General features: G+C 40.5%; 2 protein-coding genes across 4 annotated transcripts; one reads left to right on the top strand and one right to left on the bottom strand.

Annotated features, from left to right (window-relative positions):
• The first annotated feature begins 681 nt into the window (after nucleotides 1-681).
• On the top strand, nucleotides 682-127,212 carry LRGUK (leucine rich repeats and guanylate kinase domain containing). 3 transcript variants are annotated; one of them, XM_033193336.1, is made up of 20 exons: nucleotides 682-1,051; nucleotides 10,819-10,926; nucleotides 13,242-13,323; nucleotides 17,167-17,267; nucleotides 22,349-22,430; nucleotides 31,921-32,045; nucleotides 36,967-37,110; nucleotides 48,399-48,479; nucleotides 50,833-50,919; nucleotides 52,361-52,467; nucleotides 57,597-57,716; nucleotides 65,443-65,539; nucleotides 71,158-71,271; nucleotides 73,427-73,628; nucleotides 75,686-75,781; nucleotides 96,890-97,029; nucleotides 112,982-113,070; nucleotides 114,392-114,517; nucleotides 123,725-123,873; nucleotides 126,872-127,212. In XM_033193336.1, exons 1-20 carry the CDS (start codon nucleotides 752-754, stop codon nucleotides 127,000-127,002), a joined length of 2,481 nt encoding a protein of 826 aa, XP_033049227.1. In that variant the 5' UTR covers nucleotides 682-751; the 3' UTR covers nucleotides 127,003-127,212. The 3 variants fall into 3 exon arrangements, with proteins under 3 accessions (XP_033049227.1, XP_033049226.1, XP_033049225.1); XM_033193335.1 differs by lacking the exons at nucleotides 96,890-97,029; nucleotides 112,982-113,070; nucleotides 114,392-114,517; nucleotides 123,725-123,873; nucleotides 126,872-127,212 and adding an exon at nucleotides 82,891-86,798 and having other exon boundaries at nucleotides 724-1,051; XM_033193334.1 differs by lacking the exons at nucleotides 96,890-97,029; nucleotides 112,982-113,070; nucleotides 114,392-114,517; nucleotides 123,725-123,873; nucleotides 126,872-127,212 and adding an exon at nucleotides 82,888-86,798 and having other exon boundaries at nucleotides 724-1,051.
• A 30,911-nt stretch (nucleotides 127,213-158,123) lies between these two features.
• On the bottom strand, nucleotides 158,124-185,422 carry SLC35B4 (solute carrier family 35 member B4). The gene is made up of 10 exons (XM_033192697.1): nucleotides 184,987-185,422; nucleotides 178,014-178,127; nucleotides 175,008-175,110; nucleotides 173,135-173,184; nucleotides 170,384-170,465; nucleotides 170,116-170,176; nucleotides 168,476-168,585; nucleotides 167,904-167,979; nucleotides 164,778-164,853; nucleotides 158,124-163,480 (listed from the first exon to the last, which is right to left on the bottom strand). Exons 1-10 carry the CDS (start codon nucleotides 185,061-185,063, stop codon nucleotides 163,234-163,236), a joined length of 996 nt encoding a protein of 331 aa, XP_033048588.1. The 5' UTR covers nucleotides 185,064-185,422; the 3' UTR covers nucleotides 158,124-163,233.
• Between the last annotated feature and the right edge of the window lie 58,371 nt (nucleotides 185,423-243,793).

Here is a 243,793-nt window from a genome sequence, read left to right as displayed (position 1 = left end):
GCCTATGCAACAATATTAAAATAATTGCCAATGCAGGTCACTTGACTAATATAATTATTTATGGGATGCTAATAGCTTTTCAGACGCTTTCAGATACAGTGTCAATTTGACAGCAGTTTTTTCTCTCTCTGTTTGGATTGTTAGACCACTGCCAGTTTTTCTCCCCAAGGACAAGGCTTATCATTGGGGGGTGGGGGTGGGGAATGTAAATTAATTGGAAATTAGCTCTCAGGCGTCGTCCGGTAGTTTCTCTTTATTATCTGCAATTAAATCATAAGGACAGGAACCATGCCTTCTATTTCACTTGTACGCACCCTCATCTCCTAGCGTCGCGCTCTGCATAAATTTCAATGGTACTAGCTTTCCTACAGTCAGCTTTAGAGACATTAGACACTTCCAAAGTACAACTCTGCGGAAAGAGCCCTTTGGGAATGAAGCGGGAACCGTGGCGCACCTGCGATCCTAGCGCGGGATGACAAAACTCTAACAGGGGTCTCAGGGTAGGGAGGAAACAACTGGAGACAAAGAAAGGGGGTATAGCGAAAAGAGGTGAAAACAAGAAAGATAAGCGAATAGAACGGACCAAAGAGAGAAAAATAACAGAAGAGGTTGAGAAAAAGAAAAGTCAAGTGGAGCTCCCACTGCCCCGCCTGCAGTAGGCGAGCACGCGCGGAGGAGACTACAGGCCCCAGAATCCCCTGCGGTTCCCCTTGCCGGAGGGTCAGTCTCCTAGGCAACCCCGCTAAACAAGATGGCGGCCACCAAGAGGGCCCTCCTGAGGACCAGAGCTGCCTCTCTCCTGAGAGGCTTGGGCAGATCCCAAAGTGGAGCCCGATCGTTACAGTTTCGTTCAGAAAAAGAGCGTCAGCCTTGCTGGTCTTCTTTTCCCATGGGGCAGAAGACGAAAGGCAGGTCTAACATAGCCTCCTCCTACCTGCTCCAGCAGCTCATGCACCCCTATCAGGAGCTGGACGCGGACGGAGACGAAGACCAGAGCGAGGGCGAGGCGGGATCCGAGGAGTCCTCAGAGTCCGAAATGCTGAATTTGGAGGTGTGTCTTCCCCGCTACCCCTCACTCCCTGGCTTCCTCGTCCAGCCGTCAGGCCCTGCTACTTCAGCGGCAGCTTCCCGATGCACCCCCACCAGCCCGAAGCTTCCCACACCTTCTCAGGCTCTCTCGCCTGCAGGAACGCCTCTTCCCCTTCTTTTCTTCCCCTGTCTGTTACCCCATTTTCTCACCCCCTGCCTGAAATAGCTCTAAATATCTCCTTTCTTTTTTCATTAACACATTTGATTTCTTATGAGTCAAGTTAACACAGCGTCACTTTGAAAGAGTGTCTTGATAATTGTCTGGGAATTATGGCTTTAGCTTTTTCAAAATTATACTTTGACAGTCTTGTGAATAGGTAGAGTTCATCTCTGACATTGCCAGCACCTGTTGCCCATGGCTATGACATACTTCCACACTCTTCCTCAGTTTTAGTCCCGTCAGCCTCCCTCCAGGAAAAATAATAATAATATAATAATAATAATAATAATAATCCTCTTTTGAAAGTGCTTCTTCAAAGACTAAGTGACTTAAAAGTTGAATACATTACTTCTGTCAGGGGCATATGCCTTATACAAGCAACATGCACACACACCAGAAAAGAGCCCTAGAATGTTCAAACAGTCAGCTCGTTGTGGGAGTATTTTAGGATGTGGGGAATGTTCCCATCATCCCACCTGTATTGACTGGGGTGGCGGCTTCACGTTTCACATGACTCTTGATTCGATTCCCTCCTTTCTACAATACCTCTTCTGACCACCACACAATTCCTCTTCTTTCTTACGCTTATTGTCGTCCTTTTCCTTTCTTAGTCCACTGCTGTCTTCTTGTCCTTTTTCACTTCTCATCACATCCCTTTTTTCTCTTGGCTTCTAATAAATTGCTTTCTTTCAAACGCGTAATTTAATTTGCTTCCTTTCTATTTTATTTATTTGTTTTTTGAGATGCAGTCTCATTCTGTCACCAGGCTGGAGTGCAGTGACGCCATCTCCGTTCATTGCAAGCTCCACCTCCTGGGTTCAAGCGATTCTCCTGCATCAGCCCCCTGAGTAGCTGGGACTACAGGTGTGGGCCACCACGCCCAGCTAATTTTTTTTTTTTTGTATTTTTAGTAGAGACGGGGTTTCACCATGTTAGCCAGGATGGTCTCAATCTCCTGACCTCGCGATCCGCCCACGTTGGCCTCCCAAAGTGCTGGGATTACAGGCATGAGCCACCGCACCCGGCCTAATTTGCTTCCTTTCAATACACTGTTAGGTTCTTCTCTTTGTCTTAGCTGCCAGGAAACTTAGATTCAATAGTTTTTCTTAGTTTCAAAGTTTTCTTTAGGTTTTCTCTCCCCTTTCCTTTTCCTTCACAGTATAAATTGCATGAAATTCTTTTCAGAAGTAAATATAATGTAGAGAAATAGAATATTTTCTTTTCTTCTTTCTTCCTCTTTCTTTCTTTTCTTCTCCTTCCTTCCTTCCTTCCTTTCTTCCTTCCTTCCTTCCTCCCTCCCTCCCTCCCTCCGTACCTTCCTTTCTCCCTTCTTGCCTTCCTGCTTTCCCCTCCTTCCCTCTTTTCCTTCCTTCCTTCCTTCCTTTTTTCCTTCCTCCCTCCCTCTCTTTCTTTCTTTCTTTCTTTCTTTCTTCTTTCTCTTTCTTTCCTTCTTTTCTTCTTTCTTTCTTTCTCTTTCTTTCTTTCTTTCTTTTTTCCTACCTTCCTCTCTCCCTTCCTTCCTGCCTTCCCCTCTCTCCCTCTTTCTCTTCCTTCCTTCCCCTCCCTCCCTCTCTTTTTCTTTCTTCCTTTTTTCTTCCTTCCTTCCTCCCTTCCTTCCTTCCTGTCTTCCCCTCCCTCCCTCTTTTCCTTCCTTCCTTCCTTCCTTCCTTCCTCTCTCTCTCTCTTTCTTTCTTTTCCTTCCTTCTCTTTCTTTTTTCTTTCTTTCTCTTTCTTTCCTTCTTTCTTTCTTCCCTCCCTCCTTCCCTTCCTCCCTCCCTCCCCTCCACTCTCTCCTTCCTGCCTTTCTTCCCCCCACCCCTCTCCTTCCCTCTCTTCCCTCCCCCCCTCCCCTCCCCTCCCATCCTCTCCTTTCCTCTCCTCTTCTCTCCTCTTCTCTTTCTTTCACAGTGTCTTACTCTGTCACCCAGACTGGAATACAGTGGTGCAGTCATGACTCACTGCGGTCTCAACCTACTAGGCTCAAGTAATCCTCCTGCCTGAGCCTCCTGAGTAGCAGGGACTACAGGTGTACATCAGAGTGCCTGGCTAATTCTTGTATTTTTTGTAGAGACGGGGGTCTCACCATATTGCCCAGGCTGGTCGTAATCTCCTGGGCTCAAGCAATCTGGCCACCTCAGCCTCCCTAAGTGCTGATGTTACAGGCATGAGCCACTGTGCCCAGCCTAGGATATTTTCAGTGCTCTCATTCTGTGACATTCTTCTGGTTTCCCCTCTTTGCATCTTTGCAAAGATTCATAGTCACCTTTTCTCTTTGAGGCCAAACATATTTCTGTATTATGCCTGTTCCCTTTCACAAACTCCTTTCCTCATTTGTCCTATTTCTCCTTATTCTCCCCTTTCTAACCTGCAGTGTCTTCTGTTACTCTGATTCCTCTATTAACCACTTGGGTTCCCCTTCCTTTGTAATGTCCTTCTGTTCACTTTCAACATTTGGCCTGTTTTTTTTTCCCCCCCATCCTCATCCTCCATTTTGTCTTTCCTCTTTTTTTACTTCTACGTGAGCTAGTTCCCATTAGTTATGCTTAAAGTTGACCATAGAAAGCTATTAATTATTCTGTTCATTATTACTTCTTTTGTCTTTTGTTGATTTACTTTCTATCTTTAACAGTGACTATTGCAAAACTCTAGCAGTGTTTTTGCAACTTTGAGATGTTTGTATGGTTTCCACCAGCTTCCCCCCCAGAGGAATTCACAAATGAACCACCAGTATATTTTGTTATTCTAATTAACACGTAGCTCTTCAGCTGTGGGGTTCATTAGCACCATTGTTAATCTGTCTTCAGTATGCCATTAACAAACCATAGAAGGGGTTGACATGAACCAGCTATTCCTTTTTGGCTTGTAAGACACGTGTGGAACAGGTTCATTATTTCTTCCATTTCCATTCTAAATATTAATTTTGTGTTTTTATTCTATTTTGGCTTTTCATAGTATTGCATACTTTTTTTTTTTTTTTTTTTTTTTGAGGCGGAGTCTCGCTCTGTCGCCCAGGCTGGAGTGCAGTGGCCAGATCTCAGCTCACTGCAAGCTCCGCCTCCCGGGTTTACGCCATTCTCCTGCCTCAGCCTCCCGAGTAGCTGGGACTACAGGCGCCCGCCACGTCGCCCGGCTAGTTTTTGTATTTTTAGTAGAGACGGGGTTTCACCGTGTTAGCCAGGATGGTCTCGATCTCCTGACCTCGTGATCCGCCCGTCTCGGCCTCCCAAAGTGCTGGGATTACATGCATACATATTAATATGCTAAATAAACTGAAACAAAGTTTTAAAAAGAAATATTTGGAAATTCATGTTCAGTGATTTATTATTCCCTTCTTAGCCTGTTATTCCCAGCTTATTCCCAGCTTAGCACCTTTGCAATGCTATGATGGTCACAACGATTATTGAGTGCCTTTAATACAATATGCCTTAAACCTCGGAAGCCCTTATGAAGTAAGCGAGGCAGTATGGACCGCCTGTTCAAAACTCTGCCGTTGGAATCAAAGATTTGTGTTTGAGGCTTGATTTAGCCTTTTGTTAGTTGTGAGATCTTGAGCAAGTTACTTAACCTCTCTCATTGTTAATGTGGGAATTATAATAATACTTAAACAGTTGTGAGAATTAAATGAGATCCTATATGTTAAACACTTATCATAATATATTTTGATACAGTTAATAATACAAATAGTAACTTACATGTTTTTATCTGCTAACTACAGCCCATTAAGTGATTTGATTAATTTAGCCTTCATTGAACAAGCATTTACTGAATGATTGCTATGCAGAAAGCACTCTTAGCAGAAGTTTCTGGGCCCAAAAATTGATGCATGAAAAACACTTCTTTTCAGTCCCTTAATATGTGTAATAATACCTACTCCTGGGATAGTTATGAACATCAAATTTAATAAGAAACTCTATATTTAAAGTTCTTACTGTAGTGTCTCATACAGAATAGACTCTCAAAAAATCATGGCTGCAATAAATAATAACAGTAATGGTAGAAAAAGATGAGAATATGATTGAAGACGTACATGGTCCCTGCTCTCAAAGTGACATAAGAATGTGAGTAAATAATAGCAATTCAGCATACCTGTGGTATGTCATACAGAGATGAGTACAACTGACACCTGGGTTGCAGGGACATTGAAGACTTCAGGGGAAGGAGACTCTTGCCTGGGTGGAGAGGTGGTGTGTGGGCAGGCAGGTGGCAGCTTTTCCTAGTGATGAGTTACAGGTGAGAACAGAAGAAGCCTCCTAGGTAGGGATGAGATTGTGGAGGGCACTGTGATACTGTAGGAACATGGACTTGGGTCCCTACACAGTGGGGAACTGCTCTGTTGGCGAGGTGGTATTAGATTGGAGGATGGTAATACTGGAGGCAAGGAGATTAGTGAGAAGACTCTAGCAAAATCCAGCGGGGAGTGAGAAGAGCTTGGATTAAGGCAGTGGCAGTGGGAATGGAAACTAAAGATAAAACATATTCAAAGTATTTAAGATGGTTCAGTTACAAACTAAATATTAGAAGTCTAGGATGACTGTTAGGCCTATGGCATGGTCTGGGCTAATAATAAGGCTGTTGTCTATCACATGAATCAGGGACAGATGGAGCTATTTGTTAAGGAGTTGGATATATGAACCATATGACTGGAAATCAGGGCAGGGATCTCAGAGTAGGAGACATGGGAATCATCACCACTAGATTCTGGGAAATCATCCTGGAAGGAATAGGAGGGAAAAGACCACAAATAGAAACATAAAGGTACAGATACTAAGGGTATTTAAGTGGTAGGCAGATGAAGAAGCAGGGAAGAAAACTGGGAAGGACTGGTAGAAGTAGGAGGAGAAAGAAGACCTGTATGATAGGGAAGCCAAGAGTCTCAAGAACATGATGACCGGGTGCAGTGGCTCATGCCTGAAATCCTGACACTTGGGGAGCCAGAGGCAGGAGGATAGCTTGAGGCCAGAGTTTGAGACCAGACTGGGTAACATAGTGAGACCCCATCTCTATAAAAGATTTTTTAAAAATTAGCCAATGGATCATAGTGGTATGCACCTCTAGTCCCAGCTACTTGGGAGGCTGAGGCAAAAGGATCACTTGAACCCAGGAGTTCGAGGCTGCAGTGAGCTATGATCATGCCACTGCACTCCAGTCTGGGTGACAGAGAAATACCTTGTCTCAAAAGAAAAAGAAAAAAAAAAAAGAAGAAGAAGATGGGAATGTGTTACGCTACAAATAGGTTAAGTGGGAAGAGGTCTAAAAAGTGCTCCTTCATTTTTGCCTGTTTGAGGGTCATTGGAGACATTGGCCCATGTGGTTTTTATGAGGTGGGTGAATAGGAGGCTAAGTGAAGTTGAAGACTAGTTGGGAGGCGAGGAAAGGAGAACTAAGGCATAAAAAACAAACAACTCTAGAGAAGATTGGTTATTAACGGAAACTCTAGTTTATAGCTAAAGGAACCTGCAGAACTGAAGAGAGCCTCTGTAGGACAGAAGAGTCTGACACATTTGTATAGCTGGAGTGGGAACAGTAGAGAGTGGTGGGTTCAAAACACAGACAAAAGGGGGCAAAAATGGTCCCTGAGGAAAGAGAAGGGGGTGGGACCCTGAGTAGAGAGAAGGCACAGTCTTCCTCTAAGACCTGAGTGAGAAGCATTAGGACAGGTGCTCCTAGGAAGCTGAGAGGCTTAACATCTGAGAGCTTCCACTTTGTCTCAGAAGTAGAAGAGAAGGGCATTAGTGGAGAAGAGGGCAAAGGAGTTGAGGCACTGCACAGCTTGAGAGTGATGGAGAGCTGGGTTAGTCAAGAAGGGGAGTTGAAAAGGGGCTGATGAAGAACGGAAGACTGTTTCATAGCAAAGAGGCCTGGCTGAAAGTCAGCTTTACAGGGACTCCAGGATGCAGGGTTGTGGGGTCTTCTCCAGCCCACTCAGCAGCTAGGGGGCAGAAGAGGTGCATTCATTCATTCAACCCATGTTTGAGCACTCACCATGTGCGAGCCACTGTTTGCCTCCTTCACACTTAGGCTTCAGCCATCCTGAACCTTCATCGTTCTCTCAATAGGCCATGCTTGCTTTTGCCTTTGGGATTTTGTACATGCTGCCCCTTTTGCCTGTAATACTATTTCTTGGCTCACTCTTCAGCCTTATCTTCCCTTTGCCCAGAGTAACTCACAATTTGGGTCTCAATTGAATTGCTCTCTCCTAGGAAGATTTTGCTAACCTCTTACTCCACCCTGCTACTGACATACAATGGGGGCCCTGCTCATAGTCAGCAGACACTGCTTATCTCTATTATATTATTTATCAAATCCAAAAATTGTTTGCATACTTGTCTGTCTCCCAGACTGAACTGTAAATCCCTTATCGACAGGCACCATATCTGTTCACTTATTCACTATGTCTTATCCATTGAGCCAAGCATAGTGGCTGGCATGTTCTGGGTATTCTATAGAGATTTTTTTTCCCCTGATGAATGATGAACATGACACAGTCCTGCCTCAATGCAGCAGTTGATTGTGAACTTGATTCTGATTTGTGTATGGATGGGGTAGGTGTAACCAGGGGACAAGGATCAGAGACTTAAAGATAGAAATTGAAATTGCCTATGGGGCCAGGTGTGGTGGCTCATGCCTGTAGTCCCAGCACTTTGGGAGGTGGAAGTGGGCTGATCGTTTGAGCCCAGGAGTTTGAGATCAGTCTGGGCAACATGGTGAAACCCTGCCTCTATAAAAAAAAAAAATGATAAAAATTATCCAGGCATGGTGGCACATGCCTGTAGACCCATCTATTTTGGAGGCTGAGGTGGGAGGATGGCTTGAGCCTGGGAGGTTGAGGCTTTGAGCTGAGATCACAACACTACATTTCAGCCCAGGTGACAGGGCGAGACCATGTCTAAAAAAAAAAAAAAGAAAAAGGAAATTGCCCATGGGCTACCCAGTAGGGAAGGGAGTATAGATAGACGGGAACAGATGGACTCTGAGAAAGGTGTCTATTTGTGAACAAACTGGAGATTTTGTTGTGGTCAGTGAACAAGTTCAACAGGTAGGTTGAGGATAAGCAGTTGTGGGATTAGAGTGGAACACTGGGGTCTGAGGTTTCCATGGTGGAGCAGTTTAGCATGATGACTAGGTCCAGGGCATGGCCGTGAGAGTAAGCACTCTGGAGCTGAGGCAGTAAGGAATTGTGCGTGTGTGCATGTGCTGGGAATAGGGTGTTGGATGGCCATCCATAGGGATTCTGAAGCCACTCAATGTAATGACAGGAGCTTGAAAATGACCAAAGATCAGAAGGAGAAGACATGATCCTGCCAAATGTCAGGAACCTCAGGAGGTGTGAGGAGGTTACTGTGCAGAGTGCTGCCTTCCCCAAGGAAAAATGGTGACAGTGTTGCTCATCTCCATGTCAGTGGCTACGTTGAAAAATAAGCATCCACCTGCTAGAAGTGAAGATGCAGTGTCTTCATATTTCCAGGAAATGGATGAACTTCAGAGGGCTAGGTGGAAAGTTAGGAGGGAAGGCAACATTCCTTCCCGGCCTTAAGTAATAAATTAGAACTTCATTTAGAAAAGTAAATGTGTTTTGCCCATTTTGTGAACAGGCTGAGTGGCATAGATGAGTGAAACATTAAGATGCGGAATTTCTGACTTCATCAATTGGTAGTAACAAAAATCGTCATCTATTGGGAACACTGTGTTGCGTATACTGTGCTGTGAGTTTTATATCCATTTTTTTCCTTTCTCCAAAAATATTAAAAGAAGGTGCAGGGAAGGAATGACTTTCCCTCTACTCTCCTGGCTTTTATAGCTGGGTCTATAAAATAAACTGACAACAGGTGGATTAACAGGAGAAAAGGTATTATACATGTATTAAGTTTTAATAAATTTGTAATGTTTGTGGGGGACATTGCAGGAAAAAATAAAAGTGAATAATCAAAAAACAGTGAGATTTGAGATGTTATACACCATCTCAATAGGAGAAGGGGAGAAGGAATGCGGGTCACTTAGGGGAGAGTAAATACTTTTTAGGGAATGAATTGTGTCTTAGAAAAACAGACGTGAGGTATAAGAGTTTGTGACAAAGTCCGTCTGAGTGTGACATTGACTTCTGGTCTCCTCTCCTGAGTGGGTAAAAGTCATTCTTCCATGTTTGATGAAACCACCAGCGGGGAGGAATTGAGGACAACTGAGTTTCTTTTGGAGGATCTGCCTTTAGGCAGATAAAGGGAGTTCAGAGAGAGCCTTTCCCTGCGTTTGCTGTTTTTCAAGTGCCTTCAGCTCAAAATAATCAATATGCCAATGTGGCATATTTTAGAGCAACATGTCCCGAACTTCTTCAAAGGTAATAACATTTCCTATTTATAGCTGAAAACTATGAGGCTCAGTGAAAACTTTACCTCCCCAAAGTCACACATCCAAAATGGCAGGGCTGGGGTTCAAGCCACGCCTGCCCAATTCTGAAGCCATGTGCTACCTCCCTGTTGATGGTATTTACTTCCCTGAATCAGTGGAAACTTGCTGGGAAAGAAACTCTTTATAATAGCACAAGCCTACATGCGTATGTCATCAGTACCTACAGCCGGAGCAGCACTGTTGATTCCTGAATTCATATAGAGGACTTAGAAAAAGGGTATTTTGCCATTGTAGTCTATATGCTAGTCATGGTTAGTTATGTCCGTGTGACTGATGTGATCACTATGTTTTGTGTCCTCATGTTGATGTCAGTGTCAATGCGTTGGTCATTATGGAGCTGAAAGCAGCACAAACATGATACTGACCTACCTGTTATCTCTTTTGTCTGTCATTGTTGGAGGAAGGGCGTGTCAGGGTGCCATTGGTCCATGTGATGTCTATAGACCAAGGGCCAACCTGCTTATGAAAATGATCATCACCTTTTTAATAATCTTGTACATTTTATAAATCTAGCAACATTGACTAATAGGAAGTGAACTGAAGGACCTGTTTTCTCCAGCAAGAATACCAGATTTAGAAAAATAATTGCCTTAATTTGATGTAACCATCCTTTAGGGTGTGGGTAAGCAGTCAAATGCAGTGGTTAGGGCAGTTTTGGAGAATTGCCCTGGGACTGGACAGATTGGGATTTTCATTCCAGCTCTGTCACGTACTATCTGTTTAGTTTCAGGCAAGTTAACCTCCAAACCCTAATTCTTCCGTCTGTAAAGTGGAGATAAGAGTACCTATCTCAGTGTTGTCCAAAGGATTCAATGAGTTCATCCACTGAGAGCTGTTAGTGCAGTGTCTGGAGTAGAGAACCACTCAATACCACCACGGACACTACTGTTTCTACTGCTACAGTGTTCACTCAACTCCGAATACCTAATGCAAGTGACCACCTGAAAAAACCAGTGCCGATGAAAACATTGATTTGGCAGATAGTTATTTAATTATATGTAATACGTATATGTTATCAACACAGAATTTTTGGGGGGCTTGGTAAATGTTGGAGGGCTCAGCTCCTGGGTATAAAATATACTAAATAAGTGCTGGATATGACAAGATAGATTGTTTCTTTCCTAATGAGAGTCTTTTCTTTGTCTACCTTTCTGGGTGTTTTACAGGAGGAATTTGACGGGGTCCTGAGAGAGGAGGCCGTGGCCGAAGCACTGCATCACTTGGGGCGCTCAGGCTCTGGGACTGAGCAAGTCTACCTCAGTCTGACTTTGTCAGTGAGTATGACAAAATCTCCATTGGCTGGCTACAGCTTGACACTGGCTAGACCATATTCATTTGCTTCAGTACTCATAGCTTTTGTGATGGCAGAAAATCTTGGAGCCTCGCATTTGACGGAGACTGTTGATAAGAGATATTTATATAAATATTAGACTCCAAAGAGCTCTGACCAATCCAGTAATCAGCCCCCCAAATTTCTTAGTTTTCATTCTCTTCACGCTCTATTTCTTTCATCTTAAGTAGTCTATATTATAGTAATCAATGCTTTCTTTCCAAGAGGTTGAATTTGATTCTGTAAAACCAATCAAAGACTCTAAGAATTTTCTCTCTGATCAGTGGAAGAAGCAATAAACTTTATATCTGAATCCGAGGGAACAAAGTATTTTGATATTGACTTTCCCCACTAAGTATGTCAAGAAATAAGAGGCTTTGAGCTATATCTTACTTTCCAAAAGATACCTATCATTAAAGGAAAAAATCTATTATTATTCATCAGTTTTTAAGATTTCAGTACTTGTCATAGAGTAGCACAAAATCTTGGCTTCAATTTTTATCAGAAGAGAGACTGTAAGAGCAAACTACTGGGAATACTTGCTTCTTTCCTCATTTTGTTTCTCTGTAGTCCTAGGAAAACAATTTAAGTTGTTTTGCCTCCTTATATTATAAAGCATTAAGTATTCATTGGAGATCCACAGAGTAAATTTAGGTACCTATGAGAAAAAAAAAACACGCATTGAAATTTTACCATGGCACCATGATTTGGCGAAAGGGTATATATAATTCACTGTAAGCCTATTCTATCTTGGATTTGAATGAGTAAGCTACGCAAGAAATGTTAAGCTGTTTTCACCTTTGCTAGTTCCATGGGCATGTCCTTCAAGGTCAGCATATTAAAACAGTAATCTTTTTCTATTTTCACTTTATAACATTTTATGGATGACTCAGCCAGTCAGGCAATAACATACAGGGAGCACCCTGTATGCATTGCACTGTGTTCGATGCTGGAATGTGGTATATAATTCCAGCAGCCAATGCATCCCCACACAAGCCCCTTTCAATCAATATTCTACTTATGTAGGTACTGCTATGCCTTAAATTGATCTACCCCAAAAAGCAATCCTTTAAATCTTATTTCAGCTGGATGGACTGAAGCTTAATTTATTTTGCCACTGACCTCCTTACATTTGAGATATTACACGTTGAATTACTTTGACTTAATAACCTGTCTTACTGAATACACTTTCTTAGAGTTGCCTGGTTTGGTGATTTTCTTTTTTTCCTTTATGTCTTATTTATGTTACGTGTTATTTTTTTACTTTCTCTTATTACTTGTGTACATATCTTCTCTTCTACCAAAGTCATAAGTTTCTTAAGGGCACAATATAGCTCTTTTCCATCATTGTATTTCTCATGATGCCAAGCACAATGCCTTATACATAGTAAATATTCAGTAAGTGTTTATTTATTATTACCGTTCTAGCGGCCTTTATTAAGCAATCACCATTATTCTATATGAGAACCTGCTTATAATGACTCTTCATTGGTTTGCTTTTTTTCTGACTCTGACATCACGACATAAAACAGTCATAGGAGTCTTTGTTCCACTCAACCAAATTCCCCTCAACCTCACTTGAAGTTGACTAGAATCAAGATTTCCTGAAAAGAATTTTGGACAAGGATTCGAGACTTAGATACTGCTTCTCTATCACTAACTTGCTGTGTGATTTCAGGCTATTAACATACCTCTCTGTACCTCACACCCCTCACCTCTAAATTGGGAGTAAGCGGCCCTACAGATTTCACAGCTGTGTTTGATCAGATGCGATTATTGTGAAAGCGCTTTGAAAATGAACCGGTGCAAGTGTAGGTAGTATTGTTATTAATGATCTCCTGATGAGCTGTGAATTCTCTTTAAAACTTCATTTAAATTCTAGACATTTTTTTTCTTTTCTTCTACTAGATAAAGGCCTTGTCTTTATTGCTATTGTGTGATTTATTAAAAGAAAAAAAAAGACTGTTCTAACGGTCTCCATGAACACTGCTTTAAATTGGCCTTTCATGTTGTATTTGTTTTTGCTAACAACACTAATATTACTAAGCTATTATTTTCTTCAAAGGAAGGGCCTTTTTTTTTTTTTTAATGGCATCTGTTTTGAGATCCTATTAGTAGCAGGCTTCAGATTTTGTTCTCTCACTTCTTCTATACTTGTGAAAGAAATTCTGGATTTCTTTCCATCAACAGTTATTGCAAGAAGGCTGAGTAGTAACCTGATAAAGCAACATTAAAGTCTTTTACCTTTTATTTTCTCAGGGTTGTAATTTAATTGATGTTAGCATTCTCTGTGGATATGTTCACCTACAGAAGTTGGATCTTTCAGTGAATAAAATTGAAGGTATGTAATTGTCATTCTAGATTGATCACTGAATTTTCTGAAAACTTAAACGTTGCAGCATGTAATATGGCTTAATAATACCAAACTTGATATAACTAATTTGTGTATCAGTTTACATATTGATCCTTTGCTTTCCATGCAAGAAAGGCACCGACAGCTGATGAGAGAGAAAAAGGCACAGATCTGCAATATTATGATGTGGCTGAGATGCAGTCAATGATATTTAAGACTAGGAGATGGAACGTTGGCTTTATTTTTTCCTTTTAAGAGATCGATCATTACTTCTTCAATGCTCCCTGAATGTTTAATGATTTCTTTTCTTTTCCTCTGTTAGTTACTCAGTGCAGATGAATTAGTCTTTTTTTTTTCTTTAATGGATTCTTTTCTTTATTTTGCTTTTGCATTTATATTCTATATCATTCCTCATTTTGCATTTTTAAAATCTTATTTTTTAAATAAAAAAAAATTTTTTTTTAGATGGAGTCTCACTCTGTTGCCCAGGCTGGAGTGCAGTGGCATGATCACAGCTCTCTGCAACCTCCACCTCCAAGGTTCAAGTGATTCTCCTGCCTCAGCCTCCGGAGTAGCTGGGATTACAGGCATGCACCGCCATGCCTGGCTAATTTTTTGTATTTCTAGTAGAGATAGGGTTTCACCATGTTGGCCAGGATGGTCTTGAACTCCTGACCTCATGTGATCTGCCTGACTCAGCCTCCCAAAGTTCTGGGGTTACAGGCGTGAGCCATCACACCCAGCAATCTATTATTTTTGAGACAGGGTCTTGCCCTATCACCTCGGCTGGAGTGCAGTGGCGTGATCACGGCTCACACAGCCTTGACATCCCCAGCTCAATCAATTCTCCCACCTCAGCCTCCTGAGTAGCTAGGACTACAGACATGCCACCATGCCCAATTTTTTCTATTGATTGTAGACATGGAGTTTCACCATGTTGCCCGGGCTGGTCTCGAACTCCTGGGCTCAAGCGATCTGCCTGCCTTGGCTTCCCAAAGTGCTGGGATTATAGGTGTGAGCCACTGTGCCTGGGCCTACATTTTGTGTTTTAAATCTGTTAGCTCTTTTATCCTTATTATTGAGCACCAGGGATTCACAGATACATATTTTTCATTCTTTTTTTGCTGTCTTTATTTAGTTGATTCTTTCAACTCTAACTCCACCATTTGTAGTTCTATATAATATTATTTGTTATGACACCTTGTTCACATTTAATGAAATTAGTCCTACCATTGTCAAATTTTCTTCAAAGCTTGATCCTTGTTTGTATTTTTCTGATCTTATTTGAAGTTGACAGTGTACAATGTTTTTCTTTAGATTTCTAGGGAAGTGAGCAAATCATTACTTCCGACCTGCTTTCTTCACTGATAATCTTTCTGCTTGCTTCTTTTGCCTGCCTTTTTTTATAACAAATAAATGTTGCTGATATGTCTTCTCTGTTTGATTTTGGGTTTATTTTCCCCCTTCTAGGACCCTAATAATTAAAGTCCACTTTTTAACGACTAAGAAATATTCTAGCCCGTTTTCATTCTTAAAATGCTACTGTTTTTGAAAGACTTTTAATTATTTTTTTTCCAGTTTTCTAAAGCTTTATTATGGAAAGTTACAAATATGTGCATAAATAGAATTTTGGAATGAATATTTGGGTTCAACAATTATCAGTCCATCTATATACCTCCCTGCCCCGCTTCCCCAGGGTTATTTTAAAGCAAATCTCAGATGGTCATCTCATCAGAAGGCCTTTTCTAGTGTTTCTGGCAGGAGCACTTGGCCTACTCCATACCTCCGAGGTTGTTTCCGTTTGCCGGGTAGGAAATCGCGGAGTGGTGGGGGCCTTGCCAATGCTCAGTGCTGACAATAGGAGCAGGGAGCCCACGGTTATGCTCCAGGCGTTCCTCTTCAGCCAGATCAGTACTCATGAACCTTGGATGACACATTTCATTAGTTCATCAACTGTTTAAAAGCCTCCTGTGTGTAAGGTACAGCGTATCTTTCTTTTTGTGATGACAGCCTCACTGGTCTCCTGGTGTAGGCCAAACTTCAGACTGCGTCCGAATCACCTGGCAGCCCTGATAACACAGATTTCTGGGCCCCACTCTCAGGGTTTCTGATTCGGTAGGTTTGGGGCGGGGCCTGGGAATTTGCATTTCGAACAAGCTCCTGGATGAGGCTGATGCTGCTGGTCCGGGACCACACGCTGAGAATCAGTGATGGAGACACGAGGAGCTCCTGCCCTCTGGTGGGCAAGGAGGTCACTGCATTGATAGGGACAACAGGCCAGCTCAAGTTCAAAGTTCAGCAACCCAGACCAGGGACTTTTTTCTGTCTTGATATGAAAACACTGGCTATCTACAGTGTGTGAAATGCACTCACCATCTCTTTGTCTCTAGCTAAGTACTAACTGCTGCCTCTGCTTCAAGAAGGATCTCCATTTACCTGTCCACAGAAAGATCATCTTTCAGGAGGGTCTGGGTGTCCTGTGAAGTTAGTAGAGTTGAGACCACTACTGGCAGACATGTAGCTGAGCTCAGCGTGGACAAATTGATACCAATTGGAAAGCAATCACAGTTTCTCCTTAGGTTTCCTCAAAGAGTTCTTCCTTGATTTGCTGATTCATTTCCAACAAAGTGTTAATGTCTCAAAGTACTGTCTCTCCTAGAACTATTTACATTTAGTAAGGAAGGGCATGGTTTCGTCCAGAGGAATAACATAGAAATTGGGGGGAATTTTCTGGCTTCAGTGACTATTGAGAAGGGAAGATACCAGGAGGTCCCTTACACAGCGTGTCCCATCCATCTCAGGGCAGGGCCCCAGCTACTCCAGACTGGCTTCCTTCCCCAGATCTGCATGTGTCTGTGCCACCTGGAGAAAGGTAGAAGCACTTTGCTTGGCTTTGGGTGAGGAGGCTCCACTCTTCCACTAGAGGCCGTCCCCAGGGGGTTGTAATAGCGCATACTGTGATCTAGAACAAGGAGAGAGAGGGAAATGCTAGTATTGTTGCCATTTTCAGGCGGAGAAAGGACTTATTGGTAGAGACAGGGCCATAACTCTTACTGTGTGACACTTTCTGATTCCTTCCCTAATTCATTCCGCTACCTCTGTGTCTGCTGTAAAGTCATAGAGAAATGTAAAACAATCGTTCATATCTTTTATCTTTTATATGTAATTCCATTAGCAGTATCCTTTATTAGCACAGTAGTCGTTTACTTAGTATTCAAGATTCAAAGTGTGTGCTTGGGATAAAATGCAAAACTCGGATGTGCATTTGATCCAATCCAGAGTCAAAAATCAAATAACAGCAATGAGTTAAATCACTTCAAATACTTAATGCGATCTGGTGCTAAATCCAACTGAAACAAAATTTAATTTACAACAAAGAGAGTTTCTGAATTGTGGCATTTCCACTCTTTATGAAAAGATCTAATTTAGTTATTTAGGGGCTAATTATCAAGAGGATTATCAAGGCTTTTCCTTCTCATCCTTTTCTCAAAGGCTGGCAAGTTTTGTAGCATTTCACTGTTAGCGGGAGAGTGAGCGGGCATGAGGAAGAGGCCACAGGGATTGGTTACTTGGCTGCCCCCAAAATAGGGCATACAAGGATTGGCCACCCCTGGGGAAGAGGATTAAATTATTGACTCATCGAGAGTTTTCCACATTTTTTTTGTATGTTTCACATACTCCTGATTTTATTCTTCTCACTCATATGGAATAATTAAGATGTCTTTGCAACTGTTATAATTTTAAAATATTCTGAGGTCATGTATACTGTTTTTAATGCCTTTGTCTTGTTATTTTATTGGCTCACCTTATTCTGTATCTGTTTCCCCCCAGATTTATCTTGTGTGAGTTGTATGCCTTATCTCCTAGAACTTAATGTTTCTCAAAATAATTTGACTACATTCTTCAATTTCAAGCCACCCAAAAACCTCAAGGTAGACTTTATGAATACATTAATTACACATGTTAAGGGGTTTGCAAAAGTGCATTAAATAAGCAAAATACCACTCAAATAGAGAATTCAGAGAGAATAAGATACAGAGGTAAGTAATGTAAGTTTCTGAAATGAAATAAAAAAGGCGACCTTGTGTATCCTTTATTTTGGAAAAGGGATATGGTCTGTCAATGGATAGGCTTTCAGCAAGCTTTGTTCAAACCTAGTGTTCAAACCAACGAACTTTCCTCTGGTCTCCTTTTTCCCTCATTTGAATAGTAGTTATTATTGCACTTTTTTGTTGTTACAGGAGAACAATTTTTTAAAAATCTTACTTGGAACATTTTATTTAAAGAAATGCATTTTATTGTATATATTTGAGATGTACAGCATGATGTTATGGGACATATAGCAGAATAATTTATCTGAAAAATTTTATATCCGAATAATCTGTAAAAATGTCCTAGGCTCAAACTTTGCCCTTTTATTTATCCAACTTTACTTTTTAAGAAAATAATGCTTTCGGATCTCCGTTCTTGCTTCTCTGCACTTGCTTTTGCATTTCTGAAGCAGAAATAAACTACCTGTGAACAGCGGTGGATGGAATAGTTTGCTATGCCCTAGAGCAGTGAGTCTGTTGCTTAAATGCATGCCCAAATCACCTGTGGTTCTTGTGAAACGGGAATTCTGACCCGTTGGGTCTGGGGTGGGGCCTGAGCCTGTGATTACTAAACACCTTCCTGGTGATGTCATGCCACTGATCCATGGGTCATACTTAAGTAGCAAGGTCAGAGAGAAGTGGTTTCTACACTTTTCTGCACTTTGGAATGCCCTGGGAGAGTTTTCAGACCTACTGATGCCCAAATTGCACTGCAAGAGATTCTGATTTAAGTGGTCCAAGGTAAGGCGTGGGCTTTGGACATTTTCTTTTTGGAGATAGGTTGGAGTGCAGTGGCGCAGTCTTGTCTCACCACACCTTCAGCCTCCTGGGCTCAAGTGATCCTGTCGCCCAGGCTGGAGTGCAGTGGCACAATATTGTCTCACTCTCACTGCAACCTTGGACTCCTAGGCTCAAGTGGTCCTCTCACTTCAGCCTGAGTGGCTGAGGTGCTACTCAGGCACATGCCAAAACACCCGGCTAATTTTTTTTGGTGTTTTTTGTAGAGATGGGGTTTCACCATGTAGCCCAGGCTGGTCTTGAACTCCTGGACTCAAATGATCCACCTGCCCCAGCCTCCCAAAGTGCTAGGATTACAGGTGTGAGCCATCACGCCTGGCCTGGCCGTTTAAAGAGACCATCAGGTGACTCTAATGCGCTGACAAATCTGGAAATGATCGCCCTGGGTTTTGTGATTAGTGTTGTTATATTGGACTCAAATATTTAATTAAAAAGTTATTTTAAGGAATGGACATCAACTATTGCCTTTTATTTATCTATTAGTTTTATTTTATTTACAAACCAAATTAACTTAAATCCAAAATATTCTATGGAGAGTTGCACAAACACGAAAATCCGTTTGAAATCAAGAAACAGACATTCTCTTATACTGATGAGAGACCTTAATTTTCCATTTTTCTTCTATTTTATATCATTCCGTTATCAATAGCACACTTTTTCCCTTTGAAATTGTAGTTTTTGCCAGGGTGACATTCCTTTGTGCAGATAAGCCGTACTAGGTGCCTATCTGTACTCAGTGTGGGGCTGCATGGTCTTGAGGTTATCAGGAATTGAATTTGCAGAGCTGATTTGATCCTCCTTTTGCTGTTCCAGTCGCCTTGCCTGAAGCCACACGGCAGTCATTCATGGTAACAGCATGATCCCTACCCCAGGAAAAACTTTGGAGTTTCTCCCTTTCATACCCCTTCCTTGCATTCTCCCAGAAAGACCCCACAAACGAACAAGAACAAATCATAGACCCCATCTTTAAGGTTCTGAGCTCCTGGAGAATTATGAGCAAATATATTGGTCATTTTAGAGAAGTGTGTACCAAGTGCCAGGTGCTGTGAGCCACTGCGAGCTCTGTGTAGACCTGGGAAGGAATGATGGCGGCTTCCTGGTGTTTGTTTTCTCTTCTTTTCTTTCTTTTGCTTTTTTTTTTTGAGATGGAGTCTCACTCTTGTTGCCCGGGCTGGAGTGCAATGGCGAGATCTTGGCTCACTGCAACCTCCACCTCCCAGGTTCAAGCAATTCTTCTGCCTCAGCCTCCTGAGTAGCTGGGATTATAGGCATGAGCCAAGACACCTGGCTAATTTTGTATTTTTAGTGGAGATGGGGTTTCACCATGTTGACGAGGCTGGTCTCAAATTCCTGACCTCAGGTGATCTGCCCGCCTCAGCCTCCCAAAGTGCTGGGATTACAGGTGTGAGCTGTTGCGCCCGGCCTCAGGTGTTTTCAATGTGTTATTTAATCCTGCCAATAAAGCTGTGGGGCAGCTGGTACTGTCCTGATACTGAAGCCGGAAAGGTTAAGTAACTAACTTCACCTTTGCTGGGAGGTAGCGGAGCTGCGATTGAACCCGCTGTCTGAGACCCCACAGCCCACATCTTTCCGGTAAGTCAGGCTCGTGTACTATCCCCCACCCTCTTGAGAAGCTCCACTTCCTTTTCATTTAATATCTATGAACCTGGTACCACCAACCAGAGAGAACATGCATTTCCTAGAGTGGGAACTTGTACGTACACTCTTTTTGTATTTATTAGAATGCTTTTGTTCTTACTAGGTGAAAAATGTTAATTTGACTTGATGGCTACTTTTTCCAAGCTCTAGGTTCCGATGGGAGTCCAAACAGTGGCACAAACCCCTTTAAGGTCTTTCAAGAAACCTGACTGGGCGCAGTGGCTCAGGCCTGTAATCCCAGCACTTTGGGAGGCTGACACTTGAGGTCAGGGGTTCGAGACCAGCCATGGTCAACATGGTGAAACCCCGCCTCTACTAAAAATACAAAATTTAGCCTGGCGTGGTGGTGGGAGCCTATTGTCCCAGCTACTTAGGAGGCTGAGACAGGAGAATCACTTGAACTGGGAGACTCAGGTTGCAGTGGGCCAAGACTGAGCCACTGCACTCCAGCCTGGGCAACAGAGTGAGACTCCATCTAAAAAAAAAAGAAAAGAAAAGAAAAAGAAACCTAATACTATAGCTACATAGAAAGCATAGTATTAGCTGCCCTGACTGAGGTGTAGTTACACAGATGTCATGCTATGGCACCAGAATGAAAGGTGTTCATGAAAAAGCGTCAATGATAAGTAAGCCCTATATGATAACTTTATTCCTAGTTTATTATTATTCTATAGAAGAAAAAAATGAATGTTAAACTCCATTTACATCATGCCAAACTGACTTATTTCATAGTATCATTTTACCTAGCTCCTATTTGCATAGGCATACATTTGGTGTCCTGATTTTTTTAGTAACACTTTTATTTGTACATTTCTGTTTCTTCATATGGTCTGCTCACTTGTATTTTACTAAGTAGTCCTGTTGCTTGCTATATTGCAATTCACTTCATCAGTTTTCTATGCCATTTGAGTTGTATCTAAATTAGTTTTTAGTATTTACTATATAAAGTTTTTAGTCTTTAAAGGGTTTAGTATTTAATGTGTTGCTAAAATAATCTCCATAAATTTGGGGGGTGAAATCACTATTTTAAAGGACATGGAAAAATAAGAATAGCACTTATTATGTAATTGATTGATGGTTTTCCAGAAAATGATTATCATGTACCCAGCATATTATGAATACAGTGTTTCTAAAACTTGAGTTTTTCTTTCCTTAAACAAAACCTTTTTGTTTATCTTTTGCCAATAGGTGAATAATTAAAGTTATTTAATATTGATTTTTAGTCTTACATGTTTGACTAGAAACAACAGATGTTGCTGAAAATGCTTTCCTATGATAGTCAACTTTGAGAAAGAATGTAAAGTTGAAGAGGCATTGCCTGGAGATGAGTAAGAAAGACTAGGCCGGGCATGGTGGCTCACACCTATAATCCCAACACTTTGGGAGGCCGAGACGAGTGGATCAGGAGGTGGGTCAGGAGATCGAGGCCATCCTGGCTAACACAGTGAAACCCCGTCTCTACTAAAAATACAAAAAAAAAAAAAAAAAAAAAATTAGCCAGGTGCGTTAGCACACACCTACAGTCCCAGCTACTTGGAAGGCTGAGGCAGGAGAATTGCTTGAACCCGGGAGGCAGAGGTTGCAGTGAGCTGAGATCGCACCACAGCACTTCAGCCTGAGCAACAGAGTGAGACTCCACCTCAAAAAAAAAAAAGAAAAAAAAAAAGAAAAGAAAAAAAAAGTGAATATTTTGGCATTTAGAGAGTAGCATGGGACAATATATGGAACTAGGAATAGAAAAGGTAAAGGAACAGGAAAGAAGATATGCACAGAAATGAAGTGAATACAGTTTACTGGACAGTAGAGAAAATAAAATGGTTGTAGGTAAGGATGAAGTTGAGGTAAATCCTGCAGGAAGACCAAGGAAATTTAAAATAAATGCTAAAAGTGGAGAGCGTGGCTGCAGGAATTGAAAGTGTTCAGGTTATTGGGAGGTTCCTGTGCACCATGAGGAAGAGGCCTTCTTTCTATCCTCAAGGTGGACAGAAAAGTATCCCAGTTAGATAATGATTAAATGGCTGGGTGCAGTGGCTCACGCCTGCAATCTCAGCACTTTGGGAGGCTGAGGCAGGCGAATCATGAAGTCAGGAGATTGAGACCATCCTGGCTAACGCGGTGAAACTCCATCTCTACTAAAAATACAAAAAAACTAGCTGGGTGTGGTGGTGGGCACCTGTAATCCCAGCTGCTCAGGAGGCTGAGGCAGGAAAATCGCTTGAACCCAGGAGGCAGAGGTTGCAGTGAGTTGAGATCATACCACTGCACTCTAGCCTGGGTGACACAGCAAGACTCCATTTAAAAAAAAAAAAAAAAGATTAAAGACAGATGACTCCTTTAGCCTTAGTGTACTTTCAGTAATGAATTCTAACTTTACATTCAGAAATACCTTCTTCTTGTGCAGTTAATTGTGGTAAATATGAAAAATAAAATATTAATGTAACATTTTGTTCTCTTTTTCTTGCCAGAAGGCGGATTTTTCCCACAACCACATTTCTGAAATTTGTGATTTGTCGGCGTATCATGCTCTCACTAAACTAATTTTGGATGGTATCCTTTGAATAAGTAAAGGGGAAAATTTTAAAAACAAAATAAAAATTAAAGGCTACGTATTCAATAATTGTACTATACTACATGGACTAGTACCAGATGAGCAATTTAATAGAGATGTGATTCATTTAAATGACTAGGGATTGATATTCACAAAATGAGGATAAATATTTTATTTACCAAGAAATGAAACTGTGAGTCAAAGCTTGCCAAGAGTATCTTACCCCTGAAAAGCTAAGTAAGATAGTCATCCTTCTGATAAGTATAGGCTTATTCTTATTCTAGAACCAGAGAAGAAGTTCTGTTGTAATTAACTCCTTTCTCAGTCAGGTGTGTTGGCTCACACCTGTAATCCTAGCACTTTGGGAGGCCAAGGCAGCTGGATCACCTGAGGTCAGGAGTTCAAGACCAGCCTGGCCAACATGGCAGAAACCCTGCCTCTACTAAAAATACAAAAATTAGCCAGGTGTGGTGGGGCACACCTGTAATCCCAGCTACTTGGCAGGCTGAGGCACAAGAATTGCTTGAACCCAGGAGGCAGAGGTTGTAGTGAGCCAAGATTGTGCCACTGCACTCCAGCCTGAGTAACAGAGTGAGACTCCATCTCAAAAGAAAAAAAAAAAATTAACTCTTTTCTTCAAATTTACTGAAACTTGTGTCCTATTTTATTTAAATTCAGTATTTGAAAATCTAGATATGGTCATAAGGAAAATTAGTGATTATTTGTTTTACAATGAGTTCATGCTAAGTTCTCTTTAAATAGTAAGCTTTTCTAATGTATTTTAAATATGCTTTCATTCTTTTTTTAAAAAAAGAACTTTTGATTTGATTTGAACATACCTATTTCATGAGCCAGGCTCCTGTGCAAGCAGAGCACCTACTTTAAAGACAGCGAGCTCCAACTTCTAGAGCCTAAGGGGCTAATTGGAGATCCTAAGTTTAATGAGCTTGAGTCTCTTTTTCACACCAGAGATTGATGTTTTCTTGGTGGCAGGGGAGCCAGTAGCTTCTCTTTCTCAGTAAGTATCTTTCTGTTCACCTGAGGATTTTTGGGGACAGAATGGAGAATGAATTGATTGCCTTGGGTGCCTCATTCAGGGATGTGACGGCAGCTAGTACACACTACATTTGTGATAAGGCTGAGATGAGGTACAACAGAGGGTACATCTTCTCGAAGACATATCTTGTAAAAGAAAAAATCCTTTATTCATATATGATGGAAAGCTTGGAACATAGCAACACTCCCTTTAGAACCTGTGTGTGAAAATGAGCAATTAGTGGACATTTAGATGATGCTTAAATGAGCAAGTTTTTCTGATTATAGCCTAACAGAGAAATCAGAAAGTGACCAAAATAACACGTTTTGTTGACAAACTAAAAGCATACACATTAGCAGCATATCTCTGTAGAACCTTCACTTCATGCTTGACTACCATATATTTTGAGTTTGCAAAGAGACAGCCGGGCAGTCCAGAAGCTATCTGGCTCAGACATCCATTTATCTCAGGCTGTGTAGAGTGCTTCACAGGAAGGTCCACAGCAGCAGCATCACCTGGAACTTCATAGAAATGCAGATTCTTGGGCTCCATTGCAGACCTAAGAAATCAGAATTTGCATTTTAATAAGACCCCCCCACAAAGCAATTTGAGCACACATTAAAGCTTAAGAAACACTGGGGTTGGTCTAGGCTGGGAGTGGTGGCTCACACCTGTAATCCCAGCACTTGGGGCGGCTGAAGCAGGCGGATCATGAGGTCAAGAGATAGAGACCATCCTGGCCAACATGGTGAAACCCTGTCTCTACTAAAAATACAAAAATTAGCTGGGTGGGACGTGCCTGTAGTCCCCAGCTACTTGGGAGGCTGAGGCAAGAGAATCGCTTGAACCTGGGAGGTGGAGGTTGCAATTAGCCAAGATTGTACCACTGCACTCCAGCCTGGCGACAGAGCAAGACGCTATCTCAAAACAAAAGCACAAACAAACAAACAATCAAAAACACTGGTTGGTCTAGAAGTCAGCAGCCCCTAAATTCTTGCTAGCCAGAAGAATTCAGCAATTAGGGTACCCTGAATGCTGATGGTGACATGATAGTCTGGAGTTTGTTATGGAGATCTCTTGTTCCCCCAGAAAACATTCTATGTTTTGACATGGAATTGCCAAAGAAAACAACTCTGCAGTATTTTGGACTCAAAACACAGTTGAAAACATTTCTATCACGAGAGTCTTAATTTCTATATACATTTAGCTTTCCATGTAAAAACTAAAGTATCGTGACTTTGTAAATGTCAGATATTATGAAAAAAGGAATTAGGGTTTTTTTTTTTTCTTGACGTTAGATGTAGCAATTGAGTCTCATCACTAAAGTATAAAAAGCTGTAATTATTACATCAAAACCAATAGAAGTTCAGAACATGGGTATATAATTAGAGTGTAACATGGCATCACTTCTTGCCTGTGTTTTAAAAAATGCAAAAACAAACTATCATTCATCAACTGTTAATGAAATAAACTTCTTAGATCTCTTGCAGTTTTGAAAAGATAGTAGGCTAGTTTTGAAACAGCATGAAATATACTTCTTTCCTGTTCTGTGTAAGCATATCATATTGTACATAATACAGGTGGTGAAGTTTTACAAGCTTTTCTGGACTGCAGAAAGCAAAAATATATCTAGATAAATTAATCTCGAGAAGAAAAATCACTAGATTAGACTGTTTTTGAAAATATTAAAAGAGTTTGATTAAAAAGAGAATTTTGAAACAACTTTTATGTCAGTACAGTTGAAAACTTGGATGAAATACAAAAATTCCTAGGAAAATATTACACACCAGCTTGGAAATAGAAACCCTGAGTAGTCCTATAACTATAAAAGTAATTTATTGTAAATTAAGCTAAATTTAAAAATTAAAAATCTTTCTACCAAAAAAGCCTAGACCCAAAATTTTCAAAACAGACCTTCCAATAGTGAACAAATTCTTTCAAACACTAAAAATAGAAGGCATATTCACAATTCATTTTAATGAGGTTACTTTGATATCTAAGCCAGCCAAGGAGCAATAAGAGAAAGGAAAATGATAGGCTTGTCTCACCCATGATGTATCTGTAAAAGTCCTAAACAAAATATTAGCAACAGAATCTGACAGTGTATTAAAAAGACCATGTATTACCACCAAATTGGGTTTTTCTCAGGAGTGTATGGAGAGTTTAATATTAGAAAATCTATAAATATAATGAACTATGTTAATAGATTAAGGGAAATAAACCTTATGATCCAGAGATACAGAAACTCAACAGACAATTTAATAAAATCCAGCTCTCATTCACAATAAAAACTCTCAATCAACTAGTAATAGGGAATTTCCACAAATTCATAGAGGATGTCTACAAAAATCTGTGAAACACACTTTATCCTAACTGGGGACATGTTCTAAGCTTTCTCCTTTAAAATGGGAACAAGTTAGGATGTCTGCCATTACCACTTCAACCCATCATTATTTTGGAGGTTTTAGCCAACACCATAAAACAAGAGAAAGAAATTAAAGGTGTAAAGGTTAGTAAGGAGAACATAAAAGTCATTCTTTGCAAATGACATGTTTATCTATAGAGAATATTAAAAATGTGCAATAAGCTACTAGAAATAATAGCATTTTGAGAGTTCAACAACATGACTAGATATGACTTCAGTTGCATTTCTGTATGCCAGAAACAAGCAATTAGAAAACAACTTTTAAAAGAAACCCATTTATAAAAACAACAAAAACAAATCTTATTAAAGATGAACAAGACTTGTGGGGGTAGGGGAACTAACGAAACTCTATTTAAGGGTGTTGAAGGCCTAACTAAAGAGAAATATATCCCGTGTCCCTGGATAAGAAGATGGGCAAAATAAAAGATGAGAAGCAGAATTTTATGGAAAATAAATCAGAGAAGGCAAATAAACATATGAAGAGATATCAACCTCATTTGTATTCAGATAAATGCTACTAAAGACCACATGATATGTGCTCTTAATGGATATTAATGGATATTGTATTATATCCATTCAATTGACGAAATTTAAGAAATCAAAACATACCAAGTGTTGGAGAACTTGTAGATCCAGAAGATCTTTTTACCTTGTTTGTGGGTATGAAATTAGTTCAACCGCCGTAGGAAACAATTTTATATTGTCTTATAAAGTTGAGCATCCAAGTTCACTATGACCTAGTACTTTTACTCCTGCACGTGGAAAGTTTAGCATATGTGTACCTGGAGCATTGTATAAGAATGTTCATAGCAGTATTGCTTGTACTAGTAAAAAATTGAAACAGCCCAAACACACATTCATAAGAGAAAGCATGAGTTATGGTATAGTCACACAATAGCATAGTATACAGTATGAGAAAATGAATGAAATATATCTACATGCATGTAAATAAAATTTAGGCATAAAACTAAGGGAGGAAGGTAAGAGGAAAGAGACAACTGAGCATAGTTACTATCTCTGGGAAGGAGACACGGATTTGACAGGAAAGGTATGCAGAGATAGGTTCAAGTTGTTAATTTTCTACTGATCGGGCTGAGGGGCACTAGTTTCAAGCATGCTCTTTATATTTTAAAAAATAAAATCAGTCAAGCATAGGTCAATGGTGAATCAAGTATTAAACTTAACTCAGCTCTATGTAAAAATTTAAAAGCCCAAAAATTCTAAATTAATTTCTTTGAAAATAATTATTTAAAATAAAAACAAATCAGTTGAGCTAGTAATACCGACAGTGTAATTGTAGTAGATTATATCAATATTTCAGAATGAATTGGTAGCTATAAGATATCAATTTTTTATCTTATGCTGTTTTGTCTTTCCATATGTGGATAATTGATGATTAATTGATAATCATCCTAAATTGCAATACAATAAGCTTTGCCAAGGTTAAGTAAGTATATTTATTCGTAAGAAAGGGTACAGTTTATTCTTTACCTATAAACCTTGACTAGTTGTTTATTAGAATTTATGATGATAGAATAATGGAATTTAAAAATTCATAGAAATTTAATTCCAGACAGAAATTTAGAGATCAGCTAGTGCTAATCACTATTTTATTTTATGGAAGAGGAGCCTGGGACTTCAGAAGGGTCAACAACTTGCCCCAGATTATTTGGTAAATGGTTGAACTGAGACTTCTGAATTCCATTGTTTTTCCTATGTTGCAGTTCATTGAGAAATTACAACTTTTGTCACAGAGGCATTTAAACTATGCATGTTTCATTTCTTGGAGAGATTCTCTCCCACAGTGAAGAGCATTTTTCACTGGTAAGGTGATATAGATCTTTCAGGATTGGTTTTGATTAAAGCCATCATTGCAGCTCTCTCCACTAAGAGTACTGTGATGGATTTCCTACTATTTCTCAGTAACTGTTTTCTATACACCTGAACCATATTTTATGATTGTAGACAAATGAATAAGAGCAAATACTGAACTAGTGAATAATTCATGTCAAGCATTGTGAACTACTGACAGCATCGTCAAAATGTAAAAATATATTGTTGGGTTTTTCCCCAGTTGTAAAGTTATGCTTAAGTGCCACAGGATTCCTTCATTCAGTTTCCCCAAGGATCTACAATTTCACTTTAAAAGATTTATTCACAGAATCATAAAAGCTTAAAGATGGAATGTGGTATGATGATTTTGAGTTCTTTTGAGTTTCTTTCTCCCGATAGTGGTCTTTTAAAATTAAAATATACCTAAGAGGATTAACCCAGTAAGCTAACTCATTGTAATGTGTAGTGATTTATCAGATTGTGTTTCTTTTTATCAGGAAGTCCCAAGACCTATGAAAGAACATGAATAACGTTAGGAGGAAGGGCAAGTAACATTTTCTGAAGGTTCTTAAGAGAACGAGAGTTTGGGGAGATAAAGATATGGAAGACCAACTATGAACTCAAAGCTCTCTATGGCCCAGGCCTGCATATTGACTGTTGGCAGTGCCACCAGGCACACATGAGGTGACTGTGGGAGCAAGTAGAGGAAAAAGCTGTTGTGTCACTATAGAAAGTTCTCTATACTCAGAAGCCTGATTAATTTAGCGTGCCTGAAGTTCCTTGATATTTAAAGGAGAGTGAAAAGCTGAGAAATAGGAGGAAATAATTTTTCTGGAATGAGCACATTTCTCAACAGAGATGTTCAGGCAACTCCTACTCCTTTGCCCCAGTGCTGTTAGTGACCGCAACGGTACCTGAAGAAACCATGGCTGTGATTGCAGTGAGCATTTGAATTCCTCCTCCTTTCTGTCCTTGCAGTGCTAATTTCAGAACACATGACTAGCTGTGGGAGTCCAAGCTAGAGAGTAAGCTGGATGTACCAAGGGAACTGTGGTTAGCCTCTAATGTCTTAGAAAATTACTGTAGACACAATAAACAAGCTTTTCTTTTTGATTCCTGATATCTCTTGATAATTTCAGGATTCCTGTTTTCTAGTTTTCTGATCCTTGCCTGCTTCCCATGAGAATACTTCCTGAGGCAGATACCCACAAGCACTGGTTTTATTCTGCCATAATTCAGAGTATCTTCATCTTGGTTGGGGTAGAGCTACCAGGACACTCTAGTGCTCCTAAAATAGGACTTAAACGTGATTCTTGTCTCTGCTAAACTGATACAGATGGCCATTCGAAGTTTTCCTTGCATAGTTTTTGTTGCCAAAGATTGCCCGCTCCAAGGATATTTTATTTCATCCATACCTGAGTGAGATAGTTTAATCTCCTATTTCTTATGTTTCATATTCATCTTTTGTTACAATCTGTATCTACAAAGATCTGGTCTTTGTTCTAGTTTCAGAATAATTATTGAAGCAGCCCAAAGAAAGTAGAACCAGAAAGGATAGTATTTGCGAGCATACACATCTGTTTGTAGGGCTATTCTGGCAGGATGCTTTATGGAAACAGATTTGAAAATGCATATTGACCACAAACAGAGCTATACTTCAGTCCAAGGATTGAAACTGAAACCATTGAGGAAACCCCAAGAATTTCTGGTACATTTTACATTTTTGTCTAGTTTCCTTATTTACCTCTTTCTGGCCTAAGTATTTTCAGGCTTAATCCCAGCCTTGAATTTTCCATTTCTGTGCTATTGGCCAAGAGATAGAGGACGTGCTTCCTTGGCCTCATGTAATTTGGTAATGATATCAATGCCTTTTAATTGTGAGGTGATTTATGGTTTGTTGCTCATTCACACCCATTTTCTAATTTTTTTCCCATGATGTAACTTTTGGCCTTAATGGACACCTGATACTATCCCCACTTTAAATGAAAAATCTACTAAGTAGTAGAGTTGGGATCATTACAAATAATTACGGAGGCAAAATGTTTTTGTGATATTTATGACTTCTTCCTTCTTTTTTAAAAAAATTCTTTGTTTCTCTGATTAACGGAAGGAGATAACTGGAGATTAGAAGATGACCAGGAGAGGCTTTGAGGAAGAAATGGTTTGTCTAGAATATATACTAAGAAATGGAATGACTGACATATTTACAGTTATGATAGACATTGCAAAATTGCCTCTAAAGTGGCTATATCATAATGAATTCTCTCAGTAGTATAAAAGTATCTGTTACTCAAAACCTTTTACTTTAAAATGTTTGCCAAGCTGATGGGTAAAGAATGGCAGCTTGTCTTAATTTGCATTCTCCTGACTACAGGTGAGACAGAATGTCTTTTCATATGTTTATTAGCCACTTGGGTTCACTCTTTTGGAAATTGCCTGGGCATATTCGTTGTCCATTTTTTATTGGGTTTTTTTTCTATGGATTTATTGTCATTTTTAATGTATTCTAGGTAGAATCTTTTGTCTGCTAATATATATTGTGAACATGTTCTTGTAGCCTGTCATTTTCACTTATTTGTGTATTTAAAAAGTAATAGTAAGAAAATGAGTGTTATATGTCAAAAGAAATACTTAAGATATTGATTTAATGTGAGTGTTAAAAAAATAAGAAAAAAAGTGGGATTTGGAGTTGTCTTGAAGAATAGGTGTGGTTTAGAAGGAAGTAGGAAAAAGAAAGTTCTTGGTACATTCCAGAACTATTGAGAAATTGATCTGGCAGGAATAGGGAATTCTCTTTGGATGATAGTGTGGATGGAACTGGATAAACAGATTTTGCTTATAGTAAAGGGCCTTAGATAGAAGAGTGAGGACTTTGGAATTCGATGAGAATTTTTAAATTGAAATATATTCAATCAATATTTTTAAAAAATTAATCAGCCTACAGTGTGTAGAGTGACTTTAGGGCAGAAAGTAATGGATATTAGTGTAACTATTGATGTTAAAGGAGAGTTAAGTTGGCAGAGGAGTGAATAAAAAGGAAAGAAATCATTAAAGAGATATTTTAAGGCAAAAAAGGCAGCTCTTGGTGATTGGATGCCTCGCAGATTATGAGTGGCTGAGAAATGGAGATGTCATGGGTTACTTGAGAGGAAAAACGGAGCTTTGATGGGGAAATGATATTAAATCCTGGAAATTGGTCAAAGAGTTTGAGACTAGAGAGAGCTGAACAGAATTAATGACTTTGAGATTGTAGTTTTAGGTGACTACAAGATGGAACACAGAAGATAAGCTAAAATTTTCACAATAAATGGAACTTAACAGATGAAGAAAGTAAGGCAGAGTTTAAGCCTGATTGTTTTACAAGGAGAATGGAGGTCAATGTAGACAGAAATAAAGGGCTGTTCCTTTCTATAACAGGGTATTGGTCTTTGGACCACCCATTTGCTACAGATGACATCTCCCAGGCTCTTAGCCCAGTTATGAGGATGATAATGCTTGGTGCATGTTGTCCCTGCAGGGCGATCTGGTACTCAGAAGTTCTGCCTGTGGGAACACACATGAGTTTCTCATGGGGACTTAATTGACCAAGGGAAAACACAGTGCCAATGAGGCAGCTATGAGCCACGGTGATTTTTCTTTCCATACCGATTAAATGAGTCAAATACAACCCAGCACACTTAAAAGCTATGCCTTTTTTATTTTGAGACGGAGTCTCGCTCTGTCACCCAGGCTGGAGTGCAATGGCACAATCTCGGCTCACTGCAAACTTCGCCTTCCAGGTTCACGCCATTCTCCTGCCTCATCCTCCTGAGTAGCTGGGACTACAGGCATCTGCCACCATGTCCAGCTAATTTTTTGTATTTTTAGTAGAGATGGAGTTTCACCGTGTTAGCCAGGATGGTCTTGATCTGCTGACCTCGTGATTCACCCGCCTTGGCCTCCCAAAGTGCTGGGATTACAGACATGAGCCACCACACCCGGCTGCTATGCCTTTTTAAAAGAAAAATTGTATAAAATATGACATGTTCTGTATGGAAATATATATTTCAAGATTAATACTCATCCTATATCGGGCATATAATCATTCTTTATTTAAGCTGCAGTCTGCTTTGTCTACTGATGATTTAACACTGACTCTTTTTTTCTTCCAAATGCTTTTAGTAACATTTTCCTTAAATGTAGTCATGGTATATAGGCAATGAGATAGAAGAAATCAGTGGACTAGAGATGTGCAACAATCTAATTCACCTTAGTTTGGCCAACAACAAGATCATGACAATTAATGGCTTAAACAAGTTACCAATCAAAATACTTTGTCTGGTGAGTCTAACAAAATGTCATTCTTTATAGAAGTAGTAGTTCATGTTTTAGTAACTACATGAATTATGACTACTTAGGATTTAAATATATAAAGAGCAAATTCCTTCATGAAATGTTATTGTCTTCAGTTTTGTTTACTCCTTTCTTTACCATTTGCATGTGTGTGTGTGTGTGTGTGTGTGTGTGGTTGTGAGAGAGAGAGAGAAAGAGAGACAGAAAGCAATGTTTCATGCTAAAGTAAAAAGATTTGCTAATTTGTTATCCAAATTCAGTATTTTAAATGATTGACTTTTTTATACTAGAAAAGAAAGGTATACTTTTAGCACGTATTTACAAATACTTTTTATAATATCTTATTGGTGAAAATAACATTTAAGGATACGTAAGCATAATATTTATTGCTGTTAACACTTTAACTGCTTTCAAATGAACCACAAGATGTTTTCTGGGCACTGAATTTTGACAATCCTTTTATTTTAACATGTGTTAGTTAGTCTTCCACTCTAGAAAATCAAAAATAGTGCTAAGAATAAATGAACAATTCCAATCAGAAAGTTTAAATTTGATTATTTTTTCCCACAGAGAGCACTCTTTTGAAGTGTGACCTGCTGTGTGACTATGACTGAATTTACAGAAATTCAGCAGGATTCTAATAGTCCCAAAGATATACACAATATTTTTGAAAGAACAGTATAGCTCCCTAACTTGGGGGTCTACAGTATTGTCTGTGAAATATCCAGGATTCTTTCTTCTCCTTCCTCCTACCTCTTACCCACTTGGGTGGCTTTGCTGTTCTTCTTTACATCTATCATGGGGTGGACAGGTGGGATTTCAAGCTATGAGGCTTGTAGCTTGTAAATTTCTTACGAGAACTATCCCACAGAGGGTTGTTGAAACTGTTGCTTGAAATGACATCTTGGGCCATGCACTGCAACTCATGCCTGTAATCTCAGCACAGGCTGAGGTGGGAGGATCACTTGAGTCTGGGAGTTCGAGACCAGCCTGGGCAACATAGCCAGACCCTGTCTCTACAAAAAAAAAAAAAATTCGCTGGACATGGTGGCGCAAGCCTGTAGTTCGAGCTACTTAGGAGGCTGAGGTGGGAGAATCACTTGAGCCCAGGAGGTCAAGGCTGCAGTGAGTCATGATCATGTCACTGTACTGCAGCCTGGGCAACAGAGTGAGACCCTGCCTCAGGAAAAAAAAAAAGAAATGACATCTTGGATTATCTGCTGATTTTTGACATATACAATATTCTATTTCTGTCTTATTTAACCATAGATCACTGAAGATTGGCTATGTGTTCATTTTTCCTTCCCTCAGCTTAGAGCTCAAAGTACTTTCTTAAAACTCTTCCAGGCTGGGCGTGGTGGCTCATGCCTGTAATCCTAGCACTTTGTGAGGTCATGGCAGGTGGATCACGAGGTTAGGAGTTCAAGACCAGCCTGGCCAAGATGGTGAAACTCCGTCTCTACTAAAAATACAAAAATTAGGCGTGGCAGTGGGCACCTATCATGCCAGCTACTCGGGAGGCTGAGGCAGGAGAATTGCTTAAACCCAGGAGGCAGAGGTTGCAATGAGCCGAGATTGTGCCACTGTACTCCAGTTTGGGTGACAGAGCGAGTCTCTGTCTCAAAAAAACAAAATAAAACATAACAAAGCAAACAACAACAACAAAAACCACAAACCAAACCTCTTCCATTCCTATAGTGAGTTAGGTCAGAATAAAGTACTAGCATCTCAGTACTGAGGATGAACTTGAGGGTTTAATACTTTTCCTGATCTTTCATGTTTTCTGCCCATGAAGGCTTGTGAGCAAAACATAAATGAAAATGAATTTGATAAATTAGTTTGAAAATGTTCAAGTTAGAAAAGAAAGTCACATTTTAAAATTATGACAATCTGAAGGATTTTTAGCAGCACGTATGCTTCATTTTGTGGTCTGTTGGAATATTGTTCTTTTCTTTACATATCTTCTCTGTATTGATGTTCCCATTCATTTAAAGTGGAGCATGGTAAATAGAAAAAGATATAGGGGTGTGCTTAAGGGAATGAGAATGAACTCATTATTAAGAATAATAATATGTAGCATTTTCATCCTAAGAGTGTGTTTCAATTACAAAATAAATAATCCATGTTGACAGTTCTGTCTCAGGTAGCTTTTAGAAAAAGGGTAGAATACTTCTATTTTGTTAGATTTGGTGGATTGTTCCCAATCTCTGCCCTCATCACCCAAGATCAACTAGAATACACGAAATATACTATCATTCATTTTTCTTAATTTTTTGAGAATAGAAAGGTTTTCTTTTCCAAAGTTTAATAAAACCTATAAAATTTGTTTCAATAGTTTTTAATGCTTTTATTTTTAATTCATGGAATCAGGAAACCAGCAGCTTTAGTTACTATTGAAAATAATTTACAATTTAGAGAAAGAAGAACAATTCACCATACAAATCAACTGTTAATTCTCGAATATCAACTTTTATGATTAATATAAGGGGAAAATGTGATTCACTAATGGGCTATTCTGTCACCCAGCTTCTTAGCAAGTAATAACAATGCATTCCAAACTTTAAAATTCATTTTGTCACAGTAAATGCTGCTTGTTTTTTTCTTCCAAAATTGGTTGGTTAAGAATGTTTCCAATTTTATTTATTCAAGAACATGGCTTTATTCTAAAAGTCTTTTCCCAAATAATCATTATGAAACAAGCAGAAAGAACTTTTTGTGCAGAAGGTAGATGTCCACTTTTAGGAGAGATGCATTGGTTTTTCAGCATTGGATAAAGAGTTTAACTAGAAAGCTTTCAATTCAGAAATTCTGTGATTCTAAATTTTTTTCAGTTCTGGTTTCTTTTATGACTATAGGCTATCTAATTAAACTTTTCTATGCCTTACTCTTCTCATGTCATCTACCACTTTGAAAGCCATTAGAGATACTGTAGGAAGAATTACAGTCTATCTACCACACCTAAAGGACTTCAAAGTTCTCTGGGAAGAAGTGTATTAAGAAGAATGACAGTCTATCTACCACATCTAAAGCATTTCAGAGTTCTTTAGGAAGAAATATATTGTATATAAATTTGATATGTGGGAATATTTTGAATAGGCTATTGGGGTCTTATTGCAGTATGTTAAATTAATATGGATATGATGTTAACTTTGGTGTAGTTTTTTTCTTTCCCTTTTCTATTATACTTTATATAACTTTTTTGAACTCTGGACAGAAGGAAATTTGACTACTTTGGCAAATGGATTATGGGTATTTTTTTCTATTTATTATGATATTTTTCAAATAAAAATAAAAAGCATACTATGATAAACCCTTGTGTGCTATTACTTAGCTTTGTAGATTATCAACATTCTATTAACATATTTTTAAAGCCATAGAATTAAACTAATGAACACAAATCTTGCTAATTATTGAAATGAAATTTTATTTTAAAAATAGGATGAAAATGAGCTCTTGCTATCAAATGTACCAGGAAACATGTACCAGGGAAAATACAGAGGGAAGAGAATTATTGTTATTGTTATTTGTTATTATGGGTATATGGAGATTGGGGAAGAAGACAACATTTCAGTCTTAAATCTTTGTTTTATTCTCATTGTTGAGGAAGATGCTTTTGTGTGAATTATTGAAAAACTTGGTTTGGTATCTACTGTTGCATAACAAGCTACCACAGTTTTAGTGACTTGGAAAAATAACCATTGTATTAACTAACAATTCTGCAATCTGAGCCAGGCTCAGCTGGGAGGTTCTTCCACTGGGCTTGCTGCGTTTAGCTGGCATATTGGTTGGGGGCTTGGCTCAGTTGAGAGGCTCGGATGGCTAGGTTTTTCTCTCTATTTAGTGTCAGGGCGTCTCCCCATGTGACATTTCCTTTTCCATATAACCTCTCCACAAGTTCTCTCCAACAGAGTAACTGCAGTTCTTATGTGGTAGCTCAGTACTTCTGACACACAAAAGCAGAAGCTGCCAGGCCTTCTTAAGTCTTAGGCTTGGAACTGGCATACTTCTACCATATTCTTCGGTGAAGCTAAGTCATAGGTCCGGCCTAGGTTTAAGAGCAGGGGACTGCGGCCAGGTGCAGTGGCTTACGCCTGTAATCCCAGCACTTTGGGAGGCCAAGGTGGGTGGATCACTTGAGGTCAGGAGTTTAAGACCAGCCTGGCCAATATGGTGAAACCCCATCTTTACCAAAAACACAAAAATAAGCCAGGCATGGTGGTGTGCACCTATAGTCCCAGCTACTCTGGAGGCTGAGGCAGGAGAATCACTTGAACCCTGGAGGCAGAGGTTGCAGTGAGCCGAGATCGTGCCACTGTACTCCAGCCTGGGCTACAAAGCCAGACTCCTTCTCAAAAAAAAGAGAAAGAGTGGAGGGAACTGCACAAGGGCAGGAATAACTGGGGGCATGGCTCATTGGAGAACACTAAGATAACAGACTACTAGCACCCTCACCACATTAGTGATTATATTTAGGGTGTTGCTGAAAACAAAATGTATGTGAGGATTATAATAGTCAAGTGGCTTCTTGTGTTGATGATGAAAGAATTACATTAAATTTATATTTCTAATGATATATCTGGAGTTATGCTGTCATTACATTTTAGGTGTGCAATGTTAAAAGCTTAAATTGCCTGCCTTTTTCTTTCTTACTGATTTGAATACTCATCTTGCTTTAACCTTAATGAAAATATTATATTCTGAGTTTTCCAGCTGAAAAACTAGAACTTCTTTCTGGGATATGTGTATATGTTTAGAGTGGTGAATGATGGAAATGGGATGGAGGGAAGGACAAGAATGCCTTACTGATTTTTTTTAGAGAGATTTGGGTCAGTATCCAAAATGAAAACTTGCCGTTACAACTTTTCCTTGAGAGGTCTTTGAGACATTAAATGTATTTTGTCTATTTTAGAACAATAACCAGATTGAGACAATCACAGGTTTGGAGGATCTAAAAGCCCTACAGAATCTGGATCTGTCCCACAATCAGATAAGCAGCCTCCAAGGCTTAGAGAATCATGACCTCCTGGAAGTGATCAACCTGGAGGATAATAAGGTAGTGTTGTACTTCACATGTGTTGGTTTCAGTGTCGACATAAGAGGACATATTAGAGAAGCACAGACCCTTCATTTTTGGTTTCTCAAGGGTGGACACTTTAAATGCCAGCTTAGAAATATTGTTCTAGCAAAATTCCTAGAGTAGTTGCAGAAGGATTGTTTTTAAAAAGTACTTAAAATCTTAATTATTGAAAATGTGATGATTCCTAATTACATTATTTTTAAGGTTTAAACTGCAACCACGTGTGGATGATTTTCTGAAGTATACGTGTTCATACAAAATTTTGTGTAGAAATGTGGCAGTAGGAATGTCTGAAATATCAGAGTAAGGAGGTTGGAGATACAAGAATAGCCATAGGCTAGTGTTGCTCCATGTCTGCCATTTAAAGAAAAGTCTAGGGCCTTGGTAAGGGAAGTGTTGGGAAGATGTTGGTCAAAGGATACAACATTTTGGTTATATAAGGAGTTTGTCCCAGATATCTATTGTATAACATGGCAATTATAGTTAATAAAAATATATTGTATTTTTCCATGCTGAGAGAGTAGATTTTAAACATGTTTACCATAAAAATGATTACTTTGCAAGGTAACACATATGTTAAAAAGCTAGATTTAGTCATCCCACAATGTAACGTGATGATGTGATGAATTTCAAGTCATCGTGTTGTACACAATGAGTACCTATAATTTTATATGTCAATTTAAAAAAAATTAAAACGTTTAAAAATGCAAATACCTTAGGAAAGGCTTAAACCCTTAAAAATAAAGAGAAGAGGCACAGGAAGGGAGTTCTTATATACCAATCTACATGATGGGTTGGGGACTGGGTTTATTCTAATTTTAATGTCTGGCTTAATAATGCACACTTTACTTCAAAAATCACAGAAATGAGCTTTTACTCTTACATTTTATTTTTAATAAAGTATTTGTGCTCCTAATCATGGTATATTAAGTTGGTAACTTTACCTGACTTCTTATGCTGTAAGGTCTACAAAGTTATTTTATTTATATTGAATACTTCATCACATTTTTGGGAGAACACTTTCATAAGGAGGCTGAATTGAAAATGAAAAGTTGGGCTGAGCCTGAAAGGGACAGTTGGTGTCAGCTCAAGTGAGCTGGCCTGTAGTGGGAATCTTGCTGTGTTCTGCTGTGGTGGTGCTTGTCAGTTTTGCGCGATAAGCCTTTTATTCCAACAAACTTCCCTTATCTGTTAGGTTGCTAAGAATCAAGAAAAGTCAGTTATTAGTCCTGGGAACAGATGAGTTTTCAATCACAGACAAAACTGTTCCTCGTCATTCTCCTTGACGTGTGTGTGTGTGTGTGTGTGTGTGTGTGTCTGTGTATCTTTTTTCTTTTTCTGAAACGGAGTCTCGCTCTGTCGCCCAGGCTGGAGTGCAGTGGCGCTATCTCGGCTCACTGCAAGCTCCACCTCTCGAGTTCACGCCATTCTCCCACCTCAGCCTCCCGAGCAGCTTGGGACTACAGGCGCCCGCAACCTCGCCCGGCTAATTCTTTTGTATTTTTAGTAGAGACGGGGTTTCACTGTGCTAGCCGGGATGGTCTCTATCTCCTGACCTCGTGATCCACCGCTTTGGCCTCCCAAAGTGCTGGGATTACAGGCGTTGAGTCCTTGACTTGTATGTTTAGTTGTTTTGGCAACTTCTCCAGTTAATTCTACTGGATAATCTTTGTTCACTGTACCACGTGTCTTAGGAAGTCCACACAATCTCTGTCTGGTGTGGTTTTAGTGTCCTTTTCATGCATTTGCCACTGAAGGCTGATTTTTAGAAAATTTCTTACTTAAAATGGTTCTCACATATATACAGGGGCTGTTGAAAAGGTGGAAAGCACTCATTAAATCTCAACTCAATGCATCTCAGGATTTAGGAAAAGGAGTAACAGTAATGATAATAGTAACAATTCCGGTCATAAAATAATCTAGAGATATTTGTTGAGGATCTTTATGCACCAGGCACTTTCCTAAGCACTTTATCTCATTTAATCCTCATTATAACCCTATTATTCATTTTACAAATGAAGAAACAGGGGCAGAAAGAGGTTAAGTAGCTTGCCCAAAGTCATATATCCAGCAAATAGCAGAGCCAGTCTGCAAATAGAGAATGGTTTGCCTCTGGTTTCAATGTTCTTAACCTCTGCAGGGTGATATAGCACATAAAATGCTAATGGGCCTCCCTTCTGAAAGGACCTGTTGTAATGCCCCAATACAGTGCTTTCTCAGCGAAACGTCACGTGAGCCACAGATGTGAACCACAGATGTAATCTAAAATTCTCCAGGAGCCACAGTAAAAAGGTGCAAAGAAACAGATGAAATTAATTTTAATAATGCATTTTACTTAACCCAGTAGATCCAAAATATTGTCATTTCAACATGTAATCTACGTACAGACTTATTGATGAGATATTTAACTTTCTATTGTTTCATACTAAATTTCTGACATCCGGTGTGTATTTTACACTTAAAGTATGTCTCAATTCATCCTGGCCATATTTTAAGTGCTGGGCAGCTGCATGTGGCTAGTAATTATCATATGGGACAGCGCAGATCTAGAAACACCTCACAAATAGTATGTCATTCTCTTCCATTTCAAAAGACTTTTCAAATTGTATTTGACAAACTTTAAAGAAAAAAGAGGAGTATCATCATGTGAAGAAAGGAGTTTATAATTTTCAAATGTTAAAGAGGATCCATTAAAAAAAAATGGCCACGTGTCCCAAAGGGGGATCCTTTGGCACCCATGAGGTCTGTAACAATCACCTTATTCCGCGGCTCCCCCCTGGGCAGGTTGAGGAGCAACCAGCAGTACTTTGAAATACTCTTTGAGGCTTCAGGAGAGTTCCTCAGAGAACTCTCCAGGACTACTGAGAATACTGTGTATCAGGGGTGGAAATGTTATCATTTAGCAGAAACATAACCTAGCTTCTGCTTCTCATATGATTAATCTGACATTAAGAATATTGTTTTATTGGTAGCACTGCATCAGTATTATGTACTTGGTTTTAGCAGTTGAGACATTGTAGCACCCACAAGTGATTATTTGAACGTCTTTTTAAGGCCACTTGAGAATGTTTACCATCAGCTGGGGATTTGGGGACCTTAGTTACCCTCTACTCTGTAGTCTTCTTAGATTTTACATAATTTCCAGCATTTAAAACATATCCCAAGCTGTTAGCTCTATTATAACCTCAGTCCTTTCTTCTAGAAGCAAGATATCAGTTTGGGAGTGACTTAGAAAAATGCTGTCTTACTTCTCTAAGTCTCAGTGTCATTCTTTCACACTGTCGGTTCCCAATTACTTTCTGAATTTTTGTGAGGATTCGCAAGGTAATACTCATAAAGCAATGGAAGCATGGAGAGAACTTGAATCCTAAGTAATAAAAGTGCTCCTCCCAGAGCTTCCTGTCTCTTCATTCTTTGCAGTACTCTGGCTTTCCTTCTAAATCATTCTCCTTGAATGCTGGTGGGGACAATGGCAGCTGAAGACCATTATTCCACTCTATTTTTGTGATGCTTTGTATAGGCAGAACATTCTTTGCTGAGGACTCTTTGCTTCTTGTTGTTCAGAGACAGATGCCATTTAATGTCCCTGGCAAGCAATGTGCCTTACCCCCCTCTTCATTGAACCTTCGCTCACACTTCACATATGTGAGCAAAAGGAACTTTGGGGGCATTAAACCCAATCAGACTTCTAAGTGAACTTTATTTCTCTCTGGATTTAAGTTTGTTAGGTTAGGAAGGGTTGGACTGGGTGAGTCCTTGGGGCCTGCAGGGGCTGAAAACAGTGATGCAGAGGCATGCCATTGATGCCGGTGTGATCAGATCTCCTGCTAAAGTCAGTCTCCATTCCACCTGGCCAACATGCCCCTGCCCTGGGATGTAAACAGGAGGGAGGCCCCCTTGGAGGTCTTTGGCCTCCTTACACCCAAAGGTGATGCCCAAGGCAGGATACCCTGATCTGCTCAGCAGCTGCTCTCTGGATAGTCTTGGCTCTCCACAGAGAGTGCTAATGGGTGCACACTTAGAGTCTGGGTTTTGATGCTGCTTCATCACTTTTAGAAACAATTTTTGAACTCTCAGATCAAGGTGAATGTGACTTTCCCCTTTGCCCCGACCCCTTTCTTAACGCTTATATCCTGGTGATAGACTTGGCCTGCTTCCTGGTGCCCTGGCTTCATGATGATGGGGTCAGCAGGGACAGTTGCCCTTTGCCTGCTTTAGCACTGGCTCACTGAGTAGAGTGCCGGCCATTGACCAGGAGACCACATGTTCCTCGCCATCTGACTTGGTTAGGCCGGCTACGTAGGACTGGCTGTCAGTGGCCAGTTTGTGTGACTGGGGATGGAGACCAGCACTCTTAGGGGCAGCTGGCGGAGTGAGTGCTCCCTTGCAGAAGGAGTGGGAATGTTAAGTCAGCCATTTTCTTCTGATCCTCATGCAGATCCAGCATATTTCCACCTCTGGAGCTTCATAATATCTGGTGTCTCTGCTGGAAGCTTTTCCCCTCATCTTCAAAAAAATTCACTTCATTTCATTTAAGCCTCTGGCAAACTCTCACAAAAAATGGCCTCTGACCCCACTCTGGCCTCTCCAGCACCCCCTCCCTGTTTTCTTTATCCCTTTACACTTTTAAATTTATCATTAGTACTTACTATTATCTGAGATTGTGTCATATTGCATATTCTAGTTTCACATCTGTTAGAGTTCACTGGCTTTCCAACTAGAATGTTAGCTTCAAGAGCTCAGGGACTTTATCTTGTTCACTTTGAGCAATGCCTGGCTCAGAGATGGCACTGAAGAATATTTGTTGTCTTGGCTCCAGGCATGGTGACTCACATCTGTAATCCTGGAGCTTTGGGAGGCCAAGGTAGGCTGATCACTTGAGTCCAGGAGTTTGAGACCAGCCTGGGCAACACAGCGAGACTCCATCTCTTCCCCCTGCCCCCCCAAAATAATAAACAACTGGGCATGGTGACATGTACCTGTAGTCCCAGCTACTTGTGAGGTTGAGGCAGGAGGATGGCCTGAGTCTAGGAGTTTGAGGCTGCAGTAAGCTATTATCGCACCACTGCACCTCAGCCTGGGCAACATCACGAGACCTTATCTCTTAAAAAAAACAAAGAATATTTGTTGACTGAATGCAGGACCCTCAGGAACTCTCGGGAATACCCAGATTTGCCTCCCTTCTATCAAGTGCTTGGTTGATGTTTGAGGTGCATGGGATGAGATTCCGGAATGATTGTGTATAGAAGTGAGGCTTGAGTGTCTTCCTACAGGGCAGAGAAGGGAGATGGTGACTGGAGATCAGAGGAGTGGTTTGAGCTGAGTGGATGAGGGCCTTCAATCAGGTAGCTGTAGTGAGGAAGGGGGAAGGAAGGCTGTGGTCTAGAGGTGTTTCTGAGGAAGAATTACTAGGGCAGATTGGAGGTGGTGGATGAGGAAGAAAATGTTTCTGAGGACAACTCCCGGGTTTGCAACTTAGGTGACTCAGATGACTGGGTGACAGTGCTGCCATTCAGCCTCCTTACTGTCATCCAGAACCCCTGGTGCATGGTTCTTTATCTTGTCCTAAACCTTAGAGGCAGAGTGTCCCATTCCAACAGCAGGGTGGGGGCATGCTGTGCCAGCTGTCTGTGACAGAAGGCAAGCCCTGTCCGTGGAGCCACTTCTCTTGGAAGCTAATCCTTACTAAGTATAGCAGGATTGTGTGTCCCTCTCCTCCAAAAAGCCTACCCCCAGGAAACTGTGAATGTCCCCTCATGTGGAAAAGGGATCTTTGAAGATGTAATCAATCAAGTTTGGGATCTAAAGAGAAGAACATCCTGGATGTAGGGTGGCCCTAAACCCAATGTCCTGATAAGAGGCTGAAGGGAAGAAGACACACACACACAGAGAAGGCCATGAGATGAGCCAGGCGAAGATGGGGCAGAGATTAGAGTGATGTTGCTGCAAGCCAAGCAAGGTCTGGAGTTACTGGAAGCTGGAGAAGGCAGGGAAGGGTTCTCTAGAACCTTCTGAGAGAGCGCAGGACTGCTGACACCTTGATTTCAGACTGCTGGTCTCCAGAACTGTGGAAGGAAGAAATTTCTGTTGTTTTAGGCCTCCAGGTTTGTGGTAGTTTGTTATGTAAACCCTAGAAAACTTATGTATCAAGTAAAACTGTATGTCTGGGGACTAGAGTATGAGGTCTGAACGTTATTCTTCACTATGGTCTTTTGTAATTTCTGCTTTTTATGTTTTATTGAAGAAATTTCTCTATACCCCAGATTTTAAACATTCTCATATATTTTCTTGTAATTTCAAGTTTTGTTTTTCCATATTTAGTCTTTAATCCAATTGGGATTTGTTTTGTGGGTAGTGTGAGGTGGGCATCTGATTCCCAGGTAGGAAACAAATTGTCCCAACATTTCAGAATTCTGATTAATACTGGTAAAATATTCTATTGAATAGATATGTCAGGATTTATTGAGTCATTTACTTATTGAAATTTATGTTTAAAATTTGTTGTAGCGTATATTCTTATATATAAACCTTTAAGTATATATTAAATGATTTACTTAGGATAGTTTCTTGGAAATACTATTACTGGATATAGGCATTTTTAAGACTCTTACTATATTTCATAAAGGTTCATACTAATTATAATCCTAACAGAATACTATATTATAAGCACATCTTACTACACCTTTGTGAGCAAAGATCTTTTAAAAATTATGTCCCTCTGGTAGAGAAAAACAGTATTTTGCATTATTTTATATAAAAATTTTTGATTACCCATGAGGTTAAACATTTTTTTGACCTGTTTGTTAGACACTTAGTTTTCTTTTTAGAAATTGTCTATTCATGCCCTTGACTATCATTTATATTATTATTGTTCTGCTTTTCATTGTACTCATTGTACCTTTGCTACACATTTGAAAGTAATTTCTGAAGTCTATCATTATTTTTCTTTGTGTCTTCCTTTATGATTTTTAAAATGTTTATGAAGTCTTTCTCTGTTCTGAAATCTGTTAGGTGTTCACCTAAACTTTTTCCCCCTGGTTTCTCTTATTACCTTTCAACTCTTAATTCATAATTTATTTTATGGTATAATTGAAACAAACATTTTAATTTATAGGAGGAATAAGATCTAGTATTCAATAGCACAATGGGGTGACTATAGTTAATAATATTTTACTGTATATTTCAAAATAACTAAAAGAGTAGAATTGTCACATTTCTAATACAAAGAAATAATAAATGCTTGAGGTGATGGATACCCCAGTTACCCTGATTTGATCATTACACATTGTGTGCTTGTATCAAAATATCACATTTATCCCATAAATATGTACAACTCTTACATATCCACAATAACTAAAAATGTAAAAAATCAATTTACTTTTTTCAATATCTAATAGTAATATAATAGCAGCTATCATTTATTGAGGACCCATTATATCCCCAGCCTTGTGCTAACCAATTCACATTAGTTAACTCATTTAACAAGTAGTTTTATTGAGTAAGACTAATTTTCTCACTGATACAGAAATAAATATTTTCTGAAGTATTTATTCTGTTCCATTGATCTGTCTGTTGATTCTGATTCCAGTAATGCACTTACCAACATCATCAACTAGTTGATAGATCCCCACAGTTTGAAAAATATTTGTGGTTCATCTTTTAAATATACACCATTCTTATTATCTCTTAAGATTCTACTAAGATACAGAAAACTTAAATAAAACTAGTTGTCTTTAGTTTAGTGGAGAATTCAGGCCTGCTGCAACCCAAATTCTAACCCTGGCCAAATTCAGGAAGTCAAGCAATCTTGTTTTTTCTTTTTTTCTTTTTCCCCCTTCTTAAAATTGTGAAACAAAACCAATACTGAAAAGATCTGTTTCTGGAGTATTTATTCTGTTCCATTGATCCGTCTGTTGATTCTTATTCCAGTAATGCACTTACCAACATCATCAGCTACTTGATGGGTTCCCTGCAGTTTGAAAAATACTTTTCTGCACAGATTTATGTTTAAATGTGGCAGTGAAAAAAATTTTAATGGTTGTACCCAATTGTTTTCTAAGAAGACAAATATATACATATATATATTATATATGTGTGTGTGTATATATATAACATATTTATATATGCTTATATATTTTTATATATTCACATATATAAATATATATTCACATATAGAAATTATATATGTATATATAAGTTTTTTTTTAAATAAAAGACTTTGGTAGTTCCCTTGAGATCTGGATGGTGATGCTTAGTGACTATGGCCTTGAGGGAAATGGTAAAAGAAGAAAAGAAGAGGAAGTCAACATGCTTTGGGGGTGCGGGTGTGGACTATTGTCAATGGGGCAAAGGAGGTGAGAGAATGGGCTGGACTGGAGTCTGGGGATCAACTGTGCTAAGATGACATTCTTGGCAGCAGATGTCTGAACTTCCCGTAGGAACGTAACTTTTCCGGCAGTATTTCACTGGAAGCTGTTTGGGGTGCTATTGTCTCTACTCCTTCTGTAAAAGTCTGTTATGCACACAGTTCTGGCTTTGTGGCCTTTGCAGAGAAAAGATGTGAGGGTGGAGTCCTTGGGGTAGGTTGTGCAGAAGAGGGAGGGCGCATGCAGGGCAAGAAGTATCTGTGGCACTTTGCTAATTCAGTAGACATGGGGAGATGAAGCCAGGCCACCCTGTACCTTCTCCCCTCTCACCTCATCCTACCTATGGAAGGCCAGGAAGGGAAGATGGGTCCCTTTCATTTGACTCTCAAAAAACCAACTGATCCCAGCTGACATCTTGCGGCAGTGTAATTTTGTATATTCCATGACCACTGTGTTCATGGTGTTTGTAACATATCAAGGAGATCTTTCCATGTCAATCACTGTAAATATCACTATCCTCTAAAATGAGCATGTAGTGTTGCTACTATAAGACTATACTATTACCCATTTAATTACATGATCATGGTGTTCTTAGGAATTTACGTTTTTTTTACTTCTTTGATTACGTTAGACTGAATGTTCTTGTATCTAATTTTTTTACAAACATTAGAATATAGAATATTTCACATATAGAAATTACGTATTATATATATTTTTTTTTTTAAAGAAAAGACTTTAGTGGTTCCCTTTAGATCTGGATGGTGATGCTTAGAGACTATGGCCTTGAGGGAAATCTAATTTTTACAAAAAAATTAGATACAAATGATCTCTTTAGTATAAACCTCTTGAAGTGGGAAAGCTGGTTCATAGCTTATAAAACACATGAAATACATCAGGTTGCCCTATAGAAAGAATGAACCAGTTTCCACTCTCACCAGCAATGTATGCAAATGCACATGGCCACGACTTGTTGGTGAGACGTGATAAATGAAGGAACACATCTCTTAACATTAGTGTTAGGTCCAAAAACAAGAGCAGGCCAGTGTGGTGGCTCATGGGTGTAGTCCTAGCACTTGGGAATGGGAAGTCGAGGTGGGTGGATTGCTTGAGCCCAGGAGTTCAAGAACAGCCTGAGCAACATGGCAAAACCCTGTCTCCCAAAAAAATACAAAAATTAGCTGAGCTTGGCAGTGCACACTTGTAGTCCCAGCTACTTGGGGGTGGGGCTGAGGTAGGAAGATTCCTTGAGCTAGGGAGGTGAAGGCTGCAGTGAGCCATGATCATACCACTGCACTCCAGCACGGGTGACAGAGGGAGACCCAATCTCAAAAAAAAAAAAAAAAAAAAAAAACAGCAGGTGGAATGCTAGAAGAAAATTAATCCATTGTTCACAAGTTTACTTTTCCACTTCCCTGAATAATACAATAGAAAACAATTGATCCCTTTTTTTAAAAAAAAAAAGATAATCCAAATGGCAGGCTGATGGACAGTTTAGTCATCTTATGGAAAAACATGTGTATAATAGTATAATGTTGCTCTAACAAGATTAATGTGTGCAGGTTGTAGATTGCAACTCTGGTGTTTGCCTTTCATATTATATCTTTGAAAATGGCATCCTTTGAACATGGTGCATATGTTTGTCCTCTGCCTTGGCTTTGGGTCTAGTTTGCATTTTAATTGTATATTGTGGTTGGATAACTCAGGAGTTATTGGTGACCCTTCTGTTGGAGTGCTTTCCAATGCATGCAGAAATGATTTGGAGAAAAATAGAAATGAAAAAGTGATGATTAACTTTTTGCAAAAGTTTAATATCTACACTTGATATAAAATTGTAATTATGCTAATTACAAAAATTTAAATAAACCTATTTGCCTTTAATTTAGTGAAGAATTCAGGCCTGCCACAACCTAAGTGCTATTCCTGGTCAAATTAAGGAACTGTCAAGCAATCTTTTTTTTTTTTTTCTTTGTGTTCTGCTACTTTTTAAAATTGTGAAATACAACCTATACAAAAAAGTATATAAAACGTAAGTGTACAAGTTAGCTAAAGAGTTCAAGGTGAACAGTACACACCCATCAAGAAATACGTCATACAATTTTTAGTTTTTTACCTTTCCTTGAATTAATTCTCTGGTGGAAAAAGTGATAAAGCCATATATGTGCATGCAGTAAGAAGACTTTGGCTGGGCGCGGTGGCTCACGCCTGTAATCCCAGCACTTTGCCAGGCCAAGGCAGGTGGATCACAAGGTCAGGAGATTGAGACCATCTTGACCAGCATTTTGAAACTCCGTCTCTACTAAAAATGCAAAAATTATCTGGGCGTGGTGCTGTGTGCCTGTAATCCCAGCTACTTTGAAAGCTGAAGCAGGAGAATCGCTTAAACTAGGGAGTCGGAGGTTGCAGTGAGCCGAGATCACACCACTGTACTCCAGCCTGGCAACAGAGTGAGACTCCATCTCCAAAAAAAAAAAAAAAATCACAAATGACCAGGGTGGCAGAAGCAGGATTGGGAAAGGAAGTTGGGGGGCTGGTGGGGTAGGAATGGGGGTGGGGTGGGTAACCAGGTCATCCTTGGATGCATTTTTGTACTGTTTTTCTGACTTTGAATGCTATTTTATTTCTGCCTTAAAGTAAACATGGGTAAGAGGAGGAAACTTACTGTTCCCTACCTAGAGAAGAAAAAAGAAAACGTGGTTGTGTGCATGCATGTTTATAGAAGGGGTATGCACTCATTCCCTTGTTCTGTGTAGTTCTGTGGAATTCTCATTAAAAAGCTGGACAGAGCAATTTTTTAAATAAGTTGAATTGAAAGGCCCCAAACTGGCTCCTATTGTGTTATGTTTTCTATTGTGTTTGTGCATGTAGTCTGTTGATACTTTTTTTTCTTTGATTGAACAGATTGCTGAGCTGAGAGAAATAGAATACATCAAAAATGTACCCATCCTTCGAGTTCTCAATCTTCTGAAAAATCCAATTCAGGTGAGATATTATTTCTATCAGGGGAGGGAGAGAGAGAAGAAAGTGGGAGGGTGGATGGGAACTATCTAGGAATTCTTCAAGAAGTACTTTTGGTAAAAGAATATCAGGAGTGTGACTAGAATTTGTCTATCTTCCTTCTCTCCAAGGAAGGGTTTAGTAGTACCTAAAGTGACAATTTTTTTTTAAGACTTAAGATCTTCTTTCATGACTAACACGCTGTCACGTGACTGTCAGTGAAGGAAAGCCTGAAACTGAATATCGTTTAGTTGCTCTGCTGGTCATTTGTGACTCATCCCTGGTGGTACTAAAGGTTACAGGAAGGAGGTAATAAGATTACAGAACAATGTTCTCTCACATTAGACAATGCAAGACACCATAGGTGGAGACAGAATGTGATTCCTATTTTATAACAAGGGAAAGAAAATCTAAGATTAGATACCTAATTTACCTGGATATACCCATGACATTGATGTATATGTAAAATAATTATAGAACAAAATAATACATTTCCCAGGAGTTCTTCACACCTCTGGGACTGAAGGATCAGGGACTGTGTTTCGAGTCCCTCTCTTTCTCTCCATTGATGGATGCTTTCTCCCGGCCTCCTTCCCTTCTTCCTTGTCTGCTTGTCCTTCATTCCATTCTTCTACCTGGATCCTTCACTTAGTTTCCACAGGCTCTTGACTTTGCATGTAGCTCTTAGTAACCTTCTTTTTGTGTATATCTTGATGAAAATGTCTAGATAGGTGAAAAAAAATAAGAAAGATTTATAAATTAAAAACTGCCCTTGGGACAGGAACAGTGAGAGGCAATTTAAAAGCATTTCTGGAAAAGTAAGAGGCAGGGTTTAAAGTGGCCAGCACACCTCAGTTTCAGATCCCTGAAGGGTGTTTGTGCATACACATGAATAAGCATCACAAGCCCTTTGACATATGTTAACTGATTTATATACAAAACCTTCCCCACAACATTTACACCTAAGCTTTGTACATTCACCTCATATACAGTCTCATCTATTGGGAGGGCGCAAAAGTAATTGTGGTTTTTGTATTATTTTAATGGCAAAGACTACAATTACTTTTGCACCAACCTAATATATAATGGATCATCTACTAATATCTAATGTCTTTTTTCCCCTCAAAGAGGTATAGCTTTTTACTACAAAAACTCTAATTATATTTCCAAAAGGCAGATAATCCTGATGGTAGGGAGTAATAAGGAGTTTATTTGATAAATGAATATCATTTTATTATTACAAACAAATTCATAATAAATACAAATTAATATGAAATATTGCATATAAATAATAACAATATAAAATATTAAAGTTTCATTATTGGCAGAATTGAGACTTGTTGGAGTTAGAAGACAGGGTTGAAGTCACTGGCCACGGGATCTTAGATGAGATGCTTCACCTTTCTGAGGCTTGGTAGCCTTTAGAAATGAGGATAATCTGGAAGCCATTACCCTCAGCAACCTAACACAGGAACAGGAAACCAAATACTGCATGTTCTCACTTATAACTGGGAGCTGAACCATGAGAACACATGGACACAGGGAGGAGAACAATGCACCCTGGGGCCTGTCGGGGGCCAGGAGCAGGGAGAGCATGAGGATAAATAGCTAATGCATGCAGGGCTTAATACCTAGGTGATGGGTTGATGGGTCCAGCAAACCATCGTGGCACACCCTTACCTGTGTAAGAAACGTGCACGTCCTGCACATATATCCCAGAACTTAAAATTAAATTATTATTATTATTATTATTATTAGAGACAGAGTCTTGCTCTGCCACCCAGGGGCTGGAGTGCAGTGGCGCAATCTCGGCTTACTGCAAGCTCCACCTCTAGGGTTCACGCCATTCTGCTGCCTCAGCCTCCTGAGTAGCTGGGACTACAGGCACCCGCCACCACGCCCAGCTAATTTTTTTGTATTTTTAGTAGAGACGGGGTTTCACCGTGTTAGCCAGGATGGTCTCGATCTCCTGATCTCGTGATTCGCCCGCCTTGGCCTCGCTAAGTGCTGGGATTACAGGCGTGAGCCACGTCGTCTGACCAATTAAATTAAATTTTAAAAAAAGAAATGAGAGTAACCCACCTGTGCTGTTAATCTCTAATCTCACAGGGAGATTAACAAGAGTATACACTTGAAGACCTTTATAAGTTACAAGGCACAGTCTGCATTGAGTTAATGTAAGGGGACTGGGAAGTGTGAAATGCATAGCCCTGTGAGCATGTGTGTGGGAATGATGAGGTAGCAGGTGAAAGGCCCAAGCCCATGAAAACCCAATGTTGGTGCTTGTTATTTTGGGAAAAGGAAGGCAACTAAGCAGTCCTCTTGATATTTTAAATAGGAAAAGTCTGAATATTGGTTCTTCGTAATTTTTATGCTTCTGCAATTAACAGAATTAGATCAGAAGAAGATTAAAGTGGAAGAAAAGGTACGTAATCATGTCATACCATTACCATTGTGTTTATGGGTTAATATGCTCAAAAGCTCGTGTTGCCTGCTGTGGAAGCAATATAATCAATAAATAAGACACGTAACAATATGTACATTAATTCATTTAGGGAATGTTTCCTTGTCTTAGGATCTGTTTGTTTAACCCTCTGCAAAAGTGAGTATCAGCACAAATGTAGTGAAAGGCCTGATGGCTTGCTGTTAGTACAGTGAAGAGGTTGACTGTAGGGAACAGAAGCAACACTCCACTTATATAGGTCATAGCTTTATGGCAGACTATCAGTTTGAAAAACTATCCTATTTGGAAGGTGTATGATTCTATCTGTGTTACCTGAAAAATTCATTTAACAACAAAATGTACTATAATGTCACTGTCACTCTACCATATAATCGAAAGGTACTCAAATAAATCACTACTCTGATATTTTAAATCCTTAATTCTGCTCTTTAAAATAATGATTCATCTAGTCACAGAATTCCAGAATAACCAGACCTTGAATGCTAGCACCTGCCTCCCTGCTTTTCATACTCATGGTCACTGCTTTGTCTTGCTTTAGTGGTTGGTGACAGCCAAAATCTCTACTAATGAAGGATTTCTTACACTGGATGCAAATTTGAGAGGGGAATGAAAACAGGTATAAATATGTAGAGAGGCACATATTCCATCTCATAAATGCCTTTCTGAAATCTTGGTTAAAAATAGTTACAGATGCCAGACTATCATTATTCTCACAAGCAGAGGTACTTATTAGATTCCTCTTTTCCTTTAATATTTTGCAAAAGGAATACAATTTAAAACCATGTATTAAGTAAAGATATGGCATATGGTAGATGAGGATAATGTATTTAGAAGAATGGGAAAGACAAGGGGATGGAGAACTGTACATTATGAAGAAAAGGCCCATATCCTTGAATGAAGAAAGTTATGCTAAATGAAGAGGAAGTTTTGGTAGAATTTGAGATTGTGGGAATCGTTCTTGGCGAGATGGTGTGAGGAAAACATTCCCCATGCATCAAAACCTGGAATCTACAGCTATAAGTTTTATTCATTTTTCACATATTAAAAGTTGGAATGTTTACTATATTAAAATTAATCATAGGCTTTAGAGGGGCTGTGGGTTTTTGTTTGGTGGTTTTGTTTTTTTTTTTTTTGCCATTTTTCCCTCCCAAACCAGGCAGTATAAAGAAGTAGGAGATCAAAAGACTCCACTCAATATTTTAAAATAATTATCATTTCTTGAATTTTAGGAAAATTTAGCATAGACATGAAGACTGAATACTAACATTCACGGGCATGTGTTAAATTATTTTGTGTACCTGGCCGCATGTGTACAACATTTCATTAAGGAAAAATCCAAGCTTTGTCTTCTTTTTAGAAATAAAACTTTTTTTTCCCTTTTACATCTCTAATTCTGGAAAAGGTTGCAGCAGTGAATAAATATGATCCGCCCCCTGAAGTGCTTGCAGCTCAAGACCACCTGACCCATGTTGTCCACAGCATGATGCAACCGCAGAGGATCTTTGACAGGTATTTATTAGGAATCCACAGGCCAGAATTCAGGGTGAGCAAGCAAAAGACAGACTCATCATTTCCCCTAGCCCTCTATTTTGTGACCCCTTTATTTCCGATAAATGCTGCTTTTTACCCTTCTCCCAGGGAAGGGGCCAAGTCTTGATTTGATAGATGATATTGTCTCTGTTATGGTATATTATTAATATCAGGTACTTGAATGTGCTGCTTGCTTGCTGGTATTTTCCCAAGCATGGTGATGAGTTGATTCATCTTCACTAGTTTGTCTGACCCCTTGTCTGGTGGCCATTCTGTGCCGATCAACACTGAAATCTTTGGGGGAAAAAAAAAAAAGTCAATTTTTCTGCCTTATGAGAGAAACACAGACCTTAACCTTAACAGAAAATTGTGATAATTTATATCCATTATAAATTTTTCCTCAGCTGTGAGTGAATGCTAAATACCCTTGCCAAAGACTGTTCCATGAATTCACATTATTAGGGAGTCCCTTAGAAGGAAGCCCAGCTAGCCTAAGGGAAACCCGAAGCAGTCTGCACTAAGCTGCAATAAACTCAGCAGGGAGGAGTCGCCCAGCTCAGTGGAACACATGAACAGAGTCTCTCACCTCTGAATTCGAAGACAGATTTACCATGCTTTCTCCATTTCTTTTTAAAACAATCTGTTGGAGCAGATGGCCATATATGCTATAAGTATAATGGAGAAATTCTATCAATACCCAAAGGCATTTTAAAAATACTTGTAAAATCTCTTGGATATAAATGGCTTCTCTTCTTCATGTGGTATTTGCTCCTGTACTTCACATGGCTGGTTTCCCACAGAGAGCAAAATGTTTTATTTTGCAACCCAGGACATGATTTTTACATATAATTTAATAACGTAGACATTGACAGTTTTACATGTTTATGGTGGCCCTCTAGGTGAAATGAATTATCATTTATTTACATGCATCTGGAAAAGCACATTTGATTCAAAAGAGGGACATTTATCTCCTCATTGTATTTCTTTTCTAGTTCATGGTATTGCTAGTTGTTTCATGCTTTAGGGTACACTTAAATAAAAACATATATCAAAGACATTTGCAGCAGTGTTTGATAAACACATATGTCTTGATCATTTCTGGCTGTCGGGCAAACAAGAACAAAGGCTAAGTAGGCCCAGATGTTCCAGGATGGAGTGGCATTCATTGTGGAAACTCATGGACACAGGACCAGTAGCTAATGTGCAGGCCTGCAATGCCCTTCCTACTCTGTCTAGGCCAGTATACCGCTCTCTGTCAGCACCAGAAGTCAAGATTCAGGAGAGGAACCCCAACCCTTGGCTTTGGGACTTGAATGCTGTATTACTGGGGAATCACTGTCCCCTCTCCTGGCAAAATTGAGGTGAGGATACAGTATTAAAATGACGTGACCAAACCTTGACTCTGGTCTGGTAGTCATTGATAGCTTCTTACCTTCTGATATGAGAAAGTTCTCCAGACTCATCTTGTACATGTCCTGTCCCAAATCTGTAATCAGCCTTTTCTGCAAGAAGCTCCGGTTTTAGAGAAAAGTAGTATTTCCCAATTCCAGTCTGGGGGTTAACATACTCATTGCTACCGGGTTGGTCATTTATTTTGAGGCCTTTTAGTGGAAAGAGCTAAGAATGTAAATCTTTTCATCAGTTCATCTGTCCATCCATCCATCCATCCATCCATCCATCCAATCTATTTGTACCTGTCTATATTTGTTCTATCTGTATCTATCTCTGTCTGTTTGGGTAGACCTACCTGTGTCTATTTATAGATAGATGGATTAAATACCTTCTGAATTCTTGATATTTACAATTTGATTCCAAAACTACAGTTAAGTTTTTACTCAACCTCCTTGCTATTGTATGGATATTTCCTTTTTTCCCATACCAAGAAAAGAAATCTGGTTCTAAGAGACACAGAGGAAGATGAAATTACCAAATCCCATAATTACTCATTTGAAAAAATCCTAGGTTGTAGCACAATGGTATCAGAATACAAGTACTAATACTACCACCAAAATGATTCCTGAAACCATTAAAAATTTTTTTTTTGCCTACAATTTACCAATTCCCTCCTGTGTTTTTTCTTGTGGTAAAATATATGTAACAAAATTTGCCACTTTAACAATTTTAAAGTGGACAGTTGAGTGGCATTAAGTACATTCATAATGTTAAGTAACCATCACCACCATCTGTTTCCAAAACATTTTCATTACCCCCAACAGAAACTCTGTACCCATTAAGCAATAACTCCTGGTTCTTCTCTGCTCCCAGCCTCTGATAAGCTCTAATCTACTTTTGTCTCTATGAATTTGCCTATTGTGTGTATTTCATATAAGTATCAACCACCCCATTTAGAAAATAGTGTTGTACTATATTTATATTGTCAAAACTTACAGTCATCACATACCGTGCTTTCTCCCTCTTTGCTCTCATTTAGTCTTAATTCTCTGGCTAACTACATAGTTGTTGCTCACTACCAGTTGTTACATTGATGTCCCTTGAGTCACTTTGGTTGTATGAAGCTTGTTTTCTAGTAGATTCCTTAGGAAGGGATATGGGATCAGTATCCTCTGAATTCTTGCATGTTATAATAATGTGTGCCCTTTATACTTAAAAGTCATTTCTGCTAGATATAAAATTCATGACCCACACCTTTTTCCTTGAATATATTAAAAATGTCACTCCATTGTCTTTTGGCATAAAACATTGTCAAAATCTGATGATAATTTAATTTTCTTTCCCTTATAAGTAATGTGCTTTTTTTTTCTAATTGGAATTTTTTTCTTTTTCTTTAAAGCCCAGTAATTTTATTAGACTATGTCCTGGTATTAGTTCCAGGCTGATATTTTGGGTATAATGTGTGCCCTTTCAATGTATAGTGTTTTTTTTTGTTTGTTTGTTTGTTTGTTTTTAATTTCAGGGAAGGTTTTTTGAAGTATAGCCTCTGTTTTCTGTTCCTTTGCTTTGGTTTTCATCTTCAGGAAGATCTCTTTTGCTTATTTTCAATATTTGTCACTTTCTTTTCCTTATTTTTTTGAAAAAAATATATTTTGAGGTAATTGTAGATTCACATGAAGTTGTAAGAAATAATACAGAGAAATTCCATAAACCAGTCACCCAGTTTTCCTCAAGGATGATATCTTGCATAACTATAGCAGAACATTAAAACAAGGAAATTGACCAAGAAATCCACCAACCTTATCGGATTTTACCAGTTTTGCATTATTCTTTTGTCTTTAGTTCTATTTACCTCTGTGCAATTTTATCACATGTGTAGATTTATCTTAGCGCCACTACAGTCAAGTTATAGAGCAGTTTCATCACAAGGATCCCTTGTAATACTCTGTAATAGCCATAGCACCTCCCTCCCCCTCATCTTCCCTAACCCCTGGAAACCACTAATCTGTCCCTGTCTCTATCTATAATGCTGTTATTTCAAACATGTAATATAAATAGAATCATACAGTATATAGCCTTTTGGGATTGGCTTTATTTGTTTCACTCAGACTAATTCCCTGGAAATCCATTCAAGTTGTTGCATGAATCAATTGTTCATTCTTTCTTATTGCCATGTAGCATTCCATGGCATGGAGGTATCACGGTTACTTGAATTGCTCACCTGTTGAAAGACATCTGGACTGATTCCAGTTTTGGGTGATTGCTAATAGAGCTGTCATGAACATTCATGTCCAGGCTTTTGCGCATGTATCCAGCTTCAGCCTGCCTGCTCTCGGCAGGTACCCAGTGGCTGTTTTGGGGTTCACTTGCTCTCAGATCTGTCAGATGCTGCCCATTGCTTCCTTCTTCTTCCTCCTGTGTCGACTCCAGTACCACACAGGTTTTGTGGGTCCGTGGCTCTTGGTGATACTGTTTCATGTACTTATATGTGTTTCCCTTAGGCTTTTGTTCTCAAATTTTTCTGTTTTTCTGTGGGAATTCAGAGAGACTGAAAAACTATGCTGTTTCATTGTTTCCACAGACTCTACTCAGAATGTACACCTTCATCTTCACAGAATCCGCACCTCAGCCATGTGGTTTTTAAAAACTTTATATTTTATTCTAGATTGCTACAATTTGTGTCATGAGTGGAGTCTAAACACATCGTTCAGTGGGTTGCAGGAGATTTTATTTTTATTTATTTTATTTTTTATTTTTATTTTTGAGACAGTTTCACTCTTGTTGCCTAGGCTGGAGTATAAGGCGCCATCTCGGCTCACTGCAACCTCCATCTCCCGGGTTCAAGAGATTCTCCTGCCTCTGCCTCCCAAGTAGCTGGGATTACAGGTGTGCACCACCATGCCCGGCTAATTCTGTATTTTCGGTAGAGACAGGGTCTCTCCATGTTGCTCAGGCTGGTCTCGAATTCCTCACCTCAGGTGATCTGCCTCAGCCTCACAAAGTGCTGGGATTACAGGCATGAGCCATCACGCCCAGCTGCAGGAGATTTTATTAATGAATTCATTCTTTAGTCCAGTCTTCAGGCTTGGCAGTCAAGACTACATTTGTGTATCAGCTCTCCCTGATTAACTATCACTTTAAGCAAGTTAATTAACCTCCTTGTACTTCAGTTTCTTCATACGTTAAAAGGGGATAATGACAGAAACATCTTCATTAGCTTCTTGTGATAATTAAATGAGGTAATACATGTATGACTCTTAGAATGCTTCCTGGCACATAGTAATTGCTCAGGTAAATTTTAGCTATTACTGTTAAGTTGGCTTTGCATACCTGCATTCTAATTCAGTAGTTATGAATATTTATCTTAACTTTACAGTCTTATTTAACTTTAACAGTCATTTCTTTCATTGATCAGTTTTGGGGAGGAATATTTCACTCTAGCAATCAAGAACCAATAAATATTAATAGTTTTCCTTTAAAAGTCATGTTAAAGCAAATTTACAGAAGTTCATATTTTACCTTATACTGTTATCTATGCTTTGAATATGATTTTTGACATATAATCAATCTGTTTCCGGAAAGAACAACTATTCTTCTACGCAGTGTCTTCTATAGTGAGTCCTCATTCAGCCGGGTTAATGATGGCCTAATGGATGTAGTTCATGTGCTATCTCCCTGGCTGCAGTAGGAGACCTGACTCTGCTCCTGTGTTGTAGCACTCTTCCCAGCCTGGATGCCCCTTATCCCATGCTGATACTAGCTGGTCCTGCAGCTTGTGGGAAACGAGAACTTGCCCATCGCCTCTGCAGACAGTTTAGCACTTACTTCAGATATGGGTAAGTTTGTTTATTGGCTTGTTAAGACTTGGAAATTTATCTGAATTATTGGAGGTATCAACAGTTCATTTCTAGTAAAATCTCTGATGTTGCTAATGTTGGCTATTAGTTTTAATTAAACTTTAAGCAAGTTCAGAAATGTACAAAACAACTTAATATTTAAGTTACACTTTATAGCAAAACCAAAAGTGGTAAGTAAATTGAATGGTCAATAGATATTAAGTCTTGGTAAGGACAGAGCACCATGCGAGTATTAATCCTTGATGGTAAATTATTGATAAAATTGGATCGATGTGATTACTTGGTTCTGGAACGATAGAATCTTGATTCTTGTGCCATTCTAATCGATATGGTAAAGATGATTGCTAAAGTATACTTCTAGCAATAGAAGAACTTACCATATAGCAGGAAGAAACAAAATAATTTTTCTTTTTTTTTTTTTTGAGATGGAGTCTGGCTCTGTCACCCAAGCTGGAGTGCAGTGGTGCAATCTCCACTCACTGCAAGCTCCACCTCCCGGGTTCACGCCATTCTCCTGCCTCAGCCTCCCAAGTAGCTGGGACTACAGGCGCCCGCCACCTCACCCAGCTACTTTTTTGTACTTTTAGTAGAGATGGGGTTTCACTGGGTTAGCCAGGATGGTCTCGATCTCCTGACCTCATGATCCGCCCACCATGGCCTCCTAAATGCTGGGATTATAGGTGTGAGCCACCACGCCTGGCCAAAACAAAATAATTTTTCTTTTGCGAAGCAGACAGTAAACATACAGTAATGACTCCCCTGTTCCCCACAAAAATAAGCAAGCAAACCAGCATGGCTCATTCATGCTGTTCCCCACCTTTTCCATAAAAGGCTTATCAGCTTCTTTGTCATTTATTATACTGTGATATACACTGTATTTTTTTTTAACTTTAATTTTCCAAATGCTTAACTTAATTCAGTCTCAGCCCAAATCACCCTCCAGGGTTTGAAAATAAACATCTTTTTAATTAAGCATAATGGCATTTGAAGGCAGGCTTCTCCTGTTGCCTTGCAGTATGACAGCATGAATCACCATGTTGTGATGTGTGATGGGCAGATCTGTGTTCAGGGACAGACTGTCCTCTCTGAGCTTGGAACATGTGCCAATGGCACTTGAGCTTCTTTGTCTCTGACAGGTCTTCCTCTTTTGAGATGTATTTCAGGAGGAAGGAAGAAGGGGCAGCAAGTTTTTGTTTTTCTTTCCTTCAGGTTAGCATTCAGTACACTTCAAGTTTTCTGGAGCAAATATTTTGCTTAGTGATGTCTTAATGACCCAGTTAAAATAGAGGAACATATCCAAAAAACTAGAACCATCAGAAAACACACACACACATACACACAAAACTCCAACTGAGTTTAAAAAGTTTTTTAGATCCTGAGGATAGTGGCTTATGCCTTTAATCCCAGTTATTTGGGAGGCTGAGGTGGCGGTGGATCACTTGAAGCCAGGAGTTCGAGACCAGCCTAGCCAACATGGCAAAATCCCGTCTCTACTAAAAGTATAAAAATTAGCTGGGTGTGTTGGTGCACACCTGTAATCCCAGCTGCTTGGGAGGCTGAGATAAGAGAATCCAAGATTGTGCCACTGCACTTCAGTCTGGGCAACAGAGTGAGACTCTATCTCAAAAAAAAAAAAGATTTTTTTCAGAGGTTTTGGTGACTCAGAATTGTCTGTCATCTCTTAAACTGGTTTCCTCTTGTCTTTTTTATGTATGGCAAATAAATTACTTTTAGATTAGTGGTGCCTGTCAGTAAACTGAGGATGTGACTACAAAGATATATAGGACAGCCAGAAAAATAAGTGCAAATTATTTCCTAATGCTATTACAAAAAAAAAAACTTCCTTCCCTGAAGCTACACATGTTCAAACAATGTAAACACTATTTCAAACAGGTCCATTTATTTAGATATTTAAAATTACATCCTTTATTTGAACAACTCTAGGCCACAAACACTATGGGAAAATTTATTGATTAATATATTTTAAATACCCTGAAGTAACAAAAATAAATTAAAAGTTAATGTTAGAATAAAAATATAGAGTACATGGTATTTCTGTGGCTGTACTGAACCTGTTGTAAAAGATAAGCTGAACACAATGAATGGAAGGTCAAACTAGGGCGAAAGGGTATATGCTATTTTCTAATGCATAAATTTGGAACTTTTTAGCAAACCAAAGTGACCTATGAGGAACCAAGGTTTTCTCCAGTTCCTTTCACATCTCTGATACCAGTTATGTAGCAAATGGTTGGTAGCCCAGTCCTGTTTATTTCTCTGTGATATGCTACTGCCAAGACATGCTTTGTTGGATATGTTTTTACAGGCGTTTATTGACTCATCATCAAGATTTGGAGCCAATCTGCCCTTACATTCTTATCTGGCGAGGCCTCCCAATCACTCATTTTCATTAAATCTTTTATTTCCCTAATTAGAATGTTTATCCATCAGGCTTGTGATGAGTTGATTTAATGTCTGCTTTCCTTACTTGTGTGTAGCCCATTGAGGGTAGGGCTCATGTCAGCCTTGTTCACCATTGAGTTCTCAATGCCCAGTATATGGCCAGACACTTAACATGTGTGTAATAAATATTTGTTAAATAACCAACTGACTGACTGACTGAGTAAATCGTTGGCTGAATTAATGGCATTGTGTGCAACAGATCATAGAAATTACTATAATAAGAAGCATGGGTGATTTTCCCCAACCTCCACTGATGGAGCTATGCAGTGATGAATGGATTCATCACTTGTTCATTCTTTCAATAAATACTTATTGATTTCCTCTCTTGTGCTAGTCCCTGAGGGTACAGCAGGAACAAGACAGGTGAGGTCCTTGCCTTAATGAAATCTGTAATCTAATGGGGGACTCAGACCTTAGATAATTAGTGCTATATGAAATTTAGGTGGAGGCACTAGATGGCCAAACAGAATCCTAAAATTAGCTTCTTGCTCCAGTACTGTTACTGCTGCCACTGCTATTTTTCTCTTCTGGCTGGAATTAGCGGTGAGTAGAAAGACACTCCGAACTGGCCCCCTCCCAACTACAAACTCATTCATCTACCTCCCTCAGAGGTTCAGAAGCACCATCCAACCATTCACTGTCATCCTCATGAAGGCAGAGGTCAAGGTTTGTTCAATGGCAAATTATTCTAAGAATTTCATCAAGGCATGGATAAAAGACTATGCATCAGATGAAAAAGGGTGTTAGATAGGTAGTTACTTTATCCATTGAGAAAGTAAGATAGTGCTACTATTATATGCAGCAACTTTCTAGTTAAAATTTAAAAATAAAACCAAAGCACCTTCTCACATTCTCAAGGGCAAGTCATTGCTCTTGTTTAGATTTTCTTTTCTATTATTCTTTATCCAACATAAGTTTTATTGATTTTTAATTATGTAAAAAGAAAAAAGGCATGAATAGAGTCTCATGGTGAAACATAAAAGCATTTACAAAGGCACTTTCTCCACCATTTGCTTGAATCATTTCTTTCTCTCTTCCTCGTTTAATTTTTTCCTGGTATTTTACTTGCTTTCTAAATTGCATCGACCCAATATCAAGACATTCAATGAAATTTTCGCACACTAAGTTGCATATCCAGTTATATAAATATTGAAAACGTAACTCAGTCACATAACAAATATTGGTGTGGCTGAGAGATTTTGCTGTGGTTAGGTTTTGATTTTACTATTTGTTCTTGGTTTTAGAAATATGTTGAATATTCTTTCTTTACCAGTATTAGTTATGGGTGACCTGGAGATATGCATTTACTTTCTTCAAAGTCTCTCTATTGATTTCTAGCTGAGCACCCACAAATCAGTGACTTCCTGGAAAAGTGCCAGATAATGAGGGCAACACAAAACGATATCAGCATGCCTGTCTATCTTCTAGATTTAAGGCCATGAAAGTGATCTGAATGGCCCTGAAAGAAAGACTTTATTCTTTCTTAGATCTTTATTTTATAGCCGTCTCTATTTTCATAAGCTTCTTATGATGTTGACTGCTCAATATATTTTATTTTTAGCATTGTAATACAGTAAAATAAAAGACCACAGCTATTTAGCTACATGAGATGATATGAGCTGCAGCAATCTAAATGCGGTCTCAGCTAATGTCTGTTTATACACATGTGACAAATTTGTAGAATGGTTCATTTATTCATTCAATATTTATCGAGCACTGTGCAAATGCTATATGTGGGTGATGAAACTGTGAAATGAACAGGTATGGGTCTTCTCCTCCTGGCAGCTTACAAAGTAGTATGGGATTTAAACAGGTAAATGCTCACAAGATAGTTTGATGGGTGCTATGATGAGGGAGGTAAAGAGTCTCTGAGATAGAAATAAAAGAGAAGTGGGAAGTGGGGCTTGAGTTGGGGGTGTATTCTAGGCAGAGAGTACAGCATATAGCTCAGCTTGGACTATCAAGGGAGATGGCAAAAGTTAAGACTGGAAGGACAGACAGGGGTCTGGTCATAAAGGATTTCTAAACAAGGAGGGGAATTATGTGATCACATTTGCATTTTAAAAACCGTATCCTGGTGGCAGTTTGGGAAAGAGCTTAGGGAAGGAAGTCTGGAGACAAGAAGACCAGGTAGAATGTAGTGACAGGTGATGATAGCATGAGTCAGAAAATGGTGTGTAGTTACTGAAAAGTGGGCAGAGTAGTGGCTTCATGGAGTTTGATACTTAGATACAGTATGTGCTGGAATCTTTTGTGTGGAGGATCACTTAAATTGTGTCCAGCAAGCTATTGACATATATCTGCATTTGGTGTTCAGACCAATTTCATTTACCTCCCACATTCCTCTAGGAATACCTGGGCTTTTGTGGCTACCCATTGATAGAGCTCACTTCCTAATAATGTGATGTGCTATAATATGCTTGAATTCAGATGTGCTCAGAGCCAAGCCTCTGCCTAAATATTTGCAGTAACGAGTTCATTATTTCCTGAGGCAATCTGGTTCAGAATTAAGATTCTAAATCTGCATGCTTCTGAATGACAATGAAAAAAATTCGACTTCCTCATCCACCTGCTAGCTCTTCTTAGATATCTTTTCTTCCTGTTACATTTCCCTGGATATTTTGGGATTTCATTATTTGGCCAGGCCTTCCAATTCCTGTTCCTCTTGGTCATCTCCTTTCTGTGAATTCGGTTTGCTAGTAGCTTCAGTGACACCTGGCCATGAATTGGCACCCTTAGACTTTTAGGACCAGAGTTGGAGTCTGGGGTTCATCTCTAACTCAGTCCTTTTCTGTGTTAAGTGAAATGACTGGAATTATGGCTCCTATTACAAACCATAATTTAACTAGTAAATTAATTAGTAAGTAATGAATCTGCGGAAAGATTTAGACGAGGGAAAAGAAGAATTTTGAAAGTCCTGGCTCGAGCAAATTTCTTTGTCTAGAATTTGGTATCATTTTTCCTATGTAAGTTGAGTGAAATGTTGCCTTCACTGTGAAGCATTTTCTTTTTGAGATGTTCATATTTGGGCGGCATATAACACAGTGAACATTTGTATATGTGGAAATTGGATGACAAATTCAAAAACACAGATCATCTTAGGTTCTTCTTAATAGAAAGTCTGCAGTGGCTGCAGGTTCTGTCATCAGCATTCTGCACACCAGTGGAACCATCTCTTTACCTGCCTAGAAGCTTCAGATTGCTTCTTTGTTTTGTCTTTCTTTGAGAAATTCAGAAGAAATTCTTGCCACTCACTTCCTTTGTTGAGAACTGTAAGTTCAGCATAATGTGTAAAGGCTAGGCTAAGAGTTTGCTGCAAGGGTGCCAAGCTATTGATTTATCTTCCCTGACTGTCAAGGACGCCAATAGACAGAGGGTGTCAGGTCTCTGCTAAGGCGTGTGAAGAAATGCCAATGTATTCAAACAACAAAACAAATGCCATGGTGTTTTGACAGCCTTCTCTTAGAATGTGCTCTCTTTCCTGAGTATATAATTTAAGTATGATGTTAAGACCTTAAAATTTATTAGTACAGTTAATTCTTGAGTAGAATGGAAAGGGAGCAGTGGTATGAATTATAAACATTTATTTGTCTTTGACTTTGCAATGAAGAGCCTTTGGAGGTTGCAACTTTACTGTCTGAATGAGTATGATATTAACAAGACTTGACTTTTGAGTCATCTTGGCATTGCTACTTAGTAACATTCCTTAATAGCTGTGCCTCAGTTTCATTATCTATAAAATAAAAATAAGAAATAATACTTAGCTCATGGTTTTTGTAAGAAATAAATGAAATAATATGTCAAGTGTCTAGCTAGTCTCATCTCTTATCTTATTATTTATTTATTGAAACAGGATCTTGCTCTGTTGTCTCAGCTGGAATGCAATAGGGCAATGATGGCTTGCTGTAGCCTCAAACTCCTGGGCTCAAGTGAGCCTCACAACTCAACCTCCTGAGTAGCTGAGACCACAAGCACGTGCCACCACACCTCATTTTTAAATTTTTTTTTTTGTAGAGACAGAATCTCACTATGTTGCCTGGGCTGGTCTTGAACTCCTGGGCTCAAGCAATCCTCCTGCCTTGGCCTCCCAAAGTACAGGGATTGCAGGAATAAGCTACTGTGCCTGGCTCTCATCTCCTATTTTAAAATTACAGGAAAATCTAAAAATCAGTTTGCATTTCCTGCACTTAACAGTGGAAGGCAGAATTATATGAATTCAAGAGTCCTGGTGGTTGGGACCACCATATTCTTGTTGTAGGACCAACACTGGCCTGCTGTGTGACCTTAGAGGAGTCATTTTTGTAGTCATCAATAAAAGGGAGTTCTTAGCAGCTGTTATCCACTTCTCATGTTTCATTTTTCATTCCCTTTACAAAAATTTATCAAATGCCTACTATGTGCCAGGCTTTGGGAATGCAGTGGTGAATAAGACATGGTCCTCCCCTTATGATTCATATGTTCTGCTGGGAAAGATGGGAAAAAACCAGATAAATATATAAAAGAAAGCAGTTCTGGTGATAGGCAGTAGCTGAGTGGTGTGGTGGGATGGGGAGGCTATTTCAGACAGTGGAGAGAAAAGGCCTCTTTGGTTGAGTTGAGACTTCTGTTCAGCATTGGCACCATGGATTGCCACAGGAGGTTTATACACAGTGTTGATATGGACCAAGCACAGGGCACATGAGACAGATTTGCCCTCAAGTGGTGGAAGGAATGGGCCCTGAACATATAATTGGAATGCAATTGGAACAGACACTGAGGCTGTGTAAATATAAAGCGATGAATAATCCAGCCATAGAGGTCAGGAAAGGATTTTTGGAGGGGTGACATTTAAACTGAGTCCTAAGAAACGAGTAGGCCAGCCAGGTGGAAGGAGAGACGGACGCCTGTGGAAAAGGCTCATACATTAAACATGAAAGCAGGTGGGTGGAAAATAGCTAAATGATAAGTATTGATTTACTTCTTAAAGTATTATTACATGATGGCAGAGGAAGAGGTTCAGAAGGTGATAAGTAATAATGAGTAAAAATTTGGTATGGATGATCCAAATTTTGTATAATCCTTATAGATGATAGCAACTGAATATAATCTAGCACTTTGAAACCAACATATTCTCACAACTGTATTACTTTATGATTTATGATGTGTGGATTAACTTCATTTTTTAAAACATACTTTATACTGAAACCTTTTCCATTTTGCATTTCCAGTTACAAATAGACTAGGATCATCTGTTTTATGATTTCAGGGCCTGTCATACCACAAGACCACCTTACTTTGGAGAAGGGGATCGAGTTGATTATCATTTCATCTCTCAAGAAGTTTTTGATGAAATGGTAAACACGGTAAGAATGTTTTCCTTTGTTTTTATTGCATAAGAAATACACGTTCTCTGGCAAAAATGTTAGGAAATAGTTATAAATAAAAAAAGGAAGAATTAAATTTTGTGCTTGTTATGAGAGGTGAGTTCATATTGGTTTTTTTTTTCTTAAAGTGCTTAATACATCATTCTTCACATGCTTTTTATTTTATGGTCTCGGAGAAAATATTGTAAGTTTCCGATAAAAATGAATGAGTAGGCATTTTAAGGAAATAGAACGAAAGCAGTATGAAAAATTCTTGTGATCTGTGTTTATCAGTTGCTGCTACTGTTATTAGTCAGATTTACTCAAGAAAAACAGTTCTTACAGAACCGATGGTGCACAAAGCTTGTAAATTACGTATGTCTAGAGATTTGGGTATTCTGTCCAGAGAGTACTCTTTCTGTGTATTATCTGTGGTGCTTTCTAATTGTTACAGCCCTAAGCACCATTTCAATATGGTGTGTCCCATTTAGTTGGCTTTTTCTGGACATGTTACCTTCCATGGTCATGTTCCTGTTTGAGAAGTTCTCAGTCCTGGAGGCCAAGCAGTTCACTAATGCAGATGGAAGCCCTTGCTAGAAGATGGGAGATGATCCCTAACTTCTTTGAGGACTGTTTTAACAAGGTCAAGGTAATTACCATGTGTTAGTCCATTTCACAGGCACTCAGAGCAATCTTGTTTAAGTTTTGGGTTTTTTCATTTGTTTGTTTTCTACTGAAACCCTGACAATCTAGTTATTGATAGTAATTCAAAACACTCTTGTCTTTGAATTCATTTTCTTCAGCACAACTTATTTCTTCCTTCTTGGCCTTCACATACAAAGGGAACCCTCATAATCCTAGCATGTTTTATCTGTTGAAAGTATATGTTAATGTAAATATGTATCTGCCCATGACTTCAGTTAAACTGAAAGAGGAGTTCATATTTTCATCACGACCAATGAATCTGTAAACCTTTTGTTTTTACTTCACCATGGCCCTTATTTTTGTTTATATCTTCACTGTTTCTATCACCAAGTAAATCCTACACCACTTCCTTTTCTTTTCTGAAGCCCACTGAACTATCAGATGAGGGACTCATCTGTGTTTCTGCTTTTGAAGGATTACCACCCAACTGGTGATTCCCTTATAGCTGTATATCCTCTTCCCTCTTTCCCCTTCTTTTTCCTTCTTCCTTCCCCTGTTCCCACCCCCAAAATAATGGACCTGGCTTATTCTTCATTGTACAAAATCATGGACCATTTCAGCATAGGCTTTGCAGTTTCCATGAGTTTAGTTTCAAATGGCCAACTCTATACATGGTGCGTGTTTTCTGGACTTCTCTTGTGTTTGTGGAGACATACAAGCGAGAAAAACGTATGATCCCTGTTTTCCTCTAACCTTGTCAAAAGAACATCTTGGAAATTCTTTATAATTTTCTTTCCTAGGGCTATATTTTGGCAGTTCAGTTTAATTGATTAAGAATACTCTGGGACTTTGTTTTTAAAAGCCTCAGTAGAGATTTGAGAAGTTATCTTGATATTAGTAAGAAGCATTCTCTTAGGACTCTTTAGGTTGAAAGACAACTAGTTCCCAAAATTAATGTTAATTTCTCTTGTTGGAGTATGAGGCATTTTTTTCTCATGTCAGTTCATCTGTTCTCAGAACCCCATCTGCTCTCTGGTGTTTCATACCTTATCAGATCTGTAATCTAGTCTGGTTCAATTCCTAGTCTAAAAAGTCACTACACTTCTATACTATATTTAGTCTTAGAATTTTACTACCTCTACAAAAATCCTCCTGTGTTTGAGAAGTACTTATTTTTACAGATTCTGATAATATATACATATACTTCAGGATAACATAATTTTCTTGAACTTGAATTGTGCTTCTGATCTCTTTTCCTTTAATGTAAGCTTGAAACTGTTTCATGAAGAGAAACAAACTTAGAGATGACAAACTCATGACACATTGTCAGCTTTGCCAATCACCCACAGACACTCAGCCCTGCGTACACAGAACCGCCCTCTACACAGTAGCCACCCAGACAGCCTGCCCACCATCCTCCATTACAGCAGACCCACTGACGGACAGCCTTGGCACACCCTTACTGTGGACAGTCATACCTTCCTGCTCTGATAGGTACAACACATAGACCTGCACACCCTCCCCAACACAGGTGCCTCCTCCATCCCATCAGATACTTCCCCCACAACACACAATCACCCCCCTAACATGCCCGCAGATATGAGAACCCTTTTTATGGACACATACATAGTCTCCACAGAAACTCTCTCTCCTGCAGAAATAAAACCACAGACCCTGAGGTTTCTGGAGTAAGACTATTGCTATTTATTAGGAAATCCACATGCAGCAAGAAACCAAAGTAGCATCACCAGCCAGAATGGGGTGGAGGGAAACCACTTAATCCCAATTCTTAACAAACTTGTAATGGAGTCTTTTTTATACCTATGTACTATGCAAGATTCCTCCCAACTCTACATCTCTACATCTTTCTAGAAAATGGGGTTTGTTTGTTTTTTTTTTTTTTGATCCATAGTGGAAGGTCCTTGTACGTGTGAATAAACAAACTTACGGTATATATCTGAAAAGGAATTCAAGTATACATTTTGAAAACAGGGTGAGTCATAGAGTGTTAGTCAGGGTTCTCCAGAGAAATACAATCAATAGGATGTGTATATGTATAGAAAGAGATTTAGGGTTGGGCTCACACCTATAATCCCAGCACTTTGGGAGGCTGAGGCGGGAGGATTGCTTGAACCTAGGAGTTTAACACCAGCCTGGGAAAACATAATGAGACTCTATCTCCTCAAAAAATAAAAAATTAGCCTGGTTTCATGCCTATAGTTTCAGCAACTCAGGAGGGCTGAGGCAGGAGGATTGCTTGAGCCCAGGAGGTCAAGGCTGCAGTGAGTTATGATTGCCCCACTGCACCCCAGCCTGTGTAACACAGCAAGACCCCATCTCTTAAAGAGATTTAGTATAAGGAATTGGCACACATGGGTTATGGGGACTGGCAAATCCAAATCTGCAGTGTGAGCCAGGCAGCCAGGAAATCCCAATGGGTTCATCTTGCCCACTGCCTAGACAGAGCCGATTTATCAAGACAGCAGAATTGCAGTAGAGAAAGAATAATTCACACAGGGCCAGCTGTGCAGGAGACCACAGTTTTATTATTACTCAAATCAATCGCCCTGAGCATTTGGGGATCAGAGTTTTTAAGGACAACTTAGTGGGTAGGGGGAAGCCAGCGAGTCGGGAGTGCTGATTGGTCAGAGATGAAATCATAGGGAGTCAAGCTGTCTTCTTGTACTGAGTCAGTTCCTGGATAGGGGCCACAGGATCAGATGAACTAGTTTATCAATCTGGGCGGTGCCAGCTGATCCATCAAGTGCAGGCTCTGCAAAATATCTCAAGCACTAATCTCAGGAACAGTTTAGGGAGGGTCAGAATCTTATAGCCTCCAGCTGCATTACCCCTAAACCATAATTTCTACTCTTGTGGCTAATTTTTTAGTCCTACAAAGGCAGTCTAGTCCCCAGGCAAGAAGGAAGTTTGTTTTGGGAAAGGGCTATTATCATCTTTGTTTTAAAGTGTAAACTAAGTTCCTCCCAAAATTAGTTCAGCCTGTGCCCAAGACTGAACAAGGACAGTTTGGAGGTTAGAAGCAAGATGGAGTCAGTTAGGTTAAATCTCTTTCATTGTCTCAGTCATAATTTTGCAATGGAGGTTTCAGTGGTGCAGATGAAATCCAAAGGCTGATCTTTTTGTTCTCCTGAGGTCTTCAACTGATTGGATAAAGTCCACCTATATTATGGGTGGCAGTCTGCTTCCTTGAAGTTCTCCAATTTAAATGTTCATCTCCCCCAAACATCTTCCAAGTTGACACATAACACTAACCAGCAGATGCAATAAACAAGATAAAGTGGCCGGGCGTGGTGGCTCAAGCCTGTAATCTCAGCACTTTGGGAGGCCGAGACGGGTGGGTCACGAGGTCAGGAGATCGATACCATCCTGGCTAACACGGTGAAACCCCGTCTCTACTAAAAAAAATACAAAAAAACTAGCCAGGCGATGTGGCGGGCACCTGTAGTCCCAGTTACTCGGGAGGCTGAGGCAGGAGAATGGCGTAAACCCGGAAGGCAGAGCTTGTAGTGAGCTAAGATCCGGCCACTGCACTCCAGCCTGGGCGACAGAGCGAGACTCTGTCTCAAAAAAAAAAAAAAAAAAAAAAAAACAAGATAAAGTGTCTCTCTGAAAGGAGAGCCAGACATATATCTATATAGGTTTTATATATATACATATATATAGAAAAGGAGTCACATATATATGTGCCATATATATATATATATATATATATATAGAAAAGGAGTCACAGTATTTGTTCCAAATAACAAAGAAAGTATGACTTTGAAGGAATAAAATAGTAAGGATATTTATTGTTGAGTTTTTAACTTTGGGAATACATAACATAAACTTCTTTTGATTATGGGGGATGTAGATTTTCCTTATCACCCGCAGCAGACACATTGCCCAGAGACCCATCCCCCAACCTCAAAAGACACCCTATGCCTTCTGGTCTCTGACCTCTCTTCCCTGACAGACAGCCCATCCCTGTACCCTCACATTTCCAGAACATCTGGGGCCAGGACGCAGGGCAGCAATAGACCCAACTGCTACTGTTCTTAATGCTGTCACCGCCATTTGATGGGATTCAGGGCAGCCCTGGAAGTTTTCACTTCATTGTTTATTTCAAAATCACTATATGAGAAGTCACACTTGCCAAGATCATCCACGTTTTTATTCCTTCTGTTGTCATCAGTTACGCAGTTTAGATTTGACCTAGTGGTTTAATGAATATAGTATTGCCAAAGAAAAAGTCACAGACAATTTTGAGAGACGTGCTTTTACTTGCCTTTTTTTTCCCCAAGGGAATGCAGTTTTTGGAAGAACTGAGCTTCCAGAATACAGACAGAGGCGTCATTTATAGTTCAAATGGCTATAGGGCAGACACCAATTCTGTTGGATAACATTTGAGGCAGTTTCAGTAGAAAGCTATCTTTATGAGGAAAAACAGGATGGGTTTGCTTTTTCAAAGCTTTTAGGATGTCTCTGTAATTCATGGCCTCCCGGAATTATCTGTAATTCATGGCTTATCTTGGAATGCAAGGCTTTTGGAAATGGAAGCCTTTTCTGGGTTGCCTGGTGTGCTGGCACAGCTGAAATGGCGGCGGTAAAGGGCAGGCCATTAGTTTTGTTCTCTCAGTAATGAAGGTTTTGGTGCGAGTTTGGCAGGAAGTGGGTAAGTAAACAAAATAGTCTATTTTACCATATGCTGCAGTGCCTTAACACTCCTCAACATTTTGTCAGCAGATTATTTCTAAAAACCTATTTTTTTTTGTCAGCTGAGAATTCTGAATAAATTTCTCTGTCACAGTTTGAAATTAAGTTTCATTTACGCCATTGTCATCCGTATGCAGTTGCTAAAATTTGTAAGGTTTTTGAAATTATTTAGAATAAGACATCAAATGATATTAGTTGTGATCAAATTCCATGATGGCTGCTGTTATAGGAAAATCTTTGTTCTTCTCGAATTCCAGGGGAAATTCATTGTAACATTTAGTTATGGTAATCACAAGTATGGATTAAATAGGGACACCATAGAAGCTATCGCAAGAGATGGTTTGGCAAGCTGTGTTCATATGGAAATAGAAGTAAGTGTTTTTCATTCAACCAATTAATGTGTGTGTAGTTTGTGTGAGTGTGGTGGGTGTGTATGTGTGTGTGTGTATGTGTGTATATATATATATAAATTTTTTATTGATACATAATTGAGGTACACATTTGGGGTACATGCGATAATGTATATACATATTTGAGGTTGGGGAGGGGGTTACAATGCACAGGCAACACATTGCCAGGCACAAGATAAGATATTCCGTTTATAATTAGTATGCGGGGCAAGACACGTGAAACATTAAGTGACAGGAGTTAGGTTACAATACAAGAAATTGCACAGATATTGTAAGTGTAACTGCCACTCGAGCTTTATTTTCTGTTATTTCCTCACTAAATGCTCCTTTTTCTTTTTAGAGCATGGCCTCTGTTTATATAAAAGGCTGTAGATAAAGCCTGATTGGTAGAGTGTGGGACTGGTTCCCCATGCCCTAGGACAATGACAGCCCCATGCGGTCAACTTTGTTCCTTCGTTCTGCATGAGATGTGTGGGATGTGCTGCCATTTAACTGCAGTTGCTCGCTGGGTGTAATATTTTAATACTTCTGGCAATTTAGACCTGTAGATTTCAGAGATTTTTCTCTCTATCCCGATACCCTGTCTTCCCCCAACAATGATCTATAATTAGAGTATATAGAAGCTTCTCCAAAATTAAGATCCAGAGTAAAACTATGAATTTCCCACTCATTTATTTTTTAAAAATATAGCTTTATTGCCTACTTGGGACCTTCAAAGACAGTTGATTGTTTTTTCAAGATCCTTTAACTGAGCAGTATGACACTTTTGGAATTAAAAAGAAAGCAATTATAAAACTAATTCAATTAGACCAAACGTACAGAAAACAAAACCTAGGCAAATTGGGTACATAATCCTTTGATGTCAACTCTGAATCTTTCTTTTTTCCTCTGTGACTTCACACAGTAGGAGACTGCAATTCCCTTTTGGCTCTTTGTGTTGGTATAAGCGTTTCCTAGCTTACACATTTCTTCCAGCTCTTTAACTTTCCTGACTTAGACTCTTTCAAATCTTATTTCTCTGTGATTAATTGGTTTTGTATCTTTAAGGAGAGTTTTCTTTGTTTCTATAATAACTAGCAAAAATAAAAGGTCTTTTCTAAAAAATTTATTCATTTGACAAGGCAGAAACAAAAATTAATGCATTCGTGAGTCCAGAAACTCTCCGTCTTTTCTGTCTATCTTTCTCTGGTCCAACAGTTATCTGAGCAGTGGCTCCTGTTTCACTCTTTTTCTCTCTGGGAGTTCACTCCTCCTCATTTCCAGGAGGTTGAGTCTATAATCCATACTTTATTCCCCTGATTCTCCCCAGCTGAAGTACTTTTCCAGACTGCCCTGGTCATTGACTCTTTCGGAAATTGTTTTGGAAATAGTCTGTATTTCTTCCAACTGAATTTTTAAAACAAAGATTTTGAACATTAAGTGAAACTGATTGAGATGGAAGGGACTTTAGGGTCCATTTGGAATGGCTCTTTCATTTCACCCACGAGGAAACTGATAGTCAGAGAACTTGAAGGATTTGTGCAGTCTACAGGAGCCGGAGAGCTGCAGTTGTGACAAAGCCCTCCAGACTCACAGACCAGTCAGTTCCTTACACAGTTCCACGCTGTGATCTCCTGGTCTGCAGGCTACCAGGAGCTTGGCCTTCCCAACCAGGGTGCCGATTTAGCTGCAGAAAGGGTCCCAAGATGATGACAAAGGGGCCACAGAAGAGCATTTTCTCCCTGGCAAGATCTCTGTCTCCTGGTGCTCCACAGAAGGTGTTTGAAATACAGAATTGAAATTACCTTTCTGTAATAAAGTTGCAATATTGCTATGAATGTACCTGTTTTATATCCAGCAATTTTCTAACAGTCATATTCATTAGAATGATTAATTAAAGGAAAGCCAGGTGGAGTGAATTCTAATATTTCCAATGACAATTTAAAACTTGATGAAGAGAGAAATGTAATCCAATCTTTAGGTATTTATAGAAAAATAGCAGCTAACTCTACAGGTGAAATACATTCTTCAATATATTAATAATACTACTTCTTATACCCATGTTGTCAGATGGCTCCAAAATGATTTGTAAATCATGTATCTATTTCCAATGTATTATCTTCCTTTTAATGCACAGGGTGTAAGAAGTTTAAAATATTCCTATTTTGAGCCTCGTTATATCCTGGTGGTACCCATGAACAAGGAAAAATATGAGGGATATTTGCGGAGAAAAGGATTATTCAGTCGTGCAGAAATTGAATTTGCTGTCTCCAGAGTGGACCTTTATATTAAAATTAATCAGAATTTTCCAGGATATTTTGATGCAGTAATCAATGCAGGTTGGTAATTTTCAGCCAAGTTTTATTTTTGAAATGTAAGATTACTGAATTAAAAGTTTGTTTCATGGGGATAAAATTCTTGGGTAAAAGCTATTTTCCTTGTAACAGTGAATCACAAAGAGCGTAAAAAGGGTAAGAATCCAAGAGGTCTAATTTTCTACTGTTTTAATGAGAGCATTGTCTCAATTATTTCTTAAGATTGTAGCTAATAAGATTTGGTGTAAAATGAGCCTGAACTAAGTTCATTTTTTAGGGGACATTGTGAGAACAAAGTTAAATTATATGTAATTTGAAATACACATTTACATTTCTAGAAAGGCATATGAAACTCGGGTAATTTTATTATAATCTACACATAGGTTAAAAACCCAGCTACTCAAAATATAACCATAAAAATGTATGTGTAAAACAAATATTTTCAGAAACTAGTTTATAAATGACCATTTAATTTAAAACAATAGTTCATGGGAGAATTTTTTGAAATGTGAAAATTTCCATATATATGTATGTATTTTTATACATATAAAATTTCTATAGATATATTCTAGAAATTTATACACACACACACACACACACACATATATATATATATATATATTTTTTTTTTTTTTTTTGGAGAGAGTCTTGCTCTGTTGCCCAGGCTGGAGTGCAATGGCGTGATCTTGGTTCACTGCAACCTCTTTCTCCAACTCCCAGGTTCAAGCAATACATCTGCCTCAACCTCCCGAATAGCTGGGATTACAGGTGCCTGCCACCACGCCCAGCTAATTTTTGTATTTTTAGTAGAGATGGGGTTTTGCCATGTTGTCCAGGCTGGTCTCAAACCCCTGACCTCAAGCAGTCTGCCCTCCTCAGCCTCCCAAAGTGCTGGGATTACAGGCATGAGCCACCATGCCTGGAAAATTTCTATATATTTTTAAACTGCACTATATTACACAGTCATAAAAAAGAAAGAGAAAGTTCTCTGTGTCCAGATAAGGAAATATCTTCAAGTCATACAGTTACTAAAAAAGACAGGTTTACAGTATAGTATGCCATCATTTATGTAAAAAAATTATGTAATTGTATTTTCTTGTACTACATAAAAAATTCTCTGCAGCAAGAAACTAATAATGCTGATTACCTCTTAGGGGGAAGGGAAACTAGATGAACTAGATGGACAGGGGACATTAGTTGAACCATATGAAATTGTTGATATTCAACTATTTTGACCTATGAAAACAGCAATTTCATATGGTTCAACTTATTAATAATAGTTTTTAGTCTCTGAAACATGTTAATGTATTACACAGTTGAATTTGTTTTCTATTCCTGCATAGAAATTATCACACTTAGTGTCTTAACGTGTCAACACCCATTTATTAATTCACGGTTTTGTAGATAAGAAGTCTGGTACAGCATAGCTGGATTCTCTGCTCAGGGTATCAGGAAGCTGAGGTCTCATCTGAAGGCTCTGGGGATAAGCCTCCAAAGCTCATTCTTGTTGGCAGGATGGAGTTTCTTTTGGTTGTAGAACTGAGGTCCCAGTTTCCCTGTGGGCTGTCTGCCAAGAATTATCCTCGGTTTCTGGAGGTTGCTCTCAGGTCTCATCCACGTGGCCCCACCATCTTCAAGCCAGGACCAGCACATCAAATCCTCCTTGGGATCTGAGTCTCTGACTTCTTTTTCTGCCAACAGCTGGAGAGAACTCTCCTTTTATGTGGCTCATGTGATTAGGGTGGGCCTGCCTGGATCATCTCCCTTTTGATTAACCCAAAGTTAACCCATTAACAACCTTAACTACATCTGCAAAAATCCCTTTTGCTGAATGTCACACAATCGTGGAGGTGGTATCTCATTGCCTCCACAGGTTCTGCCCACACTTAAGGGAAGGAGATTGATTATACAAGGGTGATGTGTCCTTAGGGTCATCTTAGAATTCTACCATAATATATATAAAATTCTACCATAATATATATAAAATTAAATGCAGTAAACAAATCATTACCACCAATAGTTAAACATCAACTGTTTTGGATCTGATCCTGTTGTTTTAAAATGTACTCTCTTTGCTGCAGATGATCTGGATGTTGCCTACCAAAACCTGAGTCAGCTCATTAGAGAATACCTTGGATTGACTAAGGAACCTGCCAAGAGTTTGGCTACAACTGCAGGTACTATCCTATCCTTTTTGCGCCAGGATTTTTTTTTTTTTCATGGAAAGGAAAACAAATCTGAGTTCCTATTTGGGTACTCATCACTTGGGCTAAAGCTGGTTCTCTTTTATTCCTGTACTTCTTCTGGGGCAATTGTCCCCAAAACAAGCAGCATGAGTCAGCCTTCTGGACCTGTAACTCTGCTTATCTCCATGGTCATGATGGGCCTCCGGGGACTGCCCTTCAGGAACAGGCTGGGCAGTGCCTTGATGGAGGTAATAGACAAGGGTTAACCTCATGGCTCAGAACTCAGCCTTCCAGAAGTTTCATTCTTTAGAGAGCTGAGATGTTGTTCTACTTGTCGGGTTTGTATTTAGTCTGAGAGTTTTCTTTTCCCTTTTCTTTGTGTTACCCCAGTCCTCAAAATACTGTGCTGCGGAATACAGTGGCAAGAGCACTAGTCGTAGGATCGGTGCTGCTCTCCTAGCCCTGTGCTCTCTTGGGTCAGGTTCTTCGCTGTTTGGAGTTTCAGTTTACCGTTCTGCTACATAGACCTAATGCTCCTTATCTACCACATGGATGGTCAGCAGCACATGATGTAGTATACGTAAGAGTGCACCCCCTTGGAATCCAGGAATTCTAAAGCCCTAAGTTAGAATTTTGGTACATGAATTTTGAGATGTATTTAAAAGACTCCCTTGAATCTGCCTCACAACTATTAAGATGGCTACTATAAAAACAAAATAAAAAAACAGAAATTAACAGGTGTTGGCAAGGATATGGAGAAACCGGAACCCTCGTGTGCTGTTGGCAGGAAGGTAAAATGGTGTTGCTCCTGTGGAAAACGGTATGGAGTTTCCTCAAAAAATTAACAATAGAACTGTCCTATCATCCAACAATCCCACTTCTGATCTACCTCCAAAAGAATCGAAGGCAGGGTCTCAAAAAGAGAGCCGCACACTCATGTTTTTAGCAGCACTATTCACAATAGCCAAAAGGTGGAAGGAACCCATAAAATAGAATTTTATTTGACCTTAAAAAAGGAAGGAAATTCTGGCACATGCTACACATAGATGAACCTTGAAGACATTGTGCCAAATGAAATGAGCCAGTCACAAAAGGACAACTATTTTATGATTCCACTTACATGAGGTATCTAGACTAGTCAAGTTCATAGAGCCAGAAAGAAGAACGGTAGTTGCCAGAGGCTAGGGAATGGGAGTGGTTTAATGGGTACAGTTTCAGTTTGGAAAGATGAGAAGAGTTCTGAGGATGGATGATAGTGACGGTGGCACTGTGTGAATACACTTCATGCCACTGAACTGTACACTTAAAAATGGTTAAGACGGCCGTGCGCGGTGGCTCATGCCTCTAATCCCAGCACTTTGGGAGGCCGAGGTGGGTGGATCACAAGGTCAGGAGATAGAGACCATCCTGGCCAACATGGTGAAACTCTGTCTTTACTAAAAATACAAAAATTAGCCGAGCATAGTGGCACATGCCTGTAATCCCAGCTACTCAGGAGGCTGAGGCAGGAGAATTGCCTGAATCAGAGAGTAGCAGGTTGCAGTGAGCCAAGACGGCGCTACGGCACTCCAGCCTAGCGTCAGAGCGAGACTCCATCTCAAAAACAAAAACAAACAAAAAAAATGGTTAAGATAGTCAATGTTGTGTTATGTGTATTTTGCCACCATAGTAAATTTTAAAACTTTCCCTTGATGGACTGAACCCCATTCACACACTGCATATCGTGAAATGTTAACCCGAGACCCTGGCTGTTTTGCAAGTATGTTCAGCTTTGTGTTTTAGCAGTTGTGACTTTTTGCCCAAATAGGATTTTGTTTACCAGGTTCCATCCTGGCAGACTGAGGCAGGGCAGGTCATGATCTTGCCAGACTTCAAATCAATGCTGTTTTGTAATTTTGCACACTTCTCCCAGGTTGAGGGCCCCTGGTGTTTTGGAAGGAGGTCAATGTAAAACTGGTAAAAATCAACAGATAATGGCTGAGAATTTCCTTCTCCATATGTCTTATAGGAGATGAAGTGACCAGGGTATGACCTGCTGACTAGAATGTTCCTAGAGAAAGTTTGACCTGTCTGAAAATAGACAGGAATGGAGGACTGGAGGACTATGCTCAGTCTACGAAGGGGGGATTGGGGGACATTAGATTAGGAGCGTGTCAGTGTATTTATCCAGCCCTGCTCGGAATCTCTGCACTGGGCGTGGGTTCTTTAGAAAGCCATCTCTATGGAGAAGGGCTGTGTAGTGTACCTAATGAGGCTTCTGTAGCTCCGTAGAAGTTTCTCTTGAGGAAATCTGGCTCCCCTTGCCTTAATTCTTTGCTAACCAAGCAACCTTCTGATCTTTAATTTGGTCCCATCAGGTGGACCTGCTCCTGTGGGGGCTGTACCCTACATTACTCACCCTGCCCTGATCCCTGAGCCAGGCTTGTCTCCATTGTAAATTAATTAATTGGTGTACTAGCTTTTAAATCAGCCTCTTGTGGGTTTGGATAAACATGAATCAGTCCCCTGAGCCTGACCAGCTCTGAGTCACTGAGAACAGTGTGTTTCTCAATCTGAGGTTGCCACTAACTAGCGGGGCTTGAACAAGACTTTGCCTCAACAGTCAGTGAGAATCCATCTCTGTATCTTTTCTTATTCTACAACTATCAGGAACACTGGCTATTGGGTGCAGTTGCCATTTGGTAAATTAATAGACCAGATAATGTGTGCATAGAAAAATAGACTTTGATTTTAACGGGTATAATGAAATTTTATTTATTTGGACTAATGAGGTCAGGCTTGGCTGATTTAATGAAAAGTGTGAATTACTGAATTTGTAAAAATGTGATAGCTCTCAGTTACATTTCATAACTGAAACTGAGCCATCTAGTTATTGACTAATAGAATTCCATCTTTAAAAGGTAGGTAGACAGATTTGTAATTAATGTATCAAATCACTAGCCTCAAGGTCCCTTTCATTTTTTGGCATGTTTAGTATTTTGAAAAACAATGTGTTTTCTAAAGCCAATCACTTTATCTTATCTAGACAATTTGCTGAGGAAGTTACTTTTTCCACTTGTAGGTTTAAGAATAAGCTTGCACATAAAGTAACATTGTAGAGGCCAGACATTATTCAAGTGAGTATCTAAAAAGTTCTAATGGCCATGGTCCTTATTAATACACATTTAATGATGTCTCAAGTGGGACAAGAAGGAGAGCCGATGTTCTTCCTGAGTCTCAGGGCTGTGAACAAGGTGCCAAGGAGTTGGGGCCAGATGTTTACAGGTTCAGTGCACGAGAGTGGGGACAACCATAATTACCTTAAAACGAGTGTCAGTGTGTCTGGAGTTGGTTCCTGCAGGTGGGTTTGCGGTCTCGCTGACTTCAAGAGTAGAGCTGTGGTGAGTATTACAGCCCTTAAAGATGGTACGGACCCAAAGAGTGAGGGGTAGCAAGGTTTATTGTGATGAGCGAAAGGACAAAGTGTCCACAGCATGGAAGTGGACCCCAGTGGGTTGCCGCTGCTGGTGGGGGTGGCCAGCTTTTATTCCCTTATTTGTCCCCTCCCATGTTCCCTTTCTGTCCTATCAGAGTGCCCTTTTTTCAATCCTCCCTGCGATTGGCTACTTTTAGAATCCTGCCAATTGGTGCGTTTTACAGAGCACTTATTGGTGCATTTTACAAACCTCTTGTAAGACAGGAAAGTTCCTGATTGGTGTGTTTTACAGTCCTCTTGTAAGACAGGAAAGTTCCCCGAGTCCCCACTTGACCCAGGAAGTCCAGCTGGCCTCACCTCTCATCAGTACTCCCCAGGAAGGGACCCAGAGCCCCAGCAGAGTCACAGTCGTGTGCCCGGCTGGTGCTTCACCTCATTGCTCCTGCTCTGAGCTGGGTCACTCTGATTTTAAGTTCTATAATTTAGATATATGTGTATAAACACATTACTCATATAAATGGGACCTCTAGAAATAAACAATAGTTTTAGTACAATGAATTTTTAAAAAAATAATTGAACTGTCAAAAGGAAGAAATTGAAATAAAAAATATTTACGATTCTGTGAAAGACAGCTTTGAGCAATTAGAAAACTGGACTGGAAATATGAAGCCTTGGTTTTCTATTCTAAATCTAACCAATAACCATTAACCTGATTGGAGAAATAATTTTGAGCTCCAATTTCTTAAAATAAAAACCTATATATAATGTCATGGTGCACTATTAGAATCTGGCTGTCCAGAGCTGAGGTTTTTCCCAATTGGATTAGGCATCACTACAAACAGAAATCTTATGACCAACACCATTGTTTTTCTTAAAGTGGTAATCCTGTATCAATGCAAACTGAAAATTATTCCCAGATATCTGAAGTAGTAATACATAGCTTTATCTTTTGTAATTTTACATTGCTAATTTGTAACTAAGAATACAAGCTGAATTTCTACTCTTAACAATGAGAATGGAACAGAGTGATAAAAGGAAGTGCAAGGTTTATCAGTTCTGAGTACAGCATCTTTCAGCCTGGACCCAGAAATATAAACTTTCACCAATGGATGGATTAATTGAATTTTCACTTAATGCATGTATAAAATAGTAACTTTAGGTACACAGTGATCATAAACCCTTGAAATCTTCAGATATCCCCTTAATTTAAAATATATATTGACCGGGCCCTGTGGCTCACGCCTGTAATCCAGCACTTTGGGAGGCCGAGGCGGGCAGATCACGAGGTCAGGAGGTTGAGACCATCCTGGCCAACAAGGAGAAACCTAGTCTCTACTAAAAATACAAAAATTAGCTGGGCGTGGTGGTGTGTGCCTGTAATCCCAGCTACTAGGGAGGCTGAGGCAGGAGAATTGCTTGAACCAGGGAGTCAGAAGTTGCAATGAGCTGATATCGCAGCACTGCACTTCAGCCTGGCAACAGAGTGAGACTCTATCTCAAAAAAAAAAAAAAAAAAAAAAAAAAAAATATATATATATATATATACACACACACACACCCCCCCACACACACACACACATCTTATTTTCCCTATTGTAATGTGAATAACATTTATTTCTAATACCCAAAAACTTAAAAAGCACAAATAAATAAAATAGTTACTATAAAATAAGGAAAAAACTATATTCACAACTCAGTATTAAGGGATGTCTTTCTTTCCATTTGTCTCTAAACAACCTACTTCTGGGATAGTGCTTCCAGTAAAGCTTTTAGAAAGCTGGACCAACTATCACCCTGAGTTCTTGCTATATAGATCATAAAATAAAATTATATTTGCAAATCATTATTCTGACTAATGGTAGAAAGAAATGATGATGGTTATGATGAGTCAAACAGATGAGAACTGAGCAGTTGACTAGTCCATAAAGTTTCCCTTTATCTTTAATAAAAGGCCTGGTATGATTTGCCAAGTTATGTCAATTGTTAAATTACAAAAGTGGGGAACACATCCTTGTATGTCTGATTACAGTAAACCAAGAGAGATTAAGGAGCAAAAGAAGCTTTAGCATAGGATTTCACTGTTCTGATATTTTTCCACCTTTTTAAATTAATTTTATATTTTGGTAAAAAGCATACCATAACATAAAATTTTATGTTTTAAAATTTAACCATTTAAGTGTACAATTCAGTGGTACTAATTACATTCTCAGTGTTGTATAACCATCACCAATACCTGTTTCCAAAATTTGTCATTACCCCAAACAGAAACTCTATACCCATTAAACTGTTACTCCCCTCAACTCCTGGTAACCTCGAATCTCCTTTCTTTTCTCTATGAGTTTGCCTAGTCTTGATATTTTCACAGTTTTATTTTTCAATTTAACCCTGTTTCTTGTCTAAGCTAGTATTTCAGTTTATAGCTGTTATAAACTAGGGTGTTCCAAATGATGAACAGGACATCCCCTCAGAAACCACACTGAGGGAAGCCTTTCTTTGCTCCCACCTGTCCCACCCTCTCCCTAGAGAACACCAGTTTGATGGGATGCAAAGGGTGCGTGTCCAGACTAGGGGCTCAGTGAGAACCCAGCAGTGCAAGCTCATCCTGCATCAGTGGAGGGGATCGGGGGCTGGGAGCCTGGTTTACCTCTGGGGAATGGATCACTCTGGGGTCACCTCAGAGGTCTGATTTGGGTTGGAGTCTCTGAGTATCAGATCTCCCCCAAAGTGAGCTGAAACTAGCTTCTTCAAGGTTGTTCCAGACTGGTGTACCACCTCTGACTGCTCCACATTTCAGAGCTCTGTCCTTAGGACTGGGGTAAGACGGTATCTGGGCCCCCAGAATCCATCTAGTGAACAAGTGTTCACTGAATTGAGTGCCTGCTGGATGATGGCATCTGTGAGATTGTCCCTGAGATCAGTCATTCTGAGAACTTGGTGTCATGGTGAATGGAGGAGGACCCCCTCTCTGCAACACCAGCATTGCTAGTGGCCTCCTAGAGCCATTTTTGAAGGCAAGGTAGATGTGGAAGTCCAAGGGGAGGCCTGGGGATGTGAGTAGGGGGATAGCAACCTGGATGGGGGTCCTCAGGAACAGCTGCTCTGAGCCATGGTGCCTTGTGATTCTGTCAGGCTGATTCTTTCCTTCCTTCTTGCATTCATCACCCATTTGCTCAGTTCCTGCCCCTTTGCCAGGTATTGGTGAACAGACAACACTTCACAGAGCTCACGGCTTATATAAAAGGGCTGCCGCTAAACAAGGAAACAAACCAATGAGACTTCATCTGGCTTGGATGCGCATCCTCTAGTTTCTACCATCAAAAGCAGCACTGATACTCTAAGTTGGTATAAATTTAAAATCTCATTCACTTGGAAAATGTCTCACCACCCACAAACCTGGATGTAAATTTTGTTTCTATGAATGAGAACCAGACATAAACCTCTTATGTTTATTCATTGAAGTTTATGTTTTCAGTTGACTAAAATTGTTCTAAGTTCCACAAAATAAGAGAATTATAGACACTTAGTATCTCCAAGGAGAAGGGAAGGTTAAGTTCTCCTGTATGTGTAATTTCATTCCTTTCAAGGGCCTATGTGCATCTAACAGGGGAACAGATGTTTTTCTTATTAATTTCTAAGCAGTTAGTTAACTTCTGTTTATAGTCAACTTCTTTTTATATTAAAGCAGGAGCTCCCTCTAGCAAGAAGACTCTCTCTGGGGTACCAGCACACCTGGTTCCATCTCCCAGGCGCTTGGCAAAACTGCAAGCAGATGGCCAGATGACAGAGCATCTCTCTGGAATGCAAATTCATGCCAAGAACCTAGAAAATCAGAGCCTAACTCCTGCCCAGAACCAACCACTGGCTCAGGATGGAGAAACCCATCAAAAAGAGCTTTCTCTTAACAGCCATCTCAATCCTGAGCTCCCTCAACACCTCAGTTCATCGGCACTGGGTCTTCCTCAGCAGGCCCAGGACCTATTCCTAAACCCGACGGAAGAGGATGTCCAACAATCACATCTTCCTCTAAAACAAATAACCACTGAGACAGATGTCCCTGAGGTGAAAGCCAGTGAGGTGGGGCAGTCTCCCATCACCCCTACCCTGGCGCCTCCTGCACACCCTTCCCCTCCCCGGTCCCGCAGCCCTCAGCCAGGCCAGGATGAGGAGTCAGGGGAGGCCCAGGTAACCCCCAGTGGCCCTCCTCTGTCTGAACCTCCACAGGCACCTGGCCCCACTCCCCTCAGCCCTCAGAGAATTCAGGATGAGGAAATTGAGTCAGACGAACATCCACCCAGCAGTTCCCACCATGATCCTCCAAAAGATTCTTCCCACCCTGATGTGGTGCAGAAACTTGCTGGAGATTCTCAGCAAGCTCTGAAGGAGGAAACCTCCAAACCGGAAGCCATCAGGGTCACTACCCCTCCCCCAGAACTGCCACATCCCCAAGACTTAGCAACAGATACCAAGCAGCCCCAGGCCAGGGAAGCCCCAGCGACCTTGCTTTCTAGAATCCGGCTGGCTCCCACTCGGCTGCCCCAGCCTCAGGTGCTGGCTCCCCTCCAGAGCAGGAGGCCCACACCCAAACTCCTATGGCCCAGCAGGGAAGAGGCTTTAGGAACAACCTCCGATCAAACCATGACTCCCTGTCCCAGGCCTCCACCAACCCGGGAAGCAGACACCAGTAAACTTCCTCCCATCAGCCCTCTGCACTCAAAACCACCGCCAAATCTGAACCCCCAGGCAGCCCACAGTCCTCAGCAAGTCCAGGAAGAGAAGGTCAGTGAGGTGAAACTCCCTCTTATCAGTCCTCCCAGCCAGGAGCAAGCAGCACCGCGTATCCTCAGTCCCGCCCTGGAGGAGGCGGCTCAGAAAGTGAGGCTCCCTCGCATTCCTGCTCCTCTCCCAGAGCCAGGGCTGCCCCAGAACTCGAGGACTCAGCCCCATGCAAGGCCTGCAAAGGAAAGGAAAGCTCCCCAAGCAGGCGGCTCCTCCAGGAGGAGGATTCCAGACATGCAGGCCTCACCCCACAACCAGGGGCCACTTCAGCAGACAGGGGTTAGGAAAAAAAAACTCCCCATCCAGAAAGGGAAGGCTGGAGGACTGGCACCTCTGGAAGAGGCACCGCCTGGGAGCCACCAGCCAGCCTTGCAGCTAGAACCCCTCCGTCAGCCAGCTCCCGCCAGGGTGCCCGACCATCCCAACCCCAGCCCTTCTCTAGTTTCTTGTCTAAGCTAGTATTTCAGTGTGTAACTGTTACAAACTAGGGAGATCTGAGCAACCAGAGAAGCAAATTCCATACACCAGAAATTCCTGAGCCCCCCCATGCCCAGCCATCACCTAGAGACCCCCGATGACAAGAAGATAAAAAACAACATAATCTCAGAAAAAGGGCCCATACCGACCTCCCCACAAATGACCTGGCTCGGAATGTAGATGTGTCCAAACAAGGGCCATCTTGGAAGAGAGAGATTTTTGGAGGATTATGTCAAGAAAATAAAACTCCCGTCAACGGCGATCGGCCAGCTCAGAAGAGCCAGCCCTCACCTGGGAGACCCCTCCAGAGGGAAAGGGCCCCTGCGGAGTCGCTACAGGATAGCTTGGCTCCTGTGGAGCATCCAGGGAGAAAGGGACAGGTTCATTGAAAGGGCAGGTCTCAGAGGAGAGACATTGCTTCGCAACCCCCAGAGCAGGACAGTGAGCCCCCAACCCAGCAGCCTGACAAAGACAACCAGCCCATCAGGGATAGGTCAGGCCAGAGAGAGCTCTGTCCAAAGGCACAATGCACTTGATTCCAAGCAGCAAACCAAAGAAGCAAACCTGCAAACATGGGGCAGTGCCACAGGACCAGGTGTCTGCTGTGGAGCAGGGCAGCTGGAAGGAAAGACTGAACGCCAGGGGCAGTCATCGCACCAAGGTTTAAGCCATCTCTGGAGCCACCAGCTCATTAAGGTCTGGGAACCCTAAGGCAGTACTGTGAGAGAACGACCAGCTATGGCTGGGTGCTGTGAGTCTCCACACTGGCTTCCTCCTGAACCCATGGTCAGCATAGGTGGAGGGGCTGTTCAGTGCTGTCCAAACCTTGGATTCCTAGAAGGCAGCCAATCTGCACTCCTGTGCCTCTTCTGCTGTTGCCGTCACGCCTGGAAGAGCAGCTGTCCCAGAGGGATGCGGCTTGATCAGCTGCTGCCACCAAATTCGGCTGTTCTGGAAGGCTGGTGCCAACAAGTAGCCTTTGTGTCCAAACACGAATCCAACCTGAGTTCCAACTCTGACTGAAGCAGGGCCATATTGCCATTAAGTTTTGTTCTCTTCATAAGGAAAATTCGCTTCTAGACTTCTAGAAAATCCTCTTATCCCTCTTGCATTATTGAGGAGTTCCAAAGCAAAAAGAACTCTTGAGGCAGGAAGACTTTGCTGTTTCTGGAGATTCCAAATCTACAGTTAACTTGCGGGAATCTTCTGTAGGGAAGAGGACATATTTTGCATGCGTGATGCTGTGATCAAATGCTTCAGATTTGTCTTGGCAATATGTTGCCTGAAACTTATTTTGCTTGAAATGTATTTCAAAATGAATACCTTCCTTCTATCTCTGAGTAGAAATCTCATGTAAATTAGCCCATGTCTTTATTATGCCAAACCATCTGGTTGAATCAATTAAAAGAATTAATGGGGAGAACATTTAAGTGAATCAGTTGCTCATTTATTCATATCATCAGGATTCTTTCGCTGGCAAATGATAGAAGTCCACTCTAAGCCAGCTTGTGTGACTCTATTAGAAGGGAGTAGAAGATTTCATATGACCAAACTATGGGAAGGGCAGGGCTACAGCAGGTCTCAGAAAGACTGGGGGCCAGTTGTGGAACATAACCAGGACTCTAGTCATCTCCTGGACTCTGGTCTAGGACTCTCACCACTTCTCATCTCTGTTTCTTTCTCCATGTTGGCTTTGTTCTTTGGACTACAAATGGCTCTTTCAGTTTCTGCACATGTCAGGGAACAAGGCCACCAGCAGCTCTCAAGCCCACATCTGATTTTACCTCTGGAAGCTCCCACTACTGTAAAGGGATTAATTTGAATGAATGTTCATTAATCCTAATCCAAAGAAAGTCTTGTTGGCCTAACTTGGTTTAGGCACTCATTCTCAAACCAATCTACTCTAGCAGGGACCAGGGTTACCTTTAGACATACCTATTGAACCAACTCCTATGTATGGACACTATACTCCACCCAAAAAGAGGATAATTGTGACCAATACAGACAACCCAAGATATGACTCTTAAAAAGCTACAAGATATCTATTGACAATTTACTGTGTACACAGCAGCATGCTAAACTGTGTTTGGTATCTCATGTTTAAAAATATAACTGATGATTAAATGCCTTTGTAAATGTATGTTATCTTACACAAAAGAGAGGTGTCTGAGAAACTATGAATTTCAAATGTTATTTCAAGGGCAGTAAAAGAAATTGATATTTTAGAAATCCAGGATATAGAAATCCTCTGGCAAAATGAAAAGTATATATAATGCCAGTAATTACCCTCTGATTTATCTGATTTGTTCATGAAAAAAATAATACAGTAACTGTAGAAAACATATCATTTATTTCATTCATTTATTTATTTTTACTAAAAGTGTGTTTATTTTTACTAAAAGCTCATTCATCCAACAAGCATTTATTGAGCACACCCTATGTGCCAGACAGTGATGGTTGCTAGATAAGGTGAGGTGATGAGGATACTTCAAGAAGCTTTGTCTTTTATCAAGGGAAAGAGATAAGAGGGTTCATTATATTAATAATGCCATGTGATTAGGGCAACTGAAGGCCCCACAGTGTGCTAGGCTATATTTTGCATCGTACAGACAGGAAAATCTATTTGTTAACTTTTCCAGACTGTCATAAGAATACCAAGGAAGGACAATTTGGTATTGGGATACAAACCAATATTTGTATTGGTTTGTATTGGGCCTGGGATACAAACATTGGCCTGGGATACAAACATTGGATCAGGAAACACTTCGAAGAGAAGGTCAGCCTTCAGCTTAGTCTTTGTGGTTGCAGAATTAGTCAGCAGACTGATGGGGAGAGGAAGTTTTCTTAGCAGAAGGAACCATGCATGCCTAAGCAGAGGCACGCGCAGGCATAGCATCTTCTAAGGACCCGAATGCCAGGAGAGGTGTAGGTCTATATAGATCCAAAGTCCCTTTTGTGCTACACCAAAGAGCTTGGAAACTTGATCTTTAACAATGGGAGCCACTGAATTTGTATCTGAGAGGCATCTGTCTGGAGGGCGTATAGAGGATGAATTTGAGGAGGGCAATACAGGAAGCAGGAGGAGTGGCAGGGAAGTTATTGCTGTAGTCTAGAAAAGAAGTTAGGCCTGAAACAAGGCTGTGGGGCAGGAATTGTCAAATTAGGTAAATATTTAGCTTGGATGTCGGGGAGGGCAGATTGTGCAAGAAAGGAAGAAAATTAAGATAATTACTCATTTTCTATGAGGTAGGTATGCGGCACTTTAGAGTTGTCCATGTCTCATTTAGGTGAAGAATTTCCAAATTTAAAATTACTTTTAGAAATGTATAATTTTCCTCTTTGGGCGCCTGTTTCTGAGGCTCCTGAAGGCATTTGTGGTTGCATTTCCATTAGGGTACAAAAGGGAAGTGATAAGCCAAATTTTTGTTATCACTTCTTTGTGTTTCTGTTATTGTTTTGGTAGTATACATTCCTAATGTCTTAGACTCAATGGAACTGGACAACATTTTGTTTGTGGTTGGAGGAAAGGAGTGGAAAAGAGTATCAACAAGAGGTCTTTAGTGCTATTATTGATTTTCTTGGTATAAGGGAAACCTCTGATTTTTACACATAGAATAACAATATTTAAAATTTGCCATTTTCCATCTATATTTACAAAGTTCCTGTCATTCCCATTTGATATGTTGCTCAGTAAGATGATCTTTATAGGAACAAAAAAACATTGTGGCTTATAGTTACTGCGTTAGTAATACCATCTTTAACTCCTTTAAAGAAGACCGGCACCTAATATTCAAATCAATGGAGTTAATAGTGCCTCTTGGCATGAAAGCCTTCCTCAAATATTTAAAGAGCTAAATCAGTTATTTCCAAAACCTCAAAAGATAATTGAACAAAGGGCATGATTGGCAAATTCACAGAAGAGGAAATAAAAATGTCCAATAGATATGTCAAAACGTATTTAACCTCATTATTAGTTAAAACAGGATAGACTTTTTTTTTTGTACTGAATTGGCAGATGAAAAACAGCTTAATGTCTACTGTTGGCGAGGCTGTGGGTAAAGGCACTTTCTATGTCTCAGGAGAGAAAGTAAATTGGCACAATTTTTCTGGGACACGTTTTACAATTTTCTGTCAAAGCCTTAACATTTTGTATAGCTTCAGTCTAGTAATTCGAATCTGACGATTATCATAAGGAAATCGCTTATGTGCAAGGATGTTCATATCAATGTTTTTTTATGATAAAATCTAGAAATAATCTAGCTATCTAAGGGATTTTAGAAATAAGTTATGGTATAACTATATGCTAGAATGTTATGCTGTCATTATAATCATGTCGTAGAAGAATATTTAATTGGAGGAAACTATTTATTGCATAGTAAGTAGAAAGCAGGTTAAGGAGGTAGAGCCAGTATGGCTCTAGTTATTAGCTCTGGATTATGGATTCTGCATAATTTTTATTTTCCCATCTATGCTTTTTAGTATTTTTTTAAATTTCTACCATGACCTATGTTTATTCAGAAGAAGTTATATAGAATTAAATTTAAACACACACACACACACTTTGAAGAGCTGTCATGCGAAAGCAATAGCCTTACATTCTGTTTTGATTTGACATCATGAACTTTCTAAGAGTTAGAGGTGATTTGCAGAGGAACAGACTGACTTGCTCCAGAAGTTAGATGCTCTGTTATGGGAATCTTACAGAAGGTCTTCATATGTTGGGTGATTAGTTGGACTGGCTAAAATGTAAGGTTCATTTTATGATCTAAGATCCTCTTACTGCAACTGACTCCATTTGTTTGTTATGAGGAATCCCGTTTTATTAAATGTAATGCTTAGTACTAGAAAATTACATGTACTTAGTACTCCTTAGATATGTGGCTTTCAAAGTTTTATTGACCAAGATCCATAATTAGAAGTATACATGTTACAATATCGTGACCCAGTAAACACATACATACCTGGCAAAAAAAAAAAAAAATGTGTCATAAAACACCCTTACTATGGTGATAGATGACTGACATTTTCTATGGTGCTGAATTTCAATTTTTAATATTCTGGTCGTGGCCTCCTAAATTGATTTCACAATTTTGTTTGCAACCTGCAGTTTGGAAAACACCGCACTGAGTGCCCTAGAGCTTTGCTTTTATGTTGTCCTTACTTGGAGGCCTGTTACCAGACTGCCCCCCTGCTCTGGTTGCCTTCAAGTGAGGTTGGATGGGTTGACATCATTTATACTGAATTCTGCTCTGGGACAAGGCTCTGGTGTATTGGCAGTTATGTTCTTTTTCAGTGTTGGGGCTCAGGATAAGATACATCCAAAATTCATATGCATACATTTTATATGGAGCTTTTTTTAAAAAAAAAAAAAAAAAAAGGCACTTCAGAACAATCTTGATCAGCTTACTTCCTTGCCTTTTGCTCCATGACAAGTCTGAAAATCATCTTATTACCATAAAAGATCCACCTATTTCCACTTCAGATAATTGCACTATTTATATAGTATGTAGCACAGTGTGTCTGTAAATGAATTTAATTGCGTAGTCCAATTTGAAAGACATAATTCTAGAAATCACTTTTCTGTATTGACCAGGCATTCAGAGAAGAGGATAAGAACGGCCTAACCATTTCTGTGTTGATGACAGATAAATGGTGTTACAAGATCAAACCTCTAATCTTAAAACTGATTATGAGCGTGCAGTCATGACTTGCAAAAGCTGAAGACCTTTTAGTACAGATTGTAACCTTAGAAATTCATGATTGCAGATAACACTAAAATTCAAAATAATCCTTGAAAATTCCAGTTGCGTTACAATCTAGCCATGTGACCTTGGGCAAGTTTCAGAGTTCTCATGTATAAAATGGAGGTAGTAATAGTACCTACCTCAGTATTTTTAGGTGGATTAAATGAGTTAGTATACTGAAAACCACCCAGAACAATATCTAGCACACAGTAAGTGCTTCTATGAGTAGTGTTTGTTCATATTCACATGAAAGCAGCAAAAATGTTTGCATTTCCCGTTCATTGAAAGATGACGACACTGTTCAAGCTGGGTGGAAATATTTGGTAAATGAGATGGTCTTTGTGAAAATTAGTTTTTAAAAATGTGACAACCTTGATTTAATTAAGGAACTTAAAATTAGAGTAATATTGGAAAGAAATTGTAGTTGAGCAAAATATTACGAAGACCAAGAGGTTTGTCAATGGGCATTCCTAGGGAGCATTGTAGTTTGGAGAAATGGGTAGGGAAACCTCAGGTCTGAGATTATTATGAGTTTCCATGTGATACACACATAAAAGGCCTGTAGTAACACCTGGCACATAGTACATGCTCAATAAATGCTATCTATTATTTTTACTATGATTTCATTATTGATAAAATCAAGATCATTTGTATTCTGGGTTTCAGATTGGTTAGATAGTGAATGCTGTCAAGTCACTGGTCCAGATAGTAGATATTTTATTTTCTCTTTGAGACTCAGTTGAGACAAAGACTAGCTTCTACAATTACCAGATCTATACCCCCTTGGTGTCCTAGGATAAAAATAGAAAAGCAAAGTGAAGAAAGAGAATGTTTTTGCTGGAGAAAGTGACCAATGAAGTAACATCTTTGAAAAAGATGTTATTCTTGAAGGATAAGCCCTTAGCAATCAAAGATCATGCTTAGGGCATGGGATTGGGTGGAAATCCCATCAGAAATACAGTTATTTGAACATGTTAGTAGAAGGAAAGGAAGTCTTTAGTGTGTATTGAAGCTTCCTGATGATGTATATCCTGTTTTCTGTCAATCATTGCTACCCTTTTCCTCTTTTCTTTCCCAAATTCTTCTATATTAATGCAGATCGTATATAGCAAGTTTCCACTCTTGAAATTTACCTGTTCTATGTGTTTTATCTTCTTTAAAGTGTCAGCTAACTACTTCATTATATATTCATCCATTTTTTTTTTTTTTGAATTCTGGGCCTTATCGCTCTATGTTTTAACTGGAACATTCTTGATGCAAGGCCCAAATATTGACCCATTAGTTCACCTCCACTGAAGACATTACAATGTATGAAGTTTACTAGAAAAGAACATTTTTGTGCTTTATTTGCTCTTATGAATGTAAATGTGTATATTTTCCTTTTTCTTGATATAGAAATTGTTTTTGTTTAAATAACTAATTATTTCTTTGATTAGACACTCAAGAATATAGCACTTCACTGTAAGCATAGTTTAATAAATGTATTCACTTTACCATATATAACATGACTATTTACAACATTATTACTGTATTTCCTTGGACTTATGTTAGTTTTCTACTGTAAAAGTTTATTTTGCTATGGAAAATTATCATGGATACTATGCAAAATTATTATTTTTCTAGTTGATATTATTCTTTTCTTAGAAGCACAGATAGACAAGACTTTGAAGATGTAATTCTGTCCTAGAAAAATAGCTTCTTTTGCCACCTTTAGTTTTGTGATAGCACTTCCTAATAAACTAACTTTCATCTTAATTTTCCACTACAAATTATCTATCATATTAAAAATATTTAAAATTCGATAGCAGATTATTGTGTTTTCTTTTAAGGTCTTTTTTGTGACTACATATTTCAGTATCAAGACTTAAAGAGATTTTAACTTTACAGATATTTACATCATATGTATATATGCATTTAATCATTGTAGGTATGAATTATTCTTGTTAGTTTTTCCTAAAAAAAAAAAAAAAACCTTGCTATATGGTTTTGTTGTTGTTGTTGTTGTTTTTAGATGGAGTCCAGCCTGGAGGACTCCCAGGCTGGAGTCTAGAGTGCGGTGGCACGATCTCAGCTCACTGCAACCTCCGCCTCCCGGGTTCAAGTGATTCTCCTGCCTCAGCCTCCCGAGTACCTGGGATTACAGGCACATGCCACCATGTTCAGCTAATTTTTATAGTTTTAGTAGAGACGGGGTTTCACCATGTTGGCCAGGCTGGTCTCAAACTCCTGACCTCAAGTGATCCGCCTGCCTCAGCCTCCCAAAGTGCTGGGATTACAAAGCCCCATTTGAGTGGGGGGGAAAAAATGTAAGTGATTCTGAAGTCATCTGTGCATCTGAGGACTTTTTTTTTTTTTTTTAAATTAAAGCCTGTTCCCAAGTCATCCATTTCTAAGTGCTTTCAAAGAGAGATCAGTTCTAGCGTTGATACATTTTTTTTTTTTGCAAGGTTTTATTTAAATGTCAAAAGCTCAAAAGCTCATATTGAAAAGTAATCAGTCATATTTTTGGACAGGAGAATGACTAAATTGCCTTGCTAAATAAGAAATCTTATTAATGTAGAAACACTTGTCATTAAAATAGAGATTTTGTTTTTCAAAATATTTATAATCTGACCCCCAAATGGTAAGTTCATCACTAATTATTGACCTGGCTACATGCCTGTGATACCAGATCATCAACATCTTCTATTTTTAACTTCCTTTAATGCAGTAAATGGCCCTATTTAGTCTGTTTGATGATATAATGTTAAATATATGTACAAATCTTTTATTCTTAGGTACATGGCCTCTACTGCTTTTGGTGTTTAGTTTGGATTTTATGCTTATTCTTTTAAAATGTTTTATACAAATGTTATTTTAATTTGTTTGACTTCAAAAGAGTATGTCTAACATAAAAGATCTAAGCCGTTTAGAACTAATTTGAAATGTGGTTCCAGTTGTTTCAGATACTTCATTTATATTTTCCTGCATTTGTAATGATACTAATCCATAAAATAACTTTAAAAATCTGCCTTGGATCATTAAATTCATTTATGCTTCATTGCAGGTATTTAAATAAATTTAGCATATATACTGAACAACTTGGTTCTTTTTGTGGACTGTAAAGTAGTTTATATGTATTTAAAATGTTGCCTCAAGGTTGACTTTAATTTAGATAGCTTGAATAAAATCACATTAAGAAAATTTGTCGCATGGTGTTCTAACATTGGGAATTATGGTTTTTCCTTAAATTGGGAAGTAAGCTCTTTTGTCCACTGATGTATTAAGACATTAGACAATATATTAAGAAGTGTATGAAACTCTTTATTATAGGAGTTCAAGTCCTTCAAGTGGTAGTATTACAATGTAGTTTAATAGTCATCTAGACACACTGTCTTTACCCACAATGCTTTGTTGCTGAGAAATCACTAAGACATTAAATTATTGGGATTATAGCTGCATTGTGTCATCAGATGGAACTTGACTTGTTTACACCACAGTACAGACAGCTTATGTCTTAGAAAACTGGAAAAAGGAACCCGGACACAAAAACTATATTTTGAATAAACTTTTATATATTATGTAGGATCTATTCTATGGAAATTATTTCAGTGAATATAGCTTTTATTTCTTTAAATTATATCTTATTTAGATGGTTCCAGTTCATCTAGTCGTTTTCCTAATGCTCTGTACTTAGAGTGACATCAACAGGACAAGGGTTTTTTCCAAAAGATAAATTAGCACAGGATGCACCCCCTTCCTCTCTCTCTCTCTCTCTCTCTCTCTTTCTCTCTCTTTCTCTCTCTCTTTCTTTCTCTCTTTCTCTCTCTCTCTCTCTCTCTCTGCCTCAGCCACACTGAATTCTTTACTGTGATGCAGTTATATTAAGGATACATCTATGTTCTTACACCAGCCACTTTTTCGGTCTGATAGAGTTTCCCCCAGATGTTTGAATACTGTTCTTTTTTATGCCTTTTAATATGTGTTCAGATGTCACCACCTTAGGTGGACTTCCTCTGACCACCATGCCATCTCTCATGCTGTCCCCTCATCCGGCTTTCTGTTTCTTCATCACACTTGTCATTACCTGACATTATTAAATGTGTTATTTGTCTGACTCCAATATTAGCATGTAATCCCCACAGGTCAAGAACTTTTTATTTACTGCTATATCCCCAGCATCCAGAGCAACAGCCAGCACATAGCACATGTGCAATAAATGTGGGTCAAGTGGCTTTTATCACAGAGATTCAACAGAGAATGCTTCTGCATACAGTCATTTCATTTTATCGCTTTGTGATTAAACACAGTTTCTTTAATATTCCTTTGTAGATTGTTCTAGTACCCGAAATTCTTTGGATATAGTCCTCACCCATTTGTTGCATCTGTTCAAGCTCCCTTTCTCAAGACAGGGCCTAGGTGGAACTTTAGACTTCCTTACCATGATTAAATACTTTTACTTGTCTGCAACAACTTTGACCTTGTGTTATTGGTTTGGGATTGCCACACAATTTGGGGGGAGTTCAAGTTCGGATTCCAAACCAAAGTAGAGTCTGATTTCCCACAGGTGTTTCTATTGTCTGGTTAGGTAAGAATCTGTCCCCAGACAAAGCCCCTACGTCTGTGGACTGACATTTCCAGATACCCCTTTTCCAACTTGTCACCTTTTCTTTTTTTTTCTTTTTTTTTTTTTTTGGTTGAGACGGAGTCTCACTCTGTCGCCCAGGCTGGAGTGCAGTGGCCGGATCTCAGCTCACTGCAAGCTCCGCCTCCCGGGTTCACGCCATTCTCCTGCCTCAGCCTCCTGAGTAGCTGGGACTACAGGCGCCCACCACCTCGCCCGGCTAGTATTTTGTATTTTTTTAGTAGAGACGGGGTTTCACCATGTTAGCCAGGATGGTCTCGATCTCCTGACCTCGTGATCCGCCCGTCTCGGCCTCCCAAACTGCTGGGATTACAGGCTTGAGCCACCGCGCCCGGCCACTTGTCACCTTTTCAAACAGTCCAGGTCTCCTCCTCCTCCTCTTTCTCCTTCTCCTCCTTCTTCTCCTTCTTCTCCTTCTCCTCCCTCCCCTCCTCCCTTCTTCCTCATCCCTCCCCTCCTCCCTTCTTCCTCCTCCCTTCTTCCTCCTCCTCCTCCTCCTTTTCTTTTCTTTTCTTTTTTTTTTTTTTTTGTAGTTGTTGTTTTGAGGCAGGGTCTCACTCTGTCACCCAGGCTGGAGTGCAGTGGCAGAATCATGGCTCACTGCAGCCTCTACCTCCTGATGTCAAGTGATCCTCCCACCTTAGCCTCCCAATTAGCTGGGATAACAGGCATACACCACCACATCAGGCTAATTTTTGTATTTTTTGTAGAGAAGAGGTTTCACCATGTTGGCCAGGCTGGTCTCAAACTCCTGGGCTCAAGCGTTCCGCCAATCTCGGCCTCCCAAAGTGCTGGGATTACAGGTGTGAGCCATCGTACCTGGCCAAGTCAGGTCTTGCATGCTGAGCATGCAGGGTCTGTGGCTTCCCCTCTCAGACCATGTGTTCAAACCTCAGTCCCCGATGCCCTCTGACCTCTTAGCATCAATTCTCACTCCTCTGACTTTGAGTCTTCACTACACTTGTAGTATCTAGAAAATTTTCTTTCTTGGTTTCTGCCTTACTATGTATTAAAAACAAAACAAATTTATGTTATACATTAGTGTTTTTCTCATCTTTGGGTGGGGGTAGTTTTCCACTTCTGCTCAGTCCATCATATTGACTGAAGGTACATGTGGATATCATTTATTTTAGCACTTTAAAAGCAATACTCCTAAAAGTGTTGATGCTCTCATATAGCCAAAGCTATTTACTCCTAGCCCCTCTGTGAATGAGCAGTAATAGAAATTTATACAGTATTCTTATATTCTAGGTCTCTGAACATTCTAACATCTTAAAGGAAATATTAGATATTATTTATGAATAAATTCTGTTAAACAGTGGCCTCAGGCTGGGCACAGTGGCTCACGCCTATAATCCCAGCACTTTGGGAGGCCGAGGCGGGCAGATCATGAGGTCAGGAGATCGAGACCATCCTGGTTAACATGGTGAAACCCCATCTCTACTAAAAATACAAAAAATTAGCTGGGTGTGGTGATGGGTACCTGTAGTCCCAGCTACTCAGGAGGCTGAGGCAGGAGAATGGCGTGAACCCGGGAGGTGGAGCTTGCATTGAGCTGAGATCACACCACTGCCCTCCAGCCTGGGTGACAGAGCAAGACTCCTTCTCAAAAAAAAACAAAAAAAAAACAAAAAAAAAACAGTGGCTTCATCATTCCATTCTATTTCAAAGCCTCTTACCATTGCATAGTTTATTTTCCTTTTAGCCTTTTGGACTTTCATCAAATGAAAAGTCATTATAAGGGTAATTTTTCAATTAAATATCTAGAAGCCACTGTTTTTGACATGCTTTACTTCTTTTGATTCTATTTATAAGCCTGAATTGATTAAGTATTGGGTATATTTGGAGGATATATCTATTAGGTGTTACAGACTGACTTTATTATTATGAGTTATTATTATTTTATTGTAAGATATATTTTTATTTTAAAGTTGAAATGCACAGACTTTAAGTATCTAGCTTGTTATGTTTGGGCAAATAAAAATATAAAACATTTCTATCCCTTCAGAAATTTCCTTTATATTATGCCTTTTATTTTAAACTCTATTTTTTTCTCCTACCAGATGGTAAGACATCCCACCTGAAATCGGAAGTGCATCCTACAAAGTATAGTTCTTCGAATATTGGTGATTTCCTGCATTCTACAGACAGAAACTACCTTGTTAAATTATGGGCCAAACTTTCAGCCAAAAAAACACCAGCGGTAAGGGAGGGATAGAAGGGGGGAAGCAACAACTGAGCTCTACACACTGTCAGACAAAGAGAGGATTTAATATTTTGAGACTAACAGATTTCCCCAAAATTATTCTCTCGCTAGTGTCAGCTGAAGACAGGATGTTGCCTCTTTGTACATCCCTGAGAATAGACACTGGTTCTAAAAGTAGAATATTCAGTATCAGATTCTGTGAGTACCTTTCTCCCGGGCTCCCAGTGAAAATTCTGACATTCAAATCTTCCATTTGGTAAGAATAGAAAAGCATTACAAGAAAATTAATGCAGTGAAAGATGTATTTCAAGGGAAAACTTGTTGCTAGGGTATAAATTTGAGTATTCTTGGGCTGAGCCTGAAAAGTGAGTCCACTCAAAGATTCTGTGTTTTATAACTTAGCACTTCTTAAACCCGTCGCATCGCTTAGTCCCAACATAATTCTTTGAAAGTTTTGAGAAAGCAGCATGCACAGGAGTATTGAATGCAAAATTGGCACGGCATTCAGATTAGGTCATACTTGTTTTCCATCTGTAATCATTTTTATGTGATGATCTGGGAATACAGAGACTTGCAATTGCAATTTGCTGCAGAAGCAACAGAACTTTGTTTTGGTTGTCAGTTCCTTGTTTGTGTTTCCTTAAGGCTAGCCTGTTTTTTGTTGTTGTTGATTTTTTTTTTTTTTTTAGACGAAGTTTTGCTCTTGTTGCCAGGCTGGAGTGCAATGGTGTAATCTCCGCTCACTGCAACTTCCACCTCCCAGGTTCAAGCGATTCTCCTGCCTCAGCCTCCCGAGTAGCTGAGATTACAGGCATGCACCACCAAACCTAGCTAATTTTGTATTTTTAGTACAGATGGGGTTTCTCCATGTTGGTCAGGCTGGTCTCGAACTCCCAACCTCAGGTGATCGGCCTGCCTCAGCCTCCCAAAGTGCTGGGATGACAGGTGTGAGCCACCATGCCCCACCAAGGATAGCCTGTTCTAAACAAATAGTTGCATCAAGTCAGAACCATTGGCAGTGTTCAGTGCCAATGGTTCAATGGTCAAAAGAATCAGACTGATTACTGATTACTTCAGGCAAAAAGTCTCAGGCTGGGGCATATACAGATATAGTATAGCTATATACAGTTTACTCTTACTGAGTCATAATAGTTTTGGGTGTTCTAGGTGCAAGAAACAGTATCTCTGCTTCTACTTCCTGCGTGTGGTGGCCCTCTCTCTCCTGGCTGGTCTCTTCCACTCGCCCACAGACTTTGCTCCCACTAGCTTGAGCAGGCTCTCATGTGCCATCCAGCCCCAGTGGTCCAGGCCTCTTGGCTCTGTGCTCATTCTTCCCAGCAATTTCCTTCCATCTCTGTAATTCAAGTTGCTGAAGACAGGAGAATCTACCCAGCCCAGCTTGACTTTTCAAGCCATGCCGTGGAGGTCATATTAGCCTGCCTGTCTGGTCACCTGTGGCAGGGCAGAAAGCACGACCTGTGGCTCAGGCTGTGGCTTCTTAGAGGCAGCAGGGGGTAAGTCGGCGCACACTAAACACCTATAAATAAGATGAATTTGTTCCATGATACTGAGTGTAGGAAAGTCGTATTTATCCAAAATCAATTAAATCTGGGATTGTTCCCATCCCACTAGGATTTGTGGGAAATCAAATGTCATTAGAAATGTGGATCACTCCCCATATTTGGATTAAGCTTAAGAATCCTGAGGGTTGCACCATCCTGGGAAATTGCAGAAGAGCCTCTAGCTTAATAACCACCGTGGTTACCGTGGACATGCTTCTGATCTAAGGCACTAAATCCCATTCTGAGCCAGTGGCCCTGGTGTTCTCCATATCCTACCTTTTTCTACTATTTGTAGCTTTTTTCTTTTATTTTTTTCTTTTGTAGAGACAGGGTCTTCACATGTTGCATAGGCCGGCCTTGAACTCCTGGCCCCAAGTGATCCTCTCACCTCAGCCTCCCAAAGTGCTGGAATTACAGGCATGAGTCAATGAGCCCAGCTAACTAGTAGGTTTTTTCCTAATACCTACCCCTGACATCTTGCTACACCTGGGGTAATGGGTGGAAGTCAACAGGTAAAGCTCCCTCTACATGAGGAACCTATCACTCTCCGTCCTTCTGGTCCTGGGAAATCCACCTCTTTCCAGATCAGCCCACAGCTTTCTCTTCTGCCCTTGGTATTCCAGCCTTCTTGGATGGTGTGGCTTGATGCTTCTTGGACTTTCAAATACAGCATCAGTGTTTTCATGTCCCCTTGGGACATGGAAATCCAGAGTGCAAACCTTCAGACCACTAAATCCTGTCCACCTATTTATTCCTTAGTGTTAAGCCTGCGCCCTGACAATCAGAGGCAGCCCATTTCCCAGGTGGGCTGTCCTGACACACAGCTGGATTCACACTGATAGGCAGAAGCACACACCATTGACTTGCACCCCTCTTCCACTTAATGGGTATTCATGGTTTATTTAAACGTGTTCAGAGATCACGTCCTTTGCAGGAACATGGAGGCCATTATCCTTAGCAATGCGGGATCAGAAAATCAAGCACCACATGTTCTCACTTATCAATGATGAGGACACATGGACACATAGAAAGGAACAGCACACACTGGGATCTTCAGAGGGTGGAGGGTGGGAGGAGGGAGACGATCAGCAAAAAAAAACTAATGGATACTAGGCTTGATAACTGGATGATGAAATAATCTGTACAACAAACCCCCATGACACAAGTTCACCTAACAAACCTGCACATATACCCCTGAACTTAAAAGCTAAAAAAAAAAAAAAAAGTCCAATCTAAATATCCCCTGTTAGAAAATGTGGGGGCCTAATTAAAGAGAGTGCTGGTTGGCTGAGAGCGGTCCTCATGCCTGTAATCCAAGTACTTTGGGAGGCTGAGGCGGGCAGATCATGAGGTCAAGCGATCGAGACCATCCTGGCCAACATGGTGAAACCCCATCTGTACTAAAAATAGAAAACATTAGCCAGGTGTGGTGGCGCGTGCTTGTGGTCCCAGGTATTCAGGAAGCTGAGGCAGGAGAATTGCTTGAACCCGGGAGGCGGAGGTTGCAGTGAGTGGAGATCGCGCCACTGCACTCCAGCCTGGGCAACAAGAGCGAAACTCTGTCTCAAAAAAAAAAAAAAAAAAGTGCTAGTCAAGGGCGATAAGGTACTAAGGGCTGGGGACAAGGGAACAGAACTGGCAAAAAAAAAAACCAAAACCCACTCCGTGCTCTTAACTGTGATTCAGCTCTAATGTTTTAATATAAAATGAAGACAGTGTGGGGAAACCAGAGAGAGGATAAAAAATCAGTGTGAGAGTGGAAGGGGCCACCCTGGTGATGATTGATGGGGGAAAGGACCCAATATCCCAGGCCACCTGTTACTGGAAAGAGTTTCATGAACTTTGACACTGGATTGCTCCTTGCCTGCAGTGCCCCTCCCTGAGAAACTGAGCAGCCCCCATAATCCATAGCATCTGGAAGCCTGTGTGGAGCCTGTGTTGTGTCCAGCGTCAGCACTGTGGCATTTACTGACCCCTGATGGTAGTAATTTGCAGAGCCCTGAGGTTCTGGTGCCTTTGCCTCTCAGTGCTAGTAGTTTAGGTGGAAATACAAATGTAACAAGGTAGTTTCATAGAAAAGCAAATCAAACCCCCTCAGAACTAACAGATTCACTCTTAAGAAATTAGGGCAAATGTAATAACTGAATTGCTCTTGTCATATGTATGGGTGAATTCACCTAAGATTATGTTTGGTGCCTCATTTTTCTTTTAAAGATTATGGATTCAGTGGTCTTGGAATTTGCAAGTATTTATCCCCTTTCAGGAGATCTCACAGGTTGTTAACCTTTTGCACAGCTGGTATAATGATGCAAAAGAAGCAATATACCTTTTTAAGACCATCACAGCAGAAGTTTCAGTGAGACATTATGTGTGTTAGAGAACATACATTGCCTTTATGCAGCATTTGTAATTTAGAAAGAGCTTTTGTGTAGGATATCTCATATACCCTCACTGCAACCCTAAGGAGAAGATGTTGTTTTTCTTCTCTTGCCTTCCCAAGGTACATTTCCATGTCTTTTTGGAACTTTTTAGTGGATGGAAGAAAATAATTGCAGCTGCCTTTGTCAAAAACCTTTATCTTAAATTATCCAAAAGAAAAAAGGCATTTTTGTGCTTTTTGGTGCCTTAAGTATACATTTAATATATTTATATTTTCTTTGGCAAACTATTAGGAGGGCTTTGACAGTGATGGACAAGGTAGCAATTCCCATCTCCTGTGTGTGTGTGTGTGTGTGTGTGTGCGTGTGTGTGTTTCTGTTTCTGGTTATTTCTCTGAAGCACCATTCTCACTTATGTCAAAGCTTGCATTCTTTCTCTCCTGCTCAAATCCACCTCAAAACTCACTGTGTACATGAGGCCTTGTCCATACTGCTTCTGTAATCTAATATTCTCCTCTTCCCTTGGCCATTGCGTGCAGTGACATGTGTGTGAGCTGTGATTACAAAATAACGAGGCTGGTTTTGTGTATGTCTTAAGGAAACCAGTCTTATCTCTTGGTAGTTACATATGGCATATGTCCTAACTAGCTAGGTAAGTACATGTTTATGTGTGTATTTGGTCTATGTTCATGTCTATTTCCATTTAACTACTGGCTTCTTGACCCAAGAGGAAAAATGCACTACTTTTGAATCATGTGACAGCCTTGCCATCTACTGGGTGATCTTACAAAAGCCACTCATCTGCTATGAGATGCCATTTCCTCTTCTGTAAAGTACATACAGAGAAATAATAATACCTATCTTACAATGTCATGGTGTCAAATGCATATGAAACTTCTTTGTAAATGATTGACTATAGAACAAATGTTGTCGCTATGGCAGTGATGGTAGGCAGGGAGTGAGGAAGGGCTCAGGCCCTCAGCTGTACTTCTTTATATTCAAGAACAGCAGCTTTCCTTTGGGGGATCATCGGCATCTCCGTATCACCAAGAACCTTCAGATAACTGAAAAGTGGTTAATTGAACTTCTGCTTCCAATAAAGGCAGACCTGGTAATTTGGAGTAACCTTCTTGCTGAGAACAGCTAGCAAATCTGGATTAAAAAAATATCTACTTGAAGGGATTAGAGAATAAACAGAAGAGAAAGTTTATCTGGCCAGGAATTAGGGGAGGATGATCCTGAGAGGTGAACCTGGTACCAGAGGGCACTTACTCCTGTGGACCTTTGCTAATTGAGGTAGACATGGCTGAAGGCTGACTTGACACTTTGAGAGTCTTGTGGAACCAGGACAATAACATCAAATATGAGGTCCATCAAGGAGGTAAACTTAGTGAACGATGCTTTCTTTAGGTTGGTAACCAAAGGGCTGCAACCTTGGAGTAAAGGTGAACAAAAAGTAGTCAGGACTTCATAGGAGCCACAGTTAAAGTACTCTTATTCTTGAAATTATATTCCAAAGATCCCAGATGTCCCTAGATCCATGGCAGAAAAAATATATATAAATAATGTTGTAAATACACCGTCTAATGCATAATGAAAAATAACTAGGCACATAAGGACGTGGGAAAACTTGAACTAAAAATAACAGAATCCCCAGATGATAGAAACAGGCCTACAAGAGCCTCCAGATTTTAAATACATATTTTGAAGCCTTCAAGCATCGATGTTATCAAAGCAAGACTTTAATGTGACTGTATTTATAATGTCCAAGATATAAGACAAAAATATAAATTTCAGCAAAAGTGGAGACAATAAAAACTAACTAAATGGAAATGGTGAAAACCTGGGGGAAAATAGTAACTGAAATTGATACCCCATTAGACACAGCTAAAGAGAGAATTAATAGACTGAAAAGTTGATAAGAAAAATAAATCTTAGAAACATAACAAGATGGGAAATACAGTGGAAGAGTGAGTAAGAGACATAAAGCAAATGTGAGAAGTTCTAACATGTGTTATTGAATCCTAAAAGGAGAGAAGAAATGGAACAGAAACAAGATTTGAAGAGATAATGGTTGAAACTTTATGGTCCTGATAAAAGTCATCAAGCCATAGATTAAATAAATCTTAAAAACCCAACTTAGACACATATTTGTTTTGAAATCATATTGTACTAAAATTAAAAACAAAGGAAAACATCTAAAGAGCAGTCATAGGGGATAAAATTACTTTCAAAAAAGTAATATTAGGTTAACAGCTGACTTTCCAAAAGAAATCATGAAAGCAAGAAGACAGAGAATATCTTTAAAGTGATAAATTATTGCCAACCTAGAATTTTGTACCCAGTGAATGTATCATTCAAAAATGAAGGTGAATTAAAGGTATTTCCAGACAAAGAAACAGGATTTGTCACAGGAAGCCTACATGAAAGGAAACACTAGAGAATTTTCTTTTGGCAGAATGAAAATGATTTCAGACAGACAGCATCATAGATAGAGAAAAAAATGAAGAACAAGACAAAGGGTAATACAGGAGTAAATCTGAATACATGAGTAAATCTAAAGGGTTGTTGACTATATAAAACAGCCATGGCTTTAACAGTACATAGAATTAAAATGTATAAAATTAAAATATGTGGAATGAAGGGAAAAATGTAAATATATTTAATACCACTGAACTATACACCTACAAATGGTAAAGACAATAAATTATATGTGTATATTGTACCTCAATAAAAAAGTTTAATTAAGATATAAAAATTAAAAATAAAACTAAATTTATGACAACAATTATAGTAAGTCAAGAAGGATATAAATGGAGACGAAATGTTTTAGAATCCTTGCATTTGAAGTCTAAGAAGAGGGTAAATGTAATAATATCAGATTATCAGATTTTTATGAGTCAAGAAAACATTTTAATCTCTAGGATGATACTAAAAGAAGATTGGGAAATGTATTTTTTTAGTCTAATTGGGGGAAGGAGTAGAATAATAAATAAATAATTCAACATGGTATCAGAGGTCATAGCCAGTGCAATAAAGCATAAACAAGAAATAAATGGTGTAAAGCTTGAAAATGGTTAATAAATGCATTTGACAAGATTATTAGAAGCATAAAACATATAAAAAAAATTTCTACCTAATAGCAACAATTTTAAATATATTTAATTTTTTAAAAACATATATTCAGGCTGAGTGCAGTGACCTACGTCTGTAATCCCAGCACTTTGGGAGGCTGAGATGAGAGGATCACTTGATGTCAGGAGTCTAAAACCAGCCTGGCTAACATGGTGAAACCCCATCTCTACTAAAAATACAAAAATTAGCTAGGCGTAGTGGCACACGTCTGTAGTCCCAGCTACGTGGGAGGCTGGGGCACGAGAATTGCTTGAACCTGGGAGACTGGAGGTTGCAGTGAGCTGAGATCACACCACTGCACTCCAGTCTGAGTGACAGAGGGAGACTCTGTCATAAAAAAAAAAAAAAAAAAAAAACACACACACACACACATATATATATATTCAGTAACATCCAGAGTGTCAAATATTTAAAAACAAATTAATAAAAGGTGTGCAATGCTTCTCAGAAAATGGTAAAACACATTTTCTAGAAAAATTAAAGACCTAAAATGTGGAGAGATAGACCATGTTTATGGATTGCATGGCTCCATGTTATACAAATGTCTGCTTTCTTCAAATAGGTCTATACATTCAAAACAATACAGTCAAAAAAATTCTCACATTTTTGTGGAAATTAATAATCTGATTTTAATATGTATCTGAAAATGCTGGTATCACCACTAATAGACAAGTAAAATAAATAACAGCCCAGAAATAGATCCATGCACACATGGAAAGTTGATTTATGAAAAAAGTGACACTGCTGAGCAGTAGGAAAATGATGCCTTTTGTATAGCATTAATTAGATATAAATAGGAACAAAATTAGATTTAACCCTGATCTCACACCATATATAACAGTTAAGGTAGATTGTCTATAAAATGTGAAAAGCAAAATAATAATCAAAAAATAATGTAAGATAATATTTTTATGATCTTGAGGTCAAGATTTCTTAAATGTAACACAAAAATAATTCATTACGAAGGAAAAATCTGAAATATTGCAGTACATAAAACTAAGATCTCCTGTTAATTGAAAACACAGCATTAAGGAGGAAAAAAAAAAGACTACAGAGAGTGAGGAGACATTTGCCATAACTTAACCAACAAAGTGTATCCAAAATATATAAAGAACTCCTACAAATTATTAAGAAAAAAACATAGGTAACCTATAGGAAAATCCCTTCACAAAGTAATATCCAATAGCCCATATTCTTATGAAGAGATACCCGGCCTTATTACTAATCAGGGAAATGCAAAATATAATCGCAATGAGATACTACTATGCATAAACTAAAAGTACTAAAATTACAAAGACTATCAATATGTGGGGCAATGGAAATTATTATAAGACAACCGATGGGAAATTAAATTGGTATACCTTGGAAAATAGTTGAGCACTACTTACTAAAGTTGAACATGCATATACCCTATACCTCAACTGTGGTATTCTTGTGTATATACTCAATAGAAATGAGTGGTTATGTGCACCAAAAGATATGTGCAAAAATGTTTATAGTAGCATTGTTCATAAGAGCCCTAAACTAGAAATTCACATGTCCATCAGCAGAAGAATGGCTATGTAAATTTTTGAATCGTCATATAATAAAATATGTACAGTAAACCAACACACTTAACTTCTTGGTTGTATTTCACAAACATACTGTTGAACTAAAGAATTTGCCTTCTAGAACAAGCTTGACTTTCTTTACCTCCATCATATCTGTTTCTTCAACCAGCTCCTTCAACACCTTTATCCCTGACACAGGCCAAGTCACTGAGAGCCAATTCTCCAGAAAGAAAAATTGCTGAATGACCAATTAATTGAGAGACAATTTAGCAAATATATGTGTATAGCAGACAAGGCCAGTACAATCCTGTAAGTACAAACTGTACGAAGGGGAAATGACAAAGTGGACCTGTGGTGACAAAGTATTAAGCACCATTTCCTTTCAATACTCTCAGGACCCAGGTCAGCTCAGGGAAGAGAGGCTGCTTGTCCAAGGATCATACAGCTTAGGAATGTCTATTTTGATTTCAGAAGAAAAATGCCTTCTTCTACTCAGATGCATTTTTTCAGTATTGATACATCAATGTGAATGGTTTTTTTTTTTTTTTTTTTTTTTTTTTTTGTGAGATGGAGTCTTGCTCTGTCACCCAGGCATCAATGTGAATCTCGAGAGAATACATTTGATATCCAGTATCTTTGGCCTCTGCTCTTTGTGTCTAATTTGAACTCAGGATCCTCATGGCTCTAAACAAAGCTTGTCCAATCCACAGCCTGCCGGCCACATTAACTCACATTTTACCACCTCTATGCTGTCTGCCCTGAAACCCTAATTTATACTGCAACCTGTATCCCCTACTCTGTGTCCTTCCTTGGCCGTCCCTAGCCCCTTTGCTCTGCTCTACTTTTTTTTTTTTTTGGAAAATTCATATCACCCTCTAATGTATTAGGCTATTTGATTATCTATTATGCTTGTCATTGGTCTCCCCCTGTTAGACTATAAATCCCACAAAGGCAGAAATCATTGTTACTCCCTGATGTATTCATTATTTTATACAATGGTAGGCACATAGTAGTGCTCAGGTAATACTTGTTGAATGAATGAAGGAATAGGGGGAAGTAGAGTTTAGAGCACTGTCACTTGGGCAAGTCACATGTCTTCTCTGAGTCTTAGTTTTCTTATCTGTAGAGATAATAGTAATCAAGTTCTAGGTTAGTTGATGTTAATTTCCTGGAATATATTAAGTGCTCAGTAAGTGTCAATATTATATTTTTATTTGCTAAATCAAGGCAATGCTAGAACAAATGTTATCTGCATAAAAAGATATAACATTTTTAGTAAGATATTAATAGGTAAGAAGCACAGTGATATTTTAATTCTTCCTCAAGTCCCAAACTTCTACCTCATATTTTATTTAAGTTCCATGTTATCATAATACAATATATTTTCTTACCCTTTTTAAAATTATAAAATTAAAAAACAAGTAAAATAAATATATAGATTATTATAAGGCAAATCTCCTTGTCACCACTCCCCAAGTTGGGACATGGAACTTTTCCAGTCACTCCAGAAGCCCTCCCATGAGCCCCATCCTACACGCCCTCCCTCCAAAGGAAACCATCATTCTGACTCTATAGTAACCAATTCCTTATATTCCTTTTGGTTTTATTGCACAAGTGTGCATCCTTAGGTTCTAGTTTAGTCTTGTCTACTTTAAAATAAATAATATATATTTACAGTATCTTTTAATCTACAGGTTCTCCACCCAGCCTTTTCTTTTCTTTACGAGTTCCTGTTAAAGGACTCTGTTTAGACTGTAGCATCTCCCACACTTTGGGTTTTGCCAGTTGCATGCTTATGGTGCCATTCATCATGTTCTTCTGCCCCTGAATTTCCTGCAATTGGCAGCTGGATCCAGAAGTTTGTTCAAACTCAGGATCTGTTCCTTTAGCAAGGCAGTAAATAGTGGTATTTATTTTTCATTAAAGGGTATATAACATCTGTTTTTCTCTTTTTGTGATGTTCTTCTAGCAGAATTTTCCTACACCCGTATGTGCTTATAGGGCCATACGGATATCTAGCTCTGAAAAGTAAAACCAAGCTTCTTTTCTGAACAGTTTATCAGGTACTGTTTTCTTTCAGTGACAGGAAGATTTTAACACTAAGAGGATTTGAAGGCAGAAATTCAAAAGAAGCTAGCAGAAGAAATTTCTTACACTTATTGTTATTATATTAGCTGTTGTTCAATACCTAGTTCAATTAATATGTTGAAGATTGAAAACTGATGATTTTGTAATTCTATCACTTCATTTTCTTTTATTAGCTGGAATAATACTATAAAGAGATGCTTCTTTCATCTCTCATCAGTTCTTATAGGATCAGCAGGCTAAATGTTTTTTTCTTTCTTTTTTTTTTTTTGAGACAGTCTCTCACTCTGTTGCCCAGGCTGGAGTGCAGTGGCACAATCTGGGCTCACTGCAACCTCCACCTCCCAGGTTCAAGTGATTTTCCTGCCTCAGCCTCCTGAGTAGCTGGGACTACAGGTGCCTGCCACCATGTCCGGCTAATTTTTGTATTTTTAGTAAAGATGGGGTTGTACCATATTGGCCAGGCTGGGCTCGAACTCCTGACCTTGTGTTTGCCCACCTCGGCCTCCCAAAGTGCTGGGATTACAGGTGTGAGCCACTATGCCCAGCTAATGCTTTTTTCTTTTTTTCTTTTTTTTTTTTTTGAGACGGAGTCTCGCTCTGTTGCCCAGGCTGGAGTGCAGTGGCCAGATCTCAGCTCACTGCAAGCTCCGCCTCCCGGGTTCACGCCATTCTCCTGCCTCAGCCTCCCGAGTAGCTGGGACTACAGGCGTCCGCCACCTCGCCCGGCTAATTTTTTTTTGTATTTTTTAGTAGAGACGGGGTTTCACTGTGTTAGCCAGGATGGTCTCGATCTCCTGACCTCGTGATCCGCCCGTCTCGGCCTCCCAAAGTGCTGGGATTACAGGCTTGAGCCACCGCGCCCGGCCAATGCTTTTTTCAAGATAATGAATTGGCTCCCATTTCCCATTTATTCTCTGAAGGTGACCAATTAATTTTAAATTATCATTTATGGTCATTATGATCTTCATTTAAGCATATTTGAAGGATACCACCCACCATATTTTTTATCCTTATTGAAATTCATATTATCTTACCTTTGGCTAATGGAAGCCTGTTCAAGTTGACATCTGTGTCCTTTAACATGCCCTGTGGAGTCTTTCATAGCTGCCTTACAGTCTGTTATGACAAGATAATCCATGCTTTCTTGTACTTTCCCTATCCCAGACCTGGAATCAGTCTTTTCTTTGAGAAATCTTGGTTTCTTTAAGTGAGAAATGGTAGTGCAAGAACACATTGTTGTTACCAGGGATGTTCATTACTATTGAAGTGGTTGTCGTTTCTAGGTCTTTTAGATGGAGAGATAGAATATTTCATGAATTCAGTTAATATTTCCTTTTTTTTTTTTTGAGACGGAGTCTCACTCTGTCGCCCAGGCTGGAGTGCAAGTGGCGCGATCTAGGCTCACTGCAAGCTCCGCCTCCTGGGTTTACGCCATTCTCCTGCCTCAGCCTCCCGAGTAGCTGGGACTACAGGCACCCGCCACCTCGCCCAGCTAGTTTTTTGTATTTTTTAAGTAGAGATGGTTTCACCATGTTCGCCAGGATGGTCTCGATCTTCTGACCTCGTGATCCGCCCATCTCGGCCTCCCAAAGTGCTGGGATTACAGGCTTGAGCCACCGCGCCCGGCCTCAGTTAATATTTCCAATTAAAATTCAAGACTTTCAAGATTTTTACTTAAGTTTTTTTTTTTATTATGTATTTCTCTTTCTTCCACACTGAGAACCCTGATTCTGAAAGACACAGGAGATGATACAATCTCCCATTAAATTACTCCTTTGATTTATCCCACCTTACACACGGAACAGTCTCAGAATAACAATACTAATACCACCAGCACCCCTTATGAAAACCAAAAAATAGTTAAGAACAGTTTTTACAAATGTTCTTCCCCCATTGTTTATGGATTCACAGCTACACTATCAAAGCATAGTCATTGAAGACTCTCCTTTTTAACTCTCATTTTACCTTCAAATTATTTTACCTTAGTTCTCAAGTATGTACTTGCTTAATACTCATCATTAGACCATAGGTCAACACTGCTCTAGTTTTTTGTTGTCTAAGCTTATTCTTTACTAGCTACAAAAAGGATTATGGAAACAATATTTCCTGAGTTCTTGTATATGGATAACAGTGTGTGATACACTTATACTTTACACTGTAATTGTAGTTTTTATCATTACCCTGTTTCCTTGTTCTGTTTATTTTGTCAAGGAAGACTGTTGTTTGTGTGTTGAGTCTTCTTTATCTTAAATATTCATCATTTTCTCTTGAGTCCTTTTTTACCTCTATTCATTTCTTTTTTATTTAAAATTTTTTACTCTGCTCACATTCTATTTTTTTAACCATTGTTTGTTGTGTTTATTGACTCTTCTATTTCTTCTAGTTTAGCTTTTGTTTCTGGGGTGGTTTTTTTCTCTATTTCTAATTCTTTCCTGAGTTCTGCCACCTAGCTCATGAGTTTTTAAAATTGTAATTTATCTGTTCCTGACGTTTTGTGTCATTTTCTTAATGTCTTTTAGTTTATTCTGAAGTAGTAGATTGCAGATTTTTTTTTCTGGTTTTATATGAAAGCTTTCATTGTCAGAGTGTTACTCTCCTCCTTTTTCTCTCACAGTAACTTTGTGTGGGATTCCACTTGATACTTTCTTTTGCTCATTTTTATGTGAAATTAGTTTTCTCAGACTTTTGGAAGGGAGCACAATTCCTTCAAATAGCATCAAAATACATGGCAGCTTTCTTCCTGGGATTTCCTGGCTCTGTTCTCTGTCCCCACCCCTTTGGTCTAGACCTTCTCTTTCTTTTGTTTCTGTTGACTCCATTCTAATACATTTTTATTCCACTCCCATCACCTTCTCTGAGTGCGGAGCCTGTCTTAGCAGGGAGCCCCAGGTGGTCAGTTTCAAGAATTCACAGTTGGCCCAGCTCCTTTAGAAGTTCCTATGACTGCTTACACTCAAACACTACTGGAGTGGGAACGACCCCTTTTCTGTTTCAGCTGTGGTTCCCAGATTGTCCTGCTTTGCTTTTCAGTGAATATTTTTCAGCTGTCTTGGCATTCCCCTGTTTCCAGGTCTTTCAGTCACAATGCCGCTTCCTTCAGTTTCCTCCTGCGTCGACACGCCATGCAGGTGTTGTGGCTCTCCTCTGACGTTCTCCTGCATAGATACTGATACCATGCAGGTGTTGTGGTTATGAAAGCCCCACCTGCGTTTTGGGGTTTGAGGAGATACTCTGTCACCTGGTTTTGTTGTATATTTTTTGACATGTTTTTGATTTTGCTATTTAGTTGCTATGTTTATTTTTATGTGGAATTCTAGAAGATCCAAAAAGTATGCTGCCACTACCACTGTCATCTTCTCAGTTATAATAAAATATATTACAATAAGGGAAAAAGTAAGGGTGGTATAGAATGAAATCACACTAGTAAATGGTATACTACTGTAAAGTGATTCCCAGCAAAATAATGATAAATTCGTGGGAGAGTGAATAACAACAAACACAAAAAATAAAGTAAATTCACAGCAGACTTGGTTAATATATAGTTATTTGATAGTAATGTCAAGTTTTTTAGATGTATTCATGGAATTATTTAAACCTGTAGTTTTTTAATGGTGAAATGTAAATCAGGCCTGTTCCTTTCTTCTCTCATTACATCCTCCCCCGACTTTCCCAACACAATTTTCTCTTCATCTTGTTTACATAGAAACACAGAGCTCAAGGAAAGAGTAAAATGATTTTGGTAATCAAATATGCACCTGGGAGTGTGTTCAATGAGCCCACGTTAGCGCTTATGTGTCATGGTCTCTAAGGAACAATTTCAAAGCTTGACCTAGACTTTTTCAAGCTAGAAACAGTGGACAGCAAATTCTAATCCAGGTTATAAAAAAATGGTAAACATTATTCACTCTTTAAATTATCCCTCCCAAATGTATACTGTCGTACATTAAAGTGGTTTATTGAGGTCCTGCTTTGTGCTAAAGTGTGTGTGCTGTGTGCAGGGATACAGCAGTGACAAAAGGGATGCTGATCTCTCTGGGATGTGACTTATTTCCAGAGATGTTAGGTGTGTCAGTCTTGGCATCACTACAGAGAAGTTATTGTGATGCAAAAATGTTTTTACAATCACATCAACTTAATTCTTAAAAATTGATTTTAAAAAACTTCCCCTAAAGACATGCAAACAAACAATTGAAACTATGCTAGCCCCCAAGGCTAAGACAGGCGATTAATCTGAGTTGTGGTTTCACCACCTTTAACTATTGGCTATCCTTCCCTTGCACACTTGTTTGCTGTTATTTCCTGTGAAATTTTAAGTGAATGCCAATTTGTAGTGGAGCCTAGTAATGACATAAAAATCAAAACAGCAAGGCTTATTTCAGATTAAGTTACTGGAAGCAAAGATTAATGTATTTTAAATGTACCTGCTGTTTAAATAAATACCATTATAAATCCTCTTGTAAACTTTTATGTAAAACAAATAATCACTTGTTAATTTATCTTTTCTGTAAGTTAAGAACTTTATGTATTAGGTTTGCTTTAAGGGAGGAAACCCAGTACCTGAACAGTTGCTAAATAGGTCATACTCCATCAGGCGATCTTTGTATCAATATATCCTCTGTTATTTATCAAAAAACATGTGCTATCTGGGTTTTATTTCCTCCTTTTTTGTTGCCTTTTGCCACCAGACCATAAACCTTTTGAATGTAGAGACTATCTTTTATGTATCTGTATCCCCATTAAATGCTTACTAAACAGTGATAGTGATATTTGTGAAATAATGACAGAAAGACCCCCCCCCGCCCCATCAATTTTTCCTATTTCAGGATCATAATTAAACTTTGGTGGCTATGTTCATTCACTCAGTTAGCTATTGTATGTGCTGAGATCTGAGAAGACTAAAAAGACCATAATAGTCTGTACCTTTGAGAAGTTTATAATCTCATTAGAAAGATAAAAATGCACACATAAAATGTGAATAAAAATTGCCATATTATTATGTAGATGTCAAATAGAGTTTATATATTACAGTCTTTATAAAAAGATTTTGGTTTATTTATAAAGTTTGTTCTTTTATTTTTCCTGAGTGAATACCAATTATTTTTTATGCCTGTCTTTTTCCCCCTTTTTCTTTCCACATATTGGTCAATCTCTAGTACAAAAGAGAATTATTATAGATGTTTTAATCGTCTGACATTCTTAACATCAATATAATTCTCTAATGATATTTCTTACCTAGGAAAGAGATTCTATACACAGACAGCATGAGGCAGCCCGGCAAGCTCTAATGGGAAGGATACGCCCTGATCACACACTCCTATTTCAAAGGTAGCAATTTATCACATGAGCAACTTCAGATTGATTTCCTAGTGTCCAAATATATCAAATGAATCCTAAATCATGAACATAAACAGAAACCTCTGTCCTAAAATGGACCCAGTGATTCAGCAGTACACCCAGTTCTAGAAGTTGTATTTCCTTTTCATTTGTATACATTATTAAAAGGCACAATATGCTCATAGCTACTAGAAACTGATGATTTTTTGAAGATTGCAAATAATATTTCTTTGCAAGAAGAAGACGGGTGACTAATCTGGAGTTGTGGCTCCACTACCTTTAACTACCATCTATCCTTTCCCTTGCATGCTTGTTTCGGTTCTTTTTATTGTTTGTAATTTTAAGTTATCTATTGAGAATCTTTAATCAATATAAATACACTTTTGTTCACTTGTTTGCTGCCATGTCAAAACGGAGTGATTAATTTTCTTGACGTTGGTAGGCTATCGTTGGATAGTCGGATTCAAAACACAGGCTGTGTGATATATGCAAATTTGTATGGGGGATTTGCGAGGGTGGTGGCCAGGAATGAGACACTGTCTCCCAGAGCAGCTGAAGCTGGGCCTAGGTGACCACTGCCCAGCGGAATGCCAGGCCTGTTCAAACAGCCTGGACAGAGAAACTATACAATTTTAAATATGAGTTCCAAATGGGTCATCACAAAGGCAGATAGATGCTTTGAATTTGCCTGCATTTATATGCAACTGGGCTGCTTTGCACATAGCAACTCCAGCAAGTCTGAAGAACAGCAGGGTTTATTCACGAAAAATGGCTAATGATTCTTTTTCTTTCAAGTCAGTCCGAGGGAACAGACTTGCATACAGCACATATGAGTAGATGAAAAAGGATATTTTATACTAGAGTTTAGTTGAACGTATAATGGTAGAATTTTTAGAAATATTTTACTTGGATACCATTTCAAAGCATTAGATTATAAATAAAGTTGGAAAACACCTATTTTTAACTTTTGTAGCAGTTGATATATTGCCAACCGTTGCATAACAAATGGACTAGGATTTATAATAGAGTACATATGAATCTCCAGGAAGATAATTTGCCTATATTAGTACTTTAATGGCTATGGAATATTCACAGCAATGAATATTTACTTAACCTTCAAATTAGAATGTAATGATGCCAATGACTTAGACAAGCTCTGATATGAATGTTTCTGAGTGAACACGTTACATTATTCCACATAGATCTCATTCGCATTTGCATTTATCTGGGATATTTAGGTATACATGTGTGTACACTTGGAATCATTACAAAATCCTCTGGGTTTTTTTTTTTTTTTAATTTCCGATTCCAGGGGTCCAGTACCAGTACCTCTCACCAGTGGTCTACACTATTATACAACTTTAGAAGAACTACGGAAAAGTTTTGATCTTTGTGAAGACTATTTTAAACCTCCATTTGGACCATATCCTGAAAAGAGGTGAGTTGAGGTGTTTCGTTGGATGGAATTGGCTATTTTCTGCTGGTTAGTTAAAATCATGGTACTCATCTCGAGGCTTCAGAGAAATCCTAAAACTGGGAAGCAGCGTCCTAACTCCCGCTGTAGAATTTGAAGGGAGCAGACCCTGCCCCTCTATGGAGGGCCCAGACATATATCTAGGTTCATACCATTGGAAGCTTTTATCTGGGACTTTGAATCTTGAGGGAGTGATACAGAGACACAGAGGCAGTTAGAGGTTATTCAAGTCACCAGTAGCAGAAGAACCCAGATTTCAGAGGAAGAGCACAGACATCCATTGTGGTAAGGCAGGCAATGATGTTCTGCTGATCTCTTCCTGTACTGTGATTCGGCTGTGTTCTTGGCTCCAAGCTTACCTTTGTTCCTGCCTCATTTTAAAGCCTGATTCTCTAGTTTCCATTAATTTCATAAAGTACCCCTATAGCCTTCCAATAATTCCCTTTTTAATATTCATCTTGGCCAAAGAGTGTCTGTATTTGCAACCAACCATTTTGACTAGTATGACGCTGTATTTCAAAATGCTTACCAATGGAAGTCCAATATATAAAAGGCCATTTCAGGGTCTCAGTGTTCAATATGTCACAGTGTGGCTCAAAAGCTGAACATGTTTTTAGGCTGAGGACCCCATACAGACCACAACAGAGCCTCCATCGCTGATTGTAGTGCTGTGCTTTTGCGAACATTCTGCTACATTTTGTTTCTCCTTCAGTTGCTCCTGCCACTGCAACTGACCATCTCGCTGTAGGTCTTGAAAACAAATTTACACAAAGATCTGGCTGGTTGGGTCAATCGCCGTCTACTACGGGGTGCCCCTCTTGGGTAGAGATCTCTAGCCAGGGCCCTCATAGGTTGCTGGCTGGTCTATAGATTGGCTGTCCCTATGCCAGGCACCTATCCTTTAGCCAGTATTCTGTGGTCAGACCAGTGACAGAGAACCAAGTGGAAAAGTCTTCAGCAGGGGTCTGCGGGTAGGGCAGTGTCTCTGGAGCATCCAAACGCATGGCAATGTAATGGACATACAATGTGACTGGAAGAAAGCTCACCAAAATGTTAACAGTGGCTATTTCTCTAGAATTACCAGTTATTTTATTTTTCTTCTTTATCCTTTTTTTCCTATAATACCTAAATTATTTGCACAGGGATATATATTTTATTTCTACATCCTAAAAACTACTAAAAATCCCTAAGAATTTAATGAAATATTCAATAAATGAGAAAGTAAAAATATTTACACTAAAATATTATGTTATCTTCTAGTGAATAGATTATGGCCAATTTTTGTTCTTTTGTTCACTCCCCCATATTTTCAACAATGAACATTTTTATAATTTTTGAAGCATTAGTATTTCTTTACAAAGTTATTTTAGAAGTCTGTCACAGCAAAGGGATATTTTATGAGGGTCATATATCATAATGAGAATGAAAACTTTTTAAATGAGCAATGCTTTCCTTTATTTCTGAGTTTTATTGTTCTGACACTTGGGGTTTCCTTTCATACATGTGATGATGAAAAATAGCTGTCCCCTCCCAGTGGTCCCCTCTCAGTGGTCCGCTCTCAGTGGTCCCCTCTCAGTGGTCCCCTCTCAGTCTGCACATTTCTCTAGAGATGAGAGACCCTAGCATTATCATTCATTAGCTTTCTGTAACCATGTTGAAACTGTAATCTCTGAGGATTTGTTTGAGCTCTGAATTGTTAGTACAGTGAGGTAGGCAGATGGGAATACAGCAAAAAAGAGAAAACAAAGTGGCCTAATGGGCTGCAGTAGGTTTACACATCATCTCTTCCTGTGGTAAAAGGGGTCAGGCCTGTGGCTCAAGTCTGACACTTCGCCTGTGGTCATGCATGTGTCTTTTAACTCCACCACTTTCTTTCTTCTGACTTTCAATGAGTATTCATTTAATACTTTGATGCAAAGGAAAAATAATTGTTGAAAGACAGAACTTGCTCTGTGATGACTTTTTTGGTGTGTGTCTTAAATGCAGACATATTCTTTCCCAAAACATATGTGTTATGGTTTGAGCTGTCCCCCCATACCCCCAATTTCATATGTTGGAGTCCTGACCCCCCAGGATCTCAGAATGTGACCTTATTTGGAAATAGTGTCACTGCAGATGTAATTTGTTAAGATGAGATCATATTGGAGTAGGGTGGGCTCCTAAGCCAATAAGGCTGTCCTTGTGAAAAGCAGAAATTTGGACACAGGCACATGCATAGGGAGAATACCTTGTGATGAAGACTCAGATTGGGGTGATGGGCAGAAGCCAAGGAGCACCAAAGCTTGCCAGCAAACCACCAGAAGTGATGAGAGAGGACTGGAACAATTCTCCCTCACAGACCCTGGAAGGAATCCACCCTGCTGACACCTTGATTTTGGTCTTTAGGCTTCCATAACTGTGAGACAATCAATTTCCATTGTTTAAGCCACTCAGTTCATGGTACCTTGTTATGGCAGCTGGCGCAAACTAATACAACCTGTATTAAAAATCCAGTGAAATTTTTCTTGTCAATTCTGTGTTTCCTTTAACATGCTACATGGTTATATGCTATGTATGTATTTAATTTATATGTTATAAATATAACCTACTATTGTATGCACTATATCTTTATCATTTTGGGTTACTGCATTTTTCACTAAAAGGTGGAAGAACATCTTTATGCATCTATCATTTGATAAAAAGCTCTATCCCATAAAACATAAATGCATCTACTGCTGTATTTAGGGGAAGAGACTCAGTCTAGGAATAAATCTAAAGAGAAGATCCCATGCATAGGTTAATAATGACACTTTCCCAGCGCAGGAAATAGAGGAGAGATTTGTCCGGTGACTGGAAGAGCCAGACGTTGGCAATATTGGTCTCAGTTTACTCTTCTCTAGAAAGTGCTTCTTGGGCAAGCTCAATTACCCTAGGTGGGAGCAAGAGATTGGGAAACAAGGTCTCCTAGGAGACTTTGCTCTATCTAAAGGGGGCCTAGGCCTGGTGTGGTGGCTCACACCTCTAATCCCAGTGCTTTGAGAAGCCAAGGTGGAAGGATTGGATCATTTGAGCCCAGGAGTTCAAGACCAGCCACAGCAACATAGTGAGACCCTGGTTCTACAAAAAAAAAAAAAAAAAAAAAAAATAACCTGGGCATGGTGGTGTAGGCCTGTAGTCTCAGCTACACAGGAGGCTGGGGTGGGAGGATGGCTTGAGCACAAGAGGTCAAAGCTGTAGTGAGCCATGATTGCACCATTGCATTCCAGCCTGGATGACAGCCCCAGTCTCAAATAGATCATTAAATTAAATTAAATTAAATTAAATTAAATTAAATTAAAGGGACCTAACATTCTGGTGTAGAATTCCAAAAGCTGTTGTCCAACAAAGAGAAGACAGTCCCAAGAACTCAGCCCAAGATGGTAAGATGGACCACCTCCTCCTTTGAGCAAGCAATTAGACTTCTCTGCCACTTGATAACAAGTAACTGACACTTCTAAGCAGAACGCTTAGGGTGCAGGGAGAATGCCCCATCACAGAACACCTCTGTCTGGGAACGTTGGTGCCATGTAGCCCTAGCTGTAGTTGACAGACATCTGAGGTCCGAGTAGTAGGCAGGTATCTATGCCCAGCAGCATGTGGGCTTTCCAGGAGAGCTGGGTTTGGATTCCCAAGTGCACCAGTGCTGTGGCCTCTGCTTGCCATTCAAACATGATACAGACAAAGTGAGTGGCGCGCATTAGCTGTGTCACCCTCAGTATGCCTATGCCACCCCACTCCCTTACCTCCCGGCTCAAGGACAGGCCCAGATGATAGCTAATTGCACTATGTTTTTCAATACTAGAGTCCTGAACTCCTAGGGGCATTTCATTAAGACTGGCTTCTACCCTTTTAATCTCTGCCACAGTCATAATATCATCCTAGTAAATGTAGATGCCTTCATTTAAATGGCAGGCTTTACCTTGTATAGACCCAATTGCATCAGCCTTTCCTGTTGCCAGGTATGAATCTAAGTGAAATGTGGAGTGTGAACAAGTGGAGGTCAACTTGAACTTGATCCTAGAAATGTACTTCTTTGCTGGGATAGGGATCATAATATTGGAACTACAGAAAAGAAAGTATAATCATAGCCACCTACTAGGTTCTGCAGCGAAAAATTACCTATTGATTTTCAACATTTTAATCAACCTTTGGCCAAATCATGAAAAGACAGAATTATGAATACAAAGCTTAACATAATCAACATTGACAGTGAAAAGCAGACCTGTAATGACAAAGTTTAGGAGGTAGAGGTGGAGGGTCAATTTTATTATCTGTTGTTAATGAAAGAAGAAATGGAGTTTTAAAATATGATATATGAAGATACAGATCTGACAGATGGAAGAACTGAGAATAGTGATAGAACTATGTAGGGGGAGTGTTATAAAGTGAGTTAAGTTCTTCCGTATCATAGCAGAAATCATATCTATTAAAAGATATATTTAAAATTGATGTCAGGGTTGGGTGGTGTGGCTCACGCCTGTAATCCAAGCATTTTGGGAGGCCAAGATAGGCAAATCACTTGAGGTCAGGAATTCAAGACCAGCCTGGACAACATGGCAAAAACCCATCTCTACTAAAAATATAACAACGAGCCAGATGTGGTGGTGCATACCTGTAGTCCCAGTTACTGAGGGGGCTGAGGCAGGAGAATCAGTGAAAACCAGGAGGCAGAGGTTGCAGTGAGCCAGGATGGCGCCACTGCACTCCAGCCTGGGTGACAGACAGAGCCTCTCTGTATAATTTGACTTAATTTTAACTATATAGAGAGAGCAGGTTGATTAAAATGTTAAAGAGAAGTTTTTGGAGAGATGAGAAAAAGTTTGTCTAGGTCCAAATCAAATTTAAAAGAAAAACAGCAAGCTTTATACAATACAACAAAAGGGTTCATATTCAATATTTAAAGAGTTCAGACAAATTGGTAAGAAAAACAGTATGGTCCTCAATAGATAAATGAGGAAAAGACATACACAGGTCACAAAAGGAGTATGGGGAGGAGCTAATGAATAAATGTAAAAAATAATGTTTAATCTTGCTTGTGATTCGAAAGCAATTTTAAATAATATGCCACTTTTTGCTTGTTTAATTAGCATAACTGATTTTTTTAAAATTATTTTTTAAATGGTGCAAAGAGAAAGATACTGCTGGAGAGCCCAGATTTCTTTCGGAGATAAAATTTCACAATCTTTTGGGGAGCAATTAGGATGTTTATAGCAAAATCCTAAATAATATATTTACTATTGACCTAGTTATCCTGCTTCTGGGAATTGATGCTGTCTTAGACCTCAGGCTGCTATAATAAAATACCATAGACTGCGTAGCTGATAGACAACAGGCATTTATTTCTCCCAGTTCTGGAAGCTGGAAGTTTAAGATCAAGGTGCTGGCGGATTCAGTGTCTGGTCAGGGCCCACTTTCTGGTTTCCGGATGCCATCTTGTGGCATTGTGCAGATGTGTCCTCTACACAATGGAAGGGTGAGGGAGCTCTCTGGAGTTTTAAATAAGGGCACTAATCCCACCATGAGGGCCCCACCCTCATGACCTAAGCACCTCCTGAAGGCCCTGCCTCCTAATATCATCACTTTGGGGACGAGAATTTCAACATAGGAATTTGTGGGGATGCAAACATTCAGACCCTAGCAGATGCTACTAAATTAACATGTGGAACATCATCATATACAAAGATATTCATTATGACAGAAAAAATTAGAAAGAACCTGAAAGTGCAAAAATAAGAGAATGATCAAATAAAGCATAAAGTGTATACTTGATGGGCTGTTATGCAGCGGTTAAAGATCAGGGTTCAGAAAACTGTTGATAACTTAAAATTCACTGAAATTCACTGAAAATGTGCACAATTACATAAAACAAAAAGAGCCAAACTGTAAGAGTGGCTTTCTATGTCTGATTTTCCTTTTTCCTTCTAGTTTTCTGTATTTTCTAAATTGTCTATAATGCGTATGATTTAGTTTTATAATGAGAAGCAATTAGTGAACTTTGTTTTTAGGAAATTAATACAGTGGATAAAGATAAGTCAATCCAAAACAACTGAACTGAAGTATGAATGTATATGGGATATGAGAAGCAGAGTTACAAAGCTAGTGGATCTTGTGTAACACTCTACCACATGCCAGTTTCTGTTCTGGGAATGTGACATATGTTATCTCAACACACACACACACACACACACACACACACCACACACACACACACACACACACACACTAATTTATAACTACTACCCGGCGAGAAAAAAATGCCGTCATTTTCCTCATTTTAAAAATGTGACAACTGAGGCAAGTTAATTAGTCGGTAAAAGGACTTGAAGCTATCAAGTCTCAGAGCTGAGGTCTGAACCAAAGCCAAAAGGCTCGAATCTTTGTGCTAAGCCACTTGGCTACACTGTTCACAAGGCTTAGAACTTAACTGAAGGAAGAAGACATGCATAGAGAAACACCAATGACACAGTCTGTGATGAATGAAAGACAATTAGTTCAGACATCTTTTTTGTCTTTCATTATTTTCTACCAGAGGTTTCTTTTTTCTCCCAAAACTACCTCTTATTTGCTAAAGCCCCCCAAAATATGCCAGCGTCTCCAACAGAGAATTCACATTCTCTGTGGCTTTCTAAAGAAAAATTATTAAACTTTTAAAAATGGGAGGGCCCCATATTTGCATTTCAACTCTATGTCTGAGGGGTTCGCCTACATTTTTACCTTTTTTTTTTTTTTTTTGACACTTGCTGTTAACTAGAAATCTTTCTGTGTGTGCATGGGGGATGAGGGGATCTTTTTATCTGGTCTCAGCATGATTCCTTGCCAAGGTCCTACCAATGGCTGAGGGCACCCAGTGATGAGACAGCTGGGGAGGTCAAGGGCACAGTCTATAAATACTTCAGTCAGCCACCATCTGGTCCTGGAGTCATTGGCTGGTGAGATCCAGAAACATGGACAGGAACAAGCCCCCTGTGGCCTGTGTCAGAAGAGACACATGTCACTTGGGTTATGGCGCCCTCTTCCCAAGCCCTAGTGGTATAAAACTCCAGGCCTCATGCTTTCCCGCTCCTGCCTTTTCAGTAGTTGAATTATCCTATTCCAATCCCCAAAGCCTCTCTTTAAAAAGTCTACTTCTGGCCGGGAGCGGTGGTACATGCCTGTAATTCCAGCACTTTGGGAGGCTAAGGCAGGTGGATCACCTGAGGTCCGGAGTTCGAGAGCAGCCTGACCAACATGGAGAAACCCCATCTCTACTAAAAATACAAAATTAGCCGGGCGTGGTGGCACATGCCTGTAATCCCAGCTACTCGGGAGGCTGAGGCAGGAGAATCACTTGAAACAGGGAGGCGGAGGTTGCAGTGAACTGAGATCGCACCATTGCACTCCAGCCTGGGCAACAAGAGCAAAACTCTGTCTCAAAAAAAAAAAAAAAAAAAGTCTACTCCTTACCTTTTTCCAATTAGTTTTCCAAGCCAGCATCTTTCTATCATTCCTGAAGTTTCCTTTGACTGAAGCATTCCGGAACCATTAAGCTGGAGAAGAGAAGTCTCCCAGTGAGGCCCTTCAGATGTCACAATGGTTCCTCTGCTGAGCGCATTCTCCTTCCTCCCCTCCAGTTTCAACCTCCACCCCACCTTCCCTCTTTTCTAGCTAATGGATCCCACCTGTCTTAACTAAAATGGCGCTTCCTCAAGGAAAGCTGTCCTGGAATGCCTAATAGATCATCTTATAGCATCTGCATTTTCCTTCATATCTCAGTTTCTGTAAAGCACGTGTGTGATTAGATACACCTCCCAGTCTGTAAGCTGGACAGGGCAGGTCCAGATCTCATGTTCACTGCTATATCCCCTGAACCTCCTCAGTGTTAGAATTGTGAATGAGACTTGATAAGTGACAGAAAAGGGTTAAGAGTGTAAACAATCTTTGGGGTCCCAAGGTGGGAGATGGGGACTGCACTGGTCAGGGAGAGGGGAGAGGATAGTGTCCACCTTTCTGTCAGGTGGAATCAAAGCTGTCCCCCTTGCTGAGTCAGGGACTACTAATGGCATGACTTCAATGTTTAGTGAGGAAATTTCACTCAGTGAATTTCTCCTGCCTTCTTGCTTAGGCCCAAAATCTGCCATGAGAGCTGCATTCTTTTAAGACTTTGGCCCTTGTTAAAAGGCAGGATTTATCCAAAATGTAATGGCTTAAATATCAACCATTTTCTTGTGATCAATTTCAGATTCTCCAATGAGAGCAAATATGGTGGGGATGAGGCACAGTGCGTAGAAGTGCCTGTAAACAAGGTTCAGCTGCTTGCCAGGGCTTTGCAGGATGAGCTCCCCTGGTAGAACTGCCTCCCTGCAAGGGAGAGAAGAAACAGGCGAATCCCAAAGGAGAGGAACCTGGCAGTAGGAAGTGTTTTGGCTCAGAAGCAGGGATTTCAGGCACCCAATTATACCTGAACATTATCCTAAAAGTGGAAATGAGTGTGGGGCATAGTGGCTCACACTTGTAATCCCAGTACTTTGGGAGGCCAAGGCTGGTGGATCACCTGAGATCAGAAATTCGAGACCAGCCTGGCCAACATGGCGAAACCCCGTCTCTACTAAAAATACAAGAATTAGCCAGCAATGGTGCATGCCTGTGGTCCCAGCTACTCGGGAGGCCGAGGCAGGAGAATCACTTGAGCCCAGGAGGTGGACGTTGTAGTCAGCCCAGATTGTGCCACTGCCCTCCAGTCTGGGCAACAGAGTAAGACTCTCTCCAAAAAAAAAAAAAAGGAAAGGAAATCACAGTCCCCAAAACCTATGCCCAGTGTGAGGCCACCTAATATGGATTTGTTTCTCTATCCTTGATATAGCACTGATTCTAAAATCCTGGAGATGAGGATCTGTGCCTTACTCATCTTGTTTTATACTCCAGCACCTATCATGATGTCTTGCCCTTAGTAGATACTCAGCCATGTCTTGTATAATGGATGGGACATTTATGCTAATGTGTACAGTACCTAATATACTTTAAGATATGTCAGCTGCTATGTAGCACCTGCTATAGACACTGTTGAAAACTAGCTCAACACAAGGTAACCCAGTGAAGTCATAGGCATAGATCGTGTGGCCATTAGTAGTGCATAGTTTACATCTCAAAAAGATCTTTGATTTTTCATTATTTCAGTGGGAAGGATTCCTCGGTTTCCATGAAATGTTCATGGCTTCGGTTCTGTCCGTGGTCAAAAGAATTGCCTTTCCAGCCTCCAGAGGGGAGCATTTCTTCACACCTAGGATCAGGAGCCAGTGACAGTGAGACCGAAGAGACCCTGAAAGGTATGAGTTAGGGCAGGCGCTGTGACTCACCCCTGTAATCCCAGCACTTTGGGAGGCCAAGGCGGGTGGATCTCCTGACGTCAGGAATTCGAGACCAGCCTGGCCAAAATGGTGAAACCCCGTCTCTACTAAAAGTACAAAAAATTAGCCAGGCATGGTGATGGGCACCTGTAATCCCAGCTACTTGGGAGGCTGAGGCAAGTGAATTGCTTGAACCCAGGAGGTGGAGGCGGAGGTTGCAGTGAGCTGAGATCGTACTACTGCACTCCTGGGCAACAAGAGCAAAACTCTGTCTCAAAAAAAAAAAAAAAAAGGAAGAAAAAAAGGTATGAGTTGTTTCACATATGGTACTATAAATATGTCTGTATTATATTTATATATGTTTCCCACTGTCTTTTTATTGATCCCGATTTTTGAAAGTTAAATGAGAGTATTGAGTCAGAATCTCCCTCTAAGGTAGAGTGTTATCTTGTTGCCCACTGTTGAGAAAGGTGGGGAATCCACCCACGGTCACTTAGCTACTTTGAGTAGAAGCTGCTGCACTGTCCACCTGGCCACATTATCTGCACGGGTCTGGGGCAGGGACCACATGCTCTTTGGAAGAGGTTTTGGTGAGGTAGACTCCATTCAGTGAAGGGGAGGAAAGCTTGGAGGCTTTGCGTTGCAGTCCAGTCTTCACTGTGGCGGTTTGGCAGAATTCTGATGACTTAGGCTCGAAGGATCTGGCCCGGCCCCTCTTCACCTCCCTTTTGCTTCTAAATCCCAAACACACACGTGAATGTGCATGTCCAGACAGAGGCAGAAGGGACATTGTATTTTTCTCTCTGGGCTCAGCGGCAGTGTTCAATAATAACACTGAGTAAAGACCTTGAACAGGAGGTGAAAATCGGAATGGGAGAGAATAATCTGGGTGTCAATAGCAAAGGTGGGGCTCTGTGAGTAGCTGATAGAGGAAGGAAGTGAACGGGGAGAGCTCTCTAACATTAGCCTTGGTGAGGTAGCTGTTTTCTCAAATGCCCAATTTTCAACAAAAGAACAAAGGCATACAAAGAAACAGAAAAGTGTGGCCATAGTTTATTGACCCCTGCCTAAATAAAAGGGAAATGAAGTTACTTTCAAGCAAATTTTATTTGCAGACCCCTTCAACACTCATCATTCACGACAGTATTTTATAAATGCACAACAATTTCTTTAATAAACTGAAATTTGCTAAGATTTAAAGTCAAATGTGGTTGGGCGCAGTGGCTTATGTCTGTAATCCCAGCATTTTGGGAGGCTGAGGTGGGCAGATCACTTGAGGTCAGGCATTCGAGACCAGCCTGGACAACACGGTGAAACCCTGTCTCTACTAAAAATACAAAAAGTAGCTGGGTGTGGTGGCGTGCACCTGTAATTCCAGCTACTCAGGAGGCTGAGGCAGGAGAATCACTTGAACCCAGTAGGTGGTGGTTGTAGTGAGCCGAGATTGTGCCACTGCACTCCAGGCTGGGTGCCAAAGTGAGACTGTCTCAAAAATAAATAAAAATTCAAATGTACTGGTTTGTAAACCTTTATTCCTATTTTTTTAAATGGCAATATTATTTGTCTCCAGCACTGTTCTCACTGTGGATGAATTATCTAAGCCTGGATACTCTAAAACTGCTTCCATAAGCAATTCCAGCACCTTGAGATACAATTTAGCTGGTTCTAGGACTTGAATGGATTGAAAAAGGAGGCCTACTCCTCTACCGTCTGCTTTCTTCTCAACATGTTTGCTTTGCTCTTTCCTGTTTAAAAAATATCCCCACGGATAAAAACAAAAACCAGCAAACAGGGAAGGGCTGGACACAGTGGCTCACACCTGTAATCTCAGCACTTTGGGAGGCCAAGGCGGGAGGATCACCTGAGGTCAGGAGTTCGAGACTAGCCTAGCCAACATGGTGAAACCCCATCTCTACCAAAAATACAAAAATTAACCAGGCGTGGTGGTGGCACATGCCTGTAATCCCAGCTACTCAGGAGGCTGAGGCATGAGAATCATTTGAACCTGGGAGGTGGAGGTTGCAGTGAGCTGAGATCGCACCACTGCACTCCAGCCTGGGTGACAGAGCGAGACCTGGTCTCAAAAAAATAAAAAAAATTTTAAAAAAGGAGGAGTTTTTTTCTTTTATTTTGCTGATAACAATATCCTCTCAAACAATGTCTTATTTTTTCTTTGAATATATCCTAAAAAGGTCAATGTTCCCTTTGACTTTTCATTGCTTTGGTTTGGCCAATAGATCCAGTCTTCAAAATCTTATCCATCATTTCCGTTTCTCTCACTCTCTATAGAATCCTCTGCTTTACTTTCTCAATCCCTGCTACTCTGCTTTCTTACCAGTGAGAATTCTGCTTCTGCTATGGCCACCATGCCTCTACCTTTCTTCTCTATCTTCTAAACTCCTCCTGCTTCCCACAGTCCCTGGAGAAACCGAGATCCAGATGTCTTCCTGCTTGGTGAGCAGGCCAATCTTTAGAGGGCATTAAATGAAGCTTCTATAGGAAGACCTTCACTTCACTGTGCGTGTGTGTGTGTGTGTGTGTGCATGTGTACGATTGTGAAAGAGTACCTAGTGGAGCATTGTTACAGAGGGCATGAGCAAGTGGAAGAATCGCTAATGGCTGCACGCTGTAGCATCCTGCGGTCATTGGGCAAGTTGATACAACCTAAGGCTTGTTTAGCCATGTACATGCTATAGTCTGACCTCGTCCACTATTGTTCTTCCTTGAATGTCATTTCTTTCTCTCTTTTTTTTTTTTTTTTGGCCTCAAGTGATCCACTCACCTTGGCCTCCCAAAGTACTGCGATTACAGGTGTGAGCCACTGCACCTGGCCTCATTTATTTCTTATAGTTTGTCATGCATGAATTCTAGAATTCATAGAACTAGAATTGTTCTGGTGCTTATATCATGCAACACTTATTTTCTTTGTACCAAGAAACCAAGGGATTAACTATCATTTTTTCTGAATGTTTTACAGCACTGCCTATACAATCATTTTCATGTGAAAAAGAGTCTCACCAACACAGAAAACACTTGGTCCCAGTCATCAGTCGCCCAGGTTCCAACGTCAAACCCACCCTCCCTCCAATCCCTCAGGGCCGCAGGTAGACCAGCACTTGCTGTCTGATCCTAACATGGAAAACTCGCTCTGCTGATGTCGAATTCCTTGCCTTACCTGGCCATGGATCCAGCTGTTTTTCACTCAACCTATTACCCACAGAAGAATGTTCTATCTGCCTTAATTCTCTCAATCAGTTTCTTTTGTGATTCTTTGGCTGGTGTCTTTAGTTTTTTTAATTAAAAAAATTGTTTCTTAAATAATTTTTAAAGATGTGAGGTTTTTTTTTTAGAATGTGAGTTATTCTTAGCTTTTAAAAATATCGTTTCTTTTTTTTCTATAGCTATAAATAAATTTTTTCCAGCTGCTACCTGCTCGGAAATATCAGATGGGAAAATCTCCCAAGATCTCTGCACTGTGATATACAGAGTGGCTTTCTGATATACCCAACTGGGATGGTGCTCTTAAAATTTCAATATGTCCATTTACAACATTCCTGTATGCTCTAGAGGACTGATTTATTTTGTTCTGATTATGAAAGGACTGCAGAGTTCCATTTAACTTGTAGCCAACATGATAGCGACTGCATCTCTCATAAGGAATTAATGCAATTTTCGGGGGTTCTTGACTTGCTTTAGCAACATGAAACAATAAAGAGTAACAGTTGATTCTTTTATTTCACCCTTCTTTGACTCTGATTATGGACTACTTGTGATTAGATATACTTTTAGACAACTTTCTTTTTTTTTTTTTTTTTTTTTTGAGACGGAGTCTGGCTCTGCCGCCCAGGCTGGAGTGCAGTGGCCAGCTCTCAGCTCACTGCAAGCTCCGCCTCCCGGGTTCACGCCATTCTCCTGTCTCAGCCTCCCGAGTAGCTGGGACTACAGGCGCCCGCCTCGTCGCCCGGCTAGTTTTTTGTATTTTTTAGTAGAGACGGGGTTTCACCGTATTAGCCAGGATGGTCTCGATCTCCTGACCTCGTGATCCGCCCGTCTCGGCCTCCCAAAGTGCTGGGATTACAGGCTTGAGCCACCGCGCCCGGCCTAGACAACTTTCATCATCTTTGTGGTTTCACTTCTTGTCTTAAAAAGAAGCACCTCCATTGAGCAGTTATAGACAAGGCTGGTATTCAGCTAGTATGTGCCAGTAAGGCTATCCTGATCGTTAAAACTTTGAGATATATTCCTTTGTACTGGTAAATGGTCTCTTCTCTGAGTACTCTGTGCATGATGACTAGTGAAAAGAGAAGCCTCCACATAGTACTATACTCATTGTTAAATATTTTGAGTATCATAATCCTCTAATGACTTTCCTTTTTAAAATATCAAAACCCCTTTTAATAATCCACTTTGCTGTGACAAATTTGGTGGTAACACAATTTGCTGTTGGCTCCTGTCCTCCCCCTAGTCCTGCTCTCAAACAGAAGCTGATGAAAGTTCTTTTCTTGGGATTGGTGAGGGTGGAGCCAGAGGACCATGAAGGAGATGACCAGGTTGGGCAGGAAAATCAGAGGCAGCTAAATCCTCTTCAGGTATGAAGGAGAAATCAAGACATTCTGAGATGAAAGAAAACAAAAATAATTTGTTACCAACAAACCTATCCTAAAAAGAATAGTTGAAGGAAATTATTGAAACAGAATGGAAATGATAAAAGAAGGAAACCTGAAAGATCATGAAGAAAGAAAAATGGAAAGAGTAAAAATATGGAATACTACGCAGCCATAAAAAGAATGAAAACCTGTCCTTTGTAGCAACATGGATGCAGCCAGAGGCCATTATCCTAAGTGAAATAACTCAGAAACAGAAAATCACATATCACATCTTCTCACTTACAAGTGGGAGCTAAACAATGGGTACACATGGACATAAAGATGGCAATAATAGACACTGGGACTCCAAAAGGGTGGGGAGTTATATGGTTTGGCTGTGTCCCCATTTTAATCTCACCTTGAATTGTAGCTCCCATAATTCCCACGTGTTGTGGGAGGGACCTGGTGGGAGATAGTTGAATCGGGCACTTTCCACCATACTATTCCCATGGGTAGTGAATAAGTCTCATGAGAACTGATGGTTTTATAAGGGGTTTCACCTTTTGCTTGGCTCTCATTCTCTCTTGCCTGCTGCCATGTAAGGCGTGCCTTTCACCTTCTGCCATGATTGTGAGGCCTCCCCAGCCATGTGGAACTGTGAGTCCATTAAACTTCTTTTTCTTTGTAGATGACCCAGTCTCTGGTATGTCTTTATCAGCAGCATGAAAACAGATTAATAGAGGGGTAAGGTTTGAAAAACTTCCTATTGGGTACCATGTTCACTATTTGGGTGACGGGTTCACTAGAAGCCTAAACCTCAGCATCATACAATATGCCAGTGTAACGAACCTGCACAAGTACCCCCAGAATCTAGAATTTAAAAAAATAAAATAAAATACATTGAACTGAATAAAAATGAAAATATACCATATCAAAATTTGTAGTATGCATCTAAAACAGTGCTGAAAGGGAAATTTATACCACTAAATGCCTACATTAGGCAAGAAAAGTCTTAAATCAATAAACTCCTATCTCACAAACCAGAACAAAAGTAAAATAAACCCAGATCAAGCAGAAGAAAAGAATAAAGAGCAGACATTAATGAAAGTGGAAAAAACAGTAGAGGAAAATCAATAAAACAAGACTATCTATTTAGTAAAAACAGATGAAGATAATATAGTTTAATACAAATTATCAATAATATAAATGAAATAGGGGATGAAACTACAGACTCCTTGAATATCAAAAAGATAATAAGGAAATACTACAAACAACTCTACATATGTAATTTGACAATTTAGATAAACTCATTTCTTAACACAGATTCCCATAACTCACGCTGCATGGCATAGATAATTCAAATAACCCTATAAATATATTAAGGAAATCAAAGAATTAGATTGAATTAAAGAATTTATCATTGAATTTGGAAAAGAATCTCCAAGCCCAAATGCTTTCACTGAAGAACCAATTGCTAACAGAAGCATTCACACCAATTCTATACAATCTCTTCCAGAAAACAGAAGAGGAAGGAAAACTTCCCAGCTCGTTTTATGAGGCCAATATTACCCTGATACCAAAATCAGACAGACAATATAAAAAAAGAAAACTACAAACCAATATCACTTATATATGCAAAAATTCTTTTTTTTTTTTTTTTTTTTGAGACAGAGTCTGGCTCTGTTGCCCAGGCTGGAGTGCAGGGGCTCCATCTCAGCTCATTGCAAGCCGAGCCTCCCAGGTTCATGCTATTCTCCTGCCTCAGCCTCCCGAGTAGCTGGGATTACAGGTGCCCGCCACTGCACCCGGCTAATTTTTTCTGTATTTTTAGTAGAGACGGGGTTTCACCGTGTTAGCCAGGATGGTCTCCATCTCCTGACTTCGTGATCTGCCTGCCTCGGCTTCCCAAAGTGCTGGGATTACAGGTGTGAGCCACCGTGCCCGGCTGCAAAAATTCTTAACAAAATATTAGCCAAAAAAGCCCAGGACTAGACAGATTCATAGCCAAATTCTACCAGTTGTACAAAGAGCTACTATCAATCTTACTGAAACTATTCCAAAAAATCATGAGGAGGGATTCCTTTCTTACTCAGTTCAATGAATTTTTAATTCCCTTTAGACTTCCCTGTAGATCCACGGATTATTTAGAAGTGTGTTGTTTCATTTCCAGATACTTACAGGTTTTCCTGTTACCTTTTTCCTGTTGTTAATTTCTAGTTTGATTTCATTGTGGTCAGAGACATACTTTATATGATTTCAATTTTTTTTTTTTTTTTGAGAGAGGGTCTCTCTCTGTTGCCCAGGCTAGTGTGCAGTGGTGCCACCATAGCTTGCTGCAGCCTTGACCTCCTGAGCTCAAGCAACCCTCCTGCCTCAGCCTCCCAACTAGCTGGGAATACAGGTGTGTGCCAGTACACCTGGCTAAGTTTCTTTTTTTGTAGAGATGAGGTCTCACCATGTTGTCCAGGTTGGCCTTAAACTCCTGGCCTCAAGTGATCCTCCTGCCTCAGCCTCCCAAAATGCTAGAATTACAGGTGTGCCCAGCCTCAATTCTTTTAAATTTATTGAAGTTCTTCTGTGGCTCTGGATACATTCCACCTTGGTAAATATTTCATGAGCAAATAAAATTCAGCAATACATAAAAGATGTGTGCACTATGACCAAGTGGGATTTAATCCAGAGATGCCAGGTTGGTGTGACAGTTGAAACCAACCAGTGAAATCTATCATAATAATAGGCTAAAGAGGAAAAATCAGAATATATAAATTGATGCAGGAAAAGCACTTGACAAAGTCCAACACCCATTCACAATAGAAGTCTAGGAACAGAGGGGACCTTCCTCAACTTGATAAAGAACAGCTACAAAATATCTACAGTTAAAATCATACTTAGTGGTTACAGGCCAAATGGTTTCTCTCTGAGAATAACAAGGAAAAGGTGACTACTTTCATCACTCATTTAACATAGGACCAGAAGTTCAAGCCAGTGCAATAAAGCAGGAAAATGTAATAAAAAGAATACACATTAGAAAGAAAGAAATCCTTATCTGCAGATAATATTATGATCTACACAGCAAATTCCCAGAAATCTAGAAAAGAAAAACACTTAGAATGACTAAATGTGTTCATTAAGGTCTCAGGTATCAAGATCGATACAAAAAATCAATTGTATTTCTGCATACTAACAATGAGCATTTGGAAACAGAAATTAAACTACACTCACTCAACAAAATGAAGTTTTTAGATGCAGATCTTTTAAAAATGCGCAAGACTTACATCTTACAAGTGAAGAAGAATAATACAATAAAACTCTAAGCCCATTATATACCCACTTTAAAAAACAAAACATTACTAATATATTTAAGGCCCATTTTGTATCCTTTCTAATTATATTTTCCTGATTTCCCACCCTGATGTAACCATTATTCTCAGTTTAGTTTTTTATCCTTCCCATGAATCTTTTACACTTTTGCTATATATGTGTCTATTCCTAACAATATATACTATTGTTCTCCATGGGTCAATACTTCATGTTACACTACATATATTCAGCAATTAACTTTTTTCTCAACATTATGTTTGTAAGATTAATCCACATAGTTTTTATTATTGTAGTTTTATAATTTTCATTGCTATATAATATTACACTGTAAGAATATACAGTAATTTATTCACTTTTCTGTTGGTGAACACTACATTTGTTTCCACATGTTTGTTATTATGAAGGATGCAGCTAAAAACATTCTTGTGTAGGGGTGGAATTGCTGCATTATAGGTATACAAATATTTAACTATCAGATATTACTATAATGGTTGCTGTAATATGCTCTCACCAACACGTAAGAGAGTGCTCATTTTTTCACATTTTCCACAAGTGGCATTAATAGTCTTTTCTTTGCTAATCCAATAAATGTTAATGTAATCTCATTGTGGTGTTAGGTGTTTAGTTTGAATTTCTCCAACTGTGAAGTAAAGTTGAACCTTTTAAATAAGCTTATTGGCCACTTATGGTTCTTTTCTGTGAATTGCCTGTTTATGTGTTTTGCCCAATTTTAAACTGAGTTATTATCTTTTTCTTATTGATTTGATGTATTTATAGATTCTGGTTAATAATTCTTTGCTAATTATGCATATTACAAAGCTCTTTTTCCAGGTAGTGACTTATCTTTTCAACTTTTAAAATGTTATATTTTAATGAATAAAAGTTTTTTATATGGCCAACTTTGTCAATCTTTTTCTTTTTTTTTAAATTTTATTATTATTATTATTATTGTACTTTAAATTCTAGGGTACATGTGCATAACATGCAGGTTTGTTACATAAGTATACTTGTGCCATGTTGGTGTGCTGCACCCATCAACTCGTCAGCACCCATCAACTCGTCATTTATAGCAGGTATAACTCCCAATGAAATCCCTCCCCCACCCCCCGTGATAGGCCCTGGTGTGTGATGTTCCCCTTCCCGAGTCCAAGTGATCTCATTGTTCAGTTCCCATCTATGAGTGAGAACATGCGGTGTTTGGTTTTCTGTTCTTGTGATAGTTTGCTGAGAATGATGGTTTCCAGCTGCATCCATGTCCCTACAAAGGACACAAACTCATCCTTTTTTATGGCTGCATAGTATTCCATGATGTATATGTGCACATTTTCTTAATCCAGTCTGTCACTGATGGACATTTGGGTTGATTCCAAGTCATTGCTATTGTGAATAGTGCCGCAATAAACATACGTGTGCATGTGTCTTTATAGCAGCATGATTTATGATCCTTTGGGTATATACCCAGTAATGGGATGGCTGGGTCATATGGTACATCTAGTTCTAGATCCTTGAGGAATCGCCATACTGTTTTCCATAATGGTTGAACTAGTTTACAATCCCACCAACAGTGTAAAAGTGTTCCTATTTCTCCACATCCTCTCCAGCACCTATTGTTTCCTGACTTTTTATGATTGCCATTCTAACTGGTGTGAGATGTATCTCATTGTGGTTTTGATTTGCATTTCTCTGATGGCGAGTGATGATGAGCATTTTTTCATGTGTCTGTTGGCTGTATGAATGTCTTCTTTTGAGAAATGTCTGTTCATATCCTTTGCCCACTTTTTGATGGGGTTGTTTGTTTTTTTCTTGTACATTTGTTTGAGTTCTGTGTAGATTCTGGATATTAGCCCTTTGTCAGATGAGTAGATTGCAAAAGTTTTCTCCCATTCTGTAGGTTGCCTGTTCACTCTGATGGTAGTTTCTTTTGCTGTGCAGAAGCTCTTTAGTTTAATTAGATCCCATTTGTCATTTTGGCTTTTGCTGCCATTCCTTTTGGTGTTTTAGACATGAAGTCCTTGCCCATGCCTATGTCCTGAATGGTACTACCTAGTTTTCTTCTAGGATTTTTATGGTATTAGGTCTAACATTTAAGTCTCTAATCCATCTTGAATTAATCTTCGTATAAGGAGTAAGGAAAGGATCCAGTTTCAGCTTTCTACTTATGGCTAGCCAATTTTCTCAGCACCATTTATTAAATAGGGAATCCTTTCCCCATTTCTTGTTTCTCTCAGGTCTGTCAAAGATCAGATGGCTGTAGATATGTGGTATTATTTCTGAGGACTCTGTTCTGTTCCATTGGTCTATATCTCTGTTTTGGTACCAGTACCATGCTGTTTTGGTTACTGTAGCCTTGTAGTATAGTTTGAAGTCAGGTAGCGTGATGCCTCCAGCTTTGTTCTTTTGACTTAGGATTGTCTTGGCAATGTGGGGTCTTTTTTGGTTCCATATGAACTTTAAAGCAGTTTTTTCCAATTCTGTGAAGAAAGTCATTGGTAGCTTGATGGGGATTGCATTGAATCTATAAATAACCTTGGGCAGTATGGCCATTTTCATGATATTGATTCTTCCTATCCATGAGCACGGTATGTTCTTCCATTTGTTTGTGTCCTCTTTTATTTTACTGAGCAGTGGTTTGTAGTTCTCCTTGAAGAGGTCCTTTACATCCCTTGTAAGTTGGATTCCTAGGTATTTTATTCTCTTTGAAGCAATTGTGAATGGAAGTTCATTCATGATTTGGCTCTCTGTTTGTCTGTTACTGGTGTATAAGAATGCTTGTGATTTTTGCACATTGATTTTGTATCCTGAGACTTTGCTGAAGTTGCTTATCAGCTTAAGGAGATTTTCAGCTGAGACAATGGGGTTTTCTAAATATACAATCATGTCATCTGCAAACAGGTACAATTTGACTTCTTCTTTTCCTAACTGAATACCCTTGATTTCTTTCTCTTGCCTGATTGCCCTAGCCAGAACTTCCAAGACTATGTTGAATAGGAGTGGTGAGAGAGGGCATCCCTGTCTTGTGCCAGTTTTCAGAGGGAATTTTTCCAGTTTTTGCCCATTCAGTATGATATTGGCTGTGGGTTTGTCATAAATAGCTCTTATTATTTTGAGGTACGTTCCATCAATACCAAATTTATTGAGCGTTTTTAGCATGAAGGGCTGTTGAATTTTGTCAAAGGCCTTTTCTGCATCTATTGAGATAATCATGTGGTTCTTGTCTTTGGTTCTGTTTATATACTGGATTACGTTTATTGATTTGTGAATGTTGAACCAGCCTTGCATCCCAGGGATGAAGCCCACTTGATCATGGTGGATAAGCTTTTTGATGTGCTGCTGAATCCGGTTTGCTAGTATTTTATTGAGGATTTTTGCATTGATGTTCATCAGGGATATTGGTCTAAAATTCTCTTTTTTTGTTGTGTCTCTGCCAGGCTTTGGTATCAGGATGATGTTGGCCTCATAAAATGAGTTAGGGAGGATTCCCTCTTTTTCTATTGATTGGAATAGTTTCAGAAGGAATGGTACCAGCTCCTCCTTGTACCTCTGGTAGAATTCAGCTGTGAATCCATCTGATCCTGGACTTTTTTTGGTTGGTAGGCTATTAATTATTGCCTCAATTTCAGAGCCTGCTATTGGTCTATTCAGGGATTCAACTTCTACCTGGTTTAGTCTTGGAAGAGTGTAAGTGTCCAGGAAATTATCCATTTCTTCTAGATTTTCTAGTTTATCTGTGTAGAGGTGTTTATAGTATTCTCTGATGGTAGTTTGTATTTCTGTGGGGTCCGTGGTGATATCCCCTTTATCATTTTTTATTGCGTCTATTTGATTCTTCTCTCTTTTCTTCTTTATTAGTCTTGCTAACGGTCTGTCAATTTTGTTGATCTTTTCAAAAAACCAACTCCTGGATTCATTGATTTTTTGGAGGGTTTTTTGTGTCTCTATCTCCTTCAGTTCTGCTCTGATCTTAGTTATTTCTTGCCTTCTGCTAGCTTTTGAATGTGTTTGCTCTTGCTTCTCTAGTTCTTTTAATTGTGATGTTAGAGTGTCAATTTTAGATCTTTCCAGCTTTCTCTTGTGGGCATTTAGTGCTATAAATTTCCCTCTACACACTGTTTTAAATGTGTCCCAGAGATTCTGGTATGTTGTATCTTTGTTCTTATTGGTTTCAAAGAACATCTTTATTTCTGCCTTCATTTCGTTATGTACCCAGTAGTCATTCAGGAGCAGGTTGTTCAGTTTCCATGTAGTTGAGTGGTTTTGATTGAGTTTCTTCGTCCTGAGTTCTAGTTTGATTGCACTGTGGTCTGAGATACTGTTTGTTTTAATTTCTGTTCTTGTACATTTGCTGAGGAGTGCTTTTCTTCCAATTATGTGGTCAATTTTGGAATAAGTGCGATGTGGTGCTGAGAAGAATGTATATTCTGTTGATTTGGGGTGGTGAGTTCTATAGATGTCTATTAGGTCCGCTTGGTGCAGAGATGAGTTCAATTCCTGGATATCCTTGTTAACTTTCTGTCTCATTGATCTGTCTAATGTTGACCGTGGGGTGTTGAAGTCTCCCATTATTATTGTATGGGAGTCTAAGTCTCTTTGTAAGTCTCTAAGGACTTGCTTTATGAAGCTGGGTGCTCCTGTATTGGGTGCATATATATTTAGGATAGTTAGCTCTTCCTGATGAATTGATCCCTTTACCATTATGTAATGGCCTTCTTTGTCTCTTTTGATCTTTGATGGTTTAAAGTCTGTTTTATCAGAGACTAGGATTGCAACCCCTGCTTTTTTTTTTTGTTCTCCATTTGCTTGGTAGATCTTCCTCCATCCCTTTATTTTGAGCCTATGTATGTCTCTGGATGTGAGATGGGTCTCCTGAATACAGCAGACTGATGGGTCTTGACTCTTTATCCAGTTTGCCAGTCTGTGTCTTTTAATTGGAGCATTTAGTCCATTTACATTTAAGGTTAATATTGTTATGTGTGAACTTGATCCTGTCATTATGATATTAACTGGTTATTTTGCTCATTAGTTGATGTAGTTTCTTCCTAGCCTTGATGGTCTTTACATTTTGGCATGTTTTTGCAATGGCTGGTATGGTTGTTCCTTTCCATGTTTAGTGCTTCCTTCAGGGTCTCTTGTAAGGCAGGCCTGGTGGTGACAAAATCTCTAAGCATTTGCTTATCTGTAAAGGATTTTATTTCTCCTTCACTGATGAAACTTAGTTTGGCTGGATATGAAATTCTGGGTTGAAAATTCTTTTCTTTAAGAATGTTGAATATTGGCCCCCACTCTCTTCTGGCTTGTAGAGTTTCTGCTGAGAGATCTGCTGTTAGTCTGATGGGCTTCCCTTTGTGGGTAACCCGACCTTTGTCTCTGGCTGCCCTTAAGATTTTTTCCTTCATTTCAACTTTGGTGAATCTGGCAATTATGTGTCTTGGGGTTGCTCTTCTCGGGGAGTATCTCTGTGGCATTCTCTGTATTTCCTGAATTTGAATGTTGGCCTGCCCTACTAGATTGGGGAAGTTCTCCTGGATGATATCCTGAAGAGTGTTTTCCAACTTGGTTCCATTTTCCCCCTCACTTTCAGGCACCCCAATCAGACGTAAATTTGGTCTTTTTACATAATCTCATACTTCTTGCAGGCTTTGTTCATTTCTTTTTCTTCTTTTTTCTTTTGGTTTCTCTTCTCGCTTCATTTCATTCATTTGATCCTCAATCGCTGATACTCTTTCTTCCAGTTGATCAAGTCGGTTACTGAAGCTTGTGCATTTGTCACGTATTTCTCGTGTCATAGTTTTCATCTCTGTCATTTCGTTTATGACCTTCTCTGCATTAATTAGTCTAGCTATCAATTCTTCCACTCTTTTTTCAAGATTTTTAGTTTCTTTGCGCTGGGTACGTAATTCCTCCTTTAGCTCTGAGAAGTTTGATGGACTGAAGCCTTCTTCTCTCATCTCGTCAAAGTCATTCTCCATCCAGCTTTGATCCGTTGCTGGCGATGGGCTGCGCTCCTTTGCAGGGGGAGATGCGCTCTTATTTTTTGAATTTCCAGCTTTTCTGTCCTGCTTTTTCCCCATCTTTGTGGTTTTATCTGCCTCTGGTCTTTGATGATGGTGACATACTGATGGGGTTTTGGTGTAGGTGTCCTTCTTGTTTGATAGTTTTCCTTCTAACAGTCAGGACCCTCAGCTGCAGTTCTGTTGGAGATTGCTTGAGGTCCACTCCAGACCCTGTTTGCCTGGGTATCAGCAGCAGAGGCTGCAGAAGATAGAATATTGCTGAACAGTGAGTGTACCTGTCTGATTCTTACTTTGGAAGCTTCCTCTCAGGGGTGCACTCCACCGTGTGAGGTGTGGGGTGTCAGTCTGCCCCTAGTGGGGGATGTCTCCCAGTTAGGCTACTCAGGGGTCAGGGACCCACTTGAGCAGGCAGTCTGTCCCTTCTCAGATCTCAACCTCCGTGTTGGGAGATCCACTGCTCTCTTCAAAGCTGTCAGACAGAGTCGTTTGCATCTGCAGAGGTTTCTGCTGCTTTTTGTTGTTGTTGTTGTTGTTGTTTAGCCGTGCCCTGTCCCCAGAGGCGGAGTCTACAGAGACAGGCAGGTTTCCTTGAGCTGCTGTGAGCTCCACCCAGTTCGAGCTTCCCAGTGGCTTTGTTTACCTACTTAAGCCTCAGCAATAGCAGGCACCCCTCCCCCAGCCTCGCTGCTGCCTTGTGGTTAGATCACAGACTGCTGTGCTAGCGATGAGGGAGGCTCCTTGGGTGTGGGACCCTCCCGGCCAGGTGTGGGATATAATCTCCTGGTGTGCCCGTTTGCTTAAAGCACAGTATTGGGGTGGGATTTACCCGATTTTCCAGGTGTTGTGTGTCTCAGTTCCCCTGGCTAGGAAAAGGGATTCCCTTCCCCCTTGCGCTTCCCAGGTGAGGCGATGCCTCGCCCTGCTTCAGGTCTCGCTGGTCAGGCTGCAGCAGCTGACCAGCACCGATTGTCCAGTACTCCCTAGTGAGATGAACCCAGTACCTCAGTGGAAAATGCAGAAATCACCGGTCTTCTGTGTCGCTCGCGCTGGGAGTTGGAGACTGGAGCTGTTCCTATTTGGCCATCTTGCTCCACCCCTCTGTCAATCTTTTTCTTTTTGATTTGTACTTTTTACATCTTATGAGTTTCTTTTTTATCCTATTGTCATAAACATAATCTCAGATATTTTTCTAAATTTTTGTTAAGTTTTGCTCTTCAATTTAGGCCTATATTTTCTTGGAATGAACTTCTGTGTATGATGTGAGATAGGATTGAATTTTTTTTAATTCCACTTGTCCCATTACTCTCCCCTCCTAGTTTGTAAGACCTTCTCTCTCATAGATTGTTTCCCTAAATGCTTGGATTTATGTTTCAAATTCTACAAACGCCTCACTTGGAGTTGGTTAGAATTACATTTAATTCAAAAATTTGAGGAGGCTTCTCTTTTTTTATGATACTTGTTCTCCATATCTATAAACATTCTCTATTTATGTAGGTTTTCATTAATTTCTTTAATAAAATTGTATACTTTTCTTCATAAAGGACAAATGTATCTTTAGTGAGATTTATTCCTAGATGTGTTTTATCTTGGTTGTCATAAATTGAATGTTTTTAAAGGTTATATTTTCTCTGTCTGGTGTATAAAATGCAATTCATTTCTACAGATAACCCTGTGTATTAATTCTGACAATGTACTATAGATTATTTCAGGATTTCTATGCAGATAGTATAATAAAAAATAACAATGTTCCCTTTCTTTCCATTCTTGTTTTTATTTTATTTTTTCCTTTCCTTTCTTCTTTACTAAGCTGCACTGGAGACAACCTTCAATACAATGTTGAATAGAAACAATGATAATGAGCATCCTTGTCTCACATCTGAATCTGTCTAATGCTTCACTCTTAAGTGTGAGATTTGCTATAGATTTTAGGTAGATAAACTTCTTTGGAGAAAGAAGTTTCATTTTCTTCCTGGTTTACTAAGAGTTTTACCATGAATAAGTATGGATAAGAGGGTGTTTTCTTTGTAGGGTACAAAAATTTGCAGTATGTATTAATTCAATCATATTAATTGTATTATTCAAAACATTTATTTCCTTTTTCATTTTTTCCTACTTATTCATACTGATAGGTCAAAAAACTTCTCACTGTGATAGGGTTTCTGTTCCCTTCTCTTCTTTCCTTTCCCTTCTTACCTCCCTCCCTTCCTTCCTGTATTGCTGGATGGTTGTAGAAAAGTCAGTGGTATGTAAGAAATGCTTACAAAAGAATCAGAAGTAAATACCACACAAATAAAAAGCAAGGAGGGGTAGGAATATTACAATCAGACAAAGGAGAAGTCAAGACAAAAATCATTAAATGATACATAAAACACCTTTTACATTAAGTCAGGTACATCCCATTATTAAGGTATAATAACAGTTATAAGCCTTAATGAGTTGAATAACATGACATCAAAGTATATAAGGCAAAAAGTATAAGAAATGTAAATTACTTTCTATTTGAATGACAGTACTATCATTTATAAAACTAACAGAATTGCTTATTAAGAGTCTTGTGATGATTAAACTAGATAATGCATCTATGGTGAGTATGAATACTTCAGGCCACAAACTTTTAATTTGAAGTGCAAATCCTAAGTGAAAGAATCAATCTTATTCTTAGTCAATTCAGGACAATATCAATTAACTCACAGTTTCTCCTCTCTTGCATTTTACTTCAGATTTTATCCAATTTCCAGGGGCTTGTGGGGTTTCAAGGCATCAGGGGAGATATTAGGTTCCTCCCTGAATTCATGAGAAAGTCTTGGGTATTGTCTATTTGCCAAAATGCATGCCCGGCTGTGGCTGCATCCCCATCATTCTGAGCTCTTGAGGTGTGTCAACAGTCTTCTTCATGGAACTTTGGTTCCCTTCATGAAAGCACATAATAAATCAACTGCTCCCTGTGCCAAGAGTCAGGCTCAGCCCTTCTCTGCCTTGACACACACCTGGTCTTCCCCTGACTAGGGGAAGACATATTGGGATGTGGACATATTGAGAACTTGGTGAACCTGATGCCTGGTAGAGCTCTCTATGGTAGAGCCAGGCAGTGGGCATGAAAGCCCTTCCTCTCAGAGTCCCACACTCAGATGAGATGTCTATGGTACCCTGGTCCCTGAGGTTATGCCTCCAAAGTAATTGTTCTCAACCTGGTCTGCATATCAGGCTTTTTATAAGCTTCCAAAAATACCAAAGCCCACTATCCAACCCAAGCCAATTAAATAAGAATCTATGGGCAGGGAAGCTCAGGCATTGCATTTTTTTTTAAGTCCCCAGAGTGAGTCCAATGTGCAAATAGATTTGAGAACCGCTGCTCCACAAGGTTGAATGGGGGCTTTCTAGAATGATTTTGTCAGATTTTTTAACTTTTGGCCTTCAGCAGTTTATGAGTGATCATATTAACAAGCCCTCATTAGCATAAAGTATATTATACTTTTTTAGAATTATTAATTTGTTTGTTGAAAAATATGTTATTTTACTGCTTAGGTTTACTATTGTTCATAAGCTTATTTTTTGTTAGTATTTCCTTCTTAATTGAACCACGAATTGTTGGCTGATGTCTTTGTTAACATTTTTATTCCAGGATGTTAGTGTTTTCTCTTATATTTTTGTGAAAGTGATTCAACATTAATAATAGCCTATTCAATATTAACTATGTGGTTCCCATTTGTTATAAATATCCATCTAAATTTGTTATTGGTTTTCATTTATTTTAAATAGAGAAGTTTTTAACTCTATATTTTCCTATGTAGTGTTTGCTTGTGTATACGCACATATCTTGTCTTCCACAAGCAGCACAGTCCAATAGAGCTTTCTGTGATGATGGAAAGGTATAGAAATACCTACATTGTCCACTATGGTGGTCACCAGCTCCATGTAGTTGTTGAGCACTTGAAATGTGACTGGTGTCACTGGGAAACTGAACTTTTCGTTTTACTTGTTTTTAATTAATTGAAAGGTAGATAATCACATGTGACCAGTGACTACCACAATGGACAGTGCAATTATAAAGAGTTTATCATTATAGTTTTGTGCTTTTTGATCCAACAGTCATTTTGAGAGTTTTCTTCCTTATAAGTTCTAGTTTTGGTGAATTACGATAAAGAAATAAAAGTTTGGCTTATATAGTTTATATTTCTAAACTTTATTAATGTTCTTTGTGCCTTATTATAATGTGCTCAATTTTAGAAAATCAGTGGAATTGAAAAGAAAATCTGTGATATAAACTTTTGCTCCATCTACTAATTCAGTTTTACTGATTATGTTATTTAAATTACCTAGATACATCCTCTTATTTTTATCAACTTGTTCTGTAATAGACGGTGTGGGATTTCAGTACCTAATTGTAATTGTGTTTCAGTCTCTTTCTTCTTATATATCAAATAGTTTTTTGTTATATAAATTTTGATGTTATGTTAATCCGCTCATAAATGCACAGGACTATTATACCGTAATTACAGATTTCATCTTGTTTCAATGGAAAAGAGTCCTTTTTGTTTCATTGTTGTATTGAATTGTTTTTGCTTTGAACTTTCCTTTGAAAATATCAGTGCCACCTGTGCTTATTTTTATTTGCCTTCTATACCTATCCTTTCAATCTTATCTTTTCAATGTAATTTAATTTTGGTCTCACTCTTGATCTTCTTTAACTCACTTCAAATCTTTCATTTCAGTTGTAGAGCAAAACTATTTTAATTTATTTTTCATACTAAGTTCAGTCCTACTTCTACCATTTTGTTTTATATTTTTTATTGAGTTTGACACTGATGTTCTGCTATTTCGCTTATTAGTTTACACTTTTTGCTATACATTTTTTTTGCTCTTTTCATTTATAGTAATTTGAAAGGTGTATTTTTCTCTACTCTGATATATAACATAGTATTTATTGTTTTTCATTTTTACTTATCTTTTCCATTCCCACAACTATAAGTTTAATTAGAAATTACAGACTCAGTTTATATAATCCCATCTCCATTTTTTTCAAATAAATCTTTAAGAGATATTTTGACTTTATATTCAATATGTATGTTATTGCAATTCTCCCTGAACTTTTTTAGTAATTTAAAAGTTTACTACCAATTGTTTTATATGATGACTGTCTCATGGTCAAATTCTTGATCTAAAAGCCAGAAAAGAAAGTGAGGGGAAGCGAGCATTTTGGAAAATACACAGTAATAGAAGAGTCTGCTTGATTTCGGTATTCCAGCAGGAGAGATGAGAGGTGAGAAATGACAGAATTTTTTTCTTTGCATTTCTTTTGCTATTCCCAGGATATATATCTTTTTTTCTGTTATGCTCAGGATACTGTGCTCAGTGGAAATGCCAAGACTTTGGCACAAGGACTTAACTTTAGATGTTATTTCTACTACCAGTTACTCTTGTTATTGTTGAAGCTTTTTCCTGGATTTTATCAAGCTGTTGTCTTTCACCCCCTTGACAAATTCATTGAATGAGAAGTTTAGGATAGGTAGCTGCCAATATGCTACCATATTAACCAGGTTTATCTGCACTCCAATTTCTAGAGAGCACTAAGTTTTCAAAAGTTCATAAAAATGTGTATTTATGTATTTTTATATCATCTCATTCCAAAAATCTTTGAGAATATTTAGTAGTAAATTCAATTCAATTAGATATAGCACAAAAAGGGCAAGGATATTGGGGCAAAAAGAAGGAAAAATGTTTAATATATCAAATGCAAGCTCTAATTGTTAGAGTCACAAAATTAAGCTTCCTGGTAGCCAAAGCAAAGAAAGAAGCGAGCTCCATTCCACGGTAGCAAGACTCATGGTGACCCTAAGACCGTAAGTCAAACAATTGCTCAGAAGCAGCACAGCTTTTCTTGATAATGAATGACTTCAGAGACTTTCCCAATTCTCCCAAAGGGGGCAATGGTATGAAGGTATGGACCACCCTCTCAGTAGCTTATAGGCATTAAATACAGTCTTGAGTTTGACAAAGCCACTTCTATTCCTTGTAACGTCCTCTAATGTAGACTATAGAATACAAAATCACAATTCTCCCTACCCTCACCAAAGGCGTGATTTGACAGACATGTCTAACTATGTAGGAAGGTATTATCATAGAATTATTCACTGTGGGAGACTGCTCTCAGAATTCCTGAGTTCAAATCCTGGTTCATCCCTTTTAGGAGTCTGACTTTAGGCAATTTACTCTGCTCTCTGTTTCTTCATCTGTTAGGCTCGGTCATGGAAGGACTGATGGTGGTGTCATTCACAGAATGGTGGGGGATGGGGTGGGGGAGATGGATGGGGGCATATCATGAATCAGGTTGAACAATATCAGGCAGGCCTCTAGCCTCAAGTCCTCAATTCCCTGTGGCTGCATCTTGGAAGAGAATTAATAATCAAGTGGTGGAAAATAGAAGGGAAAAAAAGTATTCCATTGATTTTAAGAGGGCATTTTTCACATTTTAATATCTCTAAACTCAGGGCACATTTAAAAATTGATGGCATGCCATGGCTGAACTGGCAGCATTGTTTTTCTTTCTTGGCGGAATAGAAAATGACGGTGTATATTACAATGTGCTACATCCCAGATTCAATAAATTAAGGTGGCAATAATTATCATAAGACACCAGCCGCTCCTCAGGGGCAGCCAAGGTCTGTCTGGAGAGGTGGCATGGATCTGGCTAAAGTTCTGGCAATCCAAGAGGACCATGTCTGTCCAGTTAGGGTGCCATCAGGTGAGAAGGTGTTCAGCAGAAGCACAGTTCTTTTACTTTAAGAGGAATCCTTCCTAAGGCTAATCCTTGCTGCCATTTCCAGCTTCCTCGTAATGATGCAAAGGAACCAAGGATCTGCATATAGCAGAAAACTCCTTTTGTTTGCCAGGGAAAATTGTCAGCCACAAATACACATGAGCATATGCAGGTCAGAGGAAGGCAGGGAGCAGGTCGACAGCCTTCCAGGGGCCTCTCCAGTACCATTTCCCTATAGTTATATGTTTTTTTTCACCAGTCAACCAGGACTGTGGAGGTATCATTGCCAATGGATGCTTTCTCTGACCTTTCCCTCCTATGCTGTTGGCAAGACTGGCCCCAAATCCAGCGGGAAGGATATCAGAGACCACCGGGTTTGAGGCACAGAGAAACTCATAAAAACGTGGGAGAAGCAGAACTAGCTACACCATACCTGTTTTGGAATAGGCTACATCTACCTTCAGGGGAAGTTTATACCCCATTCCCCTTGAACTGTTCATGTAAAGTGCTTGTCAAATGATTGATGCTCCATATAAACATGAGCTATTTTTCCTTTTATAAGTTTGTTTGCCCAGACAGGTTTGGAAGGTATGGAAGGTCTATTAGAAAATCCCAGAAACGCAGCTCTGCATTTTCTGGTGCCTGGGAATGCACGACGCGGGGGGAGGGGAAGACCTAGAAGCATCCCTGTGGGTTGAGAGATCCATGCACCTTGGTCTGCCCTTGGCTGTCTCAGTTTATGTCTATTGTCCCAGCAAAATTATTAACAGAGGTCCCTGTCACCCTCAAAAGTATTCTCATGCAGACAATAATTTCATGATCACTCTACGTGTGGGTCATGTGAGTCCAACTTTCTGTTTTGTTTCATACACGTGATAAATAATTTAAATGTAGAGAGATTAAAAAATGAAATCAGTAACATATTCAAATGCTTGAGAACAAGAATTTCAAACCCAAGAAATCAGGAATAAATAAAAACACACACAAAAAATAAATACCATGGTATAGGACATTTCTATATTAGACTTGTTAAATGTAGACACTTGAGAAGTTAAAAGAACTATTCTAATGATCATTGAAAAGTCAGGAAACAACATGTGCTGGAGAGGATGTGGAGAAATAGGAACACTTTTACATTGTTGGTGGGACAGTAAACTAGTTCGACCATTGTGGACGAAAGTGTGGCGATTCTTCAAGTATCTAGAACTAGAAATACCATTTGACCCAGCCATCCCATTACTGGGGATATACCCAAAGGATTATAAATCATGCTGCTATAAAGACACATGCACATGTATGTTTATTGCAGTACTATTCACAATAGCAAAGACTTGGAACCAACCCAAATGTCCATCAATGACAGACTGATTAAGAAAATGTGGCACATATACACCATGGAATACTATGCAGCCATAAAAAGGATGAGTTAATGTCCTTTGTAGGGACATGGATGCAGCTGGAACCATCATTCTCAGCAAACTATCACAAGAACAGAAAACCAAACACCGCACGTTCTCACTCATAGGTGGGAATTGAACAATGAGAACACTTGGACACAGGAAGGGGAACATCACACACTGGGGCCTGAAGTGGGGTGGGGGAGGGGGGAGGGATTGCATTAGGAGATACGCCTAATGTAAATGATGAGTTAATGGGTGCAGCACACCAACTTGGCACATGTATACATATGTAACAAATCTGCACATTGTGCACATGTACCCTAGAACTTAAAGTATAATAAAAAAGAAAAAATAAAAGAACTATTCAAAACCAACTGTTCAAGATAAGTATTTTTAAGGTATAACATTAAAACATGTAATAATAAATCTTAAAGGACAAAATAGAGAACCTAAATATTTAAATATATAAATTGTACAATAGGATGAATATAAATAGAAAACAAAAGAATAAACCTAGAATGAGAAAAACTCATTAAAGCAATACATAGCTGTATGTAATACACATATATGTTTATATTTGTAATATATTTATATATACATAATATTTATCTCCTTACCAAAACAAATAAACCAAAATCTAAAAGAGAAATGGGAAAAAATGAAAATTAGGCCTTAGCTAAAAGTCTGTGAATAGCAACAACTCTTAAATTCTGTGGTCTAATGGTCTTCTCACAGTGCAGTGTCCAGGCAATGTCTGTGGCGGGGGAGAAGAGGTGTGAGGGCACCTGGAAAATGTACCTTTCCTTCCTCTCCCAAATCACATCAAACCCTCTAAAACAAACACTTCTCATAGCAATATTGGTGAGACATTGCATGCATATTCATACATGTGCCATTTAGATTTCCAAATGCATAAGCATTCTATGTTATCATTGTTTACTCTTCTGGAAAAAAAACCTTCCCTAAAGAAGTTGATTAATGAAAATACCCCAATCCCAAATGCTGTTAATAGCACAGGGTGTTGTTTAGAAAGATGATGAAATTAACACATGAAGAACAGCTACTCAGTACAAAAATCAGTGTAGCACCAGACAGGATCTGTGCTATTACTCTTTTTAAAAATCATATGCAGGAAGTTTTGTCAAACAAGAACTCTGAAAAATGAGAGCAATTTGATTTACTAATTACAATGCTTCCATCAATCAAAATGGCTCCACTAAGGTCATATACAACTTGGTTGCATTTAAGAAGGGGAAAAGTCTGCAGTTACATATTTTCTCTTGTTTACTAACGTGTAAAAAACTTCAGGTTTTTTATTAACCCAGGCAGTTGTTGGCATGAGAGATTAGTTTTTGCAATTTGATGAGGTGCATTCCACAGCATGTTAAATTAGAATCCCAGACACTAAAGCACCAAATCTAATTTTCACCCTGGTTTATAAGGTTCTCTTGAAAATTCTATTCTATTATCCTAAAGCATGCCTCTAATTCTTTAACTCCTATAAAATGCCATGCCAATTATAAAGTCAAAATATTCTGAATTGCCACTGTGGAATATTTAAATTTTTATATTTACTGGATCATTGAGCTTAGGTACAAAGCTCCAATCTATTTACCTAAAATTGCAGTTCTTGTAAAGTGCAGCAAAATTCTGGATCTAACTATGAATTCTGCAAAATAAGGATTTGCTTGAGTCACTCAATTTGCCTAAATAATAACTACACTTGCTTGTTCTTGGGCAGGTCCTTAAAAAACTAATCAGTATACGGCTCAGAGTGCCAGAGGATGGAGGGAAATGGAGAAACAGGGAAGGCAAGATAATGGAAGGTGAAGGATGCTGGTTGATTTCATTGCACCAGTGTTGCAACGTGACTTTCACTTATGAAACTGAGCTACAGATGAGAGTGTGAGCATTTCCAGTAACTTTCTCCAGGACACTCTTTGCCCAGATCACCAAAGTGCTTGCTCCCTCATCTTCTCAGGTCTTTGCTCACACATCAATGTCTCAGGTCTTCCCTGATCATCCTATTTAAACATCTGTCTGTCTAGAGCCCCCACCTACACCCCACATCTTTCTCTTTCCCTGCTTCATTTGTCTCTAGAGAACTTTTCAACATCTAACATTTATTTTAATTATGTATCTTGTTTACCATGTGTTTCCTCTTATTAAAATGTAAGCCCAGAAAAGTAGAGATAATCTCGATTGTAAATTTCTAGACTGTGATTACCTTGTCTTGTTAATAGGACATGTTGCTTGATGTTGCTAATTTTTTAGCTTTATGAAAATTCTATCATTCTGTTTGTTGTCTTCTGTGTCTGGCTTTTTATGCTCAACTTTATGCTTTTGAGATTCAGCTTTGTTGATGGCTGAAGCTATAGTACATTCATTACTTTTCCACTTTTCCATTCTCTTGTCAACAGCAATTTTGGTCTTTCCAGTTTTTTTGCAAAGTAAGCAGTTCTATTATGAAAAATCTTATGTATGTCTGCTGGTACACGTGTGAAAGAGTTTCACTATGGGTATATACAGGAATCGAATTTCTGGTTGCAGGGTAGACAGGTCTTCAGCCTTAAAAGATAAATTCAAGTTATTTCCCAAGTTGGCTCTATCAATTTGAGCTACACAGCAGTATATAAAAAGTTTCTGTGCATACACTCTCTGTCCAAACTTAATATTTTCTGGCTTTCCAATTTTGGCCAGTCTGATGAATGTAATGTGATCTGTCACTCTGGATTGAAAATGCATTTCTTTAATTATTAATGTGGTCAAGTATCCTCTCCTGTTTAGTGACCATTGGGTGTTTTCTGTTCTGTGAAATTCCTATTTTTGTGAAATATTGTTCATGCCTTTTTTGCCTGTTCTTCTATTTAGTTGTCTTTTCCTTACTGATTTTAGGAGTTCTTTCTGAATGCTGTTTTTTAATATTTTATCTATTGTACATATGCAAACATGTTCTCCTAGTTTGTGGCTTAATTATTATCCTTTCATCTTTTTCCCCCTCTCTTCCTTGTCACACTTTCCTCTGGAATATCTATGGATTTGGAACAGGAGGAGAACCCATTCATGTCAACTTGATTCGTCACATTATGCAGAAATTCCCAATAGACTCTTCCTTCCTCTTACATGTTCCCATTCCTAGCATTTTTGGCAGCCTTTCCTAGATAACTTTGCAAAAAACAAAACAAAACAAAAAAAACAAATAGCTAATACCTCTGGTGTACAAATTATTCCTTTTCATTATTAAATTGGGGAGTAAAATAACTATTTTTATTTCTTCCTTTGAGCACCATTTGGAGTTAAACCATTTTCCAATATTCCTCCATAACCTTAACTAACTGAACACAATGCATAATTTATAGGTAAATTGACAGCTGCTACAATGCTTAGCACATTTTAATGTCATTTGTTTCCTGGAATTATTTGCATAAATGATATTCTAAGAGTCAAATCTTTCTTTTTGTTCTTAATTTTTCCTTCCACTAAGCTTTCAATTTTGCATGACTTTAACATTAAATCTATAAAGATTCTTGTTCCAAGATTAGATCTAGATTCTTGGTCAATGATAACATTTGTAAGAACAGGAACTCTGTTGATTTTGCTCAGCAATGCACTCCTGGTGCTTAGCATCTTATCTGGCACCTAATAGCCTGCCCAATATATACCTGACTAATGACTTAGGTAAAGTATACAGCCACAAAATTGTCTTTAAGAATCTTAAATATTTGTACTCTATGGACTAATATGTCTATCTCTAGGTATATATTCTAGGAAGGAAATCTGATCAATGCAGACATATTTACCTACAAAGACGTTTGTGGGATTGTTATTTATAGTAAAGTAAGTTTGGGCCAAGCACAATCCCAGCACTTTGGGAAGCTGAGGTGGGAGGATCACAAGGTCAGGAGATCGAGACCATCCTGGCTAATACAGTGAAACCCCATCTCTACTAAAAATACAAAAAAATTAGCCAGGCGTGGTGGCAGGTGCCTGTAGTCCCAGCTACTGGGGAGGCTGAGGCAGGAGAATGGCGTGAACCCAGGGGCGGAGCTTGCAGTGAGCCGAGATTGCGCCACTGCACTCCAGCCTGGGCGACAGAGCGAGACTCCATCTCAAAAAAAATAAATAAATACAAATAAAAATAAAATAAATTAAGTTTGGAAACAGTGAATGTTAAATGATCAATAATAATGAATTTGTTTAAATAATTATGGAACATCCACATAATAGACTGTTATGAAGTCACGAAAACTCACATTTTCAAAGAATATTAGAAATGTATACAAAACAGTGCTAAGTGAATAAAACAACATAGAGCTGTATATTTAGTATGATATTAATTTTGGCATATGGCATATAGGCGAAGAAAAAACTGGAAAGAAAAATACTAATATTTTTCAGTAGTTGTCTTTGGTTAGTGAGAACCACCACATCAGAAGGGTTGGAGGCACCTTGAAATTAGTACCAAGTACCAATATGTATTTCTATAGCTTAGCTCAGTGCTTGTGAATTCTGGTACTCAACAATTAAATAATTAGAATAGCCCACTTAAAAATAAATAAAATTCTTAATCCTTCACGGCCCATTTTCACTAATTTGTCATTGGTCATGCATTCTAAAACTCTGTGTATCATCTCAAGTTTCTGCTTGCAAAACAGGGCGTGGGCCATGCCCTCCAAGGGCACTCTGGGGATTGGAAATGGCAGAGGCACCTCACAGACTTTTCACCATCTCCTTTGAATGCCTGCAGACTGTGCTGACAAAGTGTGTTGTGGAATCTGTGCCTTAGCTGCTTGAATTGAACTCAACACGCAGCATCCACAGCAGAGTGTGTGTGTTCTTATTTGGTTTGAAATAGAAATATTTCCATTCACTCTTGGTGGGAGATAGTCAAGCACAAGACACTAAACATACTGAGCTCAACAACGCTGCCTTCCATCAATTATCTATTATACCATGACTACATTTTGGCTACTCAAGGATGATTTGGGGATATGTTCTCATTCTAATTTTTTTTTTTGTATTACCCATCGGCTGCCAGTATCTGATCCTGGATTGACTATGTGTGACTCCAGCAGTAGTGACTGTGGGGCCTGGGCTTCCCAGGCCATTCAATTACAGGATCACGTATTAGTCCGTTCTCACGCTACTGATGCAGACATACGTGAGACTGGGTAATTTATAAAGCAAAAGAGGTTTAATGGACTCACAGTGCCACGTGGTTGGGGAGGCCTCACAATCATGGTGGAAGGTGAAAGGCACGTCTTACATTGACGGTAGGCAAGAGAGAGAATAAGGACCAAGCGCAAGGGGTTTCCCCTTATTAAACCATCAGATCTCATAAGACTTATTCACGATCACAAGAACAGTATGGGGGAAACCGCCCCCATGGTTCAATTATCTCCCACTGGGTCCCTCCCACAACAAGCGGGAATTATGGGAGCTACAATTCAAGATGAAGTTTGGGTGGGGACACGGCCAAACCACGTCACAAGTCCTCTGTCCTGAGAGCCCTAGAGGTCCCCTGGCAGAAATGATGCAGAGGACCTTGGGAAAGTAGGGAATGTGTTCCTGGTTCCTCAGCAGAGGGTCACTCTCACCTGTAATCACTCTCAGATAAGATCTTCTAAGATTGACTGATATTCCTGTGGCCACCCAAGAAAGGGAAATTCTCCTTCAGCATCGCAAGTCAAGGAATGGGCATGGAAGCAGCAGCAGAGACAAGGCGACCCCACAGACCACAGAGGGCACAAGCCATACCGTCTACTTGATAGAGATGGTGGTGGTTGTGGTGAGTCCTCTTGGAATCTAGGAGAATAATAACAGGAAGACAGAAAGCTCTAAATTAAGGAGGTGCCCCAATCCTTCCTCCACCTCAAAGCTACACTTCCAGTGTTTCACTGAATGTGATCTGCCTCTGCCATACATTTTTATTAATTAAAATCCCTTTGCCAAGTCTTATTCCCCCACTCCAAGCCCTTTGTGCTCTCTTGCCTGAGGTAAGCCAGGGTTTGGACCCAGGGAAATGCTCAGAGTTAAATACCCAGGGGTAGCCAAGGCATTGTTTCCAGGGTCAGGCACCGGAGCTGCAGGGTCACCAGGCTTCAGGGACCACAATAATCAAGAATGGGCAGAAATGCAGAAGCCCCCATTCATTTTTTAAACATCACATTAGCCTCCTGGGTTTCTGTTTGGCACCAGGGAAATGAGGGTGCCTTAGCAAAGGTGGAGCTTGAGAGCTCTACCAGTCTGGCAGAATGAGGGCTAGAAATGAGCTCTTGAAATCAAAGTCTTCATAACAATTCTATGTGCCATTCCTTTCACAGCCCAGCTTGTGTTGCAAAATTCATACCCATTGTACGCACAACCTCCGGAGTTGTGGGGAGTGTACCGATAACGAACCTGGGCTTTCCAAAGACTTTAGGGACAAATTCCAAATGACATCAACAAATATGGGAGTCAAAGACTCCCATAAAGTAAGAAGTTTTTTGTCTTCCAGCAGATAACAGCAAAGTGTTAATCTTAGCATTGGCGAAATAGCTTCTGTCACTGTCAGCTGCCTCGGTTTTCTGTTACCCCTAAATGCCATTCGTGGTTTTATATTCTACCAAGTGTGCCTCTCTTTACATAATTAACAACTTCTGCAGTGGCTAATGGATGAGGAGAAAGCTCTCTAGGGAAGCGATCTTAATTCATCCCGCGTCTCCTACAGGAAGACACGCGCTTCTGTGCCAAGTGTAGACATAACATGATGGGGGATTTACACACGGCCTTTATAGAGTAATTTACTAGCAAACTTGGGTGTATATTATTGTAAACTGCTGTATACCATGTGATTACAAGATTAAGAAAGAAGGAGTGAATTGCTAATCTTGTCAGTCCAACTGTTTTCTTTCTTGATAACATTTGCATTATTACACTTTGGGTGATGAAAGATTGTAATTGGCTGTTGACACTGATTGAAGGAAGGAGACGTGGCTTTTTCAAAAAAGAGAATTAATTAGCTTGGTGGGGGGGGTAACACAATTCAATATACAGCTCTCACAGCTGCAAAACAGAAGTGAACTGTCAAAGAGTGTTTTCATCTCTTTCTTTCCCACCTGTTTTTCTCCTTTTAATGGCGTCTTTTCCTAGATTTAACACATTTAAAATGGGCCCATGAAAGAAAGAGGTGTAGGGGGTTGGGGGAGCTGAGAAGCCTTCAGAAGAAAAAGAAAGAATGTAGCTTTCAGGATTCACAGAAGAAATAGTGTAAATGTGAGTGTGTTCCATTTGCATGTGTTTAAGCAATGTTTAAGGAAGACATCACAGACAGATAAAGCTCGGCCAAATCTCTTTATGCCACTCAAGTTGTTTTAAACCAGTAATGAACACCTGAGACCTCATTGCTTGTCTGGCAGTTGGAATAGGATGATTTAGGTAAGTTGACACATCCTTGTTTACTTGGTTGAGTCTCCATGGAGGCTGATTGCATGATTAATGAAAACTTGCTGTCCTACAAGTTACAGTGTATGCTTAAACTGCAACCAGTTCAATATGGCACCTTTTCACCCACAAGAAACCCCAGTTCCAAGAGTTAGGAGATAGAAATGAATGGCTTCTCATTGTTACCCAAAATAACCCCTTGTGAAATTTTTATTTCTGATCCCCACAACTTCAAGAGCTGCTGGTCTAGAAGTTTTAGTTCTCAAGGGAGGAACACTGTCACCAAGGAGTATAACAAAGGTTGAGTTGAGGAGAGAGTTGAGACTGCCACCTGGTCACATTTGCCTTTTTATGCCACTGAAGCAGTAGGCAAGAAAGACGATGACTACAGTTGCTGGGGGAATTGATCCTGGTTATCAAGGGGAAACAGAGTTCCTGCTACATCATGCAGATAAGGAATATGTGAAACTCAAGGCATTCCCTGTGTACCTTTCTTAGTACTTGCATGTCCAGTGGTAAAAGTTAATGAACACCATCACCAATGTAGGCAGGAAAGGGACTTTGAGTCTCCATTTTGGGAAAGAATGATAGTATGTTCATTTGCAGGAGGGATAGTCACATCATATTACGAGCATGCTGTTGTTGCTCTCATTTTTCTGTCTGGAAGTTAAACATTATTGTTGAATAGTCCACCACAGGTGTGGACTGTGCTGGATTGCTGGTTGCCAAGTCAGCCATATTTCCCCATTCATTTCTCCCCTGTACCAGAGGGGCTGGGAGTCTTGGAATCTACATTTCCCACAGTCTTTGCTGGCAGCTTTCTGGGATTCCTGTAATGACAGGTACTTGAGGGGTGGAAGGCAGAAGTGAAGCAGAAGGCATCGGATTGTTCCTCTGGCAAGTGGGCTTTTGCAGATGTGCCATTTTTTTTTTTTTTTTTTTAGACAGAGTCTTGCTCTGTCACCCAGGCTGAAGTGCAGTGGCTGGATCTCAGCACTTTGGGAGGCTGAGACGGGCGAATCAGATGTGCCATTTTATAGCAGCTTCCACTTGTTTTCCTTGACAACTTCCTTGAATGACTGACCCAGCCCCAATGTGCCTATCTCCTGTGAAAAATAAACCATCAGATTAAGTGACTGGTTTGAGTTTCCATTACATGCAATTAAACATAATCCTGATAAAATCTGTATAAAAGAGATGACTGCTAGTTTTCATTTTCTGACAAAATTATGCATGCAAATACATCTGTAGAGACAAAAGTTTTCTAGCACTAAAAACTGAGCCATAATACAACATGGATCCTTTTTTGAGTGGGGGATATTAGGCGATCCGGTGGATAATGGCTAAAGTATTAAACTCCATTTGTGTCAAAGATACTGAATCACTGAAAATGAAAACTCTTGTAATGATCCTTGTATAATGGTTGAAGGTTTATTATCAAAGGATAATTCAGGGATGACACTGACCCAGGTAGGTAAGATAATAGAATTTAAATGTTTTCTGGGACAGAACTTAGAGAAACTGAAAGACCAATTAATATATATATTAAATATTCTGTAAATTATACCTACTTAAGTAGCATTCATTGATATTTGGATTTAATTACCTTTTTCTATTCTGTATATTTATTATTGCTGATTAACCTGAAAGTCATATGCTACAGATACCAGAGAAAATGGGTACATTTTGATGTGAACATGTGAGAAGTGGAATGGTTTCAGAGTCCTGTTTTGCTGCTAACTTCCTGGGTTTTATTTTCTTCTTGCTGGTTGATACGGCTTGGCAATGTGTTCCCACCCAATCGCATGTTCAACTGTAATTCCCATATGTCAGGGGAGGGACCTGGTGGGGGGATTAGATCATGGGGGCAGATTTCCTCCTTGATGTTCTCATGATAGTGAGTTCTCGCACGATGTGATGGTTTAAAGTGTGTGGCACTTCCCTTTCCCTCTTTCTCCTGTCACCATGTGAAGAAGGTGCTTGCTTCCCCTTCGCCTTCTGCTCCTGAGGTCTCCCAGTCCATGCTTCCTGTTAAGCCTGTTAAGCCAGTGCAAGGTCAATGAAACCTCTTTCCTTCATAAATTTACCCAGTCTCAGGTAGTTCTTTAAAGCAGTGTGAAAACAGACTAATACACTTGTACTATAGAACAGATCATAAGTTCTTAGAGAGGAAACAGGACATGAATTCAAACACATGATGACATGATAACGACTCAAGACTGATTGATGACATTTAGCATATAAAAATCTACACCATGCAGGAACACACAGGGCAAAGGGAGACTAGAGTCCCATTACTGAGATTTTCGAGGTGGCATAATGCAGGGATTTAACAGTATGCATTCTGAAATCAGATTTCACGGGCTCAAATCCCAGCTCCAAAATATAAGAGTAATTGAGGCAAGTTAGGAAGCTCATCTGAGCCTCAGATTCCTTATCTGTAAAATCAGGATAATTTTCTTGTCAACGGTTTTTCATGAGGACTAAATAAATTGATATAAGTGCCTTGCACATAGTAAATATATGTTTACTATTATTACTATGTCACTCCATTTAATTGCTGGAATGGAACCTATTATTTTAACAATGCTAAAGATTCTGGGAAATCGATACAGATTTATGGCCTTCTTGAAAGGAGTGTTTCATGCAGTAAACTTCATTCAAAGCTATTACAGGAAATAACGAAACTCCAGTCATTATAATCATAAGCCCCCTTGGCTTTAGAATGCCTCCGTACATCATGGAGTCACATGTAAAAATGGAGCCATATGCTAATTCCTTGATGTGCTGATTAAGAAACAATCAGATGCTAAAATAATTTTCATAACATGATTTTAATTTGCAGATAAAGAACATTACTGAAAAGTTCTATTAACAAACACTTGCATAGCCAGATGTGCTTTGTTTTTCCTTTTAAAGAGAAATTTTGACATAAACACATATTCAACTCATTGATATGTATTCATTTCTGATGGCTGCCTGATATGGTTCGGCTGTGTCCCCACCCAAATCTCATTTTGAATTGTAATAATCCTCACGTGTCAAGTGCGGGACCAGGTGGAGATAATTGAATCATGGGGATGGTTTCCCCCATGCTTTTCTCACGATAGTGAGTTCTCACGAGATCCGATGGTTTTATAAGTGTCTGATATTTCCTCTGCTTGTACTTCTCCTTCCTGTTGCCATGTGAAAAAGGATGTGTTTGCTTCCCCTTCCGCCATGATTGTAAGTTTCCTGAGGCCTCTTCAGCCATGCAAAACAGTGAGTCAGTTAAATCTCTTTCCTTTATAAATTACTCAGGCTTGGGTATCTCTTTAGTAGCAGCATGAGAATGAATTAATGTACTGCTGAAATGCTGAATGTAAGACGGGACAAAGAAATTGGATCTTTGCTGACACCCACCTATGTGCTTGGAGCCTTTATTAATGAGGGACATCTCCACCACTGCATTGTCTGCAATTGTGTTTTGCTGCTAGCCCCAGAATCAGAGTTCTGTGTAGAAGTCTCCTCCATTAATGAGATGATACAATTTGCTAGAGTTGAACTAAACCATAATTTTGTCCCCCAGAAGGTTCTTTACCTTTTTGTAGGCTTGTGGTTCATAACATCTTAGAGTTCAACACACTCTAAGGCCTTAATGACTTGAGAGTGAAAGGGCTTCAGAAGCAGTGAGACCATTTCTGCATGTAATGACAGGCCCAGGGCTGTTTAAGAACATCCAGCCCTGTCCCGATAAAAGAGTAATGCCATTTTTAAAGAGATGAATTGTAACTATGCTATATTTAGTGCAAAATTTCTCATTTGTTTTTCTTTTTGTGTTCTGTACCTGGGGGCTACTGCATACCATGATTAAAAATAGGCTGGGTATGGTAAACTGCTTTGAAGAGTTGCTTTCCAGTTGAGGTTTATTTAAAAGCAACATATCAAAGACAAAGAGAGCTGGTCACTGCAGCTTACAAACGTCAACGTATTTCTAGCAAGGCAAAGAGGTTTTGAGAGATTTGCTACAGAATATACTGCCACAAGCCTCTAAAACTTCCAAAAGTAGGCTGATCCTCTTTACCTTCTGACGCGGGAACCGGCCTGAGAAGTGGTTTATTACTGATCCAGCTGTGAGGAACTAGGAAGACAGGTTGCTGACAATCATTTGTAGTAAAATATGCCACTGCCACTTTACAAGGTAAAAATTGGAGAGCTTTTGAAACTGCATACAGGCACTTCGAAGGTAATGGTGATTGGAAACACCTGCAAGAAATGTATCACTTTTATTAAGAAGCAATGATGGTACAATTCAAGATAAACCCCAGATGTCTGATGAGTTGTTTCAGAAGGTAAAAAATGGCTCTCTATGAGAAATAATGGCAAAAGACTCATTCAGTTTGGCAAAACAGTTTATTCACAAAATCTCCCATTTCTCCTTAACTCTCTGCTCAAATAACTCTTAAGGCTGGAAGCCGATGTTTGATATTTACACAGCTCAAAATCTGAATCCCCACTAATGTCTTGTAGCTGTTCTACATACTCTCAGCTTTCTACTCCCTCCTCCCCCATCTTTGTTCTTAAAACCTAATGGTAGTACTGAATGATCAGACGAGATGAATAAAATCCCCACCGTCCCTCCCCACCACATAATTTGTTAGGAAATCCTACTTCTAAAAATCATAGTCTTTTTTTTGGAGAATGAGGCCATTCTCGGAAAGCAACTGGCACAGAAATGACTGGCAATTCCAAGTGATACACAAAGGCATTTTTATTGCGCCGGGGAAAAACCACTGCTGCTTTCTTTAGTTCACAAGAGTCGTCTATGCATTTCAAAAGATAACAGTAAGTCAATGTGCCAAAGAAATTATTACAACTTCTTTCTTAGAAAGTATTAGGATTTCTGCTTTTCTTTTTTCACATATCTCTGGCTCCCTTGCAACTCGCCTCATTTGATTAAAATTGACAAATTTTGGTAGGACGGTTAGTAATTTAAGTAGGTAAGGCTCAGGGGAGGTGCCTCAGTATGATACTGAGATCAGACCGACAGACAGTGATCTCCAGGCATCAGCTTCACCTGCTGCAAGCTAACTGTACCAGCTATGGAGAGATGTAAGGGTGGGGCTGGTCACCCCAGACAGCCTACTTCAACTTTTAAGAATCTTTAATGTTCTATTAGGGATCTCCTTGCACTTTCTTTCTGAGCATCAAATATGCAAGGTGCTAACTACACAATGCTCTTCCCTTCTACCACCAGGCAATCCAGAGAGCCAAAGGCAAGGTAGCAGGCTGCACACTGAGCAATCGCTGGTGTACTTCCTCCCAGTGGTCCTTCTTCCTTCTCTCGCTTGGAATGTGAGGAATGTTTCCCCTTATTTGCTTTCTTGCTAACCAGCTGATAGAGTGGGAACAGGTATCAGGAACCTTCAGGTTTCCCAGAAACGTGAGGGAAGAAGAGATCTTGGCAAGCATTCATTTGTTCATGTAACATAAGCCAGACCATATGCCAGGGGCTGGCGATACAGAAATTAGACATGATCCCTGGCCCCTCTCATCCCTGGAATGTCTACTAGGAGGAAGCTGCTGGAAAAAGACAACACGCTACAAAGCCAAGAGGGGCCAGTCTCCCATTCCAGCTTGGTACATACTGAACACATCCGAAGCTTATGACTAGTTCTTTTACTAACAAATATTGTTTAGACATATTTTCAAACGTTATGCCAATCAATAATAAGGAATGGATTTTATCTATATTGACAGTTCTTTCAACCTTAAGAGTGAACTGCCACACGTGAGATTCAAATTTTTCACAAGAAAGCTATTGAGATCAAAATGCTTTAGTTATCTAATAAGGGTGGAATGACTTATAATGCTATTTACTCCAGGCAAAGAAAAACAAAATACACTAGACATAGGCTCTTGATTTCAATGTGGTTCTCCGTGTGGTGCATTTCTCTGTCTGCTTGGGTCAATGCCAACGGGTCCACCAGGGAACATGTCCATCAGCCCTGAGCTAACTCATTGGTTTATAATTATTCCTGACCTAAGGTGTTTTACTTCCCCTCTCCATAGGTATCTGGCACTGTTGAGTGAAGCCAGTTAATGGGAAGGTAAAAATAGCAAAATAAGAAAAGTATTGTTTTCCAAATAGAGAAGGGAATGGTGGTATAGATTCTCAAATAGGGTAGGGAACGGTGGTACAGATTCTCAGCCCCCATTTTGGGCTGCAACAGAATAAACAAACATTTCTACATTAACCCTTCACGTTCATCCTCATCTACAGATATGGCATTCACATACTCTGCCAGATATTCTTACTATTACAAATGTTTACCTCCCCATATCAATGCGTATAAGAATGTGTAACAAAATACATGCTGTGCAGATATAAATACTCTGTAAAAATCCACAAAAACATCCAGAGGCCCCAAAGAATAGAGGCATAAGCAGATACAAGATCATAGGTCTTTCTTAGCAGAAAACACTGCAAGTGAAGAAACTGGAGTGAAGAAAGTGGGGGAAGGAGTTCGGAAGTGAAATAGAGGAAAGGTGCTCAGGAGATGACTGCGAGATATTTGTTAGAATCCTTGAAAAACATCACGCCCTCTTTCCAGAAGAAAAGAGGTTTACTCTGGGTGGCACAGACCAATTCAGCTTTCATGGTCTTCCTCTGTAGCACTGACCAAATCAAAATACTGCAGCATTTCACTGTGGTTAACTGGATGGAAAGGAGGAAAAAACTAAAAACAAAGTATTTGGATTTGTCTAAATACTTTAGAACTTGAAATAAATGTATCAGGTACATTACAGTTGTTTTAGTTGGATGAAAAAGAAAACAATAAAAAATAAACTAATAAACATGGAGAAGATAACATGTTTCTAATATGACAATAGAGTTTTGGCCAAAGATATGCAGACATTAAGCTAATACAATTCAAATAGCCACCATCTTCTGTTACCTTATCTGTTATACTGTCAGGTTATTCAGCAGGCACACAGGTGCACATACACATACATTGTATATTCTGGCTAGTGTCCTTTGCTATTTGATTTTTGCTCTAGCATAGAGTTTTGGATGTCTTAAAGACTAAACTCCTTGTAAACAAACTATATCCTCATCTCTGAAGCATAAAATGACATGGTCTTGACCCAGAGAAAAAGGAAAGACATTTAATAGACATTTCTCTTCCAGTTAGGTAGGAGTCTGATCTTCAAAACAGTTTATTTGTCCTTTTAATAAAGGTTGAAAAAATGTCCACCCTGGATTGAAAAATCAGTTAACCAAGGGGAACATTTTTTTTTTTTTAAAGAGTAGTTTTAAAAAGTATTAACTGGTGTCCATTAGACATATTTCCTTATATTCAGCTACTAGAGAAAAACCAGTTCCCAGGGGATTTGGGGCTTTCTGCTTCTATATGTGGTCATCTTGTACGAGTGTTCTAACCTATTCTGTGCCCATGCATGGCCTCCTATTCATAAGACTGGCTGAAGTATTCACATTGAGATGAACACACATGCTCTAAGACCAGATGCTAAAACCTAATGGGCCCAAGTGCTGTCTACGTATATCAACACATACCCCACAATGAAAACGTGTAATGTTTTCATCAACATAAAATGGGTGTTATTATGTATGTGAGGCTGCATCCTATTAAGAGTTCAGAGACTCCAGATATGTGGTAATCAAGTCGCCTCTAGGGACAGGTTCTTCTATTAGGTGATAAGAAAAAAGTAGCTTTTGTTGCTTTTAAGAGGTTATTTAACACTTGGATATTTCTAGCACCGTCAATTCTGAGGAACTCTACATATTTCAAAGCAAGTGGCTTTTGATCCTATGAATGGGTTCACTTCTAATTGAGCATCTTTCAGGAGAGCCCATTACTGGCTCTAGAACACTGTCAATGTCCAGAGCAACACATTATTACTCTGTAAACTCAGTGATTTAGGTGGAGAAATAATATCCACATTTTAAGTATCAAAAACCCGAGGCAGCTTAAATGACTTCTTCTCCAAGCGACCTGGTGACTCTAGGACATTTATTTCCACTGCCATAGCTCAAATCCATCAGAGAATAGCTCTGGACAGTGGAATAAACATACCACACCATGGAATGAGCCCAGGAGACCTGGAGAGCCACGTCTCAGTTTAAGAACACAATGTGTGCACCACACACACACACACACACACACATACACAGAGAGAGACACAGTCTTTGTCTATAGGCAAAAGGAGAAGTGGCTGGTGAGTTCAGCTGCTTACAGGGGAACATGTACTGGTATGTAAGGTCCCAGCTAAGTAAAGAAAGGGGATGTGAAAGCGCAGCCACTTCGTGCCCTTTGATCACACACAGACTACGAAAAGTACACACAAGCTACACATATTACAGCGACAGCGTTCCTCCTACTCAAGACTGTCCCGTGACAGGAAAACTGGACCTCTGAAATGATTAGCAAAGAGAGGCATGTTTCCACATACAATAAAGCACATCGAACCATCCTCAATACCCATCGAGAATGGTAAGATACCTTATAGGGCAATAAAATAACAACTTTCAATTGTAGTTGAGGTTTGAACTGATTTACACATCACACACTACCTATCTTCCATCTATGCATTCCCCTGACTGGTCGTGACTCTATCAGAGTCATCGGGCAGAGGGGAATCTCCTGGTGGTGAAGCTTTATCCTCCCACTGGAGACCTACCCTTCTGCCCTGTGAGTGCCCGGTTGGGCCAACAGGGGCAGCCATGGCTCTTGCGGTGCTGGGCAGGGCCATCCTGCTGTCACCACTGTGGCCTAGATAATGGGCTTCAGGGGTGCCCAGTCCATAACAACCTTTCTTTCTTTCTGTCTTTTGAGATAGAATCTCACTCTGTCGTCCAGGTAGGAGTGCAGTAGCAAGACCTCAGCTCACTGCAACCTTCATCTCCCGGATTCAAGTGATTCTCCTGCCTCAGCCTCCCAAGTAGCTGGGATTACAGGCATGCGCCACCACATCCAGCTAATTTTTCTATTTTTAGTAGAGTTGGGGTTTCACCATGTTGGCCAGATTGGTCTTGAACTCCTGACCTCAAGTGATATGCCCATCTCAGCCTCCCAAAGGGCTAGGATTACAGGCATGAGCCACCGTGCCTGGCACAACCTTTCTTTGTTATGAACACTGTGTGTGCTGTGAGATATGCTGCAGGGCTGCCCTAACCACAGAAAGCAATGGATAGAAGCATCTGACTTTTGCATAGGAAAAAAAAAAAAGCAAAATGTGGGAAAGAGGAGTCCCACTAGTGTTGCTCCGGTGTCACTGGGAATCAGCTCAAGGGAACATCTGTTTCCTTCCCCAAACGTGGGAGGAAGTCCAGCCCCGCTGTTACCGGTGTCTCAGTTTACTTGGCCACTCCTGGTGATGGTGGTGCCTGCAGCGTCTGACTGACGGTGAGGTGCTGCTGAGGAAGGAAAAGGTGATGGGAGACAAAAGGGATAAGGCCACAGGATGACAATGACTGCTGTGGCAGAGATGCATTAGAACAGCAACAGAAGGGACAATCTTTTCCAAGACCATGGATAGTAAGCCAGTAGTTCATGGAGACTCAGAATTCAATAAACAAGAATAATACTGAATATTTTGGTAAACAAAACAAATAAATGAATGGGCTGTTCAATAGTCCAGAATTGTTCTTTTTTCTATTTTAGGGCTGAGGGGTTTCTATTCAGTCTACACGTGTCAGTATGAGCAATGTGAGAAGTCCCCTCCTCCTGAAGATTTCCTGTTGCATGGCTGGCTCAGCACTGCGGGTAGCTCGGCATTAACAAAAGCGAACGGTGGTCCCTCCCTCACGACGACACTGGTCTACATACTCCAGGCAGGCCTCAGTTCTTCTTGTTGTCCTTCTGAGGCTCACTTTTTGTGGTCCCTAGGTTGTTCCACACCTCTGTGTACATTAAGGTCCCAGTGAAGACAAACAAGGTGCCCAGCCAGTGCCACAGGGTGAAGGGGTTCTGGAAGTACAAGATGGAAAAGATGAGGCTCACAAATTTGCGTAGGGTCACGACGAGCGTGACGGTGAGGGAGGCGCATTCCGTGGTGAGGATGAACACACCCCGGATGCACACGTACCTGGAGGAGTGGAGTCAAGGTAGTTTTCTGTAGACTATACTTGGGGGATCAGTGGGAGAACCTTCTAGCATGGCCCCTGGCTTAACTTCTCATATTCTAAGAAAACATGAAGGTCCCCTACGGCAGCTCTGAGGCTCCTACTGGGGAGAACCTGCAGAATAACTGTCCTGCCATTCCATTTATGGGTACCAATTCGAAACCGCCTAAAAAACTGCCAATTATTCTTATGTTGGAGTCTTCCTATGGTTACAATGACAGGCACCTCCAAGGTAATGACAGAGGGTGACACTCTCGGTAAGTGTGATCCCATTCACCTTTATTTATCTTGCCTCCAGCCCTTCTATCCTCTCCTCCAGAAAGGGACTCTATGGCAAATCAAGGAGCTGACTTCAGAGGAATGAGGTCAACTGCGATTCGTTTTACTATTTCAAAGACATAATTATTTTCATAATGAATGTAAGATCATTCGAAATAACTATTTTAAAAAACGAAAGCTATTTTGAAATTTCTTTTTTTTTTTTTTTTTTTTGAGACAAGGTCTTGTTCTGTTACCCAGGCTGGAGTGCAGTGGAGTGATCAAGTTTACTGCAGCCTCAATCTCCTGGACTTGAGTGATCCTCCCACCTCAGCCTCTTAATTTGAAATTTCTTTCAGGACTTTGCAGCAGCTTGTGATCACTGGAAATATCTTAGGACACCAAGAAATCACAGGTAGAAATCACAGATGATTCACGCTACACAGTTTTTTGTTTTTTGAGATGGAGTCTCACTCTGTTACCCAGGCTGGAGTGCAATGGCATGATCTCAGCTCACTGCAACCTCCATCTCTCAAGTTCAAGTGATTCGCCTGTCTCAGCCTATGGAGTAGCTGGAATTACAAGCACCCATCATCATGCCTGGCTAACTTTTGTATTTTTGTAGAGATGGGGTTTCACCATGTTGGCCAGGCTGGTCTCAAACTCCTGACCTCAAGTGATCTGCCCGCCTCGGCCTCCTAAAGTGCTAGGATTACAGGCATGAGCCACTGCACCCGCCACTGTCAATCAATGGACTCCTATGCTTCCACTCAGGGCACTTCCTCCCGCTGCCCTGTGCCTTACTGACCTAATGCACCACTAGCACCTCTTCTGCCCTCTACAAAGAGTTCCCTGAATTGGTCTCTGTCTCCAGCTTGCTGCAGAATAAATCCAGCGAAAATCAGATTCAAGTCAACACACTGTTGGAAGACAAGAATGACCATTCCTATGCCAAAAGAACCTGAAGACGACATAAAGGTGATGGCAGAGTCCAAAGGATACTGAGTGATGATGTTCATGAGGAGGTAGAACCACATGATGGGCAGGGTCACTCCGATGCCTGGAATTTCATATAACTCTGTAGAGGTTACAAGAGGATATAGCCACATCACTTTTTAACAGCTGAATTTTTCATAGTTTGAACAGGGTAATACAGACTGAACATAATAGGAACAGCAACATTTTCTTCCTTGCAAATAGAATTGGACCACACATCACTTTACTAGCCTTGACTCCAATCTATAGCAGCCACTAAAGTTATTAAATTGGTTTCTTAAAACAAATAGTAGTTTTAATTTTTAAGGAAATGCTTTACCATTTGCCTGAATAGAACCTCACTTTACAAAGAAGGACTGTGAAACACAGAAAAGTTGAGAATGATAAAATGATACAGACAGCCTTAACTACTCAACACAAGAGGAATGGCAGCTAGTAACTAAATACCGTTTGGAAATATGTTCAATCACACTAGTAATTACAGAATTCCAAAGTAAATAAGACTGTACCATTTTATAGCTACAAAATTAGCAATTCAATATTTATGTATGTATTTTTCAGAGAGAGTCTCACTCTGTCACCCAGGCTGGAGTGCAGTGACGTGATCTCAGCTCACTGCAACCTCTGCCTCCCAGGTTCAAGTGATTCTTGTGCCTCAGCCTCCCAAGTTGCTGGGACTACAGGCACACACCACCACACCTGGCTAATTTTTGTATTTTTAGTAGAGATGGGGTTTCGTCATGTTGGCCAGGCTGGTCTTGAACTCCTGACTTCAGGTGATTTGCCTGCCTTGGCCTCCCAAAGTGCTGGGATTACAGGCTTGAGCCACTGTGCCTAGCCAATTCAAAATTTCTAAATAATATCTTAATCCGGCAAGTTGGTAATGGAACTGGCAGCCACAGGTTGGTGGCAGTATAACTTGGTTTCATTCTTTAAAAAATCAATTTCATAATCCTTATTAAGGGTCTATGAAAGTATTCATACCCCATCCTTCAGAATTAATCCTAGTTAATTCCAAGGAAGAAAAAGGTTCTGCACTCATTAAAGTACTATGCATAATAAAGGATAACTCTGAATCAAAATCAATCAAATGTCCAATGATGCTGCAATGGCTACATAAACAAAGGCACTTTCATTAGAGGAGGCATTGTACATTTGATAAAAATGAAAATCATAGAGATTATATAGCCACATAAAACTCAGAAAAAAAGTAAAAAACAAATATAAAATTATATCCACTCAAGGATTACAGCTATGTAAGAATCTCTGTAAACAGACATGGTCTAGAAGAAAACCAACAAAAATATAATTAGCAGATGTCTAGATTGATGGAACTGTGAATAACTTTAAATATATTCTTATGTTAGTTTTAGGTCAGGAGTAGTGGCTCATGCCTGTAATCCTAGCACTTTGGGAGGCCAAAGCAGGAGGATCCCTTTGGCCCAGGAGTTTGAGACCAATCTGGGCAATAGGGAGGTCCTGTCTCTCTTAAAAGATAGACACACACACACACACACACACTCACTCACATGTTAGCTTTATATAATGACACTTGCACAGTAAATTTGTGGGAGGAAATAAAATATCTAAGATGAAAGAGAATAAAGGCATAGAAATCATCAACGGGTCAGTTTTTTGTATTACTAAATTGTTTTCGGGTTTGAATTATACAGCATAATTTAAGAAATTCTGATATAATGATGCTGAGATCTGGTAAGAAAATAAACATCAATTTTCTTTCCCCAATAAAATGTCTCATATATATACACACACACACACATAAACACTAAGTTTTGGAACTTGGTTCTGGATCAGTGGGCAACGCCAATAATCTGGTATTCTATTGTCTTTGATATACTTAGCAAATATTGAAATGAAAAGGAAGTTAACAAACGTGATTACTTTTTAATAACTTCAGAGATACACTGACTCTCTGAAGGAAAGACAATGAATATCACTTATTTTGATGGACATTTAGCTCTCTTGGAAAATTCATGGATCTCAGACACTTAATCTCAAGAAAAGCAAGAGAAGGAAAATGTATCTTTAACTTGGAAATGATTCTGAAGAAGTTGAAGGCAGATTCTGTAAAACATTTTATCATAAATGCCTAGCCCTGTGATTTTTAGAAGCATTCTAACAACTAAATCAATCACATGGAATTTGACATTTTTATTTCAATAGCCCTTTGCTGTGTGGGATTTCTCAGAGATCTTAAAAACTATTGTGTTAATATGAAGAAATGATTATTTGAGTAATTCAGAGCCTTACAAACTTTCTTACACACTACCTTCACATTTTTTTGGGGGTGGGGCAAATGGGAGAGGCAATGCTATAAATGCAGAGAATGGCCGTAACTTCACGATACATGCTCAGATAGCAAACACATGTTTACTGAGCACCGTCATTCCACAAAATGCGCTTAAGCATTTGAGGTGTGTGCGACATAAAACCTTGATTTTAAAAATGTTTATTTGTTCCTTGTGTGTTCACTGTCTATATAATACTGTTAGTAGATAATCAGATCATATAAGTGATCCCTTTCAAGTTAACTGACAATCTATAGCTCATTTATTAACTGGCCACTTTAAAAAGTGACAGCTAACTTACACTAGAAGCTTGAAACTAATTTTGCTTATTCATCTGCTGCCTATCTCATCTGTAACTAGGAGAAAAACCTTGTCATCATTGAGCTCCCCTCTTGCTCTGCTCCACGGTAGCTTGGGATGGATCTGTGAGCAGCTCTGCCTTTCACGACACAGAAGGATAAACAGCAGTTGAGAGAGCTGGACGGCTGCCCAACTTCGCAGGGCTCCAGTCTCTGCAGTGTGCTATAAGTATTCATTTGCATTCTCAAAACATCAAACATTTCACATTCAAATGCAAACACACAAATATCAAAGCAAAATAGAAAACTCGAAAATATTCTTTTACTGCATTTGTAAATCATTGAGAAACTCCTGTGAAAGCTTTTGCTGCTGCAATGACTGGAAAGTGGAATGGAGACATTTTTGAAAGGAACATATATGATTTGAATAGGATCATGAAAAAGGCCGTGGTCAAGTCAAGAGTAAAACTGAGACTCTGCCTCCGAAACTGTCAGGTAATTCTACTGTCTAACCCCAAACTTACCAGACTTATTGAATAGAACTGCATGGTCATAAATATCAGAAGCCAAGAAGATGAAACCAGGAAGTGGAAGGGCGTGCTGTGGAAAGAAATTGGTCACATAAATCTAAGTGCAAAAACATTATAGAATAATTGGAGTAGCTTTACAATGATTAAAAGTTGTACAGTTTGTTTGACAGCAATATAAAGAAAAGCAAGTTAGACTTAAATGTATATGGAGCTTCTTGACTACTTCACATTGTATTGCAGGATATCAACTCCCAAATTATGGTTCTTGCCCTTATAGGGTCTGAGGGCCATCACAGACAAAGCAAACAATGGAGCCAGCATCCTTTCCTCAACAACAGGGAATGGAGAAATTTAAACATATAGTCATTCTGCACAAAAGGATTTGCTAAATATGCAGACACAATTTAATTCGCTTTGATTGATTGTGTCATCTCATGCAGTGAACTGTGACTCAGAACCCACCAGAGCATCCCATCAACTACATCAGAAGAATGGGAATAGTTTACTTGAAGTAACATTTTACAACTTAGGAATTTGCATGTTCCCAGGTTCAACAAGTTGCTTACATTATAAAACAAAGCCTCCTTGGAGTGTTTCCCAAATTGTTTGTAGAGAGTCTCTTGGAATATACCCATCCTTGCAGACATCAGAAGAGCAAAAGTCAGTGCCCCAATACCTAAAAAACATCAGGTTACAAGATGTCTGCATTTGTTCATTTCCAGATGTTTTTCTCGAAGAACATTATTGTTTAAAGTCCTGCAAATATTACAAACTCATTGTAGAACATGTACAACATTGTAAAAAGAAATAAAAATACATTATTACCATCTAGTTCTTTACAGCTTTCTATATCTCCTTATATATTCATTTGTGTAAATTTTTTTACACTAAGACAGGATCAGATTGCATGTGGAATTTTATATCTTGCTCTTTTCATGAGCTTTTGCCTGGACTTTTCCTTTAAATCAGTCATTAAAATTTTTTCAAAAGAATGCTTTTAATGACTATGATATGGATGTAGCATACTTAAACGTATGAGAATGGTTATTTCCAATTATTTCATTATTAAAATCAATGTACATCCTTGTATACAAATCTTTAAACAAATGTTGATATATTTTAGGATAAACCCTCATAAGTGGAATTACTGAGTCAAAGGCTGTTGGACATTTAAAAAATACAATACTTTTTATAAATAAATCTATTTTTAAAAATATATATTTTTTTTCCATAAAAGCTGTGTCCATTTATACCCAAACTATTTTTATAAAAATAATTGTCTTACTGTACCCTCAGCAGCAATGAGATAACCATTTATCATCTTGCTGGTATGACAGGCCAACATACACAGGTATTGTATTTGGGTTTCAATTTGCACTTCTTTGATTACTAGACTAGTGAGGCTGAACCTAAAACTGTTGGGTACGACTATTTCCCCCATGAACTATGTGTTCACATCCTTTGCACATTTTTCTCATTGGGTATTTTTCTAATAGCGCATGAGGATCTTTCTATGTTACAAACAGCAACCTAAAGGGATAAAGTTTCAAAGCCAAGAAGCAAGGAGAACACAGTTCTTTCACTGCTATTTCTCTTCCACTTGGTCAGTCTCAATCTGTTATTGTTATCACTGAAAGCCCCTGGGGCAATCTCACCTCCACATCAAAAAACGTGAGAACAAAGCTCTACAGGAGCTGCCTATTGAATTCCACAAAGAGATCCTCGTATTTTTAAAAATTCCCCAGGAGATTCTGATGATCAGTCAGGTTCCGGAACACTGCCATATGGAACAGCTAACCTCTGAAGAAAATAAGTCTTTAGAAATGAGTCCCTCGGAAATTTAAAGAGTCAATTGCTCTAACGTGCCCTTCTCTTGCAGAAGCTTCAAGTCGGCAGACAGATCGTGAAGACATGGATGACATTCAAAGAGTGTGATGGGCAAGTAGACACGCACTTCTTTCTACACCAGTGGCATCCAAGAAAAACACGGATCCATGTTGTAGAACATATTGCCACGAATGTGGGGGCATTTTCTTTTTTTCCTTTCTTGAACACTAAGGTTCAGAGAAATAGGATCCCAGGTGCCTCTCTTCCATGGCATAATTTGTTTAGCTGAAGCTTCTTGCCAAGAAACATGTCTCTTAGGAGAAAACTCAGCAAACACAACTGCAGAGGCAATTAGCTTTATTATAATTATTGTACTTGCCTAGTAACCACCACACAAATGCCTGGAATCCATCATTCTCACTCAAGCTGGACTGGGAAGTCTAGGAAATAAGAAAATAAACTAGGTACAGAGAGCAGAACTACATGCAAGGCGCCAACATACAAGGGAAACATTTACGTTACCCATTTCCCTCCCTTCTTCTCTTTCAAAATCTTTGTATTACCTAAAAATTTGAATTTTATTAATTGCCTGGTAACTGGGCCCCAATAGCAAGTAGTGAACATAAAATGATTTGTGAGCTTCTTACCACCTGCTTTGCTGACATAAAAGTGCAAATAAATATCCCCACGGACACCAGGGCAATGGAGGTATATTTGAATATACTGTATCTGCAAAAAAAAAAAAGAAAAACACCTTAGGAAAGCACAGATATGAATTTCCCAGTGATATTTACAGTCAGATGATGCGTGAAAGTACAAATCACTAAAATATGACAGACAGGATTACTTTCCAGCACAGCCCACAGAAGTATGCATATGAATGAATCAGGATACTGACTGGTTTCTAACCAACACTTTTCCTTGGTATTGTTTAGTCTGTCTCCAACACTTTGTTGACCAATCGATTATTTCATCAGGAAATAAAAACAGAAATAGACCAGATTTGTGATGTTGCATTCTGCTCTCAAGAGTCCAAATGAAAGCCTGACCCTGTCCTTACTAGGATCTGTTGCTTTTCCTGTCTTCAGGGGGCCCAAATCTGTGTCCTAAGACACACTATGCAAGTGGAAGAACAGGTTATCAGGTGCAAGTAGCAGGATTCAATACTTAGAACATAATCCAATCATCCATTCTGTGGGGGAGGCTTGTTTTTTTAAATCTCTGAATGACTTAATGTTGTTTTAAAATGTTGGCATAGTTGGATAAGGGAAAGGATATTCAGATTATAGAACTACGGGCAGTAATAACAGTACCATTTCACATTAGCTAGTATCATTAGCACCCTCTCAGATTCTTGGTAATCAAGCAAAAGGCCTCAGGCGAGGATTAAAAGAAATTTAACTAAGAAGATGAACCATCCAGGTTTTCTACTCAAATACATAGTATTGTTTTGGTCACTGTACTTTGTAAAAGGCCAGAACTAGCTAATAAGCAGAGAAAGGGACCAAAAGGGCCAAGAAGACCATGTTAGAGAGCAGCTGGGGAGGAAGCAGGTAGGAGTGGATGTACGGTAAAAAATAATGAACCTCTTCAGTCCAGAAAGGTCACGCTGAAGAGGTTTACAACTCAGGCCAAAAAGAATAATAAAGGCATGGGTAAGGTGAATATAGATTTGATCTTCAAATCTTGGCATGAGGAGCACACTATGAACTTGAGGGTCTTCTACCCAAGAGAAAAGGAGATAAGAAGTTAATTCACTCTATTGGAAAGTTAACTTATGGAAATTCCTGCTCTATGGGAAAGAGATACACATAGAAAAGAGTCAAAAGGCTTAGACAGATGCAAGATGACACCCTCAGAACAAGTTCTTAAGGGCAACAGATGCTTGAGGAAGACCCCTAATATTTTGGGGCAATACCAGGAGAACACAACTCCTCTTATAACACGTTCTTTGGTATCCTTGTTATGAGCCAGAATCAAAGGTTGGAAAAGAGCACAGGCCTGTCCCAAGGTGAATTCCACACTATAAGAAGCATGGCGGTCACTTCAAATGTAATAAACCTGACCATCATATGTATATATGTTGAAATGCAGACAACCAAGAAGAAAGAAAACTACAGCAGTATTTTTCAAGGAATTCATAAGCCTCAGGAGATAAAGGGTCCATGATACGGAGCCTAGTAGGACAGGACAGTTACTATTTTCATGACACAGCCTTTAATACTTAAAAACTCTAGGTTCTCACATTCTGAATTGACAGCTACTTTCCAAGCACGTATAGAGAGCTTGGGGCTGGATAACAAATACATTGAAAAGTTGCCATCAGCTTGTATAATTTTGGTCTTACCAGTGAACTTTCCCTGAGAAATTTCCCAAACTGTATGTGTTGTCTCTCGCTAACATCCTTCCTGCTTAGGAGTGAGGGATGAAGCTCAGAGTGAAGGTGAGACACAAATACTTTGAAAAAGCATCCCAGGTACTTCTGGTACTTCCTGCTCCTATCCCAAAGAGAGCCATTGGTGATAGTCACAAAGAACAGCCCTGAACCTTTCCTTCCATCTTGTTGGCTATTTGGGCCTTTGTTAGGAATTTCCTTTTTAATATGTACAACCATTCCTTAGTTCGCTATGCTGTACTGATAAGCATCTTCTAGGGCAGCAGTATCCCGTGGAATTTCTGGGATGTTAGAAATGTTCCACATCTGGGCTCTCCAACATGGTCGCCACCAGCCACGTGAGTCTACTGAGCACTGAAAATGTGACTAGGAGTTTGAGACCAGCCTGGACAACATGGCGAAACCCAATCTCTACCAAAAATACAAAAAAAAATTAGCTGGGCATGGTGGCACACACCTTTGGTCCCAAATACTTGGGAGGCTGAGGTGGGAGGATCACTTGAACCTGGGAGCTGGAGGCTGCAGTGAGCCGAGATCGCACCACTGTATTCCAACCTGGATGACAGAGTGAGACCTCGTCTCCAAAAAAGGAAAAAAGAAAAAGAAAAAGTGTATGTGACTAATGAAACTGAGACACTAAATATTTAATTTTCTTTAATTTTGAAAAATGTAAATGTAAATAGTCACACGTGGCTAGTGGTGACCATACTGCACAGTGAACCTCTCTATCATCTTTATAAGTTGGCTTCGCAGGTTAGTATGACACTAAAATTCAACCATGCCAAGAGCTATTCAGTTCTACATAGAGACACCACAGGTGTCGCCTCTTACCTGGTCAGCTGCTTCAGGACATTGCATGATTGGGCCTCACTGGTAAAGAACTAAGAAAAGAGGTAGATGGCCAGAAGCAAACTTATCACTACTTTGGGACAAGGAATCCAGACGACTAGCTTATGGACAGGATATCATTTCCATACACAAAATATAGAAGTATATTGTTTACCTTTTCTTCAAAATGATAATTCCTAGAATCATGTTGGCAATTAGAGAACCCTGCAAAAGGAGACAACAGTAACAAGTTTAGTGCACTAGGAAAAAAACATAATTTGAGATGAATAGGAACATGGGCAAGGGGGAAAAACATGGAATGAAGGAGGCTAGGATGAATAATTAGTAAGATTTAGTTGTTCTTATGACGGCAAAAGTATAAACCATAAAAAGCTATTATGATGGCCGGGTGCAGTGGCTCATGCCGGTAATCCCAGCACTTTGGGAAGCCGAGGTGGGCGGATCACCTGAGGTCAGGAGTTTGAGACCAGCCTGGCCAACATGGTGAAACTCTGTCTCTACTAAAAAATACGAAACTCAGCTGGGCATGGTGGCACACACCTGTAATTCCAGCTACTTAGGAGGCTGATGCAAGAGAATCGCTTGAACCTGGGAGGTGGAGGTTGCAGTGAGCCAAGATCGCGCCATTGCACCTCCAGTCTGGGCAACAAGAGCGAAACTCCATCTCCAAAAATATACGTATACATATATTTAAAAAAAAAAACCTTATAAAGATGACAATGAGAAGAAAAAGGATCAAGTCTCAATATAGTCATGATCAACCCTCCTTATAGGCATGCTTTACATCCCACGAATACTGTATTTTCATATTTGTTTGAAAAAAATTCGCATATATGTGGATCCATGAGGTTCAAACCCATGTTATTCAAGGGTCACCTGTAATTGGTCAGTGCTGAAGCTAGGGCTAGCAGGAAAAAATAATATCATAGACTTATATTTGTCAAAATTTCCATCTACCTAATTTATAAGAGCTTTTAATAAGCTTCTTCCCATTAACTGCACCCTCTACCCCCGACCACTTTTTTTTTTTTTTTTTCTCAGACAGAGTTTTGCTCTTGTCGCCCAGACTGGAGTGCAATGGTGTGATCTTGGCTCACTGCAACGTCTGCCTCCCGGGTTCAAATGATTCTCTTGCGTCAGCCTCCCAAGTAGCTGGGATTACAGGCATGTGCCACCACTTCCAGCTAATTTTGTATTTTTAGTAGAGACGAGGTTTCTACATATTGGTCAGGCTGGTCTTGAACTCCCAACCTCAGGTGATCCACCCACCTCGGCCTCCCAAAGTGCTGGGATTACAGGCGTGAACCACCGCGCCCAGCCCCTAACTAGTTTTAATGGGAAAAGTCATGCAAGGATCTCTCTGTTCTCTAAAAAGGCGACGATCAATCAACAGGTGTTTATTGAAAGTATACTATGTTTTCAATGCTTTGAAGGTCACCTTAATTATTATAATTGCTTTGGAAACTCCCTTCGGGAACAGTACAATCTCATAAAAATCTCAGACCATATGGAAATGTTACCATCACAATTATCAGCCTTTTTTGCCTGGAGTGCTTTGGGAGAAACCCTACCTTCCTCAAGAATTTCCCTTTATTATCTCAAGTCTCTGCTTTAAAAAATAAAATCAGAAAAGACAAGTATCTCTTTCATGTTCTGGAAGTAAATGTACTTTTATGAAAGAAAGAAGTACGTGATAAGAAATACGTTAAATAACATAGCCTGTTTGAATATAAAATCAAAGAGATGAGGGAAAATGAAGGCAAAATCTGTTTCCTAGGGAAAATTTAATTTTCTTTTTATTAATCACTCATTAGACCTCAGATGAATAAAAGTAAACCATCCACTTTGAGATTTCCCTTTTTGCCTTACTTTTCAGATGAAAGCCATTTTTGCTCATGCATTCACAAACCTATTCTTCTACCCAAGACCACTTATTACAAGACCCTTCTAGTTCTGCCATATATTCAATCGACCTACTTAACTATACTTTTCAGACGAACATACACACGGGATCCGGCAGCACTTACGGATCTAAATATCATATGCAGGGGCATGGCAATGTTGAGATTCAGGGCATAGTTGTTCACCACGCTCACGGTGAAGAACATGGTCACCATTATGGCATAGTACCTGAAATGCAGACAGAACAGCTCATCAAACAGAATCTAGGATTTCAAGAAAATCAAGTACAGGAAATACATATTTTTGGCTAAAAAGGCATTTTGCATATTTCCTCTGCGTTACAAGATTGCATCGCTATTATCATGCAATGTCAACTACTAAGTAAGTATCAAAACGCTTCACAAAGCAGACTAACATGGGAAAGTCTGAGTTATAAAATACATTTAAAGAAACACTATTTAATATTTTTCAAGTATACATAGAAACTTAAAATGATTGCATTGGTTCTTTGTAAATAATTTTCATATACCTCTGAAGAACTTGCAAATGGCTGATTCTCTCAAATACCTCCTCTATACACTTGTTTGTACTGTTAATTTTCGCTGTTTCTAAAGAAAGTATTTGCTAAGTTAAGGATTATTTTCAGCCTAGCAGCTGCTAAATTCTCCCGCATTCTGAACTAGTGGCCTCCAAATTAATGAGGACATGGTTTGACTTGTACAGATTTTTATTTAAAATCAGGGTCTCTGTTTTTTGAAAGTTTATAGGTCTTAATAACAGAAACAAAAACTAAAAAAAAAAAAAAAAATCCAGTAACCCTAATAACTTACAGGGATAAATACATATGAATAATTATGAACAGATGAATAAACAAATAATTTTACATTTGTATGTCATCACTGTGATCCAGAAAATACATAAGATGCCTTCTACATATATTGGGCTAAACCATATAAAATTGCCGGTTTTAAAAGTCAACAAGTTGAATGCTAGAAATTTCATATGACTCAACTTACCATATTCAGTAAGAGAAAAAACAGTATTTAAAATAAATAGCTAAAGAATGCAGGGCAAAGGCAAATAAGTGGTTCCATATTCTTCAGGAAATGTTGATCTTTGAGATTCCCAACCATTTTCCACCTTTGCACAGCTGAAGGATATGACGGCACTGAGTCCTAAGTGATCTTCCCTGAAAGAACCCATTCTGCGTTGCTAGTTAGGTGTGGAGCCATACACCACAACAGGCCAGTCAAGCCAAGGCTAAACGAATATAGTCTGGAGAGTCTGAGGAACTTGACAATGAACACACATGCAAAATTACCAGCAACAGCTTCTTTACAGCTTCTAAATAACATACTATCTGCAACTTTATCAGGTTTCTTGCCAAATTTTCTTAGTTCTATCTTGACGAGGTGCCATTTACAGAGAGTTTGTCAAGGTCTTTTGGGACAATTAATTTATTCCACATTGCTTGCCTAGAAATTGTTGATGGGGATGAATGACATGAGCAAAATTTTGATTATGGCTCCACCTACAGAAAATAAAATGGCCACCACACATAGGACATGCATGGGAATATGGTTATGAGGGCAAGATCACAGAGACCCTCAAAGGGCAGGCTGGGGAGTCTGGATGTCATTCAGAACATCATGGTAACCACAGAGTGAGGCCACATGGTAAAATGGTATTAAGTGAAATGGACGGATGAAGAGGTGTGAGGCAGGGAGGTCAGTCAGCTAGGATGTTATTATAAAAGATAAGGTGACAGGGTATACTTCCTGATCTATGCTAGTGGTAGAGAGAATGGGGAGAGACAGTGGGAAGAGGCGGGAAAGGGCCAGAGGAGTCAAGAAATGCTGGGGCTTTTACTGCAATGTAGATGCTGGTCTTTAGGGGCAGAAAGTTTTATGCAGATACTAAAGCCAATGAAAAACAAAAAGTATCTGGAATATTTAGCATCGCATTGGGAACTTTAAAAGTATAATATTAACAAAATTCATCCAGATTTTCTTTTTTTTTTTTTTTTTTTTGAGGTGGAGTCTTGCTCTGTCGCCTGGACTGGAGTGCAGTGGCCAGATCTCAGCTCACTGCAAGCTCCGCCTCCCGGGTTTACGCCATTCTCCTGCCTCAGCCTCCCGAGTAGCTGGGACTACAGGCGCCCGCCACCTCACCCGGCTAGGTTTTTGTATTTTTAGTAGAGACGGGGTTTCACCGTCTAGACCAGGATGGTCTCGATCTCCTGACCTCGTGATCCACCCGTCTCGGCCTCCCAAAGTGCTGGGATTACAGGCTTGAGCCACCGCGCCCGGCCAACATCCAGATTTTCTATAGCAGGCTACGTAGGAATGCTGCAAAAGAAAACCAACAAAGACGGGCCTTAGCCTTCCTACTTGGATATATTCATACCAGAACGTCGCTCTAAAAGGGAGTAAGTGACACCAGCCTACTAAATTCTCACAGTTGGATGGATTATACTTTTATCTCGAGTCACTCGCAGCAAGACAGGTGAGTTTTCAATACATTGTTTATCATAAGAACTGCCTTGTTTTCTATTTGGCCCCATTAGTACAATGAGGCACATTTGGACTAACGGATTACAGGTCTGGCATCAACAAATTTTGATTTCGCTTGCCATTCATTTTCTTTTAATTGAGGTGAAATTCACGTAACATAAAATTAACCATTTTAAAGTGAACAATTCAGTGACATTTAGTACATTCACAAAGTTATGCAACTACTACCTCTATTTATTTCCAAAAGCCATTCGTTTTTAAAAAGAAACAAGGATACTCCTCTTTTAGAATGTTTGATAACTTTACCAACACAGAAGACAGTACAACATTTGTGGTCACACTAGGCCTTCTGACTAATCCTATACTAAATAAGAACACACACACATACACATTCTTGTCTCCATCATGGTTATTTTAAATCTTGTGGCAGAAATTTTAGTTTGGAAGTAGGCACCCTGGATTTTCAAAACGTATTAAATTCAGAAAATGACTTCGTATTCTACTGATATCTCTGAAATAAATCTTACAAAAGAATGTCTCATACTCCTTTTATACAGGTACCACCTCTTTACTTTCTTAAAAAATCCAAAAGCTAAAAGAGACTCTAATGTACCATACCTTATTGGGATAGCTGGTGGCTTCCTTCCCAAATCAGCTTCAAAGAGGAAGCCTTCCACAGCAATAAATAAAAATTGTGCAAATGTCACAATGTTCCCACATCCTGGATGCTTCCTGTATAGTGAATAACAAAAGAGGAGGGGAAGGCACAAAAATTGAGATAATACTAAAATGCATCCTAATGAGAGGGCCAGAGTAACAGGGTGGAGGGATTTTGATTACCCACTGTTCTTTATCTCAATGTTCATAGCCTTTGGATCACATATACTTAGCACTGATCTCACAGAGAAGAATGTCAAGCTTTCTTATTTTACTCTTCCTTGTAAACGTGTACCAGGTCATGAGTGAGAATTACTGTGACATATTTGTTTCCAGAACTATGATACAGCTTTCCTAGTAAACTGTAGGAAATTGGTCGTAAGTTCTTATTGGGATCTTTGTTTCACCAAAAAGGTCTTTAATCAGGATCCTAGTCAGCTTAGGCAGCAAAGCCCAGAGACAGAAATATGCTCAGGTCTCCCGGAATGTTTATATATCCCTCCTGACCAGGAATCACCAAGACTGCTGTCAAATGAAAAATGAACCCAGTGTTGATGATAGGGGACATTACTTTAATGGTAATGGTGCCCAGCAATGGGGCAAAACTTGGTTCTTGGGATGGGGAGAATCTTATTCTTTTTATAATAATAAAATACAAATCTACATACAGTACCTGAACCAGTACACCTGGGGGAGGGATTAAGAAAAAAACGTCTAAAAAGTATTCTGGAGGAGGCATAATGAACAAAAGACTGAAAAACACTGCCGTAGTCTACTATTCTCCACAACCCTTAACCCCGTGTTTTGAATATATTAGGCACTCAAAAAACGCTTGTGGAACTCAATAGATTCTCTTTAGCGGTCTATGAAATAGTTGGGGAAGATACCCCACGTTCAACAGTGATTGTTAGGAACAAATTTACAAAGTTAAAAACTTTCTCCTGACATTCATCTTGAGGTACTCTGAAAACCAGTCATTTAAAATGTTCAGGTTTTCTTGAGCGTGTCTTCCATTCAGCTCTGCTCAATCACTGGAAGAACAAAGTGAGCAGTTATCTTTGCTCTCCTGAAACTTCCAGATTTCCTATGATCCCAATATTCACCCGCCTTCGTATTCTGCGTTTTCATCTTGACCAAAGGTGTTCACCTGAAGCTGATGAAGAGAGGGATGTAATTGTATTATTACATGTTAATATAATGCTACTTATCAGAAATGACTCCATTCTCCATTGGTGGTGTTAGTATTATATATAAAGCAATGCCAAGATATACAAGTCCTTAAATATACCCATCAGGCACAAAAATAAGACAGCCCAGGCATGAGCCATTCCTACAGAGCTAGGCTTACTAACTGAAGCAGAACTGTTGCTACTCTTTAAGTTCTGCTGCCTATGAAGGTTTCCTTGAAAACTGCAACCTATTCGATTCAACAAGTTCTCTTTTAGCACTTCTTATGTTCAAAGGACAAGGCTAAATGCAGGAATCCATAAATAATCATGTAAGACATTTACCTCATTCAAGGAGCTAATTAAAACCATTAGCCTAAATATGAGCAACAGAAAGAACTTTAACTCTAGATGGTTGCTAGCACGGTGCTTTGGAGCGCGGGCCAGCCTACTCTGCTCTTTAAAAACCTGTTTCCCAAATGGTCGGCAGGGTGGCTCACACGTGTAATCCCAGCACTTTGGGAGGCTAAGGCAGGTGGATCACCTGAGGTCAGGAGTTCAAGACCAGCTTGGCCCACGTGGTGAAACCCTGTCTCTACTAAAAATACAAAAAATTAGCTGGGTATGGTGGTACATGCCTGCAATTCCAGCTACTTGGGAGGCTGAGGCAGGAGAATCACTTGAACCTGGGATGTGGAGGTTGCAGTGAGCTGAGATCGTGCCACTGCCCTCCAGCCTGAGTGACAAAGCGAGACTCTTGTCTCAAAAACAAACAACAAAAAAACAACCTATTTACCCAAAGAGGCTCACTCTCCCACTTCTAATGTGATTGGTCTGGGGTAGGACCCTGGAATCTGTACTTTTAAAAGCTTTCCACTTTATTGTCATGTGCAGCCAGGTTGGAGAAATAGCAGTTGAGGTGTAGGGAAAGGGCTGAGAGTGTGTGTGAGTGCATGTATCGCTGTGTTTGTGAATGCACAGGTAGTTCTCAGGTGCTGACACAAGGTTGGGAACTACCATGCTCCACTGTGCTTAAAAGTACACACTGACATGTGAGATGTTGTTCTGTCACTTGCTGTGTCACAGAAGTGAATTATCTAAGTCTGGTGTTTTTATCTTTAAAATGGAAACCATATAAGTGCCTATCTCTTTGATTTATTGTAGAGTAAATGAGTCATCCCTGAAAAGCACTTAACACAGTGCCTGCCACAGAGTGAAAAAGGCAAGTATGATGACCAGTATTCAGGATCTTGCATACTGAAAGGTCTTCAATCTTTAAAAGGTCCTCCCTCTTTTAAAGACATTCCAGTTGACTAAGTTTTCTCATCTCTAAAATGAAACTGACTTCACTGTTGTAGTGAGTATTCAAAGAGAAAATACATATAAGCGCCAAGCACAAGACTTAATCCAAAAGAGGCTTAAAAGTTTCCTTCTATGTTCTCTTTAATAAGCTTAGGCCAAGTCAACTAAAGAACAATGATCAAGACCCAATTATGTGTAGAGTTAGGTGGCAGCTTCCAGGGAGCCCCCAACTTGAAGGGGACTGGATCCCTGCCCAAGAAGATGACAATATGAGGGAGCCAGACATGAAGGAGGAGGCTGTCAGAAGCCAGTGCCTTAGCAGGGATGGTGAGGGGACAGACCATGCCCCTTTACCTTTCTGCTCTCCCTTTAGGGTCAGTGACCCACCTTCGCTCAAGCAAGAGAATGAATGGGAGGGTTCCAATGTGATCTAGAATCTTATAATTTCTACGAGAGATAAAAAGAGATTTAAAAAACGATTCACTTTACATGTGTATTCTCTATAGGATTTTTTAAAAGGACATCCTAGTACTTTTTATTTTATGGAGGTGGGTATTGATATGCCCATTTCATTCCATTGCTAAAGACGCTGAGGGTCCCATTGCACTGCGTAGGTAAGAATCCCCGGGGTCAGTGGCAAAGAAATGGCATTTGCGGTTACCCTTAGCATTATGATTATTACAATTCAGTGGGGTTTGGTATGGGTTTTTAGTTGTGCAATAATTGCCACTAATGTTAGGACACTCCCAAGAGATATTCTACTCCCATTTTGAGTCACTTTCCATTTTTTGCTTTTCCCAGTCCAGCAATAACCCTAATTTACTTTTTGTTTCTATTTCTATAGAATTTACAAATCTCCCTAATCTGCTCAAATAATTTTTGAAAACTCAACTTATGAAGCCTTTTGGAAACACACTGTTGTATAGCTACCAATGGAATTATTTATTTTAATTTGAATAATTCATTTTAAAACTTCAGAGTAAAAACTTGGATCCCTTAATCTTGTTTTCTTGAGCTTGATTCCTCAGGAATTGTAATCACTAACTGCAAACAGCTTCTCTTACTTTGAATTCTCTTGGCAAAAATTCAAATTTTTATTTAAAAAAGGATGCAACTTTGAAGAGAATGAATTGGGCAGATAGTTTATGCCTTTTGCATTTCTTTTGCTGAATTTAGGAAACGATTTAATTCAAGATCAGGCACTTGAATGAAAAATAAAATGGGGAAAAAAAAGTTTCAGATTGTTTTCCTGATGTAAGGCATGTAATATCTTGCCTAGTTAGCTGGTGTGTGTATATCTTGTTTCCAAGGTAGAATGTAAGCTCCCTAAGGAGGAATACCAAGGCACTCGTCCCTTACTACCTATCTGCTCTGTCCACTGCATTGTGTTTTAATACTGGTCCCAATTGTAGGGATAAAAATCAGAAAGAAAAGCCTAAATTTGTTTTCCAATTTAGGGAAAATGGTTAAAAATGTCCTCTTCTTCCTGCAAGTCACTTGGCATTTATATTTAGTATTGTACTTGCTACTTATTAGGGCACCTAATGGCTCCAAGCCAGCCAATATAAAAAGCACAGTTCCTACGCTATAAAAATTTATGGGCCTTCCACTGTGATGTCCCAAGATAAAGTCACAAATTCCGAGGCCATATCTAGAAAGAACCTTAAGGCCATCTGGTTCACTAGCTCTTATTTTATTGATCTGTAACACAAGAAGTGGAGACTTGTCTAAGCAAATTAGGAAAGGGCTCTATTCAGTCTGGTGCACCATTGATTATTTTAATAAATGCACCTCCTCGCCACTTTATGAAAAACCACTGTTTAATGCAAAAAATGCAGATTTACCAAAAAAAAAAAGAAGTGATTTATTTACAAATTATTCAAAATATTTTAAATAGAAGCTCCTATAATGCATGAAAATATTTTGTAAAATCAGATTTGTCCAGGACTTTGCAGGACCATCTCATAAAAGAAATATATCTGTATTGAAACCAAGGTGTTGGAAAGAATGGGAAGCCCTACAAGTGTGCTTTAGGCTTTACATGCACATCTCACTTCATCCTTCAAAACTCTGTGAAGCTGGAAGAACCATCATCACCATCACCCCCTTTTACAGTTGGGTCAGACTCAGGGAGATCAAGTAATTCAGTCAGGGGCTCAAAAAGTAGTAAAGAGGGGATTTAGTTGCTTGCATATTCTCATGTCATACAGCCTTTGGCAAGATTCAATTTAATGGCATATTCAACACAAATATTACCATTATTCCCTGACTTTCATTTCCATGGCTGGCCTGATGAAATCACTTCTTGATATTTTCTTTTTTTATTTTTTGAGACATAGTCTCGCATTGTTGCCCAGGCTGGAGTGCAATGGTGCTATCTTGGCTCACTGCAACCTCTGCCTCCCAGGTTCTAAGGATTCTCCTGCCTCAGCCTCCTGAGTAGCTGGGATTACAGGTGTCCGCCACCAAGCCCAGCTAATTTTTATATTTTTAGTAGACACGGGGGTCTCACCATGTTGGCCAGGCTGGTCTTGAACCCCTGACCTCGTGATCCACCCACTTTGGCCTCCCAAAGTGCTAGGATAAAAGGTGTTAGCCACCGTGCCTGGCCGACTTTTTTATATTTTCACATCAACTGCTGCCAAAGTGGCTTTCCTTTAAAAGCGTATCAGACTTACAGTTGGATACAATTTTTTTTTTGTCATTTTTACATCCCTCACCACCCTCACCCAAGTCAAATAAAAGACCCTCACCCAAGTCAAATAAGAGACCTTTATCAACACTTTCTGTATAACAAAATTTCAAGCTCCGTAACAGCAAAACTTAACCCCATACAGAGTTTACCTTAAATAAACTGGTTGCTTTGGAATGACTTAATCAATGATATCCAATAAAATAAATTTCTAGTAGGCACAACATGAAGAACTGGATAACCAAAATCTATGGGCTGCTCAAGTTCAAAACTGGCAGGGAGGTTGAAAAAGGTATTGGACTAGAAGCTTAGATATCTTGGCTCCCATTTCTGGCTCTGCCACTTACAAGCAGTGAAAGGTCACCTAATTTCTTTGGACCATTTCCACTTCAGTAAAACAGTTTATAATTCTTGACCTATCTTCTGCACAGGATTGTTCGGATGATCAACAGAGACACAAGTTGAGTATCTTTCATCTGAAAATCTGAACTCTGAAATGCTCTAAAAAATCTGAAACTTTTTGAGCACTGATATGATATTACAAGTGAAAAATTCCACACCTGACACCTTTGCTTTCTGATAGGTCAGTGTATACAAACTTTAATTCATGCACAAATTATTAAAAATATTGTATACAATTACCTTCAAGCTAAGGTTATGTGTATAAGGTGTATAAGAAACACAGATGAATTTGTGTTTAGATTTGGGTACCATCCCTAAAATATCTCATTATGTATATGCAAATATTCCCAAATCCAAAAAAAAAAAATACAAAATACAAAACACCCGTTTCCAAGCATTTCAAATGAAGGATACTCAACTTGTAATGTATAGATTCAGAAACACGAGCTAGAAAACACTATAGGTATTGTTTTACTGCCAGGAAAAGGAGGCCCAGAGAGGCTAAGTGACTTGAAGGGCTACACAGCCAGTGGATGACGGAGCCAAGAGTGAAATTTCACAACACAGCTTTTTAGTCCTGGAACCTTTTCCACACCACCTGTTGTCTCTTCTCTAATAGCTTCTATCCACTGAACTTTGCACATTCAAAGCGACCTCAAAGAGCCCTCTCGGGTCACTTGGACCGATCTTCTACATAATTTTTTTTTTTTCTTTTTGCAAGCCACCTCAAAGAGCACTCTCGGGTCACGTGGACTGATCTTCTACATAAAAATCTGTTCTACCGCATCATTTATGTATGCACTCATAACCATCTCCAAGGCCAATAAAGCAAATGCTTTGCAGGACGCCGTAATAAAAGTAAAACTTTTTTTGCAGCATGTACAAAGACTGCTTTATACGTCAAAAACCTCTGCTCAAGTCCAGCCTGTGCCATTTAACAGGATCGAAAAAAGAGCTGGAGTTGGATGGGAAGGAACAGAGAGTGGTTTGGTGAAGGAACCTTGGTTCTGACACTAGCTCTGCGCCGACCTTGGACCGGTTATGTGAAAAACTCTTCAGGCTTCAATCAGTGCCCCCCGAATGTGGAAAAGGGGTGACGACAGCAACACCTTGAGTGTTCCCCTCGCAGGAATGCTTTGAAACTGTTAGGCGGGACTGCGGCCAGTGCGCAGTTCTGGGAAGCAGCGCAGCGGGGGCTGCGGGGTCCCAGGCTGCCCAGACAGGACGGATTGTTGGGGGGTTCAGGCCGTCCTGCCCCGGGCTCCGTGGGCGGCGGGGTGGGGCCAGGGCGTGGGCGCGTCCGGGGGGACCTCTCCTCCGGCTTCCTCCGCCCCGCCCGGAAGACCGGGTGCGGCACGAGCGGGTCACTCACCGGGCCAGGAGCTCTAGGAAGATCACGTTACTGCAGCAGCCTGCGAACACCAGGCCCACCGCCAAGGCCGGGCGCATTGCCGGTGCAGGGTTGGGGGAGCGAGCGCACAGAGTAAGCGCCCGCTTATACCGCTACCCCAGGAAGCCGGCCTCCTGCCTCGCCACAGCGCAGCACATCGCACGGTCCTGGAGAGCCGCTCTCACCCGGGGCCGCCGGGTCTCCCCTTCCCCCGCGGTCAACACCGATGCTGCCACCAAGGAGCTGTAGTTCGCAGTCAGCCTCGGTCCCATTCATCCGAGGGGGCGTCCGAGCCCCAGCCAGACTACATGTCCCAGTATGCCGTGCACCTTTACGTCAGGCTGCGCCGTTCCCGCTTCCGCCAGGCAGCTCCGCCAGAGAAGACAGGGGGACGAGGTGCCCGCATCCCTCGCGCGATAGGCGGCCGCGGGGCTTGCTGGGAAATGAAGTCCCAAAGTTGACAGTGTTTATTGCGAGAACGCCCAGAGCGCAGAAAGTAACTCGGCCGCCAGGGTGACAACAAACTTGCTGGCAGCGGCGGTACTAGAACTACAGAGCTGTGATTGCTTGTTGTAGATACCTTCTAGCATCTGAAACAACTCTGCTTCCTGAACTAAGTGGAAGTAGAAATTCATCTGAACTTACCTCCCTACCTCTAGTAAAGAATAGTGGGACTCAGAGGTTCTGAGGTTGAATCTTGGCTCATCAGCGCTGCTGTCTCCGGCAACTTCTCTGAGCCTCAATCTCACCTTTGGTAAAGAGGAGATCAAGAATGCCTATCTCATTTAATTTGTGAGAATTAAAAGATATGATCTCTGAAAAGCCTAACATACTAAGTGTATTGCTTTTATGTTATCATTCTTAATGAGGCGCCCAGCGCACTAATTGATTCTGTTAGCAACTTTATTAGCAACTCTATGGTAAGGACTCTTTCTTTTCTTCGCTTTCTCTCTCTAAGAACAAACCTTCCTTCCTAGCTTCCTTTCTTTCTTTCTTCCTTCCTTCCTTCCTTCCCTTCCTTCCTTTTTTTTTTTAATTTTAATTTTTTTTCATCCGAGACACAGTGCCCCCAGAACATGTACCCCAGGACTTTCTTTCATTCATTGTTGTAATGTGGCAGCACTGTTCAGACTCAAGACGGGTGCTCATTAAATACTGAATTTCACAGGTTGTAGGCATTCTATTCATGTTAGTTCTTCTTCCTACTCACCTTTTAAGGCAGCAGTTCTCAAATTCTAGAATGCATTAGAATTAGTGGAGTGCTTGTTAAAAAATACAGATTTCTAGAGCCCATACACAGGATTTTGACTTGGTAGGTCTAAAGTGAGACCCAGTAATCTGCACTTGATAACGAGTACCTCAGATGATTCCAGTGTGATCTCCCAGCCACGGGGGAAAAAGCATTCCAAACTATGTTGTAGATCTCAAGAAAGACTTCAGAGTGTTCATGTCTCACAGGAAATAGCAAAAACAGTATAACGCTCCAAGATCCTACCTAGCTTTGTACCGTGTACTTTGCTCTTGCTGTTGGATTCTATTCAATGGAAATATTTGATGTGGTAAAATACTGAGCAGTAATGCTAACCTTTTATAGTAGACACTGGGAAGCAGAAAGGAAGTGTAAACATGTTTCCATCAAAAACTAGTCTTGCTGGGTAAAGTGTGCATACCTATTTTACAAATAAAGAGCAGTGGGGCACTAGCTTATGTACATAATATGTGCTTACCAAACACTTGTTGATTGAGTAAATAAGAGTCAAGTCGAATGGCTCAGATTGTAAGTGCTATGAGAATACCCCTGTAAGAAGAAGGAAGTGTGCCTTCTTTTCACCATTAAGATCTGATTGCTGATACAGGCATTTTTGCTGGTAGAAGTGCCTGGACATTGGCAGTTTTCAAAGCCCCCAGGTGATTTGACTGTGGCCTGAGCGGGGCCAGCTAAGTTTGAGAACCACGGAGGTAAAGGAAGGGAGTACCTTAAAGAGCTAGGATTAAGGATAATAGCAATGGGTCATCTTTAAGACTGCACCTCAGTCTAATTAAATCAGAATCGCTGGGGGTGGGACTTGGCTATCAGTCATCTTTAAAGCTCTCCAAGTGATTCCAATGTACAGATGTGGTTGAGAGCCACTGCTTTACTTGAATTCTCAGTGGTTCTCAATCCTGGCAGCATAATAGAGTCACACAAGATATATATATATATATATATATATATACACACACACACACACACATGCACACATACACACACACACATACACACAAACACGTATATATACACACACCAATTATATATATATACACACACACGTGTATATGCCAGTTATATTCATATATACATATATACACACACACATATATCTATAACTGGTATATATACAGGTATATAGTAGTGCCAGTTCTACTTCAGACCAAATAAAGCAGACTATCTGGGAGTGAGGCTGAAGCAATGATACTATCTCCACCTCCACTATAGATAATCCTACCAAGAGGAAGGCTGATCTGGATTTTCATCTGGATTTCATTAGAGGAGATTTCTCTTCACACAGACCTTCATTTTCCATATATGCCAAGAATTTGGAAGCCCTTAAAGGATGTTCTAAACATTTCTCATTACATCTCAGAGAAAAACCAAAGCATGCCTAAGTGATTGAACAAGAAAAAATGGCCTGAGTACTGGAGTACCTGCACGAGTTCTGTATCTTCCTTCCTTCCTCCACATTTCTGTCTTGACCTGCTGCAGTGAGTATTAATTTAATGTGCATGTTAATCACCTGGGAATCTTATTAAAATGCAGATTCTGATTCACTAGGCCTGCAGCGTGGCCTGAGATTCTGCATTTCTGAGAAGCTCCCAGGTGATGCTGATGCTACTGAGCTGTTGACCGCAGTTGGAGAGCAGAAGCCTATAAAATCGTTAACTCTGAAGACCTCTCTCTCCTCCCCTCTGATTCGCTCAGAGAACTTTTGCTAGCAAACCGGTCCTCAGACCAAAATCATGCTCAAAGAAACTAACTTATCTTTCTTCCTCCCTCATTTTACCATCAACTATCTTGAAAGAGTAATCTATATTCGTAGTCTTTACTTGTTAAACCTCCCATCAGCTTCTTAAACTACTCTGATCAATGTCAGGATATTAAAAGTAGTCCTGTTCAGAGCCATAATGACTTTTTAATTGTCAAAACCATATACCACAGTCTCACCTTACTTGACCTGGCAGTGGCTTTTTACAATGAAAACCCATTATTTCTGGACATTCTCTTGTCCCTCCGTTTATAAGACATGAGTCTCCTGTTTCTCTTTTGACTTCTCTGACTTACCCTTGCCAGTTTCCTTAATGGGCTCTCCTCCTCTGACCGCTGGGTTCTCCTTTCAGAGTTCCATCATTTATTCCCTCCTCTTATTGCCCTGCACAAGTTCTCTTGGCAATTTCACCTGTGGAACTTCCACCATTGCCATACGGAACAGTGATCCTATGTGTATGTCTATGGACAGCCCCCATCTTCTTTGTGTCCTCAACCAAAATTTCCAACATCTTTGGAATGTTCACTAATATTTCCCAGTAAACCCCTCACCATCAGGGCATACACATTTCATTACCTACCCTCCCTAACAGGCCGTTATTTCTATTAAGAACATTGTGCTCTACTTCTTCTCTTTGGGAAAAACCTGAAAGATTTAGGTCTTCCTCTTTTTTCCACGGCACATTTATTTGCTCTTTATATCCCGTTGGTTCCACCTTACAAGTATCTCTAGATTCCAGCCTTTCTTCTCTATTCCCATTGACATCCACTTCTCCTCCTGTAAAGGCCTCCTAACATCTTGATACCTTCAGCCTCTGTGTTCTTTAACCCATCCTTCCTGCTGCCTCCAGGCTGATTCCAAAAACCCCAAATTTTCACGTCCCGTTGCTATTCCAAGATGTCCGTTCCAAGTGTGTAGTACAACATAACAAACCACCCCAAACTGTAGTGATTCAAAGCAAAACAAACAAACAGAAAAACCCAAACACTGTATTTCTCACTCAGGTTCTGTGTGTTGACCGTGCCCAGCACACAGCTACTCTGTCCTCTGTTTGGATTCTCATGCAGTTGCAGTCAGATGTTGCCTGGGGCTGGAGTTCACTGAAGGCTTGAAAGGGTTGATGCCCGAGATGGCAGGAGCAAGTCTCTTAACATGGTGTCTCTTAGGCTGTGCTTGCTCACAATATGGTGGATTCAAGATAGTTGGAATTCTTAAATGGTAACTTATTTCACCTAGAACAAACATTCCAAGATATTAAGGCGGAAGCCGTGGTGACCTCTGAAGTCACACAGTGCCACTTGCGCCACACCCTATTGATTTTGTAGGACCAAGCTTGATTCACTGTGGGAGAAAAGTAACAAAATCATCAGTTGCGTCTGTGTGGGAGGAACGTCTTTGAAGTCTAGCTATACACAGTGTTCCTTGATTCCTTGCATAAAAATCACACTTAGTAGAAGGCATATAAACATCACAGTCAAGCCTCAGTTTACCTCTTTGGTTTTATCTTGTGTCATTCTCTCTAGAGCTACCTGGGCTCCACTGCCATAAACTCACTCTCTTCTCTGAGTTTACAGTAACTTTCAAAATTGCTACCTGTGCATATGCTGTTCTGTCTGCTTGGACTATCCTTTTCTCTTTAGCCAACTCCCGTTCATCCTTTTACAGTGGCCAGAGAGGACAGTAGAGTGAGTAGATACCTCTACGTTGTGCAGGAGGAAGGTGCCATACTAAGATGTCACTTTTCTGTGTGTAGCTTTTCTTTCCTCTCCTTTTTTGGTTTTGGAGGGGGAGTTTTGCTCTTGTTGCCCAGGCTGGAGTGCAATGGTGCGATCTTGGCTCACTGCAACCTCTGCCTCCAGAGTTCAAGCCATTCTCCTGCCTTGGCCTCCTGAGTAGCTGGGATTACAGGTGCCTGCCAGCATGTCTGGCAGATATAAATATATGTATAAATATATATACAATATTTTTAGTAGGTAAGGGGTTTCACCATGTTGGTCAGGCTGATTTCCAACTCCTGACCTCAGGTGATCCACCTGCCTCAGCCTCCCAAAATGCAGGGATTACAGGGATGAGCTACTGCTCCTGGCTGCTTTTCAATGAACCATTCATTGCTCCCTTCTCTATAACTCCAGCACTCCTCCATACCCTCACTAATCCATTAATCATGTTGCACTGTAGTTACCTGTTTTCATGTTGGTCTCCCCCTCTAGACTAAGCCTTTGATGAACAGAATCCACAAATAACTAATTTATCTCTAGATCCTCAGCATCTTACATGGTGACTGGTATACAATATGTGCATATACTTTCTATTCAATGAATGGATGAATCAGCTTGACATAGTCAAATAATTCACACCTCATGAATATATGATATTTTTCAGCTTGACTAATTTTAAAAATGTAAACATCAAAAATGTACTGCTCAGTGAATTTGCATAAACAGTGGTGTATAACCAATAGTCAGGTTCAGAAATAAATGAGTACTAGTATTCCAGCAGCACCTGTGCCCCATTCCAATCTCTAACCCCCACAAAGGGCAGGCACTATTCTGACTTTCTAGCACCAAAGATAAGTTTGGTCTGCTTTTGCACTTTACATAAATGGAATCATGCAGTATATTTCTTTTGTTTCTGCTTTTTTTGCTCAACATTATGTTGTCAGTTCAGCTATGTTGCTGTGTGTATTTGTAGCTCATTTATTCTTATTGCTGTATAACATTTCCTTGTATGAATATACTACAATTTATTTGTTCTCTGGTGATGGACAATTTGGCTATTATCAATAGTGCTACTATGAAATATCTTGTACGTATCTTTTGTACATTTCTGCTGGATATCAGCATATCAATCAAGGTCCAGTCAGGAGAGAGGAATTATACAGTAATTTGGACAAAGAAAGTTAATATAAAGAATTATTAACTAATAGTATTAACTAGAAGATTAACTACTATAAAGGATTAAAAGATCTCCCTATATTATAGGAATAGCAGATACAAGGAGTAGCCACTATGTAAGACTGAGTCAGACTATCCAAGAAAAAAACATATTTGGAAAAAGGTCCTCTCCCCTCCTCCCCAAATGAAGATTCAGCCCTCATTGAAGCGGGTAGGGCTGTAGTCCTCTGGCTAGCAGAGAAGTTCAGTTCAGTGAGATGCTGATGAAACTCACTGATGGTCACCCTCTGGGGTCCAGGTGGGGCACTGGCCAGCTCATTGAGAAGCTGCTGGTGGAACTTTTGTACTTGCTAGGAAGCTGGGTAGGACTCTGACAGAATTTTCTGGATACCAGCTGTGAGGGTACTGCTGAACTCACCAGGGTAAATGCACCAGGGTGTCCTACATGCTGGCTGAGCACTGCATGAACAACACAGAGGAAAGCACACCAGAGCCAGAAGAAAAGCCGCCTCCTCCCTCAGTGTCCCTGCAGCCCCCTCTGTGACAAAGCTCCACACTGTGCCCCCTGTCAGAGGAGAAACGTCCACAGGGTCCAGCTCCAGCATCCCAAACAAGGCCATAAAGGGTGTATTTTGAGCAGAGAGGCCATAAATTGACAACTAGAACATCCAGGAGTTTTTTTAGGGGTCATGTCAACTTTGGCATTTTGCTTTATCATAAAACCAAAGTTATGAAGTATAGTTATGATTTCATCTCATAGACCTTTTTTTTTCTTCTTTTATTACCCTGAGTTCAGAATTCTAACATTTTTGAATGAGTAGCAACTTCTTAGACACCAGCTGGGCTCAACATGTTTAAACCTCTTCACAGTCCTCTTACTTTATAAAGAAGGATCTATCGTTTTAGGAATGTTCATCATCTTTGACCTAGTGTTGGCAGTGGGAAAAGCTGTCAAGCTTGTTGTAAAAGCCGTTTTTGTATCTAGTTCTAGACAGTCAGACATATTTTGAATCATTTGTAAAATTCACTTACACAACTTGTTGAGAAAAAATTAAATAATATAACTCTGATGGAGTACTGCCTGATAAGGCTCAAATTGCCAGTCCTACAGAGATCTGTCATTTGAATTTTTAAAACCTCTTTTCCATATCTATCTTATGAAGATTATTTTCTCATCTTTGCATTATGTATATCTTGAGATATTTAGAGCTGTGCGCTATAAATATACTTAAGATATTATTCATAGAGTCAAAATATTCTTGTTGTTTGTTTCATAGGTCAGATTCAAGCAATGCCCTGGTATATTAATAGACTTATGAACTCTAACATTTTCAAGGGCATTATTTGAAGATATATTTTTTCAGATTACTGTAATTTGGGAGCATGACGTTTTGGCTAGAAAGAAAACCTTCTTGACCAGAATATTAGTGGCCCAAGGACAAACGCTTTGTCTTGTTAGCCACAGTATCCTCCACATCTGGATGACATCTGGCTTATAGTAGGTGCTCAGTAAGTAACAGCTGGAGGGAAGGAAGGAAGGAAGGAAGCAAGGAAGGAAGGAGGGAGGGAGGAAGGGTGGAAGGGAAGGAAAGAGAGAGAGAGAAAGAAAGAAATAGAAAAGAAAAAAGAAAGAAAGAAAGAGAGAGAGAAAGAAAGAAGGGAAGGAAGGAAGGAGGGAAGGAAGAAAGAAAAGAAAGAGAAAGAAAGAAAGGAAGGAAGGAGGGAGGGAGGGAAGGAAGAAAGAAAGAAGAAGAAAGAAGAAAGAAGAAAGAAAGAAGAAAGAAGAAGAAAGAAGAAAGAAAAAGAAAGAAAGAAGAGAAAGAAAGAAGAAAGAAGAAAGAAAGGAAGGAAGGAAGGAAGGAAGGAAGAAAAGGAAGGAAGAGGACCTTTCAAAAAACCAGTTACTTTTTAAGGGACTCATAAAGAAAACAGGTGAGGGTTTGAAAATGGTGCCTGCTATGAGAGAAAGTAAATACGAATAATTACCTGAAGAAAATTTGCAAGGAACTCAAACAACTCAACAAGAAAAAAAATATTAAAAAGTAGACAAAAGACATAAACAGACATTTTTCAAAAGATGACATGCAAGCAGCCGATAAGCATGTGAAAAAAATGCTCAATATCACTACTCACACCATTACACTAGTCAGAATGACTATTATTGAAAAATCAACAAACAACAGATGTTGGTGAGGATGCAGAGAAAAGGGAACACTTACACACTGCTGGTGGGAATGCAAATTAGTATAATCCCTATTATTAAAAACAGTATACAGATTTCTTGAAGCAATTCCACTACTGGCTATCTACCCCAGAGAAAAGATATAATTATATCAAAAAGATACCTGCACTAGTATGCTTATTGCAGCACTAGTCACAATAGTAAAAACATGGAATCAATGTAAGTATCCATCAACAGATGACTGGATAATGAAAATGTGGTATAGATACACACACAGTGGAATACTACTCAGTCATTAAAAAGGATGAAATCAAGTCTTTTGCAGTAACATGGATAGAACTGGAAGCCATTGCCTTAATGAAATAATTCAGAAACAGAAAGTAAAATAACGAATGTTCTCACTTATAAGTGGGAACTAAACAATGTGTACACATGGACACAGAGAGTGGAATAATAGACATTGGAGACTGGAAAGGGTGAGAGGGTAGGAGGAAGGTGAGGGATGAGAAATTACCTGATGGGTACCATGTACACTGTTCAGGTGATGGGTACACTAAAAACCCAGACTTCACCACTATGCAATATATCCATGTGACAAAACTGCAATTGTATCCCCTAAATCCATAAAAATAAAACATTTAATTTAAAAAGAACAAAATAATAATTCCCTGAAGAAACAAACATTAATGCCCATGACTGTGGGGGAGCTCCTGAACAGCAGGTACCAGAGCTTGTTTGTCTATGTGCCTTATCATTTTCCCCTTCATTGTTGCTGAGAAGATGTTTAAGTTATATTACTGAACTGAAGTGGCAAATCTAACTGAGGAAATGAGACTGTTTATACCACCTTTAGGCGCGGTGGCTCACACATGCAATCCCAGCACTCTGGGAGGCCAAGGTGGGCGGATTACTTGAGGTCAGGAGTTCAAGACCAGCCTGGCCATGGTGAAACCCCATCTCCACTAAAAATACAGAAAATTAACCGGGCGTGGTGCACTCCTGTAATCCCAGCTACTCAGGAGGCTGAGGCAGGAGAATTGCTTGAACCCGGGAAGCAGAGGTTGCAGTGAGCAGAGATCATGCCATTTCACTCCAGCCTGGGCAACAAGAGAGAAACTGTCACAAAAAAAAAAAAAAAAAAAAAGAATCGTGTCCAAGAATCAAGTTTTCTTGGTTCTTCACCCATGTCAAGTATGAGAAGTCTCCAAGGTTTTTTTTTTTTTTTTTTTTTTTACTGTTCCTCTACCCCGCCGCCTTGTATAACTGATAATATCTTTTTGTTTTTTTGTTTTGTTTTGTTTTGAGACGGAGTCTTGCTCTGTCACCCAGGCTGGAGTGCAATGGTACGATCTCCACTCACTGCAACCTCTGCCTCCTGGGTTCAAGCCATTCTCCTGCCTCAGCCTCCCGAGTAGCTGGGATTACAGGTGTGCACCACCATACCTGGCTAATTTTTGTATTTTTAGTAGAGACAGGGTTTTACCATGTTGGCCAGGATGGTCTTGATCTCCTGACCTTGTAATCCACCCACCTCTGCCTCCCAAAGTGCTGGGATTACAGGCGTGAGCCACTGTGCCCTGCCAACTGATGATATCTTAGGGGAAAAAATACCAAACCTATGGGATCATTTAGTTTTCCTACCCCGACTGCCACGTTTCTCCTCTGATTCAGGCATTAGGTGCTTGAGAGGATGTTACTAACCCATGTACCAAGCATGTGCTTTGATCTGCTGTTCCAGGAAGTGAATGGCATATCTCAGTTTCTGACAGTTTCAGCTTATAAAGTGATCCCATACAGAGCCCATCTACTCCCTGCATGAATCATATGAAGCAGATAGGCATTATTAGTCCTAGGAGAAATATGAGTAAATATATTTTCCAAGGCTCACTGGTGTGAATGCGTGTGTGAGGCCAGGCAGGTAAGGTAAAGTGGGTAAAACTGATTTCTAAGGTAAATGTGTGAAACTGGCCATAAATCACAGTTTTGTTGGGGAATTAAAAAGTGTAAGCTTTTTAATTTATTTGAATTTTATTTTTTTTTATTTATTTGAATTTTTAAATTTATTTGAATTTATTTGAATTTACTGAATATATTTGAATTTATATTTTCAACATTATTTTTCACTGTGGTAACATGCACATAACATAACCATTTTGACCATCTTAACCATTTTAGAGTGTAAGGTTCCGTGGTATTAAATACACTCATACTGTTGGGCTGCCATTCCCACCATCCAGCTCCAGAACTCATCTTTCAAAACTGAAACTCTACACCCATTCTACAATAATTCCCCATTCCTGCCTCCCACCAGCCCCTGGAAATCTCCATTCTACTTTCTACCTCTGAATCTGACTCCTCTAGGTACTTCCTATAAGTGAAATTATACAGTATCTGTCTTTTAGTGACTTATTTCATTTAGCATAATATCCTCAAGATTCATCCATGTGATAGCATATGTTAGACTCTCCTTCCTTTTTAAGACTAAATAATATTCCACTCTATGCATACCACACATTTTGTCTAACCATTCATCATCCACAGACCCTTGGGTTGCTCTACCTTTTAGCTATTGTGAATAATGCTGCTATGAACACAGGGGTACAAATGTCTCTTTGAAATCCTTTCAGTTATTTTGAGGATAGACCTAGAAGTGAAATTCCTGGATCATATGATAGTTTCACATTTAATTTTTTGAGGAACCTCCATACTGTTTTCCACAGTGGCTGCACCATTTTATATTTCTACCAACACTGCACAGGGTTCCAATTTCTCCATTTCCTTGCTAGTACTCACTATGTTCTGTTTTTTGTATAGTGACCATTCTAGTGAGTGCAAGGTGGTATATCTCATTCTGGTTTTGATTTGCATTTCCCTAACAATTAGTGATGTTGAGCAACTTTCCATGTGTGTATTGGTCATTTGTATATTTGTATGTCTTCTTTGGAGAAATGCCTCTTTAAGTCCTTCAAATTCACATTGTTAAGACATGGCATACACCAATCTTTGAGCCAGATTTCTTCTCTAGGCTGCTGGCTTATGCCCCCGATCCTGTCCTAAGTGACAGGGCCAGGAAAAGGATGAGCCAGCTCTTTAACACCCTCATTTGACACCAGCTCAGTCACTCCACCAGCTTACCCCGATATGTTACTTTTGGGATTGGTTACATGGTACAAAATTCAAAAAGCCTAGAGGATACTAGTGTAAAATAATTTTCCTTCCCTCTCCTGAGCCCCAGTAACCCACTGCTCCCACTTTGAAGCAACCAGTGTCACCAGTGTTTTGTACATTCTTCCATTTTCTACAAAATATGTAGTTTTTTCACTCACATGCTGTTTTTTTCCTTAAAAATAGATGTTGGAGAATACTTATGTTAGTAGTGTGTTGTTCTTTTTAATGACTGTATAATACTCCACTTATGATTATACCATCTTTTATTTAACTGGTTCTGTTATTGGATCTTTAGGTTGGTTCCCATCTTTTGCTGTAACAGCCAGCACTGCATTGAATATCATGGTACGTATTTTTGAGTAAACTAAATACATGGACAACTGGCCCTTGCTTGGCTATGAAACTTAGGTTAATGGACTGAAACACTTTAGATTTGTAACTGTAGCATTGATAGTACAAGCTTTCAAAGAACTCCTGTAGCTAAGGATTCTTCTTTCCAAATCTTCTCCCTATAACCAGATAGTTTAAAAAAAACCCAAACCCCAAATACAGATAACACCAAAGCAGATATTTTGTTTAATACATAAGTATAATATAAAATGTTATTATAGTACACTTTATATATTGTCTAAAAAGTACAGCCTACAGTAATTCCTCACAGATCCAGTATCATTAGGAAATAACTCATTGCAACTAACCAAGAACTTCCAGATAACATATTGACTTTAGAACTGAAATTTTTTGTACTAAAGTAATTTTGAATGGAGGTCTTCATGCAATCCCCTGCTTTATCAAGTATGCTACATTGAATGTTGGCTATCCTCGTTTGTGCACTCAACGCCATGGTTTTGAGCATCCCCTATTGCAATGTGCTGATTCTCACTGAGCCACTGGGTGAACCATGGTCTGAGAACCCTCATACGAAATAGACCCCGTTTCCTCCAGGAAGTCGTCTGATACCTAAGACTGATCAATGCTCCTCCAGTGCCCCCTAGTGTCCTGTACTCCCCCTTGGCCTCTTAACACATTGTATTGAAATCATTTCTTGCTTGTCTGCCCCCACCACACCCTTGTGTATGAGCCAGGGTGCCTCTGTGAAGGCAAGGATGTGTTCTTGTCACTTCTATGTACCCAGCTCCTCAGGATAGTGCCTAGCCTACAACAGTCACCCATAAATACGTGTTGAGTGAATGAATGATTGAAGGAACAAAGGAATAAATAGATTCCTATATTCCTTGAGTCTTTCTCTCTGCTTTTTGTAGCTTTTATTTTTGTCTTCTTTCACACTGTTGCTCTTTTTAAATTCAGCATGTTGCCCTTGGCTGCTGTCCCCCTCTAACTCTCTGCAGCTTGAGAAACCCAACTACGCTATTAAGATTGGGTTTAAAAACGAGTAGGGAATGGAGGCCTCTCCATGATTCAAGTTTGTAGCTTTAGTGCTCAATCTTTCTGACAGGTGTTTTGGGAATTCCAAGACATATTTTGTTTTCCTCCTGGCTCTTGGGTTCTGAATGGAGTCATCAGTCAGCTGATTGCTAGATTTAAAAGTTACTGCTATTTTGTAAGTCTACAAAAATGAGTGAAGAGCCTAGTTATGTGGCCAACACGACACTAGGAAGTATGGGATTGTCCATCACAGTGCTTGCACATGGTAAGAGATTAATGTGTATTTATTGATAGGCAAAAGAAAAGCTCAGAGCATGTTCCCCTTGCCCTCAGTAATATCTGATGTATGGAGCAATTGCACAATGCCAGGAATTGTATTCAAGTTATCTCATTTAGTCTTCATAAAAATATAGTGAGATGGGCACTACTATAATATTCATTTCATAGATGAGGAAACTGAGGCTTAGAGAAATTAAGAGCCTTTCCAAGGCGCTATTACATTGGGAGTTTGGCTAACACCCAGATCCGTCTAATTCTCAAAACCATAGTCATAACTACTCTACTCCACTGATCCTAGAGGCTTTCAGTTTCATCAGAGAGGCAAGATAAACACAGATGAAACCACTAAGACTTTTCAAAATACTCCAGTTTGTGACCTGGCCCCTGGTACCTTTCTCCTACTCATCTGCCCACTCTTGCCTGTGCAATCTGCCCTCCAGCCATGCTGGGCCCCTTGCAGCATACTGAGCTCATTCCTGCCCCAGCGTCTCTGCCCGGGCCATTTCCTCAGCCTGGAACACTCTCTCCTGAGGTGTATCCATGGCTTTCTCCTTCCTTTCATTTAGTTCTGTACTTATATGTTACTTTCTCACAGAGATCTTTTTGGACCATCTTATCTAAAGTAGCATCCCCTGACACTATGTTTTAACTTACTCTGCTTTATTTTCTTTGTTTTACCATTACTTAACAGGAGATCAATTATCTTTCTATATTTTCATTTTTATTGCCTGTCTCTTCCACTCAGTAGTAAACTCCAGGAAGCCGGAGACTTTGTGTGAATCTCCAGCACGTAGAACGGTGCCTGGCACATAGTAGCACTCAATATATACTTGTCAAATGAACAAATGCCTTTACTATGTATGTCAGTGTTCTTTAAGGTAACTGACATATATTGAACAGCAATCCCATGCCTGGTATTTTACCAGATGTTTTTCATTACAGTATCTTATATATTACTTTGCCACAGTAATATATATTACTTTGCCCTATGGGAGAGATGTATTATTTTATTTTCATTTTACAGACACAGATAAGGAAATCGAGTTCAGAGAGGTTAAAGAACAGGCTCTAGGCAGCTGGTGGCCGAGCAAGATGTGGACCGCAGCGTCTGACTTGGGGTCCATGCTCTTTTCCACTGTGAGTTTGTCCCGGGATTTCATTCTTCCAGGCTTATTTTTCTTGCAGTGCTAAAGTCTACATCTCCAAAGCTTTTAGTGGCAAGTCGTTTCCCTTCCATTTTGCCCTCATGGTATTTCAACAAGTTCTAACAGGGTAGAGAAGAAAACTGAATTACAGGCTTTTCAAGCTCCAGTCTAATGTCCACAACATAACCTCACAAAGGTCAGGATACAGGAAGCCTGCTTGTTCAGGATCAGATTTCATCCGAGATTCTTCATATCTTTTTACTTTTCAACCATGACAGATGGCTTATGTGAGTGGTCATGAGGAGTGGTCGGAGGAATGCCAAAGCAAAGAAGGCTTTATGTTCCTGCCCACCCCACTAACGCAAGGAAAACTTGTTTCCTAGAAAGAACGTCTCCCAAAGTTTCCGATGACGTGGCAATGGGTCTTGTTCAAGTGCAGTTTGTTTGTTTATTTGTTTTAGATGGAGTCTCAAGGAAGTTGGAGTCATCAAGCCTACAGTGGTGACAGCTAGGAAAGGGAAGGGTCTGCATGCCCGCCCCCAGGGTGCTAAGTTTTCACAAGGCAGCTGGGAGAACCCTCGGCAACTAACTTTTATCCTGCAGTTACTCTGCTGCAGGCAACATACTGGCCCTTACACAGATCCCCAAAGCAGGTGTCATCATCTACAATTCGCAATTTTCAAAAAAATGAAAGAGAAACTCAGAGAGGTTGATAGGTAACCCAAAGTCACACACGTAAGATACACTTTTCTGTTTAAAAGCCTTCGTGAATCTCTTATATCTTTACAGAAAAAGAAATTCCAAACTTGTGTCCGGGGCCCTTCACACCCTAACTTCCCAGTCTCATTCCACAGCCCTCCACCTCCTGCACGTGGACATCCCTGAGCATGGCCGTGTGGTCCTGCTCTGATGCTTTGCACCTGTTCTTGTCTCTATATCCGGTGCCCTCTCTGTAGGGCCACCTGACAAATGTCAGCTCATTTTTCCAAATTCTGCCCAGGTGTGTCCTCCTCCTCCCGGAAGTCTTCCAAGCTCATCTTGAGTTAGAGTTCCCTTTTATGAGCTTTGATAGCACCCTGTGCTTTGTGTATCTTCCACGATGCTGCAATTCACTACAAACCCAAATCTGACTGTCACTTCCAGACTCACACTCTTCAGTGGCTTCCCATGGTCCAGAGAATCCAAGGCCAAATTCTGAATGGAAGTGCGGCATCCGATACTCAACCCACTTGATGTGAAGTCTCTTCCCCAGCCTTTTCTTCTCAAATTGCGTCATCCAGTTTGGTAGCTACTAGCCCCACCCGACTATTTACATTTAAAATATGTGAAGTTAAAGAAAATGAAAAATTCAATTTTTTAGTCCAATTAGCCACATTTTAAGTACTCAATGGTCACACGTGGCTAGTGGCTACCATATTAGTGTGTTTACTGTGTAGATTTAAGTTACAAAACATGATGTTACGGGGCATATTTAGATAGTTAAAAGGTTGTGATAGTGAAGCAACTTAACATACCCGTTATCTCAGATAGGTACCTGTGCTTTTTTGTTTTTGGGGCAACAGCAGCTAAAATCTACTCATTTATCGTGAATCTCACATACAGTAAATTTTATTATCTATAGTCCTCATGTTGCACATTAGATATCTAGACTTGTCCATTCTACACACCTTCTCTTTGGCAGTGCTGATTTACAGAACGTTGCCATCATTGCAGGAAGTTCTACCAGATGGTGCTGCGCTGGAGCCATCTACCTCCTCTTCTTGCATCAATTTTGACACTGATAGATTAAAATTTCTTGTTCCTCTGTGCATCTGCTTGTGCTATTTCCTCTGCCTGGACTTCCCTTTCTACTCCTGCCTCCTGGATCAATTTTACATATCTCCCAATAAAAGTTCAGGCGTTGCATCCTCCAAGAACCTTTCCATGAATCCTGACTGGGCTAGGAGCCCCTCTCTGTGTTCTTACAGCTTCCTTTTCCTACCTCTCTCACAGCACATATCCTCTTGGGTATTCAGCATATCTCAGTTGGAGAGGCCATGAGGGTAAACAAGGACCCTGGGCCTTATACATCTATTTCTTGCTCTGTTGGCTCCATGTAGCCGGGGTTGAGCTATTTTTTCAGCACTGGAAACCTAGTGCCTAGAATAATATTGGTTCATAATGTATGCTCAATAGAAACTTGCTAAACGAATGAATGGCTCTACGTGGGTCAGCAGTAAGATATCCTTGGGAGAGCCTGGAGGTGCAAACATTGACATCCACTAGAACAACAGCGTGTGCTATTAGATCATTCGTCTCTCCCCTCCCCACCTCTTCTCCTCCTCTCCTTCTTCTTCACATTTTTGGATGTTTTCTGCTGTTTACCACAGAAAAAAAGGGAACTACTTAAAAATATCAAGAAAAGACATAAAAATTATCCATCATCCCAACATTGAGAGATGATGATTTTCCAACATTGTTTTATTAGCATTATTAACTTTTATTAGCATTTTTATTTGCATTATTTTATTAACATTATTATTTTAACTATTAACTCTCTGTCAGTATTCATTGAATCAGTATTGATTGTTCAGTTTTTACTTGGTTTGGCATAGCTGAAAGTTGCACTCAGCAGATGGGACAAGGGACAGTTGGGCAGTTGTGCATGATGAATCTTTCCAACAAAACTGGATAGAGAACTGTGAGGTTGTTCTCTGAAAAGAGTTACTCTCTGAAGGGCTGCTACTAGTTTGTCCAGAAAATGGCCCTTCTTTAGTGTCTTGGCCCAAAAAGGTGGTGAAAAGAAGGTTCAGAAGAACATTGGTTGATTCATAAAAACTATTCAGCAGCTCAACAAAATAGCAATGCTTAACTTTGTCTTAGAAAACTATACAGGTTATTCTCCGTTGTCCCTCCAGATTCATTTTCCACCCTCTTCTGTCCTGTTTTGAGCCCTGAGAGTCCCATCTCTACGGAACATGCCACCAGGTACCAGTCAAGAGATCAGAGGGCAGGAAGAGAGAGAACTCAAGGTCTTTCTTCCCCTTGCTACTTGTCCCCATGGGCGATGGTTCTGGCAATGGCAGCATCTTTCTACCTAGGACCATAATTCCTGATAGGAAAATCCTCTCCCATTAATATAACTCATGCCAGGTTCCCTCTCTTTGTCCCTTCAGGCCTAGGGTTGTACTGTTGCTAGCCTCCGGAGGTTTAACCGTCCTTTATTCTTAACCCTGTGCACATTTCCATAGCCAGCCCCTTCATACAACTTTGTCTAATTCATCTTTTGAATATGTCATCTGTTTCCTTTTGGGACCCTGACTGATGGCAGAGTGGCAAATTACACACTGTCTGCTTTGGAGGTCTACCTCTTCCCCAACTTAATGTAGACATTGATATTTGTGGGCAAGATGCTACAGAGCAGGGACTGGAAAACCACGGAGACAGACAGCACAAGTGCATCCGCTGTCTGTTTTTGTAAATAAAGTTCTATCGGACCCCAGGCACGCCTATTGATTTACATATTTTCTATGGCTGGCTTTTGTGCTGCAGTAGCAGAGTTGAGAAGTTGTGAGAAAGCCTAAAATCTTTGCTATCTGGCCTTTTAAAGAAGCAGTTTTCCAACCCCTGCTGGAAAACCACACAAAGTCCTCTAGGCTAAATTCATCATTGTATTGCTCTCTATGTCCACAGACTCATGTAGAAAAGTCACACATCCTTTGCCTGTGCTGACCCCACCCTTGATGCCAGTGCTGTGAAGTCAGCGTTTTATGGTACATCAGATTGTAGGTTATGGCGCCAGACAGACCTTGGTTCAAGTCTCAGTTCTAACATTTACTAGCAGACCTTGGGCAATTTTTTAGAATTCTCTAAACCAAACTCAAGTTCTTAATCTGTAAAAAGGAAATAATACTACCTCCTTCCCTCATAGATTCATAGTGAGAAATGAATAAGATTGTGTAATGTAAAATGCTTAACACAGGGCCTGGTGCATAATGAATGCTTTGTAATTGTTAGCCCTCTATGCACCAAGCTCTGTGCTAAGAGGTGGAAGTAGAAATATGTAATACATAGCACATAGTCTTTTGCCTCAGGGAGCTCATAGATATAACAAAAGATAGAGATGGCTTCCCTATAGAGATTTTTTCATGTCCAATTTGATACTATAATACAGCCTGAACCCTTCCACCCACCTCCTCCTGCACATCCCCACTCCTTTTCAAATTCCTACGTCTGTCCTGTCTAGTCCCAGTTGGGCAAATTGCAGAACCTCGTGTTTGGTGGAAAGGTCTTTGATATGGTTTGGACGTTTGTCCTCTGCAAATCTCATGGCGAAATGTAACTCCCAGTGTTGACGGTGGGGCCTGGTGGGAGGTGTTTGGGTCATGGAGCCAGAACCCTCATGAATAGCTTGGTGGTGTCCTTGGGATAATGAGTGAGTTCTTGCTCTGAGTTCATGTGTGATCTTGTTGATTAAAGGAGTAAAGAGCCTTCCCTTCTCTTGCTGCTGCTTTCACTATGTGTATGCCTGCTCCGCCTTTACCTTCCACCATGAATACAAATTCCCTGAGGCCTCACCAGAAGCCAAGCAGATACCAGCACCATGCTTCTTGTATAGCCTGCGTAACTGAGCCAATTAAGCCTCTTTTTTTTGTTTTGTTTTGTTTTGTTTTGTTTTGAGACAGAGTGTCATTTTGTTAACCAGGCTAGAGTGCAGTGGCATGATCTCAGCTTACTGCAACCTCTGCCTCCTGAGTTCAAGCAATTCTCATGCTTCAGCCCTCCCAGTAGCTGGACTTACAGGCATATGCCATCACACCCAGCTAATGTTTTGTATTTTTAGTAGACAAGGAGTTTCAACATGTTGGCCAGGCTGGTCTCTAACTCCTGACATCAAGTGATCTGCCTGCCTCAGCCTACCAAAGTGCTGGGATTATGGGCGTGAGCCACCGTGCCCAGCCATAAACGTCTTTTCTTTATAAATTACCCAGCCTCATGTATTCCTTTATAGCAATGCAAGAATGGACTAACACAGTCTTCATTATTGCCACTGCTCTGTTGTCATCCATCAGGTGGTAGTAGCTCTGCTCTGTTAAAGGTGATTTGTGAACGACTTGGAGGTTATCATTTCAAGGCCTCCCGATTCCATGGGTTGAGATGGAAAGATGCAGCTAGTGTGCAATGTCCTTTGCCTTTTATCTGCCTCATTGAGCTGAGATGCAATGATTCATCTGCAGCAGAGTCTTCCATACTACCACATCATCAGAAAGATCTCTGCTTACTTATTGGCATTCCGTGGGAGCCTTAGTGACAATGCTGAGCTGATGGAAGGGTCGTATGCACCATGAATATGAATATCATTATTCAAATTACCCTGGTAGATGTTGAAGATAAAAGGCAATGTTTTATTTTGTGTTCATTAAGCACTAGAGGGTATTTTCCCGTGGCTGCCGACTCATTATGCCTGTTATGGTTAATGGGAGTTAAATTCCAGCATCATATTAAGGGGAAGAAATGATCCCTCAAGTATTTGGAAACTCCTTCCTCCAAATTGCAGATCAAAGCTAGGTTAGGAACTTCTATGCTATCTTGCTAAGGGATTAGACAAATTACATTATTTGAATTTTTCTCTCCAAATGCTAACTTTCCCTAAGTAGAAATGATTACAGACATTTTGTAAGCATGAGAGATTGTGTGGTCTACTAGAGCCAGCCATCTTTATCGTTTTTGCCTCCAGGGGAGAAAAAATAACATTGTCTAGGCCGGGTTCGGTGGCTCACGCCTGTAATCCCAGCACTTTGGGAGGCCAAGGCGAGCGGATCACAAGGTCAGGAGATCGGGACCATCCTGGCCAACATAGTGAAACCCCATCTCTACTAAAAATACAAAAATTAGCTGGGCGTGGTGGAGTGTGCCCATAATCCCAGCAACTCAGGAGGTTGAGGCAGGAGAATTGCTTGAACCAAGGAGTTAGAGGTTACAATGAGCCAAGATCACGTCACTGCACTCCAACCTGGGCAACAGAGTGAGACAGCAAGACTCCATCCCCCCCCAAACAAAAATTAACATTGTCTAAATATCTGTTACGTACCAGGGGCTCTGCTTATGCCTTCTCACTCACAGTGGACAAAAGCCCCAATGAGACATCATATATATGAGGAAACTGAGGCCCAGAATGGTTAAGTTACCCACCCCAAATCACCCAGCCGATGGGAGCGCCAGACAAGCAGCCCAGGGCTTTCTGGCTTAAAAACATGAGAACCTACTGTTTGGGGCCATCTCCCAAGTGTCTGTCAGATGCCTGCTTTAGGAGAATGTTATGTTCGAGGATGGAGTAGGCATACGAGAAGAGCAAAAACTGAGCTCATAACAGAATTGCCAGAGAGGTGTGGCTGATTCATAAGAACCCATACAAGCTATCTGCTTTTGTGGTTTTCTCCTCTTCCATAAACCTGCTGATGAGAAAATGAATTAATTCCGGGTTACTGTGGGTGATAGCTAGGCAAGTGCCCCTTTCTGTGACTTGGGAGAGAGAAGGAGCCTGTCAGAGGTGAGGGAATGTGGGCAGGAAAGAGCAAGTTGCTGGGTCGTGCCTTCAGCATCCTCCTGGAGTAGGAGGCTCCACCTTGTCTGTCACCTTACTGTAGAGTAGGCTTTTAGTGACTTCTGGAAGGAAAGAAATCCTAGAAAGCTTAGCACCATGCAGGTTTTCATAACATTTAAGACAAAATGTCTCTGCTGCCACATAACACCTGTTCTCTTGTTGTCACTGAAGATGGAGTAAAAAATTAATCCCTGCCCTCTTCATAGCATCTCTTCCTGTGACTGCTTCTGGGCCCTAAATAGAACATGGCCCAGCTTTGTATCTTCCTCCCAGGACCCATTTTCTGGGTCTGGGTAATGTCTGTGTTGTTCTCCTTTGTGCTCTCTTCAGCTCAGCTCTGTCTGGAGTGAAATGTGGGGCCCAGGACGAAATGGAAATGGATCCACTAAGCAACACTTGGAGAAACAGACGACTCTGCTGAGACCCCACCTGGAAGGCTGTGCTCAGCTCTGAGCACCTAATTACCAGCCAGGTACAGACAAATGGGGTGAGCGTGAGGGGAAATGCAACAAGAATGATGGAGAAGGACAACCTGATTTATGAAGAAAGATTAAAAGAGCTGAATAGGTAGAGCTCAGTAAATGATGATCTGGAAGAACTCTGGGACCATCCACTTTACAGTTGAAGGTTGTAAACAGTCAGCAGAGTAAGAATTATTTTGGTTAGAGCTAAGAAATATAACAAGGAGTAATGAAGAGAAATTTATAATAATAATGGACTGTAATGTTATACCTATTTCCAACTCAAGAAACCTTAAGACATTTTATGGCTAAGTATAATATACACACTACAATGAGGCGTACTCAGACAGTAAAGTGGCTTGTAATTTAGCTAAAGCCTTTCCAAAAAAAAAAATTTAGTGGGAGAGTAATGGGCACTTTGTGTGTAAAGCGCAGGGCCTCGGCTTTGTTTTGCCGGCTGCCCACTCACAGGCACAGTGTAGGCGGATAATGTGTTGCTTTGCATAAATAAGACCACTTTCAAAGTTTCCTGCTGCCATTTTCAGAGATGCACAGAATCCAAACCCCATCTTATAGACAAAAGTAGCAGGATCTTCACAGAGAAATGTGGGCCTGAGAAAACAGGAAGGCTGCTACAGCTTAGTTCTTAACACTAGCTGACTGTCTCGGTGCATTCAGGCAGCTGTAACAAAATACCATGGACTGGGTGGCTTACAAACAACAAAAATTTATTTCTTATGGTTCTAGAGGCTGGGAAGTGCAAGATCAAGGTGCCAGCAGATTGGGTTCCGTAGATGGATTCACAGATGGTGTCCTCCTGCTGTGTCCCACATGGCAGAAGGGGCGTAGGAGCTCCCTGGGGCCTGATTTATAAGGGTGGTAATCTCATTATGAGGGCCTAGCCCTTGTGACCTACTTACCTCCCAAAGACCCCGCTTCCTATTACCATTACCTTGGCAGTTAGATTTCCAACATAAGAATTTTGGAGACACACAAACATTCAGAACCAGAGCACTGATAGAGTAGGTGGGACTGCAGCCAGATCTGCATTTTTTTTTTTTTTTTTTTTTTTTTGCCTTGCTTCTATCCAGACTGTGAAATGGTGTGGATTCCCACATCTCCCCTTTCTCTGGACCTCAGCATCCTCAGCCTCTGTTTGAGGAAGCAAACCTTTGTCCCTTTTCTGACTGGAATACTGAGGGATGGGTGAGCCTTTGCATTTTGCATTTCTCTATGCTTGGATTGCTTCATCCTCAGATATACACATCACCCATTTCCTCACTTCATTCAGATTCTGCTCAAATGAACTCATTAGAGAGACTGTACCTGGTCATCCTGCCTAAAATAGCAGGACTTTTTTTTCCCCCCTTCATCACTCTCCAGCAACTTACTCTTCCTTATTTTTTTTTAAGCATACTTATGCAACCTAAATAACAGAGAGGTTTTCTAAAAGAAAAGGTATTTATTTAGAAATAGAACATTGCAATGGTAAAATGTGTGTGATAGTAAACTATGTGTGTATTCAGGGAGATAAAGGGAGACAAAAGTTTTTAAAGGAAAAATGAGGAGGATTTCATAATTATTTTGAAATAATTATCCTTGGCTACACAGATCAGTAACAAGGCTGACACCAGCCCAAGGTTACATAAGCAGGTGCTGGGCAGATGTCCTTGCAAAAGTATTTTTTTGTGTAAGGTGATGATGGCCTTTGGGCAAGGTTGTGGTTTTTGCAGTTGTATTAGTCTATTCTCACACTGCTAATAAAGACATACCTGAGACTGGGTAGTTTTAAGGGGAAGAGGTTTTTTTTTTTTTTTTTTTTTTGAGAAGGAGTTTCACTCTTGTTGCCTAGGCTGGAGTGCAATGGCGTGGTATCCGCTATCTGCAACCTCTGCCTCCTGGGTTCAAGCGATTCTCCTGCCTTAGCCTCCCCAGTAGGTGGGATTACAGGCACCTAACCACCATGCCCAGCTAATTTTTTGTAGTTTTAGTAGAGACAGGGTTTCTCCATGTTGGCCAGGCTTGTCTCGAACTCCTGACCTCAGGTGATTTGCCCGCCTCAGCCTCCCAAAGTGCTGGGATGACAGGTGTGAGCTATCACGCCTGGCTGGAAAGAGGTTTAATGGACTCACAGTTCCACATGGCTGGGGAGGACTCACAATCATGGTGAAAGGCAAAGGAGGAGAAAAGCCACATTTTACAGGGCAGCAGGCAAGAGAGTTTGTGTAGGCGAACTCCCCTTTATAAAACCATCAGATCTCATGAGACTTATTCACTGTCATGAAAACCACATGGGAAAGACCCACCCCCATGATTCAATTACCTCCCACCAGGGCCCTCCCATGACACGTGGGAATTTTGGGAGCTACAATTCAAGATGAGATTTAGGTGGGGACACAACCAAACCGTACCAGCCATCTTTTGTGATAGTTTTTGTTTTCATGAATACAAGTGTGAGACCTCTCTTCACGGCCTTCCTTGGCTCTATTTGTCAGGTTTTTCTTTCATTTTTTTTTTTTTTTGAACATTAGACATCTCATTTTGATTCTGACAACTTTCATACTTATCCACACCACAAAGTATTGTATTACCCATATCATGTAACTATTGTTTCCCATCTCCTCTGACCTGAATGTAAGCTCCTTAAGGACAGGGACTTTGTCTGTTCTGACCATTGCTGCAACCAGCACCTATATTACCTTCTGGCCACTTACAGCATATGCTCAGCATATATTAACAATGTGAATGGACTTGATGTACCTTGGGTTTCTCAGATAAAGAAACCTTGTAAATTGCATGTGTAGTTTATGTCTGCAGCATGTTTTTAACCTCTTAAAATGCTCATCCTTTCAGTAGTCTTGTGGTACATGGTAGTGCTCTTCTGTCCAATTCACAGAGAGAAAAACTGAGGCAGATGTTTAAAACTTGAGACAAACTTACATGGCCGGAGCTAGATTTAAATCCAGAGCTCCCATGTTCTCAGAGCTTTCTTTGGTTCTTAGGCATGTCCTCCCAGAGTCCAAGTTTTTTCTTTTTCTTTCTTCTTTTTTTTTTTTTTTGAGGAGGAGTCTTGCTCTGTCGCCCAGGCTGGAGTGCAGTGGCGCGATCTCGGCTCACTGCAAGCTCCACCTACCGGGTTCATGCCATTCTCCTGCCTCAGACTCCCAAGTAGCTGAGACTACAGGCACCCGCCACCACGCCCGGCTAATTTTTTGTATTTTTAGTTGAGATGGGGTTTCACCATGTTAGCCAGGATGGTCTCGATCTCGTGACCTCATGATCCACTCGCCTTGGCCTCCCAGTGTGCTGGGGTTACACAGAGACCAAGTTTTATGTCTTTATGCTCCTTGCCTCCTACATTGCGTGAACTTGTAGAAAGTCATAAAGGCACCAGACGTGGTGGCGCACGCCTGTAATCTGAACACTTTGGGAAGCCAAGGTGGGTTGATTGCTTGAGCCCAGGACTTTGAAACCAGCCTGGACAGCATGGTGAAACTCCATCTCTAAAACAAAAATACAAAAATTAGCTGGGCATGGTGGCACGTGCCTGTAGTCCCAGCTACTCAGGAGGCTGAGGTAGGAGGATTACCGCTTGAGCCCTAGAGGTCGAGGCTGCAGTGTGCCAATATCATGCCACTGCACTCCAGCCTGGGTGCCAGAGTGAGACCCTGTCTCAGAAACAAAAACAAAAAACAAACAAAAAATCCCCACAAAGTCGTAAAGGGATTATAAAGAAACTTGTCATGCAGAACTGGCTAAGTGTATAAAGTAATGATCTCATTACAGGAAAATCTATAAAGCTGGGCCAACTCCCCTTGGTTGCTAATCATAGGTACCTGAAATCTCTGGCACAGGTTGTTTGCACGATAGATACTTCAGTTGGTTGCTGTGTATGTACATATACAGTGCTTTGCTGTTCCAAGTAGCTGAGAAAGTGGAAGAGGTGCTTCGCTGCTGTGCTTTTTCTGCCTTCCATCTGGCTAAGATTCTTAATGGCCATATACAGGGCTGATAATGTGTTTTCTGACCTAAGTTTCCAGTGATTGTCTTTAACTTAGTATTTGCTAAGGCATCAGGAGGATTCAGAGGTTTCCCTGTCTAGTTCCTTTATTGGATAGTGTCAGCATCATTTTAATTTTTGTCATTAATACTGAGTCAACAATATGCCAGGTAGCAATATGGGGACCTGGAGGAGGTAGTCGTAGTTCTTGGCTGGAGTCCTCAGGAGAGAGTTTTAGCAGGAGATTTGAGAAGCTGGATCACTCTCAACAACTATTGTCCTAGGAAATGAGGTTATGATGTGCTAGTCACTGTGTAGGGAGCCTTTGAAACCAGTTTTTTCAGTAGCAGGGAGTTGAGGGTTGATTCTGTGGCCAAGCGGAATTCAGAATGAACCAGCCACAAGGAAAAAAACCTCCAGAGACATTGTGAGGGCAGCATGATAGACTTTTCCTCTCCCATTGTATTAGTCCATTTTCACACTGCTAATAAAGACATACCTGAGACTGGGTAATTTATAAAGGAAAGAGGTTTAATGGACTCACAGTTCCACATGGCTGAGGAGACCTCACCATCATGGCGGAAAGCAAAGGAGAAGTAAAGGCACATCTTACATGGAGATAGGCAAGAGAGATTGTGCAGGAAAACTCCCATTTACAAAACCATCAGATCTCATGAGACATTCACTACCATGAGAACAGTATGGGGGAATCCATGCCCGTGATTTGGTTTTCTCCACCTGGTCCCACCCTGGATACCTGGGGATTATTACAATTCAAGTTGAGATTTGGTTGGGGACACAGCCAAACTATATCACCCATAAAGAACACTGCCTTGCGTATTAGAGAGTGGATGCCTTGCTTTGTTTTTACAGGTGGCTTGACTCTGTGCAACAGCTCAGCGAGCAAGGCCAGCCCTGTTCATCCTACTTCTATGAATTGCAGAAGAAATGATAAAAGAACAAAGATTCTGGAGGCCATTGGCTTCCCTCAATTTGCAATAATTCCTTCTCTTTGAGACCGCCCCCCTCATCTCCTTATAGATCCACATGCCATTTGGGAAGGTCAAATTAGAAATACAAGAAGAAAAAAAGGCAGATGCCAATTAAGAAGTCCCTTTCTTAAAAGAAAGCTCATCTACGCAGACTTCCCAGTGTAGGTGGGTAATGATTAAGTCACCCCTCTTCTTTCATCTTAATCAAAGATTTTTTTCTTTCTTTTTAGTCCTTCACCTGCAGTGAGGAGAGGTCATTACCTTGGTGAACAAAGGGAACACGTCTGAGCAACGTGTCTCAGAAGGGAGGGAGTAATGTTCATTTGCTGTGATTCTACATTTTGTGAAAACAGTTGTACAGATAGCTGTATTTCGGCTTCTGAAATGGTGAATGACAGCATTTGAATGCACAATCGTTCCATATAATTTTGGGGCATTGTGGCTGCCTCAGTGAATGGTCTTAAACTGCCCTGAGCCTGTGCAGAAGTGAGACTGGGGCCACCATAATCTCCAAAAGAGAGTTTCCTCTTCCATTTGCAGCAAAATTACATTTGACATGTACACCAGATGTCACAGTCATTTGTCCATTCTGAACATGCCCAGGAAATAAATAATGCCAGAGCCTGAAAGTAGCAGAGTGTGTGCTGTTTTTTTGAGCAAAGGGTGGATTGATGATTTTAATTAAGTTGGGTTTGCACAAGTTTTTTTTCTGTGAAAATGATTTTTAAAAATTTTATTATATTTTTAATTGACAAGTAATAATACTATATATCATGGCTACAATGTGATGTTTTGGTAAGTGTTTACACTGTGGAATGATTAAATCAAGCTAATTAACGTATCTATTGTCAATTGAAAATGATTTGAGGGGGTCTGTCTATTAAACCTTAATTTAGGAAAGTGTAAAGTTTGTGTATAAAACACATGAGGTTTTAATTTTAATGTGAAACCCCAAAGATGGGGAAGATTATGTAGAGTTATGGGAAAAAGTAGGTATTTTGGAATCAGATGGATCTTCCTTTACATTCTGACTCTGCTTCTTCTCAGTTGTTAAGCCCTATGCAAGTTGTTTTTAAAAACTTCAGCTTCAGTTTCTTCATCCATAAAAAGAGAGTAATAACACCTACCTAATCCAGCATTAGATAATTCAGCAAAATGACAGATGTAAGCCTCCTGGCATATGGAATGCACTCAATTGACTTCAGTCTTCTTCCACCCACCCTCTGTCCACTTTAAAGTGTATCTGATGAAACACATAGCCAAGGTTTATGCAGGAGGCCCTGTTTGATGTACCCAAGAGCTGTTGCTGTCTGTACCTCCAGAAACCCCTTCTCACAAGGGCCAGACAAACCCATAGTCACGCGAGCCTTTTGTAGGCTCCATGGGGGGTCTTGGACAGCTGCACATTGCATGCCAGCTTTATTTTTTATTCTTGTTTTTTTTTTTTTCTTTTTTGAGACTGAGTCTTACTCTGTCACCCAGGCTGGAGTGCAGTGGTGCAATCTCAGCCTCCTGGGTTCAAGTGATTCTCTTGTCTCAGCTTCCTGAAGAGTTGGGATGACAGGCACCCACCATCATGCCCAGCTAATTTTTGTATTTTTAGTAGAGACAGGGTTTCACCACATTGGCCAGGCTGGTCTTGAATTACTGACCTCGGGTGATCTGCTTGCTTTGGCCTCCCAAAGTGCTGGGATTACAGGCGTGAACCACCACGCCTGGCCACCAGCTTCATTTTGAATTCAGGTCCTTTCATGCTTTGTTCCTCTTCAGAGATGTGGTGTGACTCTGGGAAAGTCAGCCTGGCCTGAGAGTGTGTTTTTGCATTTTCTGCCTCCTTCTGTGTTTTCAGCTAGAGGCAGGTGCAGGGTGCTTCACTGCATTCTCGGAACTGCAGAACTACTGCAGAAAGCCCTGCTCTCATAGTGATGGTGAAAAGGAACCATAGACTTTGTTGACCATTGCAATGTGTGCAATTAGCATCCCAGCTTTCCTTCCAGGGCCAGTATACTGAGCAGTTATGCCTCCCCTGCTTTGGAAGGACAAGTGCTCGTTATCTCTTGTAAAGAAGGGGAAAACCTTCTGCTTCCACTTTCTCCTGCTTCCTTCTCCATCCTGTCAGATTCTCCCATGGATTTTCCTCTGAAACCCAAGGTTTTGTTTTTATTTTTTAACACAAGTGGGAAAAATCACTTCCCTCAAGTGAACAGCCTCCACAATCCTTAGAAATACTGATAAATGCCTTGCATGGTTTAAAAAGAACTCAGGACACTGCTTCTGTCGGAGGCTTCTTGGTTTCAGGAAGGTGAGATGGGTATGCTGGAGGTGGTTTGGGAGTGAGGAGAAGAGTGGGAGAGTCAGGTGGGGAGTGGGAGGAGGACTTATGAAAAGTAGAGAGGTGGGGTCATTGCGTGAGGTGTGGGATTTTGGATAGGGAGAGGAGTAAAGAGAATGGTTGGGGAGCCCTGCTTGCTCTTAATTGTAGAATGCAATCTCTTTACCTCCTTACGGCACGTTCAGACAAGACATTTGCTCCAAAGTTTTCTGTGGGAGAAAGTGTTTCTTTTGAATATAGCCATACACTGAGACACACCTTAAATAAAACAGCTCAGCCAAATTCAGGTGCTGGGAGTAGCCATTATTCATTTAACACACTGGACACTGGTGGAACACTTCACTTTCGTTTGCTCACTTAAACTTCGCAACAGTCTTACATTTCTCTCCATTTCAGAGAGGAAGAAAGCAAGGCTTAGCGGGGGCTTGGTAATGTGTAAAATCCCTTGGCTGTGCAGTGGTGAAGCTGGTGGTGGGTAAAAGCCCGGGTCTGTCTGGCTCCAGAGTCCAGGCTGTTGCTCATCTTTCTGAAATCCTCTTCCTCCTTTGTTAGAGAGCATGCTGTGTCTTTGGACAGCAGCTGTGCTCACTGCCATGCCACCAACTCTGTGCTCTGGCTTTGGGAGTCTCCCTAGCATCTCCCAAGCACCGAGCTTTGCACATAGTGGATGCTTGGTAATGTTTGTAGAGCAAGTGAGTTCGCTGAGTAGCACACATCACATTAAGCCACACAATGCACCTGTGCTAAGCACAGGCTTTTAAATTCAGGAGGCTACATAAGAACATGCTCCTGGGTTCACAGCTACTCTCTCAAACGAACAATTCATGGATTAATTATTTCTCAGGAGACTTTCAATGCCTCGGAGAATTGCCCATTCGCTCAAAACTTGGCAAGATGAGCATGAGCAAAGAAAATCAGCAAATCTGAGACATGATCAAGTGCAGAAATAGATGCATAATTGTTATTCAGGGACAGCAGTAAAAGGACATCAGGTTCTTAGATTTAATATGTACCCCGAGGTGTGCTTCGGATATCTTTCTGATAGATTTACAGGAAGTCCACCTCACCCCATCAATAAAATCAGGACAAAGAGAACCCAGAGTGGGAAGAATGGGTGCGGTCCATCACGACACAACTTCTCTCATGCTCCTGAAATCAGAGGGCAGAGTCGGGGAAGAGATGAAAAGTAGAAACTCAGCACTGGAAGGAGTTTTGAAAAGTCATCTAATCTGTCCCCGCTAAATCATCTGAGGCAGGTTCATTTTTATTTTGAAAGGCCCCCAGGGAAAGACACTAGGTAACTTGTTTTTCTGTTAGAGCCATTGCAGGGTTAACAACTCTCACACGTCAGAAGGTGAATCCCCCTAATTCATCACCTGTCACAGCAAACACAGGCTGATGGAGTCTATCTATTTACTGAGGATTTATGTCTTCCATCCACTTTAAAGGGTGTCCAGTGAGGATACACTGCCTGCTTCCAAGATGGCTGTGAGGCCATCTGCTGTTGGAGTGGGCTCAGAGTTTAGGGAAAAGAGAATGCGAAAAAGAAAAAATATTAACAAAAACAAAAAACTGAGTGGTATGGAATATGCTGCCCTAAAGAAAGATAGAGAATGGCCTCAAGTTGTGAAACTCTGGGCTGCACTGGGTATAATTGGAATGAGGTAAGTAGCAGACAGAAGAGAGACTAAGAGGTGGTGGCTGGCACAGAATAAATGAACTGCTGTGAGGTTGCTTTGCAACAGTCTAGACATAGAGAAAAAACTGGTGATAGGTGAAGTCTGACATAATAGAAGATTTGAAGAAGGATTGGTAGTGCCTTATTTTGTAATCTGTGCCATAGACGGTCATTAAGGAATATGTGAATCTATGTGGGGAAGCTCTCATGAAATCTACCATCATTACCAAGCTCGATGAATAAACGATATAGATACAGCAGATGGTAGCAAGAGAAGGGACCTACCCAGGAAAGGAGAACTTATGGTTCTAATGGTGGCAGAGGTTAGGGAGGAAGTCGGCCATGAGCAAGGATCCTGGGTGAGCCAGGGTGGGGCATGTGCTGCAAGAAAAAAAGGGCTCACTCTGAAGGATAGCACAACAGATTTGTCTTTTGAGAAAATAGTCTCATCAGTCTTTGTGACGGTACTACACTGACCTTTAAGGCATCACTACATAAGAGTTTTTCATGCTGACAGGCTGAAAGAAAATGCAAATGTTGAAAGAAACTGAGTTAACTGGGAGAAAGTCGTCTTAAATGGGTTAGAGGCAATCTAGACTGCAAAAACACAATGCGGGTAATTTGGAAGGCTAGAAATATTCCTTCTCTTCATTAAAAGGGAGATTGTTTCAATCATAGTGTTACTACTATTGCTATTATTACGACTACTAACTCAACATAATTAAACTGGGATGTGAGGTGCTTTACCAAGACCAAATACCAGAATGCATATTGTTATACGTACGTGAAGCACATCCTGCACAATTTCCTCAGAGCCAGAAAACAAAAACCAGTAGAGAAGAGAAAGGAAAAGGAAATGTGGAAGGAAAGAAGACTGAGGGCTCCTCCTTGTGCATTCTTGTGTGTCCTGCACCTTAGTGGGAAGTCGGGGACATGGATGGATGGATGTGTGGATGGGTGGATGGATGGAGGGGTGGATGGATGGATGGCAGAATGGGTGGATAGATGGATGGTGGAAGGATGGATCAATGGATGGGTGGGTGAATACATAGGTGGGTGTTTACAGTAAAATGTCTACCTGGAATAGTTGTAAAACATGAAGGAGTTGGAAGGAAAATAGAAACAGTGTCATCATTAGTTACGTCTAATGGACACCTTCTGGAACAGTGACCAACGCACATCTCTGCATGCAGTCCTTGGGTCAGTGTTGGTTTAAGCAGCTAAATCTCTCAGTGGCTCTGCCCAGTTGCCTACTCCATCTCTGTCCTTGCTACAGGACAGCCTGCTTGCCTATTTTCCTTATTTATCTCCAGCTAGTCTCTCTCAGACCTCCTGGTTGATTTTCTTCTACCTCACCAATCAATGTGGGAGTCTCCAGCTCAATCCTAGTCTCTGTTCCCTTTTCACTCTGCACTTCTCCCATGATTTAAAAAAAAAAAACTTTCTTTATCTTGATGGCCCTCAACTTTATCATTCTCAGCCAGACTGTGCCAGATTCTTTTTTTGTTTTGTTTTGTTTTTTGAGACAGAGTCTCTCTGTGTCAATCAGTCTGGAGTGCAGTGACACAATCTGGGCTCACTGTAGCTTCCACCTCCCAGGTTCAAGTGATTCTCCTGCCTCAGCCTCCCCAGTAGCTGGGATTACAGGCACCTGCCACCACACCCGGCTAATTTTTGTTTTTTCAGTAGAGAAGGGGTTTTGCCATGTTGGCCAGGCTGGTCTCAAACTCCTGACGTCAGGTGACCCCCTCCACCTTGGCCTCCCAAAGTGCTGGGATTATAGGCGTGAGCTACCATGGCTGACTGGAAAGAGATTTAATGGACTCACAGTTCCACATGGCTGGGGAGGACTCACAATCATGGTGAAAGGCAAAGGAGGAGAAAAGTCACATCTTACATGGCAGCAGGCAAGAGAGTTTGCGTAGGGGAACTCCCCTTTATAAAACCATCAGATCTCATGAGACTTATTCACTATGATGAGGACAACACAGTAAAGACCCACCCCCGTGATTCAATTACCTCCCACCAGGGCCCTCACATGACACGTAGGAATTTTGGGAGCTACAATTCAAGGTGAGATTTAGGTGGGGACACAACCAAACCATACCAGCCGTCTTTTGTGATGGTTTTTGTTTTCATGAATACAAGTGTGAGACCTCTCTTCATGGCCTTCCTCGGCTCTATTTGTCAGGTTTTTCTTTCTTTTTTTTTTTTTTGAACATTAGACACCTCATTTTGATTCTGACAACTTTCATACTTATCCACGCCACAAATTATTTTATTATCCATATCATATAACTATTGTTTCCCGTATCCTCTGACTTGAATGTAAGCTCCTTAAGGACAGTGACTGGTGTTAGATTCTCATATACAATTACCTGGTTTTCTATTCTACTTTGATGTCTCAGAGGCAGCTGAAGCCTAATGTGTCCTGCCCCATCTGCTCCTGCTCCAGGGTTTCCCATCTCATTGCTGGCACCTGCATCCACCCGTTGCTCAGGGCAGAAACCTGGGGAGCTGTGAGCCTCAGATTATCATGGATTGGCCACTGCCATGACCTGTAGCCCTGGACTAAGAAGCCAGCATAATTTCTCCTCTGTAGGCCTGAAGTGGGCTCTGAACTGGTCTCCCTGCCTCCATGGTTGTTTCCCAGTTACACTGGTTCACACTGTAGACAGAATGATCCTTTGAAACAAACAAAATAGTGCACCTGCTTAAAATCCTTTCACGGCTTCCCATGGCACTTTCAACAAAATCCCAAACCCTTAACCTGGCCTATGAGACCCAATATCTCTGGCCCTGGAGAACCTCTCTGGCTCATCCTAGGTCACCTTCTGCTGTTTACCACACTCTGGCCACATGGGCATGAATGTTATTAATTAAGTAAGCTCAGCTCTTCCCCACCCCAGGGCTTTGGTCCTGTGGTTCCTGGCCCAGAATGTTATTTTCCTTCTCATTGAATGGCTAATTCCTTTTTTTTTTTTTTTTTTTTTACATTTGGCTTAAATGTCACTCCCTGAGGACTGCAATTCCTGGCACTCCCAGTCTACATAATCACACCCCCCACATCCGCCATCACACCATCATTCTGTGGTTCTGTCCTATAGCTGTCTGTACTTTTGCATGCTACTTCCTCTTACATTGTGCTTTATCTATGTATGTGCCTATTTTTGGTGGTGTGTTTTTCTCTCTACTAAATTATTCCATGAAGACAGAAGTGTGTTGTTTTTGTTTACAAGCTTCTGTCTTCTAGGAATCCGGAATTGAGAATCAGAATGAATCAGCCTCAGCCGATCTCAGCGCCATTGAAGACAAGTCCACATGGAGCTGTGGGAATGAGTTTCCTGTGGGACAGAAAGATGTGGGGAAAGCAAGCTGAGAAACCCACAGGGAGACAGACACTGACCCAGAGATGAAGAGCACACACCTAGATGGAGACTCAGAGAGGCAGACATTCTCCTGCCTGCTCTGGGATTCTTCCTTATGACGTCTCAGGATGCTCACACAAATCCCCTTTTACCCTGGGCTAGGCTGAGGGCATTTCCATTCCCTGAAATGGAAATCCATCATTGGCCTGGTTGGAGATGGAGACAGACAATGGGAAGAAAGGCTCTCTAGCAATTAAGCAAAGAATATACATCTTGAATAAATGCTTACAACTGACCCAGTGGCAAATTTCAGGAGCTGGGCCATGAATCTTACCCATGACTTCATTTGCCTATATTTGGCTTTGGAAGGCACTTCCCTGGTCTAAGGTCTCTTGAACCATCTTCACGTTGGATTGTGGCTGTGGGTCAGAGCAAGGCCAAGGCTCTGACTGGCTCAGACACCTGTCATTTAACAGCAGAGTGAAATAGAAGCGCTGGAACATGCTTTCTCTCTTTGCAGCTGCAGCATGTGCAGAAGCTGTCCAGGGCAATGATGAAGTTCAAGTTTCTTCCTTTGAAGGACAGGGCTCGGCTAATGTGACACATCCTTCCTGAAAATGATGCATTTCTAGGTTTCTGGCTTCAGGATATGTGATTTCTGCAGGGTAAACATGGCCTTAAAGGGGGAAAAATGGTTCTGCTTAACTATGCAGAGAATTCCCAGTAGTTCCTTTAATTTGGTTTTCTGAATAGGGCACATTTGCATTCACTGACTTGTGGTTTTTTAGACTAGCAAATGCATCTCTCTCTTCTCTGTGTTTCATTAAATGATTAGGTGATCTCCAAGCTACACTAACATTAGCCAGTACCCTTGAGATTTGGAGGCAAGTCCATCTAGTCAGTTTGTTTCTTTTTCTTTATAATTTCCCTCCCACATCTTTTTTTCATTTTAAATCCTTTCTGTCAAATGAGGACTGGGGCTCACAAATGTGTGTAGGCACGTGTGTGTGCATGCAACATGCAAGGCAACAGGGTGGGAATAGGAGAGGAGAGAGGGAAAAGTATACTAAATCTTGCTTAGGATAAAAAGATTGCCTTGGTCTCCAGCTGAAATTAGCAAAAGGGAAGGAGGTGAATATTGTTATTTTACAACTTAATTTTTTATTCTTAGCACATCACATAATACCTGGGTGTTAGCGACACATGTGACCAAATGGCTGCTCCCCCATCAATGAGGAGAGGCAGTTCTGAGCAGGGAGTCTGTCACTGCCATGGTCACATGGCCCATGGACCCCACCCATGGATGAGTGAGGCTGAGACAGGGTGTTGGCTGGGGAATTCCCATTCCAGACTGCTCAAGTGAGTGAACACAGGACAGGGAAATTCTCCATACTCCAGCAGCAAGCCGGGATATTCAGGTTCACCTATGCAGTTGTACATTTTGTTTGTTTCAATCATTTCCAACTATAAATATGGCAGACCAGGAATTGTTGGTTGGGAATGAATTGTAAGTAAAGGGTTGAAGCTGCCTCCAAAGAACTCTGAAATTTGACAGAATTTCCTAAAAATGCAATAAAGATTACAAAATAACCCCACAATGCTCTAAAATTACTACTGGGCAAGACAATCATTTTTAATCAAATGACGTTTGCATCCACATTGTCCTTTTGATTCCTTTAAGTCAGTTTCTTAGAGGTAGAAATCCTGGCTTTGAGACACAATTTTCCCACCCAGCTTGGGCAAGTTGCAACATTGCTAAGCCTTCCTTTTCTGACATACCTACTTCATCTGGCTGGTAGAAGCATTTGATGACACAATACATATGAAAGTGTTTTATAAACTGTGAACTATGAAGATATTATTGTTTCTCCTCTAAGCTACTAGCAACTGTTTTCAGCAATGGCTGATCAAAACAGCGAACAATTAGCTAGGTGCAGCGGCTGATGCCTGTAATCCCAACACTTTAGAAGGCTGAGGTGGGCAGATCACCTGGGGTCCAGAGTTTGAGACCAGTCTGGCCAACATGGTGAAACCCCATCTCTACTAAAAAAATACAAAATTAGTCAGGCTAGTTTTCTAGTGGTGGCAGAGGTTAGGAGGAAGTCAACCACGAGCAAGGATGCTGGGTGAGCCAGGGTGGGGTGTGTGCTGCAAGAAAAAAAGGCTCACTCAGAAGGACAGCACAACAATGTGTTGGCGCACGCCTGTAATCCCAGCTACTCAGGAGGCTGAGGCAGGAGACTTGCTTGAACCCGGGAGGTGGAGGTTGCAGTGAGCTGAGATCGTGTCACTGCACTCCAGCCTGGATGACAGAACGAGACTCTGTCTCAAAAAACAAAAACATAAACAAAAAACAATGAACAATTGAAAATGGTCCAAATGCCAGCAATAAGATTTGCTAAGGAAATTATGCTACATCCATAGGATAGAATTATCTGCAGGCATTAAAAAAGACAGCAATGTTTATCTATTGACATGGGCAGTTCATCTAAGTACATTATAAAGTAAAAAAGTAAATTATAAATATATTATATATTATATAAGTATAATACATTAAGTTAAAAAGTTGATCTAAATACATTATTAAGTAAAAAGTATATTTTTCTAAAATAAAACAATATTAATTAACATTTGTATTAAAAGATGTCTGAAACAATTTATATAAAAATGTGCTCTTTTCTAGAATAATATGTATCACTAATGAATATATATAAAATATATATTACATAACATATTGTATATATGTGTGTGTATATATACACATATAAATGGGGAGAGTGTGGTTTGGAATTTAGATACACCCATTGTTTAAAAAAGAACGTAATTTTCTCTGCCCTAGAAAACTTGGTGGTCACAGAAGGATAGGATACTGGCAGCTTGGAAGGCTGAAGGAAGAGACTTCATGGGAGAATGAGACCTAAGGAATCTCTAGTCCCTAGGTACCTGGAAATCCATACACATCCCCCTGACCAGCCAAAGTCCCAGTTGGGAAACCATGTGGATATTGCCTACAATATGCACCCCCTAAACCCTTGCCCCCAGCCCCTTCTCCCTCTGCCAGGACCACAGACCTTTCCAGGTGTCCCAGAGCCACTTGGGACCTTATGAACTCAATAAACAAGTGAGCAGCTTCTTCTTGTGGGTTTCAAATGAACGTATGGCAGGACCATCTTCAGACCTGTTGAAATAGCTCAACATCCTGCTAAGTTATGCTGCCAGGAAAGAGACTGGCCCAACTGGTTGGCTGCGGCCCCTTCAGTAGAACTTTCTGTCACTTGTTCCAGGCTTGGCATGAAGCACAGCTGCAATGTTTTGCCACTTTTCCTTGAACTTTGTTACCTTTTCATTTAATGATTGCCAGCCTCATGGGCACTCCACTGTGCATGGAGTTGGGTATGGAGGAGTGAGATGGGTGCAAATATATGTCAAAATGTCTCTATCCTCAATGACTTTATGGTCTAGCAGACGAGAAGAATATATAAGCAATGAATTATGAGTCGAGATAAGATGAAAAAAAGCTAAATTGGGCTCTGAATCGGAAATGACTCAGAGCAGGATCTTTGATCTCAATCTCCTGATTAAACAAAGAAATATATCAGTTCCTCCATAATGATTCCATACTTATGTCAGTAGTTTGAGAAAGAAGTTTAAAAATCAACGGCTGAAGAGACTCTTAATGTTTAACTCCCTGCAAATATTTTTCTGAACAGATATTATGACTCTTTTTTTTTTTTGAGGCGGAGTCTCACTCTGTCACCCAGGCTGGAGTGCAGTGGCGCGATCTCAGCTCACTGCAAGCTCCGCCTCCTGGGTTCATGCCATTCTCCTGCCTCAGCCTCCCGAGTAGCTGGGACTACAGGCATCCGCCACCGCGCCCAGCTAATTTTTTGTATTTTTAGTAGAGACAGGGTTTCACCGTGTTAGCCAGGATGGTCTCGATCTCCTGACCTCATGATCCGCCCGCCTTGGCCTCCCAAAGTGCAGGGATTACAGGCGTGAGCCACCGCGCCTGGCCATGACTCTTTTCTAGTATATGTAATCAATACTCTTTTCAAATAGCTTTTGTGAAATTTGCTAGAATGATTCACCTAGAATGTTCCTAGCCCCTTTCTATCAGAGCTTGGGGAGCACCTCTCCCTGCCCTCCACAGGATAGCTCTGCAGGGGATCTTAGGTTGAACTTCTTGCAAACTGGTCATTTTGATGTAAAGAATTGGTGTGAAGGGAGGTTGAGGCAGGAGAATCACTTGAATCTGGGAGGCAGAGGTTGCAGTGAGCCGAGATCGCGCCACTGCACTCCAACCTGGGCCACACAGCGGGACTCCATCTCAAAATAAATAAATAAATAAAATAAAAGAATTGATGTGAATGGTCCCTTTCCTCTGATAGTGAGCCCCCACTTTCCTATCTGCAATGCAGTTTCTTCTAAATGAAATAGTGTGATCATTTTAAAAATTCAGGCCTGGGAGGCCAAGCCGGATAGATCGCTTAAGCCAGGGAGTTTGAGACCAGCCTGGGCAACATAATGTAACCTTGTCTCAAAAAACAAAAAAAGAAAAAAGAAAATTAGCTGGGGATGATGGCACGCATCTGTACCCTCATCTACTTGGGGGTCCCAGGCATGAGAGTCACTTGAGCCCAGGAGGCAGAGGTTGCAGTGAGCAGAGATAGTGCCATTGCACCCAGCCTGGGTGACTGCAGTGAAACCCTGTCTCAATATATAAATAAATAATAATAAAAAAATTTTAGGTCTGTGTCTTTTTTTTGTTTTTCACATCAGGGTCCAACCACAGAAAGTTGGGGACAGTGCCAAAATGGGACTATCCAAATGGGCTTCCATGTGCGACTCAAGTCTGTATTCTCTTCACCTCTCAGCAATGAAAACCTCATGATGCCTAGAATGCTGTCAAGGGGAGGTGCTGGTGGCAGGGAGTGTGACTGCCCAGGCTGGCTTCTCTGGAAGCAGAGGCTAAGAGTCTGGGGTTCAAATGTGTATTAGGGATCAACCTCCATACAAAGAAGGAGGGGGACTGGGCAGAGGAAGGAGCCGAACCTAGATGATGCTGGTCTCAGAAAACCCAGGCCACCTGGGAGAGCCATGGAGCTAGGGCTGCACCATGCTAGCCAGCGATGGATCCCGGCCTTGCTCAGCCACCAGGCACAGCTGCCCTGGGAAGTTGTGACCTCCAGCGAGGGAGCAGCTCTCTACAGCTGAGGCTGACCTTGAAGTTGTGGACAGCTAGAGGCTGTCTGCTGAGCACACTTCCCACGGCTGGGCTACAAGTCCTTCCTTGACCTGTGGCACATCTTTGTGTCGACCACAGGAATGAACATGGTGGGGGCCTCAGAGGTCTCTGCTTCCTGAGCTGCTGCCTCTTGCAGCATACAGGTAGATGATATTCAAGGTTTATGTGCTCGATGCTATAGCTGCTCTGTGATTTCTCTGGATGCACCCTGAAGCTACTTGCTCCAGGGTGTGCTAGGACCAGAACCTTCCAGGGCTGCACAGTCCCACATATATGGGAGTACTTTTCCAGAATTGCTGTGTTAAATTCAAATGACTTCATTTCTTTCATCAATATGAATCTCAGCTGATTCCCTTCAAACTCCCTCCCGCACGCTTAAATGGAGGCTGTTCGCTCAAGGACAACACAAAAGTAAGATTTTGTTTATATCCAAACTCTAAACTCTAACATCACAAGAAGCATTCTCAGGGTGTCCACCCCATGGGGGGATGTACAATCAACTCACATTCATTCATGTAGTATGTGCTGACTTAAAACCCAATGACAATTTAATGCAACTCATATTACGCACGTGTTGTGTACTGGGTAAGGTACAGTGTTCGGTTCCCTGGAATGTAGAATGCACATAATTACCCTCTTCTGAGTTAACAAACAACCCCAGGTAAAGGTAAATAATCAACAAAGTGAACCAAGGATTATGTATTAAAAGAATTTTGGTGTTTTGCTGATCATATGCCCAGTGGGGTTTGGAAGGTTGCACAACGGCATTGCTAAACATTCCAATGCCACATTACCACGAAAACACAAGAGCGTCACAAGGTCCAGAAAGACTCCTCGTGTGGACATTGCTTCTTTATTTGCCAGGAAGCAGTTTAGCCTGAGCAGTTCTTTTATGATGGCAGGAAGTTGAGGGCAAAGTAAATCTGGCAGACAACGAGCCCTGGGTCCAGCTGCACTCTTAGGATAAGACAGGCTGTGAAGAGGGCCCTGTGGCCAACTTCCCGATGAAGCTGTTGGCACAGAAGAGAAGGGGAGCAGAGATCCTGGCTGGCTGCTTTTGTGGGAGTGCCTGAGCCGTTTTTTTTTTTTTTTTTTTTGAGATGGAGTCTTGCTCTGTTCCCCAGGCTGGAGTGCAGTGGCACGATCTCACCTCACTGCAACCTCTGCCTCTCAGGTTCAAATGATTCTCCTGCCTCAGCCTCCTGGGTAGCTGGTATTACAGGTGTGCACCACCACCCTTTGCTAATTTTTGTATTTTTTATAGAGATGGGGTTTTGCCATGTTGGCCAGACTGGTCTTGAGCTCCTGGCCTCAAGTGATCCGCCCACCTCAGTCTCCCAAAGTGCTGGGATTACAGGTGTGAACCACCACGCCCAGCCCTGAGCAGCTAGCTATCTTGATAACATCTGCCACCCAAGAGGACATTCATTTTGCCAATTTTATTGTCACCAACGACATAATATTTACTCTTGGAAGTGATAATACTAGGTGGATCTACTCTCTTCCTACATTAAATGGGAAGTTGATATAATCAGTGAAGCTGCTATAAGCTTTTTTGGATAGCAGAGAGTGTAGACCTGGTGAGACAGGCCAAGGCCTTCAGATCTGAGCTTAACAGAGCCTGCCTGTGATGACTAGTGACAGGTGTTTGCACACCATTTTCCACGGGCCTATTTGGACCGTGCACACGCAACAGATGCCAATCACGTAACGATCATACACAGCTGGGAATAGACCCACTCGTACAAAATGGATCCAGTGGTGATGGTGTCTCCCCTTTCTCACCTTCATAGCGACGCTTTCAGAGATTCATTAAAGTTTGTTGAGTTTTGATAGTTGAAACTTAAAAAAACAACAATGCATTTACACTTCATTTACAGTTTCAAGGTTTCCCAGAGTTTAAAAGAGTTTTGAATAACTTTAATTGCCAAAGTGTTACAACTCAAAAATAGACCTAGCAAGTTTGCTTGGCAGTAAGAACGCTGCTAATTTGACATATGCCCATACATTTTTGAGAGACAAATGTATTTTTAATCCATTTAGGTGCCAGGGGTACTCCAAGCCTGTACACATTTGAAGTAACGACAATCCCTATAGGTCAGTGTCCTCATTCATCAGAGGACAGCGGTCCCACCCCAGCTGATTTGACATTTTTTCCAGATACGGAATTTCGCTCTTGTTGCCCAGGCTGGAGTGTAACGGCACAATCTTGGCTCAATGCAACCTCCGCCTCCCAGGTTCAAGGGATTATCCTACCTCCCAGCTGGTTTGACTCCTCAGGCACACAGTTTGATGGTTAACCATAACATCAGATACTTGTTCTCCAATGGTTATCAGGGTGTGGAAACTGACTCAATAGCTCTCAAAAACTTAGCTGAGAGAAAGACTATACTTATGGAAGCTTGCCCCTAGTGTATGTATCAGAGATAGCTCATTAAATACTGTAAATTTACCCCTGTCTTGAGGCAGATCAAAAGAGCCTCACATTTTGGCCACATTATTTTGGACTATGCTTCGTGTTAAGATTTTTCTGAACTCTGAGGCATTGTGGAGAACAGGAGCCCCAGGAGACTGTATTTTGCCATAGAGGTGTGTACAGTGAAGAATTAACTTTATCCCAACAGAGATCCGGACTTAGTCCCAGCTCCTGGAAGGGAGTCTCTAAACCTCCGGAATTCCCCAAGTGATCTGAGTGTCTTAGTTATTCATGATAGAGCCCCCGGGGCCACACCTGATTGTTTATGCTAACCATTTGACTCTGGGAGAGTTAGCCTTGCCAGAAAGACCAAACATATCATTAGCCAGAAACAAGATACGGTCTTGATCGGAGGGCAAATTGTGTGGCACGCTCAATTAAAAGAAAAGGCAGACAGATTGTAAGGGGGCTCTTCTGGAAACTTCCCCAACAGCAAAGCTCAATGAGAACAACCTGGGATTTTAAATCCAGACCTGAGTTCACAACTCTAGTTATGCTTCTTATAAGTGGTGTGATGTTGGGTGGGTCTCTGGAGTTTCCATCTTCTCATCTGTAAAGTGGGGATGGTAATACTAGGGTCACTGCAGGATCAAATGAGATCAGGTGGGGATGGCTCCCAGCGCAGCCTGACACATGGTAGGATGTTAGGTCTCTTGGAAACTAGAATAACATGCCACCACCACCTGGTGGCAAAATTTGGAACTGCAAACAAAAGTCTCCAGAAGAAAGCAGTTTTAAGATGGCTTGCCTTCTACATTCGACTTGATTAAATAACAGTAAGTAGGCCGGGCGCGGTGGCTCACACCTGTAATCTCAGCACGTTGGGAGGCCGAGGCGGGCGGATCACCAGGTCAGAAGTTCAAGACCAACCTGGCCAATATGGTGAAACCCCGTCTCTACTAAAAATACAAAAATTAGCTGGGCGTGGTAGCGGGTGCCTGTAGACCCAGCTACTCGGGAGGCAGAGGCAGAAGAATCGCTTGAACCCAGGTGGCGGAGGTTGCAATGAGCCTAGATCACACCACTGCACTCCAGTCTGGGTGACAGAGCAAGATGCTGTCTCAGAAAAGAAAAGAAAAGAAAAGAAAAATACAAAGAAAAAAGACGACGATGAAGAAGAAAACCCAGCAAATATAAAGATGGATACAAACTGGGGAATTTGGATAAAGAGGCAAGGATGGGGAGGGATTCTACTCAGGGAGAGTAGCATGATCAAAAACACAGATTGGAACTATTATGCTGAATTTCAGGTTGGGGGTGTACAGCAAGGAGACAAGAGGAGATCTGGCGTTTCTCACATTGTCATAAACTCTGCACAAGTAGACAATGTACAGGGATACTGCTTGATCCAAGGGTGTGGCCTTGTATGACATGACCCCTATATCTAGGCTTTATAAATCCTTAGCTTTTCCAGAAAAGTGCTTTTTTTGTGGTTGCCCAAGGAGAATGCTATAGTCATTCTAGCAATGGTGGTCAAGGCCTCCACTAAGGGGGGTGTGCTGATGGTCTGTGGATTCTGCAGGAGCTGCACTGGGAATATAGATTTCTCCATTCCTGATAACTGAGCAACTATATTTGACTACTCCGGTTTTCACTGGTTGGTCAGGGACCAATGAGGTGGTTCCTGATTCCCCTCAGTGGAAACCCAAAGGGATCATTGGGAAAATCTTGGGGTATACACAGTGGACACCCCATAACTTCAAACAGAATCATGAATTCATGCCGCTTGAGGGTTTGACTGATGGAAAGTGACTAATATCACGTACAGGGTAGTTCTGGGCTCTGTAGCTTTCTCTGAGTAAAAGACAGCGTGCGTTGTACACCATGCACTAAAGGTCCTCCTGCATTGCTCACTGCTTTGTAAAGACTTCTGCTTTCCAAAGGCATTGGGCATGGCTAGGGTGGATGGTTTTCCTTTACTGACTCCCCTGTGCCAGCAGGCTAGCTGAGGCAATGTGACCTAAACAGTTATTGCTGTGATGCTTGCTGTTCATAACTGGAACTAACCCCAACCTTGGACTCATCACCCTGTGTTCTAAAGATATGAGATCACCCACTTAGAGGGAAATGTTAAATAAATGCACTCATGCATATGTGCACCCCTGTACACATGCACACAAATGGACCTTGGAAAGCCACAGAAAAATGAACTAAGATAAGTAAAGTAACTTTGTTTGAACTTGAGCAGAGCTGGCAGGTTCTAGGTGCAGCAGATAAGCAGGGACAGCCAGAAGGACTTGGCAATCTTCTTATCCCTCCTCCAAAGGCAGCCCCTTTCTCTTATCTTTTTTTCTACAGAATGCCAAGAGGGCTTCAGAGGAGCTCCCTCCTGCACAAAAGATTTCAGACTTTTAACTGATGCCTTCTTGGTGAGCTGAAGAGGTGGCCACATGTGCTGCCAGCCGTCTCTGGTCCTAGTAAATCCAATCTGAGCCTGGGGTGATCAAGGCCATGTGCAGCAAATCCTTAGCTAATATGTCATGACCTGGCAAAGTCCTGGCAAACCGACCTTTGGGCCTGTGTGGGTCACTGGCAGAGGGTTTTGGTGAGCTGGGACCTCTGCTGACCTTGGCCGCTGTTCGGTCTAAGAGAGCTGAGAGCCCCAGGCTTGTGGTTTTTTTTCTTTTTTCTTTTTTTTTTTTTTCTTTGAGACGGAGTCTTGCTCTGTCGCCCAGGCTGGAGTGCAGTGGCCGGATCTCAGCTCACTGCAAACTCCGCCTCCCGGGTTCATGCTATTCTCCTGCCTCAGCCTCCGGAGTAGCTGGGACTACAGGCGCCCGCCACCTCGCCCGGCTAGTTTTTTTTTTTTGTATTTTTTAGTAGAGACGGGGTTTCACCGTGTTAGCCAGGATGGTCTCGATCTCCTGACCTCGTGATCCGCCCGTCTCGGCCTCCCAAAGTGCTGGGATTACAGGCTTGAGCCACCACGCCCGGCCTTTTTTCTTTTTTAATTTTAATATAATATATATAACATAAAATTCACCATTTTAGCCATTTTCAGCATACAATTTAGTAGCATTAGGTACATTCACAATGCTGTGCAGTTATCATCACTATCCATTTCCAGAGCTAGTTTCATCGTCTCAACATGAAACTCTGTTCCCGTTAAGCAGAAATTCCCCTCATTCCTCCTTCCCCACAGCTCCAGGAACTCCATTCTACTTTCTGTCTCTATGGGTTTGCCCATTCTGAGGATGTCATATGAATGGTATTATGCAATATTTGTCTGTTAGTGATTGGCTTATTTCATTTAGCACAACATCTTCAGGGTTCATCCATATAGCATGTGTCAGAATATCATTACTTACTGAGGCTGAATCCTCTTCCATTGTTTGTATATATATTACATTTTGTTTATCCATTTTTCTATTAATGGACATTTGTTTTTTTTCCACCTTTTAGCGAATGTGAATAATGCTATACAAGTATCGATTTGATCTCCTGCTTTCAGCTCTCTGGGGTACGCACAGGATTGCTCGATCATACGGTAATTTTAGGTCTAACTTTTTTGAGAAACGGATCCAGTGTTTTCCATCTGCAGAGGCTGCTCCATTTTTACATTCTCACAAGCAATATATGAGGATTTCAATTTATCCACATCCTTACTGACATTTATTTTCTGTTGTTGTTTTTCTAATAACTATCCTAAGTGTGTGAGGTTTGTGCGTTTTTATTCTTTCCCCCTTGTCTCTTTCTCAGTGTCTCAGGTTTCAGGAGAACTGTGACCCATGCAGGGGGTTTGAGTCCTGGTGGAAGCAGAGACCCTGTCATCCTGAGAATCGTCCCTTGGGGGAAACCATCCTTTTCTAAAGCAGAATTTCTCAACAGTGGAAATACTGACATGTTGGACCAGGTTCTTTCTTGTCCTGTGCACTGTCGCAGTGGTCCCCAACCTTTTTGGCACCAGGGATCAGTTTTGAGGAAGACAATTTTTCCATGGACCAGCAGGGTGGGATGGTTTTGGAATGATTCAAGAGCACTACATTTATCGTACCCTTTCTTTCTATTATAATAACGTTGTCATGTTAATGAAGTAATTATACAACTCACTATAATGTAGAATCAGTGGGAGCCCTGAGCTTGTTTTCCTGCAACTAGACGATCCCATTTGGGGGTGATGGGAGACAGTGACAGGTCATTTCAGGCATTAGATTCTCATAAGGAGCACACAACCTGGATCCCTCACATGCGCAGTTCATAGTAGGATTCATGCTCCTATGAGAATCTAATGCCGTGTCTGATCTGATAGGAGATGGAACTCATGCAGTGATGCAAGTGATGGGGGATGGCTGTAAATACAGAGAAAGCTTCACAGGCTCGCCTGCTGCTCACCTCCTGCTATGTGGCCTGGTTCTGGTCCATGGCCTGTTAGGTACTATGGTAGCTGAGGACCCCTGCACTGTAAGATGTTTAGCAGCATCACTGGCCTCTATACACCAGATGCACCCCTGCCCAGTCATGATAATCGAAAGTCTCTCCAGACATTGCCAAATGCTATACCAGTCCCCATTTGAGGACCACTGTTCTAAGTCCTGACTAGCTAGAGTCAGCTTAGCATATCAAGAGGTAGGGGCTGCTCCAGATCCCTGGAGCTAAGCGTTATATGCTCCAGTTCCAATTTCCTCAGCATCTCAGTTTAGTTTAGTGTCTTCCCTCCATCATCTAAAAGTTGAGTTCAAATAGAGCTAATTTGTTGCCAGGGCACAGAAGACTGGAGTAAATATTTGTGCAGTACCAGTAGGGGGCACTGTTGATCAAGAAAGGCTCAAGATGGAAGGGGTGTGTATGTGTACGCGCGCGCGTGTGTGTGTGTGTGTGTGTGTTTGTGTGTTTGCAGGCTTGAGAGGGGGAGCTTTAAATGAGCAGTTGGTGCTCAAAAAACTCAGGTTCTTATATCTTAAAACCTCTGATAATCCAACACCAGCCTCATCCCATCCATGGTCCCCATACTGGCACCAGCCACACTCTTTTCATGGTACAGGTTTTCTTTCTGTGACATCTGCCTCCCTTCAAGGCTGATCTTGAAGCCCACAGTGAAATTTCACCAAAGGAATAAAAATGCTCAATCTAAAATAACTCGGGAGCATTTTCCCTCAACCCTGCCAAGTCTACAGACCTCCTAGATATCCAGCCCTGACCACACTGTCTGATTTCGAAGGACAGTAGCACCAGATGCTCTGCATCCGCCTGCAGCCATGTGCTTTACCGACAATCAGGATCCATTTCCACCTCATGCTGAGCTCCTCTCAACATTGCAAGAGAGGAGAGGCCCCAAACTGTCCTCCCATGTTTCTTAGAGTTGGGATCCTGGTGCAGTTGAGATGGTGCCATTGAGCTGAATTTGCTGGAGCAATAGAGAAGCAGGCAGAGGCCATCTGCTTACACTGTGGCTGTTGGAAGCAAGGTCAGTCAGAGGCGAATGTTTGTGGTGGCTCAACTGCATGTCTGGGTGTCTGGTCTTCACTTCAGAGGTGTGAGGCAATTGCGTGGTGCCTCACACGATTGTTTGATGTAATAACAGCTCCCTGAGCTATGGATCACAGCTAGGGTAATCTGATCTAGAAACCAATCATCCAAAGGTAACCCCTTTGCTTCTGCTCGCCCCATAATTATAAGGGTGCCTGATTCCCCATCTTCAATCCCTTTTGGCTAGAGTTCTTCTGTTTCTTGCATCAACCCCTGACTGACAAAATGCTGTTCGCTCACACACACATACACACATCTTAACATGGCCCAATCTCCCTTCTCATGCTGTTTATTCAAATTTGGGAAGTAGTTGTTGATCTGAGGGGTAGAATGGGCTAAGTGCTCTCAGGAGTTGACATCCAAAAGACTCTTCTATTGATCTTGTCTCAGGAAAATGGACTCTGACATTCAGGGACAACACTCACAGAACAATATAAAGTCAATAAGTGAATAAATAGTTACTAAGTTGTGCAGTGTTGAATACCACCAATGGCTCTAGGCAGTCAAAAGGTATGGGATTGATGGAGTTACTTCTTTCATACAGGTTTGACCTAGTCTTGAAGGACAGGTCAACCCTGGGTAGGTGAGGAGAAGGGAAGTGGTAGGCAGATACGAGAAGAGACAGAGGCAGAGAGTGCTGTCTGTAAGGGTCAAAATCCTGGATTGATGTCCTCACTCTGCCACCTCTTCTAGTGGGGTCAATGATTTGACCTCTGAAAGCCCAGTTGACTGCATTTGAAAAACATGAAAACCCTGCGGGGTCGTTGTGAGGATCAAATGAGATTAAAAAAATCTATCCTAACCTATGCATCTGCATCTATCTCTACCTATAGAGGTAAGTATCTATTCTCTGGATATCATAATATGCTGCACAGACAGAGACTAGATCTTCTCTTTTTGCCCCTGGGGACCCAGTGCCTCACTCCCATGCCCTTTTCTGACTCTGGGAAGCTGGTGTGAACGAACAGCCTCCAGAGGTTCTCTCGCCTTCTCACTGCTGGGTGGGTTTGGCCAGTGGGAGGTTTCCACAGGAGAATGGAGGGTGAGAGGAAAGAGATCAGGCTTATTTCCCTGGTTCCTCCCTTTCTGCCATACCGTGTTCCTCGACCCAAGACCACAGCTTCTGGCTGGAGCTGTCTATCCCCTGGAGCTTTGGCTAGATCTCCACCTGGGTTGTGGGAACCGCTTCAGGTCTCAGGCAATAATGGCTCCCACTGTTGCTAACTCTGAGGTCCCGCTCCATCCCTTGCTGGCTCCCTATACTCCTCCCACACTACTTGTACATAGTCCCTGTAATGAATTTTCTTTGAACATCCCTTTGGAATGTGTCTGTTTCTTGCCATGATTCTGGTTGAGAGAAAATACAAGCTTCTGTGTTCAAATTGTCCTCTCTCCTAGGAATCTGTAATGGTCCCTTGTTGTTTAATAAGGCCAAGTCTAAATTCATTTTAATAGCATAAAAATACAATTAAGAAAGCAAATCCATATTACATGATTTACGGATTATCCTATTACTGCTCCAGGCAGCCATGTGCGTAATGGAGATGTTAAGCCTGAGATTGGGCATGGGGGTCAGTAGGCGTGGCGCACAGACATGCCTCCATTCGTTTCATTTCAGCTATCTCCTTCTGAACCAGGTAATCACTTCGAGAATACCTCTCCTTCCCTTTCCTTTCTTTTCCTTTCCTTCATTTCTGTGCTCCACTTTTTCTTTTCCCTTCTGAAATCCAAAGGTAAACACAAAAGGAGAAGGCATGTTCTTATGTGAAAGGCAAACATGGTGAACCATTGGAAAATTTCTTAGTCATTAAAGCCCAGTGGTTCATTGGGCAGCTAACCTTCCAGAGGATGGCAGCAACAGGTGACTCATGTGGACAACAGGAAGCCAAGACAGGGAGAAGGGTTGGGGATGGACAAGTTCCAGGGAGACTGTAGGTCTAATTCTGACTCAGTGCCCAACTGGCTTGACCACACTCTCTCTCTTACCCCCAAGGTGAAGGGTCAGAGATTAAGACTCCATTTTCATGAACTGATGGCAACACCTTTTGCAAATATAGGTGTTTCACACCTATGGTGACTTGAAGTGATATTAATAAGATGACGAGGCAAAGTACAGAACTGATTCACATGTGCTGGATAAACAGCTGAAGACATTTCCCTTTTGTATCTGGAAAGCAGGTATGGCAGGTCTGAGAAGTCAGCTCCCTGAACTTGGTTCCTTTTGCTCTCCGAGCTATGATGGGATTTAGCTCTCTATATTGTGGCTGGGCCCTTAAAAGCAGAAAGAATTCACTTCTTCCTGCAATGCTGATCCCTGAGAATGGGAATTTCCTACCTGAAGTTAGCATTTAGATCTACTTAACTACTTGATAAGGGATGCATTTCCTTCCTATCTCCATGTTTTCCTGCTGCTAACCAGAGCCTTCCTTAAGCATTTGGCTTTGGCTTCTTTGCCACTTTTGCTGAGGTCTATTGTTTTCTAATCAGGAAAAAATTTTCAAGAAAATGGCAGCTCCTCATAGACCCACAACACCTCAGCTCTTCTCTGGTTCATTCAGACCTGAGCGTTAAGCACATACTGTAAGCAGAGATTGTGCTCTGTCCATTCAACAAATACGTATTCCCTGTGTGCCATATGCCAGATCTGCAAAAGGCACGGAGGGTATATAGTTAGGGTGACACAGTTTCTGCCCTCAAGGAGCTTAGTACCGAGGGGGGAAGACTGCCAATTACACTACAATGTGATGAATGATAAGGTGGGCATTCCAGAATGCAATGGGGGCATTAGGAGGGGAAGGTGGCCCACTCTTGGGATGGGTGCAGTGCAGTGGTCATACTTGCCGAAAGAAATCAGTCCAGGCAGGGGAAACTGCATGTACAAAGTCCTGGAGATCATCCTGAATACTCATTACACAATGCCAACAAAGTTGTGTGATCTTGCTAGGGCATGAAGTTCAAGGGCAGAATAGCAAACTATGAGGCAGAGTCAGTAAGATGAGGCAAGCTCACACATAGCCTTGCAAACTGCATGAAGGAGATTTAACTTTATCTCACTGACAGTGGGGGAAATCAACGGAGGCGTTGGCATGGGTGTGATGTGATGTCACGAAGGTCCCAGCTGAGATGTCACATGAAGGTAATAACCATAATGATGATTATGATAATTATTAGTATTGGTGGTAACTGTAACGTGTGGAAGGAAAATGTCCCTGATTGAGGAGGTGAACTGAGACAAAAAAGGCCAGCTTCCAGGTTTATAATAGTATGGGAGCCTGTGATCATGTTCACTAGTAACCGTTCTAGGAATTGTCCTAAAGAGAAAAGGCAAACAGAACTGCAGGCACAAAGATATTAATGAAAGCATTATTTGTATAAACAAAAATGTGGGAATATTCAAAATTTGCAATAAAAAAAGGAAGAGTAAATCAATGATATTACATGCCTAAAATGAAATACTAAGTAGCCATTGACATAGAGTCATCAGAGACTTTTTTTAAAGACAAGGCAAGATGTTTATGATATAAATGAAAAAGGCAAGATCTTACCTAGTGGGGAAGGGTGTGTGTGTGTGTGGTGTGTGTGTGTGTGTGTGTGTTTGAATTATATTCTAGTTTGTATTTCACATTTTAAAATATTTTATAATTTTATACCATGAAGATACATTTTCCTTTATCATAAAAAAATTACATGGGTGTGGCGGCACATGTCCTGGCTACTTAGGAGGCTGAGGTGGGAGTATCACTTGAGCCCAGGAGTTCGAGGCTACAGTGAGCTGTGATTGTGCCACTGTACTCTAACCTGGGTGACAGAGCAAGACCTCATCTCTAAAATAAAATAAAAAAAAAATTCATTGGAGTAAAAAATATTTTGATAACAATGACCACTATGAACTTCTTTACAATCACTCAGTTCTGAATCTCATTGATGGGCTGAAGAGGAGGAGCAGATATTCAGTAGAAAAGGGCGGGTACAGTTGTCCATACTGTTTACTTCTGCTTCCCTTCTGATTGGTCAATGCCCTGTCATACTGTGGCTAAAGATTTTGAATATCACCCCTGGAGAATAGTTTGTATTACCAAAAGCTTCATTTCCAAAGCAGCGTCTTCCTAAGAATGTATATGTAGTTTCTTTTTTTTTTTTTTTGACGGAGTCTTGCTCTGTCGCCCGGGCTGGAGTGCAGTGGCCGGATCTCAGCTCACTGCAAGCTCCGCCTCCGGGGTTCACGCCATTCTCCTGCCTCAGCCTTCGGAGTAGCTGGGACTACAGGCGCCCGCCACCTCGCCCGGCTAGTTTTTTGTATTTTTAGTAGAGACGGGGTTTCACCGTGTTAGCCAGGATGGTCTCGATCTCCTGACCTCGTGATCCACCCGTCTCGGCCTCCCAAAGTGCTGGGATTACAGGCTTGAGCCACCGCGCCCGGCCGTATATGTAGTTTCAGTGGGAAAGTCATGGGTTCTAATGCCGGTCCTGCTTCTTACCTACTGGGTGACCTTAGGCAGATGTTTTTAATCCCTCTGAGACTTACTTATAGAATGACAATAACCCCAGAACCAGTGTAGGGTGGTTGTGAGAATAAATGCATGTAGGTAAAAGCTTCTGGCACTAATGAGCAATTGATGACCTCGTCTGTCTCCATAGCATATCAGAGGTACCACATTCTTCATCGGTGGTTAGTCTTGTAGTCATGGGATTTCCAAGAAGCCCTTGCCCAACACTGAATTCACCATGTGTCTGTTATGTCTGCCTACTGTTTCAGGCTACCAAAAAGCTGTTGAGTATTTCTCTAAGAATTGCTGGTTTCATCATTGCTTTCCATGGTTCTCCTGGGCTGGGCCATTGTTGACGTGGAGCATTTGTTGGTTGACTCCACTCAGGTGCAGAAACTTTCCATCAATACTCACCACCAGCACACCTACAGCATGAACTTTTTAGGTGGTTTCTGACTGGGTGTGTGAAACATGTAAATATCCGTGAAAACAAAACTTTCCTGATATTTTTCCATCAAGGTAAAAACCAAAGCTACTTCTTAGTTTTCTTTCAACCAGAGCAAGATTTTCTGGTGGGGTTGTGATACTGCAGGAGGGGATGTGTGCATGAAGTGTTGTGATGACTGAATCCATTAAAACAGAGAATTCCAGTGCTCACTGATGGTCTAGCTCAAATTCCCCAAGATCAAAATTGGTTGTTCAGTTAGACAGAGCTCTTTTGTGTGTGTGCAGAGGGAAGTGTCCTGTATTAACCTATATAATTAACTTGCAGACAAGAAAAAGACTGCAAACATTTTTAAAAATGCATTTTATGTTCAATAAAAAAAATTTTTTTAAACCGGGAGTTGATCTTCAATGCTACCAAACACCTCTAGTAGGACACACGTCTGCAGTTAGTTTTTGTAGTGGTTCCAGGATGTGGTCTGATGTTGTCTGTAAAGAACGAGGTTTTTCTGGCTATGGGCCAAGCAAAGTTAACTAATAAAAGGGAGAAAAGTTGTCTTGTGTGAGCCAAGTTGATGTTGCTCAACAGGTATTTTTCTGAATTCTAAGGAAAAGAGTTGCCTTATTTTTTCCACTTCTGGAATCATGGAAAACCAGGGCTGGGGGTGAAATTGCGTGAGTCACAGCAGTGCATACAATTTTCATGTTGACTTTCAGATGTCAGCAATTCCTTTATCTGCATCATTTAACATTAACCAGGCAGTGTCCAGACCTGCCCAAACCCTGTGTATGTAAGATGTTGCCCTTCTGCACCTGACAGCTTCCAACTCAGAGAGCTGAGGGAAACGGGTCTCTGAGTCCTGGATATGTCCATCACGAAGCTGCTTAACAAAAGGCAGACACTTGGTGCCTTTGCACTTAGAGCCAAATCACTTCTGGGATGTGGGATTCCTAGCCTGCACCAGATTCTAATCTGGGAATTGGAAAGGGTCTTGTAGTATGGAAGGGGCAGGCATTCGAGGCAGGTGTCATGGGAGTGGAAGAGCTGGCTAGCAGCCTGACAACTGAGGAGAAAGGCAGAAAATCTAAATTCAGTACAATCTGTAATCCTGCATGGTGCAATCACTGACATTCAGTCCTGCTGGTTCTCTCTGGAAAAAAGCAGAGAATTTTATAATGTGTTTCAGAAAGGTGTCAACATTCTCATCAATATCAAGGAAAAATTATTTTTCTATTTTTAGATGACTGGTAATTATCAGATCCTGGGAGAAGGACAAGGCAAGATGACTGCCTGGGAAAGCTGGGCTTTTGTAGGAAGAAAAAGGAATTAAAAATGCAAGTTGGCTTCTAATAAGTGCCAAACAAATGATTTAGGGAGTAATTGCCTTGGAATTGAAAGAAATGAAAATATTTAGGGCTCCCCGAACCACCCGCTCCCAACATTGTATGACCAGCTTCCTAGGGAGGGAAAAGATATTTATTGGAAATATGATAGAACTGTCAAAAACCCGAGAAATCAATTACATAAATTGTGAAGCATAAGTCACAATGCTATTTGTTCAACAAGAGTGTAGAACTTACAATTTTTCATTAAGATAGAAAATAAGAACGCACTACTGCTTCATCCAAGAGAATCATGCACCCTCCCTGCCCCACGGTCCTCCTTGTTTCAATCATGCTATAACTGTGCAGGTGTTTTTGTTACTAACATTTGTCATTTGAAGTATATGAGAAGCCACTGGTCATCAGGTTAACTCAAGGGTGAATTTTATTTTTGCGTCTTCTGATAAGAACATTGGCCCTCATTTGTATTTAATGAGGCAATTAAACAGAGAAAATGGCCATGAGGAAAAGTAGATGATACGCCTCCATCAGGAGTCTACGATGTTGGCAGATCACTTTGTCAGAAATGTCAAGGACTGGCGTCATGGGTCTTGAAGGATTTAGGCAGGAAAAGAGACTAGGAAATTTTCCAGGGACCGTTATGAAAGACGTGGAGGTGTGCATCAGGAAACAGCTAGGGAAATAATGTGACTCAAGCAGAGGTTTCTCTGTAGGGACTTGGGGGGAATTGATCTAGGGTGGTGGATGACATGGTGGGATACCAACGAGTTGTTATTGTTTTGAGAAAATGCAGTCTTGGAGTGAGCTCCTTCAAAAGCAAAACTTGAGTGAGGAATTAGGTCCAAGTAGTTTACTGGGGCTGGGGAATGGGTAGGAGGCGGGAGAGGTGAGTCCAGGAAGCATGAGAGGCAAGTGGGAGAGTGGGAAAGCCAAGGAAGGGTGAGTGGATACGAGGATTATTACCAAGAGCCACCAGGACACAGTCCCACCAGGTCCTCGGAGAGACTTGAGGAACACGTCTCAGGATTGTCCCACTGAGGTATGAGGAAGCTGAGATTTTCATTCCAACTCCATCTCTTATTGGCTTAAAGGTTGCTCTTGGGGCTTTACTCCCTGGCACTTCTAGTTATCCCAGGAATGGATCCTGGTATGGGGCCAGAGGAAACCTTCAAGCAGAGGGAAACAGGCGCTGGAGGTGATTACCATCACCCTCTGTGGGAACTGTCGGCCAAGCTGCAGGTGACCTCCAGGTGGGCAGAGGAGATATGGGTGGGCCACCATCAAGCTTCCGCCATGTGTTCTTCCTGCATCCAAGCAAATGTCTAAGAAGAAGACATTGGTTTTTGTATCCCCAGTGGCCCCTTTCTCCCTGCTTCTGTGCTCATGTGTTTCCCTTCCCATCCCACCCACCAGAACCCCAATCCCTGTATCTTTCCAGGTAATTGGGTTGGGGTGAGGGCTCAAAGGAAGCTTTTGCTGTATAGCAGGTGATCAAGCAAGGGATGTTTAATTATGGAATTTCAGCTGATTGCAAAATAGGTTTTGGGGGAGACAGAGACAAACCCAGAAGTTTGGAATCACAGTTACTTTCCAGGATTCTGCCAGATGTCAGGTAACTCACTGCCCTGGAGAAACTGCAGGATTTTGTTCATGAACACATAGGACCATTTTATCTTCTAAAAGACTGAAATCCAGGAGACATTCTCCTGTCGACATTCAGAATTGCCACAACTGTTAAATGACAGTGACTTTAGATGGGTATCACCTCTATAAATTGAGGATAAGAAAAGAATAAAGAAGCTTTAAAAATATTAATTGGAAGAATTCATTTCAACAGGAGATCTTTCTTGCTCTTACAAGAGCAGCAAGAGAGCCCAAACTATCACAGAAACCATCAAACAAGCATGGAGTAAGTCATCCTACACCTGAAATTATGAAATTCTCTATTCTTGATGCATGCAGTTATCACCACGGCAACTGATTGTCATGGTCCAGAGCAGACAAGAATACAAACACAAAGAGAAGTGGCATGAGCGGATGAACTGTGATTCTGTCTCTATGCAAATAGTCTAAGTCAGAAAAATAAAAGGAAGAAAATCTCTTAACACAAAAGTAGAATTATGTAGGAATTGATTTTTCCCCCTCAGATAGCATTTCTTTTTACATAGATTATTTTTAAGTGATTTTTTTTTGCTTTGGTCTGGGGGGATGACAAGCCTGTTAGGGAATGGAATAATAAAAATCATAAATCTGGAAGGAGCTCAAGGGGTCACCTTGCTCAGCTTCTGGTTTTCAGGGAGAAGCGATCAGTAGCAATGATGGTCTGAAAGAGCCTGCGGGAAGGATGGTTCCAGTCTTTTTCAATATCCCAGCTTGCATGTTTTCACCCTCCAATAAGACAGTCCCTTCTTACATCAATTGTGTATCTCTGTCCTGAATTTTAAGTCTGTGCTTTATATTCTGTTCTCACTGACACACTGAGCACAGCCAGGTACCATGCATGCTATACTCTGCATTCTCGGTAATATATCTACCCTGGGTACTCAGGCTTTCTGGTATTCCTGAATCAGTAGCATTGGTCCTATGTGAAATTACTAAATAGAAGGGAGCGCGGAATAATTGGCTGGGGTGGAATTGCAGACTGCAAGTTGTCTCCCCAAATTCATGACAGTTACTAAATTCCTAAATTTCTGCAAGCTGGAATATAGGCATGGCAGCACCTCAACTTCAGCCATCCACACCCAATGCCCTAAGAAATCATGGAGCAAGAAGGTGGAAGGAACAGAGCTGCCCCTCCCACCTGGACAGCCCATCTGGGACCTGGTACTGAGAGAGACACAAACTCTCCAACTGAAGTGAGCTGCACATTCGGTTTCTTGTTGTAGTAGCCTCTGTTGTACCCAAACACAGTGCTACGGCCACTGGTGCTCAGCCCAGCCAAATAGGAGGGACTCCATGTCAAAGAGCCATTCCCAAATCAGTCATTCTCAACGTCTTTTTTTTTTTTCTCCCGCCATAATAGACACGATGAGTGACATTTACATATTCAATAGTCTCAGGGGCAGACTCAAATTCTGAAGAAACAGCCCCAAATACTTTGGTCAAGTAAAGCCCCAGGCTAGCCCTGGATGCCCAAAAGTCTGAAAGTCCCTTGCCAGGCTTCTCAGTGCAAATGGAGGCTGGGGAAGCTGGGCTGGGGTTATACACAGTTCCTGGCCCTCATGCTGAAACATCCCCAGTTCTTTCCCACTCTAGAAGTCACAATGATGGCAAGAGACAGTGAACTGCACATTCAGGTATTAAACTGTGTGAATCACTCACAAGTTTTGGCAGGTCAAGACAGAGCCATGGTGAGCACTTTCCCTTGGCAGGTTGCACTGGTGCAGGGACATGAGCAGAGCCCTAGGAGAGAAAGGAGAAAAGGCCCGAGGCACTGCTTCTTCTTGATGCCTCATTTTTGTACCATAGTAATATTTACACCACTTTCCAGACCCTGTTACACTTTATGTCATTGATTCTCACTGGTGGTTGTGTTTCTTAGAGAAGGAGAAGGAATTGGATCCCAGGTCTCCAAGGGCACCACCATTCTTGGGGGCTCCCTTGCGGGGGTGTCTGCCTGTGATACAGGCACTTGGCTGCTTTACTCCCCGACCCCACCCCTCTGTGGTCTTTATCCCTGGCAAACCGGCTGAGCCAGGACACCTGTCAATTATTTCATTTGTACCCTGAGCTTGTAAACCCTGAAAATCTGAGACAAGTCTCGTTTAATTTAGAAAGTTTATTTTGTCAAGGTTGAGGACGTGTGCCTATGACACAGCCTCAGGAGGTCCTGACAACATGTGCCCAAGGTGCTCAGAGCACAGTTTGGTTTTATACGTTTTAGGGAGACATGAGACATCCATCAATATATATAAGCTGAACACTGGTTCCATCTGGAAAAGGCAAGACAACTCGAAGCAAAGGCGGGATAACTCTAAGCGGGGAAGGGGCTTCCAGGTCATAGGTAGATAAGAGACAAATGGCTGCATTCGTTTGCATTTCTGATTAGCCTCTCCAAAGGAGGCAAACACATGTGCATTTATCTCAGTGAGCAGAGGGGTGACTTTGAATAGAATGGGAAGCAGGTTGGCTCTAAGCAGTTCCAAGCTTCACTTTTCCCTTTAGCTTAGTGATTTTGGTGCCCCAATATTTATTTTCCTTTCACAAGCTATAGGCCTTGTTTGGAGCCAGGTGAAGGGTGTCACTGTCCCCTTTCCCTAAGGCACACACCATGGTCTTGGCCATCTGAGTAGTAGCACTCAGAGCCTTTCTTCTGAGGGACTGAAGCAGATCTGGTCCCAGCTGCACACTTGATTCATCTCCTCCACGGGGCACTGGCCTGGTCCTTGAAGGCTCCCAAAGGCAGGGTCCTTCCAGGAGGGGTAACCCCAGATCTGATGACACCAGGCATATGAAGAGGAGAAGAGAACAAGACCATCTTAAAAAAGAAAAATCCCCAAAATCCAAGGTAGGAATAGCTCTAAGACAACAAGACCACACCAAGGAGAAGTTACTCCACTTAGAAAATAGTAATTTAAATATTTTTAATCCTCCTCCTAAGAACTTCTTCCTGTAAGTCAGGCTCCAGCTTTTGGCCCAATCAGTTATTCTCCCCAAACAGTGGGTGAGGTAGGTGTTGGAAAGAAAAAACCTTGAGCACCCAATAGAGATCGAATGGGACACACTCTTAACAGCTCTATGAGGCAAGCAGGGACTGTTTATTATCTCCATTCTACATATGAGGAAACTAAAGTCCAGAGAGGGTGAATGATTTGCCGAGGATCACATGTTAACTTAGAGGCAAAGCCAAGAATAGTTCAACCTACCTGACTCCCTCCCATTCATGCTTCTCCACTGCCTCAAGACGGCATACAGCGTCTGCATCCCTTTCTCAAATCTCCCACCCCAGAAACTTACCTGATTATTTACCCATACATACTGACATGTCCTGAAACATAAACCCACCTTCCTTGGTTGGAATTGCCCTGGAAGCAGAGCCTGGACCAGGGCTTCAGTGTGGATGGCCTTTTGGGAGGAGATCCCAGGAAGCAGGAGTGAGGGAGTGAAGAGAGAGTGAGAAGCAGAGGGAGGAAAAGCAATGGGGTATCATGGAGCGCATTACAGCTGTGGTAGCTAGTGCTCGGTCTCACTGGGCTCCTCTCTGAGGAACCCTGTAGGATGCTTCTTAGATTTCCTCACCAGCTGGGCATTTATCCTCTAACTCCTGTTCCCCACTGGTTGAAGATCGCCCACATAAGCTTCAACACTGCCCCTCTCACACTGCCAGACTGAGTGAGATCCAGGAGCTTCAGATGTTGCCCAGAGGCAAGAAAGTGAAGCGATGGGGCGAGTGTCCAGTCAGTGTGTATCAGAATGGCCCAGCACAGCTGCACTGAAATTAGAGGTGGGCTGAGGGAAGGGCAAGGGAACCGCCTCACCACCCTTAAGACGGTTGGGAGGAGGGGCCAAAAATGACATGGAAAGTAGAAATGACAGTGACAGAGTGGATATATGAGAGATGCATGAGGGTGACTGGGGAGGATAGACTGTGACGAGTGGTAGAAATCTTTTGCCTCCACCTAGGTTTTCTTCCAGAAAAAGCCCAGAATCTTGAGTCAGAAGATTGGCTTAGGTCCCAGCACTACGGGTATCCATCTGTTTTACCTAGGACAACTGATTCTGTTTCTCTCACATATGTCACGTGACGTTGTGAAGACCAACTGAGCTAATGTACACAAAGGGCTTTGTAGTGTGACCCGCCACACACAGGTGAGCTGCTGTTGTTGTTAGAGACTGT

This window comes from Trachypithecus francoisi, unplaced genomic scaffold (genome assembly GCF_009764315.1).
Source record: "Trachypithecus francoisi isolate TF-2019V2 unplaced genomic scaffold, Tfra_2.0 Lachesis_group4, whole genome shotgun sequence".
Lineage (NCBI taxonomy): Eukaryota > Metazoa > Chordata > Mammalia > Primates > Cercopithecidae > Trachypithecus > Trachypithecus francoisi.
This window is presented reverse-complemented; position numbering and strand designations above follow the sequence as displayed.

What these genes read in the sequence shown, in the direction of transcription:
- LRGUK (XM_033193334.1), top strand. Translation starts at nt 752, where the DNA reads ATGGCGGCCACCAAGAGGGCCCTCCTGAGGACCAGAGCTGCCTCTCTC. An exon ending in ACCTCAGTCTGACTTTGTCA is followed by an intron (nt 10,927 to 13,241) that starts GTGAGTATGACA and finishes TTATTTTCTCAG; the next exon opens with GGTTGTAATTTAATTGATGT. An exon ending in CCGCAGAGGATCTTTGACAG is followed by an intron (nt 52,468 to 57,596) that starts GTATTTATTAGG and finishes CCTGTGTTGTAG; the next exon opens with CACTCTTCCCAGCCTGGATG.
- SLC35B4 (XM_033192697.1), bottom strand. Translation starts at nt 185,063, where the DNA reads ATGCGCCCGGCCTTGGCGGTGGGCCTGGTGTTCGCAGGCTGCTGCAGT. An exon ending in TTCCTAGAGCTCCTGGCCCG is followed by an intron (nt 178,128 to 184,986) that starts GTGAGTGACCCG and finishes TTCACTATACAG; the next exon opens with GAAGCATCCAGGATGTGGGA. An exon ending in AGGAGGCTTTGTTTTATAAT is followed by an intron (nt 167,980 to 168,475) that starts GTAAGCAACTTG and finishes TTCTTTCCACAG; the next exon opens with CACGCCCTTCCACTTCCTGG.